At 39.3% G+C, this 230,048-nt stretch overlaps 6 protein-coding genes across 15 annotated transcripts; 3 read left to right on the top strand and 3 right to left on the bottom strand.

Annotated features, from left to right (window-relative positions):
* Nucleotides 1–2,190: 2,190 nt before the first annotated feature.
* clptm1 (CLPTM1 regulator of GABA type A receptor forward trafficking) lies at nt 2,191–15,333 on the bottom strand. Of its 2 annotated transcripts, none has more exons than XM_066678068.1 (14): nt 15,216–15,333; nt 11,448–11,575; nt 10,242–10,365; nt 9,813–9,971; nt 9,538–9,655; nt 9,352–9,437; nt 7,083–7,203; nt 6,704–6,948; nt 6,511–6,604; nt 5,900–6,090; nt 5,693–5,788; nt 5,453–5,588; nt 4,568–4,735; nt 2,191–4,390 (listed from the first exon to the last, which is right to left on the bottom strand). In XM_066678068.1, exons 1-14 carry the CDS (start codon nt 15,267–15,269, stop codon nt 4,209–4,211), a joined length of 1,902 nt encoding a protein of 633 aa, XP_066534165.1. In that variant the 5' UTR covers nt 15,270–15,333; the 3' UTR covers nt 2,191–4,208. The 2 variants fall into 2 exon arrangements, with proteins under 2 accessions (XP_066534165.1, XP_066534166.1); XM_066678069.1 differs by having other exon boundaries at nt 11,448–11,572; nt 15,216–15,314.
* Nucleotides 15,334–15,467: 134 nt separating this feature from the next.
* Nucleotides 15,468–63,839, top strand: hip1 (huntingtin interacting protein 1). 7 transcript variants are annotated; one of them, XR_010801732.1, is made up of 31 exons: nt 15,468–15,590; nt 39,078–39,141; nt 39,795–39,937; nt 41,709–41,765; nt 43,009–43,089; nt 43,318–43,394; nt 43,658–43,719; nt 44,841–44,981; nt 45,816–45,873; nt 47,018–47,093; nt 47,274–47,417; nt 47,542–47,639; nt 47,933–48,005; nt 48,168–48,351; nt 49,344–49,432; nt 50,664–50,780; nt 50,917–51,018; nt 52,692–52,886; nt 53,036–53,183; nt 54,086–54,172; nt 54,859–54,966; nt 55,708–55,844; nt 56,554–56,664; nt 57,531–57,589; nt 57,788–57,881; nt 58,472–58,572; nt 58,668–58,773; nt 58,877–59,000; nt 59,875–59,936; nt 60,016–60,622; nt 61,420–63,839. XR_010801732.1 is itself a non-coding variant. In XM_066662518.1 (31 exons), the coding sequence occupies exons 1-31, from the start codon at nt 19,161–19,163 to the stop codon at nt 61,428–61,430; spliced, it is 3,147 nt and encodes a 1,048-aa protein (XP_066518615.1). In that variant the 5' UTR covers nt 18,877–19,160; the 3' UTR covers nt 61,431–63,839. The 7 variants fall into 7 exon arrangements, 1 of the variants encoding a protein (XP_066518615.1); XR_010801731.1 differs by lacking the exon at nt 15,468–15,590 and adding an exon at nt 18,876–19,280; XM_066662518.1 differs by lacking the exon at nt 15,468–15,590 and adding an exon at nt 18,877–19,280 and having other exon boundaries at nt 60,016–60,133.
* Nucleotides 63,840–71,368: 7,529 nt separating this feature from the next.
* Nucleotides 71,369–92,034, bottom strand: ypel2b (yippee-like 2b). The gene is made up of 5 exons (XM_066662516.1): nt 91,892–92,034; nt 75,982–76,214; nt 75,116–75,159; nt 74,917–75,025; nt 71,369–73,282 (listed from the first exon to the last, which is right to left on the bottom strand). Exons 2-5 carry the CDS (start codon nt 76,096–76,098, stop codon nt 73,193–73,195), a joined length of 360 nt encoding a protein of 119 aa, XP_066518613.1. The 5' UTR covers nt 76,099–76,214; nt 91,892–92,034; the 3' UTR covers nt 71,369–73,192.
* Nucleotides 92,035–94,404: 2,370 nt separating this feature from the next.
* Nucleotides 94,405–107,769, bottom strand: gdpd1 (glycerophosphodiester phosphodiesterase domain containing 1). 2 transcript variants are annotated; one of them, XM_066662514.1, is made up of 10 exons: nt 107,301–107,769; nt 106,017–106,059; nt 104,475–104,610; nt 104,259–104,304; nt 100,216–100,337; nt 99,977–100,066; nt 99,728–99,861; nt 99,126–99,185; nt 98,920–98,971; nt 94,405–98,197 (listed from the first exon to the last, which is right to left on the bottom strand). In XM_066662514.1, exons 1-10 carry the CDS (start codon nt 107,434–107,436, stop codon nt 98,063–98,065), a joined length of 954 nt encoding a protein of 317 aa, XP_066518611.1. In that variant the 5' UTR covers nt 107,437–107,769; the 3' UTR covers nt 94,405–98,062. The 2 variants fall into 2 exon arrangements, with proteins under 2 accessions (XP_066518611.1, XP_066518612.1); XM_066662515.1 differs by having other exon boundaries at nt 100,001–100,066.
* A 3,613-nt stretch (nt 107,770–111,382) lies between these two features.
* On the top strand, nt 111,383–119,691 carry tmem120ab (transmembrane protein 120Ab). Its single transcript, XM_066662513.1, has 12 exons — nt 111,383–111,451; nt 112,896–113,014; nt 113,861–113,977; nt 114,080–114,139; nt 114,684–114,779; nt 114,870–114,959; nt 115,564–115,629; nt 116,569–116,630; nt 116,710–116,802; nt 117,240–117,304; nt 118,143–118,211; nt 119,575–119,691. The coding sequence occupies exons 1-12, from the start codon at nt 111,383–111,385 to the stop codon at nt 119,689–119,691; spliced, it is 1,023 nt and encodes a 340-aa protein (XP_066518610.1).
* An 828-nt stretch (nt 119,692–120,519) lies between these two features.
* On the top strand, nt 120,520–205,956 carry tyw1 (tRNA-yW synthesizing protein 1 homolog (S. cerevisiae)). Of its 2 annotated transcripts, none has more exons than XM_066678067.1 (16): nt 120,520–120,699; nt 121,824–121,954; nt 122,734–122,865; nt 123,549–123,650; nt 128,613–128,807; nt 129,691–129,969; nt 130,944–131,060; nt 147,038–147,167; nt 161,839–161,891; nt 162,010–162,128; nt 169,097–169,206; nt 174,197–174,374; nt 178,167–178,302; nt 188,027–188,137; nt 196,155–196,322; nt 204,343–205,956. In XM_066678067.1, the coding sequence occupies exons 1-16, from the start codon at nt 120,693–120,695 to the stop codon at nt 204,562–204,564; spliced, it is 2,190 nt and encodes a 729-aa protein (XP_066534164.1). In that variant the 5' UTR covers nt 120,520–120,692; the 3' UTR covers nt 204,565–205,956. The 2 variants fall into 2 exon arrangements, with proteins under 2 accessions (XP_066534164.1, XP_066534163.1); XM_066678066.1 differs by having other exon boundaries at nt 122,731–122,865; nt 204,343–205,955.
* The last annotated feature ends 24,092 nt before the right edge of the window (nt 205,957–230,048 follow it).

Below are 230,048 nucleotides of genomic sequence, written 5' to 3'. Positions count from 1 at the left end.
CTCAGAAAATAAGAATTTTATATAAGACCAAATTAAAAAATGGGCAGCAGGTAGTGTCACTGTCCCACAGTTACAGGGTCCTGTGGTTGTGGGTTCGAGCCCTGCTCCAGGTGACTCTCTATGAGGAGTTTGGTTTGTTCTCCCTGTGTCCACGTGGGTTTCCTCCCACAGTCCAAAAACACAAGTTGGTAGGTTGATTGGCAATAGGTTAAATGTCCATAAGTGTGAGTGTGTGTCAGCCAGCTAAGGACTGGCACCCCCTCCAGGGTGTGTGCATCAGACGAGTTTGCTGGCAAATCAAGCACAGGTTAAAACAGGTATTGGTACTTTTGGCAGTGTGGACAGGTGCCAAGTCCATCTCCATAAAGCTTGTCAGCAAAGGGAAGCATGAAGTGCTCAAACATTTCCTGGTAGACATCTGTGCTGACTTAGGGCTTGATATAACACAGTGGACCAACACCAGCAGATGACATGGCTCCCCAAACCATCACTGATCGTGGAAACTTCAGCCTAGACTCAAGCAGCTTGGATTGTGTGCCTCTCCACTCTTCCTCCAGACTCTGGTACCTTGGATTCCAAATGAAATGCAAAATTTGCCTTCATCTGAAAACAAGATTTTGAACACTGAGCAACAGTCCAGTTTGTCTCTGTGTCACGAGTAGCTTGACACAAGGAATGTGACAGTTGTAGCCCATGTCCTGGATACGTCTGTGTGTGGTGGCTCTTGAAGCACTGGCTCCAGCAGCAGTCCACTCCGTGTGAATCTCCCCCAAAGTTTTGAATGGCCTTTTCTTGACAATCCTTTTAAGGCTGTGGTTATCCCTGTTGGTTGTGTGCCTTTTTCTACCACACTGTTTCTTTCCACATAACTTTTAATTAATATGCTGGATACAGCAGGAGGGTGTCAATGACTGCTTTCTGGACATCTATCAGGTCAGTAGTCTTCCCCTTGAGTGTGTAGCCTACTGAACAAGACCAAAAGACCATTTTAAAGGCTTAGGAATCTTTTTCAGGTGTTTCGTTGATTATTAAAATTTCTGAGATAATGACTTTTGGGTTTCTGTTGGCTGTAAACCATAATCATTCATTCATCATCTGTAACGGCTTATCCAGTTCAGGGTCATGGTGAGCCTCCGGTGAGATCCAGAGCCTACCTGGAATCATTGGGGGTAAGGCAGGAATACACCCTGGAGGGAGCGCCAGTCTTTCACAGGGCAACACACACACACACACTCACACCTATGGACACTTTGGAGTGGCCAATCCACCTACCAACGTGTGTTTTTGGACTGTGGGAGGAAACCCACACAGACACAGGGACAACACACCAAACTCCTCACAGACAGTCACCCAAAGCGGGACTTGAACCCACAACCTCCAGGTCCCTGGAGCTGTGTGACTGCAACACTACCTGCTGCGCCACCGTGACTCCCCTAAGCCATAACCAAAAACATTAAAAGAAATAAACACTTGAAATAGATCACTCTGTTTGTAATGTATCTATGAGTTTCACTTTTTGAATTAGGGATATTAAGTCCCCCCAGAACTGAACTGTGCAGCAGTGGAATGGCATTCTTTATATTAAACCCTATGCAATAAATAACTGAGAAGAATCAGTGTTTTCTGTGATCTAGAACTACAAATAATGCATAAATCACAAACATAACACACATTTAATAATGGATTATTCAGCTATTAAACCAAAATGGGATTATTGGCTATGATGGAAAAATCTGGATGAACCATCCATTATTCCTGTGTCTGAAACTGTGCCCTATTAACTATATAGTGCACAATTTTGGGGTTTCACCATTTTATAGTAATGTCAGAAAACATAGGGAACTATGAACTATTAGTGCACTCAAATAATCCCTAAATACAATGCAAAAAGTAGTGTACAGTCCATCAGAGCAGACCCATAATCCACTGCATTGTTTGGTTAAAAAAAAACCCTGCATGTCTGAAAATGTTTACTACCTTCCTGATTTTAGTTCCTTATAACAGTACACTATGTAGTGAATAATGAATTGGCTGCTATTTTGGACACAGGGTAAGTGTGATGACTCAACTGTTACGACGATACCCCAGGTGGTTGCAAAGCTGTTGTTAGAATGAGTCACAAACCAGTTCCAGGGTTGTTTCACTCACAATCACTTTTAATGCAACAGTCCGCTCACACTAATAGTTGGACTGGCGCCTTGTCCAGAGTGTGTTCCTGCCCTGCACCCAGTGTTTCCGGGTGGGCTGATGCTGCACTACAAATATTTTGTGCCTTAATACACTGCATATTCTTTGTACACAGCGCCTTCTTTGTATTGTACTCTAGGTTTTGTGACAGGAAGCATTTAATATCAAAGCACTCAGTGTCTTAACAATATAAGCCCGGCAGAAAATTCGATTTTTTTAAGCGAATCTTTTAAACTTCTATAATTATTCTCCGTTAGTCTAATAAGAGAAATGTCTGCTTTTTCAACATTTAATTGCCAACGTCTACATTATTAATTGCATGTAGATACCACATGATGCAAATTAGTGGTGCTCAAAATAATGGTGATAGGAGTCAGTCTTCTAAAACACTTGATGGCTCAGAGATTCACTTCAGATTAGTACAAATAGTTATGAACGTTGCTCAATGTCTAGAATGCTGACAGTTTAGAAGCTTTTTCCCCTTAAAAGTAAAACATAGCAACCCACTAATTTGCAGGAACAGTAAATGTTTTTAAGTTTTGTAAATTACCACTATTAAAATAATTTTCTTGCTTGAACGTTAAAAACAGACAAAATTAATATTTTAACCGCTTAGATCCATTAGCTCCTGTTGATTGAGGATTCTTGCACGCCCCCTAGTGTCTGGCAGCTATATTTTAATACGACAGCGGCAGACTAGACTAAACTGTTCATTGTAGTATTTGGCCTACACTATGAAATTAGTGTTTTATTAAGGTATTCTCTTCCACTGTTGGCCATTTCCATGTCTCATTATACATTTTGAGGTGAAACTTAATGAAAAGTTCAGTACTGAAACTATTAAAACTAAAAACAGATAAATGTAAGCAAATAAATCAACCTTTGCATTCATTCTTTTAACTGCACTTACATTTTACTAGAAACATAAGTGACCAGGTTTTAATGTACCAAAATAAAAGCCAAATCAATTCAGGGAAGGGGGGGGGGATGAACAGCAAGATGCCGGGCCCTTTGTCCCACAGGCACTGCCCATGTCTTGCATACAACAGACCTGCAGCTTTACTTGACATGAAATAATGCTGCTGTGTTGGAGTGTGAATGTAGCCATGGCAAGGGGTGGGGAAAAATGAAGAAAATCCAAGGGCCCTGGCCAGAAGACTGGTTCTTTTTTTTCTTTTTCTTTTTTTTTAGCTATTGCTAGACAGTTTGACATCAGCACAATAAAATTTTACAAGCTGAGATTGTACAGTTTTAGGACATAAAAAAAATCTGAGGCTGAAAAACAAGTGGTATTATCATAAATCACCATTATTAATTATATTAATATATCATATTAATACCTACAAGGCTGTTTTTGTTGTTCAAGTTTGGAACACCAACCATTTAAAAGTTTAAAAAAAAAAAAAAAAAAAAAAAAAAAAAAAAATGTGGATTCAGTCTTGTGGGTGGTCTTAGCAGAGGTTTAGCAACTGCATCCTCGCTCTCCCCTCTCTCTCTATGGAAGGTGCTCTGCATCCTCTAACACTACTCACCCACTCTGGTTCACACAGCATGGAATGAAAAAGTAGAAGCAATCCACAGAGGAAAAACAAGCTTGCACTTGGCTTTTTTTGCCTCCTTCTTGTTTGTAAAAATATGGAGATATGTACTGTGACAGCCCATACATTTCCAATGGGACTGACTGACTTGCTTAATTGCTCATTACCTAAACCTTCAAAGTATTAGTGTTAACCAACCCAAAAATATACAATACAGTACATCACATTTTTTTTTACTTCACCTTTACCGCAAAATATGGGATATTGAAAAATATTAATGTCTACATTACATGAGATTTTTTTTTGTTTCTGCAGATCCCATACAAAAAAAGAGGAAAATTGAACTGAAATTTTCTCGCTGTGTCCTTTACAGAATACCATTTCCAGTTCCCTTCCCTGACAATTAGACATAAACTCAGCCTTGAAGATGTGTCAATGCATCTTCTGTAGACAACAGGGAGGGGGAAGTGGGTGTATAATAGGTTAATCATTTTTCTTCTCCTCCTCTGGTTTATCTGTGATGGCCGCGGTTGCTGTGTCTCCCACTGGTGCCTCGGCTGAGTTTTCCTTACTCTGGTCCATTCCACTTGTGCCAAACTCATTGACGCGATTGGGATCCACTCGATAGATCCACCTCTGATATAAGTAGATGAAGAACACTACATCTGTTGAGGAATAAAATTAAGTTTCTTTTAAAGAAATAAACAGAAACCCAAGAATTACAGAGGAAGAGAACTTTAACTGAATTTTGAATATTTGCACTAGTTTATTAGTTCATTTAGACATACATTTTTCTGCAAAAAAAAAAAAAAATGTTGAAGTACTCAAAAGTAAACACTCACCATCTCGAAGACATCCTATTCTGTACATCATGGGCATTTTGATCACAAAGGCAAATAAGTCATCTATGAATGTGTTTAGTGCCTTATAAGTTAGCATTCTCCATGGAAGATGTGCCACTGACTTCATCTTGTAGTTGATGAAGAGCTGTGGCGTCATGGTGATGAAACCTGCAAAAAGGAATTGTCGATTTAAAAGACTGCACACAAGTCCTAATCACACAGAAAAAAAAATACTTTCATGACAGTTTCCCCCTCCAGGAGGTAGTTGAAAAATAGCTGAAGACTTGAAGATTATAATGGCTTAGATTTAATATATTGTCAACACCTTTAAATAATATTATCTTAATTTAGGCAAGTTACAAGTTGTCTCCACTTCTGTCCCTTGAGGCGAACACATGCTTCCTCTGAGACACGTAAGGCCAACCCATTGCTTCCCCCCCACCCCAACTGCCACTGCAGCAATGCCACTGAACAGTTTAGCATATCTGAGGTGAACTCAAACTGTCCAGACCTGTCACATCATCCAGCACCTGAGTTAGCTAGCAATATGTGCAGTGCTAAGGGGAGAGGGACTGTCCTACCCACCCAGTGTGTGAGGCCAACTGTTTTGGACAACTGTCAAGGACTTCAAGCCTCGGATAGCTGAGGCATCACCTGGATATGATACTGCGAAATCCAAGGCAAATGCCAAAACCGCTGAACCACTCAGGAACCCCCATTTAATATCTCTTTATGCAAGCAATTTTGTATAAACAAAGTTGAGGTGCCTTACAAAACACATTGTAATTTTAAAGCCGAGTTTGAACATCCACTTGAAAATCAACATCTGTTAAGCCCTAATCTGTTAAGTATTTAGCTGTAAATAAGAAGTAAATATGCACTTACCAAAGGTTAACAAAAACCCATAGAGCATGCTGAGCACCCATGAGTACCAGCCTTTGTGCTCTACATAGATTAAACTGTAAACAGCATAGCACCCAAAGAGTGGGTACAGCAGCCAGGACAGGTACTTAAAGGCCATCTAGTTAAAAAGCAGACAGAAATGAGGATTCTCAAATGACTTTCATACAGTCTTTCATACAGCAAGGGCTTCAATCCAATGTCTCCATTTGTGTGCATACTCACATCGTCATAGATTTTGGTTGAGGATTCAACATATGTGGACTTGTCTTTGAATATCAACCGTGGAAGTATTCCTGCAATCTTATTCTCTCTATCCAGCTAAGAAGATACAAAAGAATTCAAGGCATATGGTTAAGGACATTTTGGTGATGACCTGAACTATTTCTTTTTATAGAAGTTAGCATTAATTCATAGAATGGTCTTACTCACTCTGACATCCATGACTTTGGTAATCTTCCAGAAGTCAATGAGCAGGCCAATAAAAACGCTGACTTGCACCACAAAGTTGGTCTCATTGTCCAAGATGTAGAGGAGAACAACCAGTGACTGGAACACCCCAAATATTATGGAGCGCACTGATAACCCCTCCAGGGACTGGCGGCTGTTCCAGAACTGAATATCTGAGAACAGATTTATAAAGTATACTTAAAAATGACAAAACATGACAAATGCACAATGCAAAGTAAATTATAATAAGGGACATATGATTATACTATAAATACCTTACAATAGCTACAATAAAGGAGAGGATTAAAAATGTATAGTTTAAAATAAACATTAAACACAAACATTTATTACCTGTTACACAGACATACACTGGGTGTCACAAAAGTGAGGTAACAGAAAAGTAAGGAAATATCCATATAAAAGTGTGTGATCCAATATTAGACAGAGCAGAAACAATGTCCTAGCAGGTGTCGTCCCCCCCGTGTGACAAAAATTGGATCACAGTATGTTATATGGCCATTTCTATACTTTTCTCCTACTTCTGAAACACCCTGTACATGCTCAAGAAATGCATGTCTGCCCAGTGAACTCACCGTTCTTGAACGCCAAAAACTCAAAGATGCTGTGGACAATGGACACAACAATGGTCAGGCCAAGCAGATAAGGGTTGGTCTCCAGCAACGCCACCTATTGAAAAAGACATTCCTTATCCATCCATCCATCCATCGCAAATGGTACAGCATGACCAAAACTAAAGCAGCTGGAATCACAGACAAAACTTAAGACCTTAACAGAGTCTTGATCCTCATCAGATTGGTCGTATGTGTCCTCGCTCAAGAAGTTCCAGGGTGAGCGGGCGTTTTGGGCAGCATACAGCTGCCAGCGCCACAGAGAAAGAGGGCAGTAGGTGAGTCTCAGAGGAAGCTTCTTCAGCGTTTCGTTTATAGGGTAGTAATCTTTCTGTAGATTCCAATAGTCATTGAAGTAAACAATGGGATAGTAATCGCCACTCACGGCATCAAATTTCACATCTGAGAGAAAGACAGAAATTGAGAAAACACAGAGTTAAATGAGGACAAAACATTGCATTATAAGGAATATACATGCTTAACTTACAAAGAAAAAGTAAAATAATGTTAGCTGCTTTAGGACTGAGTGTACTCACGTTGGTCCAGGGGTGGGGGCACCGAGCCTTTTACCCAAGCTGTATGATCATCCACCATGTTGATGGTTAGGTTGGGATGCCAGTGTGAAATGATCTCCACAGGACCATGACTCTCTGCCCTCTGTGAACATAAAATAGAGAAACACACTCAATCTACTTTTCACTTCTTAATAATGCAAGCTTTTTACTGTCACAGAACAATGTAAAACTAAATATTTCCTATTGATTTAACACATGGAGTAGTGGGCAGCCATCCCAAGCCCCCAGAGAGCAGTTGGGGCTTAGGTGCCTTGCTCAAGGGCACTTGAGTCATGGATGTTGAGACAGCATTGCGCAATCAGCCACCCAACCCCCAATTTCCTGCTAGTTAAAAGTGCCAGAACCAGAAACCTTATAGACAAGCTCGCTTCTCTAACCATTAGGCCACGGCTGCCCCCATATTTTGCATACATCTTAATTTCTACAGGTGCTGGTCATAAAATTAGAATATAATGAAAAAGTTGATTTATTTCAGTAATTTCATTCAAAAAGTGAAACTTGTATACTCATTCATTACACACAGACTGATGTATTTCAAGTGTTTATTTCTTTTAATTTGATGATTAACTGACAACTAATGAAAACCCCAAATTCAGTATCTCAGAAAATTTGAATATTGTGAAAAGTTCAATATTGAAGACACCTGGTGCCACACACTAATCAGCTAATTAACTCAAAACACCCACAAAGGCCTTTAAATGGTCTCTCAGTCTAGTTCTGTAGGCTACACAATCATGGGGAAGACTGCTGACTTGACAGTTGTCCAAAAGACAACCATTGACACCTTACACAAGACACAGAATGTCATTGCTAAAGAGGCTGGCTGTTCACAGAGCTCTGTGTCCAAGCTCATTAATAGAGAGATGAAGGGAAGGAAAAGATAAAAATGTTTACAGGCAATAGGGATAACCACACCCTGGAGAGGATTGTGAAATAAAACCCATTCAAAAAAGTGGGGGAGATTCACAAAGACTGGACTGCAGCTGGAGTCAGTGCTTCAAGAACCACCACCACACAGACGTATGCAAGACATGGGTTTCAGCATCGCATTCCTTGTGTCAAGCCACTATTGAACAAGAGACAGTGTCAGAAGCGTCTCACTTCCAAAGTTATGTTCTCTGGTGAAAGTAAATGTATTTCCTTTGGAAATCAATGTCCCAGAATCTGGAGGAAGAGAGGAGAGGCACTGAATCCACGTTGCTTAAGGTCCAGTGTAAAGTTTCCACAGTCAGTGATGGTTTTGGGTGTTATGTCATCTGCTGATGTTGGTCAACTGTGTTTTCTGAGGTCCAAGGTCAACACAGACATCTACCAGGACGTTTTAGAGCACTTCATGCTTCCTGCTGCTGACCAACGTTATGGAAATGCAGATTTCATTTTCCAACAGGACTTGGCACCTGCACACAGTGCCAAAGCTACCAGTACCTGGTTTAAGGACCATGGATTCCCTGTTCTTAATTGGCCAGCAAACTCGCCTGACCTTAAGCCCATAGAAAATCTATGGAGTATTGTGAAGAGGAAGATGTAATATGACAGACCCAACCTTGCAGAAAAGCTGAAGGCCACTATCAGAGCATCAAGGGCTCTCATATAACACCTGAGCAGTGCCACAGACTGATCAACTCCATGCCACGCAGCATTGCTACAGTAATTCAGGCAAAAGTAGCCCCAACTAAGTATTGAGTGCTGTACATGCTCATACTTTTGATGTTCACACTTTTCAGTTGGCAATCATTTCTAAAAATCCTTTTTGTTTTTTTGGTCTTAAGTCATATTCTAATTTTCTGAGATATTGAACTTCAGGTTTTCATTAGTTGTCAGTTATAATCGTCAAATTAAAAGAAATAAACACTTGAAATATATCTGTGTGTAATAAATTAGCATAATATACAAGTTTCACTTTTTAAACTGAATTGCTGAAATAAATTAACTTTTTCATGATATTCTAATTCTATGATCATCACCTGTATAACTGTCAAAAACATTTTGAGAGGAGGCTTTTGCATATTAAGCTACTTATTCCTGTCTATCAAACACTGTCTACCTAACTTTTGCTTCTGCAATTATCTCAATCTGCTGTCGTATTACTTGAGAATGTTTGCTTTTGATCACATACATTGTTTGCAAATCGTTCTCTTAAATGTGAAATTTGTTTTTGTCGATTAAATGTCAGTTTCCTAATCATTTACATGACTAAAGGTTTCATGCTAAAGAAGTTAACAGGACAAACCTTAATCATCTCAGGATCAGCCTCTGTTTCTCCTGTTAGTAGGTTCTTGGTCTTGAGGAACTTCCTGCGCTTGAACTTGTTCAGCACTGTCACAGACGTTCACAGAAACAATCAGAATAAGCACCACTAAACATATGTGCATGCCACTACAAAAATTAAATATGACCTCTGGCTGGGCTGACTTACTTCGACTGGTGTGGACAGTGGCCAGTCTACGATACTGGCCTTTGCGTTTAGGGTCTGGGTGGAAGCTGCTCTTGGTGAAGTACACATGGATGTAAAGAGAGTTGTTCTGTTGTACACTCTAAACCAGAAACCCAGAGAAATTAGATTTATCTGCTTTGACTGTACATTTAAAAGCTGAAACCACTGTATGATGTCATCACCCAGCTGTATTTATAGTATACAGTGAAATATAATTTCAACTAGTCTAGGAGTGCCAATTAGTGTCTAAATTTTACCTCAGGCGTGTCCAGTTCCTGGTAATGCTCATAACAGCCATCCCCTGCCTCTCCTGTGGCCCAGTCTCCATAGACCAGGTCCCTCTGGAACCAGATCAGGGCTTCTGTGTTGTTGAAGTCTGAAAATATCTCATTTTCAGAGATATACACATGAAGATCCTAGAAATAAAGAAGGTCACAAACATTAGTTGTGTCATAATCAAACATCTGTCTGTTTCATAAACATAACTCCTACTGTCCTCCGGTGATTTGGCAAGCAAGGCGGCATGACAATAGTCTCTCTGTGTACACAAACATCTCTTTAAAGTGTAAAATTCTAATAGATTTTACACTTCTTTTTACTCCTGCTTTTTATTTAGAAATCAAGTGTAATAGAAGAATGTGTTTTTAGGTGTATTAGATAAATGGCACTATTTTAGTATTCAATACCATAAGGGTGTCCTTGGGGAAAAGGTTGCGGCTGGGCACTCGGGGAGCACCTGCAGGGGTGCTGGGGTCAGGAGTTGACGGGCCTCTGCGGAACCAGCTGCTGATGGCCCATATGATGAAGATCCTGGATAATATACAACCAAAATATTGCAACAGAGTACATGCTCTATATACATGCAGGACAAAAATCCTCTAAAAAAGCACATCAGGCAATTGCCAACATTAGACAGGGCAGGTCTTAACAACATAACCAATTAGCAAATAAGATGATGCAAATTGTCACTTTCCAATAAAAAACATGCATCTCTAGTATTGTCAACTTTTAGTTTACTACCTCATTTGAACACAGCAGCTGTCCTTCATTATGTGTGGAAAAATTCATGATGAATGGAACAATAGAAATTGTCCAAAATAACTTTCTTTTACACTGCCTTCCACTGAATGTTAAAAAGATTTGTAAATGTACTATTTTTGAAGATACGTGTTTTTCTATTGGGCAGCGACAAAATATATCACTATACAGCTATATAAATACTTCAATTTACTACAAAATATTGCATGTGTTCCAACAGGTTTCACCCCTACAGTATTAATCGGGAATATTATACCTGGAAAAGTGTTGTTTACATTACACAACTTTAAATAGCACCACACTCTGAATAACATAAGAAAACAGCAATGTAGGCAATCTCTTACTGGCCCTAAATCAATTACTGCCATGATACATTAACTAAGGATAATAACAATAGCCAAATTCATGTAAAATGACAAATATAGCTCAGATACAAATGTGGCATGTATGTACACATTTCTATGACTGTCAGTCCTCTGGGACTAATACTGCTGTAACAACCTGAAACATTAACCAAGCCTCCGACATCAATTACTGCCCTGAAAAGTGCCTCCTGAGACCAGTGGCTTAATCTCTAGTCAGCCTAAACTCTTGTGAACACAAATGAACATGATAATCCACAGTGTTAGGAGTGTTGACCAGCAGACCAGGCCTGAAGGAATTATGATAAATTCAGAAGGTTTACAATGCCAGCATGTCATACAATATCACGGATAATGAACAAATCCAGGGATATGCCTTGCTATATTTGTTTAGAACTGGCCATATAAAAATATAAAATATTCTCCAAAAACATTTACTAATATGACACATATTAAATATTTAGCTGTTAAATGCAAATTTAAAGCACTCACCTGAAGAGAACGCCTTTAATGACTTGCCAGGCATTAGGCTGTTGCTGTTGCTGCTGCTGGGGGTCTTGGGCAGGCGCACCTGTCTGAGCAACCTGGCCAGAAGCTGCAGAGCCATTGCTGTTTACCTGCTTAAAGCAGAGTGCACATAAAAATGATTGAACACTGACAAAAGACTTAGTTTTCACCTGGACAATTAATGAGACTAGTATGTTGCATTATAAGTAGATGTTAACCACATATTTTGACTTGTCAGCCAAATACACTCCTCTACACCTCATGTATATAAATGGCATATATATTTTTTATTTGCTTTTGATGCCCTGAAATTTCATTGCTGTTGACAGAATACTTACCAGTCTTTCCTTGCATGCTAATAAACCATTATTAGTTGTTTAACGGCATTCACATCTAGTGGTTATCAATTTTTAACCCTTTAGATCAAGGACATTGTCAAATTATGCTAAATTTCATTTAACAATTTGAGTTAAAAACAACCCCAACACAATATTTTAAAATTAGATATTTCTTAATGAAACATTTTGTTAAAAGGGTAACTCAAGTAAATAAAGAAATATGTAATCATTACTAGGTGTCATGTAAAGATGCCCAAAACATGTTTACAACAGTGCCACATCAGAGGAATTTTTGGGTAAAAATCTAAGACCCCTTCAGATGATGTATCTAGCAGAAAGGTCTAGTAATAACATTTTTTGACCCTCAGGAAAAAATGCACAGCTAAAACATGACAGTGAGAGTGTGTGCCATTCCAATTTACTTCAAATATTTAATAGGATCAGATTCAATCACTGTCCAGTTACTGCTGATATCAGCCACCTGGTCTCAGATCAGCAACATTATAGAAAAACCTATGAATTTATAAGTTACAAAATGTGGGAGACGTGCATGCTTGTGTTCAACTAAATATTTGCATACAATAAAAATGTATGCAACTAACCATTGAAATATTCAATGAGCCTATCCTCTTTCTCTAAGTTACAATAAAATAACTTGTCTCTTAGTAAAGCCAGAAAGTCCAACTAAAGATGGAACAAAATCTGAAGTATTTAACAATCAATGTGTGTAAAATATATCTCAATCACGTTATAGCATCAGCATTAAACAGTCTTGCCTGCTAATTGATTTTACGTGTGAACATCAATATTTGTGCCACAGGTCTAATTCACCAGATGGAGGGGGAAAAAACAGACCTGTGCTGACCTCTATTGCTCAGTCTGGTATAACTTCCAAAAATGCTCAATACTTAATCATCTCTGACCAGCAAACAAAACAAATTATATACCCTTTCAATCTCTCAGAGGCAAAACTGGGACTGTTGGCAGTAAAGGATTTAAAGAAATCAAACAGTAGCATGTCCTGTGGGAAAGGAAACCCCACCTGTTCACATCAGGAACAATGTGTATCACTGCGAGAGAGATGATGAAATGTTTCTGTTTGTGAAGCAAAATTAAACTTCAACCACGTGCTAAGCATCACAATGGGATAAATCAGAAGCAACGCCACAGATGTGAATATGAGGAAGTGTGATCATTGTGTGATGATTCTTTACTCAACTGAAGCCGACATTACACATTTCACACCAAATAACTCCTTAAAATCGTAGGCTAACAATGCCGAAACAATATCAATACATATTATTCAGTAACTACAGGGACAATAATGTAAACTCATCAAATTATTCTTAAGTTCTAATGCTGAAAGAAGTTTGGACCTGATACAAAGTCCTGGCAAGGACTCTTAACGAGAACCTCAATGACGTTCGCAACAGACAATATGAACAATTGTGATCATATAATTTAAATTACCAAGAATGGTAGTGGTACTAAAAAGATGAAACAATATTTAAATAAATAAATAAATATTTTGATGGCCAACGCAAATTCCTGCAGCTAACAGTGAGCTATTTTATTCTATCAGTGTATTTTGGCATTCACTGGGCTTCCATGATACACAGCTATTTACTGATGCAATACAGTCATAAAATTAAATAGTGATTACCCAAAAATAGAGATACATGTTTAACCTGTGTCCCTATTACCTAGAGCTGTTCCTAGAAATGCTAAGTGGAATGTTTATCTGATTACAGGGCTGATAGTAAGATTGTCTAAAATGTATTTTGTGATATTAAATCATCTCAAAGATGAAACACTTAATATTGAGGTTCAGACTCTGTGAACAGGAGCAGATGTGTGCCTTATCAGTTCATCAATTCACAGTATTTCAGGGGCTCATGAGCAGTGAGTCGTAAAGAGCCTCACTCTCTGGGTGGGCAGAATGACCACCTTTCTGCTCAATGTGCCTATTAGTCTGTCAGCTGATGGGACAGATCTGGCCAGTCTGCACTCTCCTCCAGAATATCAGGCTGTTATGTGACATTGCCTTATTGTCAGTCTGACAAAAGAGTGAATTGGTCTCAGAGAGGGAAAATGGCCACCACCACACAGAAGGAAGTCTAAAATTGGATGGTTAGAAATTTAGGAATTAAAAACTTGAGGGTAAATTAACCACATTGAAAATCTTTTTCAGCACCCTTCACAACCTGCATAAAGTCATACATTTGTAGAGGACAGAGACTAAAAAGAAAGGCAGAACTTATGTGAATCTGATCTTAAAAGATAGTAAACTAGTTTGTGGCTGCAACATGCAAACTCATCATGTCCCCCATTATGTGGGCCTGCCAAACAAACATGAATAAGGAAGTCGACTGTGGACACCAGCTGAGGGTCAATGATTAAACACGTGCTGCTTCAGGGTTGGCAGACAAAAGACTTGAGTGAATGATCACTGGAATTGCCACCGACAAGACCATCAGATTCATATAATTCTTAGTTTCAGTCAGAGACATTAAGAGGTTGCGTGACTGTTACAAAGGACACGACATCACTGTGCCAAATACCACCTGAATTTAGTCTGAGAAAAAGACAACAGAACGAGCGGTTCATGTGTAATATAAAAGTGTTGCCAATTTTCCAGCTATGTTTAGGTATCGAGACGAAGAAAAGACGACGAGCTATGTGAAATGACGTTAATCCATCAAGCTCCAACGTTAATGACTGGCTGTGACAAGAGAGATTAACTGCTTTGTTGACGAGGTAATCTATACCGAGATGTTACCTGCAAAAGCATCTTAAAGAATATTTAGTTCTGGCTGGCGTTATTCCATTTCACCGTAGGCGGGTCTCAACGCTAATTAAGAGTTAGAAAGTCACAAGGAAAAAAAATTCATAACTGAAAACTGAGCTTTATGTCTCTGACAGTCGCCACATTTAAATGTGCAGCTTTAAATATATATATCTCACGAAATAACCCTCCCAAATATAACGAAGCTGATCCGAAAAGTTAATAGACTCTCATTCGAATATTCCGTTCCACCTTAACTGGCCCCGCACTTCTCCTCTTTGCCGTTTAAGGTGGACCGGAGAGTTCCAATGAGAAGCAACCGTAAAATAACGTCGTGTCCTCGTCACCGACAATGAAATAAACGGTTTCAGTCGGGCATTAAGTGAAGCTGTGAAGACAGCACAAGTGTGAGCGTGTATCCACTCATCGATGTAGGTACGGAGAAGCGGGTGACGGCTGAATGACGGTTTAAAGCCCAGCGTTAAAACTAAAGTGAGTGAACGTTAATGTCTGAGCGGCGACCCGGCTCCACGCTGAACCACCGCCCGCGGAAATCTCTCTCCCTAGTACTCCCACTGGGCGCTACTACCCGGTGGAAGGCAGCGACAAAACCGTGTGGAAAAACCTCACCTCGCCGTTACTGACGCTCTGCTGCAGGGTTGCCTCGCTCTCCTGCGCCGCCATCTTACCTGTCTCTGTCGCACACTGTAATGCGGCGATATCGGACAAGCCGCGGGTCTCGCGAGATCGGGGGTCATCCGACGTCAGTAAAACATAGCATCAAGTCTCGCGCGATTTGTTTAATGTAACGTTGGTCTGGCCGTTCTGTGTAACCAATAATAATAGGGAGTCAGGCGACAACACTGTGCATCCAATGCCGTAAAAATGTTAACTTCATGAAGTGACTTAAATATATTTGTGCTTCACTTAACATTAGCCTATTTCTGTCAGCGGCCATTGTGCTGCATGCCTTTCAATATAAACCGTTCTCTACATTCAACTCTGGTGAGTTTCGGCTTAATTTGAGTCAAACATGAAAGACCAGTTCATTACCGGTCTTTTGAGTTATGTCGGAGAACCGATGGTCCAGCACAAACAAAAGAAAAATGTTAGGCACCTTGTATAAAATATGCACTTAAAAATAACTACGAATATTACTAGTGTTTCATAAAATTCATAATATAATTATTTTAGGTGTGAAATTATTAGTTAATCTTCATTATTGATAATTAACCTATCACGTACTATAGACGTATAGTTTGCTACTAAAAAGGTAATTTCAACCGGATTTTTTTAATCGCTTGAGCTGACTCATTGAAGAGAGTCGATTCAAAATTAATTGGCAGAGCTCAGTTAATTCTGACAAAATTGTCAAAACAAAACAGTGCCATTTTGTAAAATGTTGAGTAGTTGGAATTTGGGCCATCATTGTGAAGACAAATTATTTCATATATGTCTTGTGAGAAATGTTTAAAATAATAAAAAAAAGTTCTTTTTATGCATTAATAAAATGAGACAAAAAATGCCCGACTTCAAAGAGAAACAGCAAGTACTAACTTGTTTGGTTCCCAAAACAAGTGTCTGAAAATATTTGACATTCTGCAGTACAGCCTGAATACGTATACTCCCAAAATTCCTTACCACTGTTTTTGTTTGACTCAGACATTTAATCTGGATTCTGAGGCCAAACTCATGGTGTACTTCTTTTTAATTCTTTTTAATTAAATGAAAACCCTTAAGGTTTACTCACTGTGATTTACATGTCTTTGTCATATTGGAAAAAAAAACATTAACCCAGATTTATTATCTCAAATTCACATTTAAAAAATGACAAATTATCACAGTCATTTCCAAATGAAATATGTGCATATGGTCGTTTTATAAATGAGAACACTTTATGTACTCACTCTGAACAGGATGAAGCAGTTACAGAAAATGTATTAATGAATGGTAGTTAACTGGTCCTGAATGATCTGGACTGATTGGCCATCTAGTGGCCAGCTTTTGTTAAAGCATATTGGAACACTTGTTTTTAAAATAGCCCAAATGACTGTTCACCAGCTTAGCAGTACCTTGGTTATCAAGAAACAAAAGGCAGAGGTCTTTAGTGTTGCATTTATTATTAAATATAAATGTATCTGTAAAGTACCTAATCCAGTGCTAGCCCAAAACGGAAAGGACTACTGTGCAAATACTGTGAGTATTTGATTATAAATGATTTCTTGGCAAAGGTGGTGAGGACATCACAGCTCTTTTAGGTTAAATTCACTTTATTGAACAGGCAGTTCTTAACTTTATTAAACATTTTAGAAAAGGACATAGCCCAGTACATGTAAAGCCTGGGGAGGACACCTTACAGTCCCACCAAAGCAGTCTGGAGCAAGTTCCATAAACATCTCAGGGGTCATGGTGGTAAGGCTCCCAAAGGCCTATACCATAATGGGGGTGAATTTTAACCACTGTTGGCTGTGCCGTCATCCCCAGGTCTCCATTCGTGTCGTTGTGGTTTGGCTAGGCTCATAATTCCCAAGTGCAGCAGGTAGTGTCGCAGTCACACAGCTCCAGGGGCCTGGAGGTTGTGGGTTCGATTCCCACTCCGGGTGACTGTCTGTGAGGAGTTGGTGTGTTCTCCCCGTGTCCACGTGGGTTTGCTCTGGGTGCTCCGGTTTCCTCCCACAGTCCAAAAACACACATTGGTAGGTGGATTGGCGACTCAAATGTGTCCATAGGTGTGAATGTGTGTGTCTGTGTTGCCCTGTGAAGGACTGGCACCCCCTCCAGGGTGTATTCCCACCTTTCGCCCAATGATTCCAGGTAGGCTCTGGACCCACTGCGACCCTGAATTGGATAAGCGGTTACAGATAATGAATGAATGAATGAATAATTCCCAAGTGCTGCTGCCTTTGGCCTGCATCTGACTAGGTTAATCAGGCTGAGTGCAGACATGATGCTTGATACTGCTGGCTCACTTATTGACACTCTCACATGTGATTTGACTGATGCTTCAAATTCTATAACAGCATACCATTTCTGACACCAATGTGGCTTTGGCATCAAAAGATGACAAGGATGACATAGAGATTTTAGGCTAAATGCTTTTTTGAAAGTGAAAATCCCTTGCATATGGCTATCACCTCAAACTGCCCCTTCATCATGTCTTTGCAACCTCACACTTCACTCTGTATAACACAAACTATTTTGCAATGCACTGAAATGTAATAACATCTATGCCTATGGGAAAATGTCTTTGGATAAGTGCACTGCAAAATCAGCTTCAGCAATGCTGTCTTACTCATTCCTCTTTGCTTTGAAAAAAGTGCATAAAAGGAGTTCCTTGAAGGCAAATCAGTAATTTTATCATTTGGGAGAGTGAGTGTTTCTTTTAATTTTTTCTCTGTGAGACATATGGTTTGCATCCAAATTGACATACTGTACTTTACATATTGTGGCATCTGCCACAGGTGTCATATAAAGCTTTACATAATTTGACTGAGAAGGGTGTGTGTGTTTGTGTGGGGTGAGGGTTTGTTCAAGTTAAATGCAGATAATTCTTCTGGGTGGGCAATGTCCATCAATAGACATGCCTTTGTACACATAAGCACATGCATACCCTCACACCCTTACACATATGGACAGATTCACACAGCCAGTGGACCTACCACAGCCTAACATTTTAGGATATTGGGAAGAAACCCATGCAGCCACAGGAAGAACACACCAAACTGTGCACTGACAGCAACCTGAGTTGAACGCAGGACGCCAGCAAACCCTTTTGAGTCACTTAAGATTTTATGATCATTTTTCAAATTTTAATTGTTTATTTACTACTATTCCAAAGGTAGTCAGTTATAAATTGTGTATTAACATTTGCAGAATTACTTTTTATTCTTTTAAATATATACACTATGACAGAACTCAAGGGCAATCAGTGACCAGGTTTTAAGAGGGATAGACTTGTTTAGATAGATGGTATTGGCTATCTTATGCAGTTTTGTTATAATGCAACGGTTTTAAAGCATTATTTATGAGTTATTATATAAATAAAAACTAGAAATGATCCCTGCAATGTTAACTGTAGGCCAGAGATATGTACCACTATTAATAATAATTTTTTTGCTATAGTATGTAGTGTGAAAGTGCAGTGGCTTGAGATTTTGGACGCAGATACAAATGACTTAACGGAATCAAATCATGCGCTGACCAGTCACAGACTGAGGAAAGCCCAGGTGGGTAGGAATAAATTATTTTCAGCCAATGGCTGTGGGGGGCGGATGGGCCTGGGAGTGTCGCTTCGTCTGTGTGGACTGGCGCTGATTCTTATAGCTGTGATGTTACTGAGACGGTGGTGGGTGTGATATAGTAATCTGTGAAAGTGTGTGTGGAGTCATTTCTGCACACTTTACACACATTTATCGGAGTGAAAGTTTGGGCGAGGGGCGTAGAAAATGACCTCCTGCAGGAACGTCGAGAACTCGGGTCGTTTCGTGCTTGCACGTTCCTGTATGTGATTATTATAATTCTATTTTACAAGCGAGTTTTCCAGAGGATATTTTTGGATTAATATTTTCATTGGAAATGGACCGAGTGAAGAGCTCCATTCAGCAGGTCCCTAACCCGATCCCTAAAGTGTTGAGCCGCCGAGCTACTGGGGCCAACAGTTTAGAAGTGGAGAAAGAAAACTTCGAGAGGAGCCAGGTAGGTTACATAACTTACAACAGTCACTGGACGGACTGGCCGCTGTGGATATAATAATGTGCACTTTTAGCTTCACCTTTCCTTATAAAACTGAACAGAAGAAGAGCTACAAAGAGACAGGCTAAAAATAAATGACGTATAGTGTTTAGTGAGAGTGAGTGTAACGGTTAACAAACGACGTCATGGACCATTTCAGGTAAGTGTTAACGTTAACATTTAATGGATTTTCCCCCTCGGGAACACGGAAACAAAGCAAGTAGCACAGGAATTTTTGCATGCGGAGATTTTTTCGTTATCTAAATCTCTGTCCGAGACCGGGCTGTTTTGATTGTTTAGAGCAGGCAGCTTCCAGGCATTGTCTAATATCCCCTCTCCTTTTGGACAAAGTGATAAACGCAAGCTGAAGGCTCCTATTAGAAACGCCACAAAAGAGGAATTACAAGACGTCTGAACGATTTAGAGATTGGGGTTAAAACAACGAATCCGCGAGTTCACACTGTAGGGAAACTTACAAACCCAGACTTTGTTTACAGTGGTGTTGATAGGAACCAGGGCTATTGTCTAAATCAGGCATTTTTGCTATATTCTATCTAACATCGGGATTGTGCCTTTTTACATGTAATGCTGGTATTAATAAAACTCCAGGGAGTTACAAAAATTAGGGGAACACTACGGAAAATATGTACTTTAAAGTTCCAATTCAAAATTGTGATGCCTCACATTCTTGTGACAGGAAGAGCATCTAGAATAGACATTATGATATATATATATATATATATGTGTGTGTGTGTATGTATATGTGTGTGTGTGTGTATGTATATGTGTGTGTGTGTGTATGTATATGTGTGTGTGTGTGTATGTATAAATAACTTGTCAGTTAGACCAGTCAGTAGTAACCAAACCCTCTGCTGTGTACATGACAACAGTCACAACTAAATTACAGTCTGGAAGACTACATACAGCACTTAGATTGAAAGCAGCAAGCTCTTCTTAGTTTTCTTGGTTATAAAACAAGTCCCGGACCTTAGAGTATAATTGTAATTTTAAATCACAAATGCAATATTTGTCAGAAAAATCACTATTAGATATTTTACCCAAATCGTTAAGCTAAAAACTGAACGGTATTTTTTAGGCCAAAACACAGTGAAATGTGTCAGCAGTCATCAGACAGTGTAGTCATAATCATTTTAATACAACAACTTTCTCTGATTCCATTTTCTTAGGCGTTAAACTTTGCAGGTGTGGTTCCTAGAACAATCACTGTGAAAAGTCCGATTGTTGTAAGTTTCTCTAGTGATATACAAAATTTCAAATCATATTAGGCTTCCATCTTAGCTGGTTTATCTAGAATATCTCTTTTGCTGATATGGTTTAAGGTGGTTTTAGAGAATGTTTCTAAAATAGTAGGACAAGTACTATGCTTGTGTATTTGACTTATGTCTGCGGTAATAAGCAAGCTGACTCAGCATTGTGTCATTTTCGTATTTGTGAGGAGGGAATTGTCTGGCGAAGAAGGGTTGGAATTATTCTTGCTGAATGCTTATGTGGCAAACCTTTGGTCACTGACTTGCATGAGGTCAGCCAAATACAGGCACCCACACAAACACACCCTGATTTTATCGGTCGCTGACAGGCATTATTTAGTGACTTTGCTTGACAAAAAATGGGCAAAGGTCTTATAAGCATCAGCTAATTGTCACTGCATTTCTAAGCATGCAGCTAGTAAACATATGCCAAGTACAGATGGCACAATGGTACTTTCTGATATGGCTGACTTTCAGATGGCTGACATTCTGGTATTTTCTGAAATCCTAGTCTCAATTTGAAGGGTTTATGGAAGAGGATGTCAACACTTTAGCAGAACAAAATGTCAGAGGCCTCTTTTAAAACCTTACCTCCTTTGTTTATGTGAATTATGTAAAAAGACAGATGACAAAAAAAAAAATTTCTGTGCAAAATAAAAGTGAATCAGTACAGCAACTGCAGTTAACCCAATGTCATTTGTAAAAATTTTGTGATTGGTTCCTCATGGTTCACTAGCCCTCTGGTATGTTTGCACACTGAAAAATATCCAGTGTTCAAACTCATCTCTAGCTCTGTCAATGGGAAATAAATAAAGTGGCTCAGACAGAGAAACACAACACCTTTTCAGCCAATCAGCAACTAGTTTGTATTCATGCACAGGACAGGGTAATGTAACTGAAGTGCTTCCACTACTCAAACCCATTACTACCCCACATCTAAAACATCACATCAGACAATGGAAATGGAATTCTTTTTCATGCAGAAATTTGCTACAGGTTTGTATTAGTCCTTTGCCTCATTATCTGATCTAGCATTATTGGTCTGATAACAATACCAGGTGTTGAATATGAGCCATCTCTAGTACCAGAAGTTGGTGAACCATATCATCATCATCATCTTTTTCATCCGTTTCAGGGTTGCGGCTGAAACATATCATGCCATGATTTTATGGGACTTGTAAAGGTAATAGATCATAGATCAGCTCAAGCAGTGGCACATTTTCTATGCTTTTCCCTACAGATGTATCAATTTGGCACAAAGAGCAAGCTTTTAAAAAAAGTGCAGCAGTGTTAAAACTAACTGCCTATGGATTGAGCCGAATGCTGTCGACCCTGAGGGATGGAAGCGATTGTGAGCGAGAGACACATACTTTTATCTGGCACCAAACAGCTTTGGCAGGAAACGAGAGTGTCCTCTACTCTAATACATGAGTGGCTTTTACTTATTAATGGTTCATTTTGGGTTTCATATATCTATGGCTAAACCACACTGTGTATTCTGTCTGAAGGATAAAAACAAGCATTCTCATTGTGCATGTGAGCTTCTCACCACACTTAGGGTCCTCTACCCCCTCCCCATTCCAAGACAGCCTGTGAAAAGTAGGTCAGGCAAAGCAAGCTGCATTACACTTCCCTGCTGGTGGGCTCCTAGTAGTATTTTAAACACTGGAGCTGAATGCCTTGCTTTTGCTTTTCCCCCTTTCTGTATATTATTATATGTACAATGGCGGAATGGGTACTTGTTTTCTTTGTTGTGCCAGCAATGGCCCAGACACACAAACATATGTCCCCCCCCCCCCATTAAAAAAAAGCGGATAACTAGGACAGTGGCATGGATTAGCGCAGCTGGTCTGATGTGACGCATGCGCTGTTGTGTTTTGTTCGAGCCGGTCACTGGGTCAGGCAGTGAGAAGAGAGCTCTGTCAGTCACTGGCCCTGGTCAGCACCATCCACTACAATGCCACGGCTCAGCCCAGAGTCTGGCTCTTTGACTTCTGCTCAGTCAGATGATTTTGAAAATGAGAATGCAGCTTTGTGTGAATGTTCTGCAGTAGGTGGCTGTACAATATGGACAATATCCACCATCCAAAATACAGAAACTACTATAATTCATAAACTTTCACTTGATTTACTTTGCTCAAGAAAAGGTCTTTTCCTGCTCATTGACCATCCCTGTACTTTTCTGTCCATATGTGCATTGCTGGGCTGTCTGTGGTGTGATTTTAGTGAAATGAAAGGGTGTTGGCCAAGTCCTCTGTAATGACATGAGTATAGTTGGCCTTGTGGGCTGGGTGTTAGAAAACTAGCATCTACTTAAGTCAGGGTTTTATAGGAAAGAGTTCCAAGCAGGGGATCTCTCTTGTGGCCTCGGTCAAGTAAAAGTGGCATCCGGCCGGTCAGATTTCACAGTCCATGGATTCCTCATAGATTGAAAAACGTTTTCCCATTCTGTTGCCGCAGTCCAAAATAGAAATCGATGGCATTGTGTACAGCAGTCCAGACCCAAACAGAACATGTTTACCAGCCTGACCCACCCATCAGTTCAGCTATCATTTGGTTGCATGAGGTTTTGCACAAAAAAGACACTAAGCTAATTAAAGCCGTTCTATTTCCATGCTCAAGTGTGCCCATATCTTGCTGTACTCCCACTATTTTAGCTTGTCCTCAGAGGCTACGTTTCCGTCCCAGAACCTTGGCCTGTATATGCGCTCTGCACCACTCTCTCTTTAGTTAGGGCTGAATTATGTGCACAGTAAACTAGTATTGCAAGTATTTGGCTTGTGAAACAAACAGTTTTGAAACAATACATTAATATGGCTGAAAATTAATTTTGTTATGGTTAACACAATAGTTTACATCTGTTGGATTATATCAATAATAATGATTCATTAAACACACCCTCAAATGTTCACCAGAATCTGTCACTATCAGAATGTTCACACCAGACCGAAAATCAAAAGATCTGATTCTTCAGAGGACTAATGTGCAAATTGTAATTTTATGCAATATTAGCCAAAAAAAGATAACAGTTAACAAAAGGAGCCCTAATTAACTGCAAAATCAACCTTCACATCCTCTGAGTTCCCTCTCCTCCTTGTCCTGTCCCAGCCTATAACAGCTCTCTAGAATTAGTCTAAACCTGTCATTTTTGATACAAGTTGTTGTTCAGTGTTTTGTATTGATAGTACCCCTAGAAATTTGTATTGATTAAAAATTACATAGCATCATGATGCCCACCTCTAACCATTTTAGAGTATTATGAGGGCACTGCTCTGACGTTGTTCTCTGTAAATGTAAATTAGTGACATTCTGAACGGGTCTCCTCATACCGCCTTGTCCCATCTAGTCATTCTTAACAGCCAACTCATACATTTCCTGACCGCTTTCTTCTGCTACTTTAGGAAATTTGCACTCCATTGTTTTCTGGTCATGGTAAATGCATTGTGGTTTTTTCCTGTGTTCTTACTCTAATTCCTGCCCCACTGTATTGCCACTCTACAGGGGTAGAGAGTGCGTTTGTCAAAGTTAGAGAAAGAGGGAGAGGGATCGAGGGATAGAATGCACACACAAAACACTGATACAGCAGAAAGTGCAGGCCCTGGCCTGTGGCCTCAGTACTCCAGCAGTGGATTAAAAAATCCTATGCATGGGTGGCAGCCAACTGTGTACCCTGCAGAACCACACCCAGATCAAACCACAATCAGATACATCTACTGTAAACAAAATGAAGGCTGCACACTGCTTTCCTAAACATGTATTGAGTTTTCAGCATGTAACGGGTGTAACAGTGGTTGTTGAGCAAAATATCACATTCACAATTTTCTGTTGTGTTTGATTTATCTGCCTTGTTTCATTCATTTTTACTCTTAACTCTAATATTTACCCTAGAAAATACTGATATTCATTTGGTTTATGTACTTTTAAAATTATTATAAAAAAAAAGTAATTTGCCAAATTTTTAATTAAAGGTGACTAGACTAGCAGTCTTCTCATGGGATAGAAAAGGCATCTGTCAGTTTTTTTTACACAATGGAGAGAAACCCAAACGTTGAAAAGCATGAAACTGAGATGAGGATATTGCTCTATTTTTGCTCCATAGGTGGGAAATATTGACTTATTTTTGCTGGTACGGATCACTTAACGTGGAAATGTCTCCAAACTTGGGAGATGGCTCACCTCATTACCGAAAGTGCTACAAAACTAAACAACTTGAGTTACAAGGTTTCTGTGGTAATTCAAACAGTGAATAAAAACTTACAGACAAGTTAAACTTCAGCTACGTACAAACAACAGTCTTCTCAAACATGCAGTTCTACCTTAAAAGACCTGAACGTAAACAACCTAGAGAGAATTGGATTTCCTCACTATCATAGACATCCCCTTTAACCAACAAATGTTGTTGATGGTATGAGACAGATTTGGTGTCTAAAGTTTGCTTCTTTAGATTTGCTTTGAATTATGAAGGTTATGAGGCTAATTACATGTCAGTTCTGTAATAATAGACATACAGTTTGTGATGATTTACGCACATATTTAGATTAGTGCATCAGTGATAGTATCAGTGGGTTATATGTTTTACTTGTTAGTTGCTTTAGCTTGAAGCAAACAAAATACATTATCTATATTCAGTTTACTAACCAATTAAAGGAACACTAGGTAAGATTCTGGGGTTTTTAGTGAGGGGGGAAGGGGGATGGTTTTAACCCTTCTCCAAAATGTATCTATATAGTGGATTTTCTGCTGTGCTGAGCGTGGAGTAGCAATGACGGAGGCTCTGTTCTCCCTATTACAGGTCAGGGAAGCATATACTATATCATGTTCCTTTAAGTCATCATGCCATCTGATACATGCCTTTCTTAAAACATCACTATTCCATCTGCCTCATCACAGTACAGGAATTATTTAAAGTTCTACCACAGCTGTTGCCTCTTTTATGGTACACCACAAAATAATTGCCATATTGTCTCAAACACCTGTGTATTTTGTACTTGTGGTGTTTATTTTATTTTATGTTTTAATGAAGGATTTTATGGCTGAAAAAACTTCATGATACGTTATAATACAATGTTTCTTGAATTTTAAGTGATTTTTAGTTGTTTTTTTTTTAAGTTTGTAATTAAAACTGATTTCTCAGCTTGTATGTGTGTGTGTATATATATATATATATATATATATATATATATATATATATATATATACTGTAGGCAGAAGTAGAACAAATTCAGTTACATTTAAATGTACAGGATCTTAAGTGTGAAACTGTGGTAAATGATTTGTCAGACTTGTCCTTAAATATTTTTTTGGTTTTCAATGTGTCTGTCCTGCTCGAGGACATCAACTGTACCATAATGTCCATCCTGTTCCAAGCACAGAGCCTAATCAACTCATTTTGGCAGTCACTAAGGCATGCGCCTGTATTCTGGGTTGTTTGTAAGCTCTGAAGGGTTTTATCTTACTGCTTTTTTGGGTGTGTGTCTGATATAATATATGTTTCAGGGTGAGTCACTGACACTGCGTCATGGACAAAGTGACAGAATACGTATGTGAATCAGTATGGAAATAGCCACAGTAGACACTCCACATCGTACCAGCAAGAGAAGTGACAGTCCACAGAAGAGCCTGCTTTGTTTTGCCAAAGGCTTCTTAATTTCCCTTTTCTGTGCTGCTATTTAAACTGCATTTCTACTAGGACTGTGACAAGACACTCATCTCACGAGACAGGACATGATATTGGGTTCTCGAAAATGAGACGAAATTATTAAATATTTTTAAGAAAACGGAAGAAAAGATGGAAAATATGTCTGGAAAAAGTTTTGGAGTTTTTTCAAAAAAAAAAAAACAAAGTCAAAAGACTGGTTTCTCTCTTGATTGACTGAGTCTCCTGAGACCTAACTGTGTATGAAATATGCAGGAGTTTCTATCTTTTAATTGAAGCAGTGTTTGTCCTAACAGAACCACTTTCCACAAATTCAATATAAAAAAAATAAAACTATATAAATAACAAAAAATAAATACTTTTCTTGGTCTGAAATATTGCAAACAATAAGTGCAAACCACAACCAGTCACATTAAGTCTAGTATCAAGTTTCATATCAGGTTTAGAGGAGAACAAAGTTGCTGTGGCTGAATACAGTACCAAAGCCGCAAATAAACTGTCAGAGTCATGACTGGGTCATTGTTTATATTTTGTTTACTGTGGAGTCAGATCAGAGTGAGATACAATCCGTGTTGCAGAGTTCTGAGCCGTCCTGCTGAGCTTGTGAGCAGTGGAGCTGCAGCTCTGATCATCACGCATTGTGTCATGCCAAACACAGCCCCAGAAACACATACAAACGCACCGTGTTCCCGTTTAGTTTCCTATTATATATTTATTCATATGAAACGTAGTAAATGACCACATCCAGTTGGATAACGCTGTATTTGAGATGCTGAACTCTTTCTTGAATTACTGAACATTGATACGCCCTTAGACGATGACATAGGTCATGCTGAGAACAGTTGGGAACAAATTTTCTGGTTCATGAACCAGTTTGTCGGTGGAAACGCACCGAAGGGTTCCACATTTATTTGGCGAACTGAAAATGTTCCGGACCCTTGTTGGTGTAAAAGCAAAATGCAGTCAAACATACGTTTTAAATGTAGCGGGAGAATCTTCTATGAAGATTTCCTCCAACTCCAGATGAGATTGAATTACAGACTATACCTCTTCTGCTGAGAGCTGCTTTGACTGTTGAGCTGTCGCACTGTCCACCATTGCTGCTGTGCTGCCAGATACAGTTTCTTAATCCCTCTTTAAAAGTTCACACTACTGAACTGATTGTCTTCCTGCGAGACAGGTTCAAGCTTGAGGAGAAATATTGTCACGTTTTAATCTTGCAAGATCTCATGTCACGAGATCTTGTCATACCCATAATTTCTAGTCTTCAGTGTGTTTGCACCAATGTGGGGCGAGGAAGCAATGTTTCAAATGAAAGTAACTTAAAGAAATCTCTTAATATGTCAGTTAACATGTATGAGTAATCAACACACAATTGCTGACTATTTCCAACAAGATATGATCTTCTGCACTATGATATCATATACTTTAGCTCAAGAACTGTGTGTAGAAAGCCTCATGGAATGAGTTTCAATGGCTGGGCAGCTGCATCCAAGCCTTATATCATCAAGCACAATGCAAAGTGTCAGATGCAGTGGTGAAAAGCATGCTGCCAGTCTCTAGAGCAGGCGAGACATGAAGTGACGAATCGCGCTTCTCCGTCTGGCAATCCGGTGGACGAGTCTGGGTTTGTCCGTTTGTTAGGAGAAAGGTACTTGTATGACTGCATTGTGCCAAGTGTAAAGTTTGGTGGAGGGGGGATTATGGTGTGGGGTTGTTTTCAAGGGTTGGCTTTGCCCCTTAGTTCAAGTGAAATGAACTCTTAATGCTTCAGCAAGCCAAAAGATTTTGGACAATTTCAATGTTTCAATGTAGCTGCAAAGGGTGGGCTGACATCGTATTAAACCCTATGGATTAAGAATGGGATGTAACGCAAGTTCATATACATAATTAACAAAATCATGTAATCTCCTTAGCAGAGGATCTAAATTATTTCTTGGTTTCTTACATTGATTTTTAAAGAACATTGTGAAAGATTGTTAATACAAAAGTGGACTCCATTAAATGTTATATATCATAAAATTAAACTCTGTTCAGTTCATGCTGCATGTTATTACGTAACCTCCATACAGGGAAAAAAAATTCATATTAATGAGCATAGCACCACTGCTTTATAGATGACAGATAATGGACACAGTAAGCAAGTAATAAACAATGCAAGCCAACATCATAGCATTAATACTAGTGGTATTAAAGAAGCACTTTAATCTCACTAGTCACAGACTGATCTGGCAAAGCCTCAGGATCTTGCAGGGTCACCAACTGCATGAGCCAAGATTCTCAAAAAAAATCTATTAATTGATTTATTCAGAACATCAAGAAAAGAAAAGACCAGAGTGTGTCAAAACCCTAGCAAAACTTAGTGAACTTGCTTGAAATAGTCATTCAGTGTAAGGCTGGCATTAAACACTCAGAGGTGCTTAACTACCATCACTTAAATAATTCCTCCTCATACATTCATGTTTTAATTTGTTTCCTATTTAAAGACAACAAACCATATATATATATATATATATATATGAATGACTAATACAAATTATTTGCATTCTCTATAAGTCTTTGCATAAGTCATTTTTGTTTCCCCCCACACAAATGTCTCTTTATCTGAGCAAAAGTTTAATTATAAATACATCAGTGTAGACTTGTAACACGCTTTTTAAAAAGTAGCCACAGGAGGGCACCATTCACTTAAATGTGTATAAATCATCCTTTGTGGAATGTAGGACCTTAAGATAATGAATAGTATTTGGGAGAGATAAGCTAACAGGTTTGTCTCTGTAGGACTTGTTTCATGAAAAAGCATAGTCTTCCCTGCAGGCCCATGGTGATTCAGGCCATATATTTTAGGTTGACTACATATTTGCTGTGCCCAAAGCAGCAATAAGAATATACATTTGTTGCACAAAAAATATTTTTGTGAAATGATTCAATTGATAGTTACTTTCTAAAAACAGTTTAATACAAACCTAGCAGGCCAAAAATGACTTAAGAAGAACCTGAAGTGGACCTGTTGGGTACCTCGGCCAAGGAACCGAAGGTTGATTATAGTCTGTGCCATATTAATCCCATATTATGTTTTTTGAAGGCTAATAAAAAGTGAGAGTAACTTACATGTTTTCAATAATGTACCACAGCAGAATTACACTAGGTTTACATTAGTAACTAAATCTTAATAATAAATGTAATAACATAATTATACCTGAATGCCTTTAATTGAGTGTGCAAGTGAAAGTAATGATAAATCTAAATGTAAAAACCTCTGATCATAATGAAATGTAAATAATTTCCAAGAAGGTCACGGTTTAGTTTACTTAAAGTATTATTTAAATGGAATTGTTGTTTTTTAACGTATGTTCCAAAAGTCATCCAAAGTTTCTGATGCCTGATGGTTCACTGCAGAAGAACTTACTCTTTACTTACTGACTTACTAATTTCCTTACATTAGTAGGCCTAGGTATAGGAACCAGTGGTCACCATTTTATTTAATATACAATATGGTCAGTAAATCAACATGTGACTCCTAAAGCATTTCATGGATTTGGTTTGGGTGGACTCTCTCTTTCTTGTTTACCAAAATGTTTGAATTGGAGAAATATAAAAGAATGGGTGGCATCCTCCTTTAAGAACTGTGTTGAAGCTCAGGAAAGCAGGACATGTTTCCATCCTCGAAGCGTCCCTCCACAGCTCCGTCTGTCTGCCAGGGTTGTTACTGTGTGCATACATTTGGGTTCCACCGGACGGCTCCTCTGTAGAAGAGGAAGAGGAGAAGGAGGAGGAAGGGGAAGAGGAGGAAAGAGAAAGGAAGAGAGGAGGGAAAGATACGAGAAGAGAGCTAAAGCTTGCTACCAAATCGGGACACATGTTGAGTTAACGAAGAGCCTCTTCCCCTCCCTGTTTTTACCATAGCGGATTTCTCTCTTACTCTCTCGTTTACGCTCAGTCTGGCGGCTCTCTTGACTCTCATCACCTTTCTCCTGTTGAACTATGGACTTAAATAAAATGGTAGGTTTATGAGTTCTTCAAGTCGACGTTTGCTTCATAGTGAGATGGAGGTGGTTTTCTGTTTGTGTCCGCGGTGAATGGGTGTAAATTGTCCTCTCAGAGGCTTGAAACGGGCTTCTTATTCGAATACTCCATTCCACCTTAAATGCTGAAGCAGTTACATTCTCACTTAAGGTGGAACGGATATTTGAAAGAAGTCCGTTTCATAGTTTTGTATGCTTATTTTCCTCCCAGTTTTACACTGTAATCGTCGAGGTTTTCTGCTTTTTTTTTTTTTCTTCCTCCCTCTGTTCATCGCTGGCCGCAGAGGACCGTTAGTTTTGGTTGTGTCGTTAGTTCTGCTGTTGCTGCTCCTCGGGTTGTTAGCTAATTAGCCTGCATTTGTGCTGTTTGCTGTGTTTCTCGTCGTTTTCCACACCACTCCAGTGAGCCCTGGGACTGGTCCGTGCAAAGCGCAATGCTTGTAGAGTGTGTTGTGCGTGGGCGTGGGGAAATATCTGTGTTTATGAGCAGCCTTCACGCAGAGCTGCTCCTTTTGTAAAAGAGAAACTCACCGTCTCAATGAGTGACTCGCCTGCTAATGAAAGTTCAACACTGGGTTCGTTCCCATGAGTGCTGGGTCTTGTTTTCGAAAACCCGTGGCTTCTCTAAAATGATCAGTTCAAATAATGTTTCGCTTTGCACTGTCTAGACAAGTCACGTTGGCTATAGTTGTCCTCCTTTGCCTTTTATTTAATGTTTTGCATAGACACGCTGTTACAAGCAACAAATTTCAGTGTGGTTAATTAACATGTTCAGTACTGAGAAGTCAGAAGCCACCCTGTAATTAATTATTTAATTTCCTTTCGAAATAGTACGAGGTATTAATTTTCAGTGTGTGGAAGAGGACTTTGATAAAACCTGTGTTTAAAAGAATACTGCACATATGGACATTTAGTGTGTCTGCACTTTGCCTGTTACAGCATCCATCAGTTATAGGAGAGCTGCTTAAAAAACACACACAAATAAACAGAAAAATCCCAAGTGATTTATTTGACACATACTAAAATCAGTCTCAGAAGTTGGTTGCACTACACTTGTCACAATCTATATTTATTGAAGCTGATGTCTGGGCTCAGGGTTGGCAAAAACATGAGAAGCTTCTTTGTTTGATTTGCAAATTTTCCCCTTTTTGGTCTATTTGCTTTTCTCAAGAACAGCTTTTGAACAGCTATGCTTTTTCAATGCTCTTTTAAACAGCTACTGAGTTTTGAACAGATTTTTAGATCCATGATACAAAGTGGTGCTTGATCATCCCCTTTCACTCAAAAAACACATAAGTTTTACTTCCTCATGCAAGTATGTAATCTTTCATCTAATCTCAGATATATTGACTAAACAATCATTTGTCTTGAGATAAAGAAAAATTCATAGATTTGTCAATGTACTCTAACAAGACCCTTTGGTGAAAGCACAAAAGCTTGAGATGGCTGCACTTTTTGTGCATTTTTTGTATCGACTTGTTTTCTTTTTTCATCCGTTGCTAGTGTATGTTTTAGTTTTAGAGCATGTTTAATTAGACTAACCCAGGTCATCATTTATGTAAAGAACATTCATTGCACCCCCATTTATTGCACCAGTAGCCTTAGCATGCGAACACTGTCTTCACTGATTTTTGACTGTCTTCCAAAATTGCGTGTTGGTTAGCCAATCCACTGAAGCTGTATGGAGCAGATATTGCACCCCTACTTGCTTGAATCACTGATTTGGATTGGGTGCACCATGTCTCTGAAGCAGGAGACTATGCTAAGTCTTTTTTTTGGAAGAAAGGGCTTAGTTTGACTTTGTTTGCTGCATCCTTCTCTCAAGGTTGTTCACTGTTCTGTCTGTTCTCTCACTATCTGCATTTATTTCAGTCATGCATTGCTTGACTGTGGTATGAAAACAAGCCCTGGCAGGTGCGAGATCCCCACTGGACATAGTTTCTCTGAAGCTGAGTCAAATCATAAAGTTGATTCATGTCCATTACCCAGTGCTGAAAACTGTGGCCCACTTTTTAAGTAGCTTGTCTGAAGCAGCCATGCACTGATGTGTATTACTTGCTCAAATGGTGAGACTGAATCTGTGTGTAACAATCTACAGTGCTTCTAACCAGCCTCAATGTCTGAAACCATCTGAGCTGCCTGCAAGAAATTAATGGAATGTTTGCTATGTGTTTCCACATACCGATTATTAAAGACTACATTCAATACCAATTTTGGACATCATGACAGCACCAATAACTTTCTTTTAAACTGACCCTTCTCTTTTTCACTGATGTGAATAAATATTTCTTTAATACACATCACTGGGTTTGATGCAGATATCACTTGTGTAGATCTGGTTAGGAATCTCTCTGGGTTTTGTGTACCTCTCAAAGAGAAAGAAGGGAGGGGGGCATCTTTAGAAGCTCTTCCAGCCATTCAAAATGGACTTGGTTTAAAGAATAGCCCCTCACCCCATGCTTTAAAAAGCCTCTTGCTTTGCAAGCTCGTAAAATTGACCCACATGGTTTATTGTCCATTATGTTACCATCATAATATCCTGGTTTTTCCAGGCCTACAATCCAATTTGAAGACTCCTCACTGGTTTGTTGTCTGATTTTTGGCAAACCTCTGAAAATATTATACCTCATTGTTCAGTACATACACCTTTTTACAGTTGGACAGTATAAGAGTAATCTGGCTTTTTAAAGCTCTTATACATTGTCTATTTGGAGCCTCAGTCTGCCTAATCCTGAAGGTTAATATAACAGACCTTTCCAAGTAGTGAGACACTAGACAGCCTGGCATTTTAGATGCATTCACGTTATGATCTCATGGGAAGCATCTTACTTAACCTGCATGGATTGTCCATTGTGTTTTTTCCCTTCCAGACGCCTAACGAGGTGTTGATGGAGAGTTCCATGCAAGCGGATGTTTGAGTCAGATGTGAGTAAGTTGTAAAACGGTCTTTAAAGAGTAGAGTGTAGTTTACTTACACAGGGGCTGCCTTTCAGTGAAGTGGCCTTTTTCGCAAGGGGTGGAGTAGTAGCTGGAGAGAGTACTGGCTAAAATAAACGTTAAAGTGAAAAACATATTAATGGTTCACTTGTATTTTTAGCCTGCAGCTCAATAAAGCTTTGTGTGTCTGAAATAACAGATGCCTGTGTATATAAGAAGCAGGGTTTTGTTGTTATTTTACTGTGGTGTGTTTTGTTTTTGCAGAATACAGGCGTGCATTGCTGGTCTGACGTTACTATATGAACTGAAAGGAGTTCAGGAAGCCTAGGGTTTATTTTTAGGTCCTTCGATACTGCACCTACGCATGAGCATGAGAGCCAAAGTCTCAGACAGCTACCTCACTCCTTACTCATTATCTACAAACTCTTCAGTTTCAGCTGGAATGGAAGCTGACCCTTCAGGCCATCTCAGGCCACTTTAGATTGGGGGTGGAGGGAGATTTCTCAGACGGGGAGCTGGATCAGTGTGGATTGTTTGGGTTGGCTGTGCCAGTCCACTGGAGGAACATGGGTAGTCAGGCATTCTTTAGAGAACAGGAAATGGGCAGGATTGGGTGTGCCAATACAGGAAACTAAGAGTGGCCCTCAGCCATTACCTTTTTTGTCTCTGACCATTTTAGTGTATTTTCTCCAGGGACAAATTTAAAGATAAGACCCAGGAAGTATACTGAAAGTAGTGCATGCAAATAGAACATGCTATGTCATTGTACATCAACAGGAATTACTAATAGCCTATTCTCACCACAGTGCGTCATTTGTTGAGAAATTATTTTTGAAGATCCAAAATTAGACATATTTAATATGGCATTGATCTGTCAATTTCGCTTAAAAAAACCCTAGCTGTCAGGTTAGCGTCTCTTTTTTAAGTGTGTGCATGTTAAATATCATGAGCAAAATAGAAACCTGAAGTGATCAAATTAAAAGTACAACAGCCCAGAACTTTCACTGCCATGTGTATAAATATATATAGGGAGAGAGTATGATCCTACTCTGCATAGGTGTTAGTTAACAACATATACATGGTATACACCAGACATGGTGAGGGTAAAGATTTGCTCATCACTCAAACAGCATATTATGTAGTACAAAAGCAATTAATTTTATACCATAAGTCTTTGTATTTTTTGTGAAAAGTCCATCTTTATTTCTATAAATATTTACTCTTAGTTCTTTTTTGCAGGTAATATATATAGTTCAGTTCTTAGCACTGGTCTGTTCATGACAACGTTTGGCAAGTTTATAAGGCATTTAAAAAAGAATGCACAAACTTCAACATACTTATTTCTTGCTGCTAAATAAATGGAAAAATTTCATTCTTTATTTTTAGTTCTATCGCCCAGCCCTAATCTAGACCTTTTTTTAGTACTCTTTTGCATTTTACTAATGATGCGATGACACAGATGGTCAAGAAATGAACAGCCGTGTAGTTTTAGGACTACTATTAAAAAAGGTTCAAAAGTGAGTTAAAAGAGAAAACCTGTTCTGAGAAGAGCCTTGTTCCCCTTCCCTGGTAATATGGGCCATCCAAGGACAGTTGTGCTTCATATCCATCAGACCAGCACTTTTTTTGGTCTGCTCTTGTTCATTTGATTCATAGTTTGCATTTGGCTATTTCACATATATGGGTTTCAAAGAGCAGATGTTTTTGGATCATCACCCAATATAGAGACTTTCCTCAACAATCTTCAATCTAATTCCATAAAGAAACATTTAGCATCACAGCTATTTGGACCTAATTGTCTAATATGATTTGAGATGCTTTTAAACTGGCCATAATTCAACACACTGTTACCTTTGGATGTAATTTATTGAATAGTGATGTGACGTTATTAGCTGAGTCATTTTCTCTCTGAGACATTTCCAGAATCAAGTTGTTGCAAACTATCAAATGGAAACTTTGTTAGAACATTTGACTGGTTTAATGGGCAAACATGAAAGTGGTCAAATTTAACTCTTTTTTTTTTTAATGGGGTTTATTATTGGGGTGTAAAAAGATACTCATCTCACTTTATTGAATCTCGGTTTATGATCAAAATAGTCAAAATTGTCATCCTGTTCAATTCAGCAATCAACACCTGTAACAAATCACAGTTAAAAAATATTGACTATTCTTTTTCTCTTCTCACAACACCCATTACTTCCACTGTTCCAAATGTTTTACAGTAATAGGTTTTCTCTCTCTCTCTCTCTCTCTCTCTCTGATATTGAGATATTGCTGAAATGTGTTGATTAGCTAAAGCAGGAAGAGGATTATTTGAATGATTTATTATTAAAAATGATACAATGAAAGTAAAACAAACTGTAATTTTATTTATTTTTATTTTTTTAATGCTTCTCGACTACTCAGACTGTGTCAACAGGAAAACAAATTGTCAGAAGCTCTTCAGGTTATCTATGTTATACATCTCATAGTACTAGCTCATAAGGCAGGTACATGTATGTCTGGTCCTGATCTGAATTATTATTCTCAAGGTTTTGAAAAAGAATGAATGAATGTAGATGAATGTAACTGCACCTGTGTTGTTACAACTTATTAATTAATGATGAGACTAAAGGGAGGCAAGTGTCCTGCAGCTGGGAGTGTGACAAATGACCTTGCCTGTGCTGGGGTGGGTAAAGTTTATTACAGCCTTTCATGTTCAAACCTTGCAACTGTATTAGACACCATGATGAATGACATACAGCTGATATGGCTCATCTTCACAATACGTATTGAGTTTTCAATGATTTGTTTCTACATCTTAAACAGCTGTGTTTTCTTTCCTCGTTTTCTCTTTTTGTTAATTAGTAATCGTATTGGCTCTTCAGCTGCTCAGGCGTGATAGGTGACAATGGGTTCTTGTTGCCAGTGAGTGGAAGCCAGGAGCCTTTGGCAGCTATCACTATTGTTCACATAAGTGACAGTGACAAGTCTTAGTTTGGATGAAATAAGCAGTAAATCTGTGGGAATATCTTGCCTTTGGCACAGGCTATTCTTCAGCAATACCTTTCTTAGTCTTAGGTCTTAGTCTGGGAAAGTTGGCAGTTATGTTGGGTTATTTCCCATTGTAAAGCTCAAAGCATATTTTCCGGTAAAAACACTTTACAGAACTAACCATTCTTCATTGACCTCTTCTGTATTTGGCTTTCATGGATGATCTGTGCTTGTAATGGGTACATGAATATGTTTAGGCTATGGTCTGATAGAAACACAAACAGGGTCTGCTATTCAATCAGATTTAAAGACTGCTTTCAGCTTGTGAGTGAACCAAAGAGGTCAGTATATCACAGAGGCCTAGAAGTACAATTACAGAAGCTCAAATATGCATGCCTTGTTTGTTCAGGAACACGGGCCAACACCCTTATTCTTCATCCCTCCACGTCCTCTTCCTCCCTTATTCCCAGAGCCCAGCTGTGACTTAATGAGACACTTATCCCTCAAATCCATCTTGCCCAGACAAAGCCTAGCCTTGTCACCTTTAGCGAGGGAGTCTGGCAGCGAGGGCTGAGGCAGAGGATCAGAAAACAGAGCAGAGTCTCTTCTGGTGGCTCTAGAGTCTTGCCCTACTATCACTCTGGCATGGTTTAAACAAGCAAGCAAGCAAACAAAAAACAAACATCTTGAATATCATGTGTTGTGACTTTTGCTCTTCAGATCTAGTCTGGCACCATCAAAAAAAAAAAGCATCCTATCCTGTAGATGTTGCATGAGAGAAAATCAAGCTTTTGCTATGTATATTGTAATGATTTATGGAATACTTGGGCATCAAAAGCCATGGGCAGTATCCACGTTTTTCCTAAGTATAGGCAATGAAGGTATGGTATGAAAAGAGGGTGGGTTCGGGGGTGCACTCCTGCGTGAACTTCATATCTGTGAGTGTGGGTCGAGTGAAGGGTTTTTAGCGCTGTGCAGTTCAGCTCACTACAGACTGACTGTGCACACCGGTACAGGTGTTGACGATAAAAAAAATAAAAACTATTTCTAAAAGACTAAGTTTCTTAACTTGGGTATTATAAAACAATGTAGAAAGGGCAGTCCTAAAAGTGTGTACTTATGTCAGTGTTACCCTGACCAATCACAAAGCTCCTCACTGAGTCAAAGTGACTGGTGAGCTGAATCCTAAGAGCCATTTTAGTGAAAGAGCTAGCTATCCAGCTTTTCGCCAAGTTATGTCAGTGTTTCGTATGTGCCTTCCCTGGATCCCCATCCAACAGTAAACTGGATAAAGACCTGACCTACAAGTCTGTCGCAAACTGTGAGCGCAAGTTATTTGCTCCCGGATCATTGAATCATATTTGAACTCCTCGTCCATAGGTTTGTACTTGTATGGCTGTATATGCCAGTTCTACCGGCCTGTGCCATTTTATTGTGTATCTTGTGTAAAATGACAACTGCAGATCAGAGTAAAAACAGGAAAAAAAAAATCCTGGGACTGCTCTGTACTGAGGTTGTGTTGCCATGGTAACGTAAACAACATTCAGTTCTCTAGTGATACCTGTCAGTCTCACACAAGCATTAGTTTATTGGACCATTCCCACACTGTTCTCAGAGAGCTCAGAGAAGCGTATTTTGGTCATTTTTGAGGAGAGATTTATCTCTGTTTCTATATTTCTGAGAGTGATTCACATAACACTCAAGTTTAGAATTATACAAAAAAAAATGGGCTCTCAGGGCTTTAAATGCACATGTATGAACTCTGCCCTTGTACTTTGAGTCAGTCACAGAACAGAAATTTGACACACCACACACACATTGTAATTTTGAGATACAAGCCACATTTCTAAATACAGTTGTATACAGTATTACCAGTATACCACCTAAAACTAGGCATCAGCTTTCTTTTGTAGAGCTTTGATCTTGGTTAATTTTTCAGTGTCTTTATTTTAAAAACTCCCTGTATAGGTCACTAGATCAAGCAGGTTGTTCTGTGTTTAAAAAGACCAAGCAACTAGATTGCCTTTTGAAAATCTGGAATTTGGAACAAAACTGCTCATATACCTTTGCCAGTGTCACTCTACCAGCAGGCTTTCTGGGTGATGGCCTTTAACATACTCATGATTAAAATGGTTGTTTCTCACCATCTACTGTATCAGGTGGAAGTCATAGAGTCACTAAGATCAGTCTTGTTCTGATCATCTAAAGAGTACAGCTACATCTGCAGGAAGTGAGATTGGGAAATGCACCTGACCTCCTGTGACTTCATCCTCTTAAGCAAGCATATGTTGTTGCAATGATGGGCGGTGACGACAGTGTCTGTGGTTTCACAACCCACTAATTCATCAGCATGAACATAGCAACTATGTTAAAATGTTTTAAGAAGATTTGAATGTTGCTTTCAGATTTCATTATCCGTGTGAAAGTTATGAAGGTGTAGTGAGGGCTTTCCTCTGAGCTGATGTTTGGCTCTGGAGAGAGAGCACAGTACGTGAGCATATGTAGAGGCAACAGATGGCTGATAGCTTTCTAAATGTCTCTTTCATTTGTTCAGCTTCAGAGGTCTCACAATCCCCTCGTGTGTGTGTGTGTGTGTGTGTCTGTGTGTGTGTGTGTGTGTGTTGGGACTCAGATGAAACATATTGTATTACCAGGCTGTAAAGCTGTTTCTTAGGAGAAGTGTTTTAAGCAGTGCTACCTGTGTCTAACACTGTTGGGGCAGAGAGTAATCTGTATTCTGAGGCTCTCTCACAGCAGCAGAATTTTGCTCGGCAAGGAGTTCACAGCAATGTGAAGCGGCACCATAAACATTAGTACTCATGACCTGTTTGTTAATGTTTTACTGGTCTTTGAGGGTAAAATGCATGATGCTTAAACCTCTTTTCCCCCTCTTCTTGGACAGGCTGTGAGCATCAATAAGGCGATCAACACACAGGAGGTTGCTGTCAAAGAGAAGCATGCCAGGAATATCCTTTTTGTTTGTGCTATTACAATAAAAAAATGGAGGAAGGGACTGTGATAAAGGAAGAAGTCTTTACTGATAAATTGCCTATACTTAGTCAGCATGTTAATTATTATTATAATATATAGTGATGCTGGAAGTTTTATGTTAATTCTTATATATATATAGTTATAAGATTCCATTTTAAATTACAGCAGAAATGTACAATGCTGACAAATTTGAACAGTCTGAGCAGGGGACATGCCAACTCCAGGAGTAGACCTGGTCATTACTGTATTAAGGTGTCTTCAGCATTTAATTGTGTTTTAAAACAATAAATGTTCACTAATTCAATTCAATTCTTAGACATGGGCCCTCCAGGACTAGACCTGGACACAGATGTACAGCAGTTTTCAGAACGAATCTCTTTCTTAAATAATTAGCCTCCAGTAATTTAGTGCACAGTTTTCTTGGAGGATCAGTTAATCCACTTTCCCCTCTTTGGAGCTTTGTTAGTCATTCCTAGTTAGTTTTGCACATGCCACCTGTGGAGTAGGCCAGGATTACCAGCAGGTCCTGCTGCCTTACAGGGGCTTATGGCAGTACATTTAAGCTTAGGTTTGTTGCAGACTGCTTGTTCTCATCCCCCACTGTGTTCTCCTTAACTATGCTCCCTACCTTGCATTTTAGGCACTCACCATGAGAAAGGTGCGCACACATTCTGGGCGGCTGTCAACCGCCTGCCACTCTCCAGCAACGCTGTGCTCTGCTGGAAATTCTGCCATGTCTTCCATAAACTATTAAGGGATGGCCACCCAAACGTAAGTAGATCATTGTCCTTGATGTTGTGATTCCTTGGTCAAGTTCAAACCATAGTGCTATAATAACTAAAAATAAGCACAGTGGAAGGAGAGATTGATGCACTATTATCCATCCATCCATCCATTATCTGTAACCGCTTATCCAATTTAGGGTCGCGGGGGGTCCAGAGCCTACCTGGAATCATCGGGCGCAAGACGGGAATACACCCTGGAGGGGACGCCAGTCCTTCACAGGGCAACACAGACACACACACATTCACTCACACACTCACACCTACGGACACTTTCGAGTCGCCAATCCACCTGCAATGTGTGTTTTTGGACTGTGGGAGGAAACCGGAGCACCCGGAGGAAACCCACGCGGACACGGGGAGAACACACCAACTCACAGACAGTCACCCGGAGCGGGAATCGAACCCACAACCTCCAGGCCCCTGGAGCTGTGTGACTGCGACACTACCTGCTGCGCCATCGTGCCGCCCCTGCACTATTATTATTATTATTATTATTATTATGCACTATTAAGATCTATTTTCAATAATTTTATGAGTTGCATAGTGCACAACCTATGGAGTATGGAGTCATTTGGGATTAAAGGAGGTGTGCAGAAATTGAATAAAAAATAAACACTTTTTTAAAAATAAAATTCTGAGGATTAGAAAACAAGTCTAATGTGTGTGCGAAGGTCTGGTGTCAGTAAATGGTTAAAAAACCAACCTGTCTCTGTCCAGTATGCTAGAGAAATAAAATCAAATCAAATTTATTTATATAGCGCTTTTCACAACTGATGTTGTCACAAAGCAGCTTCACAGAATTCCAGTAAGACAAAGATTTGACATGAAATGTAAAAACAAATGTAAAACGTAAAATGTAAAAAAGTGAGCAAGCCAGGGGCGACAGTGGCAAGGAAAAACTCCCCCAGCTGAGGAAGAAACCTTGGGAGGAACCAAGGCTCACAAGGGGTGACCCATCCTCCTCTGGTCAATGGTATCTGGAGTTTTTAGACAACAGAGAGAACTGAAAAAATGTTGAAAAGCAAAGATAAGGATATTGTTCTATTTCTGCTCCATAGGTGGTAATATTGAATTGTTTAGGGAACCCATTAACTGCATGAAATTAAACACAGAATACAAAATGAAACATCTTGAATTACAAATACATTTCTGCAGTAATTCATACAGTGAATAAAAACTTACAGACAAATAAACTTCAAACAACAGTTGTCCCCCCCCCCCCCCCCCAAACTTTTTCACCTTAAAAGAAACTGAGCTTTTGAATGCAAACCAGAGAGTAGCGTTTATCCATAATTGTAGATACCCCCTTCAAACCTCTTTTCTCTGTCATGCATTGTGGTGTTTTGATGTCTCTCTTTAAGAGGCACTATGTCCCCCTATTGGACTGGCATGATAATGCCACTGTTTTCATATTCATCAGGACAGGGATATTTAAAAAAAAACAGAGGGAGGAAAATCTCAGTTTTTTAAATATATCCGCATCCTGTTGGACTACAATGTTTTATCTTGGAATCTGGCCCATCGGTTAACATCATTGATTCGTGTTCGTCCATTCTTATCGGTCAGTTTGTGACCACAATGCCAATATTGTTTTGATATTTGTTGAGCATCTTTGACCCAGCTGTTAGCTTGAAGTGCTAAAACCATAAAATGCTATAATTAAAACCTTATAGTGCCTGTATTATACTTACTGGCCAGCTCTATCCCAAACCCTGTATATACAGTATGGTGTCTCCAGCAGTATCTCTCCTCCCCAGGTTATAAAAGACTCAGTGCGTAACAAGGCTGACCTGAACGACATGAGCAGGATGTGGGTAAGCACAAAACACGTCATATATGTAATTCACATCAAACTTGATATGAATGTATGTTACATTCAGTTCAATTTAACCTCAGCCTGAAAATCACACAAACGCAGGGTGAACATAAACATAAGGGGAACACAATTTTCATCAGACATATAGTAAGTGTGCAAAAGTGAGTGAAACGTTAGCATTCTCACTGTCATGTTTAGTATTGTTTCCAGAGGCACTCAGTTGTGTGTGTGTGTGTGTGTGTGTGTATATGGGTATTGGTGCAAATATGTGCATATTATTTTGATATATATGATTATACAACGATTCGGTTGTATTTGTTTTAATTCAGAGTCCTTGTGTGTCATTACACAGTGTTTTTGCATTATGCTCAATTTTGATAATGTGTTTTGCTTTAGTTAATCACTTTGGCATGTGTTGGATTTGACTTTTGCAGAGCACTGTAGGGTGCATGTGTCATTGTGTTCACTGTCAGTGACAGTCAGCAGGCTGTTTGATGGGTGATGACTGACACTTCAGTGACTGCAGTGTGTATGTGTGTGTGTGTGTGTGTGAGAGAGAGAATGTGTGAGTCATCCTTCCTAACTGTAGATTACAGCCTAAGAGATTTTAATAACAAACAATGACATGGCTTTAGCATTGTACTGTTTTACCAAGCATTAGACTTGCTAGTTGTAAATGTGCATTTCAGTCTATTGTTTATAATAAAATTCCTCTGTTTTATTGAAGTGTTTTGTTTTATTATAGCTCTGCTAATTCTGATTACAGTTTTGCACGAGAAGCAGTTTTGCCCCACTAGCCTATAGGAAGGACAGGATGGAGGGAACATACTGAGCAGTCACTTTTTTATTTATTTATTTTTTATGAAGAGCACACTTGTAGCTTCTCTGTACTAATATGCTGATTGTGGGGTTTAAAAATTGAGTCAGGAGAAATGTTTCCTGTCAACAGAGTAATGCCCTTCCTTTTACGATGTCACAACCATGAGCTTGAGGGTTTAAAATAAAAAGGACCAAAAACACTCTGACCTTATTTGGCCTGTTTAATTCTATCCACACTCACACTAACTACACCCAATACACTAAACTCATATCACATTGTCTCTCTCTCCCCCCCCCTGCATACAATAATGCATTCACAATGTATTTTTGTTGAAGACTTTTTGGCAGCTGTTTGATATTATTTTCCACTTTCAAATCTTTGTATTTTTTATTTTTTGTCACTCTTCCCCTGCATGGCCCAGGGCCATCTGAGTGAAGGCTATGGGAAGCTCTGTAGCATCTACCTCAAACTGCTCATCACCAAAATGGAGTTTCACATCAAAGTGAGTGTGGAAGTCCCACTGAGGATGTCTTCCTGTTATCTTTTCTCTGATATCTCCTATTAATTTAAATATTTAACTCTATTTCAGTTTTTTGTTTTTGATCATGTTATTTTGAGTACTTGATTGCTTTAATAGTGAAAATGTTGGGCTTAATGTCCCTGTCCATATGAATTGGGAATATTTTCTGGCCTTGCATGAACAGCACGTTTTCCCTATCTCCTTCCTTAGAATCCTCGTTTCCCCGGCAACCTTCAGATGTCAAACAGACAGCTTGAAGAGGCAGGCGAGAATGATGTCAATAATTTGTGAGTTTTCTTTTTTGTTTTGCATACTTGACCAAAATGATTTCACATAAGCTTCTGCAGAATACACCTATGTTTTTGTATTGTGATTTTGTTTTAGGAATACCTTTTTATTTTATTTATATATTATATATATATATATATATATATATATATATATATATATATATATATGTGTGTGTGTGTGTGTGTGTGTGTATGTATGTATGTATGTATTTTATTTCTACATGTAGGCATATTCATTGATCTCTTCTTAACTATTACAGCTTTCAGCTTACAGTGGAGATGTTTGATTACCTGGAGTGTGAGCTGAATCTATTTCTTGGTGGTGAGTCTCTCCTCCATGCTAATTGCACTCTAAGGTCAAATCCTATTATTGTTTTTTTTGTTTGTTTGTTTTGTTGATTTTGTTTAAAAATAGGGCTAAACTGGAATAATTCAGAGAAATCTCATTCAGTGAGGTGTGGGCTTGTATGGCCAGTCAGTTGAGAGCACAAGCTGCTATTTTCTATTTTTTTTTGTCCATATCATAGTATGGTAGACTATGTGCTAGATTCCCTTTCATACATTTTGAGTATGGACTGAAGCACCTCTGGATTTAGTTAGATTTTTCTCTTCTATCTTTAAAATCTGAAATTTTGTAATCTAGTCATTGTCTCATGATCAGATTATTTTATTTTCATGTCCTCTCCCTGTCTTTTTAACAATTTTAAATTTTTGTCATTTATATTTTTTGGACTTTCCTCTGTATTATGCAAGCATCTTATACTAAATCTAACTCCTTGGGAATATCTCCTAAAGAATGAATAACTTGATGGTTAGAGGCAAAAAGGAGATAAAAAATAAGAACTAGAATAATAAGGACTAGAAGATAAAAAAAATAAATAAAAGTTAGACATTTGTTCTGTAGGAATCTGTGTTCTGACATTTATATTAAAACAAGTATGTGTTGTGTGTGTATATTTTGAGACTGCAGTGCTGATTGTGTGAGGAGAGTATGTGTTTAGTGTGCCAGACAGAGAGATGAATGTGTCTGTAGTGGCTGGAGAAAGAGAGCTAAATGTGTCTCTGGATGTAAGTGTCTTTGTGTTTGTTTAGCCAAATATGCTGCTCCCTGGCACAGGAAACCACACCTCTGCATGCTGGGAGAATGGTGTCTCATAGGGCCTGCATCAGTGAGGGAGGGAAAGAGGGAGCGGGAGAGAAAGGAGGAGGGAGGTTGGAAATGGGAGTGATATGTGGTGATGAATATGAATGAGGGACCATTGACTCTTAGTAGTGGTTGGAGTAAAAAAACAGAAAGATTAAGATTATTAAATGCAATGGACGTTTTTAAAAAAAGCCAGTTTGCCAGTCTGTTTTGTGCATAATACATTTAGAAATTAGGTCTCTACATTTCCTTGCGTATGCCTGTAGACACAGTTTTATTGTGTATGTGTGTCTCATTAGTGTTTAGTTCGCTGGACATGTCCCGGTCTGTGTCGGTAACAGCAGCAGGTCAGTGTCGACTGGCCCCTCTGATCCAAGTCATCCTGGACAGCAGTCATCTGTATGACTACACAGTCAAACTGCTCTTCAAACTACATTCCTGTGAGTGAGGCCCCCTGCTGTCCACCCATCACAGATACACTCTTTCAGACGTATTGCTGTTCTCTCACCTGTACCCTGGGTTATATTGCATTTATGTGCCTTTCCACTGAACTGTGTAATGCTGTAACACAAAAACAATATATCAACAAATATACATAATATATCATTAGTAACTCAAAGTCTTAAAGGCAAGGTCTGCATTTCTGAGGAACTGCTGTTCACTCTGGATTGTTCAAATTTATAAGCTCTACATCATACAGCAATATGTTTGCGGAAAAACAGCTGTTTGTAAATGGCTGAAGTTTAACTTATAAGTGTTGGAATTACCACAGAAGGTCATTTGCAATTCACATTTGATCTGTGTTACACCTATTTGGCCTCCCTATTTTAGAGTCAGTTCCACCTTACTTAATACCTACAGTAAGAGTTGGGTAGTATTATCTATCTATGGAGCATGAATAGCACAATATCCTTATCTCTTTTCATAGTTGTCAATGTTTGGTGGTCTCTTTTGTAGTCTCAGTACCTCTAGATGCTGTTTCTCTGTCGTGAGCAGGGGAAAAAAAAGCCTAGCATATCAGATAGAGACACATTTTATATACTCTTACTGACACTATAGCTTCATAAACACATTACACCAGTTTCCAGCATGCAGGCAGAATGTAGAACTAGCAAATAGTGAGGAAACAACATCTGAATTTGTTAAAAATTTTAAAGCTTGAATTATGTATTTAAAAAAAAAAAAAAAAAAAAAGACATGTCTAAAATTATTACTATAGAAAGAGGCACATTCACCCATTTGCCTCATTCCTTCTGTCTCTCTGGCTCCTACAGGTCTTCCAGCAGACACATTGCAGGGCCATAGGGATCGCTTCCAAGAGCAGTTTAAAAAGTGAGTACACTTCTTTTAAAGCATTGCTGAACCTGTCAGTTCTGTCTGTGTGCACTCTCCAGCTGGATACTCATCTTGTACATGAGTTAATACTGCGTGAATGTTAAATTACAGCTTTAAAAGTGTATTTTAAATCACTGATAGAATGTGACAAATACTACATGAAGTTTGTTTGGCTCAATTATGCACAAAAATCTTTTTTTTTTTCTTTTGGCTTATTCTTGCTAAAGCACTTGTGCAGATGTCCACATTGAGGGGACACACAATCGTCAACCCTCCTCTGCTCATATCTTTTCAGCAAGCTGATCTTTATTCAATCGCTGGTCTTTTCCTGTAAACAAGTGCCTTGTTATGTGTTAGAAGAGCTCCCTTTCAAATTTCAACCAGTGACCTCCTCATTAATAAAGTCTCTGGTAATACTGTGAGCTATTCTAGAGGTGACACGATTATGGCGCTTTTCCACTGCATGGAACCTACATGACTTGACTCGGCTCGGCTCTTTTGCTTTTCCACGGAACAAATCTGGTACCTGGTCTCTAGAACCTGGTACTTTTTCAGTCCCTGCTTGCACTGGGTTCCAACAGTGCAAAGTATATCTCATGACATGTAAACCCTACAGAGAGCTGATTGGCCACATGTCAGTCACCACGAAATACAGTGCTCATTCAAATCCAGCACAAACTCGCCACTTGTAAAATCTCTTAAGTTGGGGCAGCTTTCACATTTATTTTTATCAGATTTACATCAGCAGCTCATAACTTTACCTCAAGGTACTTTGAAGAGGTTTAACTACTCCTTGGGCCAATGGCCGATGAAAATTTCCAGCGAAAGCCAAATGTTCAACAAGGAAAACTGATCTATGAGAACTGGGGTGCAGAGCTGTGTTCAGTCCAAAAAATAAAATAACAGCATGCGAATAAACGATGAGTAAACAGCACTTAAATTTACTGACGTCATTGTTGTGGTTTTCAAAGCCTGCAATTTGGCTCCATTTCACCAGGAAGCTATGCTAGTGGAAAAGCGACAAGCTTTAAGCAAGCAAAGTCGTGTCGAGTAGAGCCAGACTCATGTTGTGGAAAAGCACCATTTCATAGGCATGTTGGGTTTTTTGTTTATTTTAACATCTCACTCATTCTTGGTTTAGGCTGAAGAGTCTGTTCTACCGTTCCAGCAACCTGCAATATTTTAAAAGGCTAATTCAGATCCCACAGCTTCCAGAGGTAAGTCCTTGTTTGCCTAGTAGATCATTGAACTATCAAGTGGAAAGAATTTGCTTAGTCCTAGCACATACACAGAGCCCCATTTTCTTAAATATAGTATTTTTGGGGAGATTTAACTAGTCCATCATCCTCAATCTGTCATCTCTGTCTGGCACCTCATCTGTTCTCCTTCCCATCCAGAACCCCCCAAACTTTCTGAGGGCTTCTGCTCTGTCAGAGCATATCAGTCCAGTGGTGGTGATCCCGGCTGAGACATCCTCTCCTGAGAGCGAGCATGTGGTCGAAACAGATGACCTTGTAGATACAGACATCCCATCCTTGCCGGTAACACATACAAACACTTATTCTTGCAACCTCTTATCCAGATCAATGTCACGGTGGCTATAGAGCCTACCCAGAATCACTGGGCACCAAGCAGGAATATTTATCTATCTATCTGTTAATGTAGAGTGCAGTGGAGAGCCGGTTTGATGACCTTTTTGGTACCTCAGCTGCCACTGACCCATTCAACTTCAATAGCCAGAATGGCATGCGCAAGGATGACAAGTAAGACATTAGAGTTTAGACCTCTTTGACAAAGCTATTGTACATTAGACATTAGATTACTTTGATGAAGCTCTTGTACATTCATTCATTCATTGTCTGTAACCGCTTTTATATATATATATATATATATATATATATATATATATATATATATATATATTTTTTTTTTTTTACCCAGCACCAGGCTGTGTGTGTGTAGAGAAACCACCTCCATGTGGGCCAAATTATGTATTCAGATGGGTTACATGGCCTCAGCGTTGAGCGTCTCCTCATAAATCTTGTTCTTCCATCAGAGACCGGATCATAGAGCAGCTGACTGCTGAGCTCCAGGCCCTGAAAGAAGAATTGGAATCTTTTAGACTGGAGGTGAGAGAGGAAGAGAAATGTAGAAGAGAGTGGTTTGTAAGACATGAGTGGGTGCAGTTGGAAGTCTAGATGATCTCCTGTGATACAATGTGTGGGAAGGAGATTCATCAGTAGACTTCAAAAGATCTGTTACTCACCACTGGTGTATCCCGGCTGCTTCAGAGCGGCCGTCTGTGCCAGGCGCTGCGGGGGCGTGTCAGCGAGCTGGAGGCGGAGCTAGCCGAGCAGAGTCACCTGAAGCAGCAAGCACTGGGAGAGAGCGAGTTTCTGAAGGCAGAGCTAGACGACCTGCGTCGGGTCAAAGAAGACACAGAGAAGGAGCAGCGCAGCCTCACTGAGATAGAAAGTAAGACGGGGTGCACCGATATGGCATTTTTGGACTGATAATAAGAATTGATATTTAACAGTGTGCTGTGGTATATGCTAACACCATCCATCCATCCATTATCTGTAACCGCTTATCCAATTTAGGGTCGCGGGGGGTCCAGAGCCTACCTGGAATCATCGGGCGCAAGGCGGGAATACACCCTGGAGGGGACGCCAGTCCTTCACAGGGCAACACAGACACACACACATTCACTCACACCTACGGACACTTTCGAGTCACCAATCCACCTGCAACGTGTGTTTTTGGACTGTGGGAGGAAACCGGAGTACCCGGAGGAAACCCACGCGGACACGGGGAGAACACACCAACTCCTCACAGACAGTCACCTGGAGCGGGAATCGAACCCACAACCTCCAGGCCCCTGGAGCTGTGTGACTGCGACACTACCTGCTGCGCCACCGTGCCGCCATATGCTAACACCATTAATCATAATTTAAAATTAGTAAAACAAGAAATTGAGAGACTGTCAAATTTAATTTTTAAATACCCTTCTATTCTATTGCAGTGGATCTCAATAGCTCTTACTTATGACACTCTCACACTGCCGTGCATCACATTTTCTCCCTGTTAATTAAATAGAACTCTGTGTCTCAGTCAGATGTTTAAAAACATCTGGATTTTTTCATCAATCATCTGTCAGAAGTATCCAGAAATCTGTTCAGATTATTTTGCAATTATCTGTTGATACCATTACAATTATAAAACAGTTATGCATAATTATTGTAAATGATTGCCTCCATTTTACATTATATATTTATGTTCTGGTGTTAAAACTGCTGTTAAAACGTGTTGAAACACTACCAACATCTCAACCCACGGGATATTTGCACCCTGTCATTTCTGTTTACTTTTTGGCACCAGTTAGCTGTCAATTTCAAATGGTTAATTCAGGTTCTTTTCAAATGGTTGGGCAGAAGAAAATCACAATGTTTTGTGTGTTTTGTGCACAGGGAAGGCCCAGGCCAACGAACAGCGCTACACTAAGCTAAAGGAGAAGTACACAGAGCTTGTCCAGAGTCATGCTGACCTGCTGAGGAAGGTAAATCTCATTCCTGTTCAAACATATGTCCAGTATACCTATCATTTAAGAATATAGCCATTTGTTACAGACAATCTTTAAAAATAGCGGACCTTCTTTATACATTTTGGTTTACATACAATACATTTAAGGAAAGAACAGGGTGAGTCAAAAGTAGCAGGACACCATTTTATTTGTTTGATATGCTACCTTACCACCTTCCCATTGTGAAAAAATTGCACTTGTTCCAATATGGTGGCCATGTTCTAAACATAGTCTAAAAGATAGGCCCCCTCACCCATTTCTTACTTGGTGTTCAGACAAAAGGGGGTCCTGTGACTTTTGACTCACCCTGTACATATATGGAATTATATATCCAAAATGTATGCAGATGTATGCTCCATTCAAAATAGTCTATTGAGCAACTTTAAGGTGCACACATTGTTTTATAGCAGTAGGTTTTGTCTGCCTAGTTACATTTAGAAATCAAAGGTAATTTTTCATTCTTTGTTTAAAGAATTTAACCCTAGTGGTTTCAACTAAGACTTAATGAAACAGACATTACTATAGTACCCTTAGAGTTTAAAAATAAATATATTTTTTAAGTTTCCTGGAATACGTTCTCTGAAGGCCCTGGGAAGTCCCAATCTGCAGACGAGCATGCTCTGGTCAAACTTAACTGGATGTACAAAAATCAACAAGTTTTCAAATATCAGTGAGAATATGCAACCTACACCTTCAGCCAGCCTACTGAGGAAGCTCAAACTCTTAGATGGCAGAACTTAACTGCACTAACCTGGCATTATCATCACAATCTCTCCCTAATTAACACACACTGGAATTCCAATCTACTGACTTCCAGCAGAGAGAGTCATTGTTTGGAGGGGTCTGCTGTGATAAATTTCATTCATTCATTCATTTTCTGTAACCCCTTATCCAGTTCAGGGTTGCAGTGGGTCCGGAGACTACCCGGAATCACTGGGTGCAAGGCAGGAACACACCCTGAAGGGGGCACCAGTCCTTCACAGGGCGACACATACTCACACACTCACACCTATGGACACTTTTGAGTCGCCAATCCACCTAGCAACATGTGTTTTTGGACCGTGGAAGGAAACTGGAGCATCCGGAGGAAACCCACACGGATATGAGGAGAACACACCAAATTCCTCACAGACAGTGTGATTATTTTAAGAGCAGCTAACCTGTGTTGGTCTGATTGTGTTTGCCTTTATGCATGTGTGTATTACAGAATGCAGAAGTGACTCGACAGATGACAGTGGCACGTGCTGCCCAGGATGAGGTGGAAAATGTGAAGAAAGAGATGCAGGACAAATTGAAGACAGCGCAGGATGCAGCCACACAGCAGGTTACACACACACACACACACACACACATCAGCTCTGCCTTACCCAGTGTACTCGCTCCCTACGTCTGTCCATAGTATCCTTGTGTGCATGGAAGTCTTACATTACCCCTCCGTCTGTGTGTATGCATGTGTGTAGGAAAGAACCCAAGCAGAGCAGATTCAAGTCCTTCAAGCTGACCTAGTGACCAGCAGGACAGAACTAGAGACCCTAAAAGCCTGCATGAGCTCCTCCCAAAAGGTGGGACCCTCTTTCCTCCATTCATCTGTCATCCCTCCATTATTTTCCTTTCACCAGACTATCTCTTCTGCTAAGCTCCCAGAATCCTGTTTAGCTCTCTACTCATAATAGTGCTCATGTTGAGCCTCCCCTGCTCCCTGAGACAGCAGCAGTAATAGGTGCTGACACTTGCGCCCTCTCTGTCATGCGAGGGGATTATCGGCGGAATCCTCACCAGTAGCTCATGCTGCCGAATTACCTGAGGGGACTGTGTGTTGTTCATAGGCCAGCGACCAATGTCTGTTAACCATATAACTGCATTCAATTTGGTGTTTTTTACTCAAGCTGGTTTTTGGTTGCAATGGTTTCAATGATGCCAACTGCCATGGTGGCGTAGAGATGAAGCATGTGTCATGCTTCTCGATTCTAGTTGATAATCACCACACTGCTTTGCTCCTAATTTGTATAAAGTTAAACTTTGCTCAGCTTTGTTCACTTGCCAACTCTGCCTCCAGAATATCTAACTTGAACCACTTTCCTCTTGCTCAAACTTAAGACATGTTTCATGTCAGGCTTTTGCTTTCTTAGCGTTGCATTAGAGCTACAGCAAACAGAGCTCCTTAGTTTTGCACATTTTATAAATAACAGTATGTCATACTGTGTTAGAAACAACATAAGAAATTTTTTGGGAATTACATAAAAATTTGGTGCAAGAGACACATGCATATTGTTGCTGTCTATTTAACAACATGCATCTACTAAAATAGTAACTTAACAGGATAAGGAAAAACCTTCTTAACTTTCAATGGAAGTCAATGTAAAAAGATTATATTCAAAGTAATTCTGGAGCATTTCTATTGGTTTATTCATGGAATTTTTACACTGTGTGGAGGACAGCAGTGTTCAAATTATGTAGACAATATGGTCATGTAGTCTGGGCGGTGTAATTGGTGATTATAAGCTTCTGTTACTTAACCATAGCCTCATAAATTGAGGTGCATTCGGAGTAGATGAAAATAATGTTAATGCGATCATCCTGCATATATAACAGACACAAGTCAACAGTTGCAGCACAGATGGTGTAGTAGTGGCCTGTATGGGCAAAACTTTATATCACCTTGTACGTTGCCAAATATTGGATTTAAAGCTTTTTCTAATAGAAAAGGTTTTGTATTATTTAGCAATTTTTTATTGTGTAAATATGTAAACACATAACAATAAATAGGTGAACATTGCTTTCTTTTTACAATGGGGCATAGATCAAATTGTGTGTAACACTGCACTAATAAATTCAATTTCAGTAAAAAAAAAATTTCAGTACCATAGAAAAACAAATTAATGTGATAAAATATTTATCCAGCACTTCCATATCCAACCTCTATTTCCACAGCTTCCATCATTTGTCAGTTTACTTGCTGTTTATGCATTTAACTGAGTATGCATTTTATGTCATTGAAGCAGCTCTATCTTTTGAGCAAATCCTATAATGACTCTATTCTGCTGACTCATTGTGAAAGCTCTCCACTATGTACTACATACGCCTGTCTCATACATACTATTATTATCATTATTGTTTATTTTATTTATTTTTATTATTATAATTCTATTTACTTTCACAATGGCTTGGATAAATGTCATTATGTAATATGTTTTTCACTTTGGCTTTATTTCTCTGTTGTCTTGTTTCTCTCCAGTCAACTGAGGAGCTCAGTGCTCAGGTGGCTGCCCTGGAAACAGAAAAGGCGGGCCTTGAGGAGACAGTTTCTCAGAAAGAGGAGGAGCTTGTGAGTCTTGGAGTGGAGCTGGAACGCTTGCAGGGCAGTTTAGCCACTGAGAGGGAAAGTGGGGTGAAGGCTGCTGAAGCACTACAGAACCAGCTCAATGAAAAGGTTTGTGTGTATGTGCATGAAAGAATGTGTGGGAGGCGAGTTCAGTAGGCTTTAAAACGGGGTCCATTTTGGTTATTGTTTCTGAGGAAGCAGAAACTGGCTGCAGGGTGTTTGTTAAACACATTTCCATTGTGTCTGTGTGTGTATAGGAGAGTCGTGAGCAGGCACTGGAAAGTGAGCTGGAGGCCATGCGCTGGGCAGCACTGCGGGCAGCACTGGAGGAGGGAGAGAGGATTGTCCAAGACAGTTTGGCTCAGTTAGAAGACCCTGCACACATCAGCTGTACCAGCTCAGCCGGTTGGAGCCTAGCTCCTTCAATTCTTAAACACATCCTGTAACTCACCATCAATACTAGGCCATTTAGTCTAGATTGGGCATTGGGCATTTTTGGTTGCTTAAATGAAACTTAACATAGATTGATGTGCTTTTTACTCAGCCCATCTTTTGCATCCACTGTCAGCAAACACATCATTTAAGGACTTAAGATATCAGTTTTCCCATCTTTGGCATAAACATTAGGAAGTAAGAAATTTAAGATGCTTGGCTTGTTGTATTTGTCAGTGACAAATAGAAAAGAAAAACTGGCAAATCAATTTAAAGAATTCTACTGCTTCCCTCAGGTCAGATTTGAAACATTGTTTTCTATTAATTGCTGCAAGTTTCCAGGAATTATTTTACACAAACATTTGCAAAATAGAGGAAGCATAGAGAGGTAAAATTAACACCAACTGCTTTTTCTAGCACATTTAAAGATATATCCCGACTGTTCTGTCCATGTTAAAACTTAACCTATGAAGTAAATATATTTGGATCTCTAACCTCACTCAGCAGTACATTCCATCAAATATTAGAGTTAATTGTTGATGAAATCTCACTATTCATTTATTGTCATGGATAATTTAAGTTTTAGAAGTAGTTATTAGAAAGATATAGAAACAATTATTTGGAAAAATACACACTATGCCATCAAACCTGATTCCCAGATTTAACAATTGAAAATAAAAACAATGCAAAAATATATCTTATTTATTCCATATAACAGCACGCTTTAACATTATACAACGCAGGAAGTCTGTGTTGTTTGTCTGGGCATGTGTAGAGGCTGTCTCTAAGTGGTAACAGATGGCTTGTTAGACTGCTCACTTTTTATCTCTTTCCTGCTTTCATTCTTAATAACTCAAGTGTTTTCTCCTGTGTAGATTACCTTATGTCCAGATGTCAGGCTGCTCTAGAGTGTGTTGACAGACTACAGTCAGCCAGAGACGGCTTTGTGTCCAACAACACTGGTGAGCAAGGCCAGCTCTCATATCTGCCAAAAGTATTATGACACTTACACAAATTTATTTATTTTTTAATTAAATATTAATTTATTTTAATCTCCATGGTAACAGGATAAGTTGACATGCTTTGTAGGTTCCCAGGTTCCCCATGCCCATTAGTAGGCATTGGATAGAGGAGTAAAAAGCCCTTCAGCACGGGGTGTGGAGCTGTGATGGAGTACCATCTAAAATATTTGGGAAGAGTTTAAGTGCACTTGTGATTCAGAACTGAGCATCCAGCATCACTGCCTGACGGAATGCAATCATACTGTCATGGCAGTGTTTCAGCATTAAGTGTATGGCAGGTTAATATCCTTGATTTAAGAAAAAACTTTAAACCAGCAGATGCCTTCAATGTTTTTGACAGTTTACCACCTCAGTGAATATCAGCACTTGAGTCTACTCTACTGTTATCCATTCATGTGTTCAGGATATGCAGTTGGATCTAATTGCATTAAGAATAATAATTGGTCAACAAAAAAAATCTAATGTACAAATATTGTCTGTTTACCATGTTCTGAATTCTTTACTGTTTATACAGCACGAGAAATATAACAGAGCTGCTATTTAGGACTGTGTTACCCAGAGCTGTTAGTGTGCCTACCAGCTGTGTTTGTTTTGATCTTTGATTGTTTTATGTGTGTTTGTAATAGACGTGTCCCAGCTTGTGCGGGCTGTGGCTCAGTTTGCCCACCTGGTGGGTGACACCATTGTACAGGGCAGCGCCACTGCCCACATGGTGCCCGTGGAACAAGCTGATGGTGAGTGCAAAACAATAGTGTACATCTTGTGTGCTTACAGTTGATTTTCTGTCACTTTTGAAGTCTGCATTAATTTTGGACTTATTTGTGCTGAAAAAGATCTTAGTGAGCTAGTTCTATTCAGGAATCCTAAAACCTTACTGTATTGAGATGAACTCTTCCAGCAGACAAAATAGGCATTGAGGGCTCCAGTCTTAGTGTGACACAGTTGTTAATTGGATCAGTCAGGGATGATTTACTGTTGGTAATCACAGGTGCCCTGCGTGTTACATTCTTGGTCCATTCACACAACCAAGCTACCAAACCATTATGAATTGTTAATGATACAAATATATACATATCAAATTAGGCTTATAATAAGCTCTGGCGGGTGGCTGAACAATTACAGTGTGTGTGTATACAAACACAGATGAACATGAAATCTGTTGTCTGGACACGTGTCTGTATTAAGTGACAGATGGCCTGTCTGACTCTGGCTCAGTCACTCTCACATACACACGTCCCTGTCTCAGTTTTTAAATTTTTTTTATAATTTCATTTAACTATGTTTATTTATAGTATATATTTTTTATTAATGTATTAATTAAATATAAAACACTCAGTAAAACTCATACAAGAGTGTCCTGGGCTGCACAGGCAACAGCAGAAATAATAATGAGTGACAAGGTTTGTTGGGGAAGATAATAAGTTATTTAACAAAACATCAGTTCATGGACATTTTATGTGTTTGTGTATGTATAGCACTAACCTCCTGTGTGAAGACATGTGGCACTGAGGCACTGGGCCTGCTCAGTCAGCTGAAGGATCAAGGCTCTCTGGGTACAGCAAACAGCAGTGGGCTAAAGACTGCTCTGGAGGGAGTGCTGGCAACGGCAGAGGTGAGAAAACCCTGCAAGTCTCCAACATGGCCACTTGGCCTCTGGTCTCTCTAAGAAATTGACACACTCACAATCAATAGCACCTGTATCACAAAAGGGGATACGTGTGTGGGCAGGCTTCCTTGATATTAACAGGTGGGGGACCAGTGCCCACTTGATTGTAATAAAGAACAAAATGCTCCCTATGACAGCATGAATTGGGGCATGGTTATAGGCTTTATCCATATTTGTATGAACAGTAAAACCACTTTAAACTTGTCTGTAAGTATTTTCAAATGATTTTCAAAAGAGTACAATTAATAAAAAGTGGGTTTCATTTCCTTTTTGAAGTAATATTTTTGAGAATAAAAACACTGTCTTTTGATACAAAGCTTTGAATAGCACTCCCTTGTGGGGCAGTTTGTAAATGTGAGTGTGGAGAATTGTAGCCTAACCATGTGTCAGTGTGTATGTGAATGAGTGGCTTACAAGTCCATTCCAAGAGTTGCCAATTTTCAGTATCTGACACCTTTCTGTTTGCACTATATCTGCAAGGCTGATGTAACTAAAACAAAAATGAAACCTGAAATACGCTAGCCAATTGTGTACAAACTCTCTTGGATTTTTACTTTCTCATTGTAAGTTTATCAGTTGTCCACTTTTAGTGAATATAGGAACTTTTAATCTGAGGCTGATTGTTTTTCTTTTCACGCCTGCCATGTGAGAGCAGAACCTGCGTCCACGGGGTTTGGAACTACAGCAGGGAGAGCTGGGAGATATGGTGGAGCAGGAGATGGCTGCCACCTCGGCAGCTGTAGAGTCTGCCGCTGCCAGAATAGAGGTAAACAACCGGGCTTGTTGTCACAGACTCATCATAACACATGCATAAATAAAACCTTACCCACTTCCCATTCCTTTTGGCTTATTTAATTTAGCTACCTCTGCTGTTTATGTCCATGTCCTATTCCTTGTGTTATTTTTAGTAGTTGTTAAGACATTTTCATTGCAGGCTTTTTGTTAATTTTGTTACACTGGGGCTGCCCCTAAATGTTTTCAATATGAGTGTAAAGTTTTCAAGATTAGAGTAAAGCAAATGATATTGGGCAGATTTTAGATGGTAAATGAGAACAGTGCAAATATGATGCTTTTTGTGTCAAGCAGCAGGAATGTTGTAAATTAAGCAGTTATTTATATCGGTAAACAACCTTGGTCATGTCCATTTAGCAATGCAGTTTTTCAAACAGTTTCCACATTCAGACAAGCGTTGTGTTAATCTCTCTTGGATTTCTTTTGGATTTTCTGTGTATTTTCTCCACCTCCCTCCACCCCCACCCCACCTCCCTCCACTTCTCTAATCTATTATAGGCTGTGGAACAGAGACTAACAGAGTCTTTCTTTTCTATTTGTTAATAAGAAAAAAAAATGGAGAAATACAATGCCAGTCCCATCCACATTTGTCTTTTGCCAGTGAAATAAAAATCCTATCAATTTTAGATTATGATATCTCGGTTTGTATTTGATCTTTGATATTAAAACTGGTAAGACGGCTAAATCCTACTCTTTCAACAAAGGTGGACAAACCTGCTCCATGCAACTGTTTCACATGCGCACATTAAAATGACCAATGCTGAAAGGTTGTGCATTCCTACACTGATGAAAGGGGAGAATTATCAATGCAATTGAATTTTTTTTCCCGTACTTTCTCAGGAAATGCTAAACAAATCCCGAGCAGTCGACACTGGCATAAAAATGGAAGTAAATGAAAGGTAACACAACACCCAGTGGGGTGCCTAACACCTAATTATAATTTTTTTCCAAGCTCATCTCAACTGGGAATGATCATTTTAAAATGTTGTGTTTTTTTTTTTTTGTTTTTTTTTATTTTGATACTTTGCTAAAGTATGGCTATCTGAGTGTCTGGAGCATTCAAAAATTAAACTATGCTCTTTCTGTTGCTCCTGCAGGATTCTAGCCTCTTGCACAGAGCTCATGCAGGCCATTAAAGTGCTGGTACTGGCCTCTAAAGATCTACAGCGGGACATCGTAGAGAGTGGCAGGGTAAGCATGAAGGGAATAGGTGGTGTTCTTTAGAAATTAACATTTATATTCCTGTGTGAAATTAACTCTGTGAAGGTCATGGTTAAAAAGTGATGTGCGGTCCAAAAAGCACCTTTGGGTAGCTTCACACACCACAGCATAGGTTTCACGCTGACAACATAACTATATACACAGGTTTAAATATGAGCCAGTGACAGTGTTATAACTAACACTGCTAAGCTAGTGCTGACTTCCCAGATCTACACTTCTCATGAAAGATCTGTTCAATTTTTGGTAATAAAAACTTACTTTATGGCTTAAAACAAATTTTTGTTAATTTTTTTTCTGGTCAATAATATGAAATAATAATAGCTTATAATAGAGCTTATTTTTAGTATCTTCTTTTAAAAATAGCACCGAGTTGCAGTCATTTGGAAGAAAGTAATGGCCATTGAGCTGTTTACAATTTGGATAATCACACATGTTCATAAATCTTAATAAGTGTGTTTGGGCAAACCAGAAATACACAAGAATGTAACCATTTTTAAATAATATTTTTAAAATACATTCTTTGAACATTTCTAATTGAAAACCTTTTTTTCTGATTTCAGGGGGCAGCATCTGTAAAAGAGTTCTATGCCAAGAATTCCCGCTGGACTGAAGGCCTCATTTCAGCCTCTAAGGCTGTGGGCTGGGGTGCTACTATGATGGTGTAAGGGATTTTTAGTGTTACATGCAGAATTGAATTTTTTTCAACACTTCCTGCATTCTAATATTGGTGTGTGTTGTTTGTGTCTCTTTATCTAGTGATGCAGCTGATCTGGTGGTGCAGGGTAAGGGGAAATTTGAGGAACTTATGGTGTGTTCACATGAAATTGCTGCTAGCACAGCCCAGCTTGTCGCAGCCTCAAAGGTACAAGCATGCTGTTTAACACTTTGTGTAACTCACAGGATTTAAACACAAGTACAAAGCTAATATACTTACTGCATTTGTCTATTCTTTCCTTCTCATGCAGGTGAAGGCAGATAAAGACAATGCAAACCTTGCTCGTCTGCAGCAGGCCTCTAGAGGAGTCACTCAGGCAACAGCAGGAGTTGTGGCTTCCACAAAGTCGGGCAAATCCCAGATTGAGGAGACTGGTGAGTCTGTGTGTCTGTCTGCCTCTGTGTCTGTCTCTGTGTCTGTGTGCGTGTGTGTGTGTGCTTGTGTTTGCCCCTGTGTTTATATGTTTGCATTTGAGACTGGCAGTGGGTGGAGATGCTACATTTGGACTTTCACTGATCTCCACAGTTACTTTGTGCTTGTTCCACATTTAACAACACTTGTGGAACCTGGTTTAGCATAGCCTCTAGAGAATACAGCACTATGCAGCTTATTCTTGTTTAAGTGCAACATATATTTAAGCCTGTCACTTTTTCTTATCACTGAAACTTGTCTCATTTTCCACTTCAACATGTATTTTACCATGTCATTAGCGCTGAAAGTAGTTGATAGTTCCAGATTAGTTGAAGCATTTTCATAAACTGTTGCTATTAAAGACAAAATATATTTATTTATTTACACAGCTTATTAAATGCTTTAATAAATAAATATGTCTATAGCCACTGTATGACTTGTAACACATTTAAAATATTTTATATTACATTCAGATATTCAACTTTTTTTTTTACATTTTTAATGTTATTTAATTATAGTGGCTTGTTTGCTGTAGTTTTCTGCGACCCTTTGACAGTTCTGTTTCTCTCACAAGTATCAGTGCATTTACTGTAACCAAAACAGCTGTTAATACTAAACTAATACTAATACTAAACTAAACTAATACTAATACTAAACTAATACTAATATAATTCAGAAATGCTTTTTTCATCATCTTATCTGAACTCAGCTTCCACATGTTTATGTAGTTTGTGAGTCAGTTGTCTTGATGGTGTGGAATCCAGTTCCCTTTTTTTTAATTACGCCTCTCCCTTTGATGGTAATCCAGCTGCATATGTTCTACTTCTGTCATTTCAGACACAATGGACTTCTCCAGCATGACACTTACCCAGATCAAGAGGCAGGAGATGGACTCTCAGGTAATAAAATTTGAAGAGTCTTTCTGTTTGTGTCAGAGTGCATTCTCAGACAGGACTAACCTTCGAATGTATCCTGCAGGTGCGTGTACTGGAGCTAGAGACACGGCTACAGAAAGAGAGGGAGCGTCTGGGTGAGCTGAGGAAGAAGCATTATGAGCTGGCTGGAGCGGCTGAAGGATGGGGTGGGGATGATGAGGGTGAGGACAAGGATCTAAAGCACAATTTCAATAAACCTGCATAAAACGACACAATTATAAAAGTCCTAGTACAGATTAAAAATGTTGTCCATATTGCTTTTTATAGCTGACCTCCTTGTTATTATTGTATAGAAGTTTTTTTTTTTTAATCTGAATACCCCTGCAAGTAATGGGTGAGGGGGCGGTTTGGAAATTGTTATGCCAACACCTGGATATACACTGAATGATCACTGGATTAGGAACACCTACCTTGTATCTACCCTCACTGTCCATTTTATCAGATCCACTGACCATAGAGGGGCTAATTGTAGTTCTACAACTACAGACTGTAGTCCATCTTTTTCTTGGCATACTTTATTTATTCATTTCAATTTATTTATTCTTCAATGTAAAGGACCACCACAGAGCAGGTGCGATTTGGATGGTCGGTCATTCTCAGCGCTGCAGTGACACTGACGGTGTGGTGGTGTGTTAATGTGTGTTGCACAGGTACGAGTGTATCAGACACAGCAGTGCTGCTTGAGTTTTTAAATACGTCCATTCACAGTCCAGCATGCAAAGCAGCAGATGGCATACAGCCTGTAACTGTAGAAAGTTCCTAATTTATTGATTGTTTAGTGTGCAATCACCGTCTTTTTTTAAGCTTTAGGACATGGGGTAATATAATTATCGTGGCTGGCTCTCAATGTTTAGTTGTGTCCATATCCACTAATTCCTAATTCAGTGTCTTTTTTTTCCCCACAGTACAAATTCCTGTATATTGTACCTCAAAAAAGCAACAAACTGTGGAAATGACCCCATGTAAATCGGTGCTGTGCAAACCATTACATCAGTTGATATTTATAGTAACACTCATTTTTAACACTATAGTGAATGCGCAGTTCTTGGAAGAGTAAAGTAATTGAGATGGACACCAGAAAGGGAGGATAGTAATGTTCAAGTGTAGCGCAAATAAAAAATAAGTAAATAAGATTTGTCCATATATATATGAAAGTATAAAACAGTCCTCTAGAAGTAGGCATTAAAATAATCTGGAGTATCTTATCTGCACTGCTAATGAAAAAGCTACAGTTTTGTTTTGTTTTTTCCTTTGAATAATAATAAACACTAACTGACATTTTTAACAACATTTTAATGCCTGTATTAAAAGAGACAGTACAAGAATTTGCTTGTGCACTAGACAACATTCCACTGTACATCATTTTAGTGTTTTATGTTGACATGAGTTACACATGCATGTATATACATGTCAAAGTACACACCCCCTCTTCTATCTGTCACCATAGGAACTGGCTGAGGACTGTCCCAGTGTGCAGCAGCCCCGCCCAGGGTCGTTCCTGTTCTCCAGAAGTTCGTCTACTCTCACTCACCCTACTCGCCCAATGCCTCTCCTTCTTCCCTCTCCATCCTACTCTTCAACTGTCTCTCTCTTGTCTTTAATGGTCAAATGAAAAGGTGCTTTTTCACCCTGCGGTGGCACCCAGGAGGGCCAAAAGAGGAGATAAGATCTCTTTAGTGGCAGCAAACAGCCTTTCAAGCTTTGTGGACAGTTTGGGACGTGCCCTAGTGGACAGAAGTAGAACTGCAGGCTCGCTTACCTGGATGCTACTTTATATGACACTTTTCCCCCTTCTCCAACACTTCCTTCTTCTCCATTCATGCAGGCTACTTGCCCCATCACAATTTAGCACAATTCTGTGACAACCCATCCTAGGACGCATTGCACAAGGGTGAGCCTCCACACCCCTGGGAGTTGTTATTGACACTGTGCTGTGACCTTCCGAACTCAAACAGCAGCAGTGTGTGATTTTCACCTCCTCTTCCAGAACTCATTCCTCAGTGTGTGGACACCTCTGGGTCCAGGGTTCTGCTGCTTCACAAGCCCCCATTTTCCCCACTACCAGAGGTCCCTGACCTGGGCCCATCTTTCTTCAGACAGTTTCCCTCAACTCCCTCAGTTCCTCGCCCCAGCAGTGGCCTTTCTTTTGGACTCTGGGCTAATAGGAGTAATAAGAGTTGTAAGCCTGAAGATGCCCCACTGTGGACTAACATTTCAAAAACACTAGGGACTGTATGAGAACTGAACTAAACTCGTGCTCTCTTTCGCTTGCTTAACTTTCCGTGTACATATGTCCAGTCTGTGAGTGCCCCCCCCCCCCCTTTTTTTTTTTCTTATTTAGTCGTTTTTAATTTTGCACCCTAAGCTGTAGATTCTTAAAAAAAAGTAGTAGTTATAAATCATGGGCTTTTAACTGTTTAATAGGTGTTAGAATAAGCAGATCGGGGGTTACCTAAGGGAAACAAATCAGAAAAATTCCCTGATTTAACATGTGCTCAAGTAGTGTCAACCATGACATTTCATCAGATTTCAAGCCCATGACTGAAAATATTCTGACTGTTTTGTGACCTCCTTTAGGTAAAAAGAACCTTCTAATAAGAGTGCTCAGGACAACAAGCTCTGTTCTGCTCAATAACACTCTCCTTCGATTTGCTCTGACACCCTTCAATTGCATTAGAGAAGTTGTGTTTTTTTTTTATATATCTTACTGGTGAGGATGTGGTTGTCATAAACAGTGGGGTCAGGCTGGAGTCATCAAGGAGAATGTTTTCTCAGATAGACAATGGCAGCCTGAGTTCACACTCTAGTCAAGTGCTGTTAATTCCACCGGTGCATCTGTTGACTCCAGTTTTCTACTTCCGGTTCCACGTCCACACAGTCATCAGCACATGGGTGAGGAGAGATATCCGTGCCTTTCAAGGGGAAAAGGGTCAGAGTTCACATTCCCTCAGTAAACCTTTAAAGCTTGCAGACTTGATTTTCTTTGTATTTTTAAAGCTCTGTAGCCTGTTTTGGTGATACAAGAAGAACAGGGACAGGGAAAGTGAGCCGCTGCGTTTGATTATATTGCCGTTTGTGGATTGCGATGCATCTTAGAGCTTCCAAGATAATGCTCTCCAGCTGTGTCCAGACAGAGAGTACCCAGGACAGGAAGGGAGAGATAATAGCAAAAGGCTTTTGAAGAGACGCTTAAGCAATCTAGACCAGATAGCCTTGTAGACCGCCACTGTCTTGTCAGCACAGCCCATAATAGGGCCCTGAAATACATAAGCTTGACCCAGGCACAGGAAGTTGCAGTTTTCACTTAACTACAAAACCATGGTTACCTCAGCTCCCCCACAAGGCAACGCAAGCATGTAGACCACCAGAGTCCATACAGATGATCAGACAGATTAGATGATCAGGTGCAACGCCATTAGCCTGAGGTGGGTATACCATGAGGTGTGTGTTTGTGTGAGTGTATGAGAGAAAGCTTTCTATTAGTATTAATACAGTGTTTGAAATGGCTCTGTGTGAGGTTTTGAGTGAGAAGGCCCAATATGTATTTCTACGTCTTAACACCTTCACTCTTTCATGTTGCACTGCTTTGGCTTTTCCATGAAGTTGTGACACTGGGTATTTAATTTAATTGGTGTGTCGGCACCTCCCATCTCTGTTATTGTTTTTAATTTTGTTTTATATGTCTTCCCTCTCTGCTTCAGTTCATATATGTAGTCTTCTACCAGCCTTCCAACTGCCTCTCATGTTAGCCGGTCAGAAAGAGATATGAATACGCAGTAACATTTTGGAAACTATCTTTGTATGATGTACTAAAACTACATGTGGGGTTTGTTTTTAATTTTTCTTTTTTTTCCAATAAATATTTCAACACATTACTATTATTAGCTGTTTCAACTGCCTTTGTTTTATCCACCATTAGATATTTCTCATTTCTATAATAGCTGGGTGAGTTTGTTTCTCAGTCCCTTTTTGAAACTGATATAAAGAGCATTATGACATCACAGTAACTACATCGTCCAAATACAGAAACCATGAACAAAACGCTCTGTAATCTCAGTTGCATAATTGATCATTCCTAGATTTCATTCAACAATAGCAATATAATAGGGTTTTGTGTGTGTGGAGGGAGCATTTGGTGTGTGCGGCAAAAATTATGAAAGGTTAAGTAATTAATATACAATGTCAGATTAAGTGCATTTCTGTTGCATAAGTCCACTCAGATAGTTATTTAACTGCTGCTGGAGGGAGAATTTTCTAGAACATGCTGCGACTGCTTTAATCCTGCTCAGAGAAAAATCAAGAACAGGCTTCTGTATGGTTTACCACCAGGGGGCACCAGAAGCCGCTCAAAATAGAGGCTAGCTGTTTAACCAGGAGAAATAAGGAGCACTTCATAAAGCTGCAGCAATGCCATGTTTATGAATATATGCAGTTTTCCTGTAACAAAAGTTGATGCTGGTGTGAATTCAAAGGATTAGCGAGAGGTTTATATATCCAGCACCACAATAAAAAAACATAAATATCCATTAAAAAAGGATTAGATTATCACATTTTCAGCAAAATTCTTTTCACCAGTAATATTACCAGTATAGTAGTTAGACATCTGCTCACCCAGAGTTTGTACTTTCTTTGCGACTGTAAGAGTTTCTGCTCTTCTGGGAAGGCTTTACACTATAGGTTGGAAGCATTTGGATTGCATTCAGTAACAAGAGCATTAGTGAGATCAGGTACTAATTCTGGACCACTCCCACTTTTCCCAAATGTACTGAAAGGTGCTGTGTCAGTTCCACTGTGCCATATCCCAGTCCTGGGAATTTCCTCTAGCTGACATAGCATTAGGAGTCCTTGGAGCACCACCAGTGGTGTAGTAAAAACTGTAAACAATCCACTGTTAAGTTTTGTGCTCTTTTGATCGTTTATACAAGCTGACCTGCAGAACGTCTGAAGTCACATGCTATGATGCCTAAAATCACCAGCCTGCCCACCTGCCTATGTTTTTAGACACTGGATGCCACATAACTGCCCCACCCCAGGGGCATAGCCAGAATTGACCACTGGGTGTTTTTGCTGACAACTGAAAAATTAACTATGGCTGACTGTGGGCCGTAGTTGAATTTGGCTTTGCCCTGCCCTGCCCATGATTACATCGTGTCAGCTGACGTTAACCTAATCTTGAAGAAGCACAGAGAGGAGTTTAAACTTGTGTCCTTTAAGCTCATTTAAGTTCTTTTTTTATGGAGATGATTGAACGAGTTCATAAGGGTAATGTTACACAGTTCCATTATATGTACAATGCAGAACATGGTCCCTTTCCCAGAGCCTACTAGAATTACAGTAGTGATGTCACATGATCTGTAAAAGTTTACTGGCCATTTGAAGGATTAAGGATTTCCATGTCCCTTAGTTTCGTTAAATGTTAGGAATATTTGTTACATGTAAAATCATGGGATTTGAAAGTCATTACAGTGAGTCATACAGTTATTTCAGAAATCTTAAATCTTACTTTATAGAAGGAGAAAGTCTTCATCTTGTAAAGTTTGGCTGACTCCAAAGTCTCAGTGCCCTATAAATCTTTCTCCATTTAATAGAAAATTAAACTTATAATTAAAAACAGGTTCAGAGTAAATGTGCACTTTTCAATTTTCCAAAAACATCTTTGCATCTAAATATTAAAATGTAGTTTTAGACAAGGTTTTGAAATATATATATATCAGTTTAGATTCAGTATTTATTCATTCCCTTTCACAATGTCCAGCTCTAATTTTTTAATTGGCCACCAATCCACGTTGAACCTCTTCAAAATAGGTTTTACAAGAGTGGGATAAAAATAAATGTGATCTCTACTGCAGCTTGGAGATTTTACAAACTGACTTTGTGCTGAACCGCGACCCTGAAGTGGAGAAGCGGAGAAGAAGATGAGATGAGATGAGATGAGACTTTGTGCTGAATGTCGATTTCATTGTGAAGTCTCTCTGGCCAGTGAGTGCTCTGCAAGTTTTACACGTTAAAAAAGTAACAGGTCGCAGGTGCCAAATTTGCCCAATTGTAAAGGAAAAAATAAGTGTGCATATTTAGTACCTTTAGTTAGGGAACACAAAAATACCATATTACATGTTAAATGTAGATTTGTTTAGTTGTGTTGATTCTATACACCCCACTTTATCTCCATGATTTCAAAAAGTTCTGGTAGTTCAAAAAGAAGTGGTGGGCTGGCCTTGTGTGTTTAAGGAAGCGTGATTGCCTCTTTTCTCATGAGGCTAGTGGCAGATACAATCATGGGGAGATTCACTCATATGTGGGATGAGAGACGGCTACCATTTAGGGAGAAAATTTGGCAAAAACTAGAAAACAATGGGCTTGAAATGCATTCATAAATGAAAGTCAAATTTCTTTATAATCCGTTACAAAGATTGCAAGCCCAGTCTCATGAATGAAAACAAAAGAGAAGCAAATCCAAAAATCCTTGGTAATTGAGTGTTTAGGAACTTACACTTGTATAAGAGCCTCATACTGTTCATATTCTCACACATTGTTTCTGTTGATTAAATATAAATTTTGGGAGTGACTCAATTATTATAATCGGAAATGCAGGGATTAGCACGAATTTAATGACAGTGCCATCTTAGTGCATCTGTCCTGACAGTTCTACTGAAATTTCACATGTCCACAGTAAACCTGGAGTGCAGTCCTGTTTTGATATAACTAATACGTTTGAAATAATTATGTACAGAATCCTTCCTGGATGTCCACTTCTGTGTTAGTCTGTTTGTCCTCACTGTGACAGTATTTTTGCCTTTCGCCTGCATCTTTTTCCATCTCATCTTAAACTCTGGATTGGAGCATTCAGAGAGAGAGTGTGTTGAGTCAGTCTTGAGTCACTCCCCGAGTGCCATGTTGTTTACTGCTGCACTGCTGTATGTTTTTGGCCCTGAAGCTATAACTCATGCAGGTCTTTGTGATTTGTGCCTCTGCACAGCACTAGAGCTGAATCCTTAGCAGACAATCAGGGAGCTCCAGCAGCATCAGCACACTGTGTACTCTCTAGGTATAGTGCTGTGTGAAGACCAAAGATTCACTTAACGGTCACTGGATTAGGAACAGCTACCTTGAATCCGCACCTGTTGTTCATTTTATCAGCTCCACTGATCACAATTACAGACTGTAGTCCATCTGTTTCTCTGCATACTTTCTTTATTTCCATTTTTACCTGCTCTTCAATGTTCAGGATCACCACAGAGTAGGTGCGATTTGGATGGTGGATCATTCCGAGCGCTGTAGTGACACAGTGACACTGACGGTGTGGTGGTGTGTTGGTGTGTTTTGTGAGCACCATCCTTTGCTCTAGGATTTGAAATGAATTAAAGGAAGACCAAGTGTTGCTATTAACAAGTCTGTGGCACTAAGTAGTTAGTCATGTTAACTGGTCCTTCTCCCAAGGTCCTATGGACTGAATATCTGGGCTAAAGTTAAGTGAGTATTTAGGAGTAGACCCTTTTTTGGAACCATTTCCAGTTTAATCATCAGGGGTACGAATGTTTTCAGGGGTTTTGATATGTACATTATATTCAAAATTCAAACATTCACCTGCTTTTTGTCAATCTCTGGTAATTGTTGCATAGCATTAGCAATGACAACTTTCATTTTATTTAAAATAAATTAATAACCATTAATGTGCTAACATCAAAATCACCATCTTTAAATTGTTCAAACCAAGCTCACACCTGCTTTCGGATACAATAATATCCCCAAGAACAGAACAAATCAATGCACATACGTTTCCTTGATGGAACTCAATACAAATGCAGTGACAAATTCTTCCAACTTGCCGTTTTAAAACTTAATAAATGATCTGCTTATTATTCATTCATTGTCTGTAAGTGTTTATCCACTTCAGGGTCATGGTGGGTCCTGAGCCTACCCGGAATCACTGGGCACAAGTCAGGAACACGCCCTGGAGGGGGCACCAGTCCTTCACAGGGCGACACACACTAACAATTTTTTGAGTCGCCAATCCACCTACCAACGTGTGCATCCAGAGGAAACCCACACGGACAGGGGAAAACACACCACACTCCTTACAGACAGTCACCCGGAGGAAACCCACGCGGACACGGGGAGAACACACCACGCTCCTCACAGACAGTCACCCGGAGAAAACCCACGTAGACACAGGGAGAACACACCACGCTCCTCACAGACAGTCACCCGGAGGAAACCCACGCGGACACAGGGAGAACACACCACACTTCTCAGTCACCCGGAGAAAACCCACGTAGACACAGGGAGAACACACCACGCTCCTCACAGACAGTCACCCAGAGAAAACCCACGTAGACACAGGGAGAACACAGCACGCTCCTCACAGACAGTCACCCGGAGGAAACCCACGCGGACACAGGGAGAACACACCACACTTCTCAGTCACCCGGAGAAAACCCACGTAGACACAGGGAGAACACACCACGCTCCTCACAGACAGTCACCCGGAGGAAACCGACGCAGACACAGGGAGAACACACCACGCTCCTCACAGACAGTCACCCGGAGGAAACCGACGCAGACACAGGGAGAACACACCACGCTCCTCACAGACAGTCACCCGGAGGAAACCCACGTAGACACAGGGAGAACACACCACGCTCCTCACAGACAGTCACCCGGAGGAAACCCACGTAGACACAGGGAGAACACACCACGCTCCTCACAGACAGTCACCCGGAGGAAACCGACGCAGACACAGGGAGAACACACCACGCTCCTCACAGACAGTCACCCGGAGGAAACCGACGCAGACACAGGGAGAACACACCACGCTCCTCACAGACAGTCACCCGGAGGAAACCCACGTAGACACAAGGAGAACACACCACGCTCCTCACAGACAGTCACCCGGAGGAAACCCACGTAGACACAGGGAGAACACACCACACTCCTCACAGACAGTCACCCGGAGGAAACCCATGCAGACACAGGGAGAACACACCACACTCCTCACAGACAGTCACATGGAGGAAACCCACGCAGACACAGGGAGAACACACCACACTCCTCACAGACAGTCACCCGGAGCAGGACTTGAACCCACAACCTCCTTGGAGCTGTGAGACTGCCACACCTACCTGCTGCACAACCGTGCAGCCTGTGCTTGTTATCTTTTTAAAATAAAACACCAATCGTCATATTAAATACTACTCAGCAATTACCATGAAATGAAAACTTAGCTGGAGAATGTTTAAATTTTGAATTACAATTATACATTGCACAAAAATATTCTAAAATTTATTGTACACCTAATAAAATTCAGAAATACTATATGTGATATACGCAGAGGACTGGGCACCCCTGGGGAAGGAAACTCTAAACCACCAGGTTTTCTTACAGTACATGCTTTGCTAATTGTGATGTTTTGCCTCTCAGCTCAGTAAGCTTCCCATAAGCAGAGGCCAAGGCAGAGGCAGATGCAGATATGAGCTCATCTTCCCAAAAAAGGAGGCTTCTCCCTCGAGGCTCACCCTTCTGGTGGTGTACAAGCACAACCTGATCCGTATCGACCACCATCTCTCCTTCCTACTGCCTGCTGTCTGTCCAACACGAGAGCACTTTGCCCTCAGTGCTCTGCGCTGTTCGTCGAGGGTTTTGGTTTTCAGCTGACTCACTTCTTCCCCAGAGAGATCAGCCAGCAGTGGCAAGCTTCACCTCTGCGTTCCTGCTCTCTAAAAGCTCAGACGCACTTTCTGTGAATGTAGTCCAAAGCAGAACAGTACGGCTTCAAATTCAAGTACACATTATATCAGAGAGGGCGAGACGCTAGTCCAATCTTTCTTAGTAAGTCATAGATATAGTTAGATATCGTGCACTCCTTGTGCTAGAGTAATAGCCTCTTGTACATATTGAATAATACTGCAGTGAGGATTTGGTTGCTTTAGCCACAAGAGCATTAATGAGGTTAGGTAATGATGTTAGATGATTAGACGTGAAACACAAAAGCCACACCAACTAATATCAATGCCTACTGGTTTTGGATCCATACCCATTATTCTAGATGACGCAGTTCCATGGCGCCACAGCCCAGAGCCTTACAGCATTCTAGCACTGTGCACACTGTGCTCATGTGCAGCTGCTTACAAATTTCATGTGTAGTCAGTATACTTGTCTATCAGTACACTAGGCAGCTTCCCACAGAGAGGCAAATGAGCCTGGGCCATTGGAGTTTGAAGTGGTATTAACCTTAAGGACAGATTTAGGCTTCTAGCTGATTGGACGGTCTGTGTGAGATGAAAGACCCAGTGGTTTATTTGTTCTGGCTTTGAACCCTCGTCTTCACGTCTCTCCACTAATGCAGATGCCCTTTACCTGGCACAGACAGCATTAGTGGCTATAGAATGCATTATTCGCCCACATTACCCACCTCTCAAAGACCTTAGACAACCCTCGCCTGCTGAGCTGTGTGTGTGTGTGTGTGTGTGTGTGTTTCAAACGCTGGACCCAGACACTGAATGACACCAACACTTCACACACACACACACACACACACACACACACACTCTCAGCCTCCTCCACAACTCGAGGATAGAGAAACCCAGTTGCTAGGAGACCCGGTCTCCAGTGCAGCTCAAATACAGAGCCATCTGCCGCTGTAAACAGGAGATGGTAGGGCAGCTCAGAGCCTGGCAAACTCCATGAAAAAGCAGAGCAGGCGAGAGGAATACAGACACCATCTATTTTTTCCCTTAAGCCTTTCTATTACGAAAAAATACAGTCTACCTAACCAGCCTCACATCTGTACATTTAATTTGTAATACTTGCGTTGCTGATGTTGAGTACAATTTATTTGACTGAATATATACAGCATTGAGGCCTGCTGTATGTGAAAAAGGACCTTACACATTTCCTAAACCTTTCCACATCAGTGAAAATGAAAAATGACTTCTACTCTGATTTACAGAGTACAAACTGCACTGAGATCAACTGTACGTGAAACGAGATACATGATCAATTCAATGCTGCATCTCTTACATTGTCTTACATAGAGGAGCCATGACAACACAGACAATGCCTTAAGACTTGAGGACCAGGCTTAGGTCTTAAAGGCTGATGTTTCCATCTCATGGACAAGCAACAATAACAAGAGTGGTGAAGGAGCAGCATTTTCTCCTCCATAAACATCCACAGCTGGCCTTGAGAAAAAAACCCATAACCCCAGCATGGCTCAGTATGTGCTGAGATAACTGTCAGCCACCCCAGGTTTGTGTGTGATTACTGTCCCTAATCACTTGTGTGTGTTCACTGGTATGAATGGGTTAAATATGAAGTCCAGATTTTGTTGTACTGCTGTTTCAGGTTTCTTTCATAATAAAAAAAAAATAAATAAATACAGCAACCAAAGATGGATGTTTTAGGTTTTTTATTTTCATTTAGATGAAGCTCCAGTAGTAGTCACCATCTCCTCATCCTTTTATAAAAGACACTAAAATTGAACATTTTTCAAGAGTAAAAAAGTAGCAAATATTGTACACCCAGTTAGGGCTTCAGACAGAAAGCGTGGTAGATGCTAAAATGTTGTTCATAGTCATAAATAACAAACATTGCATGTGAATATTTACAGTCTGAAATGCACAGATCAACAGAAACAACAATGCCTTTCATTAATATAAATGTATATATTCATATATATATTAATATCTTTGATTTACAAAAAAGAAAATAATAATAATAATGCATTTCACAGAGAGAGAAAAGCTGTCGAGCGTGGCTTTCGACCATTACTAACACCTTAGGTCCCTACTCTACACTTTGTCTGGTTAGCTAATTGTAAATATATGGCTTCTTTGGTTGAGTGGTGGACACCAAACAAACGTCTTCACTGGTGGTCTCCGGCCATGGGATTAGGGCTTGTACAATGGTTTTTAATAAAAAAATAAATAAAAAAAAAACTTTATTCGTCAGGTTGTAATTCCAGTTTTCTTAGAAGGAGGCAGTAGAGTGCACCATTTTCTAAAAGTCATCCCGCACTCAAAGATCGCTCTAAAAATCTTTTGCACCGAGAGGCTTTGTCTAAAACACTGTAATCAGGACTAACTCACTCTCCCCAAGAGCTAAAGGACTACTCCTGCCTCAATCTGCCACATCTGTAGCACAGAGTACATCACCACAGACTGTAATCTCCCTGTACTTAGCACAGGACACGAATCACACTGACCTTTCGGTTCTAAGTACAAGACAGTGTGTCAAAAATAATCATCACTTGTAATCAACCAAATGCTACAGATCCAGCAAAGACAGAGTATTCATTTAAAGTCTGCTGATAACGATATGGTAACAGTGAAAGCGGGAGCAGCACACAGGGCTAACACTGAGCACAGATTACAAGGGAGGTCCAGGTACAACACCATTGTAACGGATGCCTACGCAGGTTAACATTCACTTTAGTATGCAAGGGCAAAGGAGTGCTCTATTCAGAAGGGAGGAGAGATGTTAGCATCATGTCAACGGTGAGGCAGCGCCTGTTTAAAAGTTCTCTCTGCCATCTTGGGCTGGTTTAGCCCCTCGTATGGGCCTCCTTCATTGGTCGGTTCATCAGAGGCCCATTCAGAGACCTATCCTCACTGGCCTAGCTGGCAGTAGTCACTCTCGCCTGGATTTGGGGTTAATCACCTTAGCCTTCGCTTTTATTCACCCAGTGTGGAGAGAAAGACCCTTCAACTCCGTGACCCTGCGGCCATGGTCCTGCCAAGCGCAGTGTGCCACCGAGACATGCACATACACACAGACACATACATGTACGCACAAAGGGCTGTCTGAAGCACTCAGGCTAGGATGGGAGAGACATGCAAGTGTCTATTATGGTGTTTGCCTATGTGTGTGTAGATTTCATTGTACATGTCTGTACATCTGTTACTGGATGTGTTTGTGCCCTATCCATTTTGACTGAGACACACACACACACACACACAAGTACACACACACACTGATCCTGGGGCTACATCCCTTTTAAATTCTGGCCCAGAATAGCCCTCCTGTTCCCACCCACCCTGACATGTCCCCAGGGACCAATAGTGTGTGTGTGTATGTGTGCGTGTGTCCAGGATGTTAGGTACACATTAGGAAAGGCAACATCAAACCTGCATCACTCATTCACCCACACAAGCACAGACTGAACCGGCTTCATCCATACTCTGCCCTCATCTCTTGCGAGGTCACTCCCTCTCAGCAAGCTTAGTTCACTCCCAGCCGTTGTCCTTTATCATGTGGGCCAGCTCGATAATAAACTTTCCCTCCTTGTATTTTTGGCTGCTCTCAAAGGCGTGTTCCTAAGGGAAAGAGGACAGAGAGGGCAAAGTAAAGCTTCTGCAAAGATGCGCAAAAATAGCTTTGTCACAGTGATGCAACACAGAGAAGGGATGCATGGGTATGGCGTAGCTCACAAGGCCATGATGTGCACATCTTTAAAATGTAAGTTGAGATTTCCCTCAGCAGTGTGTTCTATCTGCCCACAAACCAGTTGGCTCTAGAGTAACTTTGCGTGCAGGACGAGATTTGTGACTCATGAAACCATCCTCAACCCACACCAGAACAGTACAAAACCAATGAAGCATTTTGAGCTGTTTATGAACATTCACATTTTATCTTAAATAAAAACAGATATATGAGTATTAAAGAAGGCATATTATGAAAAATTCCCGACACAAACTGAAATGAAACAACTCAGCAAGGTATGCCTATGTCAGAAAACATGGGATGAATTGAGGTGTTCTCACACTGAAACCACATTTAGACAAGTTTAAATGGAGCAAAACAAACACAAGTGTGGAGAAATACGAGTACTGGTTAGACATGGTTAGACAAAACAAGAATGAAGTAGAAAGACAACCAAGTGAAAAGTGACTAAAATCCAGGGCTTCTGCTCCTCACTCCCCACTCCTGTGCTCTCGCGCTGAACAGAACTGTGGCTCATTTTTAATTAAAGGAAGTCGCTCTCAATAGGTCTATTAAGACAGGGGGTGTTTGACCCTTGTGGTATTTTGACCAAAGCATGTTAGCATGTTCATTACAACCACAGAAAACTGTGAGAACTTGCTTTTTGCTTTCTGTGTTCCAATATATTACCAGTCTTCTCCATTTGCTATATTATCATTTAATATATAAAATGCCTCAGATGAGGGATCTGAAACAACTGGAAATTGTTTTTCCCCCCTCTATCATGTCTACAGGTCCTGCTGAAAAGATACCCACCAACATATATATTTATGACTAAAGAAGCTAAATACAACATGCTTGTTCTGTGACAGTATGCTTCGCAATAGTCAACCAGCACCTTGTTTTTCCTGTTCTTTCCAAAGTGTGTGGGTACAGGCAGCAAACGGCTCTCCTTAAATTTCACGGCATAGCAGTTCAGTAGGTCAATCTGTCGTTTTGACACTGTGGCATGTGAATGCTGCCCCCACAGGCCATATTAATATCTGACCTTTTTATAAATAACCGGGCTAATTCCTGGTGTGTACACAGTTTATATTGCTTGCTGGGTTTCTCTATGTGTGTTTGGATGAGTGTGTTTGCATCTCTGCACACAGCCACAATAATATGGATGTCAGGCTTTAGTGGAAATCCTGACCCACTAATACATGGAAATGACCATCGGAATGTGGCACAGCTGCTGGAAGAAAACAGACACCACAACAAGAAGCTGGACTTCAAGCGTGTGGAAGGCTTTAGCCAAGCTACGTGTAATGGCAGGGGATTATCTATTTCTGTGTCCTTGACCGGCCAACACATGTCCCTGAGCGTTGAATGTGACTGAATGTGAATAGGTGCCCTTGCAGACTCCTGGACATACCAGTGAGCAAATAAGGAATCGGGTCAGATGAAGGTGTACACGAATACGTGTGGTGCCTCTAGAGTGCTGAATGGTGTAATAATTACTGGGTCTCCATCATTGTTCACTCACATATTTCCATCCCAGTGTGGTTTTGCAGTTCTCACAGTAGATGTCTGCGACCGCATGAAGGCCAGTGAGTAGCACTCGCTCTTCTGCTGGACCACAACCCACATTTACCCTACAGAGCAACAGAGAGAGACAGAGAAAGACACTTTATATATAGATCGAACCAAAGGCCTAAGCTCTTCATCATAGACTCCATACTTACACAGAGTTGAAGAGATAGGCTCTGCCTTGACTTCCTTGAAAGGACTAAGAGAAAAGCAAGAAAGAAGCTTATGAGGAGCACACAAAAGGTTTTTGTGTCTAAGCCATCTTTGAGCCTGTACAGTATTAAATGGTGATGCCAAGCTGAGCTGCATATGCTAAAGTGACTCCAAAGTGCCAGCCAAGTTGCCCTGCTTTGGTCATGTTTGTTGCTGACTGCCCCCACAGTGGAACATTGTGAAATGAGGTCTAGCGTCTGACAAGATTTAATTTTAATTTTGTTTTTAAATTTTGTTTTCTCTTTGTCTCTGGCATTGGGCAATATATCAGCATGACAATATATAAATCTGGAATTCCCTAATTACTGTATAACCTAAATATATGTGATTCCTTAACCACACATTTTTCACTTCTAATGAGCTACATGGCTATTGTGGCATGGACATCAAAAGAAGCTGTTACAACAGCTCAGTCTCATGAGATGGATGAAGCTATACTGTGGCTTATTGCACAACTCCAAGGATTAAGTGAATTTCCTCATCCTAAAGGCTTTCCACAATATTGAAAATGTTAACACTCAAGTGAGTACTAATCTACATGCACACCATACCAGACTGTATTGCGCTTTTATCACTTTCTTTCTAGGTATCAGCACTGGCCCTTGTTCTGGCAGCGTCTGAGCTCTGGGGGAGTTTATATTTGAACGTATTGTTCTAGCTGAGATACATGTTCTATCTGAACACTAAGCACTTTTTTGAGTTGCTCTGTGTTTTTTGAAAATTGAGCATTGGTGACTCTCTGGCCAAGTGACTACTGTGACTACCTCAAACCAGCAGCTGTCAGCATGGCAATGTCCTGCTGATCTACCTTTGAGATGAGCTCATCATGATTGGCCAGATGTGCTCGGCAGTGGATGCAGCTGTAGGTGCGATGGCAGCTGGGCAGGTAGGCCTGGAAGGTCTTTGAGCGCGTCATTGTGACCATGGGCGGCGTGGCCGGGCGGTGCAAGAAGGGGCTGCCGGCCCAGGACGGCTCGCAGGGGAAGCACCGCAACACACAGGTGAGGGCCGTGGTGGGGCGCGGAGTGGGGGGACACACACCTGCAGGGAACAGCACATGGCACGACTGTGTTCTAACTCGATGCAACATTGGATGTGTGTTGCTGATATCTACAAAGAAACTGCTGAAGAACCTTTTAAACCTCTGGTTTCTCTACAAAAAACATAGACCGCAGTCACAACATCAAGTGCCTAAACTTGTTTTACATAAAACTTAATTAATATAAAGAAAACTGCATAACTGATCTTCTCCAGGATAATTAACCACAGCCTGATTTAAGAAAATGTAGAGATTTATGGAGCGATGCACGTACAGAGAGATATACATAATCTCTTTGTCTCTCTGTATGTGCATCTCTCCAAAAATCTCTACATTTTATCAGGCTGTGGGTAATTATCCTGCAGAAGATCAGTTATGCAGTTTTCATTATGTTAATTAGGATGCAAAACAAGCTGCTATTACTGCTGAGTTTCATTAGATTGATAGCACCTGTGCATAATTACAGAAACTAACTTCAGGCAATAAATACATCTTGAACAATCAAGTAAACTATTCTGGGTAAAGGGAAAACTGCAAATCTGATGTTTAGCCACACTGCTACAATCAAATTAGACCCAAGTTTAAAGACAATCTCGTTCATTCATTCATTGTCTGTAATATCACAAAACAGATTTTTTTTATCATTTTAAAAAATATGACAATATTATCGCGGACAATATGATATGGCACAGCTCTACTCTGTAACCACTTATCCAGTTTAGGCTCGTGGTGGGTCCGGAGCCTAACCAGAATCACTGGGTGCAAGGTGGGAACACACCCTGGAGGGGGCGCCAGTCCTTCGCAGGGCGACACACTCGCACATTCACTCACAGCCTATAGACACTTTTGAGTCACCAATCCACCCACCAACGTGTGTTTTTGGACCATGGGAGGAAACCGGAGCACCCGGAAGAAACCCACACGGAAACGAGGAGAAAAAACCTCACAGACAGTCACCAGGAGCAGGATTTGAACCCAGAAACTCCATGTCCCTGGAGCTCTGTGACTGCAACACTACCTGCTGTGCCACCGTGCTGCTCCAATTACCCGCAGTTCTTCACAAACCCACACATTTAATTTCACCATACGTTTATTTTGGGAATTCAAACTTCGTTCACATCAGAGGTCATTTTAAAACAAGTGTGTAAAGACATATGAAGACGTATTTCAGCTTTAATTCACTGTATCAGAGCTTCAGTCAAAAGGCTACATACACCAGGCTGACTGTCTCTTTAAACAGATTTCAGAAACCAATGTAATGACATTTCAAATTTCTTATGGGCCAGCTGCCAATGTAGGAGTGAATTATTGCACCAATGGGAAATTCCAAGCAACTCAACCAAGATCTCAAAAAATATTTGTGGACCTCCACAACTCTAGTTCCTCCGTAAGAGCCTCACTCCTGGGCTCACAACTTGAAATAAGCTACTAATTCAAGACCAGCATAAATAACCCCTACTGAAGGTGGCACATGACTATTAAGACAAAAACTTAGCCTTTTGGAGGAGTGTTCTCTGGTCAGATAACATTAAATTACTAGTACTAAGTATGGAGTTTAAATGGTCAGGCTTTCCATTTAAAAGTACACCATTTCAACTGTGAAGCTTGGGGGTGGTTGCATCAAGTTCATAGGCTGTTTCACTGGAAAAGGTAGTGGGGCATTTCACCATCATGAACTAGGATTATTTAGAAATAATGAAGCAAAACCTCAAGGCATCAATGAGAATGCTAAAACCTGGTCACATTTGGGGTTTTGACAATGATTTTAAGTATTCATTTCAAAGTTCTGAAAAAATGGTCTTAAGGACATCTAAGTGAATGCATCAGAGTGGCCATTACAGAATTCTGACCCGAGCAACATCGAGCAATGAGGCCAACAACCTTGACTGAAGTCCAGCATCTATGTCAGGAGGCCTGGGCTAAAATTCCAGAACAGTGTTGTGAGAATCTTGGACAGTGATGCCCTAAGGCCAAGCTATATCAACCATGTATGTAAACATCAGGGCCAGTGAAAACCTTTATTCATTCATTGTTTGTAACCGCTTATCCACTTCAGGATCACGGTGGGTCGGGAGCCTACCCGGAATCATTGGGTGCAAGGAACACACCCTGGAGGGGGCACCAGTCCTTAACAAGGCAACACACACGGACACACACATTCACTCACACCTACGGACACTTTTGAGTCGCCAATCCACCAACCAACGTGTGTTTTTGGAGTGTGGGAGGAAACCGGAGAAAACTGTACAAACCCTAATTTAACTAAAATAAAACTTTAGGTTACTATGTAACCCCGGTTCTCTGATAGCATGAGTGAGGTGTCTCACTATGGGATACGCCCCCTTCGCGTATACCTCAGAAGCTCTATTACACTACGCCAGCCCCTGGGCTGGCTGACAGCTGTGATGCTCATGCGCCGCCCTCAATATATAATACGGAGCACGACATCATAACCTCATTCAAAACAGGTACACCTCTTCCTCGCTTCACACTGCAAGGAGGGTGGTCTGGTGAGACACCTCACTCATGCTATCAGAGAACCGGGGTTACATAGTAACCTAAAGTTCTCTTTCAAGCATTCGTTTCGGTGTCTCACTATGGGATATCCTTACTCCCGTATTGCCAGACAAGCCTGTCCCGAACATACTGTCAACCAGCTATGCCTCAGAAAGGCTGGGACTGTTAAATCCCAGAGCCGGCGCTCAATACCATATGTGCTACACTAGGTGCTGTCACATCCATTTTATAAAACCTGGCGAACGTATGAGGCGAGGACCAGCTCGCTGCTGCGCACACCTCCTGAATCGAGAGACCTCTAAAGATTGCCCAAGAGGTTGCTACACCTCTCGTAGAGTGTGCACGGACGCCCGGTGGAACTGCCAGTCCTTTACTGGAGTATGCCAACGCGATCGCATCTGAAATCCAATGCGATAGTCTTTGTTTTGTAATTGCTTTCCCCGTGTATGGCTTTGCCCACGACACGAAAAGCTGGTCACATTTCCTAAAGTCCTTCGTTTTATCCACATAAATTCGCAGTGCTCGCACAGGACATAACGTATGCAGCTGCTGCTGGCCTGGCGAGGTAAAAGGCGGAGGATAAAATGCCTGAAGTTCCAAAGGGAGACAAGGCTGAATAACCTTGGGAATAAAGGCAGGATTTGGACGTAAACATACTTTAGAGTCCCCCTGCGAAAACTGCATACATGTAGAGCACACAGACAAAGCGTGTATTTCACTTACACGCTTAGCCGATGCCAGGGCTAGCAAAAGTGCTGTCTTGAAAGACAAAAACTTAAAGTCTACCTGGTCTAGTGGCTCAAAAGGTGCGACTGACATAGCCTCCAGCACCAAGGCCAAATCCCAAGATGGAGAGACGGGTTTGGAGACCGGCAAACTACGTCGTGCCCCCTTCATGAAACGGCACACCAAAGGGTGTTGCCCCACAGTTTTCCCTTCGAAGCCCACATGGCATGCTGCAATAGCTGCCAGGTACACTTTAATAGTGGAAAATGATTTGCCTTTGTCAATCAAATCTTGAAGGAAAGCTAGTATAACCCCGACAGAGCACTGAAACGGGGTTTCGAGTTTGTCTGAGCACCATTGCTCAAATATCCGCCACTTGTACCCATAAAGGGACCTGGTAGATGGAGCTCTAGCATTCTGAATGGTTTCAATCACATTCAGCGGCAACCCTGTTATGCTTAAATTAAACCACTCACGGGCCATACCCATAGAGCCAGACGTTCTGGGTGTGGGTGATAAATCTCTCCCCTTGCTTGCGTCAGCAAATCTCTGCGTAGTGGGAGGGGCCATGGGTTCCCCTGAAGCATCTGTATGATCTCCGCCAGCCAGTGCTTGCCCGGCCAGTGCGGAGCTATCAAGATAACAGACAGGCACCTCTCCCTGACTCTGGCTAGAGTCGGGGAGATTAGTGCTATCGGTGGAAACGCATAAAGCAGTGTTTGTGGCCACTCGTGTGCAAAGGCATCGACCCCGAGCGGGGCACTCTGGTCGTGCAGCGAGTAGAACAGAGGGCACTGTGCATTCTCTTTCGACGCGAAAAGATCCACTGCTGCCCTGCCGTAGCGCTCCCAAATCTGTTGGACAACTGCACTGTTGAGTGCCCATTCCCCATAAAGAGGATTGCCTCTCGACAACAGATCTGCTCCCCTGTTGAGCATCCCTTGAACATGTGTTGCTCTCAGGGATAGAAAGTGAACGCTGCTCCATAAAATCAGTCTGCGTGCCAGCGTGTGTAACGGTCGGGACCGCAGACCTCCTTGTCGATTGATGTAAGCCACTACTGCCGTGTTGTCTGTCCTCACGAGAACGTGGCACCCCTCTAAAAAAGGGAGGAAATGTCTCACCGTCAGATGAACCGCCAGCATCTCCAAGCAGTTTATGTGGAGGGACTGCTGACTGCTGTTCCACCTGCCGTTCACTATTCTGCCCTCGTGAGTGCCCCCCCAACCGGACAGTGACGCATCTGTAGTCACTACACGTCTGGCATAAACTATGCCCATAGGAACCCCCTGTGTGAGAAAACCCATGCGCTTCCACTGACACAGGGCTATCAACGCTGCCCGAGTGACTTCTACTCTCCGGCGCATATGATACAGCGGGTTCAGCCCTAGCGAAACCACCCAGCGTTGAAACCCCCTCATGAATAGACGTCCCAACGGGATTACGTCTAAAGCTGAGGCCATCATGCCCAGTAGTCTGAGACACACACGGAATGGGATCATACTGTCCCTCCGAAATGTATCCAAGCATGTTTTGAGCTTTACAACTCTCTCCGTAGACAGGCTTGCCCTGAAAGACACTGAGTCCAGTGACAGGCCCAGGTATGATATGCGCTGGGTCGGCGTCAATACGCTCTTTTCCCTGTTTATCTGAAACCCTAGTTGTACAAGGTGCTCTATGAGCTGCATTGTGTGTGTTCTTGCCTCTTTCTCGGACTGTGCTGCGATAAGCCAGTCGTCTATATAAGTAGCGAGACGGATGCCCTGCTCTCTTAGAGGGGCAATCGCTGCCTCCGTACATTTCACGAATACTCGTGGACTGAGGGAGAGACCGAATGGGAGAACCATGTACTCGTAGGCTACCCCCGCAAAAGCAAACCTGAGGTATTTCCTGTGCGGCGGGTATATGCTGATATGAAAATAAGCGTCCTTCAGGTCGATGGAAGTGAACCAATCTCCTGGGCGTACAAACTTCAGCAGAGCTGGATGAGTGAGCATCCTGAACTTGTACTGTCTTAAGTATCTGTTCAGAGCACGTAAATCCAAAATCGGGCGCAGGGTTTGGGACCCCTTCTTCGGCACTAGGAAGTACCGAGAATAGAACCCTGTCCGACTTTGTTCGGGTGGGACCACCCTTATAGCTCCTTTCCCCAGTAGTGAGGAGATTTCCTCCTGGAGGATGTGAGCTGATTCCCCAGTTGCCCTGGAGTGAACAATGCTTTTGAACTTTGGGGGCTGGTTGCAAAATTGCAGTCTGTACCCATGTCGTATTGTTCTTAGTACCCACTGAGATGAAACGCATGCAGTCCAACTGTCTAGCCGTAAGACACTCGCGCCCTCCAGTGGTCGCAGAGTGCGTCTGCACGTGCTTTGTACTGCGCATGCGCGAGCCGGTCGCGCTGTAACAGCGTTTAAGTGGCTCATTGCCTTTGAAGGCATGGAAACCTTCCAAGGCTTTTGTTTTAGGTTGTTTATGTTTTGCAACATTTTTTGCATTGCATTGCCTCTTAACACACTCAACTTTATTTTGTTTTGCAATGTTTTGTGTTTTATTTTGTTTTGCAACATGTGAAATACAGGAAACACAGAGACACCTTGCTTTATTGAACACAGCTCTGGAATGAGTGGTTGTGTGTTGAGTGAATGGGCTGGTAGCCAAATGGAACATAAGGGGGGGGTTAACCCATGCTCCACCTGAACATAGTGGGGCCTGGGGGTAAGAGCCGAAGAACGGGGGGGTGGCGGCTCTCCCCTGAAGCAAAGGACTCCTAGGCAGACTTCTTTTTCCTCCTTACCACCTGTGAGGATGGAGGGAGAGGCTGTACTGCCTGTGGCTGTCCCTGGGTCTTTTTGGGCCAGACAGTCTTACTTTCAGCGCCCCCACTTTGACTTGGCGGGCCAGGCTGTGGCTTAGGCCGTCTGGGGATGCGGAAGCTGGTGGCCGGGCGAGCAGAAGCCTGCATGAAAGAGGGCCGAGGTTGTGCTGAGGGGCCCTGCTGTGGCTTCCTGGGCAAGCACAGCTGAAGGGCTTCATCATCTCTCTTCTTTTCCTCACACCGCTTCTGCATTAATGTGAGAGCGGAGCCAAAGATGCCCTCTGGCACCACTGGTGCATCCAGGATGGCCTCTTTCTCCCTGTCAGAGAGGTTTGCCAGGTTAAGCCACCTGCCTCTTTCTTGGACCACCATGGTGGCCATGGCTTTCCCCGCTGATTGCACCGCACATCTCTGGAGACGGAGGGAGAGGTCAGTGACCACACAAATCTCTTCCCACTGAGACAGACCTGGCGTGGCTGACGTCTCGTCCTGAAGTTCAGCTTGGTAGGCTGTCAGCATGGAGATGGCATTCAGGGCTCTCACGGAAAGCGCCACTGCTTTATAAGCCCGTTCAGTCATGTTAGACTGAAAGCGGTCAGCTTTGGAGGGCAACGTAGGGTTGCTGGTTGCTGAGCGGCTGGGGTGCAGGTGCGCTGCCACTAGGGGCTCCATTGGAGGCATACGCAGAAGGCCTTCCTTCTCCATACCTTCCATGTCGAGGGCAGATCCCCCCTGAATAGGAGTTTTGCCAGTAAATGGCTTCTCCTTCCAGAAAGTAGCCAACTCCTCCACCAGTTCAGGAAATACGGGGAGTAGCTGTCTTGCAGCCCGTTTTGCCCGCGGCAGTCTCTTCCCTTCGTAGCGTGACTTTGCAGTCTCCGCGCTTACGGTCGGCCACGGGATGTCCAGCTTGTCAGCTGCGCGCTTAAGCACATCCTGCAGGTCCACACCTAGAAGGGGCGACGGTGGCGTCCCATCTGGGTCATTAGTGGCCTGCATGGCACCGGGATATTTTGCCATCTGGGCGGGGTTGAGAAACGGAGAGTCCTCGAATTCAATGTCCTCATCCGAGACGAGAAATTCGGAACCGCCATCCTCATAGTCCTCCTCTGCCTCTTCCTCGTCCTCCTCTGCGTCTAGCAGGGTGGGCAGGGGGTCGAGGGAATCGAGTTGGTCACCCCAGCTAAGAGCCACGGGGGTGGACGATTCAACGGGCATGGTGGCCTGCTGTAAAGTCGGCGTAATGGTAGCGCCGGACACAAGGGGGTCCTCGCCTGAAAAACTGGCTTGGCGTGCCAGCCTACGGCGGAGGCTTTTAACGGTAAACCGCGCGCAGTGCTCGCACGAGCCCGGGTCATTCAACGCTGCCTGGGCATGTCGCAGCCCGAGACAAACGGAGCAGACCTGGTGAGTGTCTCTGCTAGATATTTTATTCCCGCAGGGACACGTCCGCGCTGGTTCTCCGTCCCCAATAGGCACCGCCTGCATTGCTGCAGCCATTTAGCTGGTGTGCTAAATTGTGCTTAGACTGTGCTGTTGGAAACAATTGGCGTGGTGACCAAATAGTACCGCAAGCACGGGAGCTAACGACTAGCCGAGAGTCGCAACTAACGTGGTGGTTAGTTAGCAGGGGCCGTTAGCTATGTAGCCGTTGTTTGGAGACAAACCGACTAGAATAATCCGAGCTATGGTGAAGACACGAATCAATAATTTTTCTCTTCCTTAACGACACTAAGCGCCCGTCGACGGAGGTATTAACTCCGTCTGCGGACAGTGAAGCTTAGGTGTCGCGAGGGGAGAGAGAATGAAGGCTTCTGGAGTGAAGCGAGAAGAAGGTTTTGAATGAGGTTATGATGTCGTGCTCCGTATTATATATTGAGGGCGGCGCATGAGCATCACAGCTGTCAGCCAGCCCAGGGGCTGGCGTAGTGTAATAGAGCTTCTGAGGTATACGCGAAGGGGGCGTATCCCATAGTGAGACACCGAAACGAATGCTTGAAAGAGAACATGAGTTTGGAGGTCTTTAGCCTAGGTGAATATACATCTTTAGTCTCAACTATAAGATATTCGGAAAGAGGATCTGCTGTAAACAGACAGACAACTGCTGTGCTGTGGATGCTGCAGTGATCTCTGCAGTAGGAGGGGGAGTGCTGAGGCCAGGAATGAACACGGCTGTGGAGTCTGTGGTGGAATAGCAGCTCTTGTGTCCTCTGTATTGTTTTGCAGCCAAAGACGTGGGACCAGGGCATAAAGAGATCACTGAGAGAGCTCACACACTAGCAGAGCACAGTCCCACACACAGTCACACAAACTGACACCACTGCAAACAATCACACTTGCTTACAGACACCCTGCTGTCACCTCTGTACGTGTCATTTCCACGCCCTAAGTGGATCTACCCCAGGGTATTTCAGGACTCCGACCACCCTTGAGTTTGCTCAGGACGCAATGCTTTAAACAGCCCAGGGTGTATTATTACAGTTTACTGTCAGAGCCGAAGATGAAATGTATATGACGGTGATATGTTAACTGCCTTATGGATGAGATCTCAGGCTACACATAAGCACATTAACACAGACCAACAAAGTCCCCTCTTGTTTTTTTTTTTTTTGCTGCAAAACAACACCCCTCCCAGCAGTACAGTGTAATTACAGAGAAAATTAAGAATCTCTTTATAGGGGAAAATCAATTTTGAATGGGAGTAAATACATAATGCCTTCATAATGTTGCAGAGGTTGACGTAAACCAGAGGGTTGTCACAGTCAGCCCTTCACCAACGCAAAATCTACTGGTGCAGAACCAATGAAATGAGATTAGTAGCAAAAAATGTGGTGCGGATAATGATGGGAAAACTCATTTATGCATTTATGCCTTCCCAATCAATTTAATCATATTCCATTGCATCAATCAGAATGCTAAAACCTGGTCACATTTTCTGAGCTACAAAAGTCTGACCTAGTCTTGAAACCTCATCTCGAAAAAAGCATTGCTTGACGTTTTTGTCTAGTTCCAGTCACAGACTTTCACCAGGTTATATATTCATGTCCTAATTAAAGCAACACTAGGTAAGATTTGTTTATTTTTGCTCCTGGGCTCCTCCTACCGTTGCAAAATGTAATTCACTTTTACAGCACGGAGAGGGAGGGGGTGTTCCTACCCTCCTGCAAACATAAAGATAGTACTGTTTCTGTAGTGCTGATCCCAGAGTAGCAAGGATTGTATTGTTTCACCTCCCCAAAATGACTGTATAGCTGCAGCTTCTGTAAGTAGACCAGTATTTTTGGTCCTGACAATCAAAACAATACAAAGTTACCTACATAAAACAAACAAAGTTATATGTAGGTGAACAGAATACAAATGCCTGTTTTGGTTTTATACAAGTTGAACCTATTTACACCAACTTCAGTGTTGTCATAACTTGATAAGTTGATCCTTATCCCAAGCTCAGTTTGTATGACAATTAGCCAAAGCAAGCTCTGTCTTTGAAGCTGCATCATGTGTAGTTGAGCAAACAAGCACGAGAACAAAACAATGCACCAAAGACAATCGGCCTGTACTTTGACACAAGGGCTCTTCTCTCTGGCGTGCTTCATTTGGGCTTATCAAAACCAACAACAACAACAACAACACAACGGGAGGCTGCCTCTTTTCCCTCTGGAGAGAACACAGTGCTCAATAGATCAGCAGCTCTGCTGGCCTGCTGGAGCCCAATGGCTACCAGCCCGTCCCTCCCTTTTTTCTGGAAAATAAACCAACTAAAGCAGAGCTGGGTGATACGGCCCAAATATTATCACAAAATATTTTCCCTATTATTTAATGTTGATAACTGTTAAAGGGAACATCTGTGGTTGTGGGGAAATGCAGCTCTAACCTCCACATCTTTTTAATGTGGAACAGGGATGAAGTTTAACTTCTCTGTACATTTTTATTCACTATTTGAATTACCACAAAAACTGATTTGTTAACTGAGTTGTTTAGTTTTCTGTCTGTTTCAGTAAAGCAGTTAGACATTTCACTTAGAGTGACTAGAAAGAGCAAACCAATTTTACCCACCTATGGAATAGGAATAGAGCAATTCTCATTTTCATTAATGTTTTTCAAAATTTGGAGTTCTTTCCATTGTCTAAAACAATTCTGCTGGATGCCTCTTGCATATATATATATATATATATATATATATATATATATAGAGAGAGAGAGAGAGAGAGAGAGAGAGAGAGAGAGAGAGAGAGAGAGAGAGAGAGAAGCAGAGCATAACAGGCTAAGCCACAGACTGCACTTATGCCATTATGCTGGTAGGGTAAGGCAACTACAACTTACGTTATTTTCAAGAGCTTATGTTTTACTAGTCAATTTTGTACAAACACAACCTAAAAAAAAAAAAGAATGCATGGCTATACAAACTAGTTGAAACCCCTTTTTACAAGTTAACACAGTTCCCTGGGGTCTTATTGTGCTTTTCCACTGCATGGGTCCGGCTCTACTCGACTTGGCTCGGCTCGGCTCACTTAAAGCTTGTTCCTTTTCCACTAGCATAGCTTCCCAGTGAATTGGAGCGGATGATATTGCAAAACCCCGTCTGTAATGGGAAAGTGGCTTTGAATGCCACAACAATGGTGGTATTAAATTTAGATGCTGTTTATGCATCCTTTATTCATGTGTTGATTTTGTTTTTTGGATGGAACACAGTTCTGCACCCCGCTTCTCACAGATCAGCTGAGCCGAGTCGTGCAGTTTCAATGCAGTGGAAACGCACCATGAAACATCTGTGCCATGCTTTGGTCAAAATACACAAAAACTAACACCACAGCTGCGTTTTTCCCCTGTCTAAAAAGCCCTATTTAGAATGACCGGTTTCAGTGGTTGTTTCTTTAAATGAAAATGAGCCACAGCTCAGTTCAGTGCAAGAGTCCTCACTCAGCACTAGCTCTTGGTTTCAGTCATTTTATTTGGTTCTCTTACATAAACGTGAGCACTGTATTTGGAGAATCTTCACACTATTTATGTAAGAAACAACTCAAAATCGAAATTACTTGTTTGTTACGTTTCCTAACATTCAGTCATTGCCGAAAGTTGGCACCCCTGAAATAATTTTTCCCAGAAAATTATTGCAATTACACATGTTTATTTCCTTTGTATGTATTAGAACAAAAAAACAAACATTTATTTAATTTCACATGAACACTAAGATTGTAGAGCAGAAAGAGGAGAAGAGAATTGTCTGAGGACTTGAGAACCAAAATTGTGGAAAAATATCAACAATCTCAAGGTTACAAGTCCATCTTCAGAGAACTTGATGTTCCTTTGTCCATGGTGCGCAACATAATCAAAAAGTTTACAACCCATGGCACTATAGCTAATCTCCCTGGACGTGGACGGAAGAGACAAATTGATGAAATGTTGCAACGCAGGATAGTGCGGATGGTGGATAAGCAGCCCCAATCAAGTTCCAAAGAAATTCAAGTCTTGCAGGCTCAGGGTGCATCAGTATCAGTGCGAACTATCCGTCAACATTTGAATGAATCGCTATGGCAGGAGATAAAAAAAGCTAGACTGCAGTTTGCCAAAATGTATGTGAGCCAAAATCCTTCTGGGAAAACATCTTGTGGACAGATGAGACTAAGATTTTTGGTAAAGCACATCATTTTACTGTTTAACGAAAATGGAATGAGACCTTCAAAAAAAAAGAACACAGTACCTACAGTCAAATAGGGTGGAGGTTCAAATATGTTTTGGGGTTGTTTTGCTGCCTCTGGGACTGGGTGCCTTGAGTGTGTGCAAGGCATCATGAAATCTGAAGATTACCAAAAAGATTTTGAGTCGCAATGTAAGGCAGTGTCAGAATGCTGGGTTTGCATCCTAGGTCATGGGTCTTCCAGCAGGACAATGTCCCCAAACATACTTCAAAAAGCATCCAGAAATGGATGGAAACAAAGCGCTGGAGATATCTGAAGTGGCCGGCAATGAGTCCGGATCTAAATCCCATTGAACACCTGTGGAGAGATCTTGCTGTTGGGAGAAGGCACCCTTCAAATCTGAGAGACCTGGAGCAGTTTGCAAAAGAAGAGTGGTCCAAAATTGCAGTTGAGAGGTGTAAGAAACTTGTTGAGGGTGAGAAAGTGACCAAAATTTGAGGGTGCCGATAATTTTGTCTGGACCATTTTTGGAATTTTGCGTGAAATTATATCATGTGTAATAGCAATCATATTCTGGTATAAATTCATAATTTTCTGGAAAAATTTTAGGGGTGCCAACACCTGTGGCCATGACTGTAGGCAGAACACAAAATGCTTAGATTTCTTTTTTCACAGTTTGTGGGTTGGTAGGAGATCCAGATCTTTGTTTTGTTGTTAGAGAATGGCTAGAATTTTCTTTCTCTGTCTAGAGAGTAAAATGTACATGTTAGCCCTTATATATATATATATATATATATAAAATTATTGTCCATATCTGGCCCAGCACAGCTATGATTCACCTTCATTCAAGACCAAATAAAAGACGTAAGCAGCCGCCTTGTCCTTAAATCCCCTACGTGCTCTATCTCTTTCTCTCTGTGAGTGTCCTGCAGCAGTTGATGCATGGAGGGTGACAGATTCATTCCAAGGCCTGTGTGCCACAACAACCTTCCTTACGTAACTGGAGCAGGGCTGCTGATAGGAAAAAACAGCAGTAAAGGGAGAGAGCGTCCTCGTGTTTCACCCTTTACAGCTGGTAAAGGGAAGCAGCCCCTGCAGCCTGACTGCCTTAAAAGCCCACTCCATATTTTGCAATGCCTGACAATGCAAAGGAGGCACTGCAGGCACTTAGTATCATTTTTTTTGGGCACAATCTATTTTGCTGATGTTGTCATGTCCCCTTCTCAACCCCTACCACTAACAATCTGCATTGCTATGTGCTCTGGAAAACACTAATAAACCAAAAGCTACAAAATCGAAGCAGAAGCATGCAAATGTGTCCTCTGGGTTTGTGAATGGATGACATAGATTCCCTTTTTCCTTTCCATAACCCCACTGCCTGCTCTTCTAGATTGAACAGTCTGGACTGGTTAGGATGTTGGGTACAGAATGAGATGTATGACAGCTTTGAAGGTCACTTTATGGCTCACTGAACATTCTGGTAATATTCCATGTTGATAAGGCTGAGGGATGGAAGTGAGAGTGTGTCTCGGAAATTCACCATCATAACTCACTCCAAGCGCACCACAGTATCTGTTAGCTCACTGCCTCATTTTGAATGACTTGTTTTGTGCATGAGTGTCAAGTATTTAAATCCATGTGGGGAACAGATGTGTTTGGGCTGATGGAAATATTACATTTCGGACACCGTAGGGACATTTTTTCTATAATCCTTGGATTATAGAAATAGGCTACAAAACTTACAGCATTATTTAATTACAATAACTTAAAGGAAAATGGAAACTCCCAACAAAGACAGCAATCTACAGTTGTGTGTTAATAGCCCGGTAGTAAAACTAAAGAATGTCAGAATGATGGATAACAATTAGATTTTGACTCTGTGTGGCAATTCTGACTTGGTAGGATTCTCTAGAATGCCACTGAAGTATGCTGAATTACTGAGTGTTTACTTCTTAACGAATTACATACACAGTTTTAAATTGATGGATGAAACCTAAGATACATTTTCTAAGACCACTAAGAATTCTCCTAGAACTTTCCCATCAGTATGATTATTAGTCAATGCAGGCATCAGCTAACACAACAGATCTGGTTTGTTGATATTCTCCTACAAGCATGTTCAATTAATGTTGTGTTAGCTGTGTTTAAATGGATGGTTTCACATGTCTCAGAGGAAGCACTTTCTGGGCTTCATGCTCCCAGTTTGGTAGCAATCACTAAATTTTATAGTTTAGTTGGAAAATTGGTATGTTGCCTCTAAATTCACCCACCCCTAAATTCCTCCAATTACTGTCAGCCATTCAGTAATCTTTTGTAGGCACTTCATCATCTTGTTAAGGGTTGCATAGGGTCTGGAATCAACTTGGAATCATCAGCCACAAGGCAGTAACACACCCTAAATAGGGTGCCAGAACACTTACCCCCCCACACACACACACACAAACAAAATGCTATGGACAATTTTGAACAGAAACAAAATATATATTTTAGATTGCGTGAAGAAACTAATGCAGACACAAGGAGAACACAGCAATGACAGTGAACAGAGCTGATGATTAAATCCAGGACCCCTGCACCCTAGTGACACTACCATATTGTGTTACTATGCCACCCATCTCCCGATACAGCAATAGTAATTTCTGTTTCACTGCAGGTGTGTCCATCCCCATTAGACAGCCACTTATTGCTGTGCCTGGATTTATTTTTCTCCACGTTTGTGGTGACTGTAAAAGTTATCAGGTCACTTGGCAGAGGCTGTCTTTATGTAGGACAGCTTTTCAGCCAACACACAGCACAGATGGCTCTGCTGCTTCAGCAAATGCCACAGACACACAAACAAACAAACCAACCCAGACTACACACACAGCTTCATCGATCCACAGCACATACAGACAGTAGATACTGGCAGTGGTTCAGAGCTGGAAAAAAGAGACTTGTAACATGACCCCTGTGGCTCCATCCTCCATCCTCTGCTGCAGTGTTTATATGAGCCAAGATGTGTCAAAACGCGTAACAGACTACTGATGTAGGCATTTTAAAACTGACTAGAAGTCAATACCATTATAAGTCTAGGAACAGTTCTAGCTGATTTGGAAGTTTCGTGGCGTGGCTCCACAGCACTGAAATGACGCAGGCTGAGCTGGGGTCAGATAAATAAGCTCGATAAGGTCTGACCTCCAGAGGCAGAGTCCTTATTTTTGGAAGGTTAATGCTGACCTGCAAAAAAGTTGTGGAAATCACGGTCATCTGTAAATAAACCTAAAACAACGTGTTTATCCGCAGCAACGAAGCTGGCGCTAGAATGGCACGACTGCACAATTCAATGTGGAAGGAAAAATAGCAAATAGCAAAATAAACTAATAGTAATAATGGCCAAAAGTTTGTAGACACTTTATAAGTAGTGAATTCAGCTAAGATTACTGAAAGCGCAGTTTTCTGAAGAAAAGAATAATGCTTGGAGCAGCTGCACATGAGCTTAACGACCATGCAATGGTGTAGCATTGGACTGTAGAGAAGAGGAACTACGTGTTCTAGGCTGAAGGAACTCCATTCAGTAACAATACCAATGACTTGGAGTGATGCAGCGTCAGTACCTGACCTCTCTAATGTTTATGTGGCTAAATCCATCAAATCCAAATGGTAGGATCTAATTTGAAAAGTAGAAACCGTTACAGAAGCAAATAGGGATAAACTAGCAATTTAATGCAATTCATTTCGGGGTGACGTTGAATGAGCAAGTATCCACAAACATTTGGCCACCTAAGTTAGCCGTTGCACCATTGCGGTGGTCGCCATCCCACAGCTTTACTAACACTGACAGAGCCAAACGAGACACACACCGCAAAGAATAAATGTCCGTTCAGTTATAAAGCACCATAACGTTAACGTTAGTCTCTGGGAGTAACGGTAACGGACAGCTGGCACATACTGATTAAGTTTCGCTTTTTGACAGCACGAATAAATAGATACGTAACGCCACTTTTACCTTTGAAAATGAGGAAATAACCTTAGGACGCACGTTATCGTGCCCTGTAAGGGAGAGCCAGGTTTCGGGGACAGAAGAGTAGCCGTCGGTCACTCTCCAAGTCTGTGGGTCTCTCCTCCTCTCGTTGTGTTTTGAGCCTGAACTTAGTTTGATTCAGTTCACCAGAATCATCACACTGCGCTTCAGTCAACAGACAGCTCCCTTGTCCAATCAGAGCCAAGAGCCGCCTAGCAACATCGCTCTGATTGGTCGAGGACCGATTCAAACAATGACGCGCACGACTGTTGCCTGCCTCTTCACCTGCAGCTTCACTTGACTGTGACTGTGAGATACAATAATGATGATGACGTATAGTGCTGGATTATACACTGTGCGGTCAACGTTTTGTGGACACCTTCTGAAATTAAGTTTCATCCCTTTTACTTCGTCTTAACAGTCTCTATTATTCTTAGTAGGGCTTACACTAGGTGCTGGAACATTTGTTTAAACATTTGACAGCATTCTGACTTGGAGAACATTAGTGAGAGTATGTATTTATGCTGGATGATTAGTTCTGGATTACAACTATTATTCCAACTCCAAAATATATTAAACATAGTGCCATCTCTTCAAAGAACATTTATTGCTTCACAGCCCAGTGTATGGTGCTTTACACCCCTCTAGCACAAGCTTGTCATTGGGCATTGTTAATTTAATCTCATGTTCAACTTAGTCTAGAGCATCCCATGTTTTATTTATTTATTTTTTTTGGAGAGAGCTGTGCCAGAAACTGCCCTAAACTCCATGTAGTGGGTCCCTGTGTTGGGATTACCATATTTAAAAACATATTTTCCCATCCTATAAGGATTTTGATTGTAGTCAACTGATATGATCTGTTTAATCTTTGAATTTGCACTACATTTTCAAGTGCAGTAGTGTGTTATTTTTTATATATATAGTGTTACATCATTTCATATTCATATTCATGTCTAAAAGTGCACTATTTCCAGTGCACACAAACAAACCCACACCCCAAGTAGTGAAAAAAGTACCATTGTGAATAGCAAATAACTACAATACATTTTTTTGTTTGTTTGTTTGCTAATAAACCACATAAGGTTGTATAGTGAAACTGTTCACTGCCCTTCTGAATTCCATTCCCTATAATAGTGCACTATGGGTGAGTAATGTAGGGAATAGGGAGCCATTTTGAACACAGCATAGGACATGTAGTGTAAATTCAAAGATAAACCGATCACTGTAGTTGACTACGGTCATAAATTGACTTTTTACTTCATAAGCTGCATTTCATTGAAAAAAGTAAATATAATAATTACTTTCATAAATATTGTTTGATAATTTTGTTGAAAATTACTTGCTCCTTCTAGCCGTTCAAGTGTTTCATTTATGTATATTCAGTTGCTTTATTTTCTCGTATGTCAGAGAGATCTCTCTGTATTTAAGAAAACTAAGCAGTAATATTTAATTTAGTTTAGTCTGTGATCATGATGTTTCACTGGATTTTTGGAAGCTGCAGCTAATAATACACTGTATCCTGTCCTTAAACCACACAGAAACACAAACACACACACACACAACACACACAAAAACACACACAAACACACACACAAGTGTTATAAAACGGGAAGTGTTATTTTCATTCTGACAGTCCACAGAGACTTTGTTGATGTTTTTTATAAAAACATTTCAGACAGACTCTGTTACAGTCTAATCTCGGAGGGTTATTTTACGGGTGTTTGTCTGTGAAACAGGCCTGAGGTCAGCACTGAATCCAAACTAAACCAACAAAAACATCCACAGGGACACGAACACACAGCGCCCTCGCGTGGCCACAGACAACATCGAGCTCTCATTATTATTTTTTTAGCGTTTATACTTGGACAAGTATACAGTAAGCTTTAGTGGTTATTTGTACGTTCAAATACCATTTAATGTGCCCAGCACACATGTGGTGATCACCTACCTCTATTGAGATAAGTCAGCCAGTTTTATGTGCACCCATTTTGGAAACTGATTTTGGAAATTTTCTGTGCATGAGGTCATTATGCTTAATGCCAAGTGTAAACCAGAGGCATATGCATTCTCAGGAGGGATGGCGCTCCATCCATTAGTGCTGGGGGAGCTAGAGTGGTGTTTTCTTGCAAAGTTACATTTTGGAGATGTGAGATTTTGTTGTGATACTGACAGTCGTCTCTCCCGCATAAATGACAATTTTGTAGAAAATACAGGTTTATACAGTATTTATGTTTCAAAAAGAAGTGTCTGAATGTTTACAATCAGGATGCGGTACTACATATCACAGAAAACTAAAGTTGTGTGTGTGTGTGTGCGTTGAATGAGGGCTTGGGGTGATTGTAATGATTGTCTGATACTGAAAATGCAACTTATGTTAAGTTTAAGGATATATCATGTTTACAAAATAACATTGTTAAATTTTAGCGCAAAAAAAATGAGACCAGACATATTTCAACTCTTTTCATTCAAAATATTCCAGTCATTACAGCAACTGAACATCTGAATGTGGAATGAAATAAAGTGTTTAAACACATTCAAGCAAATGTGCAAATGTGCTAAAGAAACTCAAACAACAATCGGCATGGTGGAAAACTATAGTCACTGTCAAATGGCCACAGGACATAGATACAGTGTTTACAGATGATGCACAAACAGCAGGTCACAAAAAATGTAAGAAAACAGCAAGAATTAAAATTCCTATACTTTAAAAGCTATTCAGCATGCTGATGCTTTATGTCCCTCCCATTTTAATCTAGGAGACCGGTAGACATATAAAGTTGCAGGGGGTAATGTTTTCATGTCAAGAAATTATTAATAATTCTTAACTCCAATTATTTCTCACTGTAGTTCATTCCATTATTCCCAGTTCAGAGTTTCTTTTTCCACAATCTGTCTTCTCAAATATTTATGATTGTACTGACATTTATATTTCAATCTGCTATACCCCTTAAGCTAGAGAATATCTTTTAATTCATAAAGAAAAACAGAAGACAGGGAAACAGCAGCAAATACACTTTGTCATCTTTTAACATTGAGTCTGTAATCCTTTCATGAGAGTGGACAATGGACTACAGAGAGACACGTGAAGACACGTCCTACAGAGGCCAAAGCAGCTTAATACCATCACCTATGCACAGACTCCATCATCTGCCCTGTAACTTCTGTTTCGTCACTTTATTTCACTTGTGCTGCAGACATTGACAGTGTCCCGGTTACAAACAGCACCCCTTGTGTTGCCTGTCAAATGTGAAGGAGTGTGTGAGGGAGTTAAAAGCAAACAAAAACATCATAAATCTCATTGAGATTATTGCAAGAATATTAACATAATTTAACCTTAAATTACTAGAATATAAGATGTTACAATATTTTTACAATTACCATAATGAGAAATATGAACTATGGACTAGATTTAAGACTATTCCACTTGACAAAATGAAATTTCTGTGCAGTATATATATGCAGTTTGGGCACAATGTATTGCTCGGCATTGGTTTAGGCAATGGAATCCAAGCTTGTAGTGACTTTCAGCATTCAGTAAGCTTAGTGCTGTGAATAATAAAGGTTAATGCACAGGAGTTATAGGATGGATGTATGAAGTCACACACACGCGCAACACAGACTCTTCCTTCTCTCAACTGCATAGCGTACTACACACATAGGCTTCTTACAAGACTATACATCATCAACACTAATAGACACTCTGAATGGCTGGCGTCCACTTTATATAAAACTACACACAAATATTTATAACTATATCACTCATGGCTTTTCTTGTTTATTGCAGGCGCTGGCTTGACACTGGCTCTCTGTGGCAGTGTAACTGGAGTCCTTATTTTAAGGAACATCACTTAACCATTAACATGAGGTAACACAAAAATTATCATTAACACACCTTAAACTTTCTTCATCATTTCCTTAAATCTAATACACGTTCACCCAACACTTTATTAGAAACATCTATCTTCTTCTGCTACTTACAAGTAAATGTATGAACTCCTTCCTCATAGGTTTGGCATACACAAAGTTTGTCAGAGACCACCCTTAGTTTAAAGGATTGTCAGACAAAATGGCCATTACTGGAGTAATATTGCACATTAAGGCAGAAGAAAATAATAATGCGCTTGCCTAACCAATGGGAAAATAAAGGAAAAAAATGTTTTAATATTTAATATTTAAACCTATTTTAGCATATAGAAAATGAGGTTCCTAACACACTACTGAAACAGTATTTATCAGAAAAACAGAACTCAATCCTTCCACTGTCAGAACTATGGGTCTGAAAGAATACGTAGCTTTCAAGAACATTTTACTGAGAACACAGTCAAAAGAAGAGTATGTGCAAAACAGAAGCTGCTGGAGTTCTCAGAACAATGGACTGGCAGCCCCACATCCCAACCTCCACATCACTAAATGCAGTTGAGATTGCTCATATTGTGAGTAGCAAAACATGCAGCCAACTTTGCAGACTAAATTTGGACGCATGGAAAACCTCTTTACAAAATTTCTGAAGCACTGGATGCAAGTCTACCACAAATAATGAAAGGTGGACATGCCAAATACACAGCAAAACAATAAAACAATAAAAATAAGGATCTATTCTTTTCAGACAAATAGGGTTTCTTCTTATTCCCCCAGTGCCAAATTAGAATGTACTGATGGTCATTTTGACTGGAATCTAAGGGTTGGTCTCTCCTCTGCCCCAGCTACCATTTATTTCATTACAGTATTTGACTTCAGGATCTCGGATGACCAAATATTTGTGGTGCAAAACAGACCATTGATGATAGAATACAGAATGAAACAAGCAAACAAGAATGAAGGCTCCACAGGGGAGGTGTTTCTAATAAAGTGGTCAGTAAGTGTACATTAAGGCGTTGTGTCACAACAGAAAATCCACAAATCAAAGTACAGCATATAAATAAACAGTAATGCCCTTTACATGCAGCTGACCGTAGTGATCTATATGTTGCTTATTGCCCAAAAGACTGCTGAAACTCATCCCAATCAGGCAATAATACATGTATGTGTCTAAATAAACAGCTTCTAGACATATTCTACAATAATAAAACAATGTATTGTCAGTCACTAATGTATGATAGAAATGCTTACACATAAAAGCATTCACTTGTAAACTTAAGAGAAATAGTACTAGTTATGTGCTATATTACTGGCAGCATCTACAACTAAGTGAAAATAAGTCAGCATCCTCTACAGGGAGGAAATTTACATCTTGATATACATTTTCTAATCAATTTACTGAATTTAACATATTAAATATGGTCCAAAGGTTTATATATAAATATTTGTTTTTATTCCTCATTTTCTTTCACCCAATAATGTTTTGCTTCTGATTACTACCCCTTAGCTATTATTTGAACTCCCCCAACCTAAAATGCACAGGGAGGATGCTTCCACTGAGCTGTCAATCACTGCCATTTTTCACACAGAAATCTATGCCATATTATGTAGGGAGAGAGGAGGCATCCCAACCACCCAGCTCTACTCTCTTGTATGTGAACCGTCCATTTCCTGCATACAAGACCAACACTTATACTGCAGTGCCATTTGCAAGCCCCTAGATCTTTGTGCAGCCAAAATTCTTCCTAACCACCCCCAACCCCATTTGTTAAATTCAGCTAATAACATCATTGTGCGTTAAAATCTACACAGTTTGACCAGGGGCACCCAAATTTTGGACATGGGAGCCCACTGCTATATACATGGTAACACATGACCCATGCCAAAATCTCTGAAAACAGTTGTAATGCCTTGTCACATTGTAACATTTGAAGACCCAATATCTTGCAACATTTTTGACAATAGTCAGTTTCTGTATAGATACATCAACAAAAATACTGCTGTAAAACAGGATTATATACCACATATTTCCATAGTAAAAAGTCTGTTATAAAATCTCCCGCTATGATCGTTCGTGATTATTGTATGAACGGATGATCAGAAACAGCTATTACTCACAGACTCTGTCATATTTAAAAGTGGTCATCACACTTCTAGCTGCATCCTCTGTAGCCTCACACATGTAAATGTAGATGTGCAAAAACAATAGAGCAGGATACTCCAACCAGACCTCGCAGAAAGTTGGGAAAACGGCAGCTGGGAAAAAAAAAAATCAGAGCTAATCTCTCCATTTACAGGTCAATTGGATTTGGAGATGTTGTTCTTCTCCATGAACTCTTTCAGCTTGGTTGGATAGTCTGTCATCACGCCTGTGGCTCCGAGGTCAAAGGCACGTTTAAAATCTTCCTCGTCATTCAGCACCCACACATAAACCTGTGGGCACAGTCACAGGAAAGAAGACATCTCATAGTCACAAAGTTCAGAGTTAATTCCCACATAAATAACTGGACAGCAGTTAACATTTACATTTTCATTTTACAGAACTATTGAAGTAGAAGTCTACTAAGATTTTCATACCAAGTTCCCAAATACAGACAGTTCAATCTAAAAAAATAAAACAAACATTTCTAAATGCTGCCCTTAGAGGCCAGTTTAAACCAAAGGGAGAATACACACACACACACACAAAAAAAACTATACCTGTGTTAGAATAATGAAAGACTCTGCAATGTTTTCTTCTGATTAACTCTAGCTCACATTAGGACAGCTTTAAAAAAAATGTCTCAGTATTGGTCCAGTCAGTGTACTCTGGCTATAAAAAGTTATACACAGTTTGTATTCACAAACATCAAATTAACAATCATTATTTACTGCTGCCCTTTCAAAGGTGTTACAACAACAAGTAAGAATTAAGGATTATTTTTTGAATAAGGCCCATAATGTACACAATTGTGAAAGTCAACATCAGTGGAAAAAAATAAGGGCCAGCTTCAATAACTGGAATTAACTCAAATGATTGCGAATTATTTAACTGTGACACACTACAAGGATTTAGTGCAGTCAGAGGAGTTTCACTGGCTTTCTACATAAACATAGCTTTGCAGAAATTTCACTGATGGGTAATAGAGTGTAATAACTGAGACTAGATTGCTCACCTGTATTCCTCTAGCTTTTAGATGGTCGAACAGGGCTTTTCTCATGAGGAGACTAAAGGGAAAATACAAAGGACATAGACAATCACATGCTGCAAGTATGAGACAGCAGAAAGTGTCCTTTGGGTCATTAACCTTCTACAACAGACAGTAAGGGTCAATATATTTTGATATAAATAGAAATAGCAAATATTTTTTCTTAAACTTACGTGTCTGCCAACCACGTGATGAGACGCTCACCCCGTGTCATCTGTCTGGGGTCTCTGAGTCTAAACAGAATACTAATCATTAACAGGATCTCAGTAAAGGTCAATCAGTTCACTTTAAAATCCTACATGTAACTGTTCAGGACGCCACATGCAGGATACTGTATACAGATCTGTCATGTGCTGCCCGTGGTCAGTTGTTAATAATGAAATAGACTGTATTGTCATTAGGATGGAAAAAGGCTGGGACCCCTTTCTCCTCCACCACTAATCAGATCATCTTTGGTGTGTTTGCATGTCAAAATGACAGGGTTAATTGGATTTTATCCTATATTCCACAGTTGTGTAAATTACCACAGTTAATTATGCACCTAATTGTTCTGCAAAGACTTCACCAAAATATTTGAATCCAAATATTGCAAGATCAGAGATTTGAATAGTAAAATTCGGGATTGGTATAAGCAGATTATGGCATCAACCTATAAGAATACATTTTTCTTCAAATGAGTTAAATTGTATTAATGGAAATTCTACAACTGTGAAAACTGAAAATCTACAGGTTTTATCAGCCAAATATCTTTTCATATAACCCTAGTGTGGCTTACTTGGTAGTAATGGAAGGCATGGGGATCTCCAAGAACTGCTCTTTAAGGGGTATGAAAGGCAGAAGACCTGTGTAGAAAAGCCCCACCAACAACAGCACTCTGGGCAAGCTGAACAGCACTGGGATCTGTGGATTCTGGAGAAAAAAAATGGAGGACAACAGAGTTAAAGAGCGCAATTTCTCTAAAGCTAAAAAAACCTAGTAGCATTAAAACAAGCAGATTACAATACATTACAGATACCACTCTCACCTCTTTGTAACATTTCTGAACTACCTGGTTGCTGGAGTTACCCCACACAGTCAGATGCTCCCTGTCATATTTTACGATCAGTTCAGATACCTGTAGGGGATATTAAACCATATAGGTGAGCTTCCCATTATACCAGCCAGTGAATACTCGTTCTTCTTATCTCATATGTCCCAGTTATGGCTTGCCATTGTACAGATAGTTCAAGTAGTGGAATAAAAGGGTGTTGACTGAGCTCAAACCTTCTTGATGAGTGTGTCGTCATTGACCTTAATGTCAACATTAATGGGGGTGTCTGGGAAGGCATCAAAGACATCTCTTAGCAGTGGTATCTGCTTATCCTCACCACCTTGAACGTAACACTCTACAGAAACAGAGAGGAAGATAGACCAGTTTTTTATAACACAACCTCTATGTTCTACATATAAACTCATTTTTAAACCAAAGCTGAAAATGATGTTTTGGACAATCAAAACTAATAGTTTTTTAATCTAATATTATAGCTTAGTTACTCACTATTATATTAAATGTTTCCCACATTCCAGAACTTATTATAGTCTTATTGTTGGCTCACCCAAAATTAATGCTTATGTTTAATATCTATATTAAAATCTTAACAGCCTAAACAGTAATTTAACTGTAGTGGCTAATATATGACCTGTAATAATGGAGCACGGTAGTATTTTATCATAAAATTACATCTTCAAAATCATTGTGATGCTTAAACAACCTGTAATCACGAGTATAGGGCCTGTGTCGTTGCTACTCTGGGCTTGGCACTGCAGAAACTGCACAATGTAATTTTGAAGGAGGGTAGGAAATCACCTAGTGTTCCTATAACCAAATAACATTAACCATGAGGCATTTACTAAGAATCAGCTCGTCTTTAGTCCCAACCACACTCAGATGCAGCTACAGTTTCAAGTGCTAAATCTAATTCAAGAAAAAAGTCTGAGATTTAATCCTGTGATGATACCTTGACCATTATAATTTTAATTTAAAAACTAAATGTTTCTGAACAAAGAGGACAAAATCTCTAAACACACAATGTAGGAGCAAATAAATAAATAACTGTACCTATCCAAATCTAAATGTGAAGATTAACTCCAAAACTGCAGGTCTTTGTGGGATGTTCCTGTTATCCACTTTTTATTGCCTAAAAAAGGTCCAAGCCAAATTAACTAGTGAACAGAAGTCTGTCTGATGTGTGTGGCAAAAGTAGGCTAGTATATTGCTGAGAATACTATAATAGAAAGGTGTAAGACCACACAGTGTTCTGTGTATGGTGCTGGGTGGCTGAAGAAAAGTCAGAGTGACCATGCTGACGTCTGTCCTAGTCTGATGAATGGTGTTACTTTTTACAGCATGTGGACAGCCAGGTACCTTATGCATTGTGCACCTGGGTTAGAGATAGTACAGAGGGTGCTACCAAGGATGAGGGCAAGCAGGCAGAGGCAGTGTGGTGCTCTGGACAATGCTCAAACATGCATCTGTGACAGTGGTGTTCCTAATGACTCTGGCTTTTCACAGTACAATAATGCGCCCTGCCACATTGCAAAAAAGTTCAGGAATAGTTTAAAGAACATGACAAAGAGTTCACGGTCTTCTCCGTATAACCGGACAGTGAAGCATCATGATTTCAATGATTTTGAAGCTACAATTCTAAGGTAAATCTATTACACAGTGTTCCTTTAAACTAGATAGACCACAGTCCAGGTCCAGGCCCAAACCCAGACGCTGTCCTATCCGTACCTAAACCTTTAACTGATTAACGATTAAAAGCTGTTACATTTTGAACAGAGTGTTTGTTTTAAGTTGTGTGACTCTTCTAGTCACTTCAGTTCAGTTTTAGAGCTCTAGGAAAGTCACAGACAAATCATATGCATTTCTGCATATCACACGTGAGGCTACTCTGCCAATCTGTGCAATACGATGAGCGCTGTGTCTCGAATATGTAACACACACAGGGCAGGGCTTCAGACACCACTGTTCTGGGGCCAATAAAAATAGCCTGGGAAAATTTTCTCTAACTGGACCTTAATGAATTCAGTTTAATTAAGTATCCCTGCTATAAAAGATGATACAGTCAAGCCTGAATTATTGATACCCCTGGCAAATTTTGACTGAAATTTACTTTTATTCAACCGGCAATTTTATTTTTGACCGGAAACGACACAGGCATCTCCCAGGAGATAATACGATGATGTACAAGAGGCATCATTGTGGAAAAAAATATTTCTCAGCTTTTATTCACATTTGAACATAAAAAAGGCATGTCCAAAATTATTCATAGCCTTTGCAAACTGTCACAGTCTATGGGAAAATCCAAAGTTCTATACCATTCCAAATAGTCCAAGCTGTTTTAAAGCATCCTAATTAGCCTGATTCACTGGGAACAGCTGTTTTAATCAACTCAACAGGTGAAAAACAGCAGCTCTCAGCAGTTGGTTTGTGGACAGTCATGGCTAAGACAAAGGAGCTCACTAAGGACCTGCGGCTGTGCATTGTGGCCGCTCACAAGTCAGGAAAGGTCTATAAGGCCATATCAAAATGTTTTCAAGTTCCAGTGGCTACAGTGCAAAGTATTATTAAAAAATACAAGAAGTTCCGCACTGTGGAAAATCTCAGAAAATGTGGTCGGAAGCCAAAAGTGACACCTGTGCTGGCCAGGAGGATAGTGAGAGAGGTGAAGAAAAATCCAAGGATCACCACCAAGGCCATCCTGGTGAATCTGGGTTCTGCTGGTGGCAACATCTCAAGGCAGACAGTCCAACGGACACTGCACACTGCTGGGTTCCACGGACGCAGACCAAGGAGGACATGGCTTGACCTTTGCAAATGCTCATCTGGACAAAGAAGAAGACTTCTGGTCTTCTGTTTTATGGTCAGATGAAACAAAAATTGAATTGTTTGGCCACAATGATGTGTCCTTCATTTGGCGTAAAAAAGGAGAAGCCTTCCACCCTAAGAACACCATCCCCACTGTCAAACATGGTGGTGGGAACCTAATGTTTTGGGTGCAGAGAAACTTGGCCTTGGGAACCAGTGGACATTTCAGCACGACAACGACCCAAAACACACAGCAAAAGTGGTGAAGAAATGGTTAATGTTTGCAGTGGCCCAGGCAGAATCCTGACTTGAATCCAATTGAGAATCTGTGGAGGGAGCTAAAGATCAGGGCGATGGCAAGGAGACCCTCCAACCTCAAAGAGTTGGAGCTCATTGCTAAAGAACAATGGGCAAAAATACCAGTGGAGACATGCAAAAAGCTGGTCAGCAATTACAGGAAGCGTTTGATTGCTGTAATAGCCAATAAAGGCTTTTCAATGAATTATTGAGAAGGGTATGAATAATTTTGGACATGCCTTTTTTGTTCAAATGTGAATAAAAGCTGAGAAATATTTTTTTCCACAATGATGACTGTACATCATCGTATTATCTCCTGGGAGATGCCTGTGTCGTTTCCGGTCAAAAATAAAATTGCTGGTTGAATAAAAGTAAATTTAAGTCAAAATTTGCCAGGGTTATGAATAATTTCAGGCTTGACTGTATATTTTACCACAATTCTGGGGGCTGTGACATGTCTAAATCACCCTACTCCTGTCTAAACCGCCCTGGCAAGGACAGCTTGTTTCAGCGCCTGTTCCTTTAGATTTAGGTGAGCTGTCAATATCACAGATTTTGCCATTTCTCCTATTTCTCTGTTGTTTTTGGCTGTTTTCTCATGTCTCCGCTCTGATCATGGCTGTTTAACATGGATTAATCGCACCTTTGCTGTGACTGGAGATGCTCAGATTAGACAGCAGTATGATCTTAATCTGTTTGCACTCAATGTAAGGAGTAGCACAAAATCATAAAAGCTAGTTCTATACCTTGTTTACATTTAAGCAAATTTTAAAAATAAAAATGACTGGGTTGGTAGACTCCAGATCCCAAAATAAATGTGCTCATGCAAAACATTAACAAAATAATTAGTTTTTAGTAATAAAACCCTTATAAATGTAGAGGTTTAAGTTTCAGATTGTCTGAAATATTTTCCAACACACATCTGATTAATCAGTTTTTTTAATCTGCAGATCGCTGAATCCGTATGCTCATCATCAGCACTAGCACATGAACAGTGTAGAATGCCCCCTGTGCTGTAGGTACAGCTTATCTGGCTGTACACACATTTTAAGCAACTCACTATGACACCGAAAGTCCGGAACAATAAGCAGAAAGACATTTCTCACTCACCAGAGATCTTGAGGGGATTAGAATCACAGCTCAACAGTGGAACACTCACCTCGTTTGAAGGTCACTCCAAGCTTACACAAGTACTGTGGAAGATCCTGAGGGGGGGGACACATACAAATCTTTTTTTAGGAATACGGCTTATCCACATCTACTCAGCTCTGTGCCAGTCAAGGTTTTAATTCAAATAGACTGCAGATGTCAAAGAACCATAGTAAGTGTGAATAGATGGGATAGATCAGATAGCCTCTATTCCACACCCACTCACAGCATATGCCACATCTGAAATGTTTGCGCTAACGCCCGTCGACCTCTTCAGGTTGGTATCATGCAGCACCACCACCTGCTCGTCCTTGGTCAAGTGACAATCCAGCTCCAGCATATCTGTGCCAACTTGTACAGCACTGTGGTTGGGGAAAGGGAGAGGGATGGAAAAGGGGGGGAATGATAGGGGAAGTGCACATTTCAGCTAATCAGAGAGGGGAGGCTCTACAAACACACAGCAACATTGAAAAACTTTAAATTTCAAGTGGATTATAGAGATTGAATAGAGTTGAATGCAAAAGTTTGCATCTTTTTTGGATTATCTGTGAAAAATCTTCAAAATAAATTGACAGCACAATCCAAGTTACTTAAAGAGCAGACTGAAAAGGTTGCATCCCTTGAAGTTTCAAGTGTTTAAAATGAAAATTAGGGATCTGAGCTTAAAAACCTGTGTATATCAATGTCTCTTCATGATGAAATGCAATTGAATGTGCTGTCTTTACACATGCTGGAAATGTTTAATCTGTGTTTCTATGCTGTATTATCACAATGAAATTGAAAAAAAATCATCATTAAACATTAAATCTGATGCAGAGGCCTTTTCATAGACCCAAGAGAGTTAAATGTGCATGCAGCCATGTCTTCAGAGACAGTCTTGAGCAGTTTGCTGAGAGCAACAAATATGTGATTAATATACGATAACAACAGTAAGAAGAAAGAAATGACTAACATTTCATAGAGCTGGAGTTGATATAGAAGTGTTACAAAGTGTTTGGGGAAGAACATGAAGTGCATGAAGGCCATAATCCAGAAATGGAACATACATAAATGCTTGAAGACTTTACCAATAGAAAAAAAAACAAACTTTAAAAAATCCTTAGAAGCAAATATAATATACACTGTTCAGCCATAATAATACAACCACTAACACAACATCACAGCAACGCTGAAAATGATCCACTACCCAAATCATACCTGCTCTGTAGAGATCCTTTGGGGGAGTTGGCCATTGAAGAGCAGGGTGAAATGGGGATAAGAAAGTATCGAGAGAAACAGGTTTCTGAAACAATGTTATGTGAGCTGATGAGAACGAAGCTGATATTTTGGTCATAATTCACATAGGTATGTGTGTGTGAGGCTAGGGAAAAAGTCTGTGCCAATGAGGAACAGAACCGTGCATGACAGACAGTGTCAATCTGGTAGACATGAAGCAAAGATACCAAGAAGTGTACACTAAAAATATACCAGTGAGGGAACAAAAGCTGCTCACAGGATCCCCAGAGAGGTTGGAAGAGTTTTGAGGTCAAAGTGTGGATTAGTGGATTTACAAAATATCACACAGTATTTCATAAAAGAGAAAAAGAAAAAAAAACTTTGAACTGATATCATTTTAAGTCATTGCCATTTTCACACTTCTTAACACTTTCTGAAATATTTAGTTTATTAAAGCAACCTTTAGTCTTAATGCTTGTTGTTTAAAAGTATGCAAACTCTTGCACTCAACTCTATGTATGCATGCAAACTAACTGTAATGAGGAAAACGTACTGCCTGAATGCTTCCATTGTGTTCTCCAGGTTTTCTCCTGCACCTACGGACAGTGAACAAAAAACAAGACAAAAACATGACTCACACTTATCAGAAGCATATAGGCTCATTGCAGTACAGGGGTCAGTGTAGTCACACTGACTTTGCTCTTTTAGCTGTTTGGGAGGTCATCCATATGTTATCACTGAACCTGTGGCCAAAGCACAGGGTCCAACGTTGCATTTGTTCTAAAGCATTTGCGTCATTTTTTTAAACATTTCATAACTCAGTAGGATGGAAACAAACTCAATATGTTTTGATATGGCATGAAGAGCTGAAAAGAGAAACTTGTTGGATTTCTTAAGAGGTGTAGAGATAGGACCCAGGGTTTTTCATGTCTAAAGCATAAAATGTAGAATATAAAATGTATAGTACATAATATACTATTCAAAACAACTGTTGCACACCAAAGGAAACTACTCATCTCTATTTTTTTCTTTAGATTTTCATCTTGAACATATGTTGCTCTTTACATTGTATAAATGTTTCATCACAAATGGACCAAAATAAAATGTATGACGGTCTGCTAGTTGCATCCCTTCCAGATAAATAAAATGCGTTAGTAATAGCTTATGTGGGAAATATCCTACTTAATCACTGGGAAGGGCTTAATTAGACATGGGATCAATATACAGCATGTGCATGAAAATTTAAATATCTCATTCCCACACATTAAAAACTCCCTTATTACTAAGCATTCCCATTCCTTAATTTATCACCAGCAGGCCTCCGTAAAAATATTCTAAAATGACTTGGTATAATAATTTAAACGAACTTGCTCCAAATGTTTTGTTTAATGAGGTATTTTATGTAATGGTTATAATGGTAAAACTATTGTATAACCATGTCTTAGGTATTAGACCCCGTATGAATCCATAACCATTTTATGTAATGTTTTCTCTGAGGACCTTTCACCTTGAAGGGTTTCTCTACACTGCTACAGAGAGTTCCAAATGTCTCCCTACTCCATAAACAGTGCCCTATAAAGGGTGCACGCACACATTTGGGATTCAACCACAAACATTAATGAAAAAAACTAACGTTAAATCCTAAAAAGCCTTTCAGATCTACAAAAATATACGGAGCCCTTCAAGCTTTAACATACGTTGAAGCGCGGCCGCGGTACAAATAAACATCTCGTTCCCACATCTTATTCACCCATTTCCACATATTATTAAGTAGGGCTGTGTAAAACCGTACGTTGTCGCGGTTGAAAAGAGAACGTAAACGAAACACTGGACTCACCTCCGCGGTGTGAGATGTGTCTGCAGCGGAACGTCTCTCTCTTCCTCCGGTGCAGCAGAAATGGACATTTCAGTAGCAAAGCAGAGGTGAGCACATAACCCGTAACCGAGGATAACACATACACTGCGGCACTCATGACTGCAGTTTGGGCCGTGGTTGGTTAAATAATGTTAGGCTAGCTTTAACTAACACCGTGTGTGACAGCTAGCTAACCAAGACTGACCATAACCACATCTACAACATATAATATTAGCTTCTGGGCTACAGCCTCAAGAGTGATACCGGCCGGCTTTGACTCTCAAACTCACTGTCTCCCGGCCTTAACACCAGTCTCTCCGAACGCCGACCAGTGTAGACACAAACTGAGACTCAATCTCTTAATACTTAGCCGGACCTCGTTTCTTATTAGTTAAACCATAGTCATTATATTCTGGTTTATTTAATCCACACACAGCTAAATTACACCGCTCTCAATCTGTCAGTGTAACATCCGCGCACTCTACGCAGTCACTGTTGTTGTGTGTGAGACGCGCTGTGATTGGCTGCCTGGAATGACAGCTTTGTCGCTGATTGGCTGTGGAACTCCACCAAGCCTTGCCCAATCAAAGCATATATATATGCTTTGAGTGTGTGTGTGTGTGTGTGTTGGTGACCTAGAAGGAACGTGGTAATAACTTAATTCCCAACCAGCCCAGTGGAACCAGTTTTCTGTATTTTCTTACCCCAAATTCTCAGGCCATTTGAATATATAGGATCAGCACAGATACACCTAGGAATGTTCAAAAGACTAAAATAATTAAAGATTCGACTCCAGTGTGAGTCAAGGTTTCTACCTTATTGACATGTCTGTGTTGTGTTGTTTACACACTGAAGGTGTATCGTGTGTAATATAAGTCAAAGCTATGGCTGAGCATTTCCATTTTGGAACAGCAGTGTTCCAAAGACAGTTTCAAATAGGCAGATTCAGACAGCCAAGGTTTCTTATGTCATAAAACTAAGGAAACAAATCTATCAATTTGCTGGCAGGGCTTTCAAGTTGCAGGCAAGTGGTGGACAGGTGTTACATGTATATTCACGTGTACTGAATGAAGGTGAAGATGTAGAATTACATCTAAACCACTTTTACAGCATTAGTGAATTTTCGTATATATTCGTATAAATAATTGTATATATTTGTAAAGGACAGAGATGTGTTTTATCGTTTTAATACAGAAATTCCAGCAAGATTTTGCCTTATGCCACCGGAACAGAGGATGAACCCGGGACGCACATGTTTCTGTGATAAGACTCATAGGTGGTGCTTGGAGGTTTTGGTTTGATAGTGGGTGGTACTTGGTCTAAATCACTGGTCTAAGGAGAACCACTGGTCTAAGGAATTAAAGCCAAAAGAAAAAGTTAGTCTAAACTTCAGATAAACTCTAAAAAGAAAACAAAATGTTAATAAAAGAACACAGAAATACTTAATTAACCTGATTGTTTACTTTGCAGGTAGAGCATAAAGAGAACCAAATTTGAAGAGTTTGGATTTTTGACTTCATGTAATGTGATGATGTTGATGATGATAAAAATAAACATTCATTCATTCATTGTCTGTAACTGCCCCTCCAGTTCAGAGTCGTGGCACATCTGTAGCCCACCCGGAATTACCAGGCGCAAGCCAGTCCCCCACAGGGTGACACACGCACGCACACGTTCACTCACACACTCACACCTATGGACACTTTTGAGTCGGCAGTTAAACTACCAACCTGTATTTTTGGAAGGAAACCTGAGCACCTGGAGGAAACCCATGCAGACACAGGGAGAACTCCTCACAGACAGTCACCCGGAACGAGACTTGAACCCACAACCTCCACGTGCCTGTAGCTGTGTGAGTGCCACTAACTGCTGTGCCACCGTGCTGCCCAAAAAGAAACATTTTTATATTAATTTTTAAATCATTAAGCTTGCACTTGTTTTGCCTCCGTATGTAATTATCTTAGCAGTTGAGTTATTTCATCATTGAATTAGACCACCATAGTAAATCAGAATGATTTGGAGGATGGTATTTTATTTTTTAAGAAAAGGGAATATTTGAGCCCTCTTATGGGGGATTATCATAACTATTCCAATGCAATGTTCCCCACAACCAAAATAGAACATTACGGGAACGTTCTAAGAACATTCTAGAAGAAAGTTATAAGAACATTCTAAGACAATGTTCCTAAAATATAGTACGTTAGGTGTGGATAAGGTTGAGCTAACATTCCTGGGATGTTTTTACAACTTAAGAAATACGTTCTGAGATTTCTGGATTACCATGCATGTGTGAAAGGGGCTTCAGACTAGGAAGCAGAAAAACTCAGAAGTGGCTGCCTTCTAAATGCAACATAAAATGGGAATGACTCATTTTATCCAATATTTATGATTTCAGCAGTTCACAAAAATCTGACAGGATTATTTTACTTCAGTTTTTGCTTTGGTAGGAGCTACTGATTTTTTCATAATATGTCCTCTTTAGTATGGGTCCTGCTATCTCATATGGCTCCCTGCACCTTATGTTATGGGAGCCTGTTTCACTAATGGTTGTAATCCAAAAGACTCTTTGTGACAGACATTATGCAGGAGCCATTGTTTTTTGACCTATATCATACATTACCTAGCAGGGAAGAGAAAACAGGGAGCCAGTTGACATACATCCAGGCTCTTATCCTGTAGCACTAAAAATTGGACCTATTTCATTATTAGAAATGACAGATATCCAGTGACTGGAATCATATTTATAGAGGATGTTCATGATATTTGCTTCTCAGGGAAGCTGTTCCTTCGTTAACAATAGTTCGTTAACAAGCGTTTGTTTTATGGCTTTGAGCTATGTATAGCTTATCCAAATAGCTCTGAATATTTTCTCTTTGCTTATCTCAATGTCCTGTCCAGGGCAAACCCATGTTTGATTTCAATACATAAGATAAATTACACTGATACAGTGTCCATTACATAATTGGTGTCAGATGGATTGAGACCTCATTTTCTTTTGTACAGAAAGATATTCAGCAATTAGAACTTTGACATGTATCGGTACACTATTATAAAATGAATTGCTTTGTTGCTCCACCAGTTTGACCCTGATTTTATAGCTTGTCTTTTGTCAAATGGATTGCATCATGACTTATTATATTGTGCAACTAAAGTGTATTCCCAGTGGATGATGCCTTTGTGTGGAGAAAAACACAAAGTAGCACAGTAACTTAAAAGCAACATACTATATGAACTACCCTCGGATTTCAATGCAATTACTGTGACATGGTTTTGTCAAAATACCACAAGGACTGAACAAAAGGGCAATGTTCTCCCCTTGTCTAAACAACACTCTTCAGAACAAGTGGTTTCAGCGCCTGTTCCTTTAAATGAGAATGAGCCACACCTCAGTTCAGTGCAGGAGCAGAATCTCTGGGTTTTAGTCATTTTCACTTGGTTCATTTGGTTTTAACCATATTTATTCAGTATACTCTTTTTCTGTGCATATTAGCTTTGTTTTGCTCTGTCTTTGTGCTTTCACATTAATGTTGGTCCAGTACTGTGACTGGGGAGACTCAGATGAGGAGGTGGGGCATTTAAAAATGTCTGCACTCTATGCAAATAAGCAGTAAAAAATCAAAACTTAGACTTAGGCAGACCAAAAATAATTGACTGGTTGTGGGTTGGTAGGAGCTAAAGATCGCCAAATTAATGTGTTAATGCACTGAAAAAACAGATAATTCTTCCAATGTCAATTTTTAGCAGGTGTAGTTAAATCCATTCACCCTGTCTAATTTCTTTGCTTTGTTTTCCATAACTTCACATCACACTTGTAAGACCATAATTACAAGAGATAATAGTTCTCACATGCAAGTGTGCCAAAGGTCAGCAAAGTTGCAAAAGTCAAAGTTCACTGAAAGCAATAAACAAAAGTCCATTCAAATCTATTGCTCTCAGTGACACTTTTGGGACGAGACATTGTTAGCAAATGGCTTTAAATTGAAAATCAATACAATTAGTTTTTGGATTTGCCCTCTCAACATTTTCTGCATCCACATATTCAGTTAATTTTAAGGAGGAACCAAATGTCATCCAAGTTAACAGATGTCCTCCGAGAATGGGAGAGTTTAGAGAAAGAATTTCAGCAGATTCAGGTGAGGTGATGTTTTTTTTTACAGGTCATAGTCAGTGTATGGTCAAGTTTTAACAACTGCTCATCCAACATTTCTTATGAAATAATGCATATTAAATGATTGTGCCCCTTTGTGAAGAAAAGATTTTGGGTCACAAATGCCATTCAACACATCATAGAGGTATTGGATGGAGCTCTATCACTCTGACAATGAGTATGGTAACTTTAAGCTCACATGCACATGCTACAGGGAGCGTCCTATTGTGTTTCAGGCTATTCCATTACAATTAGCCTATACAAACAGTGTGTGCCTGTACACCATTGAACTGAATATCAACTGTGCAACATGAGATATAGTCAATAATTCGCGAATATTTAAAGAACGTCTACAATATTGTGCAAAAGTCAAGATCAAGTAAATCAAGTTAAATTTCTGTAAAATATAAGTAAAAATATAAATATAATAAAAAATATCCATAAAAATAAGCACCATTAGAGGAAATTCCACAATTACAAAAAGAGGTAATGGATAGACTACAAAAATGTCAGGTAAACAGTGCTTAAAGCTTTCCTCCTTTACAGACATGAGAAAATACAGTTCACCAATTGCATCTGAAAACACCCACAGCTGGTTCTGACCAACCTCCACAATAAGAAAAAACTCATCAGTATGGTATGAAAGGATATGTAGCAGTCAAGAAGCCATTTTCTTGAAAATTAAACTGTACAACTTGCCGATTATAGGAAGAAGTTATTGTTGGTCTCAGAACAATGGACTAGCCACAACAGAGTCAAGACTCCAACATCAAAAAGTGTGTTTTGTTCACAAAAACATTTTCATGAAATTCCAAGACAGAAATTTGGGCAACAATACAATTTAGATGAAGAATACACACACTAAATACTGAAACATAAATATGTGAACTCACTGATGCAATGCACTGAATAGTGCCTCTTGTGTAACATTATGTTAAATGTGTGAGTTCCACACAAAGCTTCTAGAAATATCATCTTGAAGCTGTTGTTGAGGATTCTGGGTATGCTTTTAAATATATGTTTAGTTGGTTTCAGGTTCAAATCTTGCCTTTCTTCCTGTGGAAAATGTATTAAATATGATCAAAAACTATAGCCATGGTGAGTGAGATGCACTGTGACAGTATATCATTTTTATCATTGGTACTGGGTCAAAAAACTAATTGCTTTATAAATAAAAATAAAGGGTGGTCTTTGATTATTGCATTGATTTTTGCAGGACAGTACTGTATATGCTAGGTGTTTCTGGTAAAAAAAATGTCATTTTTTGTAGGCATAATATTGGTGTATAACTCATTGTAAGTTTCAGTGTGGTCTGTAACAGTGACGTTACTGCTGCAGGCCTCATGTTGGTACCAGTGTTACACTTAAGTATTTAAATAGTAATGTGCTGTGCTTTCTGCTGTAAAAACTATCACTCTGTTGTTTTGCAGGAGAGTCATCGACTTTACTTGCAAAAGCAGGACGAAGTCTCCAAGCTTCAGAACAGCTTCACAGCGTCCATTGCTCGCCACAGGAAGTATTTAAAGGACTTGTCTCAGTCTTTGAACAAGTGAGGAACGAATAGGTGTCACTCCTTTGTATGTTTATTATCTGTGGATGCATCCATGTTAAAGGGCTACCCATGGAGGCAGGATGCTAGTGCAGACCTCAGGCCTCAAGGCATCTCTGTGGGGACTTTCTTTTTATAGTGTTTCTCTACTACAGTTTGTTATAATAAAAGTCTCTGAATTTTTGGGAAGGATTTACACTACATGCTGGAGCATTGCTGTGAGGATTTGATGGCATATAGTCATGAGAACTTACTGAGGCCAGGTTATCATGTTTAAGGTACACTACATATTGTTTTATATTTTCCCCCTACAGTCGCAGAGTGTAATTAATTTTTACAGCACTGTGGTGAAATTAAGGGGGAGGGGCGATTTTCTACCCTCTTCCATGTGTTAAATAGAGCAGTTTCTGCAGTGCTAAGCCTAGGTTAGCAATAACAGAGGCTCCATTCTATGTATTACAGGTCAGTGGAGAATCACAATGTTATTAAGCTGTAGGTTTATGATAATACTACTACTCAGTCTTGCTTTAAATGATTACATTACAAAAGCCACTCTAAACCATTTCAAAGCTATTGGAAGGAGGCCAGTGATGTCAGAGAAAGTTCTTTCACTTTATACCTTTCTGGCTGACAGTTGTCATTGGGCATGGTGATCTTAGGCTCTGGAATAAATTCACTTATATGAAAGGGTACCTACAGACATTTGGACAAATAATGTACCTCCCTCCTTGCATTGTAGTAAAGCAGAGCTTCATAGTAGCTACAAACAAACATGATGTAATATATTTGTAACATGAAGGCAATGGATAGAGGCAGTTTTGTGAAGTGACACAGCTCCAATTACAGATGCAGCAAAGGAATTCATGGAGAAGATGTGAAGCAGGTGGAAAAAATCAAGGGACACATCCAGGAGAGGTCCAACATGTTCTTACAGATGGAGGCATTTCTTCCTAAGAGTAATGGGTAATGCAGAATCACCAGCCAGTTATGTAAACGTACTTGATTATAGGTATGCTGTATTCGCAAATGTTTCACTTTTCTGTGTCTTTGTTTTCTCTCCTGAAGGATATATCTCAGTCTCGTCCTTGGCAGTGTGAATGTCAACTTCCTAAGCAAACAGTCAAAGTAAGAAAGTGACTAAAACATTCAGTGGTTGTATGTAGCCATCCATACACCTTCATCATCTTTTATCAGCCAGTGATGGGTGGAGTGCCCTAAATTTATGCTTAAATAGAAGTAATGTTACCTACGTAAACAACAGAGTAAAAATAAAATGCCCTCCACATAAAACCATTTAAACTGGAATATGAGAGTAGCAGCTCATAGAACCTCAAGGGTACGTAGATCAGTTGATTTGCAGTGGACCTTTTAAGAACATCCAGCTTCTATTAAAGCAAGAACTGGACCTTTTCAGTGTAAAATAAAAAGCTGAAACTCAATTATCAGTGAATGGCTGGTATTTATTCATATTAACAACTCGATATAGTCTTTCTTAATCAAGCCACGAGGTGGCAGTATATGCCCTGTCATCCAGACTAGTGAAGATGCAGATGTAGCCTGAGCTGTGAAATTCAAATCTAGCCTCCAGTTGATGTGTAATGAGCTCAGAAGAAAACTCATGAACATTTAAATAAACTGTCCTCTGTCTTCCATTGTTATTTGGCGACAGGGCTGCCTACAAAGATGAATATGAGAAATTCAAGCTGTGTGTGACTGTGATCCTGCTGCTGCTGGCCTTTTTGTGCCAGTTTTTTGTCACCTACAGGTAGCGGTGCATTCTTCCGGGGTTCTTGAATAAATTGGCGGGGTTTAAACACAATTATCAGCCATGTTTGTTTTGTTGTGTATTGTGCAGGTTTGTGGACGCTCTGCTGAACTTCCTTTTGGTGTGGTACTACTGCACTTTAACAATCCGAGAGAGCATTCTCATCAGTAATGGCTCCAGGTCAGTTAGAGCTGGTGGTCAATTGTGGCTGATGCTTTCCAGGTCACTAATGGGAATGTATTTAAACAAATCTGACTTGCCCTGCAGTGTAACATCATTCTTGTTGAAGGAACACTAGGTATAATGCACATTTACAGAACTGTCCTAAAAACAAGGGGAGGGCTAAGGAAGGGGATGACTTCCTATGCTTCTTCAAAAGTTACATAGTTCAGTCCTGAACCCAGAGCTGCAACAGCAGAGGCTCCATTCTCCCTATTACATGTCAATTATGTTGATGCTCTAATTTTAAGGTAAACATATTACTTAGTTTTCCATTAACAGACATTATTTCTTCAGGCTGTAAAGTCTATGTCTAAAAAGGTAGCTTTTGGACTAATCAAACTTACTGTTTTTGTATAGACATCCTCCATATTTCCTCTCCCCCTTAGGAAATCAATGCTGAAATGTGCAGGTAGTTCTAATCTAGTACTACAATGTCACAATGGGCATCTCTAATACTGAGAATAATAGTCATTGGATATAACTGGAATAACACAGCAATGGCCTAAAAACCACCTGGGATGCCACAGCATGGCTATAAAGCTACATTTTTTCCCCATTTCAGGATTAAGGGCTGGTGGGTGTTCCATCACTACATCACCACCTTTCTCTCAGGGGTCATGCTCACTTGGTAAGTACAGTGCAAATATGTGTCAATTACAGCCATTAGATGCATTCTCTAGTGTCACTGAGTATGGTGAGCACCCAACATACTCAGTAGCTGTTTTTCTGTTAGTTCAGGGTTGTTTTTTAGGGTTATTTAAGGGCTTATCTGTTGTGAGGGTGTGTTTTGTTGATTTTTTGGGTGACAGTGGATATTGCCTCTGCTAGTTCCTCCATACTATAAGCCTGAATTACTTGTTCACTTGCTTCTTTAAGGACATTTCAATAAAGTTTTTTTTTTTGCTGTAATAGCTGTGTCTCATTTCCCCACTTCCAGTGGTGTCACAATAGGCTTGTATAATATTCACTGTATGAAAAGCAAATGTCTTCTCCTTGGTCAGTTTATGAGCTCCACCATATTCATGGGTGCACTACATAGGTGTAGAATTACAAATTGCCAGCCACACTCTATCCAATTTATCACTGGTATCATTGGACCACAGGACTGCAACTGACCACATTATTGAAGTGGTGGACAATTCTCAGCACTGAGTGAAGTTGTATTATGTTACACTGATATGAGTGTATCAGATACAGCAGTGCTGCTGTTCTTTTTAAACACTCTTCAATGTCATTACTTGGCTGGAACATATACAGCCAATGTACTGTGAGGTACTGACCATTAGTGAAAGGCTAGAGGATAATTAATGCAAACTGTAGGACACTGGCTAGTACATCTGCATCACAAGATTTACTATTTATACTACTTTTAATGTCACACCACATCTGTCTCTTTTACCAAATGATCTGTAACTTTGCATTGCTGTGCTAATAGCTTTGGAAACTATAGTACTGCTCTAATTTACACATGGCTTTCAATATTTTAGCATGGCTGAACTAATTTATGGTGCATTGCTTAAGTGCTCCCTGTGCAGTGTGATGTTTAATGTTTAATGTTCCTCCTCAGGCCTGATGGAGAACTGTACCAGATGTTCAGGAGACAATTTCTGCCTTATTGTTTATATCAATGTAAGTGACATGAAAAGCAGCATTTATCTAGTAGTTTTTTAACATTGACAAAATTGATAAATGCTGGATGTATTGTCAGTCTTTGTACAGTGCCTTCAGTACTACTATCAAAATGGATGCCTTTACAGACTCAAAGCTCTTGGGGAAAGACACAACCTGGACTTGACAGTGGGTAAGGAAGACTTTCAATATCATTGAAAGCAGGGGCATCATTCCAGGCCACAGTTCAGCAGAAATTAATATTTTCCCTCTTCTAAAACAAATGACACAAACACATTAAAAGTTTGGCTAAATAGTTGGCGGTTTGAATCAGCTGTGTAGGGAGAATACTAACCTGTGCAGAGCTGTGACCCAGAAGGACAGCAGTTAATTCAGCACTCCGGAATTAGAAACATGATTGAGAAAAATCAAATACCCTAATTGTTCACTATTTATTAAGAGTTATTGTAGAGGCCTGAATGAGCAAGAAGTATAAGCTGAAATCTGACTCCAAAAATTTGCCAAATGAATCTATTTTCATTCCATTGCTTTTTTGTAGTTGGAAGAGAATAAGGCCTTTAGTTTTACTGAGCTGTGAGCACACAGTCATTTATTCTTTTTCCTTTGCAGAGGGATTTCAGTCATGGATGTGGCGAGGGCTGACATTTCTGCTGCCCTTTCTGTTCTTTGGTCATGTAAGTATTCTTCTGTGTCCCTGATGATTACCACAGCAAGTGTAATTTGTCAGGAGAACGCATATCATAATATTTAATAGCTTAAATATTAGGACGGCCGCAGCAGGTTGTGTCGCAGTCACACAGCTCCAGGGACCTGGACGTTGTGGGTTCGATTCCCGCTCCGGGTGACTGTCTGTGAGGAGCTGGTGTGTTCTCCCTGTGTCCGCGTGGGTTTCCTCCGGGTGCTTCGGTCCACAGTCCAAAAACACACGTTGGTAGGTGGATTGGTGACTCCAAAGTGTCCGTAGATGTGAATGTGTGTGTGTGTATCTGTGTTGCCCTGTGAAGGACTGGCGCCCCCTCCAGGTTGTATTCCCCACCTTGCACCCAATGATTCCAGGTAGGCTCTGGACCCACCACCACCCTGAATTGGATAAGCGGTTACAGATAATGAATGAATGAATGAAATTTACATCATTCCCCTTAAAGGGCCCATATTTTGCAAAAAAAGAAAAAAGCCAAACAAAAAACACATTTTTTTAAATCATTTTAAAGCATGCCATTTACACCCTACTCTATATTGGGAAACTATGTTGCAGATGGTGTCTGTGATGTCCTTCAAAATAATGAACTTAAATATATCCATATATGAACCCTATAGACTACTCTTTCAAATGGTCATGCAAAATCAAGTTATGACTGTTTGTGTACATAATACCATGAAAATGTCATCAGAATATAAATCAATAAATATAATAAAACACACAAATGTAGGATACAGATAAAATTTTATGGTAGTGTTTCATGCTTGATTTCCTTTTCTTGATTAATTCTTTCACTGTGGTCTGTCTTTCAGTTCTGGCAGCTTTTTAACAGCATAACCCTGTTCAGAATGAACCAGCTTCCCCAGTGTAAAGAGTGGCAGGTCAGTGCTGCAGGGTACAGATAACATGTCTGGTACAGATTTCTGAAATGATATTAATTGTTGAATTTTTGAAAAAAGAATTTTGACTCATTCTTGCTTGTTCTAGGACTTATAGCTCAAACCTCTGTGGTTCCCGTTGTCTGATTTTCCTCTTCAAATGTTTTCTTATCCACCCTGTTAGCCACCCTGTAGTAGCTTGTGCAAAATATGACCTTAGTGTTGTCTTTCAAAAATTGCCATGGACTTTATGGGAAAAGACGTCAAATAAAACCTTATAAACACACCGCATTAATGGTACACATCTGCAGTTTGCCGATGCAGTAGACAATGTTTCCCCTGAAACCATGAGAGATGTTGTTCTTTTGGTCTTTGCAAATAATAGTCTGGATCATCCCTTTTATATTTGGGTTCGAGAAATGTTCAGTTTTCCTGAAAACAAAATATATTTCAGACCAGCTAAGATTAGCTTTGGCCTAGAGAACTCTGCATAGTTTCTGCATAATACCTTGCACATTTGAACCAGCAACAGTCAGTATTTAATTGACAATGGTTTTTCAAAGTGCTCACAGCAGCATCACAGTTTCTCATGCAATGCTATCTGAGGGCTTCAAGGTCACCCACACCCAACAGTGGTTTCTAGGAAGGTTTCTAGTCTTGCTCTACACTGACTGAGATCACTCTAGATTCCCTATATATTTTCACAAGTTTATAATATATTAATGCTGCAAAGACTGTGAGTATTCTGTCTCATATCAGAGCTTAATTACTTGTTAACAACTACTATTGTGCACTATTCATATTGCTACATAATGTCTAATATATATAAAAGTACAGTATTTAGGTGTTTAAAAATTTGAGGAGCAGAAACAGATTTTATTGACAATTTACGTTTGCCAACAAAAGGAATTTCTTGTTGGTTACACAGTAGCTCAAAGCGCACCATAACAGACAATAACAGCGTAGCACAGAGCTCTGAATCACTTTACTGTCCTCAAGACTTGGATCAACTTGATTTCATGATCAGGTAAATGAAACTTCCAAAAACCATTGTTATCGTATTTCTTACTGTGTCATGACCAGAAATTTGGCAAATTAATCTTTTGTAACTAAAGACACTTTTTTTGCCGTAAGCACTAATAAAAGATTGTCAGGTGTCATGAAAAACTACGTTTTGCTTTGTTTTTGTTTTTTTTACATCTTTATGAATGCTGCTGTTAAAGTATGACTGATGAATCCACAGTTCTTAAACAGGCCAATAGATCATTATGTCATTAGGCCATAATGTCAGTACTACAATGTAGCTGAAAAACAGGTAGCATAATTCAGTATTTTTGATGAATTTGTGTTTTCTCTTCTCTGCCAGGTTTCCATGTGTGGGCTCTGCTTTCTGGTTTTATTCACAGGGAACTTTTTCACCACACTTGCAGTGGTCCGTCACAAGCTGAAAAACATGAACCAGGAAAAAAGCAAGAGCCCATGAATCAACGAGCTGCTAATGTAATGCTAATATAATGCAACAAATAATAATATTTACTAATGAATATTAATGATAAAAAAATATACATCAGCAGAATTTTTGCAGTCTTGTTCTTCATATGTTGCAGGTATAAAAGGGATTTTTGGCAAAATTTGTAGAATCTATATAACATTGTAAAGGTGTATCTTCGGTGCTTTTGATCATTAATAAATTCAAAATGTAAACATTCTGAAGTAAAGCATAATTGTACTTGATAAAATTGTATAGTCACAAGCTAAAAAACAGTGTAGTGTTCTCCTGTGAGGAGTACAGTGGAGATGTTAAGTGTGAGGGGAATTAAATATAATAAAATTTAAATAAATCCATTAATTTTAATTATTTAGGATATTGTAAACCAATCTTAGATTGAAATTAAACTGATTGAAACTTCTTATGAATAATGACAAGATGTTGTTAAAGATGTCAAACATTTATTATCCAGCACAATGAAATAAATATTGCTAAATCCTGTTTTTAAAATTATTAATAGTATAATAGTATTAATAATATTACTATTAATAGTATTAGTATATTTTATAAATCTTCCCCACATCTTAGTAAATTATTCCCATTATTCACTTATATGCAGGGCCCTGTAGGATTTTTCTTTCTATATAATTATTTCTCATAATTTTACGTTTGTTTTTATTTCACCGTATGTATCGTCATATATCCTTTTTAAGCTTAGATACCTACAGCATCATTATTTAAGATGGGCGCAGAGACTTGGTTGTGCTCTAGTGAGGGGACAAGTGCTGAAGGGAAGTGTAGAGTCTTAAATGGGGACGGACCCTCTTGAGTTCCTATCACAAACAACATGGCAGCGTCCTTCGGCGTGCGGCTGTGAACTTTAGCGAGCTCTCAATAACTGAGTTCACTGATGACTTAATGTAATGATAACTGTCTTAAGAACGCTGGTTTTAACCCTGTCGACAGTCTGAATATTACACACGTTTACTGCAGAAATGCCAGGTGAGGGTTCTTAAGGTTTGACACGCTGGGTTGTGAAGAGTTAGCTCGAGTGCTGCTAAAGCACACCTCCTTCACACTCACAGCTAACAACAGAGCCTTGTTGTTGGACAACTGCTGAACTAAAACCCATTTGGGAGAGCTTCAAAGAGTATTAAATGTAATATTATGGTGTAATAGAACCTGACTGAGTAAATGCTTCCTTTCACTGGTGACTTTACCGGTTCAGTTCAGTGTCTCTCCGCAAAAGAGCAGCTACAAAACAAAAAACAGACGTTGTCTCTACTGTATAACGTTAATAAAACCCTCCAAGACATTTCCTATTTGTCTTTATAAGCTTAAAATATGCCTTAATTTAGATGTAGGTAATCTAACTTTTTTTTAATTTAATCATTAATATTACTCGAGGTCCAAGTGTTAAATAAACAGAATGAAGCGCGAGATTATATCTTTAAATTTCCGTTAGACCCTCGGTTTTCGGGCTGGGAATAAATCTAGTTATGCAGATAATCTGTCGAAGCCCGAAGATTTTCCAGATGTAAAGGCTTGAGTTTAGGCTTAAGATATCTGGCTAAACGTAGTCTACTTTGTGTAATAACCTGTAGAACTAAGTTTTTATTGAAGGGTTAGTTTTCAGTTAAATATTTCAAAGCTGCAGATTGAATGTTAGCTATGTTCTTTAACTGTAAAAAGTCGACTATATCTAAAATGAATGATTTAAGTTACAAATGTCTGAAAATCAAAACTAAGTTCTTAGAAGAGGTTTTATTCAAACAGTCCTCACTCTCTGAGAAACCACTGCATTTTTGCTTAACTTTTTATTTATTTATTTATTTTCAGGAGGTTATTTTTTGTTGTGTTTTCAATCATTAAATTAATATATTTCATGAGTGAGATGCTGAAACACATGCGAAGGACTGTTTTCTAAAAGCATTTACTTAATAACCAGCAGTGTGTTACATATGATAGTGTCATTTACATTATGATTAGTAATGTTTTAATGAAAGTCTTGCAAAAAAAATAAAACATTTTCAAAGTGACTGATTAAAAATTTCGCAATGAATAACTTTTGCCAAGAATGTTCACCTCACTATATTTTATTCTGGGAATATTGTATTGTATTGCAGGGATGATGGATAGTGCCTGGAGTGCCACTGAAGGCTGGCTGTTTGCTGTGTGGCAGAACCGTCTGTATGTGTACACTGCTGCAGCGGTTCTTATTGGATTATGGTTTACAGTAAACATAGTTTTCAAAAAGGTATAAACTTCCTTATACTTGTATGCTCTTGTTGAAACTAATACATTTTATGTTAAGTTGTTTTTAATATAGGAATCTGGAGGTCCTACCACCCCATACTGTGAAATAAAACAACATATTTTGTTTAAATTTTTTTTTGTGGTGTTATGACCAAAGCATGTCACAGACATTTCATTAATACCCCAGAACTTTTTAATTTGTGAGAAAAATTAGTTTAATATGCCTTTAAAATTTCTGTGTGACTTTACAGTGCTATTGTCTCACCAGCTTTGACTTAGTCAAAGCTCTCTTAAGAGTCTCAGTGCAGAACTATGTTAAATAAGTCAATGTGTGAGATGAAGTTTTAACAATAAAAATTCTCCCTTATGAATATGTATTCAAAATTGGCCATGATTATTCTCAATAAACTTAGTATGAGGATAGAATGAGACTTTTGGATTTTGCCCTCTTTTGCTTTGTAGTCCCTGAATGAACCAGTTTTCAGAAATTGGGTCCCCAACATTGGGACAACCGAATTTAAAATAGATTTTGTACAGAATCTCTGATCCATCCTAGTTCCCTGGTGTCCGTATGATGAGTCTTTCAAAACTAAAAATATAATTCTTGGACACAGTGAGTGATCCTTCGATGGTTACATTTTGAAGTATGCTGTCATTAGATAAATTATTACCTGCTAACATCAAGCTTAGCTGTAGTCTCAGTGCAGCAATTTGTCTTTCCTGACAACATGACAGATACTGGCACTGATGTTTATTTTGTTGTTTATTTTTTAACAGAAGAAGGTGCTCAACTCTGTAAACCCTGAACCTGCCAAAGATGAGAAAAAGAAGAACAAGCTGCTTGAAAAAAAGAAAATTGTCCATGTTGAAGGTGTAAGGATTTTCTATGGGTCACAGACTGGAACTGCAAAGGTTTGTTCAGGACAGTGATTATGAAGTGCACTGAGTGAAACTGTGTGATGTTCTACTAATACAAATAGCAGGTGGCTGAAGGTCTTTGGTGTGAATCTCTTATAATTTTTGCATATTAAAGATGATTAATGTTTTAGTCTTAGTTGCATTAATTTTACTTTGAAATTCATGTAGTCCTCTAGAAGTTCACACTGAACAATTTTATATTACTTTAACCCATGCGTTTTTCCGTCATGTGTATTGGCCCTCTGGAATCTCTCTAAAAACACACCTTTTGTAAGCACATGACAGACTTATAAGTTTAAGCATTTATTATTAAAAATACTCTAAATTAATAGTTCTTACTTTATGGAAACCTTTTTTAAAATGCACCCAAATGAAATACCCATTAAAAAGATTTGGAGGAAAAAGTGTTATAGACAAAGAAGCAAAAAAGTACTGTATGCGTAATATAAGAAGGAATGCACTACTTTTCCTAAATTTCCTCAGGGCTTTATTTTAGAGAACTGTTTCACTATTTAAGATAAATTGAATAATCCTCCTGGTGTGAAAATGACTGACAAACAAAATGCAGTAGTTGCGCCTATCTTTTTTTTTTTTTTTTTTTTTTTTAAATAGACCAGGTCATGTAGATAACCATTTTAGGCCTAAAACCCTTAATGGACCTTAATAATTCTGCTCAGGGCTTTGCTAGAGAACTTGCTGAAGAGGTCCAAGTGTCCGGCTTCCTGTGTGAAATAATTGACATGAAGGATTTTGATCCGGATGACAGATTGTCAGATGAGGTGAGTCACCACACATTTTTATTTATTTTTTATCATTTTTATTTTAAATCATTTTTGTTTTACTACGTGCTTGCTGTCACAGTGACCTAGATCTTACACTTTGGATTCTTTTTTGAGCTGAATATTTCACTAATGTCAGTTGTCTGGGAGCTTGTCCTGATCTTACATCAGTCTGTAAGGGCACAGCACTTCTGATGTGTTTTAACTCCTTTTTTGATTCAATATTCATGTCTGAAGAAAGCTCGATCACCCGAGCCTCGTACCACTCTGGTACTCCATCCAACTGCCATCCAATTCCTCCCCAACAGATAGAACATTTGTAGTCTCAAAGATTTATATATATATATAGATTTATAATATATTATATATATATATATATATATATATATATATATATATATATATATATATATATATATATATAAATAAATAAATAAATAAATAAAGGTTGGGACTTTAAAAATTAATCAAATTAATTAGAAGCTTTGTAATTAATTAATCGAAATTAATCACATTTTAATCACATTTCAATATTTAGCATGTAAAATATTGATTTAAGTTTGATTGATGAATGAATCAATGAACATAAGCTTAAATTCAAAATCTTGTTTATTTTCCCACCAGTCTACTTCCAGTGAATTGGTCAATTTGTCTGATGTGGACTTTGACAATTTGTTTCTGAATGTGAACCCCGACATGTGGTCGAGTGTTGATTGGCGGCGACACTGTTTGCATTACAGTAATCCCTCGCTGCTTAGCAGTTCATCTTTCACGGATTCGCTAGTTCGCAGGTTTTTTCAAGGGGGCTTTTTTATTATTTACATGGATTAGACTAGGCCTGTAGGTGACAAAATATATCATTTACAAGTATTTCTTACTTACAGTACATGTATTGTAAATGTCCACATCCGAGTGAAATTTACTTACGCTAAATCACTCATAGAATAGAATTACTCTATTAAAGAAACTGGTAGGATATCACATGTAGTGCTCCTGTGATAAGCAAACTCCTTCCTGTATGAAGTGCAAATAACAACATTTTTGTTTGAACTTCCATCTGGATGTTTCTTGTATTTATATATATATAATTTCAAATGGTTTGCCGGAGTCTGACTTTGGAACAGTGGATTTGTGTTGTAAATAGTGTTCATTCATTCATTGTCTGTAACCGCTTATCCAGATCAGGGTCGCAGTGGGTCGGGAGCCTACTCGGAATCACTAGGCACAAGGCAGGAAAACACCCTGGACGACAGGGCGACACACATTCAAACGTACACTCACACCTGTGGACAATTTTGAGTTGCCAATCCACCTACCAACATGTGTTTTTGAATTGTAGGAGAACACACCAAACTCCTCTCAGAGAGTCACCCGGAGTGGGACTCGAACCCCCAACCCCAGCTATGTGACAGCAACACTCTGTTGTGCCACTCTTTCGCCCTAAATAGAGTGTTTCTGAACAGTTGAAACATATCTATATGTCTATATGTAAAAAATTTGGATTATTTACAGAGTGTAAGAGAAATAATGCCATAGCTTGTGAACTGATAATGGAGAATGTGGGGGGACAAGGATGTTGTAACTCCATGTTTCTTTGGGCTGTTTGCTTTTCCTGATAGCAATGACTGAAAATCACATTTCTTCTTATTCCTTTTTTTGAAAATAAATCCCAAAATGAATGTGGTTTAAACAAAAACTGAGTGTTAAATGTAGGGAAAAGGTGTATTTACTACATAGTTAAATGCAGAAAACAAAACAAAACAAAAAACACCTAAAATATCATATGTTCGTCATGTTTATTGTTTATTAGACCTACTATATGGACATTTGACATGTTGCATGAATGATATAAAATTGTAGTATTTAAATAACATTATTTTTGACATTATTTAAATTCAAATTTAAATTCAGTATTTGATCTTGCCATCTATCTTGGTAATCCTACATGATAGGGATTTTCTTTGGCTTTGAAACAACTTGGCAAACGTTAAAAACAAACATGTTTGATTATATTGAACCAATTGTGAACATAATCTTGTAATGTATACTGATCAATAACTCTTACAGAACAACAACCAATGGCACCTCAAAGTGCAAAAACACAAAACACATCAGTGCATTAACAAACAAATATATTTGTTTATGGCAGAAGCACAGTTCAGCTTGTGTATAAACTACTACTACACCTACAGACGGTATACCATCTGTTGCTCTGCATATTTTGCTATCCCCCTTTAACTGTGCCCTTCAATGGTCAGGTCCCCAGCTAGACCACCACAGAGCAGGTATTCTTGGAGTGTTGGATTATTATCAGCCCTGCAGTGACACAGACATGGTGATGGTGGTGTGTCTCTGTGTTAATGTGTGATGTATTTACGAGTGAATCAAGCACATCTGTGCTCCTGGAGGTTTTAAAACAGTGTCCTGGCACACACTTACTATATTTCAAGCTCACGACTCATGACAAGGTATTGATATTATATCAAACCACAGAAACAGCTGGCTAATATACCTTCTTGTTTTTTGTTTATCTGCAGACTTTCAATCTGTGTAGTGTGTGCCAGTTTGTTTAGTGTTGGTTGCCCATTTGTTCAATCTTCATTAAATAATCTGCAGAAATCAGTCTGTGAATATTGCAGTGTACCTTATTACTGAACATCAGCAGCTCCGTAATCTGCTAGAGGATTTGGTGTGTTCAAAAGCTGTTAGATAAGAACCAGTTGTTCTCCTCATTTTTATGTATTATTCACAGACCTGAGTAATAAGTCATTTTTAACTGATTTCTTGTGTGGAGCACTGCTTGCTGTCTGCTTGGAAAAAGCTTGCTAATATAGCTGCAATTGTGGAAATTAGCATGTATCCTACTGGGTTTGTTGTAGATCCGTGACATTCTGTGAAGGATGGCTAAGCGTGTCCTATACCTGACATGTAAAACATCGATCCTCAGTGTGCTCAGTCAGAGTACATTGAGCTAAATGCAGTACATTTGCCTGGACTTGCACGTGTCAGACTACTGACTGCTGAATCAATTGAAAAGGTCAACAAGCATGCTCTGTATTCTGTATGCACTATATGGGCTAATGCTTTATTTAAGTGTGAATTTTCACATTTCTCTTTAAACTCCTTAACCACAGTACTCACTTGTTTCTATCTGCTTGCAAGTTTTGTGTGCTGCTGGTGCATTTTTAATAAGGTTTGCACCGAATGGGAGGGTTCCTCGTCATGCGTATTAAAAATGATCAATATTTTCTAATTATCAAGGAGAGTAAGGTTTATATTTAGTACTTCTGTTGGGGTGCATGTACACATTTAATTAATCCATGCATAGTCTCTAACCGCTTATCCAGTTCAGGTTTGCAATGAGTCCAAAGCATAAGGCAGGAACAAACCCTGGAAGGGGCACCTGTCCTTCACAGGGCGACTCTCACTCACGCGCACACACCTTTGAGCATCCAAAGTGTTTTTTGGACTGTGGGAGAAAAACTGGAGCACCCAGAGGAAACCCACACAGACACGGGGAGAACACAACAAATTCCTCACAGACAGTCACCCGGAGCAGGGCTCAAGCCCAACCCCAGGACCCTGGAGCTGTGTGACAATAATACTACCTAGACATTTCAGCCTTTTTATTTTCTGCAACATTTTATGAAGAATGTCAGTAGTGTAGACAGTACATCAGGAATTTAATGGTAGTTTTATTGGAGGCAGCTGTCAAATTACTGAAATACACACACACACACATATATATATATATATATATATATTTATAATAATGTCTTTTTTAATAGCATTTGTGTAATACAGAATATACAAAAGAGAGAAAGAAAAATCACAACCAAACGAATAAGAAACAGAAAAAAAAACAAGCCCGAACACCTCCATGGCACAGCACCTAATTTACATTCCTGCTTTTTATATTAACATATAATGTTATATAATTAAACACCTAAATAAATAGTCATATACAAATATTATGAAAAAAATAAATATATCACAAAATATGAAACAAACAACATAAAATTTGTCACTACAACTAGCCAAAAAGTACCTATCTTTGTCTTTGTCATAAACTGCATCAGGTCAATCACCCAGTTTTCAAAAGTAGGAGGGTATATCAAAATTGGCTCTGAGTTGTACAAAGAACGCAAAGAATTTGTCGATCTTTAGGACAGTAATTCCTTTATTCCACTTGAGAAGTTCTTATCTATAGTAGAGGGAGTAAATAGAGAAAAGGCTCTTCTAAACCGAAACCAGATTTTCAATGACTTTCACAGTTGTGTTTTGTGTATAACTGGATAACAAAGCAACACATGTAATGATGTCTTTTCTGAATCCAATCATTTTTTCAAACATGCTCATGAAGAAGGAAAATTATCATTATAAAGATTTTTGAAGCTGATGCCTGATCCAAATTCCTAGGTATTTAAATTTCTCTAAAGTGGATTTTCTTTTCAGACTGATGCCTGTAAAGGCTGACTTACATGTAATAATTCACTTCTCTCTAAGTAGACACTGAATCCAGATATAAACCTAAAAGTGTCTAATAGGTTGAGCTGTTTTAGTAAACGGTTAAAAGGATCAGTAATGTAAAAGAGCACATCGTTAGCATGTAAGGACACATTACATTCCAAGTGTCCCTTCGTTTTTCTTTTTAATATTAACCTCTTCCCTCACTGCATTGGCTAAGCGCTGTACTATGAGACCACAAAACAAAGGTGACAAGCAACAGATTTCTGACTAGTGAAAGTATGCAGTGAACATTTGTGTATTATTCGATGTTTCATCAGTTACAGGATGCAATCACCTGAATCAAATGACCTGGCAAAAACCAAAGCATTTAGGTTTTCATTTACTCTGCTGTGCCAGTTTTCATCAATATAGTCTGCTAACTGCTGAGGTAGCTCACTGTATGTCTTCAGATGCCATGTGGACCTCAAAACTCTGCTTTCTTTCCCTCTCCAGTGCACTAGCAAAATGATCTGTGTGTTCCTCATGGCCACATACACTGACGGAAAGCCCACAGAGAATGCTGAGTGGTTCTGCAAATGGCTAGAAGAGGCATCCACTGACTTCAGATATGGCAAAACCTACCTTAAAGGAATGAGATACGCTGTGTTTGGGTTGGGGAACTCTGAATATGCTGGCCATTACAATACGGTAAGGACCATCTCAGACAGGGGCCTACTACAATTACAAGTAAATAAAAGCTAAAGTAGTTAGTAGTTAAAGACTAATCTCCTGCTCTAGCTTTTAAGGTGATGTTCACAGTTTAATCACACCACACTGTTAATAAAATTCTGAAGGTGTTTCCTCAACATTTGCTGCTCTCCAGTCTGTTTGCGTTAGTGTTTACGAAGACCCAGTGTCATTAAATGGGTAAAAAGAGTCTTAGTCTGGTATGCTAGGCTTTCTCTGTCTTTCTGCTCATGGCAGAAAATGGCATCTGGACTTTTTTAAACAACGGAGAGATCTGCAAATGTTGAAAAGCACAAACCAAGAGGAGGATTTTGCTCTATTCCAGCTCCATAGGTGCATTGACTTTGATTTATTTTTTTTATTTCGGATCACTTAAGGTAGAGTCTTAAGATTCATGAGATGATTAACTGCATTACCAAGAATACTGCAAATTAGACACCTCGAGTTACAAATAAGTTTCTGTGGTAATTCAAACAGTGAATAAAATCTTAGACGAGTTAAATTTCAGCCCCATACAAACAGTTGTTTTTTTCCTCAAACATTCCATTCCAACTTAAAAAACGTGGGGATTCTGAAAGCAAACACACCAGAGAGAACAGCATTTTCAGGGAACAGCTGTCCCCTTTAAGCCTTATAATATGCAGGTATATTTTTTAAATAAACAAAATATTAATATAACAGAATTCATAACAGTGAATATCTTTTTTGCTGTCTGAAATACACTTATTTAGTTTTGCACTGAAAATCTAATCGATTAAACTGTATTGAAAACTTACAACAAACCAATAAGCATCGTACAGAAATGATTACAGTCTTTGACAATACAACTGAATTTCTGTTGCAGGTGGGCAAAAATGTGGACAAGTGGCTGTGGTCTCTGAGTGCCTCAAGGGTCTTGAGCCGCGGGGAGGGAGACTGCAATGTGGTGAAAAGCCGCAATGGCAGCGTGCAGGCTGACTTCCAGGCTTGGAAGAGTAAGTTCCTCACACGCTTGCAGGCCCTGGCTCGAGGCGAAAAGAAGAAGTGTAGTGGAAAGTGCAAGAAAGGCTCCTGTAAGGACAAGAAGAAGCACCAGCAGAGAAGCGAGGAGGGCGACCAGTCTACAGAGAAGCACAGCTCTGAGGTAAGCTGGACCTGCTTCTGGCATCTCTTTTAACGTGCGTCGTCATGGTAACAGCTGTCACTGCACAGCTCCAGTAGCACCTCATTCCCCTGCTCGTCCACTACTCTCTTGTGTAAATGGCTTTGGAGCTGTAGGGGTGACATTTCAGTACTTGAGTCATTTTGAAGGCACTTGCTGAGCTCCATGTTTTTACATTTTTAAATATATTTTTTTGAGTCAAAGTCAAATTGAGGAACTTTTTCCTGATCCATTTTGCTCTTTCAATTTTCTGTGTCATAATTATGAACGATTTGTAAAAGATTAATGCACATACGAGAAAGCGCCAGTAATATATTATAATATATAACCTTTACAGTAGTGTTGTGTGTTCTGACACCTCAAACCCCTTTTTTAGCTCATAAACTAATTAGCAAGGCCTTCAGGAATCAAGTTCAGGATGTTACAAAATACCTTTTAGGAACCAAGTAAAATCCTTTTTTAGGTTTGTAGGACTTTTAATCACTGGGTGCAATGGTAATTCACAATGTTTTATACATATGTTGGGCAGGGTATGACGGGACACACAGCCAACATAAACATTCAGGACGTTATGCATGCTATCATACTCTCATATTTTTATATATCATGACAAGTTTAATTTTTATCATTGTCAAGTTTAAATAAATAAATAGTCAGACAGATAAAAATAAAAATTAATTACAATAGCAACTGTTATTATCATGTTTGAAATGGGCTTGAGTGGCACGGTGTGTGTGAAGAATATTTGATTTTAGTTAGCAAATTGGGCCAGAAAAAAAAACACGTAGAATTAGTTGCTTGCAAACAAAGAACAACTTCCAGTCAGAGCTCAAGTGATATTTGAGTTGAAACGTAGATATATATAAATATAAATATCTATATAAATAATGACCTGAATAGTATTAATATATCTGAATAAATGCTGTATTTGCTGCTGTTGTGTTGTGATGATGCAGGAGCAGTTTAAGTCTAGCAGTGATTCAGAGTCTTCAGCTGAGGAGGAGATGGCACATGGCTCTGTCATTGACATGGAAGATCTGGGCAACGTCATGAACCACATTAAAAAAGCTAAGGTAAGGAGATCAGTTGGTTTCTCAGCACCAGTACGTGGAAGAGGTATGCGCTGTATCTCTTGTGATCAATTACAAACATCCACCTCTTGTCAAACTGAAACTTGTTGGTGGAAATAAGAGAAAAGACAGAATGCATATATAATTCACAGCAGTGGAACAGTATCATGATGAGTCCCAGTTGTCATGTGTTCTGCAAGTTCTGGATCCGGTACAGTTTTGCTGTCTGGAATGATAGGGAGCCAAGTACTGGTTCCTGCTTTCTGAAAGCCATGTTGCGGTGTATTTATAACTCAGTGAAATGGTATGCTCAGCACACTAAGATGTTTCTTAATAATTATACTTTTACAGTTTTTCTAACGTTAGAAAATCCTTGTCTTTTTCCTATAAAAGCCCTTTTTTAATTTTTGTTTGAGAGATAAATGTAGTTGTTGGACACATTCTTTGCTATGTCAGATCATTCATTTTTGTCTGAGAACTAAAGTGGGGAGTTATCATTGGGGGGGAAACGAGCAATTCTGACAGACAACAAAAACACAACCATGCTAACCTCTTACAACAGCTGTTGTCTATAGACATTTCTATAACAAAAGCAATGTTCAAATAAAATATGAGTAAGCAATGAGCCAAATCTTACTTGTAAATCTTAAATATCCAGCATCCAGTCACGAAATGCAGCTTCATTCTCATAGCCTCAGATTAAAAAAAAAAAGCTAAAAAAAAAAAAAAGCTGAAGAGCTATGAAGAAGGAATTAATGTTGCTGTATGTTTGACAGCTGGGAATTATGACTCATCTTCAGTTTGTAATAATATCAGCAGATGATGGACGAGAACATGAACATGCATCTTTGTGTGTATACCATACACTGTATGGCAGTACAGTTAATGGCAATCGGGTCTATTTCCATATAATTACCATATATGCTTATGATCATAATTATTTGAATTGATCTTAATTGCCACAGCCCTTAGCTTTAAATTTTAAAGACACGTGTTTACACCACAGCAAAATCTTTGTGAGAAACAAATTTTATGAAGCATCAAACGAATCTGGCAGCTTTGACCCTTCAGCAGAGTTTTTGGCCTGCAAAACGCTAAAGAGTTACTATGCACATTATCATGGTGCTTTTCCATTGCATGGTACCTACTTTATTCTACTTTTTTACTTTTCCATTAGGCAAATTTGTTTTCTAGTACTTGAAACCTGGGAACTCCAGGTGAGCCAAGTAGAATGCCGAATTGCAGACATGTATTACAAACTATGCATTTATAAAATCTCTAAACTACAGCAGCGATCACATTTGTTTTTATCTGACTCACGACAACTGCTGATAAAATTATGCCATGCTCTTTTGATCAGGTTCAAATATTGTTTGGATTTGTTGGACTGACGAAACACTCCAAGGAGAGCTCAATGAAGAATAAAACAGGGGGATGACATTTTCTTAGGGGTGTAAGAAAATATGGGTACTCTTGAATATCACAAAATTATGTTTTGCAATATTGTATCAATGATTAAAAACACAATATTAATTTTTATTAATAATCACGATTTTAATTAATGGTTTGCATACAAAGATTTATGGCAGATAGTGTTGTTTAGTTAACATTTTTTTTAATCTTGCAATTTCTGAAGTACTTCCTTTTTTCAGATTGCATAGATAGATAGATAAATACATACTTACAGGAATAGTGCATTTTCTTTTATTAACTACTTGGGATTGAGAAAATAAAAACAGGTTTACATACTACAGCAAAATATGAAGCCCACACTTCACACAAAATAAGTAAATAAAAAAAAAAGTGTGCAGGATTATTAAAAAAAGTGTGCAGGATAAACCCATTAAGAAAATGTAAATCAGTAATACACACGGAGATCCCACTGTTCTGATTAAATGAAAAGTGTATATTTTTGCCCACACATTTCTAGTGCCTCTAGTGGTTTATTTTTTATACCATAACACTTTTTCTAAAATTTGCAATATATCGCTTACAAACAATATTTCAATATATCAAATAATAACCCTGTATGTAACCCTACATATAACCCTATGTATTGTATCGCCATGTTCTTCCCAGTACGCAGCCCTAGTTGTAGTGGAAATTGAACCAGGTACCAGGGACCATAAAGCGAATAGAGTAGGTACCATGCAGTAGAAAAGTGCCATTTTTTGGATGCCTATGCTCTAGGCCTGTGAAGTGCACAAAGCTGTTAATAGCAAGTATTTATACAGTAACTAATCTTCAGCCAACATTTCACCCTTCCTGTCCTAGTGGCAACCTTACTTCACACTGGTCATTTTAATTGAGTTGCCTCGGTAGCTGAAAAAGGCCTTTGGGCCTGTCCAGTCTTTAGCACTTGTGTCTGTAGAGGGAGGGAGTGGTGGCCAGAGAGTGAGTGGATCCATTGAAGGAGACTGGGTGGCAGATGGTTTGCTACAGTAGACAGCAGCTCCAGCAGGCGAGGGGAGGATTTACGTAACTGTGAACTGTGATCACTGACGCCCACACAGCAGGCTTGTGTGGAGGAGTGATTCATGGGAGAGAACAGAGAGAGAGATCACCACACACACACACACACACACACACACACACACACACACACACACACTGATAGACAGAACTTGAAGCATCTCTCTTTCTATTCAGCAGTTGATCTGCAGCACAGGGGCACAATGAGCAATTCCACTGCTTTAAGTGATAGTTTGAGAGAAAAAAGGTCAAGATCCAAAACTACCTGGTAATTGGTGTTGAGTGTAGTTTTATGGAATTTGCTTTAAAGTCGGGGAAAAAGACTTTTAATTTAACTAATGATTTTGAGCATGTCATTGGAAAATGTTATCTTATGTGTTCTCTGTGTTTTGAGGAGGTTTTGGTGTCAGTTTATTGAACATCTTTCTCATTTATATTTTCTGGTGGCTCTGTAATTGTTTGTCAAGATTCTTTTCACTTTAATTCTTCACACAGTGTGCAATAACACCCCAGGCAGTAACAGTGTTGCCATTGATTGTAATAAAATTGGAAAAGCTCACCAAAATGATTCCTGAGGGAAAAAAACTCAGGTTTACATTTCACAATTCTTCTTTCTTAGTGTAATCTTATTCCTTTACACTACAGTAAAATATTAGCCTTTTACAATACAAATGTCCAAACATCTGTAGACATCCTTCATCTGGGAGGTCAGCTATTTTAGTATGAGTCAAGAAGCATCAAATAACATGAAATGTTCTGCAACAACTGAACATGAGCAAAATGCCAATTCCTGAATAGTAAAAAGCCTCCAAGCATCGGGCTGTGGAGCAGTGGAACAGCAGTCTTAAGAGAGATGGTGTACTGTCCAGTAATTGAGATGAGCTGGAGTGTGTAACCTTGCAAATATAAAGCACATATGGGTTAAACATGTTTCTGTAATTCTAATAACAACTCTAATTTTGTTCTTAAAAAGCATGAGCTTAGAGCTTGAGTGGTCTCATTCTCAAAAACAAATGTAAATAAACATTATTCCAAAGAATGCATATAAATAGGGTGGTCTTTTGGTCTGTGTTTCCTAGTGTAAAGAAGCATTAACACTTTGGGAAATGGATTGTATAATTTTGCAAACTCCTTGAAATGCTCATTTTGAGTTATTTTTAATTCAAATTACCAATTACTAGAGTGATTATCCCTGCAAGTGTTTTAACTGTAGACCCCCCTCTTGTATTTTGATTAGGTTTGGGCAGTAACGATAATACTGTATACAGTGGAACCTCTACCTACGAACTTGATACGTTCCATGACCCGGTTCGTAAGTGGAAATGTTCGTTTCTCGAGTCAATTTTCCCCATTTAAAATAATGGAAAAGCAATTAATGCGTTCCAGCCCACCCTGAAAGTCACCCTTTTTGCACTGATATATGTTTACAAAGCTCTTAAATTAGTAAAAAAAAAATACATGTAGCTAAATACATGTACTAAAAAAAAAAAAAAAAAGAAATACAGTGGTAACATTAATAAAAAAGAAAGAAAGTTTTAAGTGGTTACATATTGCTACCTTGAAGACGTGACGACTGGCTGGAGGAGTAACACAGGCACTGGCTGTATGACTGGAGGTGGGGCGTGGGTGGAATAACGGAGAGTAGGCGGGTGAATGTGGGGAGACGAAGCGTAGATGCGGCTTAACTTAGCACGAATTTTGATGTATGCTATTTACACTAACGCTAAATTGCTAAAGCTACAATTTGCTAATCTTAAAAGCTCACTCAAGTCTGGGTGCACTGGGAGACTCGCCTATTGGGGATTTCCAGCCGCCGGCTCGGGTTCATTTCTAGAGTCATGGTTTGTTGGTGGAGGCAAAAAATATTCAAATGCCTGGTTCGTATCTTGGAAAGTTCGTTAGTATAGGCGTTTGTTAGTAGAGGTTCCACTGTACTGTGGTATTTAAAATGTGGACGGTAACTCAAAACGAGGCTGGTATTTTTGACGTGCGTGTGGTGTGTCAAATTTGAGTTCTGTGTCTAAGAACATGGCTAAACATTTTTGGGCATTTAAGTGAGCCGCAGGAGAGTGGCGCTGTGGGAACTCACAGACTGGAGATGTGACTGTCTAAAAACGGGTGGAGAAAAACAAGCCCAGTAGCCTACCACAGTTGTGTGTTTAGTGCTGAGCTTTGGTTAAGAGAGAAACAAGGATGAAAACAGACAAAATACGCAAAAGACGCTTCACTAAACTTTGTGCTCATAGGTATGAGGCTTTATCCTGTAATTATGTGTGTTTTGAGCCTCAGTTTGCTGGAAAATTATGTGCTGTGCTAAACCAAGTGCCTGTTAGCTGGCCACTTCTGATCTAAACAGTGTAGAACTATAGTTTACTTATTTTCAAAATTTCTTTTTTTTTAAAACCAATTGCTGGAATTAGCTTTCTCAGAAACGTTTTTTTTTTAGCTAAACTACACAGCACAAACATCAGAAAACCATTTACTCGACTTTGTGCTTACAGATATAAGGCACAGTGCAAACCCCCCCCACCACACACACACACACACACTCGCGATAACATTTTGAGACCATAGGTTAGTTTGAAAAATGTGGATACTGCCCATCCTTGCTCCACCATGTTCAGGCTCTCCAGCAGTAAAAACATTGCTCTCCCCCCTCCACCGATATTCAGGCTCATCAACATAAAAGTCTTTGTGCAAATGGAGCCTAAGACTCAGTCATGTAAAACAGCCTAATATGCTAAAACAACATACTTGCAATGCTGTAAGGCACAGCGCAGCCTGGAGAGAGGTATATTAAAGCAGGGGTCAGAAGTGGATTTTGTTAATGACAAAAATATACAATACCCCAATCCACAATATTTGAATATTCACAGAATATCGCAGCCGAAGCTCCAAAGCCCTAAAAATGGTATTCAGGACAGCCATAGAAGTTTGCTTGATCAGTTATGATTTTAATTCCATCCGGATGCAAGAATTTCATCACTTAGAACCCCTGTAAAATGTTTCATTACTTAAGTCACTCTGATAAATTTTCTAGTTGGAATTAAGTAGTATAGTAGTTTGAGAAATCCATCCATCCATCCATTATCTGTAACCGCTTATCCAATTTAGGGTCGCGGGGGGTCCAGAGCCTACCTGGAATCATTGGGCGCAAGGCGGGAATACATCCTGGAGGGGACGCCAGTCCTTCACAGGGCAGTTTGAGAAATATAAATTATAATTATGGTCACTGCTCACTGCATAATCTGCATTGTTGGCTGCAGAGGGCATCAAAGATATGTGCTTGTGTGTGAGAGATATCTGGTGTCATTATTTTGTAGTTGTTGACAAGATCAACATCTGTTAAACTAATCTTCATAAAATATAGGATGAATTATCTGCATATTCATGATTGAAATTTTCCACGGCATGAAAACGTAACAGCCTTAAAATGGATTGTATTTAATTTTTTATGGTGCAAGATGTACCACAGCCTTTTAAACAACCAATTAGTGTGTGCATCTGCCATGAAAAATATAAGTGCCATTATGGGCTGGATAATTAGTTTTTGTAAGATAAGAAATGAAAGGAATATAGGAACATGTTTGGCTATTTTACATGTAATATTTTTGTATCAGGTGGAAGTGGAAAAACCGTTTAAAACCCTGCATATAGAGATCTGAAGATGTAATAAGTGCCATTTATATTATATGGCCAAAATTTGTGAACACTTGTTCATCCATCATTTCTTTAGAAGGCTTTACACTAGATGTTTCTGCAAGGATTTAATGATGTTCAGCCCTGAGAGCATTAGCAAGGTCAAGTACTGATGTTGGATGTTTCAGTCTGAATCTTTTTTCAGACCATCCTGAAGGTATTAGATGGAGCTCCATCAATACATTAATGTTAATTAATTGTATTAATGTGGGGTTTTCCCAACTTTGCTGCAGTTTCCACAATGAGTGTGCTTAAATTAGCCTTACAACTAAACATAGTACAAAAGTAAGGAAATTTGTGTTTGGTAGATTATTTCTTTGTTGTAACAATGCTTCTTGGCAGTAACTCTTATCATTGGAAAGCCTGTTTATTTCCCTTTTAAATGGTGCCATGTTTGTAAGGAACATGCATTTGTGGGATGAGCAGTAGAGCTATGAGTATGTGGGTTGCGCCCATGAAAAATTTGCCAAATTCTCTCTGCCAATGCCAAACAGCTTATTTTGCCATTGACTTGTTTGGTGGACTGGATGATTGAAGTTATAAATAAGACATATCAGAAATTTAATAATTTATTCATTTAACAAACAGAAGCTTCAGTAGCGTGTGGAAAAACCATACACAGCCATAACAGCCTGGCACCACAACCTCATGCTGGTCACCAGCCTGGTCACACACTGCTATGGGATGGCATCCCATTTTTCCAGCATTTGTCGCAAGTCAGCCAACATGGTTGTGTTGGTCACTTTGGCATGAACAGCACGCCCAAGCTGATCCCACAAGTGTTCAGTGGGGTTGAGGTCAGGAGCTGGCAGGCCATTCCTTCGTCTCCGCTCCCAAATTCTGGAGGTAGTCTATGATAATCCCCACTTTGTGGGTGCAAGCGTTATCATCTTGGAGGATAGAGTTTGGTCTCAGACAATGGAGATATGGGATTGCCACTGGTTGCAGAATTTAATCTCGATATCTCTCTGCATTTAGATTGCCACCAATGATGACAAGCCTCGTTTTTCCAGTGAAAGAGATGCTTGTCTACAAACTAGACAAGAAATGGCTCGAGAAGCCGTTTGTAATAAACACGCCTCTTAAAAATAACAAACAATAAAACTGAGGTTTATACAGTAATGCTTACTTATCACCTGTTAAACAAAACCAAATACAGTGAATAATGTCTTAATTTTACATGAGTTTTACAGCTTTACATAAGGCAAGCAGAACAACAAGACTACAGAGATTATATAGATCTGGTAACTTTAGTTATTCGATACAAAATGTGGTGGAATGATTTAAGTGTGAGAATGTTATGGCTGGCCCCAGAAATTGGGTAGATATTGTGATTTGATACAGTTTCCTGTCTGCTACAAACTTAAATGGTGCGTTATGGCTTCTGTCCTTATGAATGCATGTAATTAATATTTTTAATATGCCCAGTCTCTACTTGTCTGACTTGGAGAGAAAGGGTGCTTGTCTGCATTCAGGAGCCAGCTTGGAACACAATCATTCACTTATTCACATACATATTTATGCACACACTCTTAAAAAATGCTCCATAAGGAGTGCTTTTCAGCATGTGCATCAATGACTTTCTTTGTTTCTTTGTGACTTTTTTAAGTAATCTTATGGAAAGATTAAGCTATATATGATCTTTTGATAAATATTGGCCATTCTTTTGTCCGTTAAGATGCTATTTGTAATGCGGTGTGACCTGCAAAAAGGACTAATAGTGCTTTCATGGCTTTTTCCCCAGCTTATGGTTTTGTGGCTGGCTTCTCTTCTGCCTTCTATGGATGTAGTGAGGTTAATAAGATCACAACTCCCTGCTGGCTCCTCTCCACTCCTCATCTGCCATTCATTAATCAAAACTTTAGGCCATTTAGGGTTCTGGGAGGTATTTCACACCCACAGTGGACAACAGATAAGGACATTGCCTGAGTGCTTTAAAGCACCAATTAATCAAGTTGTCAATACTATTGACCATTTGTAGCAACAAGCTGTCTGAAATGTACAGCTGTGTACTCATTTAAAAGCTTTACTTCTGTGCATTGCATGCATGTACAATGCAGAGAAGAAGACACTATTGGGGTTTTCCACTGCATGAAACCTACACGACTCAACTCGGCTGTTATGCTTTTCCTCTGGCCAAATCTTGTACCTGCTCCCTGAGCCAAGTAAGTACTAAATTGTGGCCTGTAAAACCTGCTATGCACTGATTGGCCATAGAGACATGTCAATCACCACGAAATGCAGAACTCCAGCACAGACTTGCAACTTGTAAAATCTCTGACGCAGCAGTCACATTTGTTTTTATCCATCTCATAACGGCTGCTCGAAACATTACACATAGACGTTTAAACGCTCCTTGGTCAGTGGACAATGAAAATCTCAACAAAGAGAACTGATCAACAACAACAAAAACAAACCAAGTGCATACACAATGAGTAATCAGCACTGAACTTTACTGTTTTCAGACCACCATTATAAACAGTTATGGTGCACCTATTGTAAACAAAAATGTTAGAATGAGCATGCACAGCAAACGTTTTATTTATGTCTATTGAGCATGAGTGTGTATGAAACCTGAATCTGTTTTGTGCAGTTTAGTGGTTGTGAGTTTATTTGTGCAAATTGATACGTTCTGACATGTATATACGAATAAAATGTATGGTCGGACCTGCTGCACCTTGTGCTTCGCTGACTGTAGCCCAGTTTTTACTCTGCACCAAAAGGTTCACCAAAAGGTTCTTGGAGTGATGCAATAGCAGAATCATTTTTGATTCCATAAACAACTATATTTGCAAATAATTTATAAATTGATAAAGAATCTTTACATCGAGGTTAGGTTCTTTAAATCTTTTAAAGGTTCTTCACACTCACGCATCTCTTTTGCAAACATGGTTTTATAGAACAAAATCGGTTCTTCTGTGGCATCGCTTAAAGAACATTTTGTAGCACCTTTATTTTCTTAGTGTACTGCCTATTATTGGGTCTCTCATTTCACCACCAGGAGATTCATTCATGGGCTTCCCAAGTAATAAACTTGGAATTAATACATTATGTAGTTTTATTATTTATTAATAAAAATTATAATTTTTAAATGTAAAATTAAAAATGTACAATTTCTATTTTACATGAGGCTGATTTATTTGAAAGATGACCTGCAACTCAATGGCAGTGCCAATATTTTTAGACATACAAGTAATTATATTGACTTATTTTGCAGTTTTAGATAAGTTATGTTGAAACTGACTCTACAACTGCATGAAAGTAAACACAGTGAAAGTGCTACAAACTAAACTTGCATTACAAATGAGTTTCTGTGGTAATTCAAACAGTGAATAAAAACTTACAGACAAGTTAAACTTCAGCTACGTACAAACAGCGTTCATTTTTTTTCTCAAACACGTTCCACCGTAAAAGACGCAGAGCTTCTGAATGTAAATGTTATAATTAAATCAAATTGACATTGGATTAAAGCCAAACAAATTAAAGCCAAACTTTTTATCATAGGTTATAGGACAAGCCTTTTCTTCAGTATTTGTACATTTCTGTACTTTTTAATTTTATCTTTTACGTTTATTCGTTGTAGTTCATTTATAATTTTACCAAAGATTTACTGCTGGTTCCAAATGAATTGTTTCTAGAGGGGTGCAAATTTGTACAGCACCAAGTTTGTTTGGGAGACCAAAGTAGAGAGCAGCATAGAACAGTTCCAAGTTAAACTTCAGCTATGTACAAACAACATTCATGTTTCTTCTCAAACACACTGTTACACCTTAAAAGACGCAGAGCTTCTGAATGTAAACAAACTACAGAGGACTGCATTTCCCCACATTCACAGATGTTGCCTTTAAATCATCTAAACAAAAACTCCAAGAAAAGAACAAATTGATGCTGATGCTTTTGTGGCACCTTTTTCTTTGATGGAACACACAACTAATGCAGTGATTATATAAATACTTCTTGCTTGCCATTTTCTTTCAATTACTTCATTTTTAGGTTATTAATACAATTACATTTTTCATTTTTAATATAATGCCACAGTTAGCATAAAATGACAAAAGAACAATTTTCAAAGACAGAATGCTTGGAGTTTGAATTATAATTGTTACACAGAAAAAAAAAACACTTTCATCTTATATGCACAGCTGCTTTTATTATGTTTTTTATGAGAGATGAAGCCTGATGCTGTGTTTGGTAATCCTGACCGAAACATTTCTTACATTTATTCTTCATTCTACATGCTACCTAATGCAGATCTTTTAATTTGGAATTAGACACCCAATATTGTCTTTGGTTTGAGTTAAATGTGTCCTCTTGTTGTTGACTGTGAATGGGACAGGCAGCACTGGTAGGGTCTCAACATTGTCGGGCGTCCTGTCAGTCTGATTGTGTCAGCACCTAGGCTGGGCTCTTGTGGGCCACTGACCACATCACCGCTGTCACTCGCATGGCTGGCTCAGTGGGAAGTGGAGCCTCTCTAGCAGTACAGAGCTGTTCCCGTCGGCCTCCACAGAGAGTGGAGTGGGCCAGCATTCTCAGAGCACATCACCAAGGGAAAGAAGCCAAGGTTGAAAGTGTTAAGACAGCAGGCTGAATTCTGGCTGACACGCAGCCTAGTCAGCTATACATTGTGTCTGTGCTCCATGGCAGAGCTCAGGGAGATGATATGGGACATTGGCTTGCCAATCCAGTCCCTCAATTGCATCCCTCTTCTAACTCCTCAAGGGAGGCTGTGTATTCTAGGAGATAATTGGTGTGGCAGCAGGAAGGACAGGAGAGCTGTAAGCAGAATGTAGCACCAGTCTCTTTGTGGGTTTGGACCATAGGGAGAGATGTAGAAGGCAAACAACTGTGTGGTGGAAGATTAGGAGTAGGGCTCAATAGTATTGTAATAATTTGGATGAATTTTTTCTTGTTATTCAGTAATGTAAAAAGCTGAGTGCGTTTCTAGACACATTTCCAACCTCAATCCCCAGTTAGGAAGTTGTTGAAATTTTGAAGGGTTCTTTGAGCATTGACATAGATGGATTTTTAAACCTCTGAAAGGTTCTTCATAACAAAAATGGTTCTTTATGGAATCAAAAATAGTTCTTCGATGGCATTTACACAGTGTACATTATTTCACTAAAATATCTATCTATATTAGCAAAATTTGTTCACATCCATTGATTCAGTCACAAAAGTGAATTTTTCTAAAACGGGTAAAAAAATAGTGTATGGTTTCTATTTTATAACTGACAAATCACTAGATGAGGTTGATGATATCTTCTATTTTTCCCTTCCCCACAACAGAGTTTCACTCCAGAAAGGACACTAATCCAAGGAGAACATACTGGCTGCAGCACTGCTTTCACAGATACCAGTGCTTCAACAGTGTACACACACTGTCATTTTATATATTCATTACATATTGCTCCTTTAAAGCCTTTAATGGTATTATCACAGTATTTACACATAGAAATGCTTGATTTTTATATTTAACCTTATTGCTATATCACACCAGGTCAAATGAACACACAGAACATTACTTTTTTAAGGGATGAACCGATTGTGTTTTTTTTTTTGGGCTGATACGATAACCGTTAATAGCACCTTGGTATAGCCGATACCAATATGAATAACTGATTATATTATCATTTTATAATTAAAGCAAATTTGCATGGGATTAAAGCAAAACAAACTCTTTTTATCATAGGTTATAGGACAAGCATTTTCTTCAGTATTTGTACATTTCTGTACATTTCTGTAATTTGATCTTTTAGGTTTATTCGTTGTAGTTCATTTATATTTTTACTAAAGATTTACTGCTGGTTCTGCATAAATGGTCTCTGGAGAGGCGCAAATTAGTACAGCACCAAGTTTGTTTTGGAGAGCAAGGGAGAGAGCAGCATAAAGCTTTTCCAAGTGAGGGAGAGAGAGCGTTTGAGTCAATGGCGTAGATTTGCTCTTGACATTGGCTGCAAACAACCAAACTACAGAGACTCACGTGACAGCAAGGAAAGCACAGCCAGTTACACTGTTTATGTGTTACAGGGAGGTATGACTCGAGTAGAGAACGCGATTTAACCCTTTCTGCACCTCTAGGTTAATGAGACAGATTTTTTTATTTATTTTTTTCTTGGTCTTTTGGAGGGGATCAAATTATTGGTGGAGACAATTCAATAATCACTGGATATTTGTGGGGACACATCACCTCCGTTCATGCTAATTCTACTCCCATTGTTTGAGTGAGTGTTATCGTTTATCACCGCGTTTCAGTAATAAATTAAGATGCTGAATGACTCTATATCTATTTTCATTTGTTTTGTATATGAAGGGCTCCTACACTGTGGTGGTTGATAGTATCGTTCTGTCGTTTAACCTGTTGTGTGTGTGTGTGTACACCGTATGTATGTATGTGTGTGTGTATATATATATATATATATATATATATATATATGTATATATATATATATATATGTGTGTGTGTGTGTTTGTATGTACTGAGCGCTGCTGAGATTTTAATTTAGTTTTCACCACAGACAAATTTAATCCCAGAAACTGTTCTCTGCAAAAACTGTGAAAAAATGTCTACACAGCAGATGTAGTTAGAGGCATCATTGCATATGCACTAGCACAAAAAAGGCGCCAAGTTTACGGTTGTAATATCAGTTAAATTCCAGTATATATAAAAATACACATATTGGCAAATATATCGGCTGCCAATATGTCGTGCATCACTATATTTCCGTTCTTTCTCAACAGTTCATTACACAGTAGGGCATGTTTGTGATGCACACACTCAGCCTCAAGGGTCCTCTTTAGTGATTAATGTTGTGGCATTTGCATTGGGTAAAGCTTTAAAGCAATTTGTTCCAGCTTCCTTTGGATTTGGATATTTCAGTCCAGAGCTAGAGCTTATTTATCCCATGGCAAAACTAGGGTTTTTAGAACTAGATTCCAAGTAAACCCAAAAAAAAAACAGCAGAGGGAGAGCAGATAGTGGATAGCTTAAGAGCACAGACAGCTTGCATGAAACAAGTAGTGTATGGTAAATAAGGAGAGATGAGTTGCTTGCTTTAAAGGCAGAAGTCAGACACCCGGTGTCACGCAGCGTCTTTTCCTCCCTTTGAAAAATAGGCTAATGCAGATGTAAATCACTCTTTCTGTCACAAAAGTTCCAGCCAAAAAAAGCAAAACAATAATTTTACATATTAGGTGTACTAATTAGTTTTTGGCATTTTTGTCTAACACATAATTGCAATTGAATATTTATTCTCTTACTCTTTTATTATTTTATGGCAACTGTTGTGTAGTAGTACTGAATTATATTATTATTTTTTAAAAATAAAAATAAACCCTCAAAATGAAGTATTAATATACAATTATAGTTAGTATATCACCATTTTTAAAATGTCTAGACTAAAACTCACCTATACTTTTGGATACAATATTATCCTCAAGAACAGAACAAAATAATGCACGTTGATTTTGCAGCACTGATCCTTTGATGGATCTCATAATGAATGCAGTGACGAATAAATACATTTTTCTCACATGCAGTTTACATACCTTTTAAGGTTATTTTGTGACAGCGACACTACCTGCTGCGCCACAATGCCACACAACATTTGTCATAAAATGGCAAAAAAAAATTGGGAGATGGTTTTGATTTTGAATTACAGTTATATGTTACACATACAAAAGCTTTAAACCTTGCTTGTAAGCCTAATAAAATCACTTCTGTTACTAACCTTCTATTTGGAGAGCTACCTAATTTACAAGATCAACTCAAACATAGAAATCCAAAACAGGCCCTTTATTGAATGGCTGAATGATCTTTCTTGCTACAATGACAAAATGCTGGTGTTGCTTTGCTCTTAAACGCAGCTCATTTGTCAAGAATGAGTAGAACTGTAATCACGTTTCTTTATTAAACACATTGGGGCAGTATCCCAGACAGATTAATTCTAGCTCTGGACTATATCCTTCTTTCAGTGGAAAATTTCAATAAACAATGCTCAGGCTCAATCCCTGTCTGGGGAAATGACCCCATAATGTTCTGAAAGATTCTGGTTAGATATGCCAATGAGTTGATTGTCTGAGCATCATTACAAACATCTTTGGGGTTACACTCTTGGTTTCAGTGTTGTTATTTCTCTGGACTGACCATTTTGTTTCTGTGGCTCCTAATACTAAGACTATATTTAAACTTCACTTACTCTCAAGTAGTGTTGCCTCGATCGATACTGACACTTAAACACAGGATCCGTATCAGTTACAGAGAGAGCACTTTTCGGGATTCACCCCATGAAGCAGATACTGACACGCATGCAAGCCGCTAGATGCAGCACAATTTATAGTTGGGGCAAATTATAATCAGACGGGGTATTTCACACCACATGACAGTTTTTGTCGATTTTTACGGAGACTGGAAATATATCACACACTACACGACCCCAAACTCCCCAACCAAACATGCAACTCGCGTTTCCTTGGAGACAGATAAATACAGACATACAACTTGCTGTGGTTATTGTTTGTGCTATTTGTGTAGATCCAAGAAGAAAAAAAAACATGTATACAAGTTTTTGGGTCGTGGATGGAAAGCATAGTCAGTGCTGTCGCTACACACTTCAGCAGAAGCTGGAGATTAGGAGAATAGCACATAGTTGAGGATACGCTCAACCTTAAATGGTTCAGAAACAGCGCCGTAGTGCGCAGCAGTGCTGCGTCATTTAATGTGTAATGGAAAATTAGAGTTCAGATGTAATAAAGGTTGTAGCAGCGTGTTGTGTGGCGCACCATGTTTGCCTACAGGTAATACTCGTTATTTGGGGATATGTACATCCAGCACTATGCAATATATTGTAGTTTTTCATAATTTTACCGTTTAATCCGTCCTCCACTGTAGAACTCCACTGCACGTGCCTATGTTTGCTTTCTGTGCTCTGTTCTCATTGGCTGTTTAAGGGATTTGTTCAGCCTAGAATTGGTGGAGAGTTTACACTACGCGACCACTTCCAAATTTGGGTCGAAATAAAAATCAAACATTTCATATGCTGCGATTTCGAGGCAAAAATAAATTAATTGTGTAATATATCTTATCACTTATGTTTCTTAGTGCAATACCTGCTAAGGCTGATGTTGTGTCATGTACAGAGTTCAAATATATATACAACCCTCCTCAATTCTAATATATTCAGGTTCACTGCTGTAACACACCTATTTGTACACCTGTAACCCTTTATGTAACACTTCTATATGACTGCTCTATTTGTTAGTTCTTTCTGTATGTCTTCTCTTGTGCACTATGTATATTATTTTAACGCTACAATTTCCTTCGGGATCAATTTAACAGATTGGAATGAGCAGAATCACATGACTACATGCATGACAGTATGTTTTAAATGGGATAGTACATGAAAACACAGTGGGGGACACATTAACAGAATTAAAAACAAAAAAAAACATTAACATAATTAAGGGAATCATCAGTATAATCAATATAGGCGATATTACTTCAATTTAGATGTTCCAAATGTCAATTTCAATTAAACATAAAAACTGAATAAAACCTAGCAAATAGAAATTCATGGGTTTAAAATATTCATAAACTTTTTAGCCTGCCAATGTACTCTGCAACTTGTTCTAAGAGTGGCTTAAAGCTCTCTGTGCTGCTTTTATGCTTTTTCTGCTGTGATGAATAATCTCTGCTGTATGTTAAACATTTAGGGTCATACTTTCTTTATGTTCTGCTGTTGCCTGGGTGCTCTCTCTGGATTCTGCTGTCATCTGTGATCTGGAGAGTGAGATGGTATTTTGTTCTGTAGAAACAGGATGAGGAGGAGCCTTCTCAGCGGGGGAAACTGTCCAAACTGAATGGAGTGATGAAGGCTGAGGAAGAGGAGGAGCAGAGAGAGATGATTACACCTGCTCTGAGAGAAGCCCTCACTAAACAAGGTATAGCCCACTGTCTTTAGCCATTTTTATCAATACACTGTCCACAAATACTGTAATCTACCAAGTAAACTAATAATCTACCAAGTACCTGTCTACAAGTCAGAAAACAAGAAGTTAATGTTTAAAAAAATATATTACAATAAATATTTGTATTATGTAAATGACATGTGAGTTTGGGTGGAGTGGGGTCCTAGGGGGGATTACCATATTGAATAGCACTAAAAAATAAAACTGAATGTGTATATAAATATTAGATTTAAACATGTACAGTACTTCATTCATTCATTCATTGTCTGTGACTGTTTATTCAGTTGATGGTCACGGTGGGAATCACCTGGAATCACTGGTAGCTTTTTTACACCAAAAAGGCTCTAAATCTTGATCCCATTCTGTTCCTGATTCTTGAAATCTTGATTCTCTCCAATGAACTAGCCTGTGTTTCCACCAGCTTTGATGGGAACCAAGGATACATCACCAGCAGGGGGTTGTTGTGGGCTTGCTCAGTTCCAGCCTTGCTGTGGCTGCATTCAGTGCCAGCACAAGAGGCATAGATAAGTGAACAGAGTCATGAGAGGGTCATTGTTTTATTTATTTTTTGTTTGCAGTGATTTCAGATCAGAGCTATGAATATGTGGAAATCTAGCCAAGTTCCTGAGCTTCAGCACAGCGTATGTAGCCAACCAAATGTAGCCAACCTGCCACGTGTCATGATAAACACAGCCCCAGAAAACACACTTTCTTGTTTTATTTCAGTTTATATGATTGAGATATATATATATATATATATATATATATATATATATATACACACACACACACACACACACACACACACACACACACACACACACACACATACACAGCTCCACTCAATGACAAAGCTTTATTTGAGGCTCTGTGCTCTTTCTCAAGTTTCTTTAGTTTAACTCGCCCACAGATAATGGCACAGTTTGGAACAAATATATTTGGTTCCAGCTGTTAATGAAGTTTCCTGGTTTGCGAATCAATTTATGTTAGTGGAAACATCCAAATTAGCTTTGGGTTTCACCATCTGGAGAAAGTGAACAGTTGTGTAAATTTGATTATTCTGCAAGCTATTCCCTTAACACTCCCTATAATTGTTTTAATGTGACGTTTCTTCCAGCTGTTTTACTATGGCATTAATTGAAAGAGTTTATTTATTAATTCACATCTTTTGAACCCCTAGATGCTGAGCCTGTGATAATTTTTCAGGCTTACATTTTCAGCTATGTTCTACCTTTACAGTACGATTTAATTTTTTTGAGTTTTCACAATGTACACACATTTACTTACATGTATGTGCTCTTTCCAATGCAGATTTTTAGTATTCTGACCACAGTACAATGCTGTAGGGTACAGTGATCTCCTCCTTCATGTAGAGCCCCAAGCTGATGAAATCAGTGATACTGACTGTTCCCAACAGTGCTTAATGGTGCAGCAAAACCCAATTACTCCTTCCTTCTAGAGCTCTGCTGAGTGTCCACCTCTACACCTTTCATTAGCGTTGAATGCCTCCTACGCGAGCACACTCACATAGACATGCCCAGGTTGCAGCATATAAATAATACAGGGATTTATATGGGTTTCTATACACCTACTGTCCAATATATTGGACACTTCTACATTACTGGTATACTTGCTAGGTGTAGGTCATCTTTTTCAATACACAAATGATGTTGGTCATCCTCTAGCTGGTTTCTGGCCATAGGACGACTCTTGGCTGTTTATTTCTGATTTATAGATTAGCCCCTACCCAATAGAGAATCTAATGGTGCTTTTCCACTGCAAAGCATCGACTCAACTCGACTTGACACTGCTTTGCTCATCATGCTTTTCCCTGATCACTTTTTCATTAACACAGCTCCCCCTTGGAATGTAACCAGTGGTGTCTTTAACAGGAACCGTGGGCTTTGAAGACAACAACATTGGCATGAATACAGCAGCTAATTTGTGCTGGAGGTCTGCATTTCCCCATGTAAACAATTATTTTTGCTCTGCAAGCTTTACATGTCAAATTAACTACTTACACTGCTCACTTCATACCAGATGTGAGCAGGGATTTTTGGCTGTTAAAGATTTAGCTAGTGGAAAAGCAATCGAGCCAAATCAAGTAAGTTCCATGCAGTGGAAAAGCACCATAAAAATTTTAGTTGGTGGACCTAAAGTATTCCAGAGCAATATGGGGAAAATTAATATTTGCAAAAGACAGAGGCCTCTATTCATTTTTCATATATATTTTTCATATATATGATCCCCGCAGACTTCATTAGTGAAGATGTTACATTTGGATGGGAGTGGAAATGCAGTGGAAAATGCGCTGTGTTTTAAAACTTTCATGTAGTTTATTTAAAACCCCTGGGAACCCATTTTGAAATTTTGTGTTTTTTTGTATAATTCTAAGCTTGGATGTTATGTGAAACATTCAGCAAAGTTGAGGAAAAAAATATTTCTACTCTGAACTGTCATTGTCATTTTACACAACTAACATTACACAATAAAACTGCACAGGCGGAAGGAACTGACATTATACAGCCATTCATGTACGAACCTACAAACCGTTTTTGCCTTTTATGTATCTGTGGTGTAGTTTAATGTGATTATTTATATTATTATTATTATTATTATATAATAATAATATATATATATATATATATATATATATATATATATATATATGTGTATGTATGTATGTATGTTAACATAATTGTATGAACTGGATACCTAAGAGTGTCTCCAAATTGGTGTTTTCCTCCTGCTACTTTGCTGGACTTCCGACAGAGTAGGACTGCCTTTCCCACTGCTACTCAGCTCTGTGCGCTGGTCCAGTGCAGATATCGCCGCTGATATGCCATTAAACACACCGACCGAGTGTTGCCGTACTGCTGTACGCAGACTTAATCTATTCAGGTTTGTTCAGTATTGTTTTGTATTCTGTTTGCTCTGTTTGTCTTTAATTCCCATAGGTTGGTGAATAGCTGGATAGCTAGCTAACTCGTTTACTAATGGCTCTTAAGCTTTAGCTCACCAGTCTATTCGACTCAGAGAGGAGGCCTGCCTATGGTAGCTTTGTGATTGTTCAGGGTAATAGTGACATAAGCATTTCCCACTTTTAGGGCTGCCCATTACCATTCATTTTTTAGGACAGATTTATATTTCGGTTTTTTGTTTTTTATTTAAACTTTGCTGAATGTTTTACATTACACCCAAGTTTAGCATTATACAAAAAAACACACAGATTCAAAATGGGTTCCCAGAGGCTTTAAGTGAAACCATATTTGGATAGAGTGGATATACAGCCGCCATATTTTAAGCACTATTGGAGCTGGATTAGTTACAGGTGCATCTCAATAAATTAGAATATCAACAGAAGTTAATTTATTTCAGTAATTCAATTAAAAAAAGTGTAACTCATATATTATATAGATTCATTAAAAACAGAGTGATCTATTTCAAGCGTTTATTTCTTTTAATGTTGATGTTTATGGCTTACAGCCAATGAAAATCCAAAAGTCATTATCTCAGAAAATCTGAATATTATATAAGACCAATTAAAAAAATGATTTTGAATTCAGAAGTGTAGGCCTAGTGAAAAGTATGTATAGTATATGCAGTCAGTACTTGGTTGGGGCTCCTTTTGCATGATTTACTGCATCAATGTGGCATGGCATGGATGCGATCAGCCTGTGGCGCTGTGGAGGTTTAATGGATGCCCAGGTTGCTTTGTTTATGCCTTTCAGCTCAGCTGCATTGCTGGATCTGGTGTCTCTCATCTTCCTTGTTTAGGTCAGGTGAGTTTGCTGGCCAAGTAAGCACAGTGATACTGTGGTAATTAAACCTGGTATTGGTACTTTTGGCAGTGTGGACAGGTGCCAAGCCCTGCTGGAAAATGCTTGTCAGCAGAGCGAAGCATGAAGTGCTCTAAAATTTCCTGGTAGACGGCTGCACTGACTTTGAACTTGACATAACATAGTGGACCAACACCAACAGATGACATGGCTCCCCAATCATTGATTGTGGAAACTTCACACTAGATTCAAGCAGCTTGGATTGTGTGTCTCTTCACTCTTCCTCCAGACTCTGGGACCTTGAATTCCAAATGAAATGCAAAATTTACTTTCATCGGAAAACCGGACTTGGGACACTGAGCGACAGTCACCATGAGTGGCTTGACACAAGGAATGCGACAGTTGTAGCCCATGGCCTGGATACGTCTGTGTGTGGTGACTCTTGAAGCACTGACTCCAGCAGCAGTCCACTCCGTGTGAATCTTTGATTGGCCTTTTTTAACAATCTTTTCAAGGCTTTCACCTTAAGTTTTTCACAAAACTAACTTATGCCCCTTTCACACATGCACGATAATCCAAATTTTCCGGAGTTACCCGGGGGAGATGTATATGTGAACGCGACCACCATGACGCAGCATTCATCACAGACTTTATCCTCCTCAAGCCCTAGTAAATGTTCAAGGTAAAGTCAGAGTCAGTGCATGTGAGAATGGCACAGGAAATGTTCCGGAGTTTCTCCTGCATGCATTGTATAAGTGCTGTGTACCAAACCCAAAGCAGATGTTTCATGCAAGAGTGCGCCTGAGGCAGAAAATCTCCCGCTGTGAGCTGCATGTGAGAATGACCGTTCCTGGGACACCTCTGGACCTGATACTCTGGAGTTTCTCTTGAAATTCTCTGGAGTTCATGTGTAAAAGGGCCACTAGTGTCCCTTTAACAGAAATATAATGGTAATACCATATGCCACAGTATTTAAAAATGTGGATGGAATCACAAAATGAGGACGTGTGTGGTGTTTCATATATCTGTTCTGTATCTGACTAATTTAAATACGAGCACAAAGGCGTCCATGTACATTTAAAGGCGGTGTTCATGATTGTATTCAAAAAACACTTTTTTATAAAATTCAGAAGATTTTTGCTAGCTCTCTCTCGAGAGAGCTATCTGCTAGAGTGCAGAAAGAGCTTCAGGGAAAAATTCAGTGTGTGAGGGTAGAAACCATTTGAGAATTTGGGGGGGAAAAAAAAAAAAGATATTTTGAGAGTAAGAGAATGATCAGTGTGCTGTCTCTCTTCTCGCAAGTTTCAAATTTGACACGAGAGGGATTTTTACACAAATCAGTTTCAAACTAGTCACTGAAATTTGCTCTCTTAGAAATGTGTTTTTATTGTCTGTGTACTCTGTCGGGCTGTGTTGAGCTAAACTGCAGCCCAACTGCATACCGTGTTGATATTTTGAGATGATATGAAAAATATGGATGTAGAGTAGTTTTCGTACAGTGCATTAAGCCACGAAGTGGTGTTTCATTATTGGCAGCTCGATGCAGCAAGCTTGTGTTCACCCCCATCCTCCGGAGGTTGGTGGCACTTTGTACATTTGGGGACACTCACTAATAGGTAAAATTAACAATGACTAATAATTGGGTAGAAAATTTGGCAAAAGCATGGGGATATAAAGATTAAAAATAAAATACTTCAGTGTACCTACTCGGTACAACAAAGTAACTGGGCATTTATGTTCAGAGTTTTGTTTATAGTAGTTTTATTTAAGGAAAAAATATTAAAGTTACTATGACTCTTTGCGATTGCAGCAAGTCAAACAAAATTATACCTGCCTAGCAAGTCTGAAATCACATTGCTTTGCTTTGTGAGATGTATGTAGATAGATACTTTTCCCTCTCTCTGTCATTAGGCTTGGCCCAGTTATGTTTTAGATTAAATTGTGATATGAAATTGATTCAAAATGGACTGCAGTTGTGTGTTTGAAGATTAGAAAGTTGTGTACAAATAATAATTGCTGTCAGACTTGTTCAAACTAAAGATACTACATAAAGTTATTTGCATGGCATTATTATTTTTTTTTTTTTTACAGCTGATGTCACAAAGCTGCTTTAAAGAAACATATAAGTCAAAGTATCAACAACATATACATACTGATTAGTTATTTAAACTCACGTCTTGTAGGTAATCACTTGAGTGGTAGCGGCTTTTCTGACAAATTGAGCGACACACAGAGATGAATACTTCTTGTATGTAAGCCTGACTGAAATGTTACGTGATAAGTGTCACATTGTAACTGTTATTTACCAGGTATATAGGGTATTGTCATATGGTTGATTTAAAATGGACTAGTGTTACTAAAGAGCTCTGATATTAGTAATGTGCAAAGGGGAGTTGCTAATAAATGGCAGCTGAAAAAATGCATCAAATGAATAAATCACATTGCAGATTCTGACTGGTTTAAATTCAGACATCTTGATGCTAATCCCAAATTACAGAAGATCTTCAGGTAAAACTAATCCAGGTGACACAGGGCTTGAGTTTGAGCTGAGAGAAGTGGTTAAATGTTTTCTCTGTAGTTGAGAGAACAAGGCACTGCTGCTTTGAATACTGTCCCTTACAGCTTACATATATTTCAAGGACGTGGAATGGAAAAGGCATAAATGTTTGGGGAGATCTTTTGTGCAGCTGGTTAATGAAGCTGGCAAATAACAATGCTTGCGAGGTGTGTTTGTGTGTGACAGAGAAAAATGTGTAGTAAGTGTGTGAAATAGAGACAGCTGTGAAATGTGGCACTCTAACAGGAGCCTAGACACACACAGCTCTCTGCTGTTCATCAGTACTCATCACATTGTGGTTTCTGGCTGAGATTGAGAGCCTTCCCTTTTTGGCTTTGTTTATCTCTCTTGACCATGACAAATAGTCTTTTGGAGAAGCAAGAGCTCATCTACTCAAGTGTCTGGTCCGAGCTGTTCTTCATGTCTGGTTGTCTTACCTTTGTTATTGGTCTATGTCCATGTTCCTCTTTGGGGCCTTGGGAGAAAATAAAATCCAGTAATGCTTTGGGTGAAAGAATTTCACCACTACAAATATGCACAATGTTGTTATGCTTATGTGATAGAGATGTCACAAGAACAGATACTTTGGTACCCAATCGATACCAATATTCTGAAAAACAATACTGTTCTTGTTTCCTGTGATACCGGAGGTCCTAAAAGCTTCACAGATTTCCCAGACCACACGAGGTCGCAATAATATGCCTACACACTAATAAGCCGAGAAAGCTAAAACAACAACACCAACACGAGGAATGGCGTTGAGAGGAAAAGCAACAGGTCCGTTGTGACTGGTTGAAAAAAAATATGTATGTATGGAATTATTTATCTTTTGAGTCCGACGACTAAACAAAAACGCTGCATCACAAAGCCTGAAGAGCCCAGAAGCAAGACTCGTTCAAAGCACAGCAGTGCTTACCTTGGGCTGTTCCCTTCAAAATGAGACCAAATTTGAGTCTTTCCGTCAAACTGTTAGTTAGTAATCCTCATGTTTGTGTAATGAGTACTGGCAAAATGGTTACCAAAAAAATTATTAAAATATGATCCCCGTGTAGCTTAGGCTCTCAGCGTTCCAATGATGCATCAATCAAGTCTAGGCCAATCTGGAGTCAAGTTATGGCAATGCCCAACCAAGGACGAGGACCAAATACAGGCCCTACTTGGTTTCGGCACCTAACAGACCCACGCAGCATGAGAGATAACTGAAGTGGGTTTATCTAGCAGCCAAAAGCTTTATTTTTTTGTTGTGGTATCTAAATTGTTGAAGAGAATTGTGAAATTTTAGTGGTATTGGTACTGACTTATACTTTCTCTGATCTGCTAAAATAATTATAAAAGATTTAAAATGAATACATTGTAACACAAATTATATGTTCTTTAGGAGGCATAATTAGCAGTCAGAAAATTGTACTTCAGAGTCACTTGGGCTTGATCAGACCTCCCCGCCCCACAAAACTTTCACATGCAAGTTGTCTCACATTTTTCCTCTTGCTTTTTAAAACAAAAATATTAAATTGCACGACCACCTATTGAAGCCTTCATGTATACCTTTTACCAGTTAAAGTTTCTCACACCATTGATTATCCTCCATGTAGTGTCCTTGGTCTCATCAAAATATATTCTTGAGTCTGCAATCCCCTCTCTTTGGACTCCCAAATCATACTAGAACAACCTGCATTTCTGAACATAGAATATAGAACATAGAACATAGAATGTGGCGACACAGGCCACATTGAATAAATATTTTGGCTTTGCAATCTGTGCAGGCTTTACTTGCCAGATCTTCTGGAACTCTGAGCATGTCTTTAAATTCACCATATATGAAGTTATCAAATGCAAAGAAGAACGTAGTAATACTGACTATAAAATTTAACAGCTATCTACATTTTGCTCAGTGTTGGTGAAGTTAATTCTTTGGGAAAGCATACTGGACATTGCCCTGCTGGTCATTGTTTTTCAGCTTCTCTTTTTGGACCAATCAATGAATAAATAGTAGAGAGTTCATAAAATCTTCCTTTGATTTTCTGGCTTATTTGCCTACGGATATTTATCTTTTAATGGATTAATACAATGATCTCATGATATTTATATACTAGGTTTTCATACTGTGAAAATGATGCACATTGATGAAAGTGAACAAAGTACCAGCAAAACTTGTTGACTAAAGATTGTAATTTTTTTTATTGTATACCAACTCATTTCAGCACATGGGTCTTATTCAGAGTTGGTTCTCTTCACACTTTCATCTTTTGTTTACCAAGCACCTTGTTGTGAAGTGAGGTTGCATCAGATTTTTTAAAACATGAATTCCCCTCTTACAGAAACTGTTAGTAACCCTCCATCACAGTTGTCTTAGCTGCTCAGAAATTTTCTCACAGAGCTTTTCAGCACTTCTCCTTGTTTTGTGAGTCGGATGTGTAAACAGATGCTATTCTACAGAGAAACACCACCACCCCTCTCACCATTCTAGCCCCAGCCAGCTATCTAGAGGCTTAAAAGGCTGCAGGGACATTTTTGTTGTAGAGTTTGCCTAATGAACACGAAGGGTAAGAGACTGCAGATTAGGATGATTAGTGCATAGCTTCCTCAGAGGCTGCTTACTGTGCTTTTCCAGGCTTATTTACTAGAGGAGGATGCTCACTGTGCCCTCGTTGGGACTTTTGTTCAGAACAGCAAGCAATTGGAAATTGTGAAATTGGTTGTTTATTTGCTTTTAGTTTGTAGTGCAGTGTATCTGCTTAAGTGTGTGCATGCGTTCCTGTGTGTGCATGTATTGCTTACAGAAAGTACTTTCTTGCATTTTAAAAAGAAGTCTGAACGATTCCATATGACATGTTGTAGCATGTGGAGTCAAAAACACTATTACACAGTCACTCACTCAGTGTGTCCAAAACTGTCTGGTTGTAGGAACTCTACAGTGCATGAATTGTGTAAATTCATCACCAAGCCCTGGAAATGACCTCTCAAGCTCCAAACTGTCAGCGGCCAGTGAAATGAGCAGTTTCAGAGGCAGTTTTAACCCGTTGTGCGATTTTATGTTATCTTAATGCTAACCAGTATGTCACTAGCAAACAAAGCTCATTTCACAGCATCAGGACTAAAATCTGTTGCTCATCTTCTGTGGCCCATTCGTCATTGTAGAGCATCTGCTGCCATGGCAATGGCAGCAAAGCCCTTGAGAGTGCATTTCCGGGGCTTGGGAATAAATTTCCAGCAAACATGCACTGTGGAGCTCCTACTGCAAACACAATGTGTACCCTGAAAGCAGTTTTTGCTCTTCTAGAAAGTCCTTACACTGAATATTCAGCCACAAGTGCTTTAGTGAGGTCAGGTCCTGGTGTTGGATGATTACATCTGGATTACAAAAGCCACTCCAACTCATCTCAACCATAATGAATGGAGCTTCAGCACTCCAGAGAATGCATTTCCACTGCTCTATAGCTCAGTGCTGAAGGGCTTTTTGTGCCTCTAACTATCACTAGGCATTCATAATAGTGTCACAGAACTTCCCATTTCACTGGCAAAGAGTTACGCTTTTCTGTGGAGATTTTACAAGCTGTGCGTGCGTACTGAATGTTGGTGCCCACAATGTGTGCACCTTAAAATAAATGAACTCACTGATTAGAAGGAGTGTCTACATATTTTTGGGATGTGGAAAGTGGCATGCAACCTAGAGAATGTACCAAAATTTAATAGTAGGTTTTATTATTAGTCATAATATTATTGATATTATTCTACAAAACAATGCTTGAGTGGTTTAGTCTCAATAATGCCAATCTTTGGAACGGCTGCAAAACAAAACAAAGGAAAGGAAATAAAGTCCTCCAGCCCCACAACTTGTACAGGGTGAGTCAAATGTCGCAGGGCACCCTTTTATTTCAGAAATGAAAGGGAAAATGGCATATCTGAATACTCCAAGTAATGGGCGAAGGACATGTTGGAGTTCTTCCAATGGGAAGGTGCCCATGTAGCATATCAAAGAAGACCAGAAGCCTGTAACGAGCCTGTAATGAATAACATTTTTAATAACTTTTGAACCCCAAGAGATATTGCAGATCCGGTATGGTGGCTTTCAAAATGATGGTCATGTTCAGGACATGGTCTTAAATAAAGGCCCCCTCACCCATTATTTGCTGGGATATCCAGATGTATTTTTCCCTTTTCCTTTCAACGTGCCTTTTCCTCATTTCACTCGTTACTGCTAATTATTTTAGTTTTTCTTAACATTTTACAAAAAGCCTTGCAAATGAATCACTGATATTGTGAGACTTCATTTCTGTGTGTAGTTTAATTGTGTGGCAGTGGACACTGATGCTCAAGTCGATCTGAGTCTCTTCAGTTCTTATAAAGGGGTAGATGACTAATTTAGTTTCATGGATTAGCGAGCTAATTTTGGGTTCAGTTTGAGGTGGTGCTGAGATCAGCTGAATAAGTTTACACAGGGTTCAGCTCAAGGCTGACATAAATGAAGCCATTTTCACTCATGAGTTCATCCTCTTAGTAACAGCTTCCCAGTACTTTGCAGTTTACTCTTAAACTTTTGTTGAAATATGGCAAGCACAAAATGGATGCTGCATGCATGCATGCCACCTGAGTACATGGGAAGACCTTTTAAATTGCTCACATAATGTATTTATCTTTAAATAACCTTAAATAAGTAAAGGGAAAACAAAAGGTAGTAAGTGGAAAAACAGGTGCATCCAAAACTGGAGTATAAAAATACAGAAACACTTTAGTGAAAATAAGATCCCAAACATTTGTGCAGTACCTGATAGGCCACCATCAGATAAATGGTACTATTAGAAAACAAATTAAATATTTGTTCGGATCTGGAAAATAACCACAGATGTTTCAGTCCAAGCTCCCACTGTCAGAGAATAACAAAACACAGTGGATCTGAATGGATGTGGAGCTGACAAAAAAAAACGTGGTGGTGAGAGAAATGGGCAAAATGAAAAACAAATATCTGAGAGACTCTACTCGCTGCCACTGAAGACTGATGATGACATCACTAAGTACATGAGTACAGGCAAGAAGACTCATGAAATCCGAGCTGACTGTTCACATTCAAGTCGCATTTCCCACAAATGTGATACATATCTGACCTAGGACCACATATGAGAGTGACTCCAAGTTGATTTTAAAAGATGGGATTGGCCATGTCCACAAAGCCCTGAGAAAATCAGACCAGTGTCACACTATGGCAAAAAATGAGATTTGACTCACTTCAGTCTGGTAATGTGAGCATGGCCAAAATAGCTGTAGCAGTTTTGGGGTTCATGTCTCTCACAATTGCACCTATATATATATGGGTTAAATACTAAATTTTGTCTCTACGTAGCAGTGAACATATTTGTTATGAAAAAAGGAAATGGGCTTACTGACAATAGTGATCATTACAGCATTATCAGATTTTATCATGTTATTAGTAATATTTTCCCCTTATCTATTTAAATGAAGAGCTTTGGATTTGGATTTTCTTTTTCTGCTGGATGGAGGATGCTCTTTCTTACAGAATAGCATTGCTTTCTTTGCCTCATGTTCCAGTGCATTTAAGTGTGCATTTCATATGTACTCTGATTTCATGGGACAGGCTTTGCCAGTAATAGTGGATGATTAAAGGAGTCCAATAAAAGTATGCTGTTTGATATGCTGACATTGGAGAGGATGCTAGATGCTGAGTCAAGTTCCCTAGGCAGAGATTATGTCAGTCAGCAAGGACTTTCTTCTACTCTGTCTTTACATGAAGCCACATGTTATCAGTTCAGCCACATTTGTTCACAGTACTTGGGCTGTGCTGATGATCAGATCATAAATTTCACTTTATGGTAAGCTGACACTCGTATTTTGATAATAGTTTTCTGTGATGCTAAACATAACTGATTTAGGAAGTTTTGGACGTTTTGTGAATGGAGGATGAAGCGTTCATAATTGTAATGAATTATAAATACATAATTATATAAATGTAAAATTGGGGAAATAAGTCTGTAAGAGCTTCATCCTGACCAAGGTTGTGGTGGGTCTGGAGCCTACTCAGAATCATTGAGTGCATGGCAGGAGAACACATTGGACTGAGTGACAGTCCATCTTAGGGCTAATTTTATATTATTTACTTGTTTTTATAAGGGCAGCTCTGGCCTAATGGTTAGAGAAGATGGCTTGAGTCATGGGGCAGGAAAGTTGGGGGCAAGGAAGTGAAGGAACAACACTGTCCTGTTCATGGCTGAAGTGCCCTTAAGCAAGCCACCTAACCTTCAACCACCCATCCTTCTGGGTGTGTTCACTTCTCCTAGAGCACGTGTGTGGGTGTGGGTGTGGGTGGGTGGTGGTGGTTTGGGTTGTATTTTGAGACCTTAACGGATAATGGTGGGTACAATTTGGGGGGTGAATCGTTCTCGGTGCTGCAGTGACACTGACCTTGTGGTGGCATATTAGTGTGTACTAACTAGTATGACTGGATCAGACAAAACAGTGCTGCTAGACTTTTATATCATCATTGCATCACTGCTGGACTGTGCAACAGATGAGGTGCTTTCTCTGACATTACATCTACAAGATGGACAATCAAGAAACAAGAGAAAAGAGAAACTAGGCATGCCTAGTTTTGCTGGACTGCCATTAGCCATATAGCCATTGTCACATAGGTGATTCTTTGTTTACATGTGGTTTTTATTATGTGAGTGTGTTGTACAGAAAATATGATGGACAAGTAATAAATGCAGACATGAAAAAAGGAGCACAAAGTTTTGATATAACATATAATATACACATATATATATATATATATATATATATATATAACATAATACTGGCATAATATTTTTCCTGTTCATTTTACTTAAAAATAAATACTAGATGATCGACCACCAAAGAATGAAGACGACCAAGAATACAATTACTTATTTATTGAATAAAACTGGTTAGAGTAAAGCACATGAATTTTAATGTGGCTGTGTCCAGCTATATAGAGTTTTACACTAATGCCACAAAAAGTGTCCGCACAACAAAGACACACATGCAAAATAAGACAAATCAAATTTTCCTCTTCTCTCTGTGAGGTATAATACCTGTGTAAATTTTGCGTTCCAAGCCATCCTGCTGAGCTTGTGAACTAACCAATGCCAAGCCGAGGCTCTGGCCATCACAGCCCCAGAAACACACAAACGGAGCGTCTTATTTTTTATTATTCAGCTGAAAAACTGTTCTTTGGTTCCAGCTGGGAATTAATTTTTCTAGTTCATAAACCAGTTTATGTTGGTGGAAATATGCCGAAGGTTTCTGAATTTAGTTCACAAACTTTAATGTGAAATATAGCTGAACGAACAACAGACGGTGTAGTAGCGCCACCTTAAGTTCTCTCTGTGTAATATGGCTGAACTAACAGTTCCCACTCATGTGTGTTTTAACATTAGGAGTCTGTCAGTCACTCAGTAAGCGAAATTGTCTCTTCTAGGCCGGCCCGGGAGGGGCTCCAACAAAAATATAAGAGAGATATGAGCGGTACGGTGGTGCAGCAGGTAGTGTCGCACTCGCACAGCTCCAGGGACACCGGGTGACTCTCTGTGAGGAGTTGGTTTGTTCTTCCTGTGTCCACTTGGGTTTCCTCCGGGTGCTCCGGTTTCCTCCCACAGTCCAAAACACACGTTGGTAGGTGTATTGGCAACTCAAATGTGTCCGTAGGTGAGTGAATGTGAGTGTGTGTATGTGTGCCACCCTGTGAAGAACTGGCACCCCTCCAGGGTGTGTTCCCGCCTTGCGCCCAATGATTCCAGGTAGGCTCCGGACCCACTGCGACCCTGAATTGGATAAGCAGTTTCAGACAATGAATGAATGATATAACAATATTATGTATATGTAAGGTTGTTTTAAATATTCTCCCTCCCACCTTCCTTGCTTGTCCACCAAACTTGTGCTGAGCTTTGTGTAGCCTTCAGTCCCATGGAGAGAAGCAGCACTTTTAAATTTCTTTTGGAATCTGTCCGTGCACTGATGAAAGCCTGGGTCTTCAGAGATACTTTTACAGCCTTTTCCAGTCTTCTGAGCTCCAACAGCTTTCCTTCTAAGGTGCTCTGAAATCTAGTTTTATCAGGCTGAAAGCTTTTCTCTCAAGTGTGTATCTTTTAAAGTAGGCAAATACAATTATTCAGGTTACTGCCATGTTCTGAGGGGAGAATAATAGCTGATTTACATTTTGCATATTCCAGTGCAAATTAACGCGTTCTCACTCATTAATGGCTCAGGGACTTTTGTGATGAATATTACCCTTCCTTCATTGTCCCAATTTTCATTTCTGTTGATATCTTTTGTACAGGATACAGACTTATAGGAAGTCACTCAGGAGTGAAACTTTGTCGTTGGACCAAGGTAGACACACTTCACTTTTATTTTCTGATATGATTTAGTCATACTTGAATATGCTTACATTTACAGTAAGCAATTAACTCACAGAGATGAATTGAATAACTAGGCCTTTCCTTTTTAGTCAATGCTGAGAGGCAGAGGAGGGTGCTACAAACACACTTTCTATGGGATAGAATCTCACCGCTGTATGGAGGCCACTCCGAGTCTGGCCTGTGCCAACAAGTGTGTTTTTTGCTGGAGGTAAGTCAAAGTTGGTTTTTTTTTTTTTTGTTTGTTTTTTTCTCACACCAACTTAGTTTGCTGATGTCTAGCTTTTAAAAAAAACCTCTTAAAATGAATAATCTTAATTAAAATGAAAAAAATGTAATTCTTTGTTGAGTTATAATAGTTTCATATTGTGGCAATAACATATTAAACGCTTTCCATTTCCTAATTTATGATTTGGAACAGCAGAGTATCACTATAGTGAATCATATCCGGTTTATCACACTAATCACTATATAATCAATATCAAGCTGTGACATGAGAGTCAAACTATACATCAAGCGTATTGTCCATGAGCGGTTCTAAGATTTAAATCAGGGACACTAGTAGGCCTGGACAATTATTCAATGCCAGTATATATCACAATATAAAATGTTTCAATATCAATTATATGATTTTTAAACACATTTTTAAAATTTATGTTATTTTCTAGTACATTTATATTAACTTTCTAGTAAATTATTTACAACATCCATCACTGACTGATTACAGGGCACACTATTTAAAATATAGTTTAAAAATATTCTCAAAGCAAGTGGTTTATGTGGGATGGTCATAACAAGCTTTTCTGTGGATTTTATAAGTGTTCATATCAATATCAGAATTATATTGTATCAACCAAAATTTAAGAAATATATTGTGATATATATTTTGGCCATAATGTCCAGCCCTAGTCATTAGCATTTGTTTTTCTTCTGTATAATGCTAAACTTGTGTGTTATGTGAAAAGTTCAGCAAAGTTTAAATAAAAATCATAGAACAGAAATATGATAAATCTGTCTTCAAAAAATGACCAGCACTGCTCTCCTCTCGATGTAGAATGGGCAGTCCTAAATGTGGGTAATGCTTATGTCACTATTTCTTGACCAATCACAGGGCTACCATAGCCACGCCTCCTCTCTGAGTCAAAGAGACTGGTGAACTACAGTTTAGGAGTTATTAGTAAATGAGCTAGCTATCTAGCTATTCAGCAACTTTTTTTTTTGGTATGGTAGTGAAAGACATGAACAGAGCAAACAGAACACACAATACAGAATGTAACTGAATACATTAAATCTGAGTACAGGTGACATGGCAGCAACACTTGGTTGGTGTGTTTAATGGTATATCAGCAGAGAAATCAGCCGCACTGGACTGGCGAGTACAGCAGAATAACAGCAGTAGAGAGCACCAGTTTGGACACTCTAGAAAGTTTCCAATTCGTACAATTATGTTAAAACACACCCACCCACACCCACCCACACACACCCACACACCCCCACACCCCCACCCACACCCACACCCACACACACACACACACACACACATATATATATATATATATATATAATGTGTGTGTGTAATAATAATGTAAAAAATCACACAAAACCACACCACTGACACATAACAGACAAAAAACATCAGTAGGTTCCTACATGAACGGCTGTATGATACCAATTCTACCCACCTGTGCCATTTTATTGTGTAATGTTATCTTGTGTAAAATGACACCCGCAGTTCGGAGTAATACCCCTGCAACTGCTCTTTCTCAAGGCTGTGTGTTGCCATGGTAACGTAAATGGCATTCTGTTCTCCAGTGATGGAGAGCTGTCAGTCATTAGTTTTGGACCATGCCCACACCATTCTCAGAGTGCCGAGGAGCATATTTTGGTAATTTTTGAGGAGAGATTGATCATATTTCTGTTCTGTGTGTTTTTTTTTATTTTTTATTTTTTTTTGCACTGAACGTTTCACATAACACCCAAGTTTAGAATTATACAAAAAATCAGCTGGTCTAAGTCAGTGGTCCGCAAATACTGGTACCTGTAAAACTGGTGGTACCTAAAGCATTTGGAGGTTCTTGGAAGCATTTGAACATTGGAAATGTAAAGATTTCACGTGTAAATTATGCAGTTTGTTTCAAAGTTGTAATAATTCTCTTTAAACATAACTTAAGTTGTGTTTTGCCTTAACAAATTACCATGTGGGCAAATGTCATCTAAAACATCTAAGACAAGTAAAAACTTACAATGCCAGCTATGACTGGAAAAGCAGGTAAACCATACAAAATTGCTGAAGAGATGACAAAACCAAGACCAGACCCATAACATAATAGATGTTGAGCCAGACTGGTTTTTAAAGCTTCCAGATCTAGTAAATTTCACAGCATGGTTAGGCTCAGCCCTTTCACTAAAATGGTAAGTGGTAAATGCATTTTTATACATACTATGTACAGGTTTTGTGTGTTTGTGGTGTGTGTTTCTGTGATATGACTTGCTTGTCTTCGGTGATTGGTGAAATTTATAAGGTGTGCTTTTGCTTGGTCATAAATAAAGCCTGCAGCAAATCTACTCTAAATGTAGTTCATAACTGTATCCATCACTGCAGAGAACACAGATGTTGTTTGTCATCTTGTACTAGATTTAATTCCTGTCCATTAAACTGACCATTTAATAAAGTACTCTCCAAGTTATTTAATAAAATTGAGAATATTTCTTACTCAAAACAAATTTTTTGTACATTGGTTCCAGACCTCATTAATGCTTACGTCCTTGCAAAACATTTGGTCTAAATATTTCACTGAAGAGAGGAAACTTGCAACTGCTAATTTTAGACAAACACCCCTTTGATACCCTAAATTCTTAAGGAATTATTAGATGAACAGGTGTTTTGGCCACATGGTCTATATTATTCTCTTGCTGTGGTAAGTTCATCTTGCTAATTTGTGAAGAAAAGTCTTTTTTTTTTGCAGACAAATCCTGCAGGCTCAGTACTGCAAAACATGCCCAGAAAAGTAGAAAAAAAATTATTGCAAGATGAGAACCACTCGTTTTGAAAAAAAGTCAAGTGTTTCCAAATATTTGACTTGTCGGGTATATAACAAACACTGAAATAAAGCCAGCTTTACCCCTGTTATTTTGGAGAAGACCAAAATATGTATTTGTAATGTGATATTTGTTTGCTGCAGAATTTGTGCAATAGCTAAATCAATACACTTTCCAGGCCCTGGGGATTTGAAACACTACTCTATGTCATTATCTATGACACTGGCTGGGATTGATGCTGCCGCTGGCCACAAACAGACTCAAAGCTTCTTGTAAACAGCTGTGACGAATAGCTCAGCTAAATGTAAGTGTGGAGGTAGCTGCAGCGACACTGATTCACACTGGCATCAGTGGAGAAGACGCAAAGTTAGCACGCAAGTTTCCTTCTAATGGGACTGAAGGAGTGTGTTTGTTTAAAGGTCTCCATCAGAGCAGGCCTTGGAGGAGGACTGTCACATAGAATCCACAAATCTGCTCTGAAGACTCGATCTGGGATGACGACCTTCCGCCACGCAGATGTTGAGTTACCCAGTGGTGCTATAGTTCAGGCGGTGCTTCTGGAAGCCCAGGCAGGTTTTGTACGTTGAGGGGAAAACACACTTAAATGTACAGACATCTTGCCTGTAAACAGATGTCGAGATGGTGACTACACTTCTTTCTGTTTTTAAAGCAAAGCTATAGAATTTCTGATGGCAATCACAAAGATTAAAGCTTTCTCAGGGCCAGTCATAAGTTAAACCCACTGGTGGGAGTCTAAGAAAGCTTAATTGGCCTTGCTCACTCCAATGAGTGAGCACAAAGCTAGCCCCTGCATATGTCTGTCTGTAACACAGTTGGCATACTCCGCTAATCATGTTGGGCTTTGAACGATCTTACTTTAGAAGTCAAGTCAAGTGGATTTTAGTGTGATTTCAACTACACACTGTGTGCACAGTACACAGTGAAATTGGGGATAAATAAATACAACATTTCCCCAAGACCAATGTGCTACATAAAACAACTCATGCAGGACTAAGGGCATAATTGCAAACATGCAACAATGCAAGATGGGTGACAACCACGAAACAAATGTGCACAAACCCAAGGCAAGGAACAATAACACAAGACAATAACTATATACTATAAAATATATACAAATACATTATGGGTGATCTAAGTAAGAAGATATAGCAGTCTGCTATAATGATATTGCTGAAAAGGAACACACATAAACGTTGTGCACTAAATAGTGGGCAAAGGAGAGCAGTAATGGTCTGTTTCAATAGTGTTTCATTTAACAGCAACTATAATTATTAAAAGGATATATTCTCCAGTGAGGGGGGAATTCTCCAATGTCCAACAGGAATGGTGTGTGCTGTTCAGTTCAATCACTGGATGATGAGGAGTCTTGGAGAAAGAAGCTGTTGAACTAAAGTTTGTGAACAGCTTTGAAACATAAATGTCCTTATGAGGTACTACAGTTAGCAGTACTTTATATAGAGAAAAGATTTGTCATTAGAGATGTTTGGCCAATGTGTTGTTAATCAAGCCATTCACTTCTGTTTCTTTTTTGGCAGGATTGTCAGTAATGATAATATTGTCCAACAGTTTGAAGACTCCATTTCAGACTTTCAGGCCACGCAGCTTCTGCTGTTGAGTGTCGACCAATTTTCATTAAATGCTCCCTATCAATGAATCAGCAATTAGACTTTATAAAAGAGAGAGATTTTAACGCTTCAAAGTCATTCTATTTTCACGGTTTTTCATGAAAGGCGGCAGGCTATTGGATCCTGTCATGAGCGTGGCGAGCTGATTTTCTTGCTGGGTAGCGGTGACTTGGTTTCTGCAGCCTGTTAATCTAGTTTCATTTTGTTCATCGCTGCATACTGTGCATATCCTTGTATGCCCTCATAACGGACTCTAAAATGCAATATTTGAACATGCTCAGGACAATTCCTACATCTGGTCATGCTTTAGGTTTCTGGTTTTGGGGGAAAAAATGGGGGGGAGATATTGAACTCTGTTATAAAGGTTAATTCAGTTTAGAGGGATACTTGAGAAAATGAATGTAATGAGTGCCCTTGTGAAGTGGATTTGAAGTTGTGCTGCCTTTCTCACTCCTTTTTTAAAGTAAATGGGACCAAGGTGGAGGAATTAGGGGAAAAGCTTTTAAGTCTGCAGTCAAACAACGGCTCTACAAGGTTGGACGCTGTTACGGTGAAGAATAATGATTATAGCTGATAGGAATTCAGCAGGAGGCGTGGAGTAGGTCAGAAAATGTCTAATTATTGAAACGCTTAAATATTTTATGCTATTGCATATAAGCATATAGTATTTTTATGCTATGCTATTACTGATTGATATCATGATCACTTTCGCACTGAAAATAAGATTTGAAGAAGATGCCATTGAAATCTATAATTGCTATATATTGGGGTTTCTTTACCTGGAGTGTGCAACTCTTTTAGGGGTCTCAGTATGGTCCTAGTCATGCGGTTCTACTACACCCACCGCAGTTGTGAGTTTGGATTTAAAGAGAGAAGAATAAGTGGTTTCCGACAATGAATGAATGAAGGATTTGTTTCATGATTAATTTTTGCTACATAACGATTATTAGCTTTGGGTAATAGAGCTCAATAAATCTTCATTTCTATTCCCATGTACACTCACTCTATTATGGTAAACAAACATAGAAGACTTTATGAACTTGAGAACGTGTGTGTATATATTATTGCTGAAATAAAAACATTTTCATGATATTCTGATTTTATGACCGGCACCTGTATGTGTTATATATATATTAACACATACAGGTGCCGGTCATAAAATCAGAATATCATGAAAATGTTTTTATTTCAGCAATAATTCCATTCAAAAAGTGAAACTTGTATATTATACTCATTCATTACACACAGACTGATATATTTCAATTGTTTATTTCTTTTAATTTGATGATTATAACTGACAAATAATTACTGAAACTTTATCATTTTATATATATCAGTGGCGGATGCTGGTCTTTCAAGGAGGGGAAGCTCAGTTTCGGCCTCCATCATAAAATGTGTCGGTTTATTTATACGTAAATACTACCCTCCGTTCCTTTTCAAGAAAATGATCTGTGACCCTGTCGTACCAACAAGGCGTCTTTTCCAGGGACTTGACTAGTGTCCTCTCAATGGCCAGCAGAGCTAGGCTGCTTAAACGGCCTTGGCCCATGTGAAGTGTGTCCGCCTGTGAGTGCTTTGTGACGGTGGAGGGGCTCAGCAGCACCCGGTGGACAGAAACTGCGATAGAATTCAGTCTCCAAACACAAGCAGCTACAAAAAAAACCCCCACCACAAATAGAAGCTCGATTTGTTGCTAGTTGTTTTTAACAAAGAAAATGCCGCTTAAAGGTTTAAGAAAGTCTCCTGTTCAACTCAGAACAGAATGAAAATGCAATGCTCCCACGGATCTTTAAACCAAAGGATCGCTGATTTGCTCATTTCGCTGTCAATCAAAAAGGGTTTCAGCCTCAGACAGATCAGACAATGATTGAGAGGAAAGCCGCGTCTTTACCAGTGATAAGATGCAGATTCTGAACAAAAGTTGAGCGCGTTGTCGTGCATATTTATTCAATGACATGTACACACAACAGTGTATATTTGATCACTTATATTTTGACATTTTAGGGAAAGCTGAGCTTCCCTTGCAGTCTCTGATCGATCAATATAGAAAAACTTATCATGATATCATTATGACGGTATGAACAATGTGCGTCCCTATTTTGCATTGTGAGATTTATCTTGTTAAATTGATAATATCTAGTCATTTCTCATTTCTCTGCTTTTCAACAGTAGTATGGAAAGCTAGTTTTTCTGCAGAATTTGTTTAAGATTTGTTGATGCTACAACTAAAAGCTTATACTTTTTTTTTTCTCCCCTTTCCCCACTCAATATTTAATTTATACTATAACTTCTCTAACCAGCAGAAGGGCAATACTAGCCACTGTTCTTGGCACAACTGCCCTTTGCTCTGAAATGATTGGTCCTGAAAGGGTCATGGAAAGATAATTTGCACGGTGCTGCGGGCCATGTAAAGGTGAGGCTGAAGTCAGGGGACTTTTACTCTAACATGGTACTTTGCTCAAGGCAGCTGTCCCCTTTTGTTCCTTCACCACAGGCACCACACCAACCCAGTGGGTACCGAATGGCGCTGGAAGATGGACCCAGCTGAGAAGATCCTACAGGAGGCGGTGGAGAACCACCAGAACATGATCAGGCAGTTCCGAGGTAACAGCAGGTGCATCATTATTACAGCTGACCTCTTTTGCCAGGCACTCATTTTTAATTCATCTCTTCTTCGTAAATGTAAAAGCTTAGTGTTAGTTATTTCTGGGAGCTCTCCTTCTGCCGACTTTTCATTGAAAAACAGTCTAGTGTGAAAAATGTTCTTAATAAAAGCATGATGGGCATGAATACTGTGTAACCTTGAATAAAATACAAGTTCACATTAAAATTTAAAGTTCATTTGTGTTAGCTGTATTAATAAGAGGTGATCCATAGCTGATCATTTAGATGACATTTCTCTTTCTTTTGTAAAAAGGCATAGCAGATTGACTAAAACACTTGAATTCATTGATTAGGATGTGTGTCCCACTACTTCAGTTCATACAGTGTGTGGTATTTTGTATCTGATTATTTGTCAGCTTTATGACACAGCTTATTTGAATGTAAATTCTGAGATAATTTTGGATATCCATATATTGAAATAACCCTACCAGTCTCTATCTCAGACATCTCAGTCACCAGGGTTCACATAAGGTAATGAAAGTACCGTGTTACAAGAGCGGGCCTAATTTATTCATGCCCTGTCAGTTCCCTTGCTGTCGGAAGCTACAGATTGCTATTGGGTTCATCACCTTTACTCGTATTAGGGGATTTGCTCTGTGGTGGAATCAGGTTTGATGGTGTGAAACTGAATGGAGAGCTTATTTCCCAGGCTTTATTCACAGGAAGCAGACAACAATAGAGCTGTAATTAGGTTGCTTCGCTGCTGCTGTTGTGCAGTACACATCATCCTCTCTGATGTCAAAACAGCGAACTGCAGTGAAAGTAGCAGAAGACTGTGGCAGAAGACAGTGGCAAATATTGTGAAAGACTATAGTTTTAGTGAGTAATACTCTTCTCAGTGTATTACTGTCTGTTTCTTGATATATCCTTATGAGTTAAAAAACTTGTCTGTCTGATGTAGGAAAAAATGTTAATATACATGGTCAAGAAGCGTAAAAGTAGCTCCAGTTATAAGTGGTATGGACCGCTTTGTGTTAGCCTGAACACCAATAAATTCTTGTCACAGTAATGCTTTGGTTACTGCGTGCTGTTGTGTTTTGGTGATTTTCTTTGAGGTTTTAGTCATTTTAAATGTATCCTGTATTTGCCTTCCTAAATTGATGGCTGGGCCAGATTGAAAACTTATACTGTTACTGTTTTTAAGTAAAATCTAAAACACTGCTGCAGACGACAACCTGGAATTTATTTTTAGAAATGTGATTTATCTTTTTCATCATTTTATCAAACATAACAATAAATGGATTAATCACATTTACAGTGGAATCAATACAAGTGACCTGCATTATGTCACTGTGTCTCATTCATTTGCATTGTCCCCACCCTGCACTCACAATAGCTGAGAACAGCTTATTTGCTGAATAACTGATAAAACTATAATGCTGTATTAGCCAGCTGATGCATTGGTTCGTCTTCACCCCACCTCAAAAATTCAGCGTCATCATTTGTTCAGCACCAGATTCAGGGGTCACAAAAGCCAGTTGAATTTCATGCTGAATGAGAGAAAAAGAAATTCTCAGCTCTGCTTGGTGTTGACCCCAGATGGGGGGGGCATGGCTACCATCAGACTGTGGGGCACAGCAGATGGCTTTGATGGAAGTGACTCATGGACCTTTGGAATGAATTTACTCCCTCACTGTTTCCTCTTAGTGCTGGAGCAGATTCTTTTGCAAAGCTGGATTTTATTTTATTTATTGTAAAGGCGTTCAACAGAATGAAAGAAATAGCTAATGTTTTCTAGTTCTTTCTTCATCAGTTGGGAAATGAAGTGCAGGCTGCAGTGGGCTGTTGGTGGAATCAAATTTGAAGTGTGGAAATATTTGCAAACCTGATCACCTTCCTTAGTTGTTATATACGTTATGTCAATATGACAAGTGTGGGTTCGATTCCCACTCTGGGTGACTGTCTGTGAGGAATTGGTGTGTTCTCCCTGTGTCCGTGTGGGTTTCCTCCAGGTGCTCCGGTTTCCTCCCACAGTCCAAAAACACACGTTGGTAGGTGGATTGGCGACTCCAAAGTGTCCGTAGGTGTGAGTGAATGTGTGTGTGTGTGTCTGTGTTGCCCTGTGAAGGACTGGTGCCCCCTCCAGGGTGTATTCCCGCCTTGCGCCCAATGATTCCAGGTAGGCTCTGGACCCACCGTGACCCTGAACTGGATAAGCGGTTACAAATAATGAATGAATGAATGAACGAATGAATGAATGAATATGACAAGTGATTTTCTAAATCAACAAAAGTTTAAATGCTAGTGTAAATTAACCACCAAACTGTCAGGCTTAGATAAACAGTGCTTAAGTCTTTTATCTTGAAGGATTAAAAAGAGTTAATGTCTGTGTTCAGAACTGAACAATTTTACAGCTTTTTTGAGTCCAAACTTACACTTTAAACTTGTGTACTTTTCAAGAAGCCATTACTAAGAAAAGGAAATGACCAAATTCAGAAAATGGAAAATTTGCAAGAGGATCCGAAGTAGGACCTCCACGTCTTGGAATATGTTTGTAATTACTTGGGTCATGCAGCCAGTGCAACAAAGTTTTGTTTTATATATCTATATATGTACTGCCAGAAGGTTTTTTAATACTCCTCTAATCTGCTGTTTGATTTGTCATTTCAGGCTGCATTTTGTGTTTTCTGCTGATAGTCACACTTTTTTTTTTTTTTTTTTTGGTCCCAGGCTTTAGTGGTATGGCAATGACAAGGGCTGTAATAAAACCCCTTTGTTGCTAAACCATTTCAGAGCAATCAATCCTTTTTGCTGAAAGGCCAGTTTTAATGTAACTAAGGCAAGGGAAAGTATATGTGCATCTAGAAACAGACTTGGGACTGGCTTCACTTTGAAGCAGCACAGAGTGTTTGTTTATGTCTTTCTTTGTCTGAGTGATGGTTATAACCACTCCACAAGTGCAGTGTCTACTGATATTTTCACACCAGTAGTTTGTGTGGTTAATTGAATATGAGGATATCTGTATTCATCATGGTGTGAATTAGACTTCTGCAGTTTGAAGTGTCCAAGATGGTTTTGATTATTCAGCAGTGATATATTTGTGGTCTTCCAACTGGTTTATAATTCTGTTAGAACATAATCATTTACCATAGAATTCCAAAGATCACTTGTCAATCTAAATAACATCTACACATCCAATTATGCAGTAAGCTTAAAACAAACCTTTTCTTTGACATGTATTGATGCTTGACTTAATAATAATGCATGTCTGTTGCGCACAAGATCATGATCTGACTATTTGCCCCATTCGATTAGAGAAAAAGATGAGTGAAGTACTGTAGGATAGTGAGCAACTCGAACCTCTCTCTGGGCGCAGTTCAAGAGGTTTCAACTTCATGCACCTGCCACTAAGCTAAACCAATCAGACAAAGGCAACTGTAGAAACAGACCATGCTCAACAAGCATCAGTCTGCAAAGATGGGACTTTATCCTGTCCAAATACAGCAACACGGCTCTGATTTGGCGTGATCTGACACGGCACAGTGTTGATTTATGTATTTTTAGCCTGATACAGTGTTTACCAAATAGCACATTTGAGTGGGTATATTTGAGATTTTAAAGCTATTAATATTTCTCAGTTTTTCTTTAATATTTTAGAAATTAGTTCAAAACACTAGACCAGCACTAGGTCATCAGTGCTCCTCTGATATTGCTTCCAGAGCACAACTAGTAGCCTGGGAATGAAGCACTATCTTTTCCTATTTGTGTTCTGATGACATATCGGGCACTTGAAGAGCATCCCACTTCATAGGGAAGATTTTTAACCACTACACCCTGTAAACATGTCTCAGTGATGATGCTAGAAAACAAGGAGGTCTGGGTTGCATGATAACATATTCATTTTGTATTTATGTGCCTGTTAAAATTTGTTTATATAAACAGTACCAAATTTTATCTCATGACCTTCTGCACTAGACCATGTAAAAAAAATAGATAGAAAATCACTATTTTTAATTTAATTCATGTGTTTTCAGGAAAAAATTAACTGCACAGGTACATTTTTGTTCACTGAACATTAATGAATGTAGAAAAAATGTAAATGTACCTTTTAAAGGTACAGCAGTGGTTTTAATGTGCAACTGTGTTTGCTGTATTACATTCTCTTCTCCAGATGGAGAAGTGAATATATGTAAGGATTTATTATAGAGCTGTGTAAGATCATAATCCCTCGTGGCCAGGCACAGGCAAGAAAAGCAGAGAGAGAAAAGAGTGCCACGTGAAGTAGTCATGCACCATAAAATGTTACCTGTAATGTCTGTATCACATCTTGATTACATAACATTACAAATGTTTAAGAATCTATATCTGTGTAAAATACACCCATTATTAGAGCTGGAGGAGAGAAATGAATGCTGACACCTCTGTGTTTCTCTTTTTATTGACATTTTAAACCTTTTCTTTGTTTAAATGTGTGCATATTCTGATTGCAAATATGACTAAAATCCTCATTTGTATTGGCAACACATGACCATGTACATAAGCACGTCAACAGGCCAGGAAGCCCACTGTGCTGATGGTACACAGCCCCTCTATTAGTGCCAGGTCCCCTCTGAGTCTAGAAACACGGTGAGAGCAAAAGAAAGCGAAAGAGCAGGAGGAGAATGTACCAGCTCTGCATAAAAAATTCATGCCGTTTTTCAAGACAAATGCCATGTCGATTTTGAATCCACTTTGGAATTCTTTGTCGCCACCTTTTCTGATGTCTTTTCAGGCTGCTGCAGTGTGCCTGCCACACCAGACACTTAGTGTCCTTAGCTCTTGATTATGTAATTTCCATCCAGTCAGTGCTCCTTTGCCTGTTACTTCACTTTCCTGTGCCTCCCACTGATGGATGATGTCTAAAAATATCCATCTTATAAAGTACCCTGCAAATACGAATGCCTTGTCTTAGTGTACTTATTGATGTGTTGTGTGTTTTGGACTATGGCAGGTGTCCCAGGTGTACGTCCTGAGCGTTTTGAGGAGGGTTTATCCATAAAGCACTGCGCTCTGTCTCTGGTGGGCGAGCCTATCATGTATCCAGAGATCAACGCCTTCCTGCAGCTCCTCCACCAGCGCCACATCTCCAGTTTCCTTGTTACCAACGCCCAGTTCCCTGAGGAGATCAGGTTGGTTTCAAAACAGTGAGCATGTCATGTGTATACCTAGTGTACTTAGTAGCCTTTTCTATTAATATGGAACGTAGAATATTGTTACAGTCTAAATATTTTGACATATATGTAGGCTCAAATTTCCCAACAAGTGAACCATTTCTCAGTTATTTTGGAGGCGCAAGATTTTGTTGTTGCAACAGTTTAATATATTTGTATGTTTTATTTGTCTTTTGCAAGACCAAGTATATTTAAAACTTTATTAAATATAGTTTGGCACCAGATACTGATTTCTCCATTGGCGCATTTGTGAAATTTAGTCTAAATTTTTTTGATGGCAGGCTTTGTCAGACGTGAGCAATATGCATTTGAAATGCAGACTGGATGTAATTGTCTTAATGTCTCATAAATCAGAAATCTATCTTACTGTGTGTATACAGTATACAGGCTGCATTACTCTTGGATTCTCGAAATTTTGAGATGTGTAGCTTGTGTGTAGTAATTTGGGTAATAGCAAGTCTGATGCAATGTCCAAATTTTGCTCAGTTCACTATAAATTGCACTACTTTGTGATTCCGCCATTTTGTAGTAGTGTCAGAAACCATAGTGGATCATTTCCAGTACGCTCAAACAATCCCACAATGCACTAGAAAACATAATATACAACCTGTGTACACTAGCTAACACTAGTCGATAGCAGATACCCATAATGCATTGCATTGTTTGTTTAAAAACCTGCATGAGGTCGTGTCTGAAATCATACACCATCCTAATGAAATTAAATTCCCTGTAAGTAATATTAAATAAACAAATGAAGAGGGAACTATTTAGAACAAAGCAAAATCAGAAATATTCATTGTCAGTAAAAGCATGACTTCCTTGATTATTTGTCTGATTTAGCATGGCTAAGTACATATCATTTATGGGCCTAAAACAGCAGAAATGAGCAGAAGCAGCTATCATGATTTCTTAAGCCTGTCACATTGTTAAAATATTGCCTCCACTGTTTATCTTGATATTGCATAGACCAAGACTGCAGATAAGTGCTGGGGCAGCCATCCTGCGCTCACTTATTCATTGTTAATAAATAATTATTTGTAATGCAGCCAGCTCTGAGATAAAAGTACAATGCAAGCATGCATTATTATTAGTGCAGTCAAAATGAATGCATGAGCACACTTTAAAACATACGAGAATTTAAAATGTCAAAAAAAATTAATGTTAATTTATTGTTTTACCATTCCTCCCATATTTCACACATTTCACGGAGCCTAGTAATATATTATTTTGAGATATCATAACAATCTGTATCTCTCTCTCTCTTTCAACTTTATACTCACATAGTTTGTACTTTTTTTGTAGCAGAAGGGCAGTGAAAATATTTTCATTTATGATTGATTTCTAGTTACAGTTAAACATGAAATGTAACCTTGGCAAAACTTATGGAGCTTTTTGTTGTTTATTTTTCTGAAGTTTTTTCTATCTTATGTTAAACTTGGCAAAAGTGTGCCATAAAATGTGCAGAAAAATATTTAAGGATTCTTTAACTTATTTGGCAGAGATTTTGATACCTCAGGGAGTTTGCATCGATTGATACAGAATAATTTTAACACATTTTAGGAGCTTTGAAAAAGCTTTCAATCCATACAATTTCCAAGGGTTTGGAAACTTTTCTCAGAACTATGTGATTGACAGCTGTGTCAGTGCTGGGTCTGACTCATGAATCTGAGTTCTTTCAGGTCCTACCAGTCTTTTTGTTGTGGTGTGGGTAGCACACCTCCTGCAGTCGTGTAGTGCTGTGTTGGGTAGTGAGCTGGAGCTGCATCAAGTCTCGTTCTTTTGAAGCTCCACTCGGCCTGGGACGCCCCTGATAAGCAGTAATCACCACAGAATTGCAAATCACTGCCCCGCCTCTAGCCTGTTCCCTCTCTAGCTTAGGTTTTGAGTGTGTGTGTGCGCGCGTGTGTGTTTTTCCCCTGTCTGCTGGTGCTCGCTTTCTTTCTTTCTTTGCAGCTTAATGAAATGCATGCTCACCTCAGTTCACATATCAGCTCCCAGACATCACAAAGGAGCACACTTTAAAAATACTGGAATACTTCGACTCAGGGTTAATTAACAAAGCCAGTGATGCTTAATGACACCAGCGAAATACTGCGACAGAATACAGTCAGAAAACGACCTAGAAGCAGAACCAAACAATGTAAACTCAGCTTTCCAGCACAGAAACACTCCTGTTCTCACAGTGACTTAACATCCCCAGAGCCACTGGATGGAGGGAAAAAAAAAACAGAAGCTGCTGTTCCATTGAGCATGATGGTGACAGACAAGTCGAACCAAATTATTCATTTTAATAATGCAGCCCTCATATTTTACTTATGTTGCCATTTAAAGATAAACCGTCACAGCATTGTGTCTTTCTGGAAAGGATGCGACTTGCCTCCTGTTTTGTTACAGACACATTGACTGCGTTCTGTAGAACAGTGTGAGACCAGGATTTCTGGACACTTTTGCAGTAGGGTTATAATGAATGACTTCTTTATACAAAAAGACTTGATTTTATAAGTCCCAGTGACAGTTTGATAAATGTTTATATCCAGCAGAAACGGAGTGAATTAAAATTGGTAATATATATTATAATTTAGCTTATTAAAAAAAATAAGTAAAATATTTTAAGTATCTATATTTTTAATTGAGGGAAACAGTTCCTTATTTGTAGACTTGCTTGTATCATTTTTGTTGTCTTTTATTCAGTATTTTAAATTAAACTGTACATTATTGCTCTTGTCTGTTGAGTGGATTGTTTATTTACTTGTGAATCGATTTGAAAGACTCTTTTTTTCAATATTAGTGTTGTCAATATTAACAAATTAATGCATTAAGGAAATTAACACATTATTTTTGCAAACAATAGTAAATCAATTTAGCAAACCTGGCCACAACTTCCTCTCCAAATTCACTCTTTTTCAGAAAAAAAATACTCTTTTTGATGTATTATGATACTGTATTGCTACTGTATGTATTAATTTTTATTTTTTTAATTCATCAACACTCCTAATAAATGCACATTAAGTCTGAATGTATTAGTTAATGCCTCTGTGTTTGAATTGAGAGGTTCTTTTTTTCAGTGATACAGTATATAGGCCAAGCATTGTAGCAATGCTGTCAAACCTGTTAGCACCTGACAATTGGAATTATTTTTCATGGATTTATAGATGGATGGATAGTATTCCAGAACTGAACAGCCAAACCACTAAGCTTCATCTGCTATCTCAGTGGGTTTCTTTTTTTTCATCTTCATGGAAGGTGTCTGTGTTGAGTTTGTTTGACAGTCATTTATCTTCTGAGCTAGGTTTCGCTTTAGCTTCACATTTGAGAAACAGAACTGTCTCGTCCCTGTTGCATTTTTTGAACAGAACAGCTTTAGACCAAAGATCTTTGTCTCCCTTTGCACAGATAGCTGCTTCAGCATTGTGTCAGAACATATGTTCATGGAAAATATGGAGCTTGACCATTACCCTAGAAATCCCATGTCCTTAATTACTTTCGTCAGAATTTTAGCTAATTAAATTGATAGTTATATCTTAATAGATTTGATGTCCATTGCTGTCTTTGACAGAATGCTGAATATATTTGATTGCTGTACCATGCTTACCATCCTTATTCCTCATTAGTGTGTATATGATAGACAAGCAAGCAGAAATATTCTATAGAGTTTGCTTGCCAAGGCACTATTAGAGATGACTCTAGTTCTCAAATGTACTATCTCTTTTAGTCTTCCATTTTGTGTGTTTTTCCCCTTTTTCTTTACAGGAGGCTTGTGCCAGTTACCCAGCTCTATGTCAGTGTGGATGCCAGCACTAAAGACAGTCTTAAGAAAATCGACCGTCCGCTCTTCAAAGATTTCTGGCAGCGCTTCCTGGACAGCCTCAGAGCCCTTGGAGAGAAGGTGAGCATCCGACGTTTCTACAACACTGAAGTCAATTTTCCAGCATCCAGCACAGTATCTTTATTGACATTTAGTTTAACCCATGACCTTTGTGCAAAATATTCAATTGGTTTTCAGTGCTGTACTCGTACTCTGTGAGAGAAGCCGCAGTCTTCACTGGTAGCAGTTCATTGCGTTGAGCAATTTGTAATTACAAAATAATTCAAAGCACTTGATTCATTGCCCCAGCCATTCCAGAGCATCAGGATGAGCAGAGCAAGTAGATGTGATTGGAGCTAGGCGGAGGTAGCACAAGTTGTGGCAATAAATTAAGAATGAGTTAAGTAGGTAAAATTGGTAATATATATATTTATAATTTTTTTTTTTACCACTGGGTTTCTCCTACAGTGCAATTTATTTTTATAGCACTGTCCTGAAATGAAGGAGGGAAGCAGGATGGTTTCTGACCTTCCTCCTAAAAATACACAGCACCGTTTCTACATTGCTGAGCCTGAAGGAGCAATCACATGGGCTCTGTTCTTCCTACTACATGTCAGTGGAGCATCACAATGATTTTTAAGCTGTAATTTAAAGGTAAAAATAATACTTGATATTCCTGTCCATTTTCTGCTAAATATCTAGCATTACGTGTATAAAGTAAACCTTTGGCCTGCAGTCTAGATGATCAAATGCAAGTGTCGAGAAAAATTTTAAGGCAATTTTTTCAGGGAAGACATTTGACACATAGCCTGAAGAAAGCATAATAAACAGTATTTTTCCCATTTCAGACTGTATCCCTCTTGTGGAGATTTCTCTGTATGAGAAACTGCCCAGTGCAAAACCTTTTTCAAGGTTATTGATTTTTATTTGAGATTTGTTCAAGTCTGGACGTGAATTGTAAATAATAGATGAAGTCCCTCACAGGAAGCATTTTCAAATGTGAGGACCATCTGCATCTGTGCCCCTTCCTCCCATTTTGATTGAATTTTATGGGCTCTGTATCGCAATGTTCTTTTATAAATGTCCTCACCAGCTCAGAAGATCAGCTCTTAATGTCTGGTCTTTAGAATATGATCATGTATTTCCCTTCTGGGCTGAAATTCAATATTCTTCCCACCAATTTGGACAAGGCCATTGGAAAGCCACTATAGAGGTCAGTGCAGCCCTGTTACTGATTTATGTTGGTACCAAACTGTGAAATTCCTCGTGATGTAGCTGACGGCTTCTTCTTTTTGTTGAGGTTTCTTTGAATTTAAGGGTTAAGAGAGCATAGATGTGCACTAGATCATGTTGTCACTACATGCTCAGAGCTAATGATTTTAAGCCAAGGACATTTGTTCATTTTCCTCATATTCAGGCTCCACAGTATATCATTTTTTAACTGTTACCATGACCTCAACCTTAAATTCTGACTGGTTAAAATTGCCCAGTCCAGTCTGTAAATATAACACAGATCTTGTCACGTCAGGTGTTCACCAGCATATGTTTAGTGTAATATAATATTTATCACAATCACAAAGTGTAGTAGGGCATTTATCATTCATTCATAGATTTATCAGTAATTAGTAATAACAGTCTGTCAAAATAATTTATCTACAGGGATGAGATCCATTTAGCAGCATGGGAAGTTAGAATTTTCTTTTTTATCTAGTGAAACATTGCAGATACTTTGTAAAAGCCCGTACTGCTAAATATGTTTATTACCAACTTGTACTGCTGAAGTCCTGCCGCAATCCCCAGTGTCTGCACGGGCCATTAAGTTAGGAGATGTTAAAAGTTATGAATTGTCTTATGTTCCAAAAATATCTTACATCGTTTGTAAAGCGAGTGGCACAGTGGTGTAGTCACACAGCTCCAGGGACCTGGAGGTTGTGGTTTCAAGTCCCTCTCCAGGTGACTGTCTGTGAGGAGTTTGGTGTGTTCTCCTTGTGTCTGTGTGGGTTTCCTCCCACGGTCCAAAAACACTTTGGTAGGTGGATTGGCCACTCAGAATTGTTCATAGTTGTGAGTGAATGTGTGTGTATGTCACCCTGTGAAGGAGTTGCACCCCCTCCAGGGTGTGTACCTGCCCTGCGCCAAATGATTCCACCGCGGCCCTGAATTGGATAAGTGGTTACAGATAATGAATGAATGAATGTTTGTAAATCATTGTTTTTTTTCTTCATTCAAAATGCACCATATCCTACAGCTTTTCACAGGTTAAAGCTGTTCTTTGGGATCATAATTAAACGTAACATACTGTGGTCAAAACGCCACATGGATTCAACAACACAGCCTTCTCAATACAACTGGTTTCAGCACCTGTTCCTTTAAATGATAATGACCCTCTCATTAGTTAGACATTAGTCGAATGCTCTCTAGTTAGACAGCTTTCGATTGCTTGATTCTCAAATTTTTCCACCATTTGTTTTCACCATTTTCGCTTAGCTCCCTTATTTTGTGGTTTAACCCCACCTTTGTGCTCTCACATAAATCAGTAATGTGATTGATGATACTCATTTGAGAGCGCTCTCAATTTGTGAATAAAACTGTAATATTTGCCTTAGCTTATAAGGTTAGCAAAGTCAGTACGACTCATTCAACCTCATGTTTTCTGAATTTGGCAGCCCACAAAAAAATCTGACCTGTTAGTCTTATTTCACTGTTTATGGATTTTTTTATTTACTTATTTATTTAATTGTTTTTAAGTCTGTGATTCAGAGTTGACTCTTTTGGCTAAGATGCAGATTGTGCTTTTATGAGACTTACAGTCGCTCTTCTAAATGTGCAGTTGAATAACTGGGTAGAAGTGGGAAGCTATATGAACAGCAGGCCACTTCCTGCAGTCTAGAAAATTACTTCCCATGCTCTTCTTCAGATTGCGTGGCTTGAATCCAGCTTAATAACCCTGCTGGGAGGAAGTTCACACAGTGGCTCTGATTGGTGACTCAGGAGCAGGTGCTACCTGAAGCCTGTCTGAAGCTGCAGCGTGTCTCTTGTAAAGTAGGAGGCTCAGTTGATATTAGAAGGGATGGAGCAGGTCACAGCTGCTCACCAGTGTCTCTGTGCGTGAGCTCCATTCACTTCAGTAAATGCATCCCCTGTTCTTACTGCTTTTTATTATATTTCTATATTCTTATAGTGGACAAGTTACTATCTTTATTCTTAATATTGAGACGTGTTGCATCCCGCCAGAGCTTCAGAAGAAATCAGTGATTACATTGGCTCTGTATATAGCAGTAAGCACTGCCATATGACATGCATGGTTCATTTACAGCCCACAGACACATGTCTAACTGCAGTATGTCAAACAGTTTACCCAAATATACTTCACATTTGTGTTAACTTAGACAAAATATTATTAAGCTTTTTCAGTATTTGGATTACGTTTTACACTGCATGCATGAGTAGTAAAAAAGTAGTAAATGAGTAGTAAAATATCTTCCTGTCCTGACAGATGGATAAAAGACCTATGAGGTTATATATATATATATATATATATATATATATATATATATATATATATATATATATAAATAAATGTACTGTTTTGCAGAAACTGACATGATGCTTTCTTCTTCACAAAGAATAATGCAGTCCTCTTCTTGCCATTGCATTATGCCTTTGTGTGTTAGACGGCCTTTAACTTTTTGCTAAGTTGTATTGCATTGATTGAGGCTTTCTGTGTGGGGTATCTTCTCTGCGAGAGAGTGACCCACATCCAGGTTTCTAAAGAGCTGGGATAAGGGTGAAAACCAAAGCTTCTCAAATGGAATAACACAGCCAGCTTTATCTCTAGCCAGCTAATTCAATTACCTTTATTAACATATTCCTCGAAAGTGGCCAGCCGGTGCAAACCACTTTTCCCGTCTGGCTTAATGACCTTGAAAAAGAGCTTGGCTGTAAAAACCAGTGGGAGGGAACTCGTAACACTAATTTCTGTAGCATCTTGAATGCAGCAAGTTACAGCAGTTATCTCAGCATACTATTGTTGGGTTTATTTATATCATTAGAAAGGCCAAGGCTGAGCTTATCTTAATGCTGGTGCTGGACCTCTGATTCCAAAGATCCTTTGAGAACAGACTGAAGAGGGCATAGTGTTCCACAGTGTGGATATAAAAGATAGAGAGATCTCTTTATTCTTCTTCTCTTCTGGGAGAGGCTCTGCCTCATAAAGATGCCCTTGGAGTCTCGATTTGCATTATTTTGTCCCTTTTGTTTTTTTTTTTTGTTTTTTTTTTTTGCCTTTTTCTCTTGGGTTCTAATACTTTGAATATATTTCAATGAAAGAGGGTCATGACGTTTGGCAGAAGGTGTTGAGTAGTTGCTTCAGGAAAGTGGATCATATGTTTGTTTAAATATTATTTTGAGGTTTTTACATACATTTATTTTATATAATAAGAAAATAATAGTAAAGAGTGTTTTTGCTATTAATGTGATCTGTAGCTGAGAGTTTTGTATTGTCCATTATAATATAGCGCTTTTTCACTGCATGGAAGCTCTGCTCTGCTTTTTTGCTTTTCTATTAAGCAAACTCCCTGTTTGTAAAAATCACCATTGCACATAAGGGGTGGGGTGGAGCAGCAAGGTGAAGAAATAAAGCATGTTTGATCACAGCTAGCTATTTGTGTTGGAGTTGGGGGTGGTCGGAAATATTATTATCTACAAAAGGGTGGCATTGCAGAAAAAGAATCTCTATATTCGGGCATTGTTTGTTTTTAGATGAGCACTCCGGGCTGTTCTATACAGGGGAGTTAAACAGTAAAGTCAGATAGTGAGTGTAGGTTTGCCAAAGGGGGAGCACAAAAAATGACAAGAATGTACCTTAACATCTCCACTATTAAAATGTGATCATTTACGTTATGGGGACATGCTTTTTTCTCCATACGGAAAATGCATCTTCACTGTGAGTATGTAAAAAGATGTGATGAATATCTGGACCACACACTCTCAAAGAGAATATGTAGAAATGCAAACAAAAACACAGAAACTAAACCAGATACAAGTAGTTTTCAGGTGTCAAAATCTTAGCAAGTCCCAACCGAACTTAACGTTAACACGAGAATGCTCCTGTCTCTTGATTTGTATAGCAGCTCCAACAGCATTCTGACCCTACTACTACTTTTAAAGCAATAAAAGTTCAAGTGTATTTAAAGAGTTTTATGCTGTAGGAAGCAACTTATGGACACTTGTCTCCAGCATGCAGTTACCCAGGATGTTTAGATGTTAAGGAGCTGTTATGGAGAAAAGTAACAAACTAATAGTAACAAAGGAAAAAAATGCAAATCAATCAAAGCTGATGCTGGTGTTCTCAGAATGCTACACTGACTGCTCCAGAGCTCTCAACATAAACGCGTTTGTAATTATTTGTATTATGAAGAGCAGAAAATGCAGCAGATTTCTAAGACTGAACCTCAGATGTAGGAGCGAAGAAAAGTACCATATTTCCGGAGCCTGGCAAATGCTCTTTCATAGAGCTAATTACACCCTGCAGATGTTGCTAAATACACAAGGACTCTTAAGGTATAGAGCAGTGTTGTTGCTTATGTTAGGAACTGAACCCCAGACTTTCACATGGAGTGCATTGATGTTGCCCACTATTGTGTTTATACTATGGTAACAAAGGGAAAATTGGGCCCATTAAATACTGAACAATCAAATATTATATTTAGATGTTGAGAGTTCTGTGTTATTTTCTGTTGTTTTTTTGATTTGTTGCCTGATGCTGTAAAATGAGTACCTGTATATAATACTAGTTGTGACTTGGAATGGTCTCTGACTTTTGCACAACTCTATCTTGCCTTAATGTTGCGATTATGTAACAAGTATGTAAGCAGTGCTACAAAGAAAGAGGTGACAGCAGAGAGCTTGACAGTGTCCGTGTTTGTCAGGCTGTTCCTGAAAACAGTTTCAACAGAGTGACAACAACTTTAACGGGAGACGCCTGTGGGTAATGGCCAAATAAATTCATCCAGCTTCTCTCTCAAAGCATCTGTTTCTGATGCTGCTGTTCCCTGAATGTGCATGGCCCTGAAAACCAGAAGAGTGCAGATGTAGTTTAACACAGGTATTTACAAATAAGTCTAATTACTTAAAATGAATTGGTCATAAAAAAGGGATGCGTCAATGCGCACAGCTTTGCTAATTAAACCCTAATAATGATGCACAGCTTTCCACCAAAAGGTAATGAAATTTTTCGTGGCAGGGAAAAGGAGATGGGCACTGGAGAGAGGCTGCTCTTAAAGGATAAGGCACAAGCCACTGGGTTTGGAGCCGGGTTTGTGGACCGATTAGTCACACCATTTGGTCTTGTGCTATATTCAGTTTATATCAAGACCATCCAGAAAAGTGTGTAAATTACACAAGCTTCCTCTTTTTCCTACAGAAATGCTGTCAGTTAATGCAAATGTATGGGTAAAATTCATAAGGACAGACACAAAAAATACTCACATACATACTCACATACATACATACATATTCACTCACATGCACACGTACCCCATACAGTGGGTGAAATAAGTATTGAACACGTTACCAATTGTCTTAAGTAAATATATTTCTAAAGGTGCGATTGACATGAAATTCTCACAGATGTCGGTAACAACTCATCCAATCCACACATGCAAAGAAATCAAACTATAGATGTCCAAAAATCAAAGAGCAGATTAATTAAAAAAAAGCAGATTTTTATCAAGAATGCCTCTGTACATTTGTCCATTCATCCTTCAATTATATGAAGCATGCCAGTGCCGTATGCTGAAAAACATGATCACACCATGATGTTCCCACCTCCAAACTTCACTGTTGGTATGGTGTTTTTGGGGTGATATGCAGTGTCTTTTTTTTCTTCAGCAATGGAGTCTTGTGTGGTGAGTGTACATACGAGCCATGGTGGTTGAGTGCATTTCTCATTGTTTTCTTTGAAACAATTGTACCTGCTGATTCCAGGGCTTTCTGTAGCTCTCCACAAGTGCTCCTTGTCCTTGGACAGATATTCTGATCATTCTATTCACTACTCTGTCTGAAATCTTGCGGGGAGCACCTGGTCATGGCCGGTTTATGGTGAAATGATGTTCTTTCCACTTCCTGCTTATGACCCCAGCAGTGCTCACTGGAACCTTCAGTAGTTTAGAAATTCTTCTGTAATCAATGCCATCAGTATGTTTTGAAACAATAAGTTTGCAAAGGTCTTGAGAGAGCTCATTTTACCCATTATGAGATGTTTCTTGTGTGGCACCTTGATAATGAGACATCTTTTTATAGGCCATCAGTTGAACTGATATTAACTTGAACTACCATTCACATACCATTCCCCTGTACATATTCACTCACGTACATTTCTACCTATTCACTCACATACATACATACATACTCATGATCAGGGGCTGATCCACAAGGGGCTGCTAATTTGCTCTGAATTATCAACAATGTGTTTGTTTTAAAGATATTTTCAACCTATGATTGTTTCCGATCCTGTAGACACAGTGGATCAACTGTACTGGTTTTAGCCACAGTGTAAAAGTAGAACAGGACAGGCATAACATTGTAGTTATTCTTCTAAACTAAAATGTGATTTTGCTAGGTGTCATTTAAAGCATTTAATTAATTGGATACAAACAGTTAAAATGTTGTGAAGTACTTTATTTTTATTTGAGTTGATAGATCATATTTTATTTGACCATTTTATGTAATACAGTAGGAAAACGCACACAAATCAATGGCATTTAAGGCAAGTGAATGAGGAATTAAGCATTTGCACTGTCCTCCTTTCTAAGACCATATTTTGATGATACACCGGTTCATCTGTTATACAGCATTCATTTCTTCATAATGTTTACTGCCTAGTCTTATCATTTATTATATGGTTTATATGATGAGTTATATTTTTATAACACAAGCAAGCACAGGTAATAAAATGTATACACTAAGGTTAGCCCCTTACCTGAATAGATAGAGGATCATTACCAAAAGTTATCAGGGAGATTTATTATACTGTTATATTTCTATGTAGAAGATGGATCCCCTTTCTTCAGCTTAATTTAACAGATATTATATGCTTTGCTCTTTTACAAAATAAAATGCAACATCTTCAAAAGGGAACATTGACATTCGAACCAGGCTATCTTGTTCCTGCCACTCAGCTCAGTCTTGCATGCTTGAGTGGAGTCAGGGTATATGTATTTTTAATTTTTTTTTTGTTATATTCACATACACTGGGAGCCTAGCTTCTATACTAAGCGTGTCCTTGGTTCATTTCGTTTTCTGCTTTGTTGAGCCATGTTCACTGAGGCGAATGAATCTCACCAGGTATGACTTTAAATCCTTTTTACATATTTTGTTTAAAAAAGGAGACTTTGTACACGTGCTACACACAGAGCACAAAGCAGAGGTCTACTAAAATGGATTCAGGTAAGAATTTTCCTCTGATGTGGCTTAGAGCCACGGTGAATGTGGAGTTCTGAATATGTATTGTTGTTCTCTCTCTCTCTCTCTCTCATTCTCTGCTGGTTGTGTTGAAAAGTGAAGAAGTGAACTCTTGGACAGAGATCAGAGCAGGTCAGTTATATTTAGAAACCCCATGGAGCAGCAGGAACTCTGAGGAGGAGATGATTGACAGATTGAAATAATAGGCGTCCGAGAGATGAGTAGCCATTATCAGCAAAATGTATTGGTGAAGTCTTCCCCTTAGGGCCATTCTGCTGGTGCACTCTGGGTAACAACGTGTGTAGGTTTTTTTTTTTTGGTGGGGGACTCCTCTGATCATTTTACAGACATCACTCTATGCAGAGATAAAGAATGACTTGCCCATTAAAATAGTCCACGCTTTTCTACATTTCATTTAATTGACAGCCAGTCCGGTCATTGTTAAAATCAGACGTCGTCAGCGAGACTGTGGTACCGTTGCTGTTAAAAACGAAGAGCTCCACAGATTCCTGTAGAAAATGTTTCTGTCAGTCTTGGTTTCTTTTCTTTTATTACATAAGTTATTTGGCATTGCATAGTTGTTTGATTCTTGTGTCAAATATAAAGTGTGAATATGAAGTTGAAAATGTATACATGACTGGTTATTTATTCATTTTTGGTCTCTGTTGATGTTAATGGGGAAAAAGTCTCCTACTTATTTGCCTAATGTCAGCCTCTTATCATGTTGCATTAATATAAACATTAGAACTGCACATTATACTGCCCCTGTATTGTAATCATATTTTCTGACTTTACAGATTTTGTCGAAGGCTGTCATTGTAAATGAGGCCACTGATATTTTCTGAATGCTTTGTGTGCATTTAGCATCTATATAGTTTTTGAATGCATGAAAGAATCAATGATCACAACTATAAATTAATTTGATGAAACAAAACAAAAAAAAAAAAAACAATGCCAATGTTTCTACATCATTTTAGTAAATCGCTGAAATTTTTTCTGACCATTTATATTCTGATAACTCTTCTCATCAGTGAAATAAGCTACTGATTTGGTTAATTAGAAGTGCTTCAAATGGGTCTAAAGTCATCAGAATGTATGCTTGAAGAGTTTAAAGCCCCTCAGTGTTGGAGTGGAGCAGTGGATCAGTGTTTTTCTAAAATCATGGAGCCCAATCCTTACCCTTGATTTCAAAAGAAACCAATTTGATATGAATCTATATATTTAAACCTTTCTGTTGCTGGAATAATTGTGGCTTCATCCATGAATGAATATTTCAAAACAGTAACACTATTTACTTGTTGACTGGATGTTTATTAGGATTCTCTGTCTTTGTGTCTTGCAGCAACAGCGCACAGTGTACCGGCTGACCCTTGTGAAGGCTTGGAATGTGGATGAACTGAAGGCCTATGCTGAGCTCATTGCCTTAGGACAGCCAGACTTCATTGAGGTTAAGGTAAGCTGTTCCTCATGAGAGATGTCTTGCTGGAGGAACCAGTGAACTGTTGAACAGATTCACTGTTTCAGCCAAACTGAACTCTATAGTACCATTTGTAAATATACATATTTACATTCTTTCATCTTATTATTAGATAAATTTTGCAGTGTTACCATGCCACAAAAAATAAACACACATTATAACATGAACAAAAAGGGTGTTTACTAATTTCTAATGAACTTAGTTTACTAGAAATTAGGAAACACCTTTTTGTCCATGTTATGGGTTTATTATATAAATAGTCAGCTGTACTCAACCACCATCCAGGTGAATAAGAGAGTTTATTGGGATGTGTACAGAGAGAGATGGCTGATGCCCTGTATAGGAGCCTGATGGCTAGTCACAATCTAAATCAAGTTTGTTGATCACGTAATTGAACATAAATTAATTATCTACACATAATTTTGTGGGGAAAAAAAAAGTTTAACCTCTTCTCATAGCCACAATTTGGACAGTATTATTCAAACAGTGGTCCAGTGGTTGGGAACCTCCAAATGAGAATATCAAATTCTCATCTGTGTCCCTTCACTTGTGTTTCCACTCAGAGATGGAGCTCAAGTTTATATCAGAGTCACATGCATTGCTCTCTAGGTCTTTAGTTGGAGAAGCACATAATGACTAGCCTCATTAAATTCACTCTCCCTGGTAAAATGGAAACCAAATGAAGCGAGAGTTATAGCGGATTGATTTGATATCTTGTTAGATTAATTATGTGGGTTTAGGGAAGGACCAAGTGCATTTGATGCTTTAGCCCGAAGTTTTATGCATTAGACAGCAGTAATGGTCAGTAACCTGGGACTAAAACAAACGTTTTTTTAGTCTTCTTTATATGTATAAGTAGTTTTAAATTTAAAACTCCTTTTAAGTTGAAACTTAGGTGTTAGTATCATCTTCTCTACTTCATCTACTTAATGTTTCATACAGTAATGTGCCAACTACTGTTCGCTAGACCCTAAAATAATAATAATGTTCATATAAAGGTCCTTATTTTTTTTTTACTGTGTTACCCATGCAGTATGTTTTGTTTTGAGAATGCACTCAATGCTAAATAATGTAGATAAATGTTTATACGTTCTGAGATGGACTGTCGCACTCCCCAAACTTGTGCCCAGTGGTTCCCTGCAGGCTTCAGACATACTCAGACCCTGATCAAGATCAAGAGCTTAAAGAAAAGATGATACTGTATCTTTTCCAGGATGTGATCCTAAATTTTCCAATATGAGATACCCAATTGTTTTAGAGTATTCACCGCCTCCTCCTCATTAGTTGAAATTTTTTGTGTTTTAGAGAAGTATTTATCGATTCCAGAACTTTTGGTCGTAATTTAAAAGCTGGATATGCACATTATATTGTGTGTAATAAAATGTTGAAAGGCTTTGTATTAACGATTCGGATCAATTATAGCATTATGTGTGTGTGATTATACATCAATTATTACAGCCAGTACAAATTTAGGCCTACTTTTATTTGATAGTATAAGTCTTTGTTCTTTAAGTGTTAGGGCTGTTGTTTGATACTTGGATAATTATTGACACATTTTTTTAACAAACTCGTCTTCAAATAGGCTTGGATCTGTGAATAATTTTTGTTTGATTTCATTTGGATCTTTTTTTAAATGCACATGCACAAGACGTGCAAATTCTTTAAGGAAAATTGTGGCGCTTGTGAAAATGTCTTCATGTACTTGCAAAATTGCCTTATGAATATTTGACCCAGACTGGCTTTTTAAGCCCTATATGTTTGATTTTATACACACCCAAAAGAATGGACACTTTCAGATTGAACCCTCTTTTACTACAAACTGAGGGCTGAGCTGAAAGCTCTAATCTCTTGTGAAATATTGAGACCGTGGCTGAGTGAGTGACGGAAATGATTTTTAATTACACTCTGGAATCAGACTGTGGCGAAACTGACACAGAACTTCACCCTCAATCACTGTGTCCCAGTAGGGAGTCTATTCAATCTCCTCTCATCTCCCCAGTTACTCATATTACTACACTTGTAACTAGATATTGATGCTTAAGATACTTAAAAAGAAAGAACCAGATATGCTGCAATATTTGTATTTTCTGGGCTGTTTTCAAGCCTAAATTGGTACTTGGAATTTAGATATTAAATGTTTTTATTATTTGACTAAAACACTACATTCTATACTGCTCTGATATGTTTGAAAACATTAGCCTTTTCTTAAATGTATGCAAAACAAAACCCAGGTCTTTGAGTATGGTTTTGTGAATAATGTAAGCACCACCCCTCCCCTGCCCACATTAGTCAGATGCATCCAGCTGAAGCTTTGATTGTTGATAGTAAATCCGGTAATGCTACTTTAGAAAGAGAATATAGACTACATTGGTGATTCAGGTCAGTTTCTGTTGTTGATATACATTTCCTTTTCTGTTAATCTATTCGGACACAAGTTTTCGAACACCATTCTGAACGTATAATTGCTTTCTGTTGCTCCCTCTGTCCATCGGTTGTTGCTAATACAAGTACAAGTTTATGCAGGACAAGTGCCCCTTTTCTTCAACATTACAGATGTTACAGGAGATCACTAGTGTTATCAGAAATTCAAGAGCAAACATTTTATATTAACACAGCTCGAGTCCAAGCATTCTCTGCAGGTCTACATTGAATGCGCAGTCAAAAACACATTTTAAATGGCATTCATTTCCTGAATTTCAAAATCTAGGTAAGTATATACATGCTATGTTTAGATATCAGTGTACTCCAATATACAAATCCTAATTAACGATATAGTGTTTATTAGTACATACCCACATGTGCCATAGTAATTATTAATGTTCATTTTTGCATTCAATCAAAAACCATGCATACCGAAGTGCTAGGTGATGGCCTGGGTATGTTTATTTGGCAGCTCTTTTATTTCTCTGACAGCTGAAAGATAGTGAATGTTGCATCACTGCATCATGTTGTGAAACTCTGATCAGTATTAAAGGGATCTCATTCCTACAGCCCACTCCAAGTAAATATATCATGAAGCGGTTGAGTGATGGAGCAGATTCAAGTCTTCATATAATTCAGCAGCATGTTATAAACCAGAGAATCTAAGCTTAGGCTGTAATTAAAGGTTTTGTGTAAAGTGTTCTCCTCTGGGCCCCGTGGAGGTGGAAGCATCTTCTGCTTCTGCTGAACTGCGCTCTGATTCAACCCCAGCCTTTCTCTTCTTTCTCTCTTTCTCTTTTTTCTCAGCTGCCTGTAATTGGTTCCTGCGTGAATTCCTGCAGGTGTTCTGGTGCATGCCCTTGGCTCCTCATATCTGTGCTGTTTATTGGCAAGTAATGAAACGGTGGAAACGTCACCCATGGCGGAAGTGACACCGCTCAGAATCTTGTTTACCGGCCGGCGGCCAATCAGAAAGCCAGCTCAGCGCTTTCCACGTTCAAAGCAGAGGCTCTCCAAAGCCGAGCAGACTTTAACTGTGACAGGCTGTTACCTAGCAACAATAATGGAGCCTCTTTGATGGACCACAGGAGGCTCGGGTTTGTGTACCCGCTTTACCATCCGAAAATAAAGGCCATGAAATAATGTGAGAAATTCTGCTGAATGTACTGTAGCTGCTTTTCAGAGCTTTACCACTTACCGGGTGACTTTTTAAAAGGCATTTGAATCTGTGTGCAAATGTCACATCCAGCTTATATTTTCCTTCAGAAACTCAAGAAGGAGGATTGTGTCATTTTCAGCCATAGTTATAATTCAACCACAAAGTTCAGGAGATGACAGAGGTGTCAGCAGTGGCTCATTAATCCTAATAGACCACTGTACAGGAGAAGAACACTGACCATCTGGATAAAGTGCATCATTGCATTTTCTTATTTTCTTTATGCCTAGAAAAAATACTCAGAACATTTCTGATTGGGTTGCCCAACATTATTGATTTTATGCATTTGAATCATTTTTATTATTAGACTTAAAGTGGGACATATTATAAGGGGGGATCACTAATATTTTCAGTGATTAATTTGTGGCTCTGGAGCAGAAAAGTGTTAATAATATGCCTACCCTGGATCAACAGTTTCTTTAGCACAGAAGGAAGTTGAATTGATTAGATCCTTGCATCTGCGTGGATACCTCCCTCCATCCATCATCATGCTCTTTTTCAGTGTGTTACTTGAGTTAGCTCATTACGGTGTTTTACAGGAGCTTTAATTAACCAGTGATTAGAAGGCAGCTGCAGGTGAGACCAGCCCGGTTGAAATGGAGCCGAAACTCAGCAGACGTTTTATTCACAGAGATGAATAGCTGGAGTCTCAGTTGGGCCTTGAAGCGGAGTTGATAAATTCCATTACAGGGGTAGTGGAGCTGTAATATTTTGAGCTGGCAAGGGCATACTCTCAGAGCAGCTTTCACTCTCTCCCTTCTTTGATTTATCTCTGCTGCTTTGGATGTGATCATTATTCGCTGCAGACCGATAAGGGCCGGGGCTCGTCAGTCCTACCCCACATCTGCAGTATCAGCCATGGAAATCTGCCTCCACTCAGAAGATGAATATTGGAAAGGTGGAAAGCATCTTCCTCTGATTAGTGTGTAAGTGGTGCTGACCTCAGAGAGACCAGAGATATTTTGGCACTGAAAAAAGAATTCGATCTGTTACGTTTGACTGGTAAAGATATACCAGACAATGAACAACTGCTGTTAATTCACTTGCTGGACAAAGAACATCAAGTCAAGGTCCAAGAAACCACAAGCTCAGCAGTGGTTCTAAAGAAAGCAGTCACTTATATTTAAGTAATGGAACAACTTAGTTTCAGGAACTGTATTTCCTCAAGAGCAAAGTTGGGTAAGGTCTGGGGCTTACTACAATAGATGGAGCAGATGGAACATCTGCGTAATATTTTCCATGATACAATATAGAGGGGATAATACAAATCATATATATATGACAGATTATTAAACGAAAACATAAATACTGTGTCATTGTAAACCCATCTGGACCATTAAAATATTACGGTCCTTACACATGTCTGAGTGTTCAAAAAAATATTTTCAATATGCCATTCCAAAACCGTGGGTTTTAATTTCGAATTTTATATTTATTATACTTTTTTCTTGCCAAACATTTATTTACTACATTTTTTATGTATGTATACATACTTTATAGTTTGTAGACCTTCGCATCAATTGTGGATTATTTGCACTATACTGGACCTTAAAGGGGACCTTAGGTTAACTTAATGGGGTTTTAAGATGTCTGTCATGCGTTGCGCAAAATATCACAAGGATCAAACACAACAGCAGTGTTCACCCTCGTCTAAATTATCCTGGTCAGAATGACCCTTTTCATCTACTGTTCCTTAAAATGAAAACAAGCCACAGGAGTTTGGAGCAAGGACCAAAATCTCTCATTTTAGCCATTTTTTCTTCTCCTTTCTTGCTGTTGCCATACTGAATCAGTACCTACTTCACTGCATTTATTTATTTAACTACATTTCATTATTGGTCCAGCACTGTAATTGAAGAAACTCAGATGAGAAGGCAAGACAACTCTAAAAAATCTCTGCACTTGACCTCAGATATAGAGAAAAATCATAATGAGTAATTTTATCCCATGTTTACTGACTTAGGCAGCCTGCTCCAGGTCCCAATATTAATGTGCTAATGCAATGAAAAAGTAAATTTTTTGTAATATGTACTTTTAACATAACTGCAATCATTAGATTCGTGGTGATGGTTTACTTCGGTGTTAATCATAGTAAAATTTTGTACCTTGTTTATTATTATCTTCAATATATTAACAAACATTGAGATACTTTAGAATGTTGACATGGTATTTTCAAAATATTCACTATTGTCTTATAGTGATTAACATTTTAAAAAGTGTGGTCCCAAGTTAGATATTAATTTGCAAAGACCTGAATAAGAAATTGTTTTTGTTGTTGTTGTTATTATTATGTTTCTGACTGCTTTCATCTGGTTTCTTTTGGCCTTCAGAGACTGCATGGTATCAGTTGTTCATTTCCACTCCATTTCAGCCCACATGGCTTTGTTTACAGCTGATGAGCGTATGGGGGCAGCCTCTGGCCCTGAATTTTAAATAGCTTTATTAAAACTTCCCTCATGATTTGTATAGCCGTTTATTTTCAGTGACTTCAATGATGCTCATGGCTGGTATAAAAGTTCCATTGATTTTTCACACCTAAATGACTGTAAGTGATGGAACTGAAACTGGGTAGTGCCTCAATGAATGCCTGTTTGTCACTGTCACTGTGCAGGATGAGTAATGCTATTACTGCTCCCACATAAAGCCAGAATGATTGTGAAGGACAGCCACATGTACCACATACTAGGCTTTCTTTTGTCAATTGCAGTGTTGCATGTTTGTTGAAAATTGAAACAATTTCACAGGTCCATGTATAGAGACTTGATGATCAGACTGACAAGGGATGCATCTGTCTCATAATTGTCAGCTTGTAGCATCGCTATAAGCAAATAGGTATTATATGCTGTTGCTGGGAGTGCTGAATAAACGGAATATGCTCTCTCGGCATGTGGTCTGTCCCTTGCGGTTCTCCGCAGCCTATTTTTTCTTGATCACAGCAGCGTTTGTGAGGTGTGAACTGAATCCTGTCCCGTCTTGTGCGTTCGAGTGTGTGTGTGTGTGTGTGTGTGTGGGAGTCGGATGAAATGATCTGGCTCTCTCCAGCTCCATCATCCATACAAAACCAAATCAGCCTTCACGCGCCACTGTCCTTGGGCTGTGTGTGCACTGATATGATTCACAGAGTGTTTGTATATCTTTGAGGGAAGCAGGATTAACGGCAAAAGTCAGACCCCCCCCAGTTAAAATAAAGAAACCTCTAGTTGACCATAGCTTACATATAAATGGTAAATTCCATTTAACAAACAGATTCAATCTTGGTACTGCAATATGATACCACCATTGCAACAAGTCAGTTTATGACATTGCTCCTAGATATTCCATGGTCAACGATGAATGGGCAAAAATGTATTCATTCTATTTAAATGTGTACAGATTTACAATGGGATTTTATTATATTCCCTGAAGGTGTGATGTGCAGTTTTCCCAATACTTTTGTCTATTTAGTGTGGCTGTACCTCAACTATTATAACTGCAATGATTTTAAGAATATGAATTATTTTTTAAAACATTTACATCTTAATTATGTTATCATCTATAGTATGTAAAAGCCATTGAACATTCTCATTTTTCAAAAGAGTTATTCAACGTTTTTGCAAGAGTATATTCTGTTATGAAATTATCTGCCCAGTTCGTACAGAATAGCGTATCTATGTAATTCTTCCAAAGCAACAGATACTTCAAATTGAAATTTCACAGTCTGGATATTCTCATTAATATTGAGCATGAACCACACTGGGGCATGAACGCACTCAGGGGCTGTTTTGAAGTGGTCTACATTTACTGCAGTAGCCAGAAAGTATTTTGTAATGTCAGACTTGGAAAGAAAATCCTATTCTGGCTACTGCAGTAAATGTAGAAATTCTGGATGCCTATTAGACTAATTATGGATCAGACAATAATCATTTAAATTACCTGCACATTAGGAGTTGTAACTATGCAATCTACTCAAGATTTGATTTGACTCAACATTCTGGATTCACAATTTGATTTTCTTACAATATTTGAAACAAAATTTGAATGAATTTTGTGGAAATATATGAATAAAATGGGGCATCCCCTCCCCATCTCCCCATCACCACTGTCCACTGCAGTATGGAATTAGCTGCAGTGCTAACACAAACAGGAGTGTGGTATTGGACATGCTAATGTGAATTAAAACAGCTGTGACCTCTGATGTTTAAATAATGCAACTTCATTCAATGGTATAATAACCAGAATTTGATATCATCTATATCCACAATGCAGTCACATTTCTGTATTGAGATGCAACGCCCAGGTTTGGGAAATGTGTTCTGTAGCTATACTATGATAAATTGTTCTCCCCAATGTTTGCTTGTCTTTTTCTTTGCCTCATAGGGAGTGACCTACTGTGGTGAAAGTTCGGCCAGCAGTTTAACTATGGCCAATGTGCCCTGGCACGAGGAGGTTATACACTTTGTGAAGCAGCTGGCCGACCTACTGCAAGACTACGAGATTGCCTCTGAACACGAGCATTCTAACTGCCTCTTACTAGCACACCACAAGGTAAGGTTCCATTCCTCCAGTACTTTCCATCGGGTGAGGACATGTTAAATGTGGAACTTGTTAAGATGCTTCTAACCTTTCTCTAAATATCAAGATGTTATTCAGCACAAACATTAACTCCATCGCAAGGAGGAGGGATGCAGTTTTTTGATCTTAGCATGCTCTTGTTTGCTTTTAGAAACAGAAGCCTTTTACATTTACAGATCCCCTCTACATCTGTTCTTTTTTGTTTTCTTTTTCTTTTCTTTTTTTGTCCCTTTTTCAATCGTTTGTGTGGGCACTGAGCCTTTTTCAGCTTTTTTCTCTAACAATCACAACCATATTTATGTGCAGTTGTTCATGGGCACATTTTTATGCTATGTTATTATGCTATTTACACAATAATACCAGCCTTCAAACTATTCTTGATTGTGATTCTACTGCGTTTTTTTAACCAGTGGCAACCAATAGAGTATTTTCAAGGCAGAAAATGCAAGAACCTCAGCCCTCATTATTGTCTCTTGCTGTTATTGTTGTTTCCCTGTTTTTTTCTCATTATTAAACAAGTTCTGAGAATGAGCTGTGGTCTAAAAACAGCCCTGATCTACTGGCCCCTGTCCAGCTCAGTTACGTCAACAAAGAACAAAAAGATGTGTGTAACATATATAGAAAAATGGCAGTTACGTTACATCTACATATTTTGCCCCTGAGGTGCACTATTTCTCTGAGCTGATTTGCTGAAAATCCTTTTTATATCTTTTAAATCATGCAAAAACAGCTTATTGTCTTTTTACTCTGGTGTTGAATGTGCTCCCCACTCAGCTTGTTTATTCATTTCAGCTCAGAGTTTCAGCTGTTGGAGTTTACTTCTAAACCTAGTCAAAAGTGTAATTACAGCACATTAATTTCCCGTAAACCTCTTACGCTCTGGGCAAGACACATAGGAACTCCAACTCCAGAACTCCATAACCGAAGAGAAACAACTGAAAGGATTAAAAAAAGCAGAAATGACAGCAAAACCAGAAAAATTCATCTGATTATCAAAAGCTCATCTTACATCAGATACTTATTTATCCGAAGTAGTCGTACAGAAAAGGACATAAATATATAGGGATTGATACTTTTTGTAAATGTCTTGTGTTATTCTCTCACATCAGACAAATCCAAATTTTGTCCACACAGTTAATGCAGGAAAGTGGGAGGTTGAATGGACAAGAGAATGAAAAACCGTATCAGTACCTCGTCATCCTACCTGACCACTTTCTCTTGGTTTCATTTCACAGTAGACAAGTGGTACTCATCTTCATGCTGTGCACATTTTCATGTAGTCCCTTCTCCTCATTTAATTTCTAGCCAAATTAAGGTCTTTTTGCCTGATTGCCTACTGGGCCGACCTAGAAGAGGCATTTTCGCTTACTGACTGACAGATTGACTGACTGACTACTAATTTTGAAACCCGCATACACGAGTCACAAGCTCAGTAAGCCACATTTACACACATTATATCTCGCAGAGCAAGGACTGCTGAATTTGTCACATTTCACGTGAGTGTGTGTTTTTGCCTAAAATATTGTAAAGGGAAGATTTTTGGGGAGACATTTTGTGGCTTTAGTGTGTTTATAAAACTCCACGTAGCTGTGCACAGTCTCCTTAAACTCTTACACTTCACATGCTTTCACCTATTACATTGAGTAAACAGGTAATTATAATTCTTAAAATCAACAAAATGTTCTTGGTGGTCTTTGTTCTTTGGTGGTAGATCATCTAGTATTTATTTTTAAGCAAAATGAACAAGAAAAATACTGGTGCCTGTGTTATATATTATGAACAAAACTTTGTTTATTCATTATCTGTAACCGCTTATCCAGTTCAGGGTCGCTGTGGGTCCAGGACCTACTTGGAATCATTGGGCACAAGGCAGAAACACACTCTGGAGGGGGCACCAGTCCTTCACAGGGCAACACAGACACATTCACTCATACACCCAAACTACATACTTTTTTGACCGTGAGAGGACACCGGAGCACACAGAGGAAACCCACGCAGGGAGAACACACCAAACTCCTTACAGTCACCCGGAGTGGGACTTGAACCCATAGACTCCAGGTCCATGGGGCTGTGACTGTGACACTACCTGCTTTTCGTTTATTAGTCATGCCCTCCATATTTTCTGTACAACACAATCACATAATAAAAACCACATGTAATGTATGAAGCACCAAAGCTCCTCCAGACCTTCCAATGACAAGGGTATGTATTTTGGGCTTTCCAGTTTTTGAAATGCCAGAAACACGTCTCTGACAGTGGCTATATGGCTGAGGTGGTCTGGCTAAACTACGCTTGCCTAGTTTTCTTTTTCTTGTATAAAATATAGTTTTAGGTGTGTTTTAAACTCTGTAAGAAAATAAAGTCAGTTATTTAATTTCCCCCTTTTTTCTTCTTAAATTATAAGGTAGGATATTAAAATTACTGATAAATTGACCCTACAAGTTGTCCAATTTAAACCACATTCCCTATGTATGATTTGTATATAATTGTAGGTTAGTGGCTGCCTGGCTGCTCCCAGAACATTAACTAGGTATTGAACTAAGAATTATTTTACCCAACATGATAAGAACCACTATAAATTAGTTAGTGCTGTTAGAGGTGATAGTGCTAAAAGCATACACTAATCAGGATGTCAGTGCAGAACATCAGAATCAGACATTGAAATGGATCAAGATCAGAATAAAAATAATTTTACTAATAACTAATTAAAGTGAATTCAAGCTATCTTCCCAAGTAGTCATCAGTTCGGAGATTTGTATTATATATTTATTTATTTATTTATTGAGGTTTATTGAGTGATATTTATCTTTTTTATAGCTTTATATATGGTATGGCAAACCCATACTCGATAAATTCACAAGATTTCTATTGCAGTGAATTTGATATAGTTCTTTTATGCTGTTACAATAGTTATGCTTTGTACATGTTTGTTAGGGTGATAATTGCAGTCAGTGCAACATCAAAAAATAAACACAATGCTTTACAGCAAGAGAAATCAAATTAATATTTGCAAAATCCCACTTACTCTGAGGATGACAGAGAGGTATGATGAGGGTCAGTTCTGGAGTGTGACCTGTTCAGGCTAATGTCACATAGAGGCAAATCAGTCTTAGCCATTTTAATCCATTACCATAAACACACCTTTACCATTTCTAAAGCCAGTTTGATGGTTAGCACAACAAGGCCTCTTCCGTTTTGGATATGAATGTAAATTAAAATGTCAGTACGTAATATAACTGAGTTGACTTTAGCATATTAGAAGGCCGTATGCCACCCCTTACCAATTCAGATGCTACTTATGGACTTATTTATTGCAGCCAGCGTCTTAGTGGTTGCAGCAGTGCACAGTTTACATTCATTTGAAGAGAGAAATTTGAATAATTTCACCTACCCTTTATGCATGCATACTGCCAGATACATTATGACCATCTGCCCTGTGTATATGGCCATGTGCGGCTGTGGATTTATAGCTCATCATATATTGCCTTAGTAGATCTGCCTATACATTTTCAGATTTTTCTCAGATTTTCCTGAGAGAAAGTGGTGACAGACGGACTATTGCTTTGAACAGGTGTTTAAATCAGCATTGTCTGTATGGAGCTCTCGCACACACACCCCTTCACACAGATCCAGCCTGACCTGCTTCTGCCACAATTCATATTAAACCCTGACAAAGCTTCCTGCCTCCAGAGTGAAGCATTTCACAGGCAGAGGACAGCAGCACGGTGCTAGTAGTTTTTGTTCCTGGCTCATGCATGTCAAAAGTACATGACAGAGGGCTGAAAAAGTTGCTATTGAATTTGATGTGGAAAAAAAAATCAGGCTGAGTGCATTACTGCCAACTTCACGCATTTACCTACCACAGCTGTGACTCATGTGGGCACTTGAAAAAATCCATTGTTCCTTTAATACCGAGCAATTTCTCACACCAAACTCCACAAGGCCACGGTCAGTAACTTGGAGCCTTGGTTTTATTTTTTTTTTTGCTGTTGTTTTCTCTCTGCTCTCATCTAATACAATAAAACACAGTGTGCATTTGATGCCAGATATGATTCTTCAATTTACACTTTGGTTTGCTTGGTCTGGAGTGATTTGTACTGTTATCAGCTTTTGTTCTTCTCAGTTTTCCATAGATATACAGTCACACCACAGCACTGTTACAGTCTCCAGGAGGCTGCTGTGGCCTGGTCACATTTAGCAGTGCTTTTTACAGCAGGGCTGCCAGGCCCTTGATTCCAGGAGCAAATAAGTAATTAATTCTAAGAGGACGCTGCTGTTTTAACACCTCTGTAATGAGTTAAGTGATTTAATGAGGCAGCAGAGTGGTATATCCAATGATGCCCAAATATGCGCTTTTGATTTTTCAATTATTCATAAACAAGAGCTGTTTAAAGAGCCCTGCAGTGTCTGCAGATGAGGATGTGCCTCCACTGCAGCATTTTACCTATTGGCAAATTAGTAACTCTACCCCGCCTGGCAGAGTTACAAAGGGCCTTCTGTTGTTCTTTAAACATTTTTGAAACTTAGTTTTCATAGTTAAGCTGAAGGAAAAAAAGCTAAATTTAAAGCTGGATATTGGATACGTTTTGGCTGTGTATAGTTTAATCATTATGAATGTTCATGTCTTGGGTATGAGCCCCTTATGATTAGTCATCATTCTTTTTGTCACTTACATTAAATCAACTCCAAAATAAAAGTATTAGGGCTCTTTACAGTTGTCATCTCAGCATGGCCATCTGCTGGGACACAATGCCCTATAGATTAAAGGTAAAGCTTTTCCAATTCAATAATGGGCACTAGGCACAGCTGTTCCCCGGTCCCATTATTTTTTAGTCTCTGTTCATGTGAAGTTCCAAGCGAGCTGAGAAGGGGTTTAAATATAACTCTAATTGACTGCGATATCTAACTTACAGCACTGATAACATTTGTTTTTAACAGACTCACAGCTCATAAAATTATACAGTGGTCTTTTGAAGAATTTCAAATGCTCCTTTGATTGGCAGCAGATTATAAAAGCAAGAAGCGGACGTGCAACAAGGAACAAAAAAACTGCTGATATGTGAGGACTGGAGTGGGAGCCATGTTCAGTGTGCGTCTTCATCAACACGACAAGTAAACAGAGCTTAACGTTACAGCTGCCATTGTTGTATTTTTAAAGCCTGCAGTTCCTGTTAGGGGATGTCACTTGCTACATTTTGTGGGGGAGCTGTGCTAATGGAAATGCAACAGGGGACCAGGGCTTAAAGGTGCGTTGGGTCGTGCTGAGTTAAGTCAAAATAGGATGCAATGGAAAAGCGCCATATAAGTCGTTCCATCCCTTCTCATCTATGCCAAGAGTGCCCCAAGCTACAGATATGTGTCAATAGCTCTAGACTGGCTGTGTTTGTCAGGAGAAATGCAGCTGGGAGGGTAGAAGGGTGTCAGTGGATTTATCATTGATTTGGGACCCTCCAGCTGAGAACAAGCCAGCCTTAAAGGAGCGCTCATCTACTGACTACTGCTTATCTGCGGGAGGGTTTTCACAGAACCCCAGGGAGCTCACCCAAGCTCTTCATTTGAGCAAATTACTCTGTAATGAAAACACAAGGCATAGGAGGCCCCAGTTCCCAGAGTCCTTCTATCGTGAGGCTTTTGCAGACTAACTGCAGAGAATAGCGTTCAGCACTGTCTCCTGGAAGCTGCAGGTGAACATGGTGGAAGAGATAACATGGCAGTAAGACAGCCCACTAGGGCTTAGCTTGCCTCTAAAGGGGAGAGGTGGCCCACGGAAAGGAGCGTGAACACAATGGGATATGATGCTGTGCCGTCTCCTCTGTTCCAGGCTGTCGGTTTGCGACACAAGGCTGCTTTCAGAAACTCAGACAGCACTTGTCTTTATGCAGACAGTAAAAGCCAAGTTGGGCCGCTTGCTTTCCCTTTTAAAGGCTTCATTAGCTGTGCCGAGGCTGTCCCTTTGGTACTTACAGACAGAGTTGGCTATTGCAGAGCAAGAGTCTCAGTAATAGAATAGTTACAGGCTGTCCTTAGCCCCGTGGATTAAGACTTCTGCTGCTGACCGTACTTGGATGTTGTTAATTAGGCGAGCGGTTGCATTTTTCGTTTACTCTGGGACTTAAGGGACTGTCCAGCACTTTCTCCTTCAGGCTTTAATGGGAACACATTCCCACTTTCAGTAGTCAAGTATGTTTTTGGGATTGGGTTCCTTATGGGAGGCTGATAGAGATCATTTTGTCTGGAAAAGGTCACTAAAATGTTAGACTCTCAAAAAGCAGAGAAAAGCTAAAAGCAAACTTTGTTGCTTTTCAGTTTAGAACCAGAGCAGTCCTCCAGCAACAACTCATCATGCTCTGAAACCTAGTTTAGCATGCCTTTCAGCCACCTGCCACATAGAAACCATAATGTGGAATGGATTTACAGCACACCTGGAAAAAAGACACATTGAATGTTTCGATGCATATATATTATGTGTAAAAATAAGTGTTTCTGTGTAATGTGCAATTGTAATTCAGTTCTCCTGCCCTTCTGTTGTTTCTTAGTATAAAAGCTGTTACTTGGTATAAAAAAATGACAATTTTTATTTTATTAAAATGTAATCTAAAAATTTTATATATATATATATATATATACACTATTGTTTCCTCAAAGTCAACACTACAGGTCATAGTCCCTGTGGCTAGTCATGTAGCTTGGAATGGGTTACACCCTTGCTTGTCAATGGTGTGAAATGCAATCACTTCAACTCACTACAGTAAGGCTCCGGGGAGCTGCTCTCAAACATCAGTGCAGATTGATTTAGATGTGTCAGAAAAGCAAACCCAGCTGTGCTCAACCTTTTAGACTCCTCACATGCCCTTTACACAAGGCTCAAGTATAAAAGGCTTGAATGTGTTTTGGTGCTTGTGGTTTGGAGTGTAAAAATCTTGATCACTACATGCATTGCAGGCATTGTTTTATCCGTATTCTTCTTTATGGTATTTTCTTTTCCCCTTTGCTTAAGTCATGTCATGAAGCACATAAGTTTCTTTACATATGAAAATGATCCAGTATAAATACTTATTAATGCTTGCTATATCTTTTTTTTTTTTAGTTATTCATACTAGTTATCCATTTCTATTGACAGGTGTCATGTGCAGTCTGTTTAAAGCTTCATTTGTCCTGTTTAAGTGTGTCATGTGGTTACCAAAGTTGCACATTTCTGTTTGAAAAGCTAAGTTTTAATTGCTTGTGAACTACATTCATTGTTTAATTGGTCCTGGACCCAACCATTACGCACTGTTCTCACATAAATAATGTAGTGAGTAGTGAGACATAGTCTATACACATTTTTACAATGCATATAAAGCATTGAGAATTACACATTTAAATGCACATTTAAAAATGGATTACATCATTTTATCCGCACTAATTTAAATACGATTTGCTGGGGTTTTGTGTCTGACACAAATGGGTGACACTAGAATGCCAGTTTAAAGGATTTGCAGAATAATCTCCAAACCAAAATAGTTCAAGCACGGAAGTCCAACAAACCTTGCCGACATGTCCAAATCTGGCATGAGCTGTTGGTCCCATTGAGTCTGGAGAAATATTTCAAGCTCATTTGTAGAGCACTCCTCAAGAAGCAAACAAACACACCTTTGCATTTGGGGTTCATGGTAAGTTTTGTTTTTTTTCTCTACATGACACTTCTTATCCTTAAGTTGAAGGTTTTCCAAGTCTTAAAACCCACCTAGAAGCCTCCTGTTTCCGGTCTTGCTGTCCGACAGACATCTCTGTGCACCGTTTGGTAACAGAGGCTCAGGCAGTGAGCCAGGAGTTGGAGAAACATGGAGCCTCATTAGTCAAAGGCGACTTCTGTCAAGCTGGGGGACTGGGAGCTGGGCTCACTTGCATTTTTTGCCATAGTGAGTGCAATTTATCACTGAGCTTCTCTTCTCTCTCTCTCTCTCTCTCTCTCTCTCTCTCTCTCTCTCTTTCTCTTTGGCTCTGTGTGTAGTTCAAGGTGGATGGCGAGTGGTGGACGTGGATTGACTATGATCGTTTCCAGGAGCTCAGCCAGCTGTATGAAGAAAGTGGAGGCACTGTGACTTTCTCTGCTCTGGACTATGTGGCCAAGACTCCCAGCTGGGCCGTATTCGGGGCAAGAGAAAGAGGTTTTAGCCCGTCCGACACACGCTTCCAAAGGAAGAACAAGACCAAAGATATCTCAGGATGCTGATAATGGACACCGTTATTGCTGTTTTTACTGTCTGTATAAGAAACTTATTTTATATAGACTTATATAAAAATGGCCAGTCTGAGATCATTGCGCACCCACATTCAGATGGATCTTTTCTGTTCTTATGTTGTTTGTTTTATTTACATGTCAAGTCCAACTCAGGAGATGCCACAACATCTTTCCCTTTTTTGTCATTTTTCTTTTATTTGTATTATTTGAAATTATCCCCTGCCTTTTCATTGTGTTACAATTTTAAGCCAGACCAAAAGAAACGGCCCAATGTATTCAGACTAAAATCTTTTAAAATGACTTTAAAAAGATTTTTTTCTCACTTTTGGGTTGCTATTTTCTGATCTGACAGCGATGATTTCATGAATCCATGTTCACTCCTCGCCTTTGTTCACATGGTCCACACAGCTGCTCACAATTTCCCGTTCATGTCCTGTTCAGAAATGTCAGCTGTTTGATTTTTAAACCTGGTCACGGTTTGTTTGCAGCTGTGCTGGCTGAATGCACAGAGGGGTGTACTTTCTGCTCAGTAACTGACAGCAAGTAAAGTTTTAGTCTGGTGAGAGCTGCAAAAAAAAAATTCTATCCCTCTATTCCCAAATTTAATTAAAATGTAACTTCAAACACTGGCTTTTTCTTCTAGTAAAGTTGAGGGTAACTGTGTCATATTGCTTTAGAAATGCTCTAGATAACGCACGCTAAAGAAATGAAAACCGCTGTGATGCACGCATTCCCAGTCTTTGTTTCCTGATGTGGTTTTAGCTCAGTCCACATTGCTGAATTACTACTGAGGCTGCTGGGGCAACTTCATATTTTTTGTGTTTTTTCATTTTATTATTTTTATTTGTTTTGTTTTTGTTTGTTTGTTTGTTTTCTGAAATATAAGGAACACTAGGTATGATTTGGTGTTTTTGCTCCTGGGCTCCCCCTACAGTTACACAGTGTAGTTCACAGTGTTGATTTCCTACCCTCCACCAAAGGTTATATAGTGCAGTTTCTGCAGTGCTGAGCCCGGAGTAGCAACAACAGACCTTATTACAGATCAGTGAAACATGATTTTATAGGTGGAATTTTAAGGTAAAAATACTACATAGTGTTTCTTTAAAGGGTTACTGTGTTTTCTACTTGCAGGACATGACGTTTTGACAGTAATGTAACTACAGTTTCCGTTTGTCTGTGTTTGTTTGGGTTTGTTGGATTATTAAAACTGTGTGTGAAATTAAAACAGAATTTTAACATTTTGTAATTGAAGGAGACTGGAGTGAGCAGATTGCCTCATTGAATGCTGAATACATTTTGTCACAGTCATTTGTCTGCTGGCTGCTGCTGAATTGGAGTTAAATGTGTTTTCCTCTGTAGAGCAACAAGGTCAATTGGGTAAGTGACCATATAAAGTGCACAGACATATTAAATGGACCTTTCACTTATTTGTAAGTCACTAGTTACCAAGTAGTGTGCTGTGATATTATTCTTGTATAAAAATATTGAATCCTTGTGTGCAGGCTGATGCATGCAGACTTTTCTTTCTATTCTTTCTCATCTCAAAATTTGTTGCTTTTCATTGAAGCGCTTTAAGATGAACATTCAAACGTAGGCTGACTCACTCAAACACTCTCCTACCCCACTACTTTTTAAATGCAGTTAAGCCATATTTCTCCTGTGACATTTTGAGATTAGAGATTCCTCACTGTAGCCCACTGAAATTTCCATTGATGATTCTGTAGATGAAGCTCAAGTTAGTTGAATTTATTAATCTCTGCAACACATTGAGGTTGAAATGTCATTTACAGGCAAAACACAGTTGATGATTCAGCTTCAGCTGGACCATAGTTACAGGAGAACTAGAGATATACAACTACAAGCAACAAACAAACTAAAGCACTATCAAAGCGGTTGCCCTCAGATCTAGATGTAACAGAACTGTATGAGAGTAAGAGGGCTGCAGTCACAGGAGAACTGAATAACTGACTGTGTATGGTATGTACCAGGGGTATTTAATTAAAATACAACAAAGTCTAGTTAGAGGATATGCTTAGAATATAAGTTCTGAAACATTATATCATCTTTTTATTATGACTATATCCTGCTAAATATAATATCAGCTTCCAAATGCAGTTACAATTCGATATAATTTGATATTTGTTGGTTTCACACGGAACTTAACAAATTATATGTATATTAAAATGCCTGATGACTTATAGGGGCTCTCTATTTTACTGCTTTTTCCACATTAGCGGCAAAATATCCTCCACTTGTGGTACAACTGCTAAGTTAAATGTCCTATTTGCAGAAGGATGGGGTGTTATTCAGGGCGGTACGGTGGTGCAGCAGGTAGTGTCGCAGTCACACAGCTCCAGGGGCCGATTCCCGCTCTGGGTGACTGTCTGTGAGGAGTGTGGTGTGTTCTCCCTGTGTCTGCATGGGTTTCCTTTGGGTGATTGTCTGTGAGGAGTGTGGTGTGCTCTTTCTGTGTCTGCGTGGGTTTCCTCTGGGTGACTGTGAGGAGTTGATGTGTTCTCCCTGTGTCTGCGTGGGTTTCCTCCAGGTGCTCTGGTTTCCTCCCACAGTCCAAAAACACACATTGGTAGTTGGATTGGTGACTCAAAAGTGTCTGTAGGTGTGAGTGAGTGTGTGTGTTGCCCTGTAAAGGACTGGCGCTCCCTCCAGGGTGTATTTCCACCTTGCGCCCAATGATTCCAGGTAGGCTCTGGACCCACCGCGATCCTGAACTGGATAAGCGGTTACAGATAATGAATGAATGAATGGGGTGTTATTCATCACCAGCAAGCTGATTGGCTCTTTTTGCTGAAGTATGGTGCTTTTACATCTAAATACACTCCATGCTGAGTGTTATCAGAACTCCCATTGATATTTCAACTGGTGAACTTTCTATTTTCATTCACTTAAGACACAGCACTCACACATAATGCACAGATCTGATTGGCTAAGTAGCTTCACTTGAGATGTGACATGCGACTGGTCTGTGAGTTTCCTTGACCACTAAACTGATAATGGCTAGAATATTTACACCAGTTAAAATGAACATTATTGACCCAGGTTTTATACACTTTATTTGGCGCATGATGTCATTAATGAAAACTGGAAACTATCATTGAGAATCTTGTTAAATGTTCGAGTTAACTGTGTTAACCCTGAACATTTAATCCCTGTGTTTTTGACATACTGAAGATAATGCTATTTATTTTTCTGTCTGATCCAGGATTTCTGCTGATTTCAACCTGATCACTCGTGCCTGCTTTATGACCTGACATATACGCTTTCTACATCTGTATACAGTAATTGCTGGTGTCTCAGCAGCACTTTCTTTCATTCTGAGATCTTATTGTTCTCCATACCCGAGGCATTATCATTTTTTTCCTGTTCCTTGGACATACCTCTTTCCTTCTTTCTTCAGAACCATCCTGTGAGTCATAGTCTCTGATGACAAGGTCAGCTATTGTCATTTATGAATTCCACTCAGTGAGAGAGGCTGCAGACGTAGAGCTGATATTTACCAACGCAGGACTTATTTTCCAGTCAACTAAAAAATACAGGTGCTTCCTCTTCAAAGCCTCTCGCACCTTCTGATGGAGCTCCTTTTGTGTGGTGCTTTCACTTCTCTGATCCTCTTCAGCCTTTGTGAGCCTCTGGGATATAAACAGTGATACACAAGGGAAAGGGAGAAAGGCTCGATGACGATTGATGGGGAGCAGAACAACAACATGCTCCATGACAACTGACAGAAAAGCTATTGATTCGACACGGGTCGCTCACAGTGAAAAGGCGTCTATATGCTCTCTTTCTCTCTGAACCTATCTGAGCTAATGCGCCTCTCTGTTTTGTGGTCGATTCCAGCACCCCAGGGAGCTCTCTGCCCAAAACTCTGTCCTCATAGACCCCATACAAAAAGCTTTTCATCTGGATTGGTTTATTTCCTTTTATACTTGGTTATTGCTTCATCAGTGCCCCCACTGAATAACAGATAGGGAAATGTGTTGTTACTTTGGGTTCCTGATGGCTCTGTCGTATTGCAGTATATGGGTGGATCATTCTAAGGTGGTAGAAACTCTGTACATTTGTTTTGCATGACTGGACCTAGTGGGGGGAGTTTTCAGCTCATGTTTGTCTAACACCTCCAGTTCTCTTATCCCCTCTCAGCAGCATAGGCAGGGTCATCACTGCAAATTCTCAGAAATCTCCAGTACAAAAGAGGCTCATATACTTTTACAGCAGTTTTTACAGTTCCAGAGCATGAGGACCTCCCCTGAAATCACCTCGACACTGTGTAAAACCATGAGAATAATAGAAAAGTCTTTTTGGTATATAAGTAGAACAGGACGTTCTGCTGGAGGGAATTATTTAATGATCATATTGTCAAGCACGACTTTGTGATCACAATCATCTTATTTGAATCATTTTATCATTAGTTTTTCAGAAATAGCTTGAAACACAAATGATAGTCATCTAAAATATATAATCCTTCTAATAAAATACATTAATGAAATTTGCAAAACAGAATGAAATGCAAGTAAAAACAGAAAGTAGTATTTGCAACACATTCCAAAAAATAGAGGGACAGGGGCAGTTTAAGACCAGGAACATTGTGAATTGTTAAAGCGTTTAAGGGATTATTTTTATTATATAATTATTAGTTGTAAAGTGGTTGAAATGTTTGGGTATAAAACCAGCATCCAGGAAAGACCCACTCCTTTATGAGCAAGTGTGGGCTTGTCACTTCCTCAGAAAATACATGGGCAAGTATTCCAGCAGTTGATGAACTGTGTTCCCTAAAGGGTGCTTTCAGGGATTTTTGATTTGTCTTTCTCTACTGTGCATAATATCGACATGTTTATGTGATGCATATCAGCACAGGGACAAACCCTGTGCTCATCTGAAATGGACTGATGCACAGTGATCAGACCGTCATTAATGCATTTTGGTGTATTAATATCTATTGCATACCCATGGGTAACTTCTGTATTCTGAGACTATTATCGCTGCAGAATACACATTTTTAAGACTTCAACATCAGTTCTGGCACAAGAACATAACTGTTTACAAAGTAAATAAATGATTGATTTGCAATTAAATGTCAAAATATCAACCCCTGTAATAAAGCTAATAGTACAATAGGAAATAACTATGATATTAATAATTACTACACATGGTGATCCAGTAGATGCGGTTATATTTTTCATATACACTCATATAAATGTAAAGACATCTTACTGTGCTTTTATTTAATATGACTAATACACTGTTATAGTACACAGTATAAATGTCATTTTTCAGAATAAAAATCCCATGACGCAATCATGGCAATCTACCGTCTTAAATTAATATAGAACATTTTGATTATTTTATATGTTCTAGTCATGATTTCAACATTTTTTTTTTTTTTTTTTTTTTAAGTTTGCTCAGCCTCAAGCTCCGCCTACAAATGCAGGAATTGGATGGCGACCTTTAGGATTTTATCTTCTCTTTGGTTCACTAGTGCAAAAAATTATATGCAAATGAGGGAGTTTGTGCACTGAACTTGAGTTACTATCTCTGCTCATTTTCACGGTGTACGAAAGTTTCATGAATTTGATGCTCAATAGTTCATATGTCGTTTACCATGATCAGATCCACACTTCTTTTTACAGTCTTCACTCATGTACAGTTGCACATCTGAAGGCAATTCTAACAGAATATTTGCTTTTAATATTCCCCAAACAACTATCAGGTTTTAAAAGTAAAGGTAATGTAACTCAGTGGTAAACATTAGTGATGGGAATTTCGGCTCTTTTTGGGGAGCCGGCTCTTTTGGCTTGGCTCTTCATAAAGAGCCGGCTCTTTGTTTTACCACTTATTTCCACTGGTACAGAACAATATTACCTACATTTTACATGACTATATGGACAAAATATTATTGTTCAACATTAAAAATAATAAATAGTGTTGCAGTAGAGTTGTAATAACTCACTGATTGCACTCACACATTCAATTGTATAAATAACTGGATTTTTATTTAAACACCTTAATAAAAAATCACTTGTAAACTCTGAAACATAGCCAATGGAACCCAAAAGGTAGGTATTACAAAATAGCTTATTAAATTAAATAATCATCCATTTCTGGGTAATAAACAAATACTCTACAAAGTTCAAAACAGCAGCATTCAACGGTAGTGATTAAAACAACTACAACTGTCAACAAACATTTAACTGATTTATCATTTTCTTCAACAAGTTTTTGGAAGGCAGATTGGCATTCAGGAAAACCAAGTTTCTCGGGTTGGAGGGTTGGAGCTTGCTTGTTGTTCACTGATTGGTTGAATGACAAGCCTTAGAAAAAAATGGCTCTGTCTTAGACGGGAACCGGCTCTCATCGTTCACTTACAAGAACCAGCTCTTTGAACCGGTTCGTTCACGACAGACACATCACTAGTAAACATGCTAACCTTGCCCCTGAAAATAAGGTTTGTGCAGGTTAAGCTTGGACAGTGTGATTAAAAATAGAATTAGAATCAGAATCACTTTACTGGCCACTGGGCTTGTACACAAAGGAGCTAGTTCTCTGCATTTAACCCAATCCATGCATTTACACACACTAGTGAACACTAGGGGGGGCAGTGAGTACAAATGCCTGGAGCGATGGAGAAAGCACTAGCCATGGCACCCAGGGAGCAGCTGGGGGTTAGGTGCCTTGCTGAAGGGAACATCAGTCATGACTTGCCGGCTCTGGGGATCGAACCGGCAACCTTCTGGTTATAAGCCCACTTCCCTAACCATGCTGCCCTGTTTGTTTGTTTATTTATTTATAATAATAATAATTATTATTATTTACAAATACATAGTTTAAGTATGCATTTTCCATTACATATGGTTAATAATGGAACAAATGTTTGTATATAAATTTTGTACAACTATATTACCATTTCCAATAAAAATGCTCCAACTCCTTAGAATAAAATCTCATTATATTAACTGACATTAGAAAAAACGGTTGTTTTTGTTTTTTTCTTGTACTGTATAGCTACTATTTTAGAAATATAAGTTTTTGTTCCAACAGCAGCAACAGGTTCTCTCGCTCTTTATATTCAGGTATTTAGTCTATTTAGGATCAACACTTGCACAAATACTACTCAGCATATGTAATGTTTAACCATTTCTGACTTTACTCCTTTGAATGCTACTTGGCTGTCTTTTGACAGAGTTGAGTGGCTTTTCCAAGCTCCATTCAGCTTCAGCTGGTGAGCAGAGGCAGACTGCACAGGGACAGAGAGCGCCTCTGGTCTCATTAACTTTTGTCTGAGTTCCATGTGGCTTTTGCTGAACAACACAAATATCCACATCTAAGCTTCGCCGCTTGAAGTGAAGCCTCGAAACATATGGACAATTCTATGGCTTTTTTATGCGTTTTTCTGACTGGTGTAGGCCAAATTCACTATGCCCAGTTCATTCTAAATGCTACATTTTTTGGCAAATCATTTATTTTCTATCCATGTTTGCTTCAAAATCATACACTGTTGCTCCAAAAGAATTTATTTAATTTCAGTTTTCTCTGTTCATATGAAACTGTTCAATGCTCCAAGTTTATTTTGAACAAACCTTTACAAGAGCTATCAAAGATATCTCTTGTGTTTCAGATCACTGCTGTTTCAGCAGTTTCTTCGCTGAGATGGATCCAAAATATTTTAGTTCTAAAGCCTTTCAGTGAATAACTGAAACCCTACAACTGTTGTTTAAAAAAAAAACTCTAGACTTCAAATTTTACATCTCTTGCTTTTCAGTCTCCTGGGTGCCATCTGGCTGGAAATATTTTCCAGGAATGTTCACACACGTCTTTATGCTTAAAGGTATTCTTCTGAAAGAAATACTTAGTTAAAAGTATTTTAGTAAACTTAAAGCAGGGTTTTTTTCCACCTAAAAGACCATTGATTTGTCACTCAAAGACCCATGGGTATAAAACTCTTTTACACTTAAAAATGTAATAGTCAACATTGAGGGCTTGTAGGGTTTGCACTAGGATAGATTTATGTTCAAAATCTTTTTATATTTATCTTTTTTTTTTTTTTTTTACTCAATTAATTTATAATTTATTTTTAAAGAAATACCACTACAGACTCCTTCCTCTTCATTAACAGAGGCCTGGATGAGCTCTGAGGGGGTGGGAATTGGGGCCCACAGGGTAAGAATTTTGACCTTAACAAATTCAGTTAAATTAATAATAATAATACATCAATCTTTATTAATTATAATTATAATTTAATTAAGTTTAAAAAGATTATAATAAATTAATCTTTAGTTAAATGGATAATATCTAAATCCCGTTTGGGACCTATGTCATTATGTTCATTTTCTGTTTGTTTTAATTTATCCAGGAGTAAATTGTTTTTGGTGCAAAGTCACCTGACTTTATAAATTTTGTTTATATTATGACTACTGAGTTTGTGCCAGTCAGCTTTCTTAACTCATTCTTTATTTTCTAGTAATATATTCTTAATATTCTAGAGTAGTCATGCTCATGAATTTTTAATTCTGATTCTGCAGCTAAGATTTTGACAATTGTATATTTATTTATTTTTAATTGCAGGTGTGGAAAACACCTCTATATACTTGTTATAACCAAATGCTAGTAATCCAGTATGAAGCGTATAGAGTGCACACACTGAATACTGAAAAAAAATTGATTAGATATTGAGTAACTGACAGAGGGCTCACTCTTTTAACCTTTGGCTCTACTGTAATCACAGTGAAATAAATTGCTGCTACTCTTCTGGTGCTGTTTTAAACATGCTGCAAATTTCTCATAGCAAATCTCTGCACCTTTCACCAGCTGAGGAATGTTCTGGAGATCTGCCCCTGGTCGTCACGTGTAATGATGCTTAAAAAAGAGTGTTAAAATCCGAGCAGGTCTGTTTGTGGGCGCAGAAGGAGCTGTGTTCAGGTGCTGTGTGGAGTCTCCAGAGCCCTTGGCTGCTCTCCATCTGTGCTTCAGCACGGCTGCGCTTGTATTCAGCTCTAAAGGTTACAGGCCAAGGTTGGAGGTCTTTGCACGTCTCGACTCATTCTCACCGTAAAGCTGTGTGAACACATGAGAAAAGCAGGAGCCTGACACTGAGCGGGAGGAGAGACAGAGAGAGAGAGGGAGAGAGCTGGGCTTTTTGTCAAATTAACAGATTTCAACGCAAGAGGTGCCAAAGTGATAGCAGCCGCCTGCCAAATAGGAAATCGCTGCAAATGACAGTAGAGCTCCCAGAAAGCCCTGCCTGGTGCAAGTCTGAACTGCAACACTACTGCAGATCATAACAGATTGTGTGATCTTTTGCTTTCATCCCGTAGAGGGGAGGAGCATGGGAGCTTTTTACAGTAATTGTATTGGTTTCTGTTGCTGTGTTCATATTATTGCTCCTGGTTCTTGCTCTGCTGTTAGACACTAGTATGAACACACTTCTTCCCTTACACATGGCTTAATGACAGTATTTTGGGTTATAAGAAGTATAACTGAGCGTTACTGAGTCCAAGACTATAAAAAACCTGAAATGCTGAGTTCCAGTTTCAGAGATCTGGGGTTGAATATGAGAGGAGCTTTTCAGACCATGCTACTCATTTTGATTAATTATTGTGACACAAATTTTAAAGAAAATACAGCTCACTGGGCTGGCTATGGGAAGACTTGAGCAGTCTCAAATTCAGGTCACTGTTACACTGATTAACACATTATAACAGTTAGATCTTTTACTTGCCTCTTAGCACAACATGTCCAACTGGGGAACCCAATCTGACTTACAAAATCTGACCTGGAAAAATGCCGTTAATTAAAATCATTTTAATTGAAGCTGTTAGACGTTTGTTTCCCAAAGTCAGAATGTACTATTTAAAAAAAAGTTTTCGTGTCAGTTCAACCAAGTTACTGACGTCACATTCTGATTACTTAATGTTTATTGCACAGCTTCCTTATATAGCTGAGCATCAACAAATAAATGAATAAAATAGATAATTAAATTAACCCCCCCGAAAAGCCATATGTATTATGGGCCCAAAATTTGGAGGCCAATAAAATACACAAACATTCACAAAGCAAGTGGAAAATGGATTTGAATAATTCCAAGCACAGACAAAATATAGCTTACCTGCAGTTCACTTTGCAAAGTAGAAAAACCATACAGTCCATGTCTTCCCAGTCACTTTAAGGGCTTTTAGGGTTTGAATACATTTTTGTAATGTTCATAGCACACTGTGGCAGAAATCACCAAAGCTATATGCTATATGCCATTTTTGATACACAGGGTGCTGTTCACTACTGACACTTATTCCTTTATATGTTTTTGTTTGTTTCAGAGAGGGAGATGGAGGAAGTGAAAGCATTGGCATCGTCGCTATCCCTGTTTCCCTGTTATTGCCTGCTTATGCTTTTTGTTAACACGGGTCGTATAAACTGTAAACAGAAGTTTACCACATTTTCTAAAGCAGCATGTTGTGTATACAGATTAAAAACCCAAATGTTACAGCACTCTGCTGGCAGTCATAACAGATAACTGAGAGGAAAGATAACTTACAAGAGTCGATTGTCAGTGAATTAGCTGAAATCAAGCTAACCCCAGCATGTTTGTTTATTTATTTTCCTTCCTGGATTTACATTTCTAATGAAATAATTATCTTAAAACACTAATGACCTGCAGTGAATTGTAGTGAATCACAATAAGCTGTGCGAATGGTGGATAATCCATTTTAATACCCCCGAACAAAGCAGCGAGTGCCAAAATGGAGGAAGCCCTGGGCGCTGTATATCTGCACACTCAGAAATAAAAGAACCAGAGTGAAAGCTGTGGTTCTTGATCCCCCTCCACGGAGCTACTGCTCATGATAAAGCTGGAAACAGATGTAGACATAATGCCTCCTCTTGGCTCTCAGATTTGTACTTTTTAACTGCCTTATCGCAACTATCGGTCGTATTTAGCTAAATGGACAAAATATTGGGTCATGTGATAAAGCTCACCCCTACACCATCGCAAAGTGAAATGGTGGGAGGTGTTCTCTATGGGTAGAGTCGGGCGAGAGGCCTGAGATGTTATAAGGTCGACTCGAAATAACACCGAGAGGTTCGATTTTTGGTTCCCTTCCACCTTTATTTACACACCAGACTTTAAATTAATATTTACAATATATATACACGCGCGCTCCTTGTGAACAAAAAAATTAACAAAACAAAATTCTCTATAAGCAGAGACAAAAAGGATAAAGACAACTAAATCAATTGAGTCTTATTATGCCCTTAGGTTATGCTCCTCTCGCTACGGTCTAGCAGAGTCCCCCCTCTTTTACCCCTGTGTGGTATATATATAGGTAGCCCCGCCCCTTAGAATATACCATTCCCTGAAGAGGTATAAGTTAAAGTATCTTGGACACAAGTTTCATACACAATAAAAATTAACAATGAACTAACAACTGTACCAAGATTCAGTTACAGCCATGGCATGTTTAACGTTCATTCATAATATCAATATTTATTAGATAATATATTTTCCCTCTTCTAGATGCTAGTTCCCCCTTCCCTCTGTGGAGAATGGATTCAACCAGGTAAGTAAAACTCAGCATCAAGAGAGAGTACTCTTTTCCCTCTCACATGACCCGTATGCAGGTGAGTAAGTACAGGTAAGTATACATAATGGTTTCTCTTGGTGATGTGTCACAGGTACTGTACATCATCACACACCCCCCTCCTTAAGCTCAACGCCTTCCCAGCGGCGGGACAGGTAGTCAGCTGTTACATTATGGGTACCTTTTCTATACCTTATAGTAAAACGATAGGGCTGTAATGACAAGTACCATCGTGTGATTCTAGCATTAGAGTCTTTCATTCTCTGGATCCACTGCAAAGCTTTGTGATCTGTCTCTAGAACAAAGTCATGTCCAAGCAAGTAATACTTTAAAGAGTCAAGCGCCCATTTGATAGCGAGAGCCTCCTTCTCGATGGTAGAGTAGTTAGTCTCACGTGGAAACAGTTTCCTGCTTATATACAGGATAGGTTTTCTCTCATCGTCCTCCCCCTGTAATAAGACAGCACCCAACCCTGTACCTGATGCATCAGTCTGCACAATAAAAGGTTTCGAAAAATCAGGGCTGGCTAAAACTGGTTCCTGGCATAATGCATTTTTGAGGTCTTTAAAAGCATACTCACAGGTCTCTGTCCATTTAACCCTTTGAGGCATGTCCTTCTTGGTTAAATCCGTCAGTGCTGCTGCTTTAGTTGAAAAATTAGGGATGAACCTGCGGTACCATCCCACAAGACCTAAAAATGAACGTACCCTCCTCTTTGTATTAGGTTGGGGTGTTGCCCTCACGGCCTCAACTTTGTCCACTTGAGGTCTTATTTGACCCCCGCCCAGGATGTAACCTAGATATGAGACCTCCTCGCGAGCGAGATGACATTTGCTGGGGTTTGCTGTCAGACCTGCATCTGCGATCTTCCTCAGGACAATGCCTAGATGTTGTAGATGTTCTTCCCAGGATGAACTGTAGATCACCACATCATCTATGTAAGCTGCCGCGAAGTCCTCCGTACCTCTGAGAACGTCGTCCATTAACCTCTGGAAGGTTGCAGCCGCACCGTGTAATCCGAATGGCATTGTACGGAAATGGTATAGTATATAGCAGTAATGCGGGCTCTGTACCGGTCCGTTGTGGTGAAGAGAGAGCTGAGCAGAAAAGCAAAGCTCTCGATTTACCGTTCAATCTACATCCCAACCCTCACCTATGGTCACGAGCTTTGGGTAGTGACCGAAAGAACGAGATCGCGGGTACAAGCGGCTGAAATGAGTTTTCTCCGCAGGATGTCCGGACTCTCCCTTAGAGACAGGGTTAGGAGCTCGGACATCCGGGAGAGACTCGGAGTGGAGCCGCTGCTCCTCCACGTCGAAAGGAGCCAGCTGAGATGGTTCGGGCATCTGGTTCGGATGCCTCCTGGACGCCTTCCTGGAGAGGTGTTCCGGGCATGTCCAACGGGGAGGAGGCCCCGGGGCAGACCAAGAACACGCTGGAGAGACTATATGTCTCGACTGGCCTGGGAACGCCTCGGTATACCCCCGGAGGAGCTAGAGTCGGTGGCTGGGGAGAGGGAGGTCTGGGTTTCTTTGCTCCGACTGCTTCCCCCGCGACCCGGACCCGGATAAGCGGTGGATAATGGATGGAATGGATGGATGGTATAGTCCTGATGGTGTTCTAAATGCAGTCAGTTCTTTAGCGGACTGGCTGAGTGGAACTTGCCAGTATCCCTTGCATAAATCCACCGTGGACAGAACTTTAGCCTTCCCTAGCCTCTCTATTAGGTCATCTGCTCTTGGCATGGGATATGGGTCAAAAGCAGACACGGCGTTTAGCTTTGAAAAGTCAATGCAAAACCGTAAGCCTCCATCTTTCTTGGGAACCAAGACGACAGGGCTGCACCATTCGCTCTTTGACGGTTCTATTACTCCCATTTTGATCATAGCCTCAACTTCTTTTTTCAACTCAGGGACAAGTCGTGCTGGAACTCTGCAGTTGAACTGCCTAATCGGTTCATCTTTGATGAGTCTGACGTTATGCTGGGTCACGTCTGTTAATCCTGGTTCATCTGAGAAAAGCTTAGGTGGGACCACGTGCAGTAGTTCTTTTTGTTGCTGTGATGTTAAGTGGGGCACCTTTGGAAGAACGAAACCTTCGTTTCTTGTGGGGAAATACTGTTCGGCCACCTCGTCTTCATCATGAACGGCCCTTATCCATAGCTGCTCCGAACTCTTATTCTCAGGCTCCTTCCAGGGTCTCAACATGTTAATGTGGAAGCTCTGAAATTTCTTCCGTCTGTCAGGCAGGTGGAGTTCATATGTAGTTTCTCCGACTTGTCTTTGCACTTTATATGGCCCCTGCCATTTGGCTAAAAGCCCAGTGTCACTGGTGGGTAGTAGAATAAGTACTTTCTGCCCGATTTGCAGAACTCTCTTCCTTGCCACTTTATCATACCAGTGTTTTTGCTGTACTTGAGCTTTCTCCATGTTTTCATGGACAGTACTTGTCAATTGACTCAACTTGTCTCTGATCTTCAAGACATACGTTAAAATGTTCAGTTTCTGTTCACTCTTCTCACCTTCCCAAGCTTCTTTCAGGACATCCATCGGACCTCTCACCTGTCTTCCATAAAGGAGTTCAAACGGGGAAAAGCCGGTGGAAGCTTGAGGTACTTCACGATATGCGAACAGCACATAGGGTAACCACATGTCCCAGTCTGTACCGTTGTTGTTCGTCACCTTCTGTAAAGCTTGTTTCAGAGTCTTATTGAAACGTTCTGTTAGCCCATCAGTCTGAGGGTGATATGGTGTGGTGTGAATACTTTTAATGCCTAATAAATCGTACACTTGCTTCATTTGTTTTGAAGTGAAGTTTGTGCCCCTGTCTGTCAATATCTCTTTCGGGATCCCTACTCTTGAAATAAGTTGTATCAGAGCATTGACAATTTGACGAGTTTTAATGTTTTTGAGGGCAAAAGCCTCTGGATATTTTGTCGCATAGTCACATATTACTAAAATGTAACGGTTTCCGTTTTTTGTTCTAGGTAACGGCCCTACTACGTCCATTGCTATGCGAGAGAATGGTATGTCTATTATAGGCATGCTCACCATAGGCACCTTGTCTGACTTTTTTAGAGTTGCAGTGAGTTGACATTCCGGGCAATTATTGCAGTATTTAATCACATCTGCATACTGACCTGGCCAGTAAAATCTGTATGCTATGCGGCTGAATGTTTTAGCTTGCCCGAAGTGGCCTGCCCAGGGATCTGAATGTCCCATTTTAAGCACTTTCTCCCTAAGGCTTACCGGGAGTACTAGTTGCTCACCTTTATCAGTGATTCTATATAGCTTGTTATCTTTAATCGCTAAGTGGCAACCTTTATCAGTGTTGTCACTATATTGTCTGCTTTTTTCAAATAGTGGTTTTAAAGTTTCATCTAAATTTTGGAGTTGTTCAAAGTTAAAGGGTAAACTAATGTTATCTGTATCTGGCAGTTCTATTTTCTCCAGACATTTGGTTCCCATAACTTTAGCTTTTCTTACATCTCTCCTTGTCTTTTTTTTAGTTTCTGCAGCATATGGCAATTCCTTAAAAAGTTCTGTGGTATCTTTGGCTAAATTTTTTTTGCTTTGCCTGGTCACTACCATAGCCTCTGCCGTTTTTACATTTTTATAGTTCAATAAATCAATCAAAATAGGGATGTCTCTGCCTAGTATGATGGGATATGAAGCGTTTTGTACCACGCCTACGCGTACCAGGTAGGATTGCCCTTTAATTGATATATTAACCTCAGTTGTAGGATAAATCTGCTCATCACCATGTATGCATCTGACCTTTAACGTACCTGTAAGGCTATATTGAGAGTTTTCAAGACATGCTTGTGTGACTAAAGTTTGGCTTGCCCCAGTATCTAATAAAGCCCTAAACTGTTTGCCATTCAATTTAACTGTTACTGTGGTTTCATCATTACATTCCTGTGTACTAAAAGGATTTTCTTTTCTAGGGGTGTAGCACAGTTGGTTAGAGCTAGTGGGAGGATATTGACATTCAGAGCTTTTGTGTCCTATTTGGTTACAGCTAAAACATCTTATTTTTGGTTTTTCAGCTGAGCTTTTAATGGATTTATGCCACTGCATTTTAAAGGCTGGCTTTGAACGTTCAACACCACTACCATAGTCACGTCTCTCAAACTTACTGGTCTGTTTGGTGAAGGTTGACTTTCGGAGCTGGAACTCTCCCTCGGCTTGTCGTGCCGCGATGAAAGCTTCTGCCATTTCAACCGCTTGCTCTGCAGAAGTCGGGCTGCGTTCCAATATACAGCTCTTCAAGTCTGGATTGATTACGCTCAGGAACTGTTCCAGAACGATGGTTAGTCCGATGTCCTCTTTTGTCTTGTCTTTTGGACGTATCCATCTCTCATAAAGTCCCGTGAGCCGCGTGAATAGTTCCCTCGGCGTCTCGTTCTTTAATACGTGCCCTTTACGGAAACGCTGTCTGTAAGTCTCAGGGTTAATCTCAAACTTTCTGAGAATAGCCTCTTTCACTGCTTCAAAGTCATTTATTTTTTCAACGCTCATGGCGACGTAGGCTGCTCTTGCCTTTCCTTCCAGCAAGGGGACCAGATGAAAAGCCCAGTCCGTTTTCGGCCATCTAGCCGCTAGCGCTAACCGCTCAAACATTATGAAGTAATGTTCGATGTCATCATCATCTTTAAGTTGCGGGAGTCTCGGCCACGCTACCTGTGTTGTCCTTAATTGTTCTCCCATCGCGTCGTATGCACTTACTGCCGGAGTCGCGGGTCTGTATATTCTTGTGTGAGATGCTGTTGTGGAATGCTCCGTTTCCCTGTGTTGTTGTACTCCACTTTGGCCCCTCCGTACTTCTTCCTGTAGAAGGCCGAACTGGTGTTGTAGGGAACGCCACCTCTGCTCTTGCTTTGTCGCTTCTCTCCGCAGTTCTTCATCTCTCTGCTGTTGAGAGCTGAAAAAGCTTTCGAGCATCTGCTGTAAGTTAGTGATCTCCACTGTATTCCCTTTGTCGGTGGTTGACTCGCATTCCTCTTCTTCGCTCCGTGTCTGGGTGACTGGTGGTTTCTTGGGAGCCATCTTCTCCTAGTGGTTATTATTGGAGTTACACAACGCTCCTCTGCTTTCGGTGTCGTACCTTTCTCTCGTTTCTTGTCGTGGACTGTATGTGGTTGCTGTCATCAGGTTCGTAGTCACTGCCACTATTTGTGATAAAGCTCACCCCTACACCATCGCAAAGTGAAATGGTGGGAGGTGTTCTCTATGGGTAGAGTCGGGCGAGAGGCCTGAGATGTTATAAGGTCGACTCGAAATAACACCGAGAGGTTCGATTTTTGGTTCCCTTCCACCTTTATTTACACACCAGACTTTAAATTAATATTTACAATATATATACACGCGCGCTCCTTGTGAACAAAAAAATTAACAAAACAAAATTCTCTATAAGCAGAGACAAAAAGGATAAAGACAACTAAATCAATTGAGTCTTATTATGCCCTTAGGTTATGCTCCTCTCGCTACGGTCTAGCAGAGTCCCCCCTCTTTTACCCCTGTGTGGTATATATATATAGGTAGCCCCGCCCCTTAGAATATACCATTCCCTGAAGAGGTATAAGTTAAAGTATCTTGGACACAAGTTTCATACACAATAAAAATTAACAATGAACTAACAACTGTACCAAGATTCAGTTACAGCCATGGCATGTTTAACGTTCATTCATAATATCAATATTTATTAGATAATATATTTTCCCTCTTCTAGATGCTAGTTCCCCCTTCCCTCTGTGGAGAATGGATTCAACCAGGTAAGTAAAACTCAGCATCAAGAGATAGTACTTTTTTCCCTCTCACATGACCCGTATGCAGGTGAGTAAGTACAGGTAAGTATACATAATGGTTTCTCTTGGTGATGTGTCACAGGTACTGTACATCATCACAGGTCATAAAAACAAATAGATTCTGTGGAATTCCCTTGAAATTGTGATGCATTTTAGAGCACCAAGTCTCTCTGAGTCAGATAGAGCCACGCTGCTTCTTTGCTAGCACTAGTCCTAGCACACTCGTCAAGTTATGCAAGCATGGGTCATTGGTATGCATCTGCTCACTTGTGCAGTTTCTTCTTTAATGGTGCTGGGAACTAAATGTTCTTTGGTTCCTTCAGTTTGGTGCTGGCCTGCAGTAAGTAGTGGTCTTGCCTGTGAATTTTTTTTTACTTTTTAGCATTATAGGCTTACGGTTTGCTAAATAGGGCCTCAGGCCCAGCCCTAGTTCTCCATAATAATGCTGATCCAAAAGTGTGCTCCTCAGTATTAGAGACAGTGTGAGAGAAAATCTGCCAATATCTGGAGCTTTTGGCCACGAGGACTGAATGTTCACTTTGCTCTGTGCCTAAATTACCTTAACAGACCTGAAGAGCTCTGAGAATAGTCCATGGGCTGGAGACCATGCAGCTGGAGAAAAATGGTGACAGTGAGACCTGCTGAAATGTGGCCTCATTCTCCCCGGGGAGCTTCGCATTTGATGGACATGCACATAGGAAGCACTGGAAAAGTAGGTCACCACCACCACCCTCAGCACATATCTCATTCATACAATTACTGCTTAACCTGCAATTCCATTTAGATCCTCAAAACACTCTCGCACTTTCTGTGTGGACAGCCGTATGTACACATTTAGCCAAATGAGATGAACACATCCTCCATAGGGCACACATTTATATGTGTTTTTCCTCCCAATTTTCGGGCCATTTCCTCTGAAATGAAGGGTAATAAGTGCTAGTTTGCCCCATATGCTGTAGCAATGGTTGCTAATACTCTGGAAAAATCTTTACAATATATGTTTGCTTTAAGGATCTGATGACGTTTGGTTACAGAATCATAACTGAAGTCAGGCGCTGATTTCCAGAGATTAGTTCTGAATCATATACACTGCTCCAACCTACCCAGAATTGGTAAGTGCTCCTGGGTAGTGTTTTAAAGGGAACATATCGGGGTGGGGTGGGGGGGTCACTTTTGAGGGCATGTGCAAATTAATTTGGGGATCTGGAGTTCTTACCAACCCACAGATTGTGAAATAACACATTCAGGGTTTTTTTGTTTGTTTTCGATAAACTGCCTAGTTCTGATTTTGTGTGGCATAATGCATAACATGCAGAAACTTTATAGTATATAGTCTAAGTCAGTCTCTCCACTCACAGTGGTGGACCCACATTGGTTGGTGCACAAGACCCGGTAAAAACAGAGCAAAACCAAACACAGCAAGCGTGGAGAAAGAAGAGTACTGATTAAATAGGGAGAAAATTAGAATGGACAATAAAGAGAACCAAGTAAAAATTATTACTAACGGTAACTTCTGCTCTTCAGTCCTGAGCTCTCGTGCTGAACCGAGCTGTGGCTCATTCCCATTTAAAGGAACAGCACTGATAAAGACTATTCTGAAGAGGGCTGTTTAGACAGTGGGTAAACAGCACTGTGCTGTTTGATCCTTGTGGTATTTTGACCAAAGCTTCTCACAGATAATTATTTACTTACTCTAAATTTTAAAGGAACACTAGATAGTATTTTATCTTACAAGTACAACTTAAAAATCATTGTGATTCATCATTGACCTGTAATAGGGACTATAGAGCCTCTGTTGTTAACTGTGTACTTTTTATAGGACTTTTATAGTGCTACAAAAAAGTCAATTACACTCTACAACTGTAGGGGGAGCCCATGAGCAAAAACACCAAATCTTACCTAGTGTTTATCTAGTGCTTACAAGGGTGTTCCATATTGATTCATACATTTCTGCGGGAATTATAATAGCTGTGTGTGTAATTTAGCCCCTGTAAAGTGCTATATCTGCATCTTAAAGTATTCGTGTGTGATGAATATGACTTTTCAAGGTTAAATATGGACAAAGGTAATGAAGCTACTTTGTATGCCAAGTTTGGATCAGACAGTAAAAGGATTGAATATTTATCAGCTTTCAAGATTTAAAGATGTTAGCTGATGCAGATGGATAGAGGGAGGGAGGGGTGGGGCTGGGGGGTCTGTGTTCTGATTTATTCAAGACATGTCGCTGTATAGTGGGTGACTTTATCTTTCTTACTTTTATGTTTTCCAGCCTCATCAGAGCAGACTGTCCTTAAGACCAGTGTTGTTTGTTTTTAGTAGTGTTTAAATTAGTCCAGGGATGTTCTTGTTTTACTAAAGAGTTGTTGTTGGTGCTTGTAGACCTGCTCTTGGAAAAGCTGGTCTTACTGGATGAAAGACTCAGGGTTAGTTAAAAAAAAAAAGAGAGAATTCAGCACCTGCATGTCATCCATCTAACTTACTTTCTACCTGACATCCCCCCGTAATACAGATCATCTCATCCCCACTGCTTCTGCACTCTTGCCCCCAGCAAACAGCACGCCCCCTCGGCTTGGGTCTCCATTAATCATAATTGCACAGGGGCATAGTTGTTTCAACTAAGACACTTCCAAAACAACTAGTACAGAGCATGGCAAGATGATAGTGGGCATCCAAAATTTCTTCTGTACTAAAGGGTATTAGAAGAGTTTCTGTTTCCCTTTTGCTGCAGTAACAGGTTCTGTTCTTCTAGAAAGGCCTGAATGTTGGAGCATTGCTGTGAATTTTTTTAATGGGATCCAGCCACAAATCATTACCTGAGTCAGGGGCTGTTGGATGACGAATTCTGCAACTGAATTGCATAATTGAACATATGAGCCGTGCTCAATTTAAGCCGGATCCGGCAGGAACCAGATCTGGCACCTCTCATATTTGCAGTTGGCAGGGCTGGCCGGTCCAAGAGGCGGACTAGGCAAACACCGTGGGCACTGTATTTCTAGGGGGCGCCCAGGTGACCGAACCTGCAGGGATGGGATAGAGGGAGATTAAAGTTTCATTTTTTTCAATAATACTTTTTAGATTTTACAATAAAACCACAATTTCGTAAGTTCATAGTTAATATATAAGCCCTAATATTTTTTGTATGGTGTGGCTGTGTGTGTGACGTCACTCTATGTACATTCATTCCCTCCGTGACTATAAAGGTAACATCGTATTAACTAAAAGAACACAGTGACTGTCAAAAAGACGGAAACCTTCTGGTGCCCAAAGCAGAAAAAAAGAAAAGAAGAGGAGGAAAGACAATAGAAAGATAGAAGTGATGTGGCCTGATGGGTTCCAGTTCCACCTTAAGATTTTAAGAGTATGCACCATCCAGGATAGCAACAAGTTTTACTGAAATTAAACTGTTTTTCCTCTGTTCTCTCTGTATGATACTCTAGTGATTGGTAGTACATTATGTTGTAAAGTCACAGTTTATAAGTGTGAGTAAGGTTTAACGTATTTATACTACTGTAAAAAGTTAGAGAATTCCCTGTTTCATTAGTTTTTTCAGTGTTTGGCATTTATTTGAAAAGCTGTGATGGCAGAAAATGTCGATTTTCATTATATCAGATAATATCCAGAGCAAAAGAGCTTAAGTTTAGGAATGTGTTTAAATTAAACCTAGTGTAGCGTTTTACTGTGCACTTCATATTTTATATTCACGTTTTTTTTATTTTGTGTTGCCTGAATGAGTGTGATTTTGCAGTTCGGTTTTGTATATCAAGTCAAACCCAATGAAGTAATTTACTATATATTTTCTTGGCTTGATATCTTCTTCCTTTTACTTAAGTAATAATTTCAATGACTACTATTATTACTCTTCAAGATATTATTTTTTTAAAGTAACAATAATTTTAGTTGAGAAGAGAATTTGGCCGTGTCTGTGAGTGAGACAGCCAGCGGGCATCAACCAAAATCTTTCCTAGGGCTCCAATTTGGTCAGGGCTGGCTCTGCATGTTGGTAGATGGATTGTCTGAGTGACTTGGTGTGTGTGTGTGTGAAACTGTCTGGGGATGTGAGTGAGTGACTGGGTGAGTGTGTGAAATGGTCCAGAGGTGAGTGTGTGTGACTGGGTGAGTGTGATGCCCTGTGATGGATGGATGGGTGGGTTCCTGCCCTGTGTTTGGTGATTCTGGATGGGCTTCAGGACCACCATGACACAATTCAAGAAGAATTAACAGAAAATGAACGAATGATTGATTGAACTTAACATTCTGGAAAGTTGTGTTCCCACCTTGCTCCCACCTAGTGATTTGGGGTAGGCTTCGGACCCACCGTGACTCTGAACTGAATAAGCAGTTTTAGACAATGAATGATTAATTCTGGAAGGTTTTGCATATAAAGGTTTTACTTTAAGACAAAGGCATCTCACTCTGCTTTGTCTTATCTCTTCTTTATTTTACTTATTTTATGTTTTTTTCCCCCACCTTGATGGTATAACTCTTTTTCTGGCTGGATAATTGGCCCTCTCTGAGGACGTATCCTTTCAACCTTGTAGCACTGTGAATGAGGAGACCTGGTAAATAGATGGACTTGGAAATGACTAGATTGGGGAGGTATTTGGGTAAAAATTCCCAAGAGAGTTAACAAAAATGCTTCAAATGCTCATCCCGTTTTGTACTAGCACTATTTCATCATGTACATTTGGGAGGGTCTGTGTGTTTACTGTAAATTCCCAGTCTCATGCTGCATGGTAGACTGGTGAGTATCTTTGTTATTTATGCAGCTGTTTATCACTGTTTATGGATGAACTGCTTTCTTGATTCACCAAGGCAGTTAATTTAATAGCATATAACAGGGAAGGTATTATTCGAACAGCGCTCTTTTCCGCCTCTTGGTCCATATCTGTCAGTGGGCACAAGGTTGCCCTACTTTACTAATGAGAATGAATGGATCCCCCTTGTCTTGTAAATTCTTTATAGCCAAGTCTGGACTTGGGCCTTCTCTCAGTCACACACTATTTCGAATAGATTGACTGGAAAGGGGACTGCTGCTCATAGAATTGGTTTCTTCCAGGTCGCTGTCTAAGCGACTGTTCACGCCAAATGTCTTCACTCCTGTATGAATTTCCAATTTTAGCACTCTAATACGAGGGATAATCCAGTATTAAAATGTTCTCCTTCTATGATTGTCACAGCACTAAACTTGTTCAGTTCCTTGCATGAAGAAAGTTTTTGGAAGTGTCCTCAACATCCACATGCAGTAGAAACTTTTAGGGATTAATTCCGGGGTCAGCTAATCCTGTTCAACTCTGTGTGACAGATGACGTCAAGAAGAAATATATAAAATAAAAATCCTATGAGGATTGTCTGTACGGATGAATTACTGACCAGTGCCCAAAATACTCTGACTGCACCTCAGGGACCTCAGACCACACAAACCTAGAGGGCTTAAGTACTTTAATTACAATCCAGTGCAGATATAAACTGTGGAGGAAAAGCTAAAGCATATGTACAGTGAATGAAATAATGGGTTTTCAGGGCTCATTATATTATGAGAGTTAGCATAGTTCAGTTCTTTGTTTTGTGTAAACAGCGGTTGTGGAGTTGTCCAATTGTAGTTGAACAACAATTTATATATAAATTAACCAATTAATTGCACAATTTGCTGTGATTAATATTAATCACGATAATCACATTTTTAAAATCTTAAATCTTTGAATAGGATTTATTGTTTTAAATAAGATTTTTTTTATTTTATAAAAATGTTTATTTTATAAGATAAACAGTGGAATTTTATTCATATTTGTGGTGTCTGTTGATCAAATGTAATCACATTAATCACAACAATAACAAGGTCAAATGTTAGTAATAGTGTTTTAGGAATGGAGATAAAACAAATATTAAGTGTGGTATGAACGAAAAGGAAGCCTTTTTTTCAAGTTTTGAAGAGTTTTGGATTAAAATCTCTTAATGTTAATAATTAACACTATTGCAATACTGTTCACATATATATTGATTCAGTTATTTATTTCCAAATATTGCAATCAAATATTAGGTTCCGGCCCACTTTTGGAGATTTGCATGAAATGCACACACACACAAACTACAGTATCAGAAAGAGAAAGAAAAGCTGATGATACTCTCAGAACTGTGGAGCGAATGCCTTGGAGCCCAGACCTCAACATCACTGAAACCTGATGGTTAGCTTCTTAGATTCTAAAAAGCAGACAGTGTAACCAACTGAAACCAGGATCCCAAGACCCTGCAGTTTTTTGGCAGCAATCTTCAGCTCGTGTGTGTGTATTGTAAATTACTTTTTTTTGTTATTGTTATACTTCAGTGTGCCTCACAAGATGATGATGATGATGTGTGTGTCTGTTTCTGAGTGTGGGACTGACTGATTGAGTGTGTGTGTGTGATTCAGCTGGTGGAAGCATTTAGGAGACACTGAGGCTGAGAAGTGAGGGGGATTCTAATTATCACATCATAATATCACAGAGCTGTTCAGTGTGTGAGCGAGTGAGCAAGTGACAGAATTATTCTGTGCTGGACCCAACGGCTCATAATGTTCTTTCTGAGCTTTGGCTTTATTTCCACTCATCATTTTTGCCCGCTCTGTATCTTTTGGCTCATAATGAGGTTAGAAAGGCAGGTAATGGAAAATGTTTGATTGTGGGAAGCATTTTGCAGAGAAATGAGTGTAAATAATCCAGCAGAGAAATTTCTGCTCCTTTGTCCAGTTCTGTAGATCCTCAGAGCTCTGCAGAATGAATGGAGTGAAAAGAGCTAGTGTATTGGAGGGTGATGTATGAGTCCAGTCCATGGCTCATCCTCACTCACAGCTGATTAATGAATACAGACCATTCCACAGTGTCCTCTCACTGGAGTAAGGAGCATTGTGGGACTGGGGTTATTTTCTCCCTTCTATGTCCTGTTTAGACCCTAAACCCCCCTCAACACATTTTCCCAGCCTGAGGTCAGTGCTGGTTTTCTCTGTTTCTGTAGTCATCTCTCTTTTCACATCTCTCTTAGACTCCTGTCGTTTTTCTCTTTCACTTGTTTACTTCCCTCCCCCCTCTATTATAGTGCACTGGAGGGACCTCTGGCTCTATTTGCTTATGACAACAAATCTACTGTATAATATCATGATAGAATCATTGTGAAGGAAGTATTAATAGAAAGGACAAACACACCACCACAACTTTATTTTAAATGTGGCACCTTTGGAAGATTGTACTGACAAATTAACCCTTTAGAAGTGTCAGGCTGTAATGGTGGTGTTGTAGGTAGTGTCACTGTCACACAGCTCCATGCTCCTTGGGTAGTGAGTTCAAATCACACCTCAGGTCTCTCTCTTTGAAAAGTTTGATTTGTTCTCCCAATGTCTGAGTGGATTCCTTCCAGTTTCCTCCCACAGTCCAAAAATGTGTTGGTAGGTGGATTGGCTGTATGAAATTGTCCAAATATGTGTGAGTGATTGTGTTCAGGATGAAGTGGCACCAGAAGATTAAATACATATATTATCAAGACCATATTAGTAAAATATTCCTCATAGGAGTATAATGCAAATGTCAGAAGACCACATTTGTTTGTTTAATGTCTAATGTTCCACAAAAATATCTGCAGGGATTCCTTGAACTTCAAATCTGAAATCTCTCCCCTTCCTCATGCACATTCATTCATGCACATTCATTCATTCATACCTGCTTGTACAGTTCAGGGTGGAGGTTGGTCCGGAGCCTACCCGGAATCATTGGGCGCAAGGCAGGAACTCACTCTGGAGAAGGTGCCAGTCCTTCACAGGGTGACACACACACACACACATTCACTCCATTCACTCACACATATATTCAATATGTGGTTTTGGAACTGTAAATGTAAAATTATGTCTGTGTTTTCTAATAGTTATGGTGTTCCTTATCTACACCACAACACCAAAGCTGCATTCCCTGAATTACTTTTGGTAGCTGGCTCTTTGAAGAGCATATTTTAAAATGTGTCTATATTGGTGTACACCGGGTCCACTGTGTCAAAAGCTGAGCTACAGCAACCGTTTTTTTCCTGTTTGTTGACATCCCTCATGTAGATGTACACAAGTGTAG

The sequence above is a fragment of the Hoplias malabaricus genome, chromosome 1 (assembly GCF_029633855.1).
Source record: "Hoplias malabaricus isolate fHopMal1 chromosome 1, fHopMal1.hap1, whole genome shotgun sequence".
Classification (NCBI taxonomy): domain Eukaryota; kingdom Metazoa; phylum Chordata; class Actinopteri; order Characiformes; family Erythrinidae; genus Hoplias; species Hoplias malabaricus.
This window is presented reverse-complemented; position numbering and strand designations above follow the sequence as displayed.

Coding starts and splice junctions, on each gene's coding strand:
- tyw1 (XM_066678066.1), top strand. Junction 162,129..169,096: donor AAGTGTGTTTTTTGCTGGAG/GTAAGTCAAAGT, acceptor CCTTCACCACAG/GCACCACACCAACCCAGTGG. Junction 196,323..204,342: donor TCTTACTAGCACACCACAAG/GTAAGGTTCCAT, acceptor CTCTGTGTGTAG/TTCAAGGTGGATGGCGAGTG.
- ypel2b (XM_066662516.1), bottom strand. CDS start 76,098: ATGGTCACAATGACGCGCTCAAAGACCTTCCAGGCCTACCTGCCCAGC. Junction 75,026..75,115: donor GCCTATCTCTTCAACTCTGT/GTAAGTATGGAG, acceptor GTTGCTCTGTAG/GGTAAATGTGGGTTGTGGTC. Junction 73,283..74,916: donor CCACACTGGGATGGAAATAT/GTGAGTGAACAA, acceptor TCTTTCCCTTAG/GAACACGCCTTTGAGAGCAG.
- gdpd1 (XM_066662514.1), bottom strand. CDS start 107,436: ATGAGTGCCGCAGTGTATGTGTTATCCTCGGTTACGGGTTATGTGCTC. Junction 99,862..99,976: donor TTCAGAAATGTTACAAAGAG/GTGAGAGTGGTA, acceptor TTTTTTCTCCAG/AATCCACAGATCCCAGTGCT. Junction 99,186..99,727: donor ATGCCTTCCATTACTACCAA/GTAAGCCACACT, acceptor TATTCTGTTTAG/ACTCAGAGACCCCAGACAGA.
- clptm1 (XM_066678068.1), bottom strand. CDS start 15,269: ATGGCGGCGCAGGAGAGCGAGGCAACCCTGCAGCAGAGCGTCAGTAAC. Junction 7,204..9,351: donor CTGATCCTGAGATGATTAAG/GTTTGTCCTGTT, acceptor TTATGTTCACAG/AGGGCAGAGAGTCATGGTCC. Junction 4,391..4,567: donor AATAGGATGTCTTCGAGATG/GTGAGTGTTTAC, acceptor ATTCCTCAACAG/ATGTAGTGTTCTTCATCTAC.
- tmem120ab (XM_066662513.1), top strand. CDS start 111,383: ATGTCATCCAAGTTAACAGATGTCCTCCGAGAATGGGAGAGTTTAGAG. Junction 113,015..113,860: donor TTGTCTCAGTCTTTGAACAA/GTGAGGAACGAA, acceptor CTCCAATTACAG/ATGCAGCAAAGGAATTCATG. Junction 117,305..118,142: donor CCTTTCTGTTCTTTGGTCAT/GTAAGTATTCTT, acceptor TCTGTCTTTCAG/TTCTGGCAGCTTTTTAACAG.
- hip1 (XM_066662518.1), top strand. CDS start 19,161: ATGGACCGAGTGAAGAGCTCCATTCAGCAGGTCCCTAACCCGATCCCT. Junction 39,938..41,708: donor TAAGGGATGGCCACCCAAAC/GTAAGTAGATCA, acceptor TCTCCTCCCCAG/GTTATAAAAGACTCAGTGCG. Junction 48,006..48,167: donor TGGAATCTTTTAGACTGGAG/GTGAGAGAGGAA, acceptor CGGCTGCTTCAG/AGCGGCCGTCTGTGCCAGGC.